Below are 288,358 nucleotides of genomic sequence, written 5' to 3'. Positions count from 1 at the left end.
AGGAACAACTGTCGAACAGGCTGCTTTTAATGGACAGCTCCACACTTTTATCCGTAATATTGCCCAGCCAAGGTGCCACATTCCACATTTAAATTAAAAAGCAGTTTGTCGTGCGAAAATAGTTCCGAGCGACAGGCTACACCACATTCAACATACTGATAACATGCATTTTAATTTGCTCCATATATACACTTGTGTAGACGATTAGTGCACGTCTAATTATCTGAGCAGGCATGGTTTACCATGTAAATTTGGTTATTTACATCAAATTGTTTAATTTGAAAATCTGTGGCCTTAATCTGCAAAATGCACTCATTTCCATTCAAATGGCCACCTGCTCCCACAATACAGAAGAGGACATCTGTTTAATAACAATTCAAACAACAAGGGCATTTATTTATTCCAGGGGTAACGGGTGGATTTTAATTTTACACACAATATTCCAGCGATCTACAAGCCGGTGTATTCGAAAGTAAAGTCATGTACAAGATGGTCCGAAAATCAGGAGTATGCAAATCTCATCATCTGTGCCCAAGAAAATTGTGCAATGACTACATTTCAGTTGGACAGAAGAATTTTAAATGTCATTTCCTCACTGTGCACCTCGCCCTGAATGTCTAAATCTGGAGAGGAAGGTCACATTTGTATCTACGATTCTGATAATCCCTTCCCGAACGGTGTTTTTCCACTCGGACAATTCCACTCACGCTCCACGGCAAAACGTTATTGTGCAATAATTTTATTTATTTATTTTTACCAGAAATTCTACCTGCAAAGTTATTTATAGAGACCAAAGCACATGCTCTGAAAACGTGCACGCGCATACAGACACACACAGAGACACAGGGCCACCACCAAGGATTTTGGGCCCCATGAAAATTGTACCCCTAGCCTGCAATATATAATTAATTTGTAGCTTTATTGGATACAGTACATTTGGGAAATTTGATCCTTGAAGAACAAAAATGTCACTTTATTTCTGAGACTCGCTACACCAGCTGGATGAAGGCGAATGCATTGCGAATGAGACAGCTCTCCTCCGTGCTTTCCAAATGGCCCGTGGAGTGTGTTTGTGTTCGGCAATAGGAGCTCCCCCGAGCTGGGAAGAAAGGGGGGGGGGGGGGGAGGAGAGAGACACTGCAAATAAGTGGAGCAGATGCGCGACTTAGGTTTAATAAACACTCAGGCCGACCCACAGCTGGATGAAGTGCCGCTGGGAACGCGCCTGTGCCATCGTGATTCTGTCGTGAGGCATAGAGGGTCTATCAGCACTGGGGAGGGTGGGAGGGTTCAGGCAGTGAAGTACCCGGAAGTATGCCTGCTGAGTGCAAGAGCTTTCTGCCCATTGATTTCAATGTTAAAACATCTAAGCTCATTTAACAACCAAAGAATACGTAATAGGTCGATTTATTTTGAATTGAAGTCAATGGACACATTTAGAAAGCTCTTGCACTCATCTGACATAATTCACTGCTTAGGTCGGCTGAGAGGGTGCTTTCCTGTCTAGGTACATGTGCATGTCTATGGTCCGAGGCCCCCCTCAGACCCCCCCGCAGGCCCCCCGCAGACCCAAGCATCGCACATCCAAATTCCCTGCCCGCGGACCACTATCAATCCAATGAGAAGCTCGATTCATGGCGAATTTGTCATGCCAGCTGTGAATTCGCTGGCACAACTTGTCCATTTATAATATAGGCCTATATTCTTGTGACAGGGCCCAGGGCCTGACAGCACCTGGTTCACTTCAGTCCTGATGAAGTCACAGCAAGCCTGTCAAATTCAGTCATCATTCCCGCCCTTACTCAGTTTGGGGGGCACGGGGTGTGACTGCAGGAAGACGCGTGTGACATTTACCAGGAGTCAGGGGGTGTGGGGAACGAGGCGGGGGGGGACCTCCACTTTTGACAAGGAGCACCAGGAGGACAGCGGACACTGTCGCTCACCGGCCGAACATGAAAGCCAGACCCTCGCGGTGACCTACGGGGGGCCGTCACTCACTCCCCAGACCCGCTGAGCGACACCCGCTGGGCCAATGGGACGCCTTAAAGAGCCAGAGGCGACCAACCGCGTCGCGGACAATGAGAGGTAGGCGGGACCTTCTGTCACCGACTGAGAAGGGGAGCGACAAAGGGGGCGTGTTTTTATTAAATTAGTCTCAGGGCTGTTTGTGAATGATTGAGTGAGGTTTAGGGAGAATGGGGTTTTCATGCTTGTTTTGTGTGTGGTATTGAGCGTGACACAGGGACTAATTGTGCCGTCTGAAAGCTGAAGGCCGACAGCATGTGTCAATCCGGCATTGGCAGTTTAATCTTTTTCATGAACATAAGTTCACTGGTAAAATATTGTTAGAAGCACAAATTTGAACTCCGTTCATATCATTCTGAAGGTTTGGGTTGATTTGGATTTTAAGTCTTCTGAACATACATCAAGGAAAGTGTAATGTACAACTACAGAACGAAAGTTCCCTTTCAAGTGCAAGAGCCATGAACTTCATTTCTCCATTCATATCTTCTATGCAGGGCAGCTTCGCGGTAAGCTTGGTTACTGGCGACCGTAGAGCCCCTGCTCGACACATTGGGATGCTGACCTGCATCTGGAGGGATGAATTCGGGTCTCTAAATGGAAAAAGAACCCTGCCGTTGGGCCCTTGAGCCAAGGCCATGAAACCAAAAACTTTAGCCCTGTTCTCTCTCTGTCTCTCACTCTCCCCACTTGCAAATGTTCTCTCTGGCATTTCCCCCAGGGTGTCCTTGACAAAGAGAAACATGTTCTCAATGGACCTCCTTGGTTATATAAATGATTTTTTAAAGGTCTGGTAAAAACACGCATAACACTGGTTATAGGTCACACTTATGAATTACCAACTGCCAGTATCCCATAATCCTCTGACTGTGAGTTCTAAACAGTCAAAAAAAGGGTGATGTCACATCACTTCTCAGGTGTGCTCGCCTGTTTTTTGTGATGTCAACCTGGCTTGCCATTTTGCGGTGTAAAATTCACAGCCCCAATCCCTGACAGTTAAATTTATCATTGTCCCTGAAATAAATTGTTTCACAGACTGTTAAGTGCTGCTTGTCGATATTCAGAGATACAAAACAAGAAATAAAAATAAATATAAATTGTTTCTTCAGAGTGCTTGAGATGACCATACCATCCAGTTTCATTCAAATCTGTCCGTAAGGGTTTCCTCAGCTCTCCTCATCCTTACGGACAGACCGACAGCTGACCAGGGCTGGTCACATGACCTTTTCCCCACCATCTCTCGAGTGTCTGGGGTGGCGGGCTATAAGGGCTGCTTTGTCCCTGGAGGGGAAAACAGACCGAGACAAAAAGCAAAGCACAGGTAGCTGAAAGCCCCTCTTTCCTTCGGAGCAGAGCACATTAGAGGATCCAGTGCAGCTGGAACCAAACCAGGGGAGTGCTTCCATCAGTCAGGGGTCAAAGGGCAAAAGTCAGATGGGAAAGCGAGGCTCACTGGAAGGATGATGTCAGTCCCGAGGGGCAGTGGCGGGATTCTCCCCCACGCTGTCGGATGGTTTCGTAGGGAGGGGGGGTCACAGCCGGCTTTATTTGTGCAAATCTGTGTAAATAAGCCCAGACCTGTGACTGACAGCTGTGACATCACCGGGTGGTAAACAGGCTAGCGATGGAGGACAGGAAGTACTTAATTAAAGGGAAATAAACGTACTCAGAGACTTCCCTCTTGTCATTTTTGGACTGTTTCAGGGGTCAAAGTGAAATTCAGTACTCTGAAGAGGAGCTCTCACACAAATGCGTTCAGCCAGTGGACAGCCAGCCAGCAGGGGATAAGCTAATCAGTGACTTACTTCTGGCTTTCCTGATTGTAGAGGTCCACAGCATCCAAGATTTCTTATTGATTAAACAACATTAAACCATACAGCAGTGGTCCTCACTCCTGGTCCTGGAGAGCCACAGGGTGGGCTGGGGTCCTCACTCCTGGTCCTGGAGAGCCACAGGGTGTGTTAGGGGCCCTCAGTCCTGGTCCTGGAGAGCCGCAGGGTGTGCTGAAGTCCTCACTCCTGGTCCTGGAGAGCCATTCTGGCGACTGATTTTATTTTGTGGAGTGAAACATGGCAGGTTTAACATAAATGAATACAAAAACAACACTGAAAACTCAATATGAACTTCGGCATGCATTCACAAGAGTAAATCGAAATCACATTCTAAACCAATTTTGCCAAGTCTGAAAACAATTCATATTTCATGAAAAATATGGAAATGATATTCACCACATATACTGTATACGTATACATATTCAATGAGCTCCATAATGTTTGAGCATTATTTTTTTCTTGATTTGCCAAGCAATTCCTGTGTGGTTTGGACACCCTTCGCTGAGACGTCACCACGGGAACATGGCAGCAAAAGACACCGTCCCTTCAGCAGCAGACGTGTTAAAAGAACAAAGCGCTCGGGTGGTCTTCCGCCATCAAAAAAGAAAACAGAAGCTGGAGGTCACTCAAGGTCATACTGCTCTATCGGGACTGCCCATTCGCCTCCCACCGTGATGTGAATGTGATGAGTGACAGACAGGAACTCAGCTGCCAAAACACGGCAGTGTGAACGTGTCACGGACAAACAGAGGAACAGGAAGAGAGAGAGGAGGTGTCTGTGACGCTCCTGTATTTGGGGGAACTATGTTCAGCAGTACGACCATATTTTCATTTTTAACCCTTTCAAGAGGAGGTTTTTACTCAGTGTTCTCCAGGGCTTTCAGTTGCCAGCACTGACTGTTCATCAGCATTAGAATGTTCTGTTAAGAACATTCCAATCACATCTTAAAGAGATAATGGAAGGTACTCAGTAGATAACAAGTGGTAAACAGGGATCTCGGCAATAACAATAGTAACAACAACAAACAACAATAACAACAATGATAAAAGATCATTAACATTATTATTTTGATTATTGATTTTTATGTCCAACCAAATCCACCCAGGGTTTGTATTATTTTGTATAATTTACAATACTATATAAACTAATATTCTTCTATGAAGAGCACTTCAGAAATATTTGATGAACCTTTTGTCACGTTTCAGGTCTGTCTCACCATGTTTTATGTTGATTTATGTTTATTCATGTTGTCTTAGTCACGTAGTGTTTTATCATGTATTATGTTGTCTAGGTTCGTCATGTTGTTTAGTTAGGTTTCGTTACGATTTATTTTCTTGTCATGTTTAGTTATGTCTCGTTACGATTTATTTTCTTGTCATGTCTAGTTATGTTATCGTACGATTTTATTACCTGGTTATGTTGAGTGATTATCGTCTTAGTTTCGCTTTGTGTTATGTTTCGATGCATGTTTATTGTTACGTTAACTGGTCGTTGTTATGCATACACTTTTACATGTTTTTCCGCAAACCTTGCGTTCCGCCTTTTCTCTCTCTCTCTCTCTCTTTCTGTCATTCACTCCCTAAGTGTTTCCATTTGTCTATTTACTAAAACTACTAACGCTAGATCAGGATTGGGTAGAAACTAACAAGACTAATCATGTGTTCATGTTACCTTACGTTTCTCGTGCATGTCATTTACTAATTTACTAATGCTAGGGCAGGATAGGTTTATTACTAACGATTACTAATCTCCTTGTTAAACTTGTCATCCATCGCACCTGTTTTCCATTTCCTTGCTACGCTCTAACTAATTGTCTACACCTGTCTACACCTGCATTTATAGCCCAGTCGCGCAACTGTTCACTGCGAAATTGTCTGCCTCTGTTTTTTCACGCAACTCTTGAGCATTATTTACTGTTTGATTACACGTTACGATCCGCGCCTGTTTACTGACCATCGACTATTGATTTCTGTTTTGTGACCTTCGTTTTGTTTCTCGACTACGTCCCCGCCTACCGTTTTTGTACTTTTGTCCCGCTGATTGTTTCATGGTTTCGACTTCCGCTTCGCCCACGACTACGCCTCTGCCTGCCGTCCGCCTGTACTTCAGCCCCGCTGACAGCTCTCCTGCTACCGGACCTTCCTGCACGTTTACCGACTACGAGTTTGCCTCTTCCCTCGGCACCGTGCTTTTTGTTTGTTTACGTTTTGTTTGGCTGGATCTACGTGTATGGACTTTGCTTGTGTTGACTACTCTCCTGGGATTCGTCCCGAATAAAGCCCTGAGGGGTCTTTATATTACTATTGTTTCTGAGTCGTGCATTTTGGGTCCAACCCCCACGCACCCGTCTCAGAACAATTTTGCCAACATGGACCCGGCTGACTCAACCGCCATGTTCTACGCACTCCAGGAACAAGGCGCCATTGTCCAGCAACACTCACAAGGAATCTCCGAACTTCGTCTGGAGATTCGTGAGCTGTGTGCGGAGATGAGGAGACTCGCCATCGCGGTCCAGCCACACCCACTGGAGGAACCTGCCAACCCGCCTGCACCTCTACCCTCCCACCCCATGGGAACCTGGCAATTCCGGGAGCCACAACAACCCCCCCCGGAGAGGTTCGGCGGAGAACCGGAGAGATGTAAGGCGTTCCTGCTCCAGTGCGACTTTGTGTTCAGGCAGCAACCTCAGACCTACAACAGCAATGACCGCCGGATCGGCTACGTGATGGGATTACTCAAGGGGAGAGCCTTGGACTGGGCGACAGCTGTGTGGTCCGGGGGTTCATTCCCTCCCCGGTACCCGGAGTTTGCCGAGGAGATCCGCAAGGTTTTCCAGCATGCATCCAGTGACCAAGAGCCATCCCAACGTCTGATCGCCCTTCGCTAAGGCAGGAGAACCGCGGTTTCGTACTCTCGCGGCGGCCACCAGCTGGAATGATGCAGCGTTGGCTAACCTGTTCCTGGCCAGCCTGAGTGAGGCACTCCAGGACGAGTTGGCACGTCTCGAACCCATCATTCAGTTCGACCCACTCGTCCGTGCTGCCATCCGTTTGGACAACCGTGCCAGACAACGCCGGATTGAGAGACAGGTCCCACCCACCCAGGCATACCCCAGGCGAGGGTTAAGTTCCCGACCGGAGGAGAAGCTAGCCGAAGGAGTCGAACCCATGGACCTTTCCCGTGCAGGCATGAAAGTATCGCCTGAGGAACGGACACGTCGGAGAGCAACCGGTTCCTGCTTCTATTGTGGGAGGCTGGGACACACCCAAGTTCGGTGCACCCTCCGGTCCAAGAACTCTGCCTCATCTGTTGAGGTGAAAGTGCTCAACAGATATGAAGGCGCTGCCAGGAACGACCATCGCTCCACGCTTACGGCCATGTTGATGCTTCCCGACAGAGCAATCCAGGTTAACGCGTTGGTGGATTCTGGAGCTGACGCAAACCTCATTGACGAAATGATGGCCATGGAATTGGACATTCCCACCCTCCCACTACCCCACCCCGAGAATGCTCGGTCATTGGACGGAAAGACGTTCTGCCGCATGACCCACATCACCAAACCCATTCAGCTGATCATTTCTGGAAACCACCACGAGATGATTCAGTTCTGTGTCATCCGGTCCCCTAACGACCAGCTCATTTTGGGATTACCCTGGCTCCAGAGACACAACCCCACCATTGACTGGAGTTCATGCCAGATTCAAGCCTGGAGTCGTGAGTGTCACCAATCCTGCCTACGATCCGCTCCTGCACCAGCAGAGGGTGCACCCAACCCACCACAGGTCCCCAAGCCCTCCCTGGAGAAGGTGCCCACCCCTTACCATGACCTAGGCACGGTCTTCTCCAAGACACAGGCACAGACGCTTCCCCCTCATCGACCCTACGACTGCGCCATCGAGCTGCTACCCGGTTCCACACTCCCCTCAAGCCGTTTATACAAAGTCTCCAGACCTGAGAGGGAGGCCATGGAGAAATACATCCGGGACTGCCTAGCCAATGGACTGATTCGCCCATCCTCCTCACCTGTGGGCGCCGGATTCTTCTTCGTGCAGAAGAAGGATGGCTCATTGCGTCCCTGTATTGACTTCAGAGAACTTAACAACATTACAATAAAAAACAAATACCCTCTGCCATTGATGGACTCTGCCTTTCACCCTCTACACGATGCCACGATCTTCACCAAGTTAGACCTACGCAATGCCTACCATCTGGTTCGTATCCGAGAAGGTGATGAGTGGAAAACCGCCTTCAATACCTCCCTTGGACACTTTGAGTACCTGGTCATGCCATTCGGCCTCACTAACGCACCTGCTGTGTTCCAGGCGCTAGTCAATGATGTTCTTCGGGACTTACTGGGCCGACACGTATTTGTTTACCTGGACGACATTCTAATTTACTCTACCAATGCCAAGGAACATGAGATTCACGTCAGGCAAGTTCTCCAGAGACTTTTGGAGAACAAATTGTTTGTCAAGGCGGAGAAGTGTGTCTTCCACACCGACACTGTCGAGTTCCTTGGCTTCATTCTGGAGAAGGGACAGATCAGGGCGGATCCCAAGAAGATTCAAGCGGTCACTGACTGGCCTACGCCTTCCACCCGGAAACAACTCCAACGCTTCTTGGGATTCGCCAACTTTTACCGCAGATTCGTAAGATCATACAGCCAAGTTGTCTCCCCCCTCACCAAGCTCACATCCACTGCCATGCCATTCCGTTGGGGTCCCGAAGCAGATGGGGCATTTGTAAAAATTAAGAGACTGTTCTCTACCGCCCCTATCCTGGTGCACCCCGATCCCACTCGCCAGTTTATTGTGGAGACTGATGCCTCTGACACTGGGGTGGGAGCCGTGCTGTCACAAGTCTCTGCCTCCGACAACCGGTTACACCCATGTGCCTTCTTCTCCAAAAAGCTCTCACCAGCGGAGAGAAATTATGACGTGGGAAATCGAGAACTCCTCGCAGTCAAACTGGCACTAGAGGAGTGGAGGCATTGGCTGGAGGGATCCGAGAAGTCTTTCATCGTCTGGACCGACCATAAGAACTTGGCGTACCTCCAGACGGCCAAAAGACTGAACTCACGCCAAGCCAGATGGGCGCTGTTTTTCGGAAGATTCAACTTCACTCTCACTTACCGCCCGGGTTCTAAGAACGTCAAGCCAGATGCCCTATCCCGACAATTCGACACCTGTCCTGAGCGTGAGGCACCTGAGAACATCCTCCCGGGTTCCTGCACTGTCGCATCCGTAACCTGGAAGATTGAGGCTGTTATCCAGAGGGCTCTACGGGAGGAACCCGACCCCAGGTCCAACCCAGGAATACGCCTCTATGTCCCATCAGCTGCTCGGACACAGGTGCTCCAATGGGCTCATTCATCTCCCCTGTCCTGCCATCCCGGCTTTACCCGCACTTTGGCGGTGCTTAAGCGAAAGTTCTGGTGGAGCACCATGATCCCCGACACCAGACACTTCATCAAAGCATGCACCACCTGTGCCAGAAGCAAGGCCTCCCACCAAGCCCCTGCTGGTCTACTCCAACCGCTGCCCGTGCCCAGTCGACCCTGGAGCCACATTGGGGTGGACTTTGTTACCGGACTTCCCCCTTCCGAAGGTAACACCACCATCCTCTCCGTAGTGGATCGTTTTAGCAAGGCAGCCCACTTCATCCCCCTACCTGGATTACCCACCTCCCAAGAGACCGCGGACGTACTGATAAAGGAGGTGTTCCGCATCCACGGAATCCCCTCAGACATTGTATCCGACCGGGGCCCACAATTCATTTCCCAAGTGTGGAAAGCCTTCTGCCTGGCCCTCGGTGCCACAGCCAGCCTCTCATCCGGCTATCACCCCCAGTCCAATGGGCAAACCGAGAGGGCCAACCAGGATTTGGGAGCCGCACTTCGTTGTGTCTCTAACCAGAATCCGGCTTCATGGAGCAAGATGCTCACCTGGGTGGAGTATGCGCACAACACCCTGCCCTGCGCCGCTACCGGAAAATCTCCCTTCGAGATCTCTCTTGGCTACCAACCTCCACTGTTTCCTGACCAGGAGGCCGAGATCGCCGTTCCCTCCCTCGCCACCCACATGAAGCGCTGCGCTAAGATCTGGAGGGATGCCAAGGCCGCACTTTTACGCACGGCAGACCGTAATCGGCGCTTCGCGGATCGACACCGCACACCAGCTCCAGCCTACAAACCAGGTGACTCCGTTTGGCTGTCCACTAAGGACATTCCCCTCCAAGCCACCTCTCACAAACTGCAACCCCGCTTCATTGGTCCCTTTAAGATCCACAGCATTATTAACCCATCCTCTGTTAAACTGTCACTCCCTGCTTCACTTAAAATTCACCCCACATTCCACGTTTCATGTATTAAGCCTGTATCCTCTCACCCCATTTGTCCCCCCGATCCCCCACCCCCTCCCCCCCGCATCATTGATAACCACCCTGCATTCACTGTGAAAGAGCTTTTGAACATTCGTAAGAGGGGCCGTGGTGTGCAATACTTGGTTGACTGGGAGGGCTATGGCCCTGAGGAGCGTTCCTGGGTCGCTCCCAGTCTCATTCTGGACAAATCGCTCATCAGAGACTTCCATCGTGACCACCCTGATAAATTCCAAGGACCGCCAGGAGTCGGTCGTTAAGGGGGGGGTCCTGTCACGTTTCAGGTCTGTCTCACCATGTTTTATGTTGATTTATGTTTATTCATGTTGTCTTAGTCACGTAGTGTTTTATCATGTATTATGTTGTCTAGGTTCGTCATGTTGTTTAGTTAGGTTTCGTTACGATTTATTTTCTTGTCATGTTTAGTTATGTCTCGTTACGATTTATTTTCTTGTCATGTCTAGTTATGTTATCGTACGATTTTATTACCTGGTTATGTTGAGTGATTATCGTCTTAGTTTCGCTTTGTGTTATGTTTCGATGCATGTTTATTGTTACGTTAACTGGTCGTTGTTATGCATACACTTTTACATGTTTTTCCGCAAACCTTGCGTTCCGCCTTTTCTCTCTCTCTCTCTCTCTTTCTGTCATTCACTCCCTAAGTGTTTCCATTTGTCTATTTACTAAAACTACTAACGCTAGATCAGGATTGGGTAGAAACTAACAAGACTAATCATGTGTTCATGTTACCTTACGTTTCTCGTGCATGTCATTTACTAATTTACTAATGCTAGGGCAGGATAGGTTTATTACTAACGATTACTAATCTCCTTGTTAAACTTGTCATCCATCGCACCTGTTTTCCATTTCCTTGCTACGCTCTAACTAATTGTCTACACCTGTCTACACCTGCATTTATAGCCCAGTCGCGCAACTGTTCACTGCGAAATTGTCTGCCTCTGTTTTTTCACGCAACTCTTGAGCATTATTTACTGTTTGATTACACGTTACGATCCACGCCTGTTTACTGACCATCGACTATTGATTTCTGTTTTGTGACCTTCGTTTTGTTTCTCGACTACGTCCCCGCCTACCGTTTTTGTACTTTTGTCCCGCTGATTGTTTCATGGTTTCGACTTCCGCTTCGCCCACGACTACGCCTCTGCCTGCCGTCCGCCTGTACTTCAGCCCCGCTGACAGCTCTCCTGCTACCGGACCTTTTACCGACTACGAGTTTGCCTCTTCCCTCGGCACCGTGCTTTTTGTTTGTTTACGTTTTGTTTGGCTGGATCTACGTGTATGGACTTTGCTTGTGTTGACTACTCTCCTGGGATTCGTCCCGAATAAAGCCCTGAGGGGTCTTTATATTACTATTGTTTCTGAGTCGTGCATTTTGGGTCCAACCCCCACGCACCCGTCTCACCTTTCTTCTGCAAAAAACTTTTTGTTATATCTTGTTTACTCAATACACACTTTATGTAGAATATACACTCAGAGATCACTTTATTTGGTAGGCCTGTACACCAGCTTGTTAATGCAAATGCGTGTTAATCAGCCAGTCAACTAAATGCATAAAAGCATGCAGACATGGTCAAGAGGTTCAGATGTTTTTCAGACCAAATGTCAGAATGGGGAAGAAATGTGATCTAAGTGACTTTGACTGTGGGATGATTGCTGGTGCCAGAATCTTGAGTATCTCAGAAACTGCTGATCTCCTGATATTTAACACACAACAATCTCTAGAGTTTGCAGAGAATGGTGTGAAAAATAAAAAAACATCCAGTGAACAGCAGTTCTGCAGGCAGAAACGTGTTGTTAATGAGAGAGGTCAGTGGAGAAGGGCGAGACTGGTCGAAGGGTGACAGTAACACAAATAACCAAACATTACAACAGTAGTATGCAGAAGAGCATCTCTGCACAACACGTCAAACCTCTAAATGGATAGGCTACAGCAGGAAGTCTAATAAATAAGACTAATAAATACCAAATAAAGTTCTCACTGAGTTTATATAATAGCAATCAACTGTAAATCAATATCCATGTATCACACCACCATTGTGAGTGTCTCTGATCTGAGGGAGGTTAACTCAAATCTAGTGCAAAATACACTACTGAGTAACTTGTGTTCACTCCTATTTTTATTGCTGTGCTGTGACATTCATGGGTTTGAACCTTTTACATATGCTGGAGATTCACGGCAAAACTTAAATGGCTCCATTTAATTTTGGCCTACTTTACATTTTTCATTCATATTTCACAGAACAAACTATATTAAAATAAATGCACCGAGCAACACGCCCCCCCGCTGTCCAGTCGGAGGACCGAAGGGAGTATCAGGCCCCCGCCCTCCTCACGGCGAAGACGAAGGTCGGCTCAGCGGCGGAGCGGTTTGAACGGATACTCACAACGAGGGACGTGGCGAACGACGTGAGCGAAAACCCCCACCCCTCGACCGTGCCAATTTGGCAGGAGGAGGCGGCAGCTGCTCGCCTGACAATGGGATGCGTTTGTGTGGGGGGAGAAAAATCCGTCCACACGTGAAGACGGGGGGACTAAGACAGTCCAAACACAGCCACACGGTATGCTAATAGCGGGGGATTTACAGAGGCCCAGAAAAGCACAGAAAACAGGGGAAACACAGGCCAATTGATGGCTCTGTTCCGTTCCCACAGGACAGTCGAGGACCAATGGAATATCTGCACGGGATTAGATAGGTTTCAGCCAATGAGAGAGTAGGGAGGCTAGGTGCTATGGGAGAGGATATTAACTGCCTTTTATCCAGACACTGGGGTTAACAGGGACATATTTATAGTTTATTCATTTTAATGTTTGTGTGTCTGGAGGGAAGTGCTTCGGTGAGCAAATCCTGGAGTGCGGTTGCACCAGTTTACTGTACATGGCATTCAGTATGTAGCTAAATCCATATTTGTCCAAATGCATTCATGCTTGACGTGCGTATCTGACATGGGTTCAAATAATCAAATGAATGACTTTACTTTTAGCCACAAGTAACATTTCTGTGGATTATGTGGTGTGTGTGTGTGTGTGTGTGTGCGTGCATGCGTGCATGTGTGTCAGTGCCCTCATTAACTTCAAAGCTAATTAATTATGCTAATGAAGCTCAAAGCAAGACAGAACGGTTTCCATCTCTGTTGCATGTCCACACTTGAAATCGTCAGTAGCCAATGACAGCTTAGAGCCACACAGGTGAGCCGCACAGGTGTGCCAGCTGCTGTCTAGCGGAGGACAGGGTGTCTGGAACCCGACCAGGTGAGAAGCAGAACTGCACAGCCATTACATCAGAGTACGCTTCATGCAGAGCTGGTGCAGGCAGACAGCACCGCTTTATACTTGCCATCTGCTGACAGCACTCTCACAAGAGACCAAAAGCACCATCTACTGACAGCACTCTCACAAGAGACCAAAAGCACCATCTACTGACAGTGCTCTTACAAGAGTCCAAAAGCACCATCTACTGACAGTGCTCTCACAAGAGACCAAAAGCATAATCTACTGACAGCACTCTCACAAGAGACCAAAATCACCATCTACTGACAGCACTCTCAAAAGAGACCAAAAGCACCATCTACTGACAGCACTCTCACAAGAGACCAAAAGCACATCTACTGACAGCACTCTCACAAGAGACCAAAATCACCATCTACTGACAGCACTCTCACAAGAGACCAAAAGCACCATCTACTGACAGCGCTCTCACAAGAAACCAAAAGCACCATCTACTGACAGCATTCTCACAAGAAACCAAAAGCACCATCTACTGACAGCACTCTCAAAAGAGACAAAAAGCACCATCTACTGACAGCGCTCTCACAAGAGACCAAAAACACCATCTACTGACAGCGCTCTCACAAGAAACCAAAAGCACCATCTACTGACACAAGAAACCAAAAGCACAATCTACTGGCAGACTTCCCACAAGAGACCAAATGCACCATCTATTGACAGCACTGACAACACTTTGGGGATGTTATTTGGGACAGGATCTGGTCATACGACCCATCTGCCTCCAACGATGTGGGGGCATTCACAGCTGCAGGACACTCCTGCACCACCCGTTCAGGAGCAAAGTCGGTGCTCTACTTGTGGAATTTCGTTCCCTTGTTGAAGTGATTAGCAGGCCAGATGCTACAACTCGGGTTCCAGCCATCCGATATGTTCTTGCAAAATAGCTGCAATTGCGCATCAACTTTCCCGGGCGGTGTCTGTACAGTGTCATCACAGAGCAGTGAAAAGGTTACGCCTCAGACACCGACTCTCAAACTGTAATGATGTCGAGTGACTCACAGCATTCCTACAGATACGGTTCATTCAGTGTAGGTTTTTTTTGACCTGAAGTGAAGCAAAGATGACATTTGAATCTACCCTTCATGTTCATTAACAGAAACCTAATATTCCAACAAAACTGAACTCAAAACTGCAGCAACGCTGCTTTATGGCTGGGGGGCCCTCAAATTAGTCAGATACTGCATCTGAAGTACCCCCTCACCCCCTTCAAACCAACTGTTAACATTTGTCCTCTGTGTGACCTTGTGGAGCAATAAAAATAAAAAAAACCTTGCAAAGTTAATACATCTCTAACGATGTTTAGCCCATGAGGGCTACAAATATGACTCATCTGTGGTCTATCAAGAGTTCATTTAACCACATAATCAGCCTTTTCTCTCCTCTCGTTACCTTACAAGAGGGCAAGGCCACTCAACAGAACAGTGTTCACCCCCCCCACTTTAATCTCGTGCACTGCAGGCCATGTGGGAGCAAGCCACATGTGCGAGGAACATCTGGATGAACTCCCGAGCGCATCCTTTCACGGAAACGTCTCTTAAAACAAGAAACGTAATCCCTTCAAATTAGGTCCCCAATTAGTCAGAGCAACAAAAAAAGAAAAGAAAAAAGAAAACTGGAAAAAAAAACAAGAATGGAAAAAGCCACTGCTCTGCCGAAACATCTGGTCTTCGACCGCGTGGCTGGCAGATTAGACCCCTGCAATAGAAACTAAATAAAGATAAGGCTATCTGTTATTGTTTTAAAATGTCCGTCACAAGTCATTTATAATGATTCCAGACCGGGCTGCGGTTAATCTGCTTGGCCAGGCCTCACACGACGACGTCAATTAACGACCTCGCCACTATTATCGTCACTATTACTGATTATCGTCCTGCTCAATCTGTGTGCGCAGGGATTTGTGCGTTTGACAGGACAGTACGGGGCCGAGCTGCGACAGTTGGAACGCAGGAGATAATGGGACCCAATGAGAGTCTGGCCGGAGATAATGGGATCCAATGGCATGGCGGTGTAGCAGATTGTCACATTCAATCAAATGAAGGAGAATCGACAACACTCTCACAACAGACTAAAATCACCACCTACTGACACAACAGACCAAAAGCACCGCCTACTGACAGCAATCTCACAACAGACTAAAAGCTTTTTTGGTTGCCAAGCAGTCATGCTGGTAGCTATGCAAGGAAAACAAACTTTACTATTGTCCTAAGTTCTGCATGCACATAAAAAAGATAAAAGGTATATCTTAGTGAAGATAGACATATTTATATCTGCCAGTGGTTATAATTTGTAGCCAACATTTTCCCATACCAATATTTCATTCCATGTGCTGTATATTTCAATACTGTGACAGAAATACAATCCAGTGTAGTACACAAAATTCTTCAGAAATCTGGTAAAATGTAAATGTAATTAAGAAACAGGCTACTTACATACATATAAAGGAAATGGCCAAATTGGCAACAGTGAGGATTATAGAAATCTCAATCTGTTTCCTGCCATGACCAGCCAATCACATTTGAGAAAAAACGAGGCAGCGCGCTTGACGTTTGTTTCCTGCCTGGCTCGTCTCCGGAGATCTCTGGGCTGCGCTGAGCCTCTGTGAATCTTGTGGACGGGATTAGGAATGCCAGGATAATGCGGCTTTGCGTAGGGCAGCAGAGGGCTAATGCCGACTGGAGCTTCAGGACCAGATCTGCTCTGCCTTGCAGATTTAGAGAGTGATTTTAAAACGTGCTTCATCTAAGTTTATGTTGATAAGCGTTTGTCTAACGTCTCTATGGTAGGCCTATGTATCAGTAGCTCAATCCAAACAAAATTATTTTCATATATCACCTAGCCAATTCATGATGCCAATTCAACTACATTATATGAACATTCTTATTTTCTGGGTCCTGTTAAACCGCTCAACCACAGAAGCTTTCACATCATTGCCTGTGGCAAAATGTGTTCTGTTGTGTTGGTTCGTCAGCACTTTTGGAAACCCTAGCTTCTGTACCTTTATCAGTTTGTAGTTTTTTGGGACAGCGGCCTTGTACAAGAATGTCTGGGAAGGCCCAAGTCACTGCAGTACCACTCTTGTTCTTTAGAAGACAAATCCAAGCAAATTTTGACAATATATGTACACATGTTAACAAATATATTTTATCATTATGTTCAAATAAACTTGACAAATCGCCCTGCCAATGCGAGTCAGTGTTACTCACAAAAACTGTGTGATTTTTCTTTTTAATACAATGCTCAGAATTAACATCAATATACGAGTGGAATTTTTATTTTGCTGTAAAATGAATGGAGCCCAATGGGGAATTTTTTTTAGCAGAATATAGATTTCAGCAGAGGGCGCTATTATTTCCGCTGGAGTTGAGAACTGAAGCGGGCATAAATCACAAGAATCAGGATGAAAAACTTGTGCATGTGACAGACTTGTAATTTCAAAATAAAATAACTTGAGTTATAGTTTCTCGATTGTTGAGACACTTTCCCTTGAAATATAGATTTTTTCTCAAACGTATATATACAAAAACCAAAATGCTTAAGTGGTTTTTGCAAAACTAAAAAAAACAAAACACCCAACAAGACATGGTGCCTCCAAATCATAAACACAAGTCAAAAACTGAAGATACTTTATTATTAGAAATTATAAGCACTGTTGTGTGAAATAAAAGACTATTGTCAATAAATGTATACATTGTGTTTTTGAATGGTCAGTGTTGTACTGTCGATGTACATACAGTATCATGTTGTACACTGGGCAGCAGAAATGATAAAAACAACTTTATAATTTTTAAAAAAGAGGAGAAAAAGAAGAGTTTGAAAAACTGCTGTCTGTGACAAAAACTGTCAAAGTAAAACACTAAAGAAAGAATAAATAAATCTGGGTTCCATCTCTGCTCCTGCTGTGATCAATGTTTTTCCCCAACTACTCAACGGAATGATGCAGCCTCCCTGGGGACAAGTATAATCTAACATGGCCACCATTGAGAGAGAGAGAGAGAGAGAGAGAGTGAGTGTGTGTATGTGTGTGTGTGTGTGCTCAACTGATAATTTAAGTTTCTCATATTTAATATATATATTAAATATATTTTTAGAAAAGAAACACAAAATAACCGCCAAGTCTAGACCTTTATTTTTTTTTGCTAAAACACGAGTACATGAATTTAGTGAATGTAGACTGGATGTTAACTACCAGATTAATGTTAACTACCACTTTAACTATAAATAATTCACTTATACATTAACAAAGCATTCACAATTGTGTTATTTTGTTAGTTAACGACATTAACAAACGTTTATGTTCAAGTTCCGCCGAATGGCATATCATCACAAATGAAACTATACATTAAACTATACATTACACTATCTAAATGGATGATTAGTTACCTAGTAGACTGTGAACCACAAGCACAGCAGGATAACCATAGAGAGAGTAGTCTCAATAGTATTGACAAATGCATGTAACTGGATCCACAAATTATCTCAACTTGTATTGCATGAATTGCCATTTAAATGAATATAATTAACCCAGTTTCAAATTAAAAATTGGTTTGTAAAGTGTAGAATCAGAATTTCTGGATTAAGTGACATGCGTGGGCATGTGTACACTTGAATTTGACATTATGGCATACAAATTACAAAAGCACATTTATCCAGGCATATCAGAATAAAATCTCAAAAGCAGCTTGGGGCATTGACAAGCAGAACATTTCTGTATTGGAAATTGACAAATCACTGGAAATGGTAAAGTATTAGTATTTATCACTTGCCATGGTATCATGTGCTTATTCATTCTTAGGAGTGAACTGATTCCAAAACACGCTGTATGTAACTTCTATGGAATCATTGCAGCAACTCTAGAAGGAACAGTTTGACACAACACCTGATTTTACAAATTGAATTTATTCAATAACAAAGTAATCCTAATTTGTGAAATACCCCCCCGATCAGCTGGCTAGCATCCTCAAATTACAGTGGAATTCGTCAGATTCAGATAGCTAGCTGGCTATGAACAAAATTGAGTAATTCCGTGTGTGCTATCCATTTGAGCAGGTGAAAGGGACCATGGAGAAAAACTGGCCAATTGTGACCCTTTTGGCTTCCCATACACCACAACCACGGAAGAACACGACAGTAGCTGGCTTACTTCCCTTCAGGAACACAGAAAAAGTAGCATGCCACATTTGTGGATGGATAGCTACTTGTGTGTAGATTGTCAATTTCACATTTGAGACTTGGTTATTGCAAAAAATACACATGGATATTGGACACACATTTTTGCTCTTCATATACAAAATATGAGGTCTTTGAGCAAAGGGGAAAATACGTATTCACAAATATGTATGCATTTCTATAAATCAGCGCAGAATCATTTAAATCGCAATTTATAAGATACTTGAGATATTTATTTGTAGATAGTAAAACACATTTGTGAGGCGTCTTATTTGTGGATCATGTTACACACATTTAACATGTAAAATAGACTCACCTCTCTCCAAAGATAATGGTCAAGTGTTTAACACCAAAACAATTTTTCATACTTTTCAAAAGGATGTGTGTGATTTTGTAATTCCCACCTTTTGTTTTCAATGACATAAAAAAAATTCTAAATGTATCTTGTGTCCTTGTTCATGCTTGCCAAGGTCTCTGTAAGTTAGTTATTAATAAAGATCTAAATAGTTTGTATCTTATAGGTTCCATTAAACTAACTAAAATGCACTATTAACAAACTTCACTTGTTTTACAAGATATTGTGTGGGAATAATTAATTTGTTGAATGGTCATTCAAACTTTAAGTCTACCAGTCATCTGAACATGCAATGATTACCTTTTAAAATGTTTTATACAATACATAGATTCTCCTTGATATTGTCACTGACACAAAAAGAGAATAAAATGGAAATGAGTCACACATATTAGTCAACTGTAGACATGCCTTTCCAAAAGTTAACGAACATGTCACCTATCATAATAACCCCATTCCCAAAAGGTTTGTATCTCAGAGGCTGTACAAAGCTGTTGGCGACCTCACGATCTAGCTTGCATTTCAGAATCCCAATGCAATGCCAAATACTGAAAAAGTTTTAAATGGGCCTTGCTGTTCTACCTAGGTATCCTGACAAGAAAATTGACAAAATCAATCCCTCTGGTTGATTATTTATCCCCATGCAAAGAGGCACATTGATTGCCTTTGGACTAGGAGAATTATATTCATTAAATAATTACATTGCTAATCGAAGTTAAGGATGTAGCTAAAACTGTAGGACCAACTGATATTCTTTGCCTACATTAAATGCAACATGCATGGGATGTCATTTATTTTTGTTCTTCTGCAAAGATAATTGATTTTGAAGAGATTCATGATAGCAATCTCTTCCTATCAGATTAGGTCTTCAAAGATGGTAGCAAGAATGAGCTGCCAGCATGCAACAATACAGCAGAAGCTAACATGGAACTAAATGGCAATAACTGTGAGTAACATGAAGTAAATAAATTAAGTATATTTATAATGTAATGCAGGTAGACATTTATGGTAGTCACTACCTACCAGCTAATTAACTAGATCTAACTATAAGTTAGGTAGTTAATGTTTGCGAGCGAAGTTGTTTTGTGAGATTTAAACAACCGGCATTCTGCATTGCATTTCATCTATAATTCTGTATTTGAGTTTTTCAAAACATCAGCTTTTTTCACATCTTTCTATACATTCAATGTGAAAAATGCAAAAGAGTTACTGAGCTGAATTAAAGCAAGTTTTTCTTTGTTAAAGGGTCTAAGTATTACTCCATTTAGATAATTACTATTAAGGATAAATACAATAAAAGCATTGCTGATTTCAGCAAAATGTAATGAGATGATGGAGGAAAGAGGGGCCTTTCACAGCTGCGGTTCCCCTGATCACCCATGAGAAGGGAGTCTGTCATATCCTGCCTGGAGGCCACTCAAGAGACTGCTCGGTACCTGTAAACCCAGACCAGCCTTCATATTGTGCGAGTACGCCCTGGATTTTAGCACCACTTGTACAATGAGTTCCTGGCATCCCACCGTGTGGAAGCATGTGTGTGTCCTTCACAGCAACGCGATCTGGAAGCTTCTCCCTCACACAAAGCCCGGCTTCATTGATGAGCGGCAACACTTCGAACAGCCCTTGGTCCCAGAGGATTGAAGGCACCTGTAGGGAGAATCTCATGTCACATGCAATGTAAACGGTAAATGGCATTTAGCGACTGCATCCAAAGCGTTGTACAATTGATGCTTCTCCATTCTCATTTACTCAGTCATACATACACTCACACACCAACGGCGATTGGCTGCCATGCAAGGAACCAACCAGCTCCTCAGGAACAATTGGGGGACACTTTGACAAAGGCGGGATCAAACCGGCAACCCTCTGACTGCCAGAATGCTCTTAACGCCTGAGCCTGAGCGTCATAGAAACCCTCAGGTCACACATTGCTCCACAGTACCATTCCATCACACAGTTTCTTAGTCGCAGACTTAAGGTCTTCAACTCGTGTTTTTACATGAGAGTGCCCTCCCAGAAAGGCTTACTTCAGGTGGAAGATATGGGAGCAGGGCATGGCCTGCAACTGCTGGTTCTTCTCCCCTATGGACTCCCCACACAATGCACAGTATAGCTCCAGCTCCTCCACACACTGAAGGAACTTCACCACCTGCTCCCGCAGCTCCTCGTGTTTCTCCTGAATCCGGAAGATTCTCTCGCTCAGACAGTGTACGTTTAGGGAGATGAGCTGCCAAAAAGGAAGTAGAACTCAGTGTACTATAATACACTGAGCATAATCTGCCACACTGTACTATACAATAATTCACCCAACACAGATATAGAGTATTACACTACCATCAGGAAAGCATGCTTAGCACCAGAAGCAAATATCGAAACAGCACACTATTGATAACACTACTTCCTAGAGTTGCCAAGCCTGACGTCCAGCAATGTCAGGTTTGTCCAGTATTACAGCATTGCCTGTCTGTCTGGCACCAACAATCATTCTAAGGTCGAAATCACTTAGATCACATTTTTCCCCATTCTGATGGTTGATGTGAAAATTAACTGAAGCTCTTGACCCGTATCTGCATGATTTTATGCATTGCACTGCTGCCACACGATTAGCTGATTAGAAAATCGCATGAATAAGTAGGTGTACAGGTGTTCCTAATAAAGTGCTGATTGAGTCTATGTGATTAAATAATAGCTAGCTTGTTGTATCTATGCCAGCAGCCAGCAGCTTGCATTATTTATTTCGGGGTGCACCACAATCAGTACAATTGTCTGGATAATTTTGTGATGTCGGCCGGTTGTCGTTTGACTTTTTTAGTGGCCGCAGAACAGGTCAAGTGCTAACTACAAATCTTGTTGGTTGCGCACGCATGTTGGCTAGAACTTTATAGAGGCAAAATAAAATGTTGACATTTTAATACAAATGCACATTTGTTAATACATTTGTGTAATACTAACACAAGGGTTATTAAAACATAATAATAATAACCCACTTGAATTTCACGTCTCTGGGAAATCGGTCATCCAGCAGAGGGCAATATTACACTTTCACTGGGGTCGTGATGAGAACTCTCATTCGGTTTAGTGAGCCCATCTTTCGGGTCCGTTCATTCAAAAGATTTGTTCGTTAGGCTCACTCGGTTCGAACGCGCATGGTTCTCATATGTTCTTCAGTTCCTCCCCCGTTCGCAGCGAAAACAAGGACGTCCGTCAGTGGTTAATTCAGAATATCACCGAGCCCAGTTTGATTTATAATTTCTTCTGTTAACATTAATTTAGTATATCGTGGTAAACCGCAACCAAAGTTTAATGGGCTATTTATCCGTGTTGTAGACAGCATTCGTTGACAGCACCTCTTATAGCCTAGCCTATTCATCCAAGGAAAATAAAACGAACTACCATACTAACAGCATAGCTACCGACAGGTAACTAACTCCAATTGTATCCTTACAGTACAGTAACAATACAATGTTTATGACTGGATGAATGTTCTTCAAGAAACTGTAGGCGGACCAAGTAACGGCAGCAACTGTCAGCAACACACGATGACAAAGGACCTAGGCGAAATTATGGGCCATTTCATAATAGTAATCCTCATACGGTAAATCATAACACAAACGCGACAAAACAACAGGGAAATTGTTAGCCTATAGAACAAACTGCATAGACCACAACAACTTAAGTCATCAGACTCTGAATTTGTGAAAAGCTACAGTTCAAAGCTATGCGATTAAAAGCCATGAGATGTCACTTCAGAGGGCATACACTTGTCTGCTACAATAAATTAGATTATGTTTCAGGTGATCACAAACGGTTCGTGTACAATTTAAACAAACCTAAATGTTGTCTGATGTTACAATAGTAAAGTGTGGGCGGGACGTTTGTAACTGCATAAATCGCAATAATTTCCATGACAAAAACGAAACCAGCAAACAATTACGAATGCCGTTTATTTTTTGTTTATTGGTGATGGTTTCGCATTTTGTCTCGCATTTCCCCATTCTGTGAAAAAGAGTCAGAAAGGGCCACTTACAAGATAATCAATATTTAAAGTTGTTTATCTGAGTTGTGTATAAATTGAAACAAAACATAACCATGATTGAGAGAGTTCTGTGTTTAATGCACGCTTCCTCCACATCAAATTCCCTATACCGAGTATGTTGGTACTTTATTTACTTCCTGAAACAGAAATTTTAGCTCTAATAATGCAAGATCCTCATGCTGCCCCCTTACATACAGCCTCAAACTCACATAGTGCAATGTCATACATCAGCAAATTGCACAGCATTTATGGCATAGCACAGATTAACATTTACATTGCAGTAAGAAACTAGTATTATTCCACTATCCTCCTGTCCATTTCCGGAATGTTCCAGTTACATTTTTATCTGATCATTCTCTGTGCAGTGCTGACCCATAACTGCTTTGGTACATTTCACAGACCTTGTTTCCAGTCCCCCCTGCGACCTCTTGTGCCCTCTGCAGAGAGTCCAGGGCCTAGGACAAAGAATGATTTTTGTCACAAGCAGCATCAGCATGTACAAGTCCAGAATTATTAGCACCCTTGATAAATGCGCACGAACTACAGTTGTACGCAGTAAATACAGTTATTGACATAAACTCTGGTAATAGTTTATGGGCCAAAAGGAAGAAAAAGTTTGCACCATGGCATAATGAGAGACAGATGAGGGCTCTCAAAAGACATTACAGTTACACATATTTCTTCTACCGTGGAAAGACATTTTTACAATCTACAAGCATGCCCTCGCAGCTGCCAGATTCTCATACTTTTCTACATTAAGAGAGAACAATGAAGGCAATCCAGATATCTGTTCAACATGGTCACCATGCTAAGAGCTGTGCTTTAAAGGTCCCACATTGTGGATTATAAAGGAGTTGAGGTGCTATAGAAACACTGTGAAAGTACCAAAATGCAGTCCCAAAATAAATCCACCCAATCCGTATGAAGAAAATGTGCATTCACATGAGCCGTTTGAACTTTTTACAACTCCTGAAAGCAGGCGGTGATTTGTCTGTGCTGAAAAATAGCCTATAGCCCACCCACAGGGTGCTGAGCTTTAGGTACATTCTCAGCAGTTTGCCTGAATGAGTTTGCATGGGGTGGAGATATGCCCTTTATCTTGTTTAAGCATGCTAGCCATCTGAGCAGGTGAAAGGGACTACAGAGGAAAAACGTGATCCTTTCGGCATTCCATCCACAAGGACCACAGAAGAACATGACAGCCACCTAGTGGTAGCTGGCTTACTTGCTTTTGGGGACACAGAAAAAGTAGCTTGCCACATCAATAGCTAATTTGTGTGTGGATTGCAGGCAGGAATTGTGGCAGGAAAGTCTCAAAATAAAAGATAAAATAAAAAAGGAAACTCACAAACTCCTGCCACTGAATGCATGCGTGTCACTTGATCCAGAAATGCAGATTCTACACTTCACAAACCAATTTTACACTTGAGACTGGGTTATTGAAAAAGGATATTGGACATTTTGCTCTTCATACACCAAAGTATGAGATATTTGTATTCACAAATATGTCAGCATTTGTAGAAATCAGTGCACATTCATTTAAATGAAAATGTATAAGACACAAGATATTTGTGTGTGGATCGTAAAACACATGTGTGATGTCTCTTATTTGTGGATCATGTTACACACATTTGTCAATAATATTGAGACTAATCTCTCTCCATACAGCTATGGCCATAGATCTTCTGTTCACTGCACATCTGTTTTGAGTGCTATGCTTGCAATTTACATCATGCCAACACTGCATCATAATAAACAGTTGGTATTTTTGGTGTCTTTGGGGGATGCAAGCAACCTTATACAAGTTGCTTTTCCTCCATGTTCCACAGTAAAATATAGCACTATGGTTCTCAGAATCTCTTGAGAATGTTTGTCTTTAGGGAAGGGAGCATGCTCACTAATGGATCGATTGAGCCTGCGAGTATGTTCATACAATATAAAGTGGCTTGTGATCATGTGACCTTATCAAGTTCCTTCTGCTGGAGCCAGCACTTCCCCACTCCCAGGTAGATGGACGCCTGGCCAAGGCGATTTCCGATCTCAGTCATGATGCACATCGACGACTCATAGCGTGGGAATGCTTTCTGGACAAGACAAAAGAGGGAACATATCAAACTAGAGAAAATGACCATTCTTTAACTTCAAGACAAGAGTGCTCTCTGGTGGCTGAATATGAATATGTATTTCTGCATCTTTGATTTTGGATGAGATGAGAAAAAAGTTGGGTAATTACAGTAGGGCCACAATGTTGATGGGAAGTGGCCACTGGACACTATTTACAGGGTCAGCAGTTACCAAAAGTCACTCATCTCTGTTCTAGTCTGTGTTAATGCATTTATGCTATTTTATTTGCCACTCTTAGGGTATTTTTGCATTGCCCAGCTCTCCAATATAAAACAGATTTTTCAATGTGAAAATGTTCAATGTCATGACACAAGAGGACTACATTACATTAATGGTCAGTTATTATCACCAGCATTATAAGACCAGACTCGAAATAGAACGTAGAATACATGTGAGATACATAGCCTACTTCCTTGATTCCATTTTTCATAAAAATATGAAGCATATGACTGATGTTTATACACCGGGAAAAAATCTAAAGGGTTGTCTTGCTCACTTAAATAAATTACCAGGGAGCATTGACAGCAATGTGCAGGTTCTAGCTTTTGCCAGCTCTGACTGGTTTACAGTAGCCTGAAGAAATACTGTAGCACAATCTACCATTGGTCTAAAGAAATGCTTGGTGCATTATAGAAACGTATACAATACAGAAACTTGAACTAGCCTGCCAACGAGAACAGTTAATATCAATGAGCCTTAAAGACACTAAAACAGCCTGTTCTTAAAAGCTCATGAGAGAATGGACATGTAAAACTCGACAGAGATTGTCTTCTTATGGATATCAAGACCTAAAATAAAACACTTGAAAGGTGTACAATGTGGGACCATTAAGGGCTGCACTGTACATACAGAGGCATACATACTATAAGCCTACACTCACTGTATTTTAATACATGACATGCATTTTCATCATTTCCAGCTAAATAAATTTTACCAGTACCGTACTTCAACGTCATTCCTACAGCGGTGGATATCAGCAAAATTGTGAAGACACAGTGCCTGGAGAGGACGGTCTCCATGCTGCATAGCAATCTTCATGGACTCCTGGAGAATATGGGCAAAATTGTTTAGTTTCCACTGGCCCGAGCCATCTGATTTTACTGATTAGCAGCTAGAAGAGATCTTTTTGGAAAGTGTAATTTTTATTTTAGAGTTAAACATAAAAAAAAAAAAAAACACATCTGGGCTCTAAGAGGCAAATTAATTGCATTAACAACTGCATGAAGGCTATAATTCTAATATCTGCAAGTCTGCTCATCCTCTTCTAAGCATGTCTCTGTTCACAAAGATGTATTGCAGTTCCACAGAGGCACACTGGATGTTTGGCTTAACGTGATTAAAAGCAGATATACAGTGGGAGCAATGATTATTTGATCCCTTGCTGATTTTGTAGGTTTGCCCACTTACAAAGAATGGAACTGTAGAATTTTAATCATAGGTACATTTTAACATTGAGAGACAGAATATCACAAAAGAATCCACAATGGCAACATCATATGAATTTAAAAATATAATCATATTTTCACATGAAATAAGTATTTGATCCATAGAACAATCGGACTTAATACTTGGTGGAGAAACCTTTGTTGGCAAGCACAGAGGTCAGACGTTTGTTGTAGTTTTTCACCAGGTTTGCACAGATCTTGGGAGGGATTTTGGTCCACTCCTCTTTGCAGATCCTCTCCAAATCCTGAAGGTTCCGAGGCTGTCGCTTGGCAACTCGAAGCTTCAGCTCCCTCCACAGATTTTCGATGGGATTTAGGTCTGGAGACAGGCTAGGCCACTCCAGGACCTTAATATGCTTCTTTTTGAGCCACTCCTTTGTTGCCTTGGCCGTATGTTTTGGGTCATTGTCATGTTGGAAGACCCATCCACGACCCATTTTCAGTGCTTTCACTGAGGGAAGGAGGTTGTCGCCCAAAATTTCCTGGTACATGGCCCCATTCATCCTCCCCTCGATATGGTGAAGTCGTCCTGTCCGCTTAGCTGAGAAACACCCCCAAAGCCTAAGGTTTCCACCTCCATGCTTCACAGTGGGGATGGTGTTCTTGGGGTTGTACTCAGCATTTCTCTTCCTCCAAACACGGCGAGTCGAGTTGATGCCAAATAGCTCTATTTTGGTCTCATCTGACCACATCACCTTCTCCCAAGCCTCCTCTGGATCATCCAGGTGTTCTTTGGCAAACTTCAGACGGGCCTGAAGGATTTTAATCCTTCACGGTGTAGTGTGTTACTGATGGTTCTCTTTGTGACTGTGGTCCCAACTGCCTTCAGGTCATTAACAAGCTCCTCCTGTGTAGTACTGTCGTGTCTAGGAAACGACAGAGTCCAAATCTTCAATTTGTCGAAAAACATCTTCGCGAGGGAAAAGACGACACCAGGCAGCAAGATCTTCAGGAAAATCAGACTTTATTAGCACACGTGCATAAAGCCGGATCAGCTCTCCAGAACTGAACCCCGACTGGCATTTGTACACCCATTTTATACACAGTTACTCCACCTACAACTCCTCCTCAAACCGCATTCTGGCAAATCACCCACACTTTTCTTATCGTAACTCCTCCCAACGCTCCTCCCACAACGTCATTGTGGCAAATTGCCAACGGTCCTTATGCTCTGCCAACTCTGTACAAAGTTCAGGGCATTCTGCCAACTACGTGTCCTCACTTCACCCCGCACCTGCTCTTGGCAAACTACCAGACCTCAGAAAGTTCTGGATGCCCTCCCTCTAACACGTCATCCATACACGTCACTCTGTATCTTTCGCTTTTATAAGACGAACTAAGCAGCAGGAATCATTGAAAATATACAGACAAACTAAACATTTCATTAATATTCACTTCTAATATACTTTTCTAATATACAGACATACTAAACATTTGATTAATTATTCTCTTCTAAGGGAATAAATGTACGTAGCATTCTTTGCTCTCATTTCAACAGTTTTCACTGTGGTTTCTTGCGTTTTCATAAGCTCAGCTATAATTAATGTTCTAGGTCAAATAGATACACTCCTGGCATAAAACACCGAGAGTCCTGGAGAAATCAGCTGTACAGTCATATCTCGTTCTGCCCGTGTCCTTGACAGTTTGGTCTACACAGTTCAAGACGGGGCCCCCCCCCTGCTAGCTGGCTGGGCTCACTGTGTAATCCTAGCACAATTTAGCAGTTAATCAGTTTGAAACTATACAGGGTACATATCATACTTTAATACAGATATATTGATAAACTTTTAGCACACATCGTCGAGAGTTTTGGAGGAACCAGCCTGCTCACTAAGGTGGAGTCTGATTTTGACTTGTGATTGGTTATCATGCTTTTAGGAGGGAGATCTTTCGTTCTGTGAATTTTCCCCTACATTCCCCCCTTTCGGGGTCAAAACCTATGGCCCCGAATATCTCCCTTGGCCAATGCACCATACTAAGTTGGGTTCCTGCATATCCCCTGCTGCTATAGCAGCATCCAATTGCCTCAGACTCAATATAACAGCGTTTCCATGGTTCCTCCAACACTCTCTGCACAAGTGCAACCCGCGTAATTTGACTGGCCATAGCCGTATCACAGCTGTATGTATTATCCTAAGTGACTCAACTATTAAAATTATCACACACTTCTTTTAATTTTGTTAACATGTTGATTCGTAGCACGAGGAATTGCCATAGTCCATGTAACAGGTGGGCTCCTGGATCCAACCAGTGGATGTGGTCTGCACGTCCCTCCACTGGTGAGCTGGCTTGATCTTCCAACCAGTGGATGTGGTCTGCACGTCCCTCCACTGGTGAGCCGGCTTGCAATTCTCGTACTGGGTCCGCTGGGGCACTGTTGGTGCTTCTGGCACTCCCAGCTGTAAGCTGGAATAAAATGACCCTAAAAAACCAAAACCAAAATAACAACATACAACCCAGAAAAAACACTAGGCATGGAAATAAAGAACCATGAGACGCAGCTCAGGAAAAAACACAAACCAAAATACAAATACCGGGGACAACGTCCCTCACCCACAAGCTCACACGAGCAAGAAAATAAAAAGAGACAAAGAAGGCGTCTGGTTCTATGTGTTACTCCTCTACTTACTACGTTAGTTCACCAAGTTTACTTTTATTTTTACTTTGATTATCTACTCCAATTAGAATCAGATAAATACCAGCTATCATAAATACTACCCCTACCAGAATCATCAAAATTGCGCTGACTCTGCTGCCCTTTCCACTGATTGGTTTGCCCACCATTCCCTGGCCCTCCCTTCATTTGGTTCCCACCCATTTGTAGTTCCCCCCCTTGTATATTACCTTGCATGGCCACTGGGTGAGGGATGCCGGAGAAGTAGTAGACCACCGCTGGCGGGGCGCCATCGGGCTGCTCCATGGTTCAGGTGTGGGGGGTGCTTTTGTTCTTTGGCTTCCAGCTCCTTCAGCTGCACAGTAGTTTTCTTTGAATGTCTTTTGCTTGATCTTCCAGCTTTTTTCCATCTTTTCGCTGTCTCTCTTCAGCATGCGCCACATGATCCACAAACTCCCTGTGTGTCATGGTGTTCAGTCCCACCACCTCATCGAGGCGGCACCGCACTCCTGGTGACATCCCCTCCCGTATGGCTTTACGGCATTATGGGATCTGTTTGTGCGTCCCTTTCGGTTATCAGCCTCCACCTGCGCAGCACGTACATTGTCAAATGGCCCACTGTCCACTGCTGTAGGTTTGCATCTGGGCTCTGACAACGCCAGCCTGCTCGAATATGTCCAGCATTGTTTCCATCCCCACAACCTTCCCCAGGAGAGCCTTCAGGCCCCCCACAGCCAAGATTCGGCCGCTCATCTCCTTCTCCAGCACCCTGAACCAGTGGCTCACTCCATTCTGTAACTCAGGGAGATTTGTTATTACATGTTGCATGCCCTGAGTGGACCAGGGAATGTATCGAGGTACAGCAGCCCTAATTAATAATGGCCCTACTATTTTGGGGAGTTCCTCCTTATCGCGAAACCGTATGGGTTTCTGTGTTGTTCTTGTTTTATTTAAAAAAATTATAGTTCTGTATCACCCAGCTAAGTCCCTCTGCACCTGCTTTGACCCCCCTTCTCCACACTCCTCCTTCCCAAGGCCACACGTCATATGGAGGCGGAGTCGCCTCTTCGCTTCAGTTTCTACCCGCCGCCATTACGCTCTCCTTCTCCTCCACATATTTCTCTTATCAAACGGCCATTTTGCCACCATTTTCTTAGTTCTTTTTTTGTTTCCACTTATCGGAGATAGTTTCTATCTCCTGTATACATTTAAGATACACCCCCGCTATTATCTCAATCGCAGTTTTCTTTCCCTTTTTCATTTTCATATACTGCACGTAATACTTTTATATTATTATTATTTATTTATATTTTTTCCGCCTATTATTATCTATATTATTATGTCTTTAACCTTTATTTTCCCTATTATTATCTATATTATTATATATTTTATCTTTATTTTTCCGCCAGAGCCTGTATTTTCTCCCGTTAATACTTTTATTCACTCTTTGCGTTTCTTATCTCACACATACATAAATAACGATTTTTACCTCCGTTGTCTCAATACAACGTTATATCCGCACACGCACAAGCATTCTAAGCCTCAGCACAGCGTTATTTTTACCTTTGTTGCCTCAATACAACATTATATTCGCACAAGCCTTCGAAGCATCAGCACAGCGTAACAGTATTTTCTCTTACATCACAGCAATTTTTCTCTTACATCACACCTTGAGGTAACTACCTAGATATAGCTTGCAGGATCCCCTTTTTGGGTTTCTTTCCTTCCAAGTCTCTGGCACCTCTTATCACATAACAACTTAAAACCGTTAGCAGCAACAATATAACTTCAGTCCGCAGTATCAATATACTTTTTAGACTTAATACAAGTTCTGCTAAAAAAACATCCTCCAACACAATTAATAAATTCCCACACCATTTACTCACAGTTCACCTCGCGCATGTTTCCTGAAAAGTTTGCTACGTTTGTCCCCTTAATTTAGTTGCCGGGTTAATTATACGAGAGAATGTTGCCTCCGGCGTCCGGGAGAGGAGATCAGAGTCCTTGAATACTTTCATTCCCTGATAAGCTGCAGCTGCAGCCTATCAAAAAGTACTCTCCACCCTGGTCTCCAGTCGCCGGGAGCTCTTTCTCTTTCGTATCCCGGACGAGCCCCCAAATGTCGTGTCTAGGAAACGACAGAGTCCAAATCTTCAATTTGTCGAAAAACATCTTCGCGAGGGAAAAGACGACACCAGGCAGCAAGATCTTCAGGAAAATCAGACTTTATTAGCACACGTGCATAAAGCCGGATCAGCTCTCCAGAACTGAACCCCGACTGGCATTTGTACACCCATTTTATACACAGTTACTCCACCTACAACTCCTCCTCAAACCGCATTCTGGCAAATCACCCACACTTTTCTTATCGTAACTCCTCCCAACGCTCCTCCCACAACGTCATTGTGGCAAATTGCCAACGGTCCTTATGCTCTGCCAACTCTGTACAAAGTTCAGGGCATTCTGCCAACTACGTGTCCTCACTTCACCCCGCACCTGCTCTTGGCAAACTACCAGACCTCAGAAAGTTCTGGATGCCCTCCCTCTAACACGTCATCCATACACGTCACTCTGTATCTTTCGCTTTTATAAGACGAACTAAGCAGCAGGAATCATTGAAAATATACAGACAAACTAAACATTTCATTAATATTCACTTCTAATATACTTTTCTAATATACAGACATACTAAACATTTGATTAATTATTCTCTTCTAAGGGAATAAATGTACGTAGCATTCTTTGCTCTCATTTCAACAGTTTTCACTGTGGTTTCTTGCGTTTTCATAAGCTCAGCTATAATTAATGTTCTAGGTCAAATAGATACACTCCTGGCATAAAACACCGAGAGTCCTGGAGAAATCAGCTGTACAGTCATATCTCGTTCTGCCCGTGTCCTTGACAGTTTGGTCTACACAGTTCAAGACGGGGCCCCCCCCCTGCTAGCTGGCTGGGCTCACTGTGTAATCCTAGCACAATTTAGCAGTTAATCAGTTTGAAACTATACAGGGTACATATCATACTTTAATACAGATATATTGATAAACTTTTAGCACACATCGTCGAGAGTTTTGGAGGAACCAGCCTGCTCACTAAGGTGGAGTCTGATTTTGACTTGTGATTGGTTATCATGCTTTTAGGAGGGAGATCTTTCGTTCTGTGAATTTTCCCCTACAGTACTGGGCTGATCCCTGACCTTTCTCATGATCATTGATATCCCATGAGGCGAGATCTTGCGTGGAGCCCCAGACCGATTTTCTAATAATTGCTCCAACAGTTGTTAACATCTCACCAAGCTGCTTGCTTATTTTCTTGTAGCCCATCCCAGCCTTGTGCAGGTCTACAATTCTGTCCCTGATGCCCTTAGACAGCTCCTTTGTCTTGGCCATGGTGGAAACGTTGGAATCTGATTGATTGTGTGGACAGGTGTCTTTTATACAGCTACATAACGATGTAACGAGTTGACACAGGTGTTTTGGGTAATGAGTTGAGATTAGGAGTGCTTCTTAATGGAAAACTAACTGGTCTGTGGGAGCCAGAATTATTGCTGATTGGTAGGGGATCAAATACTTATTTCATGCAAAAATACGATAATAAATTTATAAAATTCATATGATGTTGTTATTGTAGATTATTTTGTGATATTCTGTCTCTCAATGTTAAAATGTACCTATGATTAAAATTCTACACAGTTCCATTGTTTGTAAGTGGGCAAACCTACAAAATCAGCAAGGGATCAAATAATTATTGCTCCCACTGTAAGTTGAAGTCCCAGGGATTCCTGTGGGACTCTTCCCACAATACCCTGCTCAGATAAGGTCCCTCCTACTACTACTCTTTGTGTTCTATCCTGCAACCAGTTCTGAACCCATGGCTCCTGTAATTTCTACCGTCCTCACTTTGATAATGAGTTTCTCACACGGTACCTTATCAAATGCTTTTTGATGCAGTATCTTATCAAATGCTTTTTTGGTTAAAATGACTATTCACAAAGAGAGATCTAGAATTTGCAATGTAAGGCGTGAATAAACCAGACACAGACAAACTCATGGTCAGACCTGCTACCTGCGGGTCTCTCCTTGCAGTAAACCGCAGGTAGCGTATGCATTTAGAATGGTGATTAGACTGAAGTGGACTACCTGCCAAACTTTGGAAGGATTATACAAATTGAATCACCACCTAGCATCCAATCAGAATCGAGTATTCACCCAGACCATGGTGTAAGTGAAAATAACATCCTTGTTCTGCAATGGCCATCTCTATCTCCAGACTTATATCCCATGAAAAGCCTGTGCTCTAAACTGAAGGGGTCCAAAACCCCTCCAGATGTGTTCTCTAACCTTATCACAAATGATCACAAAAGACTTGTTTTGCTGCAATCGTTGCCAGGGGTGTTTGCACAAAGTATTAAACCAGGGGTGCCAATAATACATACATACGTACATACATACATACATACATACATACAGTGGGCTCCAGAATTATTGGCACCCCTGACTGGCAATGCACAAAAATACATATATAATTATCGAGATAAACTAAAAATTTCTGTGAAAAATGCTGTATTTTATTCATTTCCGAAAGCAAACACACTGATTCTGTGACAAGCAAATTGAAAGGTTTAATTTCAGGTCTCGTCTGACCACAGCACCGACATTCACTCATAATTTTAATGACCAAATGAGACCAACTGAGACCAAAGTGAACGTTTTGGTCAGATACAGCTTTGGCATTTTGCTATTGAAACAGAGATGCATAAAAGGAGAGGCAGCTCATACCCACAGTGAAATGTGGTGGTTCAATTATGTTTTTGGGTTTTAATTCCCGAGGTCCAGGGGTACTGGTTAAGATCAATGGTATAATGGATGCCACCAAGTATCAGGCATTGTTTGCTGACAATCTGGTTGCCTCTGCCATCAGACTTGACTGGAGTTGAACTTTCCAGTAAGACAATGACCAAAAGCATATCTCAAAAGCAAAATCAACGTTCCGCAAAGGCCACCTCAGGTGCCGGTTGGTTCCAGAATTATTGGCACCTTTGATAATTATGCACAAAAATACTGTAATCTTACAAATAATGCCACTTTTGACAAAAACTCCCCCCCCCCCCCCCCAACATATGTAAAGTAGTGTGCTTTATTAATGATTCAATGGAATCAACCAAAGTGTTACATTTTTCAATTTCCCCAAAAAACAGGTTTCACAATTATTGGCTCTGGTTTAATACTTTGTACAACCACCCCTGGGAAAGATGACAGCATCTTTTGATGACTGAGTCTTTTCCTATAAAAAAGAAAGTATTCAGACCCCTTCACCTTTTGCACACTTTATTGTGTGATTTAATTTTAAATTTATAAAATTGCAATAATCCATAATGACAACGTGAAAACAGGTTTAGACATTTTTGCAAATGTATTACAGATCAAAAACAGAAATCTCTCATTTATATAAGTATTCAGACCCTTAATTCAGTCCTTTGTAGAAGTCCCTTTGGCAGCAATTACAGCTTCAAGTCTCCTTGGGTAAGTCTCTACAAGCTTTGCAAACCTGGATTTGGGAAGTTTATCCCATTCTTCCTGGCAGATCCTCTCAAGCTCCGTCGGATGAGAATGACTTTGAACTGCCATCTTCAGGTTAGGTTTAAATCTGGACTTTGGCTGGGCCACTCAAGGACAGTCAGAGACTTGGCCCAAAGCCACTCCAGCATTGTCTTGGTTGTATGCTTCAGGTCATTGTCCTGCTGACAGGTGAACCGTCGGCCCAGTCTGAGGTCGCGTGCACTCAGGAGTAGATTTTCATCTAGGACTGCTCTGTATTTGGCTGCATTCATCCTTCCCTCAATTCTGACCAGTCACCCTGTCCCTGCTGCTGAGAAGCACCCCCATAGCATGTTGCTGCCACCACCATGCTTCACTGTAGGGATGGTATTAGCCAGGTGATGAGCAGTGCCTGGTGTTCGCCAAATATAGTGTTCTGCACAAAGAGTTTCATTTTTGTCTCATCAGAAGAGACCTTTTCCCTCATGCTTTCAGACTCCATTAGGCTGCCATATGCCTTTTACTCAAGAGTAGCTTCTGTCTACCCAGTCTACAATGAAGGCCTGATTGATAATGTGTTGCTGAGATGGTCATTCTATCTCTGCAGAGGACTTCCGAGGCTCTGTTAGAGTGACCATTGGGTTCTTGATCACCTCCCTGACCAAGGCCCTTCTTGCCCAGTTACACAGTTTGGCCAGACGGCCAACTCTAGGAAGAGTCCTGGTGGTTCCAAACTTCTTCCATTTGACAATTATTGAGGCCACTGTGCTCCTGGGAACACTGTCGGGGAAGTGAAGTTTAAAGGTGAAATATGGTTAATTTTGAAATCCAGCAATTTTAACAATCAGCACTCTTGTTTAACGTCCGGCACTCTGAATACCGAACACAAGTGCATCAACTGTTAAAACCCTTTACTTATCCAACATGTAATATAAATTCAATCAATTTAATTTGTTATTTATCACCAAAAGATATCAATTATCAAATAAAGTGCCAAATTTGTTGAAAAGCAGTGAAACCTGTTGAATCAACATGTATCAAAAAGTACAACTCACAATTAAGAGCTTTAAGACACACAACGCTCAATGTCTAAATCTAAAAAAGAGGGTCCACTACTTTAAACAAAGAAGTACCAGACATGGACTGTCACAAAAGAAAAGAAGGAAATAAATGCCAATTCCCAGCATGTGTCTCCCAAAACAGTCCCACAAAAGTCCAAAGACCAGAAGGCAGCTGTATCTTCCTGAAATCACTGATGAAAAAATGAGAAAATTGCCAGAGCATCTATAAGAAAGAATCCTCTGTCCACACCAACAGCAGATATCAACCCCCAAAAATGTCTACTATCTTGACTCCCTGAAAGTGCCAGTGCAAAAAAGCCAACCAAGTCAAGGAAGGCCCACATTATATGTGCTTGAAAAAAAGGGGGGGGGCCTTGCCCTCAGAGGGGCACAGCTGAAAAATGTAAGGTATGGGAGAGGCCAAACTGTCTTAGCTGAAACTGCCAATCTTCATAATAAAGTTCCCTCATGTTGTTTGAAGCAGGACCAAGCAGTATGATATTGTCATCAAAAGATTCATGATTTTAGTCTAATTACAGTGTATCAAGATTTTCGATCAATGATTTCAGTTAGATGTCTTCACTTAAAATCAAGTTCCTTTGAGCATGTGGAATGTTGAGCAGCGCTGTCGGGGGTGTTAATGATTACTTTACTACTTTATGCATGTTGGAAAAGCTTATGTCAATAACTATTCTTTTTTTAGTTTACAACACTTTTTATCAAGGATGCCAATAATTCTGGAGCCCATTGTACATCAGCTAAAATCACTGTAGTGTTGTAAATCCTACCTGCAACAATCACATAGCGTCCATCAGGCTCAGCGATCTTAGAGGATTTGAATGAAATCAATATTTCACCGTTTTTTTATTGCCGAAGTGGGCACCAGTTATTGGCACCAGTTTATACTGTACACTAAGAAATAATCCAGTCATTGACCTAAGCCTTGTTTTCTAACGTGTGAAGTAGTGTACTGTATTAATGATTCAAGAGAATCAACCAAAGTCTTAAATGGTTCAAATAATAAATATAGTGTGCGCCAGAATTATTGCTACCCCTGACAGGCACTGCACAAAAAACACTTATAAACAATATATTTGAGACAAACTCAAAACTTCCAACCGTGAAAAATACTGTACCTTAAAAATGTTTCAATGGAACCAACAAAAAAACATTCAGTGAATAAAAATAGATTTCACGAAAATCAAGGTTCCACAATTATTGGCACCCCTGTTTTAGTACTTGGTGCAGTGACCTTTGGCAAGGATTTCCAGTAATGCTGGACAAAGTTAAAGAACACATTTGGAGGGATTTTCGATCATTTCTCTATGCAGATCCTGTTTGCGCATATCAACTGCCCTCTTCAGTTCAGCCCACAGGTTTTCGATTGGATTGAGATCCGGTGTCTGAGATGGCCATTGCAGAACATCGAAATGTTGTCACGGAACCATTTCTGAGTGGATTTTGAGGTATGCTTAGGGAAATTGTCTTGCTGGAAAGTCCACCTACAGCCAAGTCTCAGCCTTGTGGTAGAGGCAAAGAGATTGTCAGGCAAAATTGCCTGATACTCAGTGGAATCTATTATATCATTGATGTTAACTGAGTTAGTTGTTAATTGAGTGCCCCTCGAACCTCTGGAATTAAAACAGCCCCAAAACATCAGTGACCCAGCACAATATTTCATCATGCATATCTTTTCTGCATCTCTATGCATAAATATGCAGTATCTACTGTATATCTCTAGTGGCAGCATGGTGCTTTAGGTTGGTTTGATACCGTGGACCCTTGATGACTTAAAGCCATTTAGCCGACAAATGTGTTACATAATGTATAATTTACATCTGAATCTAATCCCATCCAGCAATTCACATTGAGACCCTTTCAAATGCAAAGAGGGTTTAGTATCAATGACAATTTTATTTTACATTAAGATTTTTGTCCCAAACATTTCAATTAAGGGGCATTGTTTTGTAATAGCCTGGTGAAACCAAAATGTAGCCAATAAAAATACCCTTTAATAAAAGCTGAGAATCTGCACTTTTACCACATGCAAATTGTTTGATTACAAAGGAGGTATTTTATTAATTATGAGGCAAGTTTGGGCTCATATCATGGAGTTTTTGTCCTGGAAAATAATCAACCAACTGTAACCCCTGCATGAAGTGTAAATCTCTACCCACCATCATACTGATACTAATGACAATACAATAGTAACACTGCATAAAACAATCTGTATCATAGGCCAAATCAGAAGGTCTAGGGTTGCAGGAGCTAATAAGCACACATACACCTTTTCATGAGAAGGTTTCTGTATTACAAAACTAGAAGGAATTATTTTACACATTTACATATGAACATAGAAAATAATTATTGCCACCACTGGTTTAGTACTTGATGCATCCACCTCTGGCAAGGATAACAGCATGGAGTCCTTTCCTGCAATGCTTCACAAGATTAAGAAACACAGGAGGATTTTGGACCATTCCTCTATGTCCTTGCAAGATCCTTCACAGCCCTCTATAGTTTTGATTGGATTGAGGTCCAGCGTAGATTTTTTTGTCACGTATTCATTTCTGTGTGGATTTTGAGGTAAGATTTGGGTCATTGTCTTACTGGAAAATTCACATACAGCCAAGTCTCAGCTATGTGGCAGACGCAACCAGATAGTCAGCCAAAACAGCCTGAAACAAGGAGGAATCCATTAAACCAATGATCTTAACCAGTGTCCCTGGACCACTGGAATTAAAATATCCCCAAAACATCACCGCCCCAAAACCATACATCACCATGGGTATGAAAGTGTCTCTCTTTTTATGCTGCTCTGATGCCAAACATGTTGATTTGTGTATTTTTAACATTCTATTTGTTTTCATCTGACCACAGCACCTTTGTTCAATTAATAATTGAAATGACCAATGTCAGGGGTGCCATTAATTCTGCAGCCCACTGCATATCCACACACGCACAGTATATCTCATACTTAACCCATGAGTAATTTAACCTGTACCTCACAACATTCCATGGCATCTGGTAGGCGCTCCAGCTTCCTGTACGCTACGGCCATGTGGTACTGGCTCATAGCACGGTACTTCAGGCTCCAGCCCTTGCCATAGTCATTCACAAGCTCTGCTGCTTTACAGGGGAAGAACAGGGCCTTCTCGTAGTCCTACAAGGACAGAAGTGAGCACACATTAGGGTCAGTTCTACAACATTCTCCAGGACCTATGAAAACATATTTTATCCTATTTTGTACAAGTTCTATAAAGGTGTCAATATCTCAAAAAGTATTGACTGGGCACACATGGTTGAAGACTTTAGATTAAAGAAGAGGCTTGTACCATTCAGATATATGAGGCTAAACAAATGTATGTAAGAGCATGTGCATACAGTGTACAAAAAATACAAATAAATTACAAAACGCCTTATGTTTTCATAGTTTAGCACTGAATATCTCAATTTGTAAGTCAAGGACCAACCCAGAACTACTTCATATTTATGAACAAACGTCAACTTGATGTCAACTTGTCTACAAAATTTGGTAAAGATATCGACAGGCATTCAAGTTCCACATACAGTCTGGCCCATAAATATTGGGACATCGACACAATTCTCATCTTTTTGGCTCTATACACCACCACAATGGATTTGAAATGAAACGAAGATGTGCTTTAACTGCAGACTTTAAGCTTTAAAGGGTATTTACATCCAAATCAGGTGAACGGTGTAGGAATTACAACAGTTTGTATATGTGCCTCCCACTTTTTAAGGGACCAAAAGTAATGGGACAAACTAACAATCATAAATCAAACTTTAACTTTTTAATACTTGGTTGCAAATCCTTTGCAGCCTGAAGTCTGGAACGCATAGACATCACCAGACGCTGGGTTTCATCCCTGGTGATGCTCTGCCAGGCCTCTACTGCAACTGTCTTCAGTTCCTGCTTGTTCTTGGGGCATTTTCCCTTCAGTTTTGTCTTCAGCAAGTGAAATGCATGTTCAATCGGATTCAGGTCAGGTGATTGACTTGGCCATTGCATAACATTCCACTTCGTTGCTTTCCCAGTATGCTTCAGGTCATTGTCCATCTGCACTGTGAAGCGCCGTCCAATGAGTTCTGAAGCATTTGGCTGAATGTGAGCAGATAATATTGCCCGAAACACTTCAGAATTCATCCTGCTGCTTTTGTCAGCAGTCACATCATCAATAAATACAAGGGAACCAGTTCCATTGGCAGCCATACATGCCCACGCCATGACACTACCACCACCATGCTTCACTGATGAGGTGGTATGTTTTGGATCATGAGCAGTTCCTTTCCTTCTCCATACTCTTCTCTTCCCATCATTCTGGTACAAGTTGATCTTTGTCTCATCTGTCCATAGGATGTTCTTCCAGAACTGTAAAGGCTTTTTAGATGTTGTTTGGCAAACTCTAATCTGGTATTCCTGTTTTTGAGGGTTAGGGTTACCAATGGTTTACATCTTGTGGTGAACCCTCTGTATTCACTCTGGTGAAGTCTTCTCTTGATTGTTGACTTTGACACACATACACCTACCTCCTGGAGAGTGTTCTTGATCTGGCCAACTGTTGTGAAGTGGTTTTTCTTCACCAGGAAAATAATTATTCTGTCATCCACCACAGTTGTTTTCCGTGGTCTTCCGGGTCTTTTGGTGTTGCTGAGCTCACCGGTGCGTTCTTTCTTTTTAAGAATGTTCCAAACAGTTGATTTGGCCACACTTAATGTTTTTGCTATCTCTCTGATGGGTTTGTTTTGATTTTTCAGCCTAATGATGGCTTGCTTCACTGATAGTGACAGCTCTTTGGATCTCATATTGAGAGTTGACAGCAACAGATTCCAAATGCAAATAGCACACTTGAAATGAACTCTAGACCTTTTATCTGCTCCTTGTAAATGAGATAATGAGGGAATAACACACACCTGGCCATGGAACAGCTGAGCAGCCAATTGTCCCATTACTTTTGGTCCCTTAAAAAGTGGGAGGCGCATATAGAAACTGTTGTAATTCCTACACCGTTCACCTGATTTGGATGTAAATACCCTCAAATTAAAGCTGAAAGTCTGCAGTTAAAGCATATCTTGTTCGTTTCATTTCAAATCCATTGTGGTGGTGTATAGAGCCAAAAAGATGAGAATTGTGTCGATGTCCCAATATTTATGGACCTGACTGTACATTTTCCCAAAACTGCACCTAGATGTCCTGAAGTGTCCCCAAATCTCTCCAAATACAATGCAAATGTATTTTTGTCCAGACACATGAATGATCAGAAGAGCGTATTTTTCTATCAAAAAAGATTTTTTGACACAAAATATAATTACACGTGAGAATTAACCTTCACATGTGTGTTATTCACATATACTCACTGAGCACTTCATAAAGTACACCTACTTATTCATGCGATTATCTTATCAGCCAATTGTGTAGCAGCAGTGCAATGCATACAATCATGCAGATACTGGTCAGAAGCTTCAGTTAATGTTTACATTAACCATCAGAATGTGGCAAAATATAATCGAAGTGACTTTGACTGTGGTGGTTGGTGCCAGACAGGTTGGTTTGAGTATCTCAGAAACGGCTGATCTCCTGGGTTCTGAACGCTGGGTTTTCATGCACAACACTCGCTAGAGTTTGCAGAGAATGGGGTGAAAAAACATCCAGTGAGCAGCGGTTCTGCAGCGGTTCTGAGTGGGGTTAGTTACACCCTTTGTCACTCTTCAGGAGTCAGGTGTGGATTTATCAATGACCACTGTTCGCAGAAGACCTTGTGAACAAAACTACACTGGCTACACTGCAAGATACAAATCAGTGATTAGCTGCAAAAACAAGATGGCCAGGATACAGTTTGACAAGAAGTACTTAAAAGAGCAACCATAGTTCTGGAAAAAGTATTGTGGACAGATGAGATGAAGATTAATTTATATCAATTATATTAATCAAATAAGCCCTAATTCTTATCTTTGTTGTACTGTTAGCACTTCAAATTGTACTTCCCTCTAGGGTCTTTCAGCACACTTATCCCTGGTTATGGGTATGGACTTTGCACTATGTTGCTCTGGATAAGAGCATCTGCCAAATGCCAATAATGTAATGTAATGTAATATTAGAGTGTTGGCAAGAGCAAAGCATGGGGGAGAGAAGGAGTAGCCCAAGATCCAAAGCATACCACCTCATCTGTTAAACATGGTGGTGGTAGTGTTATGGCCTGGGCATGGATGGCTGCCAAAAGTACTGGCTCACTTATCTTCCTTGATGATATAACTGCTGATGGTAATAGTAAAATTAATTCTGAAATGTATAGACACCTCCTATCTGCTCAAGTTAATTCTACAGCAAGACAATGATCCCAAAGCAACAAAGTTTTTCAAAGCTACTCTCCGCTGACCCCCTGTGAGAACATCATGGTCACAGGGATGGAACTGCCAGTGTGCCATGTGGATTGCTGACTTCCTTTCTGCGTATGCCTCTCTCCTGTCCCTAAAGTTCCTCACCCTCACAGAGACCTGGATCACACCTGACAACACCGCCACTCCCACTGCCTTTTCATCCTCTGGTTTGTTGATCTCCCCATCCTGGAAATTCTGTTTTCCCCCTCTCCAACCTATCTATATCGACTTTTGTATTCCACTCTGTCTCAGTCACTCAGCCTATTTGACCTCTATATTGTTGTCGTTTATCATCCTCCAGGGCCCCTGGGAAGTTTCCTTGATGAGCTTGACACCCGACTCTGAGGACGGCACCCGGCTGATCCTCCTTGGAGACTTCAATAGCCACCTGGAAGCCTCCCAGTCTGCTGCCTTCCCCTACTCCACATCTTCGACCTCTCCCTACAGCACTCTCCCCCAACCCACAAGTCTGGAAACCTCCTAGACCTGATCTTTGTGAGGAACTACCCTCTTCTAACCCCACGGTTACTCCTCTGATCACCACTTCTCCCGCCCTCTTGCTCCTACCCCCACTTCACTTGAACAAGCTGCCTCTAACCAACTCTTTTCTTTTCGCAGAACCACCTGCTGGACCTCTCCCCAGACACTCTCTCACGTCACCCTCCTGCTCACTGACCTCCACTGGCTGCCTGTTATGGATCACATCAAATTTAAAACATTGGTGCTTGCATACCGGGCAGTTAAGGGATCAGCCCCAGCATACATCCAAAAGCTCATCAGACCCAATACGTCCTCCCAGACCTCTTCGTTCTGCTACCTCTGGACGCCTGGCGTTTCCCCCTCGTCACACCTGCACTTCCTGGTCACGACTGCTGTCTGTTCTGGCCCCACGGTGGTGGAATGACCTTCCTGTGGAGGTCAGAACAACAGAGTCTTTGACCACCTCCAATCGCAGACTGAAGACGCACCTTTTTATGCTATACCTTTCCCCTCCCCTCCCTACCTCTCTGCAAATTCTAGTTATCCATGTATGCTATATGCTGTCATGATTCCACATGCGTATAATGCGTATAGATATTTCCAGTGTCAACACACTGATTAGAGCTAAAAATAATAACAATAATGGTAATAGAAACTGTACCTTGAGAAGGACATAGAAGTTCCCAAGGCTGCAGCAGACGCGGCATTCTAGCATCTTGTCGTCGTTGTTGTGTGCAAAATGCAATGCTTTCTCATAGCTTTCTAGTGCCTTCTGGAAGATGCTGAGGCCAAGGAAAGCATTTCCCATGCTTAGGCACACCTGTCCATTTAGCTGCAGGCTAACTGTGGTGCCTTGCATGGTCAGGCATGTCTTACAATAAGAAATGGTCTTCTGGAAGTCACACAACTTCTCGTGGCTGCGTGCCAGGTTCAGGTAGCCCTCTGCCAGGCAGTCCGGATCCTCCATCTCCCGGGCTGTGTCAATCTGGGCCAGAGCGTACTGTATGGGGCAACAACCACCATTGGGTTATTGAAATAATCAAAAGAACTCACATTGTACATCTGCAATAAAACCTACTTTACAATAAACCAGAGCTTCCCAACCCTATTCCTCAACCTCTACCATCAGTGCTTGAATTAGAAATAAATAAGTGCCAGTGGTATGAATAAAACATAGAATTGCCAGTAGCCAATGGTGTACCGGTCCATTCCGGCTGATTTCAAGCACTGGTAATAAGGGGCATAAATTAAGACTAAATTAAATGAAAACAGAGTAAAGAATTCAGATTAATCTGGAATAGCCAAAGTCAATGTAATTACTAGCCTAAATACACTCAGTGAGCACATTATTAGGTAGACCTGTCCACCAGCTTGCTAATGCAAATATTTGATCAGCCAATCATGTGGCAGCGACTAAATGCATAAAAGCATGCATACATGATCAAGAGGTTCAGATGTTTTTCAGACCAAATGTCAGAATGGAGAATAAATGTGATCTCAGTGACTTTGACTATGGAATGATTGTTGGTGCCAGAGAGGGTGGTTTGAGCATTTCAGAAACTGCTGATATCCTGGGATTTTCACACACAACAGTGTCTAGAGTTTGCAGAGAATGGTGCGAAAACCAAAAACATCCAGTGAGCAGCAGTTCTGCAGGCAAAAATGCGTTATTAATGAGAGAGGTCAGAGGAGAAGGGCCAGACTGGTGAAAGGAGACAGGGAGGTGACAGTAATGCAAATAACCACACATTACATCAGTGGTATGCAGAAGAGTATCTTATACCAGCGATAAAACAGCTCTCCCATGAAACCAGTGATTTTAAATATACAGTGCCCTCCATAATGTTTGAGACAAAGACCCATTATGTCTTGATTTGCCTCTGATTTGCCACAATTTTACATTTGGAATCACACAATTAACACGTGGTTAAAATGCACATTTTATACATTTTGGTTTCACCATGTAGAAATGACAGCAGTGTTTATATGTAGTCCCCCCATTTCAGGGCACCATAGTGACACAAGGCTTCACAGGTGTTTGTAATTGCCTCCTTAATGCAGCTATAAGAGAGCTCTAATCTAACCTAATCTTTCCTCTAGTCTTTCATTACATACATAGCGACGTTCAGTTGATAAGACTAAGCAGGAGACAATCCTCTCCTGGAGCAATGCAGGGTTAAGGGCCTTGCTCAAGGGTCCAATGGCTGTGCGGATCTTATTGTGGCTACACCAGGGATCGAACCCCTGACCTTGTGTGTCCCAGTCATGCACCTTAACCACTACGCTACAGGCTTTCAATCACTATTATTGCTGTTTATCAATATGAAGACCAAAGTTATACCAATGAAAGTCAGATAAGTCATCATGAGACTGAGAAACAAGAATAAACGGTTATAGACATTAGGCTTACCAAAATCAACTGATTGGAACATTTAGAAGAGCATTGGTTACATTCGTAAAGAGACTGGCAGGCCAAGGAAGACATCCACAGCTGATGACATAAGAATTTGTTATTTTGGCTTAAAACAAGCATTATTTAATATTGAGTTATCAAACTTCTCCTGTGAACTCAAATGGGAATATGTTTCTGGACAAAAGTCAAATTGATGGTGTTACAACTAACTCATTGTTTCAACCATCCCTGGCCTCCCCAACCAAACAGTTGATTTTGACACACCTCATTTTTTGGGTATGTCTCTGATTGATTTACAATGAAGGCCTGCTTTAATGTTATTGACAATTCTTTGGTCCTCATGCTGAGAGACAACAAATTCAGATGGCAGATGGCACTCCTAGATTAGATTCAACTCTCAACCATTTGCTAGTTCTTTTATGCATGGACTAATGATGAAACCTAACCCACCTATCCAAGAAACATTTCAGCAGCCAATTGTACAATTACTTTTGGTCCCCTAAAATTTGGGGACGATGTATAACAATGGCTACAGTTCCTACACTGTTCACCCAATATGGATGTAAAAACTACTTAAATTAAATTAAAGCAAAAAGTCTACAATTTAATGACACAGTGATTGTTTTATTTAAACTGTTTATCTTCTGGAGTTCAGAGTGAAAACAAAAAGTGTGTCTCTGTCCATATACTTACCGGCTGCTCTGAACATACATCCTAATGACTGTGATTCAACTGTCTCTTGTTCTCTCTCTCTCGACATGTACCCCTTCTTTGTGTTCGTGTGCGTGTGTTTCAGGGAACAGCTATATTGGCTTTGGTCAATCTTCCAGCCAAACTCTGGATCTGGATCCACACAATTGACCGATTCCTGAGCATTTGTCAATGGGTTGTGGAAGCTAAAATTCCATTGTTGTGGTTGGTGTTGGTTATTTGCTGTTTGTGTGTTTCAGGGAAGACCTACAATCCATCCAATGAGGTCAACAGACAGCCCCCAAAACCTGCATCCCCATGATCGCACCATTGGTAAACATGTCTCAACTGTGCTGTTGTTAAAAGCTGAATTTGATGTGTTCGATTTTTGTTGTGAGTTTATCAGCGCCTGGTTTCCACGGATTTGCTCAATCTCATTGCCCCCAAAACCTACATGCTGACAATCAAGGTAATTGCTGAGAATGTGAACATTGTAAGTTATTCATTTTTAAGTCACTGACATGAATCATGAAAAGCTTATGGGGGGAAAAATCTATGATTTCAGAATCTCCGGTCAAAGGCTAGTCAGAGTCTGATTATTTAATACATTATTGGGGTGCACACACAATAGCACTAAACTGGATAAAATGCACTGGGCGGAACACCTGACCATTAGGACTCCTGGATTATATATATCAATTACAATTTAATACCATCTACACACAAGAGCAAGACTACAAGCCAAAGTGGGAGTGGATCGAAGTCTACCAGCACACTCAATTTACACTACACAATATCAAGACTAATTTTCCTGACACACCGAATCACAAATTATACACACTAGCAGAAGTAAATGAAGCAAGCATTATAATGTGCTCAGCTGCAAGCTTATTAGCACTTTTACACTCAATACTACGCTAAAAATTGTCCCTTTTTGCCCCTTGAGTATTGCATGCCTGCCCCAATACTTAAATCCCACTTCTGAATGGGAACCCCTATAGAGATTCCAGAGCTCATTATACCTATAACTGTCCCTCAGACATACAGCATAGTATGCTGAATTCCTATATCTCTTGCATCCACACAAAACACCCCCTAACATAAAAAAGGAAAAGAGAAGCCAAACAGTTGTAATGAAAAGGCCGTACCTAAGGCTGAGGCACAAGATTAGTCAGCCCTGCCGCTGTAGCCAAACACAGGCTAAACATGAAGAATACATCAGACCCATGCATTCAAAGCAAGTTGTATCCACTTTGGAGAAACATGCGTGTACCTACTTGTTCTTAAAATCCAATTGTAAGCACACAGGGCAAGTTGGGCATTCTTATGGTCATGCCACCCTTGTCTGCTGAAAAAATAAGAGGAGTCTCTTTAGCGTATCAAGTAATGCTACAGCGGTAAGCGAGCGTATCAATCGGAGTCATACACACATTTTAATAGCGATTTCCCACGCTGAGCTCCACAGCAAGCTTTGATATTCCTTAGGTAATTTAAACACAAGATGACCCATAATTGAAGAGTACTTTATTTCCCTAAGCTATACGAACAGGCCAGCATGTGAAGCAGTATAGAATTTACGTCAATACATGCTTTCACTTGACAGCAAGCTTCACCACACATGCAGTGGGCTCCAGAATTATTGGCACCCCTGCTAAATCTTCACAAAAAGTGCTGTCAATTAAAAAATAATACTGTTATTGACATAAGCTTTATTTTTGTAGATTTTAAGACAGATCCTTAAAAGTCAAATAAAATGTGGCCAAAAATAAAGAGTTACACTGCCACTACAAAAGGGAATTTTTGACCTATTTTTATTTTTTATCACTCAACTTTATGAATACTTTAACCATATAGATTTATTTTGTAAAATATGATGCAAAAGTAGAAGCATGAAGCAGAAGCATGATCAGCTTTAACAGACGAGAATACTGTGCAAGCCTGTCATAGCCGCTGTGTGAGCTGGTGCATGTTTTTAAGTGAGTTCGTTGTCAGTGCAAGAGCGAGTTTATGCACATTCATGACAGCGAACTGGTTAAAATTGCTTAACAGCGACCTCCAGGGACACTGATTTGGGTGGTCACCGATTTCAGTGTAGCAAAGGCAAGAGCACAACTACTGTTTGGTCCCATCAATAGTATATATTCTATCCAGCAAAAATAAATATCTTGCATGGCAAAGTATGGCAGGCTGGCTCTGGCTAATGGCTTGTTCAAGTAAATCTGTCTGGTCCCTAAAAACACGTGTATGGCCCCTTTCACAAAGTCTTGCAACAGAGCTAGCACAGCTTTGAATGTGAACAGCTCACGCGTAAGTTAATATTTCAGAACTGTAAAGCAGGTTGCATATTATTTCTTCTAGCTGCGTGTGCCATCACATAGCAACAAGCTGGATGACATATTTAGAACAAATGTAAGCTAGCTAGGCTACATGCAGTTAAGCTACTTGTTCAGCATGAAAATGCCACAGTGTTTGTGCCATTCTGTGTTAGCAAATCAACATAAGGCCTAAAGCAGATAACCCAGCTGAAAATTCCTAGAACCAGTCAAAGCTGGTCAAGCTGGTTTAAGGCGCGATAGATAGATCGCTAGCTAGCAAGTGAGTGATTGGAGACAACAGAGGTACAAGAAGCTACAGAGGTGAGTTCTCGCATTCATAGGAACCAAGTAGCAACAACCTTATGCACACTGCAAACGGTAGTCCCTAGTTTTGGTTAAATCCTATTTTTCACAAAATTCTGCACATCCAAAGCGGGGTGGTGCATAACAGGTCACCCAGGTTCACTGTCAGCAGTATAATCTTAAAGCACATGCTCACTAATAGCCAGACCCACTCTGCTATTAGACCATGATAAAATGAACATAACATTCAAAACGGCTAAAACCATCACTCACGTCACCACGGTTTATTCTTCATAAGTACACCTAAAACACTTCCTTGGTAGTGCTTCTGACAGTAAGTGCTCACATTTATAGATTGCTGCTTAGTACCACAATGCTGCTTAGTACTGCGACGGCAAACCACAGCCTAAGAGATATTCCAGGGACTTCTCACAAGCATGAATGAGATGATGTCAAATGACCATCATGATACAGCCATTAGGAACTTTCAGGTATTCAAATACCAAGATGACTAAAACCAAGTCTGCCTGGACCAGACTAAATCGTTACACCCTGTAGTCTAAATTGTCATCAGATCAGAAGAACACCTTCACCATGGTGCCCCCGGACCTCTCCAGAAATGGCAGTACCAACAGATCTGGTGCAGACTGGATGTCTTCCACAAACCTGAACTGAACATTTCTAACACCCGCTGGCCTACTAACATTCCTGTTCCGCGCTAACCCTGAAGGACGAACATGCATTTGTTGGTATTTTATTTGGTGCAACAGTCAATATTTTGTGTGCTGTCATATTTTGTTTATTTGGACCTTTGGACCCTTTAATTACCTTTATAATGTAGTATGGCATGCTAATCTTGCTTAGCCAAGTTAGTTAGTACCAAAAATATGCCCAGAATGTTTACAGCCAGTATGAACGTATCTTCACAGACAATATGAACTACACAGATGTTACATGCCTGAATTAACTGTCAAATGCACTTTTCAACTGTGGACTATTTACTATTTACTCTCAGGGATTACCCAGTATTACAATCCTGACACCAAAGGGGGAGGTAGGGACAATAGGGCTACAAGTCCCTGCATTCCACAGAACTCCTCAACTACAGTACACGTGCTGTAGGACAGTTACCCGTAGTGATGGACTGGCCAGAGGGCAAGGTGGGCAAATGCCACAAGGGCCATGTGACTACAGGCTGCTTGGGCCGCTCATAATTGATTATTACTTAGATCTAAATAGGAAAATATTATAAAAATAAAATACTATTACTTGTATTTCAATGACTTATTTAAGTTGGCAAAAACATGTTGTATTGGCCCTCATTTCTTCATAGTTTTTAATAAATAATTTTACTCACCAGCTGATTGGAATAAAAAAATGGCCCTGGCATTTGTGACAGACCTGCCCTATTAAAACCTAGCCTTTGCTAAGCCCCCTGTCCCCCCTCGCTTGCAATTTTTTGAAACATGGATCTTTGATTTCAGAGAGAAGCAGCCAAAGGTCTATAGTATGCATTCGAAGGCTCACATTACATACATAATGCCATTCCGAGAAACTATTCTATTTACAGGAGAATGTAATCTTTCTAACCATACCAAAGTCATCTCTCTACTCCAGATATCAAGGGAATTGTATACCAGTACATTTTGAGTGTCAGCAAACCATGTTTAAGAAAATTAATAAAATGGCTTCAAAGTTTTGCGGGAGTTACATGAGGCTGATAGGCTACAGACACTGGGTTCCGGGGGTATCACTTGTCATCTTATAAATAAACCCTTTAAAACGATATTTTTTACAATGAAAACATTTACTTTTGACATTAAGACATACAGACCATAAAACCGAATACATTTACATGTAGCCACTGATGCAGCTATATTTTCTCTCTGGCATTACCACATGCAGTTATGAAAGCCAGGATATTTTGTTTGAAGTCGGTCTCTGCTCATTTAAAGAACTCCCAAAACACCTTCACCTTCTTAACCCAATCATGTATATTAATTTGGTATTAACTGAATGTGTAGTATTTTGATTTAGGTAAGATGAACCATTAATGCATTATTGTAATAATAATTTGTTTAATTATTAATTGAAATAGCTAACTTATAGTTATCATGAAATGTTTTTTGAGACTGACATTTTACCTTGCGTTACACCACAATTTGTAGAAGGATGATAACTATATATCATACATTATTTGGTGGCGGATTATTAAGCCAGATATGTTTTAATTATCAATCCTCACAATCCATGATGTAGGATAGAAGCATATCCCCTACAAATGTTTTCCTTTTTCTTGGAAAACATGTTTTATTTCGCAAAATAAATCAAATGTGTAAACAACTACATCAACATCCAAATTCCGGAAGCAACTGGCAGCCCTGGACCGAATACGGCCCATGCTGATGGTACATCTCACCAGCGCTGCCCCAACTGAATGGTAAATTAATAAATTCATGAAATTCAGATCAATGTGTGTCAACACTAGTCACACAGTTGATACTGTAAACGTGCACCCTGCCTGTGCAGCAGGAGATCTTCACTGAGAAGTTGGCTGGAAACAGAAAATCAGCAGCTTAGCACAACGACAGCTTGCTAACATTGAACAAAAGGTAGGTGGATTACGAAAACCAGGTTTTCCAGAACAAGTGGGAAAGAGATTATCTCTTCACAGAGTTTAAAGGCAAACCACAATGCCTGGTATGTTTACAGGTCATTTCTGCAATGAAAGAATACAACTTGAACCGACACTACCAGCCACCACGGCAAGGGCAGCTGTCCTCACAGGCTTAAAAAGTAAGATTCAGTGACAATAGGGCTCCTTCACGAAAATCACATCTGCTCAAGCATCTCGTGTCATGGTATCTTGCCTTATAGCTAGTGAAAGCAAAAAAGTTCATATCAGCTGTAAAGAGGGGCATGGTTCAAAACCAAGGGCTTTCAGCAATGAGAACATGGTGAAAGATCTCATCACGAGTGACACCCTGAATTGCTAACATTCAGAAACACATTGAATGGAAACTGAAACATGAATGAGTGTGTTTTTTTCCCCTGAATGGCTTTACACGTTACCAACACAAGCCAGCTGCTGATTCATGCACGGACAATTAACTACAAATTCAAAGCAAAATTCCACTGTTGGCGGAAGCACAATCTGGCGAGCTGCAGATGGAACTGTGTGAGCGATAGCAATGGACCTCCAATAAATAGCCTACAAGAAGTTTAAAAACAATTTATGTATACATATTTATTATAAATAAAAAATCTTCTGTGATTGTACACACATTTTTACACACTATGGTTTACACTTCAGTATGTTTCAGTATGCTTCTTAATTGAAGGTTTGTCAGCACTTTAACAAGTGTGTGCATGTGTGCATGTTTGCGGTAAATTGGTGTTGACTTTCGGCCGTTACAAAGTGCCTTGATGAATGTTATGGTGCCGGGAGTTACTAAAGCTGCCCATAGCTGGCTAATCTCTCTGAAAGGCTTCTATGTTGTCTATTTTCTTTATAAAGGATTTTTTTTGAATGGGACAAATGGCATATGAAGGAAGAATACATGATCATAAGAAATTAAATATACTACATTGCCTTCAGATGCAATGACAACGTTTTAACCAGGCCAATCAAAGACCAATTAAAAATAATAATGAGGTTTTGGACATAGATAAATAAACGATTAATAAATTAAGCGTATGGTTCTATCAGCAGTGGGTCAAGAAACATGAACAATGAGAGAAAACTGGCTCTTGTTTACGTTTGTTTTGGCTCTTACCTTTAGCATCTCTTTATATATTCCCATTTCTGAGTGGGCAGTGATGAGACAGCCCAGCACCCGGAACCTTCCCCCGGGGTCCGTCGTCTTCGCCAGCACCTTCACCCACACAACCAAGGCCTGCTGTGTCTGGTTGGACTGATACAGGCTTAAACCTTTCTCAATCTGCTGCTTAGTTTGGTCCTGCCCCATCTCTGCTACGAAGAGCCTCATAAACGTATTCATCCACTCGAATGTAACAGGGAAATATAACAGCCTTGCCCAGAGCAGCCCTCACAGTCTCAGACTGTTTTCAGCACAAAGAGACGGATGAAAGACCAGATCCTTCAATCTGAGAAAATGTATAGTCCACAGTAAGGCAGTCCTCGCAGTTTTGGAGAAAAATTTGGTGAGAGTGCAGAAAAATCCCTGAAAACAGTGTAAAAAGGCTTCCGATGAATCTTCAAACACCATAGGATAAAGAGTTCCCAAAGCACAAGCTTCCCAGAATGGCTGCTGTCTCCACACCCTGGCTGTAGGAATTCCATCCATCAGTCTCCGCACCAACACAGGGACAGCTGGCACTGTCACTCAGAGCCATGTGTCCCTGTAGGAATGTGGCCCGGCCCACTGGCAGTTCCAAGGTCGCAAAAGGAGGGCCCAACCGATTCACCCCCTGTCCAATCCCCACCCTGTGCCCCAATACCATTCATAAAGCCACACCTCAAAGCCCTCCCATAAAATGCCACCAGATACCACTGACTTTCAAAGACAGCCCGAGCATTGTAAAAATGAAGGGGGGTGGTAAAAGGGTAAGCGGGCTGTTTCTCAGCCTTTAGGAAGTGGTCATTAAAGTGAATAGTTTCTCAGGTTGGGCCTTATGTGCAGGGAAGTGCTTCTCCCTCCTCCCTGGAAAATAACCTCAGAATAGTTCATAAAGGCTTACATGTTACCGGTCTTGGGTTACAGTGACAGAACAGATATACACTCGGTGACCACTTTATTAGGTAAACGTGTACACCAGATTTGTTAATGCAAATGTATAAAATTTGCCAATCATGTGGCAGCATAAAAAAAAAGGTCAAGAGGTACATTTGTCATTCAGACCAAACATTAGAATGGGGAATGATTTTTCCAGTCATCAGATTGTTCAACTTTAACCAAGATTCCTAAAATTCAGGAGGCCCTTTCAATATAACAGACACAATGCAAGGGGCACTAACAATAAATGTAGCTCAGCTGAAATGTGCATTAAACAGGGACACTCCATTTACATTCAGAATGACATCTGCTTGCTGTATGAGAAGACAGCTGATTGCTGTATATTGCAGCTGCTCCAGGGACTATGTCTCTGAAACTCAGAAACCACGAGACATCAAACAACACAATCAGTTACACACACAGGCGGCAGGTCTGGAAGCACTTTTTCACCAGAACACCATACAGCATATGAAGTCAGCAGTCACTCTGAGTCAATTAAGGTTTTTGCCCTACATAGAGAATATGTAACATTTCTTGACATGGTTCTCAATAAACAATTTAGGAGCACAGGCGTGAGCACTGTGGGTGACAGTGAAGGGTGGCAGCAGTACTGATAACAGAAAAATGTCAGCCATGGACACCAACTAAAAGAAATGTGTTAGTCTTTAGAAAAAGGTTACATTAATTAACTAACGTTTATCCTATGGTTTGCTAACATATACATATTCAGTAATAAATGCAGTAACTAATGAAAAATTAACTTCATGCTTAATGTATTTGTACAACAATCAATTAATGCTAACAACTACATTAGTAGTTGTAAAGCCTGTAAAGAGTGACCAAGAAATGAACTAAAATGATAAGAATATTTCTAATGGCCATACAGTGTTTTTCTAGAATTCCACCGTTATGACACACTAGCATTCGCACGGTTGACGTTACCCTTGATACGATTTCTGATAATTATTACACTAAAAATACTAAAATAATAGTCCTGCTATAATAATAAGTTATAACCTTACCCATTAGTGGGGGAAATAAAAACATGTACCCACCACCCAAATGACATTGTGCCTCCTAATCATGAACACAACTAAATGACTGAAGAGACCTTAAGAATAGAAATGATAAGCATGGTGGTGTGAAAAATAAAATACACTATTGTGAACTAATGTAGGCGTCGGTATGTTTTCAGTGTTGTACTGTCAATGTATATAGTTTCCCGTTGTTTGAGTTATCCTGGCCGACACAAACTATTTTTAAAAATTATATCCAATTTTATCCAAATTTGGTAATAGTCCAGAGTGTCTTCTTCGTTCCAGTTTGAAGCAGTGAAATGTATAGGATTTTTTAAGTGCTTTTACTTTGACATTGAGCAAACATGGTACTTCCTGCATTATACTATCAGGGGGTCCAATAGCTCATTGAAGTGGAATTGTTTTGTAATATTGCACCATTTTTCTCAACCATTTTCACACTCAAAATAGTACTATGACCCCAATGACAAAGCATAAAGTGTGTCAGGCTTCAGAACAAGGAACCCAATTGCGAGACCACGGGAAGAAAGTTCAAAGTCTTTATTAACTGTAAGGCGAAGTTCGTTAACCAGTGTAACAGAGTTCAGGCAGTTCAAGAGTGGTAATACAGGCAGAGGTCCAATAGCCAGGCATACAGAAACAACACAGGTAAACCAGCGGGTAGTCGAGGTCACAGGCAGGTCAAAAACGAGAAGGCAGTTCAGACAAGCAGATAAACAAAGTCCAGATCCAAAAACCGGTAAACCAAAGGGAGTCTAAAAACAGCGGGTCAAAGAAACACAAACGGAAGATCCAAGAATCGGTGGTCTAAAATGAAATAGGTCGGTACACTCGGAAGCTCATGACAATCTGACAACAAATACAAGACACAAAGGGGTTTAAATGCACAGTGCTAATGAACATAAAACAGGTGAGTAGAATGACAAGAGACAGGAAGGAAGTACAAATATGGAGCAGGAGGCGGAAACACTGATAGAACACAGACAAAGCAAATTAATGAAGGTGAACATGGAAGACTACGGTGGCCACAGAGGGAAATAAAGAACAGAAACGCAAATAACTATACATATAGCAGAGAACAGAAAACATGAATCATGACAAAGTGCATGTGCAGACAGGAAACTAATATGTTCAAAACTATCAGCACATTTTGCATTTAACACTTTTCACAAAGAATCCTCACAATTTTCCCTCTTTTCATAAAGTAAATCTTTTGCATTCAGATGCAAAGCACTGAAAGTAAAAATTATAAACTTAATTTATCAGTTGAACACACTCTTTACAGGTTGCTTTAAATAAAATCAAACAAGATAAAATTGGCAATCCAATTTTACTAAATTTAGTCAATCTCAGTGTAAAGGAACTATCTTATACTTATTAAGGAACTATTGTATAATTCCATCACTTCAAGTTTCACGAGAGTATAAAAATTAAATAAGTAAAATCCCTTTGTCATCCACCCATATGGGAAAAGACAAATAACTGTCAATTCAGAAGAAACAGTAATCGACCTGAAACCTGTTTAATGGGAAAATACATATTGAAAAAATGTACTTCAAAAATGTAACACTTTGGTTGATTCCATTGAATCATTAATAAAGCACACTATACTATTGGAAAATAATGATTATGTGAATAACTGCATTCTAGAATTTTTTTTTATATTTGAGCATATTTATGATGGGTGCCAAAAAAAACAATTGTACTGATGACGCCTCCCAGAGTGTAGAATTTGCTGCCTCCTTGTCCAGACTGGACTTAGAGTTCTGACTCTTCTGAACAAGCACTGGCTAAAAAACAATTATAATTTAATTTATAATTTAATTGTGTACCAACACTCAGAAAACGAGAGAAATCTGTGGTGCTGTGGTGCAATCTCCTGGAGTTCGCATGGAATGTTCCATGTGCAAAACACATTTGATGACGCCTCCCAGAGTGTAGAATCTGCTGCCTCCTTGTCCAGACTGGACTTAGAGTTCTGACTCTTCTGTCCCTGGATGCCACTTTATAAGTAAATAATAGTACCCAGCAGTGATGCTTCCACAGCGAATAAGCCACTAGGATCTATAATATGCAGAAATATTGTCTTTTCATTCAATGCCATTGAATTACTATTTACTCGTTAAAATCTTTCAACAACAAACATTTTTCCCCACAACTTTTTCAAACCAAATTCTGGCAACAAGCACTGGCTAAAAAACAATTATAAGAACAATTATAATTTAACAGCAGTTAATATTATAATGTAACATGCTTCGCAAAATTTGAAGCATTACAGTTTGGCAGCTTTGGATAACAATGATAATTCTAGGTGTTAGTGTAGTAGTGATTGGCTTACCTCTATGAATAAAAGCAATAGGTCTTTACACAAGGGCAACATCAGTGTAATAAAGTACTGTATTAAAGTACAAAAATTGGATGAGGCAAAAAAATAAAAAATAAAAAATAAAAAAAATAAAGAATACACAGAAAAAAAACAGGAAGCTTTGTGAAGGAAATTGTTTAATTTGCAAGCCCAATTACGCCCAAAAATACCCAAAGAAATTCCCAAAAATGCCTGTAATGTCAGTTGTTGACTGAAAGTTTGTACATATGATCTATGAGACTGCAGCTTCAGTGCTGTGTATTACAAGCCTTGTGCACGGTTACAAAAGGTCATAAAAATAGTCCAGTCCTTGTCCAAGTTCCCACATGGATATTCCAGTCTTCAGTTCTGTCGCCAATGAGAGACGTTGCTGGATGGACTGCAGAAAGAGGGCAAAAGTCTTACGCTTCATTCGTGATCTTGGGATGTTGGCAATTATGTGGCAACTACAAGAGCTTGCACCACAGTACCACAGTTCTTTTTCTGTGCGCTGGTAGATGATGATGAGAACTCCTGAAAAATTGAGCTTCATAATTCATACTGCTTTGCCAGTGGAGCCACTTGAATTTCACTGGGAGTCAAGATAAAGAATGCATCTTGGCACAAAATGTGATTTCCTAGAGGTCCGTAATATTGTTAGGAAAAGCCTCAAGTCTGTGAAAATTTGTATCTAGAGGTCATTTTGATGTAGAATTTAAAGATTTAGGGCATTTGTTTACAAAGTTACCTCTAAATATCACATTTGCCACAATGCATTTTTCATTGACACACCTGGCAAATTTTAAAAGACTCTACCGAGGAAACAAGTATGACAAGTATTCTCAGGATTCTCATAATTGTCTACCAACACTCAGAAAACGAGAGAAATCTGTGGTGCTGTGGTGCAACCTCCTGGAGTTCGCATGGAATGGTCCATGTGCAAAAAAACATTTGAGTGCATAGTGAACATGCATACATTTAGAGCATATTCAGCCTATTCTACTTACACTGAAACACACTTGGGGATGCTATCACAAGTATCAGAATAGCTTTGGCCTAACAGAAAATCTAAAGGCACTGTACATGTACAAGAGCCCAGTTATTTTTGAAAACTACCGTTTTCTTCGTTCAGAAACCAAAAGTTTCAATTCTCAGTACAAATTGCATGCAGAGGATGTGAAAATTCTACTGATACAAAACTGACATAAGCCTGCTAGAATAATGAACTACCAAGTATGGTGGATCCCAGAACATAAGTACCCACATACACAGTGACATACATAAAGACATTCTTACCTTCAGAGTTGGGTAGTAAACCAAATGTTTGTTCTCCTTTCTATTTGAAACGAAAGAGACAGCAATCTGTTTAGATGCAATGAAACGGGACTCCTGCCTTTGCATGTATGCTCCCTCAAAACTGTGCCATATAGAATCTACAGTGGTCTTGTGTTTCGTTTGGCACTCCCCCTTCACAAGATCTGTTGGGCAGTGCCAAATTTGCACGTTTTCCACAGTAACTACTTGTTGTACGCACAACCACCATCAGGTGGCATATGTGAGCACTCTAATCCACTGCGGTCTGAAATACTTGCAGGTTTCCGACAGTAGGGCGGTGCCACCACATTCTTGCAGACATAGGAATTGCCGTTGTGCTTGAAGATCACTGAACACATCCTTTATCTAGTGTTAATTACTATTCAATGTTTGAACAGTTGGTCTCAGAATAATAATACATGACTGGAGATTTTGACTTGAGATGAACAGACTGACCTCTTGTAGCTGAAGTAGTGCTCCCCAGCTTTCTCATCCCAGTATAACTTGGGCTTCACCTCCCTCAGTAAGTCAATATATCTGTAGAGAGGAAGGGAAGGACACAGACAATGGACATTCATGAGAAAGGAGAGGAAGTGCACCAGAAACAGACAGAATATTTTTACAAGGGTGTTCGTTGGAATTTCAGTTGAAATGTTCACTCTGAATACTGAACACAAGTGGTATCGCATAGGTCTAAAATATATTTAACATAATATAACTTAATAATTATTATGGAGAATGACAATTATCAATTAAATTGCCAAATGCACAAGCTCAATATCATATCAACAATCTTAAATAGATTTTAAGATTTGATAATTTAACAAAATAAACAAGTCAATAAGAATAATTATCTTGAATCAACTCTAGACCTTTTTTTATGCATGAAAAGACAATAAAACGTAACTGTCCAAGAAACATTTGAGCAGCTAATTGTCCAATTACTTACATTTGAGGGACGATGTATAAAAAAAGCCTAAAATTCCTACACTGTTAATCTAAAATGGATGTTAAAAACCCTCAAATTAAGGCTAAAATTCTGCACTTTAACTGTATAGTCATTGCTTTATTTCAAATGTAATGGAGTACAGAGCTAAAACAACTCAAATGTGTCACTGTTCAAATACTGACTGCACTTTGAATGAATTAAGAGTCATGGCACAGGTGTCGTCTCCGTGTGGTCTCACCTGGCCCCCATCAGCGGGTCTGCACCTCCCAGGCTGGAGAACTGCATGCCATACAAGTTGAGCCCCAGCAGGATCTTCTCTCGCCAGCGAGTCTCAGGGGCCAGTTGCAGCACGCATTCCCGCACCCAGGGTATTGGGGAGCTGGGGCCAGGCCTAGAGCAGGCAAAAAAGCTCTCAAACACAAGGGCCAAATACACACAGGGGTCATATACACAAAATGCACACAGACATATTCAAACAAATATGAACTGGAACAGTGGTTTCATGTTTAAAATTACAAGATTTCCTCAACAGAAGACATTCCTCCACCTAGAGGAAATAGTTTCAGGGGCCCGACAGCAGGGGCAGCAGTTTAATTTTTCAAATTGCCTCCAAGTCCTCCAAAACGTGAAAATGTTAAGCATCTAAAGTCTTTCCTCATAACTTTTAACTTATACCAGGAATCAATTTTGTTGCCGTTCTTTGAGATATTTCCAGCTCTATATATATTTCTCGCAGTATGCTCCTCAGAACTGCACGCAATACTCAATGGACCAGACTTAAAGCCATGGCGCACCAAGTCTGAGGTTTTGAGTGATAAATTCGGAGCGAAATTAATGAATTCCCTTAATTTCGATTTAATAGATCCAGATATTTTGCTAATACCTTTCTGGAATGGACCCTAGATGTTATATACGGTCTGTTGTGGTGCCTGCCCCCTCTCTGCGCCCATCCCCCTCACAGTACCTGCTTCCCTCTCTGTGCCCATCCCTTGATTCTCCACTTTCTCTCCCCTCGCAGACACTGATGTTTCCTAATTCCTGCTCTCCCACCACCCTACCACTTGTGCCCTTGAACCTACCCCCTCACCTCTCCTCCAGGAAATCACACCAGACATTATCCCATATGTCACTTCTCTTGTGAATTTTGTGTCTTCTGGATGTTTCCCCTCATCCTTCAAGAGGGCCCATATCAACCCACTGCTGAATCAGCCCACATTGAGCCCTTCTGTCATCCAAAAACCAGTCCAATATCTCTTCTTCCTTTTCTATGCAAATCACTTGAACGATCAAACCAACTCTCTTCTTTTCTTCACCAGTCTTGGCAGCTTCAAGGATTGAGTCCTACCTCTCTGGTCGCTCCTCCTTGGTTACCAGGGCCGATACAGTATCAGCCCCTCATGCCCTTGTCACAGGAGTCCCCCAGGGCTCAGTCCTCGGTCCCCTTCCCTTCTCCATCTAGACTAGATCCTTCAGCCCTGTTGTCTCTGCTCATGGTATGTCATATCGCTGTTATGCTGAAGACACCTAATTTTCTCTCATCTTATTACATTATTGGGAATTTATTACATTTTCAGGTTGATGATGATCCACATGGCCAGGCTCTTGATATCATATTTTCAAGTACACAATACTGAAACCTCATTGCTTTTCAATGCATGCATATGGGAATTGTGTGTGTATTTGGGTGGGGGGGATATGCAGTAGATATCCAGTTCAGCGTACTGTCCACATGTACACCATGGAACTTGTAGAACAGGATAATCTCCACATCTGTCTATGAACTATGAACAAGTATCTGGACAGTTTTTTGTGTTTTGGCTCTGTACTCCAGCACATTGAATTTGAAATAAAACAATGGCTATGAAGTTAAAGCACAGACTTTTAGATTTAATTTGAGGGTTTTTATGTATTGGGTGGACAGTATTAGAATTGTATACATAGTCCAATTTTAGGGGTCCAAAAGTATTTGGACAATTGACTGCTGAAATGTTTCGTAGATAGTTTTGTTGTTGTTTCATGCATAAAGGAACTAGAGTTGATTCTAGAAGTACCCTCTGCATCTGGATTCTGTTGGTAAAATGATGTTTAAAAACAGCTAAAATCCCTACACCGTTCCCCCAATATGGATATAAAAACCCTCAAATCAAAACTGCACTTCATCCTTATCATGTTTTTATGTCAAATTCAATGTGCAGGTGTACAGAGCAAAAACGTGTCACTGTCCAAATACTTACAGACTGCACTGTACCATCTGGTAAGTTTTCACTCCAACCCTAACAAAGCACACATCATTCAACAGCTAGAGATCTTGTTGAGCTGTGAATTAGTAGAATCTGATGTCCCAAATTAGGGTTGAAATGAAAACCTACAGGACAGTAGATCTCCAGGAACAGGATTGGGCAGCCCTGGTGGAGAAGATGAAGGCCTGACCTATCAGGGCCGGAGAAGTCATAGGTCATCAGGCTGAACCCATCCACCACAGGGGCCAATTGCTCAAAGTCCTTCCTTCCAAACATCCCTGGCTGGCCAGTGCTGGTGGGACAAGAAATGCATTGTATACAGTATACATTGAATGCGCTTTTATGTATTCTATATTTATTTTCCGTGGTGTGTTTATCAGCATGGGAAGGAGTTACGAAGATGCTGCTGCATCAGGTCATATTTGGGCTGTGTTGTAGGGAAGAGCAATACTTATGGTCTAGTTGTGTTAGCGTAGCTGCATGGGATGCAATTGGCTGTCGTATTGTAAGTAAAACATTGCACCATACAGCGCAGTCTTAGCTAGCTTGTCTGTGTATTCCTGTAACCTTGCAATTCTAATGTGATGTGCATGTTGTGTATGTTTTGTATTAAAGGTTGATTTTTATTCAGTGTTAATGTGAGGTGTAGCATTTATATGTTGGGGTTTTTGCAAACTTTCTGGTTATCATAAGTCAGTTGTTGGCTGTAGTAGTAGTGAACTATTATCAAAAATATATGTCACTAGACACAAATTAGGATTTTCACAGTTTACAGCTGCTATTTTTAGTTGGTCCTTACAGTATTCCATGAAGCATTCCATGATAGTACTTTCAGACCTGACATTCAAACACAGCACCTTCCAGTTACTGTCTACACAAGAGCTATAGCACTATAACAGATAATACTCTGAAGTTACATGACACATTAGGGAATTATATTTACCTAGGAGACAGAGCAGGAGGGATGACTAGCATACAGGTGAGTTTCCGTGCCTGAAGAGCCTCACAAATGTGTGTCACCAGGTGAACAAGTTCCCTTGGAAATATGATGGGGTCAATACATTAATGAACAACACTCCTTAAATTTACATTTCCATAAGTTACATTATTTATGTACTTCATAGCAGCAATACTTATGATGGTATAGCATGCTATGGCAAACAGTCATGGACAAACATGGAAATTACAGATATTATAATGTTATGAATTCAGCGATACCTACAAGTTTGGAGCTGACAAAATAAAATAAAATAAAAGTTAGCCTACATTTTCTTGCTGGGGGGGCTGAACAGACCAGACGGCTGCAGACAGAAAACTGAATGACAGAGAGACAGGGCCAGTCTCAGACACAGTAACTTTATGTAGAAACTCACCTTCTCTTGTTTCCTCCCAACTGGCTCCACATCTCCAAAATAAAGCCATCAAAGCCTTCCGCCTGCATGATTGGATTATTAAAAGAGGGCAGAATGTCACATCATGCAATAATAGATAGTTCCCAATCACATGGCAGTGGTTTGGCTAACCAGAGCTGGGTCAGACTTCACAGACTTCAAGCAGTCATTGCATACAAAGGATATGCAACCAAATATTAAAAATGATTACTTTATTCTACGTCATGTTAAACTGACCAATATTTTTGGATGCCCGAAAATGGGGGCATACAAAAGGTTCCATCATTTCTAAATAGTTCATCCAATATGGATGAATATACCCTCATATGGATGAATGCACCCTCAAATTAAAGCTGACAGTCTGCAACCTCAATATCATTGTATCCTTTCAAACAGAACCAAAATAACAAAAAATGTGTCACGTTATGGTGCTCACTGTATGTATAATTTTGGTATGTATAACTGAGCTGTGTGAATGTGGTGTTGGGCTGTTTCTCTTGAAGAAACCCACTGAATTCTACTTTGATTTCCTTCTATCTCTGTACCTTGGCCACGTCCACCATCTCTCTCCCCAGCTCATCAGCTTCATCCTCACTGTCCAGAACATGAACATAATCCTGATACGACCAGCCGTCAAACAACAGACGGGGCACTGGGATAGGGAAAAAGAAAGGGAGAGAGACTTCTGTCATATAATTGTAGCAAGTTTAGCATGGAGAAGTTACAATTTGATGAATGGGCCTGCTTTGTGAAACACAACAAATCAAACCTGGGTTGGATATAAGAGAAGGCAATCCAGAGATCATCCTCTGCACCTAGTTGTCCAATTTGGACTGTGAAGGCTGAGGGCCCTTAAAACTGCACCAATTAGCAAAATTCCATGTGCATAAAAACCATGTCATAATGCCTGCTTTGCATTTTCATTTCCAAGTTAATGTATGCACTTTAAAGCAAAGCATTTGATATTTTATCACTCTCGTCCTCTTACAACAAAACCCTGTCATATAGTAATTTAAAAGAAAACTAAAAACCACATTTGGCCACTTCTTCTTGTATCCATGACAAAAATCAATGGCCCTTGAAAATGTAATTGGCCCTTTATCATTTCATTTTCATATTTTTGTGGCATAAGTGTGACATAAATCAAATTAAATTGAAATTGTTTCCATTTGCATTATCATTTACACATGGTCACGCAAAAGCCCTGCCAAAATTCAACTTGTACATGCAAAGTCTAAATTTCTTGGCCTTGGGAGTCTTCACCTTTCTGTCAAGAGGACTTTGTTTTCTCCTGCACCCCCTTCAAGTGAGCCTTGAAGCTAACTTACATCATACTTACAATTGTTGGTTAGCATCTTTGTTTCCACTTTATATGACAGTTATTGTTTGGCCGAATTACATTGAGATTATTGGTTTATTATAGCTCAAAATAAAATAAAATGAACTGAAATAAATATTTAATTTCCTAAGATTGGTGTATTTCAACAGAATTTTAATATTTCCGCACGCATGCACACACGCACACATACCACACATACATTTTTCTGGGTAGGAGGGGTTGGGGGTGGCAGTAAACTTACATATCCTAATTTTCTTGTTCCCCTTCCTCACCGCTTTGACCCAGCCTGCAGAGAGAATTCAGAGAGGCCACAATGTGATAATTCAGGCATGCGGGATGTGGCATAGTCACCGTCATGGTCACGCAGGCCAGAGCAGTGTAACAGTTACCTGAGTCATGGTCATGCAGGCCAGAGCAGTGTAACAGTTACCTGAGTCATGGTCATGCAGGCCAGAGCAGTGTAACAGTTACCTGAGTCATGGTCATGCAGGCCAGAGCAGTGTAACAGTTACCTGAGTCATGGTCACGCAGGCCAGAGCAGTGTAACAGTTACCTGAGTCATGGTCATGCAGGCCAGAGCAGTGCAACAGTTACCTGAGTCATGGTCATGCAGGCCAGAGCAGTGTAACAGTTACCTGAGTCATGGTCATGCAGGCCAGAGCAGTGTAACAGTTACCTGAGTCATGGTCATGCAGGCCAGAGCAGTGTAACAGTTACCTGAGTCATGGTCATGCAGGCCAGAGCAGTGTAACTGTTACCTGAGTCATGGTCATGCAGGCCAGAGCAGTGTAACAGTTACGTGAGTCATGGTCATGCAGGCCAGAGCAGTGTAACAGTTACCTGAGTCATGGTCACGCAGGCCAGAGCAGTGTAACAGTTACCTGAGTCATGGTCATGCAGGCCAGAGCAGTGCAACAGTTACCTGAGTCATGGTCATGCAGGCCAGTCACTTGGAAGCTCTCTTTTCCTCTACGCTTCAACTGCAGCCACACAGGTGAAACTGAGGTAAGCTTGGAGCTGAACATTTTGGCAACATCATAACCATGTGAGTTCCACTGTCCAGAGAGGGATGAGGGTGGGGTGGGGGCAGAGAATAATACAGAGATTTAAAATGGCAGCCCAAAAATGAAAATAAAATAAGTTTCCACTTACCCAGAGTACTATCTAGGCATCCAAATTGCTGAGATGTGACAAATTTTCAAGATTTCACAACTTTATTACATGCGGGTCACTGTGATATAATGGACCTCTATGGACCATCCTTTCCTGGTAATTTATGCGGCAACAATTAACATTTGAAAACCTCAACAGCAATGTTGCTTTTAAATATAATGCCACAGTTAATTGTGTACTAACTCTCCAACTGTGTCCGCACATGCAGAGGTTTCTACATAAGCACACTCGTATTAAGGCAATGTGTCAATTGATTTGATCGGTGTTTTAGCCAGCAGTTTATGGTGCTTGGCTTGCATATCAAAACATCAAAGTGTACATTAGCTAGCAATTAGTAAAATTGTGTGAAGACAATATAGGTGGACGTTTGTGGCAAATTTGAAGAAATCCCCTCAAGGCGTTCCTGAGACATCACTTTCACAAGAATAGGACAGACGGACAACCCGAAAACATAATGCATCCGGCCACGGCTGTCGCCAGCGTGGAGGCATAAAAACAGGGACAGAGATTAGGCCAGTGACCATCCTGTACAGACAGACCCACAGAAAGTCGTGCAGGAACAGGAACATACTGACAAAAGATGACAGAGTCAAATACACAAACAGGCGGATTCAGTGGGCCGGCAGAGGAAAAGGCTTACCGGTGTGACATACCCCAGAACTTCCCCCTGGAAGTGACGGAGAGCAGAACTCAGTGGACAGTATCTCCGTTCCTCCCGCACAATGTCTTTCCATGCAGGGTCATGCACCACCAATCCTCGCTCCTGCACAGGCCTCTCCACTGCGGACCTCTGTCCAGCAAACACAGAGTATGTAAGCAGTATTATGCTTTGCATGTGCAGGAGGTACAGTAAGGGTTTTTCCTGCATTGAAATGTCTTTGGCTGACTGCCTAAGTGTTTTTTTGAAGCCACCTCTAAGGGAAATCATGCTAATAAAAAAGCGCCCGTAAAATGGTTAGCAATGGTCTGTGAAGGCTCCGGACTGTTTGAACTGGTGGCGCAATCGCTAACCAAACATTGGCGCAAAATTGTATATGCATGAAAGGTATCCATTAATGACTACATGATTTGCACAATCATAGACCACAAAATTAGGTGCCTAGTAAAATAATCAGCAATCTTGCGTTTTTGGCACCAGCTGCAATACCGCAACCAGCCACTGCAGACGCGCATGAGAACTCATTTCGAACGCAGGGGTCCTGGGCGTCACATATTCAAGCGCGGAAGCAACTGCTCGGAAACCGACTTTTATTGCAAAAATATGAACATAGTAGTTGTATTTCTATTAACTCGTCTGGAAATGTTTCCGACGACACATTTCTCCGTTTCCAAACCTTTTTACAGAGCTGGAAATTGATACAATATTTTCCCGTATTCTACTTTCTAGACCTGCACTGGATCCCTGGACTCATCCAGGGATCCAGTGCAGGTCTAGAAAGTAGAATACGGGAAAATATTGTATCAATTTCCAGCTCTGTAAAAAGGTCGCAGTCCCCGATAATTAGAAGGAATGTCATATGCAGTACGCTATTATCAAGAACAATTCACTTTAGAGATTTTAGTCTTTAGGTGACAACTTGAAATGCAGGCCCAAATAAGAAGGAATGCCTCGTTACCACTGCTTTGGGATATGGTCTGCTTGGTGACTGTGAATTCGTAAAATTTTATTCGTAACTGAATCATTTTGTTTCAGTAATTATGTTCACAGGTTTTTCGAAATGGCGTTGCTTGTAAAGACGTATGGAGTATGCTCTGCATACATGTTACCTTTTTAAGGAAGCGTGCAGACACTTGCAAAAAACGTGCTTTTCACAAGTTTAACTTGGCCTTTTGTGTTTAACCTCTTTTGTCTGCATATTATTAGAATGAAACATCAAGATAACCGCACACACTCACGTCAGTGTTTTCAGGTTTGAGTGACTTCTTGGCGTCTGATTTGGACAGAGTACCACCGACCGAAAGGAACGAGAGACCAGCGTAAAGAAGCACCAACAAAGCCTTCATTTCAACTCCTTCCTGAAATAGAAGCGATTCCACTTATTTTCCGTTCCGTTGTGAACATTTAGATGACAAGAAGGTAATCAAAAGAGCAACAGAATTCGCTTTAATGCCCATGATACATCTACGTTTATTTATTTAGTTCAGACAAGCTAGCAATCCGCTAACAGTGCGGGCTAAATCCACCACGACACGATCATTGTAAAAATTACCTGAAATAAATAATAGCGCTGTCCTTGCCAGAATTTGACCTAGCTTAAAACATAAATGAATTATGCCAACGTAAAGCGCTAGTAAGGAAGCAATTTGAAAACAAGTTTAAGAAAGATGACCGTCCAACGATCGGCAAGTATAAAACAACTTCCGGTTGACTAGTGTATTAAAACATTCAAAATAAAAGTTTGACGTTTTCAGCTTCGACCACCGACTGGGGGAAGACGTGTACCGACCAGTTTTGCCAGATGTACAGTAATGATCATATGTGCACGATAGTTTGGCCCTATGTACGAAAACCCCTAAATATACGATATATCGTTGTGATAATGATTTTGACATATCATAGTTTCAGTTCATGTCATAGTTTCAGTTTTTGTTCATAGTAGTCAAATGGTACAGAGCTCAGCAAGCCCCCAATTTCGTTTAAGTTAAACTCAACCGAACATTTCATTATGTTTTGTATATGGTTGCATATCCTTTGCATGCCATGACTTCCGATGACTGTGCCCATCAACATCATCAGAGTCTGGATATATTTTTTTCAGGTTGTCCTTCAAGCAAAATAAAAGTCTTTGCATTGACAGGATCTCTATGGGAATTGGGGAGTGGGACTAGATTCAGCTGTAAATTATGCTGAAACAATATGGAACACATTTGTTGGCTACGTTTTAAGTTATCAAGGGTCCAAGGTATCAAATGAGCATCAAACCACTGTGCTGCTATCAGACATGCAGTAAATACTACAAGAATATTTTCTCCTAAATATTTTCCCCATTGAGTCCAACAGGAAAATTCATCAGGAGAAACAATTCAATATAAATCACCCGATATGGATGATAATACCCGGAAATTAAAGATGAAAGTCTGCTCTTTTACCTCATATTCATCGTTTCTTTCAAATCCATGTGCTGGAGTACAGAGCCAAAAGAAGGGGAGATTGACCCCTGCCAAATCGAATCAACTGTTAAGTCGTATCAGAGCTCAAGTACAGCTGACTTGCACAAAAGCGATAATTATAACTTCAGAAGAAGAAGATTTTACTGTTTATCCAGACAGATTGCTTTACAAATGACAATGCTGAACAACATGTATTGCTCCCAAAATATCTTGCACAATGGACAAGTGATTTCCAAGTTAAACGTAATGCTGTTGATGCCGTCTTGAAAATTTGGAGACATTTTGCATATACAGAACTTCCTAGAACAGCAAGAACCCTGCAAGGTAAAATTGATTTAAAGGTAAATTCTGGAATGCAGAATTTCACCTTTGATTTCAGAGAGGAATTTTTGAAATGTCTGAGGAACTATCCCAAAACAGTTGTGAGAGGACAAGAACATTTAGAACTGTCTCGAAACATGGATGGTTTGCCTCTTTTCAGAAGCAGCAATTCTGCTCTTTGTGTGCTATTAATTTATCACCCATAACAATCTTTCCAATGTCTCTTTCATTTGGTCCATCAAAGCCCAAACGCCTTGCTTTTTATGAAGACTCAATTCTGGGCCTCAAAAATGTAATGCTTAATGCTTTACATTGGGAAAGCAAAGTGATCTGAGTTGTTGTAAGATGCATTGTTTGTAATGCACCTGCAAAAGCAATGATCAAAAATGTGAAGTTGTTTTCTGGATACAGGGCTGGATACAAGGCTGTGACTGTTGTACACAACAGGGTGTACAATGTAATCCTTGCTAAGTTCCTCCACTTTAAGATATGCCCCCCACAGAAAAGTGTTTTTCAACACGATTCATCATAGTATAGAGAATTTGAATATGGATATTTGATATTGATATTATGAATCTTTTTTTGAACAAAATGCCATCATGCATTTTCAAACCCTTGTAAATATTTGCTGAAACTATTACTGCTTCCAAATATATCGTTGGAATTTTTTTTTCCCTGGGAAATGCATTCCCACCCTCAAATCCCACCTGGAAATATAGAACAGGAGCCGTGCAATGACCAAGAAGGGGGACAAACAATTAATTGAGACATAGAGGGAATACTACTGTACTTCTGTAAACTGTACTTTTTCATTTTTACCTTATTTTAATTCATGAGTAGATGTCTTTTTTTGTTTTTCATCATAGTTTTATGTGCAATCGTCATCCGTGTTTTTCCGATATGGACCCTTTTATGAATTGTGCTGGGTAATTTGTTTTCTAAGTGGGTTTTTTTGTTGTTGTTGTACTGGATCTGAAATAGTTGTTAATAAAACTACTTGGGTCAATTAAATTATGCTGCTTCTGTATTGTTTATCTATGTTCCACTTGGAAACTGGACGTCTTAAGATTGTGTCTGGATAGGTTTTGTATTACATACTGGGAAAGTTCTACCAACCATAGAAAACTGGACATTGTAATGTTCTGTCAATGTTTCTATGTAACATACCAAAAACCTTACTATCTAATGACATGAAAACATTCTGGTAAAGTTCTGTTGAACGTGGAATGAATATTCCCCAAATGGTTAGAAAACAACACACATAGTGTTCTTGAATATTTCAGAAAATGTTTATATCTGATATTCCACTAACATTGTTACAACAAACCAGAGAGAGATCCCACCAAACATGATTTAAATGTATCTGGAGAAAACAGAAAACAGGACACTCAAACATCAAGGGTACATAACATGTAACATTTAAAAAATGTTCTGTTCCTATATTTGTTAGCTGGGTAGCCACCCTACGTCTGATTTATGGCATGTATTAAGCGCCATACTCAGAGAATGACAATCTCTGCCCACCTGAGTGGACGTGTGGAGTAAAGGAGGGGGGAGTGAAAAGTAATGGGACGCACCCCAAGGGAGCATAACGTACTCCGGAAGGGTTTCCTGCTTGTGCCACGTAAGTTTAGAAGAAACTGAATTCGTCGACTCTTAGCAACACTAACGAACACATCTCACCAGTGTGACGTTTCCCCGCGTCAACATTGATACACTCACGGAACACGTCTGGTAGCATTTATAATAATATTACATATAGGCTATTGATTATTTTGTTCTGCTGTACACCATGCGGTTTCTTGCTATTTGCAGCTTGTTGTTGTATTGTGTTGCTCTAGTTTATTGCACAGAGTTAACGTTCGTATTGACAGATAACGATAAACAATGTTTCTACGAAGAGGTTGAGGAAGGGGTCAAGATTGACATCGACTATCAAGTAAGTGTTCTTTAAAAACTATAAATAGTAATGAATAGTAATACAACATCTGTAAAGGCGATTCACATCAGTCCATTATTCTGATTTACAACAATCAACTATTATGGCGGTTCTAAATGAATCGCCTATATTAGTTGTGCATCAGTGTTGGATGTCGATTGATGTCGGCAGCATATTTTGCGCTAACTGCCTCCGAGATATGTTCCTTCAGTCTGAATAAGTTATTTTGCCGACTATGTTCTAAAGAATTTTCACTAACTTCACTAACTTTTCACTAAACATTTAGATTTGATCCTAAAACTATAATTATACGCCATACTATTTTTTTCACATTAGGTTAAAAAATAGGATGTGTAAAATTACACAACAAATTTTGTTAAGACTTGTTCATGCATATCTGGACCTCTCTCTTTCTCACCCCAGGTTATTGCTGGAGGGAACTACGACATTGACTGTTTTGTTACAGATCCACAGAACAATGCCGTGTATCAGGAGAAAAAGAGACAATACGACAGCTTCTCGCACACCGCAGCATCCAAGGGTGTTTACAAGATCTGCTTCAGCAACGAGTTCTCCACGTTCACCCACAAAACAGTCTACCTGGATTTTCGAGCTGGAGAAGAGGCCCCTCTGTTACCTGATATGAACAGAGGCTCCGCCCTCACTCAGGTATGTTCTGTCTCTGAGGAAAAGGGATAGGAGTGTAAAGAAAGACATGGCACCAGTTCAGGAGGGACTCATCCAAAAATGTTATTCCAGGTGTGATTTCAACAGCTACCATTTATTGATAGTTTGTTAGCCCCACACTGAATTGCATACTGATACTGGGAAACGGTACAATTACAAGGCCTGATGGTATCGCCTTGGGCTGCATATTAATCTACACTGCATGCAGCTGCATGTGTTGAAGTTGTGAGTTATATAATAGAAGACAAACGCAAAATGACTGCACTTGGGAACTGTTCATAATATTTTGAAGCAGTGCAAATGGGAGGTGGTGCCAATGAATGTTGAATTCTTGCACGGATGATGTTTTGTTGTGTTCTTCTGTTTACATTCTACATTAATTCTTTAAACCAGGAAGGATCAACTGACACCAGCGTCAGGTGATACACACACACACATACACACACACAATGGAGATCAATCATAATTTATGGGATGTGGCATCCATCTACTCCTGCTACTTGTAATCTGTGCTGCATCTGCCCTGTGCCATATGGCCAAACTTTTCTGCTGGGATGCAGCTGTTGTTGAGAAGGAAATTTTGGGAAAAAAATTACAAGTGATTGCCCCCTTGTAGTACATTAGCACTGAAATCATCAAGGAAATAATCAAGGAAATGAGAATATAAAATAAGATATGGACACAAGGACTCTCACTCTTCCCTCCCTGTTTGTTTGCACGTTTGGTTTTGGTTTACCTTTTGTTTATCATATTTCAGTACAATTTTGAATAAAATTGGTCCTTGGTGTTGGGAGGCAGTGCTTCCTAAGCAAACTGTGTCTTACTAACAGCAAACACACATTGGACCTCATTCACCAAACATGCATGTGATCAATTTGACTTCAAGATCAATTGTTAACTTTGCTTACAGTAGAAGCGTTTCCACATCTGCGTGTGTTTGGAAATACCCGTGAAGGCATTCACAAAACAAGTTTCTATTAAGAATGCTTTATTATTTATGGAAAGTCATTTTACAGACTACAGATAGTTACAGACCTCTTGTTAACAAGTAACAAGTGTTTATCAATACAGTTTATGTTGGTATTGATATTAAATATGCTGTGGATTTTAACTACATAACGAATGTGACCTGAATCTAAATAACCTTGGGGGTTTTCACTACCTTTCGTTTTCAATTTCATTTTAAAGGTACACTGTAATTTATTGATATAAATAAATGACATGCATATCTCTGCATGAGTTCTTTTCAGCCTCTGGACTAGCCTGGGTCTAGTTAGGGACTGACACAAGTGGAGCACAGGAACCATAATGAGTTTTTTCTTTTTTATTCAGAGTAGTATTAAATACAGTAGAAGCCAGTGGGTTGCAGGCTGGAGAAAATTACTACTCGAATTTGGTTAAAAATGTATTGGTGATTACAAGTGTCTGTGCTACTGAAGGAAAGACCAGTGCCCTGTTTCACAAAGCTGGATTAATGAATTAGCTGGATAATTACAATAAGTAAAACCCATAACTGTAATTATCTATGTAACTCAGCTATCCAGTTTTTTTTTTTCACTGGGTACGACTTTTGAGGGGTCATGTCTCCAAAAGTAGACATATTTTTAGTGTAATTCTATTTGTGAATCAGTCATCTGAAAACAATTTCTTGTTCTGTAAAGATAAACATGATACTATGATCATGATCATTCGCTGAGATATGGCCCTAGGAAAATTCACATTTATTATATCTGTCCAGAAACCAATGTCAGAAATTTCACCCAACTCTCTACTTCGGATATGTTGAAGTTACAATCTTAATCAACATTTCTAGAAGCAATTTGCTTTGATATTCAGTGTTTTGTGTTTATACAACACTTCCAATTATCCTAACAGCTTTACATACCTGTAACACCCCTATTATCTAAAATGGAAGAGTCCGATTGCAGTCACCACTATAGCCACTGTGGACTATTCCACTTTTTAAATGGTGTGTAAATAGTGCTATAACTGCATATATCATTGATCAACTTAAACAAAATAATCTGTTTGGTCTTATTGGGCGGCCTGTAGCATAGTGGGTAAGGTACATGACTGGGACCTGCAAGGTCGGCAGTTTGATTCCCGGTGTAGCCACATTAAGATCGGCACAGCCGTTGGGCCCTTCACCCTGCATTTCTCCAGGGGGGATTGTCTCCTGCTTAGTCTAATCAACTGTATGTCGCTCTGGATAAGAGCGTCTGCCAAATGCCAATAATGTAATGTAATTGTTTTGGTATCACTCCAAATGCTACTTCACACATATTACAAAATAACCAATTGAACATTTTGTTAAATGGATGATTTGAAATGACATATGCACACACATGAATCAAATAAAGTAAATAAAATGCACCATCTGTGTATAGATCAGATATTTGTATGAATTAGATACTGTAATCTTACTCTAAATGTATGTACATATTAGATATTGTATATATTAGAAGTATATTAGAAATGTAGAATAAATAAAATAAGTTATTTCATGTTATTGTATTGTTCTTATTAATTCTATTGCCCTCTTGCACTTTGTTTTATCTTTTTATTTTAAATGTTTAATGCTTCTGTACACATTAATTTCTCTCTTATTTAAATTTTCTGTGAATCACTTTGTGTTGTACTAAGGCGTATGAAATGAGTTATATTAAGGATGAACATTTGATTGGTTGATTGATTGATTGAACTTGCAACATATGTTTCATGGGATATCCTGTACACATGCTCATTTTTCAGATGGAGTCAGCCTGCCTCTCCATCCATGAGATCCTGAAGGTGGTGACGGACTCGCAGACGTGGTACCGACTCCGCGAGGCACAGGACAGGATTCGGGCGGAGGACCTGCACGACCGTGTGTCCTTCTGGTCCACAGGGGAAACGTTCATCCTGTTTCTGGTGAGCATTGGCCAGGTGCTCATGCTCAAGAGCTTTTTCAGCGAGAAGAAGACCAATGTCACTGCCACCACTTAAGAGACAAAACACTTGGGACCTCCTTTGTAGCCTCTCTACCTGACATTTTATTGCATCAAATACTGTTCTGAACTGCTCCCTGAACTACTGTATGTCCCTTGAGTCTCACATTTCTATGTGACGGATAAAATCTGGAACCACATTTGATTAGAATCTCATATGGTGCTTGATTTTGATTATGTGCCTAGATTTAAAACAAAAATGTGAATGCACTACATGGTCCACAGAGATGTCTTTTCATGGGGGGGCATCCCCCCCCCCCCCCCCATTCACCAATGCATTCCTTATTGCTGAGTGTTTTCTATTTTGCTGTGAGTTGGAGTGTACATGCTCCTTTATAATTCCTTGTAATTCATTTCATAATTTGCTAACTTCTGATTACATGCATGAGCACTGAGCATGTAATCAGAAGTTGAAATCCCCCAATGATTTCTCCTTTTTGAATGTTTTGTAGTGATGTGTTGCCTTTTCCTAGCTCATGAGTTTTACTTTAACAGAGTTGCATCATTGTATACTGTACGCTGTGCATCACCATGTTTTTGATTGTTTATTAAAGGCATTGTGGGGAAAATATAATGGTTTGGTGTTCTGTGGTTCCATTCATAATGTAGTCTCACAGGATACAATTACAGTTAGCATGTACAAATTTCAAATTTTTACACAACAAATCTGAATTCAAAATGAAATGTCTACTGTTGTGCAGTCCCTATTAACCTATAATTAATCCATTACTTCAGGCAGTGCACCCCCCCCCCCATGAAAATGGTTTGCCCCATTGTTGTGGGTGATGCTAGGATGTTATCTCAAGTAAACAGGCTACCTACATGACTGTACCACACATTTCATTGTCAAGTCAGTGTAGGCCTCCTCATTCCACAAAGGGTGCTAGCAAGCATCAAAAAGGTAACATGTCAAAAACAACTGAAGGGAGCATTATAAATTGCCTGAATGGTGCATTGTTAACCTACCTGAGCATGCTGAAGGATCTGATCCGGTTGGTTTTCTCACTAACGCCCTCAAGGAATGGTTTCCCTGTCTGGCTGACAGAAATGTTGAAATCATGAGGGCCCATCTTATTTGTAGTGGCAGATCTGAAACATCCATCCATCCATTATCTGAGCCCACTTATCCTGACCAGGGTCGCAGGGGGGCTGCTAGAGCCTATCCCAGTATACATTGGGTGAAAGGCAGGAATACACCAAGGTTAGCGGATAGACAACTGAAGGGAACTGAAGTTCCCTCCCTCCCAATTGTGCCGCTCCATGAGAACCAGCCAAACTTGGCTTTTGGCAGTTTGGCTGTGCAACTGCAATGAACTGCAACCGCAAGTCCGCTGCATCTTAGCCTGTTGTGCCACCACGGCTCAGAAACACTGATTCTTAACCTGCTCCGGTACACGGATCGACAGCATATCTTGCAAGCTGCCAGGATATCTCCAGTGAGGTCTGGTGGGAGGGACATCTGTTTTTATCCTGACTTAAGCAACCACACAGCACAACAACGCTGGGCCTTTTTGTCTCTGCTTAAGCTTACTCATGATGGCACACAACACCTTTTCAAGTCTCCAGCCAGACTTTTTGGACTCTCTGGAGTCTCTGGGGTGACAGGTGCATCACCCCTGCAGTCAACTGGAGCAGTGAATGGCATTTATCTTTAGCGGACCCCCGGTGGAGCAGACGATATGAACCAGTGTCTGGAGTCTGGACAGACGCCCTCATCCAGTATTACAGTGACTCACAAAAGAAGCTTTTTTGACATCGCAGTGGTGAGCAGCTTCATCATTCACAAAGAGCTAGCTCTGCAGAAACTGAGAGGAGGTTTGGGGATGTCCTCTGTGCACAGCTAGCTGATGTGGGCGAGGATGGCAGCACACAGCAGGGGGAAGATGAGGAGGTGGCAATGGCAGCGCCCCAGCCACAGGAGGCAGCAGTGGAAAGGAGGCTGCAGGAGGGAGCAGTGAAGAGGAGGCCAGAGGGCTGTTTCCCTGGACCAGTCATGGATGTGAGCTCCCCTGATGTTGGTGACAAGGCCTCAAAGGGGAGGAGGAACTGCATGCTCTGCCTCAGCAGGAACGTGACAAAGAAGACCGACTACAAGTGTTGTTCTTGCCATGTTTTTCTCTGCATTGTGGCGGACTGTATCTGCTTCACAGTGGCATGACCCTCAATGGAGCCCAGCACTGTGAAGCACAGAGGGCACCCTGTAGCGTAGTGGTTAAGGTACATGACTGGGATACACAAGGTCGGTGGTTCTAATCCTGGTCTAGCCACTATAAGATCTGCACAGCCATTGGGCCCTTGAGCAAAGGCCCTTAACCCTGCATTGCTCCAGGGGAGGATTGTCTCCTGCTTAGCTTAATCAACTGTACGTCGCTCTGCCAAAATGCTAATAATGTAAAGTGAGTTTCATGTGTCAAAAATATGTTCATTTTGGGGTGTCTCGGTGTTGCAGCCTGTAGAGCACTGACCGCATGCTCATTGCGAGCCGCGACGTCAGCGGTTCGAATCCGACCGTCTGACATTTGTCGCATGTCTTCCCCTCTCTCTCGCTCCCATTCTTCCTGTCTCTCTATACTATATACTGTCCAATAAAGCTGAAAAAGGCCTAAAAAATATCTTTTAAAAAAAAATGTTCATTTTAAGATTTACAACAATGCACAATTTAGGCATTTGGATAGTTTTGGGGACACTAAGGGACACCAGGGCTTACATTTAGCTTCCTCGGATTTCAGTGGTTCTGTCTATCACCCACAGATTTTGTTTTGCACACTTGTAGCACTTTGTCTTGCTTCATTTCACCCATTTTTCCAAGTCTTTGTGATGCTCACCTCAACAGTAGAACACTGCAAGAATGGGTGAGGGTTGCCAGATTTGGCATCTGCACAAAAGGGGTTGAATACCTCTCTGTCCAGGTCCAATTTCCACACTCCAGCAGGTGTCCACCCTATCCCCTCTTCTCTTCTCCAAACTATCACACCTGACATTCTCCCATTTGTCACCTCCCTTGTCAACTCCTCCCTGTCTTCCGGCTGTTTTCCGGCATCCTCCAAGAGGGCGCACATCACTCCGCTGCTAAAAAAGCCTACTCTGGATCCCTCCATCATCCTGAACTACCGCCCGGTATCTCTTCTTCCTTTCCTTTCTAAAACTATAGAACGAGCCGCTTCTACTCAACTTTCTTCTTTCTTTTCTAACAACAACCTGCTAGACCCCCATCAGTCTGGCTTCAGATCGGGCCACTCGACAGAGACTGCGCTCCTCTCCGTCAGCGAGTCACTCCATGCCGCACGAGCAGCCTCCCTCTCCTCTGTCCTCATTCTCCTAGATCTCTCTGCTGCCTTCGACACTGTGGATCACTCCATCCTCCTGTCTGCCCTGTCAGCAACGGGCACCTGTGGCACAGCCCTGGACTGGATTGAGTCCTACCTCTCTGGTCGCTCCTTCCAGGTTGCCTGGGCTGGTTCGGTATCGACACCTCGGCCCCTCGCCACAGGAGTTCCCCAGGGCTCAGTCCTAGGCCCGCTTCTTTTTTCTCTTTACACTCGCTCCCTTGGCCCTGTGATCACTGCACATGGGCTATCCTACCACTGCTACGCGGACGATACCCAACTCTTCGTCACGTTCCCGCCGTCTGATACGCAGGTTTCAGCCCGTATCTCTGCTTGCCTGAGGGACATCCAGAGCTGGATGGACAACCACCATCTAAAGCTCAACCCAGGCAAGACTGAAATGATATTCATCCCTGCTAAAACCTCTCCCCATCTGGATCTCTCCATTTCCCTCGGGGATACCACACTCACGCCGTCACCCAGTGCAAGGAACCTCGGTGTGGTGATGGACAGCAGACTGTCCCTCTCCGAGAACATTGTGGCGGTGACCCGGTCATGCAGGTTCTTCCTATACAACATACGGAGAATCCGCCCATTTCTCACCCCCTACTCGACCCAGCTCCTGGTCCAAGCGATGGTTCTGTCCCGCCTGGACTACTGCAATTCCCTCTTGGCTGGCCTCCCAGCGTCTGCCATCAGACCCCTCCAACTCATCCAGAATGCAGCAGCTCGTCTGGTCTTCAACCTTCCCAAATACTCACACGTCACCCCCCTGCTTACTTCCCTCCACTGGCTGCCTGTCATGGCTTGCATCAAATTCAAAACATTGGTGCTAGCCTTCCAAGCAGTTAAAGGGTCTTCCCCAGCTTATCTAGACCCTACACCCCTGCCAGACCTCTTCGCTCAGCCTCCACAGGCCGCTTGGCACCTCCCCCTCTCCGAACCTCCACATCACGCTCACGACTACTGTCTGTTCTGGCTCCACGGTGGTGGAACGAACTCCTCGTTGAGGTCAGAACTGTAGAATCTCTCCCCACCTTCAAGCGCAACCTGAAGACACACCTCTTCAAGCAGCACCTCACCCCATCCCTCCCTACCTCCCTGTGAACCTTAATTGTTGTCTCTATGTATCGGTATTTTTAGTTGGCTAGGTAAGCAGTGTTTGGATAGTTAACTTTGGTCACTTTTGCTCTGTTTGTTTGTTTCTTTGTTCTCAAAAAAAAAAAAAAAAAAAAAAAGGCCCTCGTCCTTATCTTTGTTGTACAGGTAGCAGTTGAAATTGTACTTCCCTCTAGGGTCTTTCAGCGAACTTATCCCTGGTTATGGGTATGCACTTTGTTGTACGTCACTCTGGATAAGAGCGTCTGCCAAATGCCAATAATGTAATGTAATGTAATGTGTTTATGTGTCAAAGAAATAAAAGACAAAATAAAATAAATCAATTTTTTCTTCAAAGGTAAATAAATTTATTATTTACAATATTGTCACATTTTCTGTCATATCCACAGTCTATTCACTCACCTATGAGCAACAGGCTCCTCCATCATACAAACTGTGATGGATTTTGAATATAAGGGGTTATTTCTTTTAAATAGCCATTTTTGTATTTTCCTCCCACAAGAAATAACATACTCAGATAAGAGGTGTTGCTGTGAAGCTAAACTATAAGGAACAGTGGTATTCATCATACGCACGAACCGAACCATCTCCATTGGCTGACCACTGACCGTCTTGTGTGTGTGGCCTCAGAAAGTTGGTTAATGTTCTTGCCATTCACATATTCATCAAAATGATTTACAATAGAAACAAAAACTAAACAAATACTGTTCTGTTTATGCAGAGAACCATGCAGGTGATACTTACACAGTATCAAGTTGCCTTCACAGTGAAAAAAAATGCCACAGAAATATGAAGTCCACTGGACCAGGACTGAGCCTGAAGACCATTACAGTGCTCTTTTTATGGACCTGGGAGACCACTCCTGTTCAACCAGCCCCATGTCAGGTGGGTCTCTTGGGGTTTCAGGTCTTCCTCTTAACTGAGTTTTTATTTGATAGAGGCAATTAGTGGTTGACACAAAAAAAGTAAAAATGCTCACAATGTTCTGTAGAGATAATGTTCAATTAAACGAATCTTTGATTTCCTTATTTGAACAGAAATTTCTGCAAATCCTGGATACAAAAATCAACAAATCAATTGTTTGTCTTTGCAAAACTGTGATTAACAGCATACATTTAATCTTCCCATTTTGGAGTTCCTGAAGCCTCTCCCCTGACAGTCGGATAGGTGAGGAACAGTCAACTTTGAGGGCCTTGAGGTGAGCCTTCCTGACATTAGGGCAGAGCTCCCTGCTGCTGTAGGATGACATCACCTACAGGAAGTGACAGCATGGCCCTCACCAGTCTGGGTACTCTGTGTGATGTGCCTTCTGTTACAGTGTCAACAGGTTGTTGGTGCCACCTTTCAATTTGAGGTTTCGTTGTGAAAAAATATTTGCCCCACCATTACATCCCTACAATGTAACAGCACATTTTTTAATTAGCTGATAAAGCATGACAGCACAATGTAATGTTAAGATAATTCCTTTGTTCAGAAACTTTCACACAATTGCTAGTCGCTGCTGCAGATATTACATACCTGATTTTAAAGAGAATTTAAACATAATCTAGAATTTGATATGTAGTGTGCTTATATTAATTACTAAACATCTTTAATTAACAGGAAGAGTTTCTGAAATAATGTGTAAACTCTGCAGACCCTATAAGCCGTGAATATTCCTGAAATTAACAGGAACATGGTGTCTTAAACCCATGCTTCTGTACCCACCCTTTCCAACACATCCCAAATGTGCTCTATGAGATTGAGATCTGGTGACTGTAGGCCATTGTTGCGCACAGAACGAATTGTCCTGGTTGTGAAACCAGCTTGAAATGACGAGTGCCTTCTGACGTGGCATGCTATCCTGCTAACGTGATGACAAAGTGAATACGAAATATGCATGTATATATTGGGTTTGCGCTTATGGACCCCTCTCTCCAGTTCAGACCACAGGTTTTTGATGGGATTTAAGTCGGGAGACTGAGATGGCCATTGCAGTACATGGATGTTGTTTTACTTTGACCATTTCTGTGTGGATTTTGATATGCATGGAATTATTGTCCTGCTGGACAATCTACCTACTGTATGACCAGGTCTCAGCTTCCTTGCAGAGAAAAACTGATTTTCTGCCAAATGTTGCCGGTACTTTGTTGAATTAATTGTGCCATTGAGCTTAAATACTGCCCCTGGACTACTGGCAGCAAAACCTCTCCAAAACATCAATGACCCACCTGCATTCCTCTTTTGTCACCAAACATGTCGTCAATGGGGTGCATGCCCACTATGTTCAAGTTTTGTTTCATCTGACCATTGCACTCTCTTTACAATTTGTCTCATAATGATATACCTCCAAAGGCTAGAATATACACTAATGGCATCATATCCAGTTAATCCCGTCCACAGACGGGCTGCTGTCAAGGCTGTCGTTTGAGCCCACTGCTTTTTGTATTATCATTGGAGCCACTGGCCGCACTGATCAGGGATGACCCGGACATATAGGGAATAGCTCCTCCTAAAACTGAGATTAAAATCAGTCTTTACCCTGATGATATCCTGCTAATTGTATACAACCCACGAGACTGTCCCTCAAATAGGTCCCAGAGATAATTTAATATTTTGGCACTGTATTATTGGCACCCCTGACTGGCAAAGCAATGTTCAAATGTATGGGACAACTATATACTTTTACCTTAATACATTTCCTCTTGTGTTTCAATGTTTTTTATTCTGTAATATAATTTTGTTATGTGTTTGTTTTGTTATTTGTGTCCAAATTATTGGCACCCCTAGCAATTATTGTCAATAAAATAAAACTTAAATTGGCAATAAGGTTTTACGTCATTTAGTAAAAATGAACTATATTGTGTCAGTCCAGCAATCTACAAATGAGGTAAAAGGCATGTCTCTTTGTCATCCATAAGCATAGGAAAAGCAAAAAAAAAAAGAAGTAATGGGTACAAAAAAATACATAAACAGACACACTCCACAGATGGCGAGGAAGATGGTGAGGGAGGCCATAAAGAACCCAAGGATCACAGTGTAAGAATGACATGAGATTGGTTGCATCTTGGGGTCTCCAAGTCTTTGGAAGGGTGGCACGAAGACAACCCATACTGGGTAAAATAAACATAACCCAAGCATCTAGAGCTTGCCAAACATCATTGGAATTAGGACTTGGCTATGGTCAGATGAGACCATAATTGAGTTTTGGCCATATACACCATTGATATGTTTCGCAGCAAAAGAGGAATGCATACAAGGAGAAATGCCTCAAACTTAATGTCAAATATAGATGTGGGTCACTGATGTTTTGGAAATATATATTGGGCCAGTGGCACGATTTAAGTCAATGGCATAATGAATAGTACCAGGAATTTACTAGAAAATCTGGCTGTCTCTGCTACGAAGATGAGACTTGGTCATAGGTGGACAATGACTCCAAACATACCTGAAAATCCACACAGAAATGGCTAAGTGAAAACAACATCCATGTTCTGGAATGGCCAGTAGTCTCCAGACTATCGCACATTATAGGAAAAGACCCATGGTGGTCATCATTTCTAGGGGTGTTTGCACAAAGTATTAAACCAGGGGTGCCAATAATTGTGTAAACTGGGGAAATATATATTTTTAAATTTCAAAGTCTTTGGTTGATTTGACTGAATCATTAACATGTAGGAAAATAAAGCTTGTGTCAATACCAAATTATTTTTTAGTTTATAGTATTTTTTGTTCATACTTATCAAGGGTGTCAATAATTCTGTAGCCAACTGTGTGTGGGTGTGTGGGTGTGTGCGCGTGTATATATACACACTCAGTGACCACTTTATTAGGTAGATCTGTACACAAGCTTGTTAATGCAAATATTTAATCAGCCAATCATGTGGCAGCAACTAAATGCATAAAAGCATGCAGATGTGGTCAAGAGGTTCAGCAGTTTTTCAGACCAAATATCAGAATGGGGAAGAAATGTGATCTATGTGACTTTGACTGTGGAATGATTGTTGGTGTGAGACAGGGTGGTTTGAGTATTTCAGAAACTGCTGATCTTCTGGGATTTTCACGCACAACAGTCTCAAGAGCTGGCTGCAAAAAACGAAAAACATCCAGAAAGCAGCAGTTTTGCGGGCAGAAACACATTGTTAATGAGACAGGTCAAGTGCCAGATTAGTCAAGGCACAGGAAGGGGACAGTAACACAACCTCTCAGTGGATAGCTTACAGCAGCAGAAAATAATAAATAATAATAATAAAAAATACCTAATAAAGTGCACACTGAGTGTGTGTGTGTGCATGTATGTATATATACACACACACACACACACACACACACACACACACACACACACACACACACACACAATGGCTTCAGAAAGTATTCAGACCACTTTTACGGTGTTGTAGATTTAATTTTAAATTGATAAAATTGAGAGATTTTTAGTTGAATAAATTTGCAAAAACTTCTAAAAACATGTTTTCACGTTGTCATTGTGGGTTATTGAGTGTAGATTGATGGAAAAAAAATGGCAATGTTATCCATTTAAAATGAACAACACAATAACATTGTTCAGGGGTCTGAATACTTTCTGGAGCCACTGTATATATATATATATATACACATACACACCCAGAGTTCTCACCAGAATTTATTTTAAAGGAATTTGGAAAATGCCAAAGGGGACCCAAAGGGAACACAATGCTATAGGTCTGAGATCTATAAAGTCCAAGCAGGCGTAAATATTGGAAGTGTTGCTTTTGGTCATGAGAAAACACAGCCTGCAGTCGTGACGGCAAAATCTAGCTTTAAATCTCAGTTTGAGGAGCTGACAGATGATCTTGATCATGTGTTTAATGAGGGACATGCTTTGTTTTTAGTTCACTCTCTTTATTCGATGCGAGATGTGTTTGGGTAGTGTGAGAGCCTGTCTCATCACAGCGTCAGAGTTGGCAACACTTTAGACCAGTGGTTCCCAAACTCTGTCCTGGCAGCCTCCTGTGTATATTCCAACCAAAACGCAATCTCAGAATGTTAGCAAGCTGTTAATTATTAAAAATCTTGTACTTGTCATGTTTCCAGGGATTATTTACCCTCTGAAGTCACAACAGAAATAGCTATGGATGCAATGAAGAATAAAAATCCCATATTCACTTTGTGCTATATTGCAAATAATTCTATAAAGACATTATTAAAGACACAGTTAAATCAACAGGTTCCTAATTGGTGAAAGTGTGGACATGAAAACGAACCATTTGGTAGATAATGTACGAAGTATTCAAGTACTAAGAAAGTGATGAGCCAAACCTGCACTGTCAATAAAAGATTATGTAAGAACTTAAACACCTGCGTTCAGCAACCTAATTTGGAGCCTATTGATTCACCACACAATTTTTTGCAATATAGCACACTATGAACGTGGGCCTTTTATTCATCATTGCAATCTTGTGAAAGAAATTGATACTTTTATTTACCAAGGTAGCAATAACATTAAATTGCATTAAATTGATCAAAAATACAGCCAAGACATTGATAATGTTACAAATTACAATTACTTTTTGAAATAACTTTTTTAATTCAATCTTTACATGATTGCAAAGCCTAATTCTCAGCTGCCATTGCTCCAGTGTACCAACAGCACACTTTGTTACCTCATCCTTAAGTAATCATGCTAATGTGCCAATTTGGTACTAGAGAAACCACTCCCATTATATTAAGTGCTGTTGAAAACAACTGTGGTGTTTAATGAAGCCAAAAATATATTTATTTCAGCTGCTACACTATCTAGTACACTGGCATTTCTAAAGTTCCATTTTGGTTTAAAAATGGCCAAAAAGATACAGCTTTCTCTAGAAACTCATCAGTCAACTGTTGTTTTGGGAGATTAAGTAATTCCATGTGTGACATTGCCAAGAAACTGAGAATTCCATACAAAGGTGTGCACTACTGTCTCGAAAGAAGAGAGCAAACCAGATCTAACCAGGACAGAAAGAGAATTGTATGAAATTACGGTCCTCACTGTATACACTCAGCGACCATTTATTGACCATTTATTTATTTTGACTTATTTGTTTCCGTTGCTGTAGCCCATCCACTACACGGTTTGATGTGTTGTGTGTTCAGAGATGCTCTTCTGCATACTGCTGTTGTAACATGACCTCTCTCATTAACAAGGCATTTTTGCCCACAGAATGGTCACTCACTGGATGTTTTTTGTTTTTTGCTTAAGCATCCCTTATTTGTTCACACTAGGGACTGTTCAGTGGTTTCTAAGATACTCTGACTTAGATGACATTGCTTTCCCATTCTGTTTTTGGTGTGAACAGCAACTGAACCTCATGGCCATGTTAAATGCTTTTATGCACTGAGTTGCCTATATGATTTGATATTTGCATTAACAAGCTGGTGTAGAGGTCTAACAAAAATATAGTGATCACTGAGTGTGTGTGTGTTTGGATATATACCCACACATTCAGTGAGCACTTAATTTGGTACATGTGACCTGTTCTATCATAGTCGTAAGTTGCGACGGCCAATTTCACATAAATCGATGTTCATATAAATCTTTTTTTTAAATGTTCATTTTGGAGAACAATATCTTGCCACTCATAATCTGCATGTCCTAATGACACATTCAGAGTAAAAAAAAAAAAGTTTTTAAGCGTTTAGAAGCAAGATATCAAAGTGAAAGTAGCACCGATTTGAGCATTGTTTAGAGGCTAGCCAGCTTACCACTGTTCAACAATCACAAACAACCACGTCAGTTGCGTTCGTGGCTACATGCTAATGTATTTGCTTTCATGGTCTGTATGTTTTAATGTCAAAAGTAAATGTTCAGAGTAAAAGTATAGTTTTAAAGGGTTTATACATAAGATGACAAGTTATAGCCCTGGATTTTTGTTAGCCCAGTGTCAGTAGTCTCCCAGCCTCACTTCTCTCCTGCAAAAAAACTTTAAAGCCATTTTTCTCAAAAACATGGTTTGGTGCCACTCAAAATAAAATGGGACAACTCCCTTGATATCTGGAGATAACTTTGGTATCGTTAGAAAGCTTACATTCTCTTATTTTGATTAGTTTGATTTTCATAGAGCAGGTCATATATACATATATATATATATATATATATATATATATATATATATATATATATATATATATATATAGATATATATATTAGGTAGACATGTACACCAGCTTGTTAATCCAAATATCTAATCAGTCAATGATGTGCTTGCAACTAGAATAAAAACCTGTAGACATAGTCAAGAGGTTCAGCTGTTTTTCAGACCAAACATCAGAAGCTACTTTAACCGTGAAATATTTGTTGGTGCCAGGAAGGTGACAGTAACTGAAATAACCACCGTTACAACAGTGGTATGCAAAAGAGCATCTCTGAACACACAACTCATCGGTCCTTAACATGGATTGGCTACAGTACCAGAAGACCAATAAGTCTAAAGAATAAGTCTAATAAATACATGTGCGAGTGTGTATACACACCACAGCTAATCAAAGATTCAGCCACTAGGCTTCTCCTTAAAGCTTCAGTTAAACTTCAGTGGAATCAATTAAAGCACTACCATTGCCCCAAGGGACTGTTTTCTAGCTTTTGTGTAGCAAGAAATGGATTCAAAATGGCTTCTCTGGTCCACAATTTTCTCCCTGCAGGAGCTCCATTTAGGACAGAGTAGTTATTGTACCATCCTGGGCCTACACGGCCATCCAGTGCCTGTAACAGCCAGTGCTGGTGTTAAAAAAATATGTTCTATTATTTTCCATCACACTGCTCCAGTGTGCTTGCTGCTTCATGCTGTGTTGTAAGGCTCCGTGTCCTTGCTGAAGTTGTAGTATTCCATGTCCTGCATGGCCTCCTCAGAGAGCTTGGCCATTTCTTGTGCATTGTTTCCAGCAAGGTTTTCACGTCCCGCAAAGTCAAAGTTCTCCTCGTAGTCCTCCTGGCCCTCCATTTCAGGAAGAACATCTAGAAGAGACACACACACTTTAGCTCCATGACCATGCTACGTTCCACACACTTCTTTACAGTGTTTTAGGACCCTGACACACCAAGCTGACCGCTGGCTGTAGTTGGGCCATAGTTGAGCGTCAGTGGGTAGTTTGTAGTTTCAGTGGTATGTACTGCACCGTTTAGAGGCTGGAATTTATTTTAAAATGGCAGACCTCGTTAGATTTTTGCGGTTAGGAGAAGGAAAAAGGAGAAAAATTGGAAGCGATTAGAAAGAGCCCATAGAGAAATTTCCCATTCTCCATGGGAGTCGGTGCTGTGCAATACGCAACCGGGGGTCTGAATACCTAACACGCAAACTATGTGGTTTGTAAAAGCAACACAAAAAAGATAAACGTGAACACTTCACCACCAAATATTCGTATTCGGTGATAGCATCAAGATAAAACCAAAAATAACCACAAGGCATTCCAATACAAGGGTGAAAACGCTGCTCACTGAATAGCACAATAAAAATGAGAAATTCTTGTGTTATCATACCACGTCATTCTACTGTCAACATCTGCGACTAAATATTGAATACATATAAAGTCTTACCTCTGGTTTTACACGTAGCCTATAGATGTCCCTTTCAAGATTCAGTGGTCATTTATTGTCTTGAATAATCTGTTTGTGAAAGAAACACGCAAATAGGATGTGGGGGTAGGCATTATATCAGCCACGCATAATAACCCACTTGTATTTAAAAGACGTCTCAAATCCTTGAATCCATTCTGTATTAATCGGGAACTCATTTGTCCAGTAGAGGCCAATATTAGCTTTCCTACGAGGTATGACATCTGTAATTTCAAATCTGTCCCCAGAGCGAACAGAACCGCATACTGTACTGAGCAACGCTTAGCAATCAGGGCAAATACGCTCTCTAGCGATCAAATTTGCATAGTCGAATTTGGTGCCTATTTAAGCAACATCACAGGCCGTCGATATTTCTTCTCAAAATTTCAGCGCAAGGTTAACAACATAGCTGGAGACTTCCGTTTCTACCACGCCAAAGTTCTTCGTCTGCGAGCAGAAACGCCCCACTACGAGAGTGAGTCGGGAAAAAAGGCTCCTAAAGCCTTCGCTAGAAGACGATGGACTTCAATCTTTTTGCCATGAAGGAGTGCGAACGGCGCAGCGCAGCCGTGGAGGATACGGATCCTCACACCACTTGCGTTACGTGTCTCGGCGAGAATCAGGCTCTCGCAGCCTTAACTAAGGTGACCTGCACCGCCTGCCCTGCTTTTGGTGCGCTGGAGCTACTGCACCGGGCAGGCATGCACCGCGAAGATGCCAGCTGGGCCAACTGACTTCCCAGAACCTTTTGCCATACACACTCAGAAAGACAGACCAAACCCTCACAGAGGCAGGGTTCCGAGTCCTATCCAACATCCTCAGATTTTATAATTCGGAAAATGTATAGGTTTCCCTCCTACCTGTTTGTGATTCTTAGTATTTCATTGCAAAATAAAGCAGAATAACTTTTTAATTTATTTTCACCTACTTTGTTTTGTATTTGTAGCACTTTATATCTAAATTATGAAAATAAACCAGATTAAGTTGGTATTGTGAATCTTGCTTCATTTAAGCCATATTAGTTTGATTATATTTGATAATATCTTCAAGGTGAAAATCCTGCATAGTATGCCATTAAATAAATGACATTCAATATTCCAGAAGCAGATCTATTACTAAAGATTGAATTACTGAAACTAAAGTAAGTGAGATGTGTGCATTTGGTGAGCTGTACGTACACTGTTAGCGAGACCTTCAGGTCAGGGGTGAGGTAGCCCTGATGCTCTCTCAAGGTAAGAGCACTTCTTACAGCAGCGAGTGGTATTGCCAGGAACGTACCGCTTAGACATGGGTTACTGATGACATGAAGGGAGGCGGACACATGTTTTGACTGTAAACACAGGAGCAAAGCAAGGAAAGAAATCCTGCGTAGTATTTGCATTGCTGCGTTGACCCTCAACTGCATTGGTGGTAGAGTAAAAGTGTATAAGCTACTAAGCATGTGAAGGTAATTGGAGGTGTCAGAGCTGTGCATTGTTGAAATGGTGAGCACTGGTGGGCAGGACACCTCACCTTGGCCGTCCGGGGAGGTGTCGGAGATGCCATGCTTGACCTTCATGTGCCGGCTGAGGTTGCCCTTCAGGTTGAACCTGCTGGAGCAGTACAGGCACTTGAAGGGCTTGCTGCCTGCATGGAGGTGCATGTGTCCCAGCAGGTTGTACATTCGGTTAAAGGACTTCCCACACACCTGCCAAAACCCAAGCAGGAGTCAGGTGTGAACACAAAGAAGCAAACATGCATGCATACACATTACATTACATTTTATTAAGCAGATGCTTTTATCCAAAGCGACGTACAAAAAAGTGCATATCAAGGTCATAGAACAAAGAACAGGTTTGGTAAGGTACAATTCTGTAAGTAATAAGGTCAGCAACTACAGTACCAAGACTAATACAAAATCAAAAGTCGTAGGTTAAAGTGCAAAATACAACAATGGGCTAAAGAGAGAGACAGGTCGAAAAACAATTGACAATAGATTAGGGGTCTCCTGCAGAGGAGTCAAGGTACAGTATGAAGAGTCCTCAGACTGCGGTGGAAAATGAGCAGTTCTTAAGGGAATTGGGAGGTCGTTCCACTACTGGGGAGCTAGGGTGGAGAAGCTCCATAGATGGGATATCCAAGTGAGTGCCATTCACGCAGCTGGCAGGATGAGTCTGCCAGTGACAGCAGAGTGGAGTGGGTGAGCGGGGGCGTAGGGTTGAATTAGGTCCTGTATTTGGGAAGAGGATGTATTGTTGGCTGCAGCGTAGGCTAGAGTCAGAACTTTGAACCTGATCCTGGCAGCAACTGGTAGTGACTTTAGCAGGGGTGTAACGTGAGAACTTCAGAAGGTTGAAGATGAGTCGGGTCTCCGCACTGTGGATGAGCTGTAGCGGCTGGATGGCGTAGGCTGGTGGACTTGCAAGTAGGGAGTTGCAGTAATCTAGTCGGGAGATTACCATCACCTGGTGTGTAGCTGCACATACACATGCATGCATGCAGACACGCATGCACACACACACAGCCTTGAGTAGCCCTGCAAGCGCAAGAATGGCACCACACTCACCTTGCACTTAAAGGGTTTGACAGGCAGGTGTACGATCATGTGCGTCTTGAGTGTCTGTTTCTGGACGAAGGTCTTGAAGCAGACGTGGCACTGGTAGGGGCGCACACTGGCATGGATCAGCATGTGCCTCTTCAGGTTGGCCGACAGGGTGAACTCACGTGAGCACACATCACACCTGAAACCCTTAATTCCCTGGAAGAGCGGAAAACATGGGCAGTTAACAAATAAAATGGAACATAAGCAGCATATATCAGTCTGCCTTCTCTGCAGCAATGGGATTTAGGGGTTGAAAAACCATGCAAAAGATGCAGAAAGGAGCACAAGTTTTTAGCTGGGCATACCACACACAAAGGAGAAATGCTCTTACAGCACTCTCAAGCATGGCAAAACAAACTGCACAGTTAATTCCCTCAGGCGAGCAAAGCACATGGACAGAGTCGGTGTTGCATAAGTACTTTGGTCAGTGTCGTAGTCAATTTCGTACCTTGTGCGAGAGCATGTGCTGTTTGAGGTGGTGAATCTGGATGAACTCCATGCCGCAGTCCGTGCAAACGAAGGGTCGGACGGCCTGGTGCTTCTGCAGGTGGCTCTGCAGCTGGCTGCGGTAGGCGAAGGACTTGTTGCACTCGGAGCACTGATAGGTGGTGGGGCCCTGGTGGCTGGTCTGGTGCCGCTTCAGGTGCGCCAGGCTAGGTAGCTCCATGCCGCACTGCGAGCACACGTGGCAGCGGCCGTTGGCGTGCTTGGTCTCGTGCGCCCGCAGCTCGCTGGGGTAGGCGAAGCCGCGGCGGCAGAAGCGACAGCTGTAGGGCTTGATGTCGGTGTGCTGCAGCATGTGCCTCTTCAGGTGGCTGGTCTGGGTGAAGGCCTTCTTGCAGACGGAGCATTTGTGTGGGCGGGTGCCTTGGTGGGTGAGCAGGTGGGTCTGCAGGTGGCTGGGCTGCTTGAAGAGCTTCCCGCAGTGCGGGCAGGCATGTGGCTTTATGCCGTTGTGGCCCAGGATGTGGGTGACCAGGTTGTACTTGGAGGTGTATGACTTCTCGCACATGCGGCACTTCCAGCGCCGAAGGCCCTCTCCCACGTCCACACAGTAAGACTCGTCGATCTGAACGTTGATGTCCAGCCGGTCTATCTGCACACGACGCCCGCTGGGCTGGCCCTCCTCGCCCACTTCCCCAGGTTCCGCCCATACCAGGCCCTGACTGTTCTCCTCAAAGTCACCCGGACCCCCCATCGCCCCAGACTCATATCCCACCTCGCTCGACTCAAAGTACCGGCTCATCTCTGGGCTGTCTCCCGCCTCTCCAGATTTGAGGGGTTGGTTTTCCTCTTCCTCCTCCTCTTCTGCCAGCTCTTCCTCTTCCTCCTCTTCTTCCTGCTCCTCCTCCTGCTGCTGCTGCTGCTGCTGCTGCTGCTGCTCCTGAATCTGAACCTGAACCTGAACCTCCTCCACCTCTGCTTGGCCCCCTTGGGGAGCCTCTTCTGGCCGTGTCCCTCCTGGCCGGCTTCTCCCGTCCCTCTCACATTCAGGACAGCAGTTATTTGGGTGTTCCTCCTTTGGAGTCACCCGGTAGCTGGACGGATCTACCAGCTGTACACCATCTCTTGAGACCAGGCCATTAAACGTGTGAATACAAGGGGGTTGCAACAATTTAGGCTCCGGCACCTCCTCCCCTTTCACTTGGGCTTCACACCCCAGGAGATTGCCTGGTGGGTCCCCAATAGCCCTGCTCTCAAATCCCTCTGACTGCACCCCCTCTCTGACCAGGGGTGAGGCCTGGATAAGGCCCTCCGCTTCATGGCTGGGCTCTTCCAGGTAGTCGCCGTTATCACCGATGAGCTGATCGGCGTACTCATAGGGTGCGTCCATCCCAGGGGCAGGAGATTCTTTGGTATCTCCCATGTAGAAGCCATTGGGGGCGATGGTGGCACCAAACACTTCGTTCTGGGAGATGAGGCCCAGAACGGCGGCCTGGGCCAGCGACAGAACCACCACTGGGTCCGTCTGTGTACTGGTGTCCACATGATGATCCATCACCTTAGAGTAGCATCTAACCAGCCGCCCACTCTCCTGCATGTCCAAAAACAGAGAGGAAGAGAGTCATTAATATTATCATCAACTATTCTTCATAGTTTTACAGTTGTAGGGCGGCCTGTAGTGTAGTGATGACCGTACATGACTGGGACCTGCAAGATCAGTGGTTCGATCCCTGGTGTAGCCACAATAAGATCCACACAGCCGTTCGGCCCTTGAGCAAGGCCCTTAACCCTGCATTACTCCAGGGGAGGATTGTTTCCTGCTTAGTCTAATCAACTGTACGCCGCTCTGGATAAGAGTGTCTGCCAAATGGAATTAATGTAAAAACAATTTCTAGTTTTCTTAAAAACAAAATAAATCATTACCTTGTCACTGAGTGTATTGTCACTATTGATAGACAATTTACGCAAATTATGCTTTGGCACTTTGATGCCTTTGTGTGGTCACGGTAAAAACAGCACAGTTACTTACGACAGCACAGGCACCTGAGTATTTCACATGAGCATTTCTTTTAATAGTCCCACGGTCATTCGAGATAACCATATGGCACTTATGAAGAGTAGGGGGTTCCCTTTTGTTCCGGTCGCATTTACAACCTTGCTCTTTGAAACTATCATCACATTATGCCATTTAACGGTCTCAATACTTGCTTTCCTCTACCTCAGCTGATGACTGATGAGTGTTCAGGAGAAAAATGGCTGCTGTGTATATAATATCCATCAGTATTATTGTGACCATCATCAACATATACAGTGCCACCCGAAACAGCTCAGGACATAAAAAATCTGGGACCAACAATTTGGCAGGTGTGGATTTCCTTACTCTGAGCCTACTGACCTACTAACTCTCAACATCTCAACATCTCAACTATAGACAGAACAATAAAAGGGAATGTTAGCACTGCATGATGTGCAAGCTTTTGTATGTATGCATGTCAACATCCATTTACAGTGTGCGTGTGTGCATATAGTTACTCTATGTATTAATGCATGTATGCATTACATTACATTAATGGCATTTGGCAGACGCTCTTATCCAGAGTTACGTACAGTTGATTAGACTAAGCAGGAGATAATCCTCCCCTGGATTGCCCCTGGAGCAATGCAGGGTTAAGGGCCTTGCTCAAGGGCCCAATGGCTGTGCGGATTGTGGCTAGACCGGGGATCAAACCACCGACCTTGCGGGTCCCAGTCATGTACCTTAACCACTATGCTACAGGCCGCCCGCATGAGTGAGGGAATACTGTTACTATGCAGCCCCTAATTTCCCCTTGGGGATAAATATGGTTTTCTGAATCTGAATCTACTAAGGTAGGAAGAACCTCATCAAAGTTTTCAATCACAGTTTGACCAATCAGGTTTTGTCCCCCAAACAGAACACAGGGATGAATTCAAATAACTTTTTGGTTGTAGGCAGTCTAGTTCTCCTATCACTGGTATGATGTCTGTGTCTGTGATGGTTGTGTGCACACATCTCTCTCTGCACTTAAGCTTCCTTCCGCTTATGCCTGATAAAATAATGACAGAAATGAGAGAAACAGCATCCATGCCTGGACAGGAAACCTAAATCCCTTATATTTCCTATTGCATCAGGCATTGCCCTAGAAGACACTATCTGCCACATTTCTATTTATGCTACGGACAAGACCGGAGCCACACCGTGATGTGCAGCCTATAGTCTAGTGGAACATGGGACCCGGAAGGTTGGTGGTTCAAGCCCAGGTGTAGCCACCATAAAATCCAAACAGCTGTTGGTTGGGCCCTTGAGCATGGCCCTTAACCCTGCATTGCTCCTTGAAGGGATTGTCCGCTGCTTAGTCTACTGCAAGTCGCTTTGGAAAAAAGCCTCAGCTAAATAACAAATTAATGATACTGCCTACATGTTGCAATGGCAAGGAGGCCAAGGGGAACTTCATCTCCACAAATCAAATGGTACGTTCTGATGCACCAGCTAGCAAACACAAAGCTGGTTGGCTGTCAGATTATAGCAACATCATGTTCTATTATTCATTTCTTCGCTGGTTCCTCATTCAGGGCCCCTTACAATTAATTAGTGTCATGGAAAAAAACAATCATATCTCTGAAAATAAATGTCAGACAGTAAAAAAATAAAAATTAAATAAAAATAAAAATAGGTCTAGTTCTAGAGGATGCATCCTGGCCTGTGTTTCTCAAGCACTCTAATTTCATGTTAATTTCTATGCTGAATAAGACCCATGTACAAGCACACCCAACCAGGGAATTGTACTGTACAGAGCCATTACTAATAACCCACCTCTTTCAACACAAATTTGTCAGGTTTCTGGCATGGCCAAAGTTTGATTTGAACCCAAAGCTGTCCTGAAATCAGCACAAGCACTAGCACTACAGGGTGCCTGCATGACCACTGGAGTGGTCATGTGTTTAATGTACCTAACAACATTTACCAAAGAAGCCAAAGACTCACACCTGATACCTCCACCAAGGGTCACAACAGAAATGTTCCCACCTGGGATCTAGGCCTGCAACCTTGCTGACTTCAAGACTAATCAGTCTAACACAGACTAAGTCCAAAAAAGTATCAAGCAAGTAAATGTGAACCAAACATTACACAGACTCACTAGACAGCCAGCTCCATGCATTCCCCCATCAGCTTCTTAAGTATAAGAGGTTCCGGTTGGCAACAGGAGTGTCCAGCATTGTATTATTGCATTACTGCTGGATGCCCACTACCAGAGTACTGTAGTTGGTCTTTCCCCTTTAGGAAGTTTCAGAGGACACATAAAATAGGATCGGTTCACCTTCAACAGCTTCAAGTAGGACGACAGAGTTGAGTATATGCTGGGTCGATAGACACACCTTATGAACAAAACACAGCATGTTCATACCAGCTGGTATAGCAATGGCCACACATTTTAAGGTTTGAGGCCATAAGGTCAGAACAACACAGTTGTCAACACAGTTGTCAATCCACTGAACAGCCTCATTCTATCACTATCTTTGCAATTTGCGTGGTCATTTTTTGTACCATTGTGCATCAAGGTGTGACCATTTACTTTAGTTTGAAATGGAGAGATTTGCATACAATACTATGTTATCCTTCTCAGTGGGACTTTTCACTCATTCAGTCTCTCCCATTCCTCCCAGAATGAGAGACTGTGTGAGTGAACATGAGCATGTGAGTGAGAGAGGAGAGGGAGGGCAGAGTGAGAGAGAGGAGTGGGAGAAGGAGGCAGAGAGCAGTGAGCATGAGAGACAGAAGCTGAGAGAACAGGAGAAGTGGAGGAGGGAGGGGGCAGAAAGAGAGAGAGAGGGGCAGAGAGAGGGAGGGCAGAGAGTGAGAGAGTGAGAGTGGGGGCAGAGTGAGAGAGGGAGAGCAGACAGAGGGGGGAGGGCAGAGAGAGGGATAGAGAGAGGGAAGGCAGAGAGAGGGAGGGCAGAGCGAGGGGGGCAGAGAGGGGGGCTGAGAGAGAGAGAGAGAGAGGGGGAGGGCTGAGGCTGAGAGAGAGGGAGGGAGGGCAGAGAGGGAGAGCAGAGAGAGAGGGAGGGAGGGCAGAGAGTGAGAGGGGGGAGGGCAGAGTGAGAGAGAGAGAGAGAGAGGGCAGAGACAGAAAGAGAGGGAGAGCAGAGAGAGAGAGAGGGAGGGAGGGCAGAGAGAGGGATAGAGAGAGAGGGAAGGCAGAGAGAGGGCGGGCAGAGAGAGAGGGAGAGAGAGGGAGGGCAGGGAGAGAAAGAGAGAGAGGGATAGAGAAAGAGAGGGAAGGCAGAGAGAGGGAGGGCAGAGAGAGGGAAGCAGAGAGTGAGAGAGAGGGGGGAGGGCAGAGTGAGAGAGAGGGGGGGAGGGCAGAGTGAGAGAGATAGAGGGAGGGCAGAGAGTGTGAGAGAGAGAGGGAGGCAGAGAGAGAGGGGGAAAGGGGGAGGGGAGAGCAGAGAGAGAGAGAGAGAATGATTGGGGAGGGGAAGAGGGAGGGGAAAAGAGAAAAGGCAACAAAATGAAAGGCAGACAAAATGAAACCGAGAAAGGCATTAAATGAGAGAAAAGGGGAAGCCAAATAAGAGGTGTAGAATGAAATGATAAACATAAAGATAGGTAGAAGAAAATAAACATTAAAAAAAATAACAATGGAGAAAAGGAGGAGGGGAGAGAGGGAGATGGAGAACGAGAGAGAAAGCAAAAAAAGCAGGAAAACAGTGCAGCAACTCTCATCACGAGATAACCACGATGTGTTTTACAGTGCCAGAACAGACCCACACCAGCCCTTTAAAAAGCCAGAGAGCAGTAGATTCCACTTGAAAGTGCACAGTAAACAGTCAGGACTCACCACGTTGTTCCCGTTGTGGGGCTTTAGGTGTTTCAGTGACCTCATCCTTCAAGGGAAATGAACAGCACAGAAAATCCCTGCCCCTATTTATATCTATCAGAGGGGAAAGGGGCGGTCCTACAAGCTCATCCACCTCCCACAATGGCTGTTATCAGAAACTACTGTGTGTGTGCGGAACATTCACATAGGCATGCGCCCACAAAATGTTGTATATCGCTCACAAACACACAATTCATAATCAACCCTCATATTTCAGCATGACCTAATGTAACACACACACACACACAAACTTATAAGTTAGTTTCAGGCAGCGCTGTCCTGACCGAGGTGGAGGTGCATGCCGCAGCCAACCTGCCAGACAGACTCCCACACTTCAGACCAGAAAACTGGATCCATTCATCTTTTAATTAAAAAAGAATCAAACAGTGGGGTAATCCAACGTATAATAAATAGAAAATTTCTATCAAATAATGAATGACAAGAGAGAGCGAGAGGTATCTGGAAAGAGGGATGAAATAATGCAGGCATAGAAGAGAAAGAACGATGATGAGGAAAAACAAGGGAGAGGTAAGAGTTGGGGGGAGAGGGGGAGGGGACAAATAATACAAGAATTGAAGAGTGGAAGAGAGGAAATGGGAGGGAGGTCAGAGAGAGGAGGAAGGAGACCGCAAAAGAAGAAGGAAGGAGTGAGATGAACAGAGATGGAGGGAGGTGATAGAGAATGCAGAGAGAGGGGACAAGAGGGGGGATGGGTATAGCGAGGGAGGGAGAAAGAGAATGCAGAGAAGGGTAGAGGAGTGGGAGGGAGAAAGAGAGGGAGAGAGAAAAAAAGGAGAGGAAAAGGGGGGTGGGGAGTGTGAAAATCAAGTAAGTGGGAGAGAGTGAGTGCAGAAACAGAAGGTAGAGAGAGTACAAGTACAGGATTAGTGACCACAGTCTAGCCAGAGAGAAAGGCAGACATAAAAAAATCATGGAGACTTAAGGAGGACAGAGCATGTGGTCACTGTATGACAGGTGAGGCTGAGACAGAGATGCACTTTCTCCTTCAATGTGAAAACAACAACTAGGGTACCATCTTCCTCCCTGTAGAGGAGGGGGAGGAGGAAAAGGAGGTGGGTGTGGTGACAGTGCTGCCGGGACTGTCTATATAGTGGCTAAGGTGCTTGATTAGGATGTTGTAGTAAGTAGCTACAATAAGATCAGCGCAGCTGTCAGGCCCTTGAGTAAGCCTTACATTCCTACATATTCTAATCAACTGTAAGTGGCTTTGGATACAACATCAGCTGTATAACTGTAAAGTACAGAAATGTATGGGAAGTGAAAGCACCAGGTCAGGGCATTAATCAGTAGGGCAGTTAAGGCCCGGGATGTTTCTGTGCCAGAAGACCCCGAGGGTCCCTTGTCACACTCGACAATGACACTCAAGGACGAGCTACCCTTGGTGATCCTTCTTCTCTCAGGAGATAATGCAGAAGCAGTTGTGGCTGGGCACACAAGTGCCCAAGTGGTCTGCTCACTAGGATGCGCAGAGCAATGGTAGTCTGGATATTCACTAGGATGCGCAGAGCAATGGTAGTCTGGATATGACTGACCTGTACAGGCACTATTCTTTCACTCTACCTATGCCACTTGTCCCGAAGGCTACAGAATGAGCAGGACATAGTTGTATTGGGGGGGACATCTAGTAGGTCAGTCTAACTTCCTTCTATCCCGAGGAAGCAGGCAGAGGCTGCAGATAGGATATGGCTATATTGTCCAGTCCTGCCTGTGGTGGGAGGGCCGGGACTGTCTGTTGAAGCTTTCATTAAGCTTTGCTTTTAGAATGCGCCAGCAAGCCCAGGAAGCCATGGTACTTGTCAAGTCTCAGTTACACCAGGGACGGTCCTGAACCCTGCCTGTCACCACTTCACTCCTCTACAGCACATGGGTGGCACGTGGGGCAAGTTCCTGGGTCCTTGACCACCAAGACCCAGAGTTATCTTGCAGTCTGCTGCAATCCTCCCCTGATGTGGGTTGATGCCTTTTCCAGTGCCAGTGTCTTTCCCAAACATGTGGAATTGCTGCATGCAAAGCTGAACTCTCGCATGGCTAAGGAACAATCAGGGAGGAACAAGACAGCAGACAGGCTGGGTTCCATTCCTTCAATTATGCCCTCCCCAAATGGCGTGGTGGTCCATGTTCTACCCTATCTCAGGGGGCTCAGCAGAATTCTTCACCCTCTGACATGCAGGACACAGCCGGTCACCAGGGCTGCCCCAGGATACAGAGGTATCCAGTCACTAAGCACAAGTACAGTGTTAGAACCTGTGAGTTGCGAGGCGTCAGACCAGGGTAACGTATAGCCTACTGGAAGTGAGAGATAGTCATTGGATGAACTGCAAGTGATACTGGAGCTTAGATATCCACTCATTTTGTGGAGGTTTGCCGGTGAATTGTTCCCCACATTTTGCCTCATGGCTGTGTAGCTAACACATGCAGGGGTAGCTGTCTAGCACACCTGCCCTTGGGACATGGTCAAACTTTGGGCTCTCCACAACTTGAAGAGCAAGTTGAAACCATCCTGGACAGTGTGGTCCCGAGGGATGGTCCTGGATTCCTGCTTTCAGTTTTTGCTTGTTAATAAATCAGCAAATATGTCATTACGGGGTTTTCAGTGTCGACTGATGAGCAAAAATGGCAACTTTATCCATTTAAAGTTAAATCTACAACACAATAAATTGTGCAAAAGGTGAAGGGGTCTGAATAATTTCTGAAGCCAGTCCATACCTCAAAACATCTTTTTCAGTGCTAGTCGCAAGTAGTTTTGCTGGCTGACCTTGGCATTGTCCAGTTTGCCCAGCTGATGGCATTGTGCCTTACTTTAGTATGTTTTAGTTAAAGGGGTGTTGTACTTTAGTTGCAGCATTCTATAACAAGCAGTTCTCAATTGGCTGACTTTATTAGACTGATAGCAGAAGACGTCTATCGAAAGATGTGTTCAGAGCCTGGGGTCTACCCATCAAGATGTATAAAAACTGGAGACAGCTTCCGCTGTCCGGGCCCATGGGTTCCTATGGGAGTGAAAAGCCAATTCATGGCGGCTGTCATGCTTGACTATAGGGCTTTTTAGCACCAGGGTACTGGGTACCTAAACATGAGGGATCATGGTAAACCAGCTCAGGCTAAGCAATACGTCACAGGGGTTACACAGGCAAGGTGGTAGCCAGAGGACTGTCCCACAGTGCTCTAGTGCTTGTGGGAGCCTCACAGCTGCCGTCTGTCTCCAGCTCACTCTCGGTCTGCTGCACCAGTCATTGCTCCTCCAGGTGCCTTGTCTGGTCCTGCTCCCTGTGCCTGTTGCCTATCAGTCTCCATCTGTGACCTGAGCACAGAGGATTGCTCCCAGAATACTACAGCAAAAAGGCAAGGAGTTCACTTAAACTGTAATGTAAAGGATGGTGCTGGGGAAGGATAATAAAAAAAACTCCTTCCCCCAAAAACATAAACAATGGACTGAAATGCTGTATATTTTGGGGCATGACGGGTTAAAAGAGTTGTGCTAAGTTGAGGCAAAGTTATATTCTTTGAGAATAAATTCATCATTCTTTCTGGGATGCCAGAAAGTGGAGTCTTCTGGAGTTGGGACTAACTCAACGAACCATCAGTGAAGAAAGGTACCCACTTGACCATCCCTGTGAAATACTTACATTAGCACCCTTTTGGTTGATGTATAAAATTATTGATCACTGCCTGGTTATCTGGAACCTGGATTAGAAACAGCTGGGCCTTTATGGACAGCCACCTAATTATAAACACAAGGAAATTAATGTGAAATGGTTAATTGGTTGATTTAGTAACTAAGGGGGCAATTATAGCAAAAATGTGTTTTACGTTTACTCAGTTTCCAGAGCATCCAGTATGCAATAACAGAGGAAACAGGGAAGTTTTCACAGTATATACATAGCCAAACCATGAAAGAAATATAATGAACATAGAATAAATCTAAAAACATTCAATCGACAGAGGGAAATGAAAGACAACAATGGCTGTGTGTGGGCCCAAGGTACCAGGCAGAGAGGCTACGATGAGGGCCTTATGGCCAGGTAGGAAGATGGATAAAAACTGGCGGATTCCTGCATTTCAGGCAGACAGCTTCATTTCTAATTTTCCCATTTTATAGGAGCCATTAAGCCAATACAGGCAAATTACGAGGGTAACACTGGAACACAATCAGATGCCTGAACACAACCTACTGGTAAAGGAAAGAGGAAAACCATGGAAAAAGCTGTTCAAACGGAAGTTCCCTACAAGTGCAAAGAGAGGAGACAACAGGATCTTGGCCTTTGCCTGCCAAAAGGCAGGCTTTCGCTTCCTGTGATCGTTGTGGAAAGAGCCTGCTCATGCATGAGGATATGGATCTAGTTATCAGTTCCTTACCGCAAGTAAGCTCAGGCCACTGGTGACAATATCAGGTCTTTACACACGGGAATGTACATTAAAAAGCTGTACCAACCCGGGGTTTGCGTAATATGTCAATACTGGAGGTAGATTTCAGGCATTACGTGTATTATGCATATTATACATGTCCACACATGCATGCACATGCACAAGCATACACACTAACATGCTTCCCAAAAATGCAACACCCTCTCTCATCTCAGTTCACTGATTAAGTTATATATATGTAGCTCTCTAAGTGGAAAGCTTTGGTGCTAGTCAACAGGGAAGTGAATGGAGCAGCTGCACCATACCTTGAATCAATCTATAGACCCAACACCCCAGCCAGATCACATCCTGCAATTCCACCCATTCTGCAACCTCGAAGCAATTTAATCTGCCTTCCCAACACGGTTGCTTCTCCAAATCACAATGCCTGCCAATACTGGCCCCACAGTGGTGGAAAGAAGTTCCCAATGTTGGCAAGACAGCAGAATCATCTACTATCTTCCAACAGTGACCCATCTCTTCAGAGTACCTCTTAGCTCCCCCTCCTATTAGTATTTCCTCCTTTTGTACTCATTTATGCTGTGGTATTTTTATTGTCATTTTTATGATCTTTCATTAGGGCTTATAGTGATTTTAGAATTTGTACCTTTTGGTTATTCGGGGCCATAAGTTTTTTTCCCAAATGATTTCCCCCTACAGGTTGACAATTAACTTTCACTAGTGCTTCAGTGACGTCACATCTTTGGCTTGGCGGTGACCTCTCTGGGGCAGAGAGGTCAGCTGTTGATTCTAAAACCCCAGTCCAGTAACACACTTACCCACCATCTCAGAAAAGTAAATACTCAACATCCAAGCAAAGTCCAACCTATTTTCTTTCACTACCCTTGCAGAGACTGCTCTCTCTTGCCTCCCCAGCTCCTGTGCAGGTGAATGCCAAAGGAGGAAAATGCTAATTGCTTTGCTACAGCCACAGAACCCAGCACTGCACCTTTCATGTTACCTTCTATTAGTGATTCACCCTAGATCTTTATCAGTAGCCTACTTAATCTGATTTACATTCCACCAATTTTCAACAAGCAAATAAGAGACGACTGTATTTATTGGGAACAACCCAATGCATGAATAATCTGAATGTATGAGACTACAGGCTACAATCAACCCAATGCAGAAATCTTGTAAGATGGTATGCAAGATACTTGAGACTGTCCTGCCCTGATCACCCCCCCCCCCCCCCCCAAAAGTGTACAAAATCATTGGTGTTCCTGAAGAATATCTAGCTGCAGTAACATGTATAATTAAGCGCTGCCTCCTTCCCAACACCCCCCCCCCCTTCACAAAAACACAACAGGCAATTTCATCTTGCCAGACAAATTGCACAGCTTGAATGAAAATGTTGCAGGTGGTGCAGACTGATTCGCACCCCCCCCCCCCCCCCCCCCCCCCACCGTTCCCCAGCTCAACCCCACCTTCTCCCCCTTCAGCTGCCCAGCACTCATGAGAGTCTCTCCCTCATTCACCAAACTACTACTGAAATTTGTTATCAAAGCACTTTTTCTTATAATTCTGTAGATGACCATTATTGGACATTCTATGCAGGAGACAACCGATCCGGAATGACTAGATAGTTTCTATCATGGTCGTTTTCATTTAGGGAAGTAAGGGATTCACAAGCAGTATGTTGGAGAGAGGTTTAGTAAAAAGATGAGAGTGAATGGAAAGAGAATATAATGAGGAACAGAGGAGGGGAAAGCAAGACCTTTTTGCAAAGAGGATATGGAAGGAATGAGGGGTATGAGAGAGTGAAGGGGAAACTGCACAAGAGAGGGAAGGGGGTGAGTGAGCAGGAGACAGGCATGGAATGAGAGATTGTATGAGTGTGAGAGAAAGAGGGAGAAAGGATGACAGAACGAGGTATGACAGTGTGTGAGAGAGAAACAGAGGAGGGAGGGGGAGAGGGCATGAGTAAGCAAGAGAGAGAGAGTGGGGGGCAGGGAAAGAGAGAGAAAACAAGAGGGTGGGAGAGGAGGGATAGGAGGAGAGAACGAGCAAGAGAGCAGTAGAGAGGGAGGGAAAGAGAGAGAGAGAAAGAAGGCGAGAGAGAGAGAAGGGGGGCAGGGAAAGAGGAGAAAACAAGAGGGTGGGAGAGGAAGGAGAGAAAGAGCAAGAGAGCAGTGGGGGGAGGGGGAGAGAAAGAGAGAGAGAAAGAGAGGGAGAAGGGGGGCAGGGAAAGAGAGAGAAAACAAGAATATATGAAATGGTGAGGAGGGAGAGAAAGAGCAAGAGCACAGTGTGGGGGAGAGAGAGAGAGAGAGAGAGGGAGAGAGAGAGAGAGAGTGGGGAGAAGGGGAGCAGAGTGAGAGAGAGAAAACAAGAATATACGAGAGGGTGGGAGAGGAGGGAGAAAGAGCAAGAGAGCAGTGGGGAGAGAAAGAGCAAGAGAGCAGTGGGGAGAGAGAGAGGGAGAGAGGGAGACGGGGGAGAGCAAGAGAGGGGAGGGTGAGAGAAAGAGCTACAGCAAGAGGAGAGAGGGAGAGGGGGAAGGGTGAACATGAAAAAAGGGTTTGTGAGAGAAACAGGGAGGAGAGATTGAGAGAGAGAGTGGCGGTGGGAGAGAGAGAGAGAAGCAAGGTGGAACAGAAACAGAGAGAGTGAGAGAAAGAAAGAGATGAGAAACAGGAAAAATAGGAGGAGTGGAAGAGAGAGCAAGGACGAGATGCATTAATCAACAAAAAATGGATAGGCTAATTGTGAGAAGATAAGAAATAGCCATGGCTCATACAGGAACATATAGACCTAGCTTCAGAATTATTGGCACCCTTAATAAAAATGAAGAAAAAAGGCTGCATATAATAAACAACACGTATAATAATCTACGTTCAAACATATGGGAGAACTATATACTTTTTTTTCCAATACATTTACTCAATTACTACAGTTTCAATGTTTTTATGCTTCAGATACATGTTTCAAAATGTGACTTCTTCAGTTGATCATTGCATGTTAAAATACAGAATGAGAGCTAAAAAAATGTTGGCATCCCTTGATGAGATGGTGTAAAGATTTCTGGAGATATGACTGTTTGAATGTTGCATTTTTGCACAATACACCCACAAACCAGTAACTATCATATTATTGCTATTTGTGTAGTCCCTAACCCAGTGCTTGCTATTAGTTTTAATTAGTTTCATTAGGATTGTGTTTTAAACCATAATTTCATGAAAATATGAACGGATGCTTGTCGCAGATTTAGCCTCTAATTTAGCTTTAAACCCTAAACCTTTTCCATTCTTCCACTTCAGTAAGCACAAAGCTGCTCCCTGATGAAACCATACACATACATATAACTTATAAGGCAAATTTATAGTTTTTTCAGCATAGCGAACTGAGATAGTTTCATAAACATTACAGTGAGGTTATCGATTGATTACGTATGTTTGACAGCTACATCCTTAGTAATTTTGCACCAATCACATTTCTACCTGCAATTACGAGGCAATGAAGTTGGTGATTGTACGTATCACCCAAAAACTATTAGCTGAGTATTTGTTCTACAGTTTATGTGGAGGACCGAGATGGCTGTATGTATGTCAATTTCAGTGAAATTATAAAATAAGTTTAGACGATGACAGTGAGGACTTGCTTGCTAATATAATTTGCTGATCATGTTCACAAAGTGACGGTAGCTTGTTAAAAAGGTACAATAAGACCTACAACGAGATGTAGCAAGTTACCCAGGTAGCTGATAAAATATATTGACTGAGTTAGTTAAGTGAGTATGACTCCAGATGAGTATCTAAAAAGTATTTTTAGTGTAGAGAGGAGGAAGAGGACAGAAAGCACAACTGCCAAGGATAAGGGGTAAGAAACATAAACAAAGAACTGAGAAGTGATGAGGATGAGAAAGTAGATGGAGGAATAGGTGAAGAGGAGGCACAAATGACCGAATGGTCAGAGGAGGAGAGAGTGTACAGGAGAACGTCTTGGGTATCCAACACAACAGCAGAAGTGACACTACAGCTTGGTAGAACTTACTGATGTAATAACTTATGAATTACCTTACTGTTGGGAAGAAGACAACTTCAATAGTGAAGCTTATTGATGAAGGTTATTCTCTGTACAATCATAGTTGCACTAATCTTGTAACAATAATAAACGATTACAGTGGGCTCTGGGAGTATTGGCACCAATACTTAAAACATATGGGAAAACTATATATTTTATTTCAATACATTCAGCCATAAGGTATATATTTAGTATCGGTGTTGTTCACTAAATACAATCTTGCTTCTAAATTGTTTAGCAAGGATGCCTATAATTATTGAGCCCACTGTAGTTGTGGTACACACGCACATGCTAAAGATACAGTCAATGTCATAAAAAACTCACTCCAGCCAGTTGACCAAAGATGGCAACCCTGGGTTATGCATTGAAATGGTTTATTGAAATATAACCATTTAATCAATGAAATGAATCAATCAATCTTATTAACAGTCAACAGTTAAGAGTTAATTCACCACCTCTTCAACACAAAATACCCACTGTCTTTGCCATGGGCTGGAAATGGGGTTACACCAACATTTTGTTACACTCCTGAAAAGCAAGGCTAGTTAGCTCATTGGCAGTATGTTTCTTAATCATACATATTTGCCTAGTGTAGTGTGTACACCATTATCCTTCCCTATTTCCTTCCCTCCCTCCCTCCCTCCCTCCTTTTTTCTTTCATTTGGATTGAATCACTGCCTACCTTATATACCCCAAATCCTCTTCTCGCAAACATTTATCTTTTCTTACTTTTACCTTTCAGGCATATTTCATTTAGTGTTTCATTTACCCACCCTCATTCTTTCTTGCACTCCAAAATAAACAAATCAAGACTTGAATAAAGACTCTGTTGCTGTTATGGCAACAAACACCATGTCTGAACCACCCTGTCTGAATGAATAAATAGCACCAAAAGAAATGAGGCTCCTTGAAAACATTTTCACAATGAATTCCAATACCTCCCTTATATTCAGTGCTATGACTTGCAGGTGTGGCTCCATAGGATAAGAATTTCCGTTTCCTGCCATACCTCATCCCTTAGCAGTGGCAATAATGTGCTGCGTTCTGTTTATGCACATCTCTTGGGGAGTGGGAGCTGTTTATGACCACCCCAGCCCAGCCCAGCCACCCACTGTACCCTGTTGTGACACCGGGGTGAACCCTGCTTCCAGTAGCCACATCCCGAGGCTGGAACACAATGGCTCTTTTGCTTCCACATGTTTACAAGAGGACAGTTATCCAACACAATGGAGGCCTGCCACACTCCATGAAGACACATATTGCTTGGCAAGATGCAGCCATAGTGATGTGAAACAGGTTGATCAGGCAGGAATTCTTACCTACTAACAACACCTGGCATTACTGTGTGCAGTGCAAGAGTCACAGTTTCAGCTGGGACTGAAAATGAAATCGCTCCAAATTCAAGCCCCTCCCTCTTAAAAGTATTGCATGGAAGAAAGGAGAATAAAAATGCCTGAATAGAATAAGAGAAGAAATTGAAAGAGTGAGGCAACAGAAAAACAGCAAGAGAAGAAATTAAGTACTGAAGTTCTAACGATTATAAGCCGTGGACACAAACTACTGCAATCTATAGCCCTGCCATCATAAGGAAGACATGAAAAAGGCACTTGAAGCTGAAATGAAGATCACTAGCTTTACATTAAATATCTTCGTTACATCAACACTGTCCTAGCCAAGCAGTTTGGTATAAATATATGCAATATGTTTTTGATTCTTCAAGTGCCCTCAACGCATGTTAGATGTCATTTCTAGTTAATGTCAAGAGAGAAAGTTTGCAAGCTAGCAAGCAAGCAAGAGACAGGTCTAGTGAGACGGATAGAAAGATAAGATCGCTAGCTAGTAAGAGAGTGATTGGAGAGAAGAATCATCCGTATATTTTGCACTGTAGTACAGCTGAAGGCCGACATGTTTGAACAGGGCTTCTTCTTTGAAGCTCATTTCCTGGTCATGCTGAGAGAAGGAGCTCAGTACAGCCACTGCGATTGAAAGTAAATAGAAAGTAAATTATTTTACCCCACAAGAAAAATCTTCATCTAATGTCTCCCCATGTGCCGCTTCTCTTTAAGCTATTGTGTTATTGTGACAATACAGGAATACTTTGTGGACGAATCAGAAAAAGATTATTTTATTATAATTTCAATAATAAATGTATACCTGGGCTACATATGGCCCAGTAATAGCCCACTTTTTTGTGGTTTAGTGGTTTTGCCATTTCTGGCACAATGTGCTTTATGGTAAATAACACATTTTAAGATGAAAAGCACCTTGTTAAGAAAGATTAACAGCTTGTTAAAAATATGTTGGTGTTTTGGGGTTGGAACAAAAACCAGCATACACAGGGGTACTCCAGAACTGAGTTTTGGAAATGGTGTGGAAAGTGAAAGAAGCTGGCAGAAACACTAGGCAGTGGTGTAAGGTCACATAATTCCAAGTTGTTGTTTTTTTTATGTTTTATGTTGGAGCACTTTGGAGCCACAACTTCATTCCTGTTTTGGGTCACCATGCCCTACCTAGGTCTAGGGGTCAGCTGTGGTATAAGTTAACCATACATGAAAACAATGCAAATGTAATTGCAGGCGACTCCACTATGAACTATAAGTTATATCAAATGAAAACGGAACAGTTCAGAATGTATACTACAAATGTAACTTAGCTGCGCCTTAAAAAGCACCTAAATAACCGCATTTTTCTGTCATCTCCTAAGGACCGAATTGCTTTGCATGCAAGCACTGAATCACAGCTAGCTTTGTCATCATCTTGCAAATCCGTTTCTTTTATATTTTTTAACCAGTTTCCTGACTTGCTTACTATATTGTACAGCGAAAATGCTTCATGGTTTACTAACGATTTTACTGAGTTGCAATGCAACAGGGAATGAAGATTGCTATGGGGAATTTACACTTCTAATACAACTTGCACAGGACTATTTAGCATTTGCTGCTTATCCCACAAGCACGTGTCATAACTTGAACCGGAACTTTCTTCAGACTACAACCGGAACGGTTTGGTATGGCTTCTTTCTGGTTCAGCGAGTGCTACACGCCATTCGTAGGCTACGGCACAGCGTTGTGATGGACAGAAGAGAGCACGGCTGCATTCGTTCATGCGGCTCTTTCTCTTTCTCTTTCTCTCCATCCCCCCGACGCCATCTGTTTGTGGCACTAGAGAATGTGGAAGTGAAATAAAAAGACGACATGCTGGCTGTAGTTACTGACCTGGTTAGACATTTCCCCAAAAATACAGGAATAAAACAAGATCCGAAATGTCAAAACAAAACCAGAACCTTTCCAAACCCCGTCGTCAAGTGTTTAAAATGTTTTGCAGGATTCGTCATTGTATACCGAAGGGGATTTTGCCTGAAACTGTACGCGGCCAACCCGAATTGGATTCTTTATAATTTAACTGTTTTTTTTATTTTACTTTTCAAACTTATCGAACCGACATTCAACTCACCCTGTTCCCAAATCGTTAATTTCACAGTCAAAGGCGTGTAGTGGGTTTTGTTCGTTGAAAACCTGCGAGTTCCAGCGCTAGGTCCTGTTGTGTTGCAGGAAGGAAGAAGGGAATGAGATAGAGGGTGACGTGAACGAATAAACAGCTGAGCTCCTCCTATTGCCAGTAGAAAATGGAGAGGAAGAAAGGAAGAGAGGACTTTAGAGGTGTATTTCGTTTGTTTACATTAAGGATTTTACCCCCTGAGCATCTTTTCTGAACTTTCCGTTAACTTCTCTTGATAGGCTGCAAAAATTCTAAAATAATGCCTTTTTTAGGTAGCCTACTTATTTACTGAAATAATTGTATCACCACCGTTAAGAGTCTGTAGCTGATGTAAATGTGTAGCAACACATGTTTGGAATATGTTTGCTTCACTAAAATGTATTTTTTGTCTTGTTTGCAACTGTAGTAGTACGAGTAAATCGCCACCAATAGGGCTAATAGCCTATTGTCTACCGCCCTGAGAAGCATTTTCTGTTTGTCCAGTTATACTATTGTTGATTTTTTAAGGGATGCTAGTTTTATGAGTGATTTTAATTTTGTTAGGTAATCTGTACGGTAATTTTCTGCAGGTAGCGTGAGTGTTTCCAAAGCCCAAAGAGGGAGATAGCCGTGCCACTTCCATTGACTGCAGTGGAACGAAAAAAGAATGCAGTGCTATACTTTGACCATTAAGGGGGAGTGTGGTGGCATTGCTAAACACAGTAGAATACATGGTGGATGGAGCTAAATGCTATAAAATGGTAATCACAGTCGATTTCAAGTATTACTGTGTTACATTGCTACACAGTCTAATGTTTGTAATAAATGCATGAATATAAGCTCATATGCAATCAGTGGTTGTTTTATCATCTCACATTGAAATCATTTCCACTTGCATTGAATCTACGCAAAACGTTTTCACTCACCAACTAATAGCTAGTAAAGTTGCAAACATGAATCAAAGTGAAAAAATGTTGTTCTGCAACTCACAAAAATTGATTGAGAGCTGCCAGTAACCACATTTGTCCAAAATCACATAGCCTACTAGTTTACTATTTAGAGTGTCAAAATTGTATTAGCATGTTCAAAACCATAGCTGCAAAAAATATTGTGCTAGAACTACCAGGATGTCACACTATCACAATGACATGGCATGAGAACGCAGATGTAACTGTGGTTTGATGAATTCTGGATGACCAGCAGAAGCAGTCTAAACGAACCTTACGCCATGTGCAGGTCGATTAACGTATACCAGGGGTGCACAAACCTGCATACAGGTTTTTGTTCCAACCAATTACCTTGCTAAAAGCTCTATAAATTACCGTGGTTCAAGCCTGTACTTGAGCACAGTGAAATAGGACTGCAGCTATAGCCAGTAGTCATACATATGTCAGATATGATTGAGTCAATTAAATAATTAGACCAGAAGTTGGCACAAAATCCTGAAACGGATTGGTTCTTGTTTTGCACCCCTGACGTATACCAACAGACTCACGTGTGACATGAGATGACCTGGGCTGTGTCACGTGCCCCACAAAAGCCCAGGTCACCCCGCCTTCTGCTCCTATAGAATCTTCTCGCCCAAGATTCCGAGTGACAGAGAACTCTGACGGTCATCTAGAATTCAGAGAACCGTCTTTACATCCGTAATTTGCATTTCATCTCATTCTTACTGCCAGAGGTGGTCTAAACTACTGGACGACTCATAGCAGCAAGGTCAGGAGGAAGCGCCACATGCCTTCTAACCCCAACTGCCTGGTTATGGACCTTAATGTGCCAGGTTGAAATGGCAGCTTTGTGCCTTCATGGTGGAAGCTGACCCCAGCCCATCCAGCCAGGTCTGGAGGAAGCGCAGCGACAACGGGACTGAGCAGTGGAATGGGTCCTCATTCTGATGAGCTTGAAGAGGAGCCTGAATGCAAAAAAGTTCCCTAAACAAGCAGGAACTGAGCTTGGCTGCATTACAGACCTGGCAGAGCATCACCAGGGCACCAGTCAGCATCTGGTGATTGCAGACTTCAAGCAGTCATTGCATGCAAATTATATGCCGACAAATATAAAAAATGATGACTTTATTCTACATTCTACTATCCAATATGTTTTACTGCCGAAAAATTGGAAGATTATGTACAAAAGCTCAATAACCCGTAATGACTAAGTGAAAACATGTTTTTAGATATTTTCCCATATTTATTAAAAATAGAAAACTGAAATCACTGATTCCTATTAGTATTCAGACCCATAATTCAGTCCTTTGTTGAAGCCCAAATTAAGGGTCAGCACCAGGCGTTATGTGAGAAGAAGTTTATTTCATGCTCCCAGCATCACCTTCGACCTATGGTTTTGTCACAATCACATTTTGTTTGTAAGCTTATAATCGGTATATTTCCTGTACGTTTAACTTTTGATATAGCCTAAGTGAGTATGTGTGTATAAAGTTGGCCCGCCTCTCACACAGGTAAGCAACTATAACACAACACGTTCAAATGACCAGTCACAAAGTGGAGGTAGTAGAGAACAGTAAGCACTGGTTCGCTATTAACAATTTGGAGATAAACATTTTTCATTTACATGCACATTGGCCCATTTGTGAGGTCAATGGGGAATAATTTATTGTGTAACATACGGGAATTACAAGCAACACGTGTTATTCACCTGGCCCTTAATTAGGCGTAATTTTCCTTATCGTGTCTTTGTTAGCGTATTCGGTCAGTTTTGCGCATATTGTTGTCCAACCTTGTTTCGAAAATAAATTTATTTTCATCGTCTCCGCGACATGTTTAATCATATCGCTTCTAAAGCTGCTCACAATGACGATATTTCAAGACCGTTATCTGCGTGTGATGTAAATAAATCGGGCAGGATCTTTACAGTTGCTTGCACTGTTGCCTCAAATGAAGTGCAGAAATTATTCGGCGAGTTCGATCAAGATGAAGACGGATGCATCGACTTCAGTGACTACTCCACGTGTTTTAACGAACTATCAGAGAAGCTGGACTTGTCCTCCTTCGGAGAGACCCTGGTCCAAAGAAACTCTTGGGAAGAATTTCTGGATAGGATGGATGGCGAGATTTCATTTTTGGGAAAGTAAGTCTATATAAGCCTACTGCAACGCGATATACGTGTTTAGCATTGCACTTAGCTTACTGTTTTGACCTCATAGATCTACGTTTACACGGGTATCATTTGGCACTCATCATTTGAACTGAAAAGCCTGCTCTGGCTCCCAGCAGATTCGGTGTTGTGGTTAGAGCGATTTTGTCTGATGCAGGAGATCAGAGTTCAACGTATTGGTATTTTGGGACACCACATTAGATCATTTGGGACACAGCATGAACGCATAGACGCAAAGATACTTCACTTAATTTACAGATCAGCCTCTCGCCTTTACAAAATTCTGGAATTATAAATGAATGCTATTAAATTCGATTTATTTCACATTATCTACCTTGCAATTTCCTAAATCTTCCTGGTTGCAAATGCGAGTGAAAAAACAACTTGAGTTTCAAAAATGTAATTGACTGAAAACATCCATTTTTTTGTGACATTGCATCCTGCACTGTAATGGTAATAACATGAAGTTTCATTAATACACTGGCCAAATTAAGTATGTACTTTAAAATAGGCACCATAAGGGTAAATGTGAATGAAGTTTAATTGGGAAGTAAGTAAGCTTTAACAGCTTTTTTTTTCAACAATTAACAACAACCCAGACCTACCTGATATGTGGAGTGTGGGTTTTTTTATGGACTGATCAGTTGAAATATGAGATTTCTGGAAGTATGACAAGGCAATATGTACAATATGTGCTCATGCTTTAAAGATGCTGAACCATGTCTACAACCATCAGGCAAGCCTGGTGGATGATCACTGCAAGTTTAGAATTCAGACGTTGGTCATGTGGTTTTGATGAGGCATCATGAATTGCATTAGTGTTCTGCAGTGGGTTGGTTGCATTTTCTCCTGGATTAGTTAAGTATTATTTGTTTGCTTGCTGATTCTAAATTCAGTTTAGTTGTCATTATAGTGTTCTGTTGTGTACTTGTTTGTTTGTTAGCTATTACAAGTGGTGTTTATTTAGATTCAGTGAAACTGGGTTAGGTGTTTGTTTCTCTCAGGTAAGCTAGGCTATTAAGTTAGGCTATTGTTTTACTGGCTGGCAGGCCACAGCTTTTGTTGTAGGAGGAGCCAATACTTTGCACCCTGCTCAGGGTATAATTACTGGCACACCTGAACTCACTTCAGTGTGCATTAGTGTTCTGCAGTGGGTTGGTTGCATTTTCTGTATTCAGCGTCAGTGTTATTTAAGCAGTTGTGTAGCGCACCAGCGGCAGCTGTGTGCGGCAGCCTCGGCTACTTGCCTCGGCGTACGAAGTCGCAGGCGTACAAAGTCGGGGGTGTCTATCTGCGGGTGTCCATCCAGGCTGTATGAGAGCCTGATGTTTGATTTTGTTTTTGCTGCCTGCCCTCATTCCACTGTGTAGTATTCCCCTTGTCCTCCCTAGTTCCCTCCATGTGTTTCCTTCCCATCCCTGTCCTCTCTCCTCTCCCCAGGTCCCAGTCAGGTAGGAGGTTTGCCTCCCGCCAACATGGGCAGAATATCTCTAACCTCATCTTCCCTCCCAGATCCCCTGGTATTGATCTCTGTGTGGCTGGTGGCCTCTGGAACTGCCAGTCCGCCGTCCAGAAAGCAGACTTCATATCTGCCTATGCCTCCCACCTCAACCTTGACTTTCTTGCTTTAACTGAAACGTGGCTCTCACCAGAGAACACGGCCACCCCGGCTGCCCTTTCCTCTGCCTTCTCTTTTTCCCACACACCCAGATCCTCTGGCAGAGGAGGTGGCACAGGTCTCCTAATCTCATCCTCATGGAGATCTAGTGTCTTCTCCTCATCCCTCTCCTTCTCCTCTTTTGAATTTCATGCGGTTTCTGTTACTCTGCCGTGCAAACTGTTTATCATTGTTGTTTATCGCCCCCCGGGTCCTCTGGGGAACTTTTTGGATGAGATGGACATCCTCCTCAGCTCCTCACCTGTCAATGACACCCCCCTGATCCTCCTGGGTGACTTCAACCTCAACTCAGAGTCCACCCAGTCTACCTTTCTCTCCCTCCTCTCTTCTTTTGACCTTACCCTCACTCTTTCCCCTCCCACCCACAAAGCAGGCAACCTTCTTGACCTCATCTTCACAAGGAGCTGCACAACAACCAACCTCTCTGTAACACCACTCCATATATCTGACCACTCCTTCATCTCTTTCTCTCTTCCACTCTCCTCTAACACCCATCCATCTCTCCCACCATCCACTGTCACCTGTCGACGGAACCTACGCCACCTGTCTTCCTCCACCCTCTCATCTACAATCCTCTCCTCCCTACCATCTGCGGAGTCTTTCTCTCGACTGTCTACCGATGATGCGGCTACAACTCTCATGTCCTCCCTCTCATCTTCCTTTGACTCTCTGTGTCCCCTCACCACCAAACTAGCTCGGGCCTCCCCCCCCAGTCCCTGGCTTTCTGATGCTCTACGAGCTGTCCGAACCGAACTGCGGGCGGCGGAGAGAAAATGGAAAAGGTCCTGTCTCCCCAGTGATATGGCTTCCTTCCATGCCCTCTTATCATCTTTCCATTCCTCTGTCTCTCTAGCTAAATCTTCCTTCTTTCACTCGAAAATTAACGCAGCCGCCTCTAATCCCCGCAAACTGTTTTCAACTTTCTCCTCTCTTCTGGCCCCCCCTCCCCCCCCACCCCCCTCATCACTCACACCTGATGACTTTGTCTCCTTCTTTGAAAAGAAGGTCGATGCTATTCGCAATTCCTTCTCCCAACCCTCCACCCCTGCTGACCCTCCTACCCTCCCCAACTCCCTAACCTCCTTTTCTCCCCTCTCTGACGCCGACACGCTGAAACTCCTTACTTCCCACCGCCCAACCACCTGTCCTCTTGACCCCATCCCCTCTCCCCTCCTACAATCTATATCTGAGGACATTCTCCCTTTTCTCTCCTCTCTAATCAACACCTCCCTCTCTTCCGGCACCATGCCCTCTTCCCTGAAGAGGGCCAGAGTCACTCCCCTCCTCAAAAAAACCTACTCTCGATCCCTCTGCCCTGAACAACTACCGGCCTGTCTCTCTTCTTCCCTTTCTCGCTAAAACCCTGGAACGGGCGGTCTGCTCCCAACTGTCCACCTATCTTCTCCACAACAATCTCCATGACCCCAACCAGTCTGGCTTCAAGAGTGGCCACTCCACTGAAACCGCCCTGCTCGCGGTCACTGAGGCACTCCTCTCTGCTAAAGCAAAATCCCTCTCCTCTGTCCTCATCTTCCTCGACCTGTCGGCCGCCTTCGATACAGTCAACCATGAGATTCTGCTCTCATCGCTGGCTGGGATGGGTGTCACAGGTTCTGCACTCGCTTGGTTTTCCTCCTACCTCTCTGGTCGCTCCTACCAGGTGACTTGGAGGGGCGCACTCTCCGACCCTCAACCCCTACGAACTGGAGTCCCGCAGGGCTCGGTTCTTGGGCCTCTCCTCTTCTCGCTATACACCATGTCTCTTGGTTCTGTTATCTCTTCCCACGGCTTCTCTTATCACTCCTACGCTGATGACACCCAACTCTTCATTTCCTTCCCCCCTGACACCCAAATCACCACACAGATCTCTGCCTGCTTGGCTGATATCTCTGCATGGATGACTTCCCATCACCTGAAGCTCAACCTTGCCAAAACTGAGCTTCTCTACATCCCTGCTAAGTCCTCTCCGTCAATCGACCTCTCACTGACTGTGGAGGACTTTGTAGTTTCCTCCTCCCGTACGGCAAAGAATCTTGGGGTGACTCTTGATAACTGCCTCTCCCTGGCTCCACAAGTATCCTCCACTGCTAGAACCTGCAGGTTCTTTCTGTTTAATATACGCCGCATCCGTCATCTCCTGACGGAGAAAGCCACCCAGCTCCTAGTCCAGGCGCTCGTCATTTCCCGCCTGGATTACTGCAACTCCCTCCTAGCCGGTCTCCCAGCGTGCGCCATCAAGCCCCTCCAGCTGGTCCAGAATGCTGCAGCCCGCTTGATCACCAGTCAGCCCAGGTCGGCTCATGTCACCCCGCTTCTCATTGGCCTCCACTGGCTTCCTATTGCCGCACGCATCCGATTCAAGGCCCTAGTGTTGGCATTTCAGGCTGCTAAGGGGACTGCCCCACATTACATACAATCCCTGATCACTCCCTACTCCCCAGCTAGACCACTCCGGTCTGCCAGCTCTGGTCGCCTTACGATTCCCTCTCTACGGGCACCTGGCGGTCGAGCTGCACGTTCACGCCTGTTTTCCGTTCTGGTTCCTCAGTGGTGGAATGACTTGCCTACCACTGTCAGGACAGCAGAATCCCTCCCCCTATTTCGACGCAGACTCAAAACACACCTGTTCAAACTCTACCTTAGTCCCCCCTCCTGATTTACCCCGCCCCCCCCTTCTGATACCCCTATCCCTGTCTAACCCCCCCCCCCCCCCCCCAAAAAAAAAAAAAAAAAAAAAATTGCACTTATGATGACGACTATATGTTTACAACAGCAGTCCAGGTGTATTTTTCTAGTTCTGGATGTGATGCTTTGACTTGTGGTAGAACCTATGCACCTGTAAGTCGCTTTGGATTAAAAGCGTCTGCCAAATGACTAAAATGTAAAATGTAAATGAATGCTGATGAATACATCCAGTGTGAACATATCATGCAATACCCTCTGGATAACATTTGATTGGGAGCATATTTGTTCGACAGGAAGATGATGACCCCAAGCACACTAAGATCATCAAACTGCTGGTGTTCTCTGAGCAGTGGACTAGCCTCCCCAGTCAAGACCTCAGCATCTTTGAATGTGTTTGGGATTGCTTGGACTGAGAGCAGTAGAAAATGCAACCAACTTCAAAGACTGATCTTTTGAGGGGTTTTTTATTTATTATTATTATTATTATTATTATTATTATTATTATTATTATTATATTTTTTAAATAAATACAAAAAATATCCCTGTAGCCTTCTTTGAAAAACTCAGACATGTTTTACCTATCTTTGTCCACTGGTGAGATACCACCAGTACCAGTGACTCCTTTACATAAAGGTGGGAACTCTCTTGATCTTAACAATTATAGACCCATATCCATTATCCGTACAATTGTTAAAAGTTTGTATATACTCAATTATTAAATTATCTTACAGAACATGAACATGATGATCATGAAAATGACTAATGACATAACCTCCTCCTCTGGTCAAGGCAAATTTACAGGTGCAATTTTTCCAAGGCTTTTGATTTGGTGGATCATCATATATTATTAAAAAAATTTTAAAACATTGTACTTGCTCAGAATGCTCTGACCTGTATATCTTAGTGGTATGAAGCAGTGTGTTTATGGAAGGGCATCAGTCTGATCTTCTTGAGATCATAAAGGAATAAAGGTGTTCCGCAAGGCTCTATATTGGGACTCCCTCTCTTTTAAATTTATGAATTAACTCCCATTGTTATGCAAAACCTCATATCAATTTATATGCAGATGATACAGTAATCTATGCTGCCAGTTTGAATACATTACAGATCAGTGCTTCTCTAGACAAAACTGGTTTATTACAAATAAGCTAGCTCTTAATCAGACAGCCTTGCGTCATGTTGTTTGGTACAAGGCAAATGCTTAAATCTGCTACTGATATTTTTTCTATTTTTACATTTGATGGTGCAAAACTCACTAAGGTTGATTGTGTAAAATATTGGGGGCCATGGATTGACTGAATTATCATACAAAAGCACATTGATGTAAAAAGATCTGCTGTTCCATGGTGTTTTGTACCGATCAAAGAACTGTTTTACCATGAATGTAAAAAAGATGCTGGTATGCCAGTTGTTACTGCCTGTTCTGGACTATGGAGACATTGTATATCAAAATGCTTCAAAAACTGATTCGGCAAATTTAGATGTCATATTGAATCATTTATGCCACTGTATAATGTACAATCAACTGCAATGGCTTTCTCACAAATACAGTGGTGTGAAAGTGTTTGCCCCCTTCCTGATTTCTTTTTTTTTTTTGCATGTTTGTCACTTAAATGTTTCAGATCATCAAACAAATTTAAATATTAGTCAAAGACAACACAAGTAAACACAAAATGCAGGGACCATTTGGTGTTTGATGGACGTGTGATTGACAGACGGTGAAAGAGCCCAGCAGTAGATAAATTGTATTTCCAGGTTGGAGGAGGTGACTGCCCAAGAGCTAACCGAGCTGGAGAAGCGTCTGCAGAAGCACCTTGCCCATGTGGAGAAGAGAGTGAAAGAAGAGGTGAGGGGTTGGAGGGAGCGCAGCAACTGAGGGAGTTTTTATGATGTACGCTATGCTCATGTGACCTAAGCCTACTGTGAATGACTGGTTCACAGAAGTGTGCGTGTGTGTGTGTGTGTGTGTGTGTGTGTGTGTGTTTGTGTGTGTGTTTGTGTGTGTGTGTGTGTGTGTGTGTGTGTGGTTCAGTCCTTCCCTTAAGCAAATGAGCAAAGCGGTGCACAAAGTGCTTTTGATTAAGAAAGGGATGAGGAGGGAGGGAGGGAGAGTTCCAGTAGGTACAAAGTGGTAACATGGTGTACTTAGGAGGTGATTAAAATGTGAGCACCCCCCCCATCCCTCTCACTCATGTAACACGAGGCAGTTAAGCTGCATTCTTGCGCAGAGTGGCATTCTCGGTTTGGGGGGGGGGGGGGGCTGGTCTGGCAGTGACAGGTCCCGGAGTCTTGTTATGCTGTGTGATTGGATAAATCAGTAAATCAGTGCGGATGCTTAGTGAGTAATGCCATGCGATTGGCTCTCTCCAGATACAGCAACGGCGCATGCTACACGCGGTGGTTGCTGCTATGGAGCAGAAGCATGACAGCGAGGTGGCAGAGCTTCATGCCACCGTGGAAAGACTTCAAAAGGTAAGGGCATGGAAACCACAGCAACAACATTCTGCTGTTTCATTTGATTCCCCAGAGGTGGGCCTCACCACAGATTCTATACATCCACCAAATGCTATAAACTCTAAACATAAAACAATCTATTTCTCTACCATTGAAGCCAACACACTCAAGTTCATGGATCAGCATTACGTTCATTAACAGGCGTAATACGGTAGCAATGTACTATACTGTAATATAGCAGTGGGACTCCTGGTACCACCTGGAACACATGGATTATCCGGTGGCTATTGAATCTGTGGTTACACCATGAAATGCGTGTGTTCTGATATTAATGGTATTATTCTGATATTCACATTTCTAAGTGAATCTCATGTCATTCCTATTTCTAAATGCATGGTACCACTATCCTTATGAAGAGTGAAGGGCACTCTCTTTTGGTTGTTGCTGTGGCTGCTGAATCTCTTGTTGAATGTGAAGGTCTTATGATGCCCAACTGTGTCTTCAGCGAATTTGTAGTCTTAATCTTAACTATAACTTTGAAGATGTTTTACCGTGCATTTGTCTATTTGGGGAAATGCTTGGGCAGTGCTTTATTTTCATTCTGCCAGGTGTTTACTAATGGTTTTCCCTGGACAAGTTGAAGGCGGCACAGATGAAACTGTGTGCTTTAATATGGATACAGTTTGTGCCATGGCAAGGCCACATAACATAGCAGTATATATTGTCCTGCTTATTTTCTGTCCCTCATTCCCTTATGTTTTTGATGCTCAGAAATGTTGGATTGCACTGGATGACTATTGTGGGAAAGTGGATTTGTTCAGTGTAGTCATTCATGTTGGGCTTAACTGTACTGACCTTTGACATACAGTACAGCTTGTTTTGTTTTCTCCAGTAAGAGAGCTTAGACTGCTTGTCTACTGCCCTGCTGTGGCTGTAGACCAGCTCTGTCTAGGGAAAGCCAGAAATGTTTACCCAGGTGATTTACTCAATGAGTCAGGTGAATATAATTCCAGGGCTGAACTCTGTATTATGAAGCAACTCCATGCCTTCTAAAGTATCCATGCAGTGGCTATTCTGTCTGGTGTTAACAACCATGGGTTCCACTAAACAGTTGTCTGAGGATTTCAGAATGAAGATGGTTACTTTTCACCATTAGAGGCTAATGTTCAAAGGTCAGTCCAGACATTGAAGTTGAAGAGAGGTTGGGTATTACAGCAAGACAATGATCCAAAGCATACCTCGCAATCAACCATGAAGTACCTCCAGGAAAGACGGATGAAGGTTTTGGAATGTACCTCAGTCCCCAGACTTGAATATTATTGACAATCTGTGGAGTGATCTCAAATATGCTGTACATCCACAGAGGCTGAAGAATATTTCTGAGCTAGAGGTGTTCTGCCAGGAAGAATGGAATTAAGACTTAAAACCGTTAAAAATTTAATAATTTGATGAAATGTGTCCTGTTTAATGTACCAATTACATTTGGATTCTTTTCACTTGGATATTAATTGTAAAAGGCTCTTTGACCAGGGGTGCCCAAAAATATAGGTATATGTGAGGGCCGGGCATTTTTACATTTTCCTGAATTAAGGTTATCTTTGCAGATATTGTCCAGTTCATTTTGTACTCATTGAAAGTGGATAGACTATGGGGTAACAAAGTGGTAGCATCATTAATAAATAACTGGATGTCATCAGCATACGAGGGTGCTTTATGTTGAGTGTTGTTAACACCTATCGGTTTGATGGATAACAATTAACAAATTGATTGAGCCAGTGCCTCCAAGGAAAGGGCAAACCAAAGAGGTGACGACCCTGACGGGTGCCTCTGGAAATGGGGAACTGCAAATATTATTTGTGAGAACCATTGCTGGAGATTTGATATATTAAACTGAAATCATATGAATGAGATCCGTTACAAAACCTCCGAGAGGTACCCCCACTCCAGCCGATCAAAAGCCTTCTCAGCGTCAGGTGAAAGCACTGGGCATGGGGTGTTGCCAACTCCGGCAGAGTGAACCACATGCAGAAGTCTTCAGGTATTATCAGAAGCAAGTTGGGATTTTGATGAAACCCGTTTGGTTATGATGTACGAGTTTTGTCCTATATTTATCAATGAAATTGGCTAGAAACTTTGCATATAGCTTAGCATCGGAATTTATGAAAGAAATTGGTTTACCGATATACATGAGAAGTTTTACTGCTGTGTTAAAATTTCTGCCCCAATTTAGCCCAGAATTTAAGATGCAACTCAGGTGGTATGCCAGCCCATCCAGTTTGAGATTGCAAAGGAGGGTTTTTACATTTGTTCTTATGAAATGGAATTTCAGAAGTGTATTGTTTTGGATAAAAAGAGTGATCGGTTCAATTGGAGCATTATCTTAACAAAATGATATTTTATGGGTCAGACCTGAAGTGTGGTAGGTACCTCTGAGGCCAGCAGTGGACCAGCAAACTGGTCCAAAGTTTGAGTCTTGGGCATGATGCTTTAGACCAGGTGTGCACATCTCTGGTCCTGGTGGGTCGGTCTGCATGCTGGTTTTTGCTCCAACAAATTACCTTTTGTTTTAGTTTTCTGACTGCTCGATAAACTTTGCTGGTTGTGACATTTTGGGCCATATGTGAAATTTGTGGCTTGTGCTTATACAAATGTCAGATCAAGATATGATTGGGCTAATTAAATAAGAGCAGAAGTTGGCAGAAAAATCCTCAAACGGACCAGCCCTTGTTGTGCACCCCTGCTTTAGATACACTCACTCAAGCTTACGGCTGGGCTGGCTTGAATGTGGAAATCTGGTCGTTGTATACATTAAACATCTCCAGTGTTCTGTCTTTTGAGTAGACCGTAATATGCCCTGGCACAAACCACAAGCCCCTAATACTGCCTGATGAATGGCTTTGGTAGTAGCCACGTGCATTGTGTAATTTGTTTTATTGGGTATCGTTTCAGAGCCAAGAAGCTTGCCACACAAATTCCAGAGTGGATGTCTGCCTTCTGAAAAGCCAAATCCAAGAGATGACACTAGTAAGTGAGAACCATAGGAGTCAGCTGAAAAGCTGGCCAGCACTAATCGCGTGGTTTTGCTTTGTTGTCTTTGTTATGTTCGTTGGTTATGTTGTTTGTTATTTTTGCCCGGAACCCGTGATGCGTAAGGGCAAAGACTTTTATTGTGACGGTGTGGGCCCTCACTCTCTCCTTGCAGCAAACGGCGTTGAAAATCCTGGAAGTGCCGCATTTCCCTCCCAGGGGTGTCACACGTTGTGTGACAACTAGTAATTAGATTAGTTACTTTTTTTAATGATTACATTTGAATTAGGCGTGGTAAATCCCTCCCCTTTCTCTGTGTAGTCTTCCCAGTTCTCCAACCATTCAAATGCAAATAAACCCCCACCCCCTCCCTAAAAACAATGGGAGGGATCTTCCAGCCTTCAGCAGCCGTTGGTCCTCCTTTCACATGCAATTCCACACTGGAATGGATTGTCAATCAGAGCTAAGGATGTGAGCAATTTAACTTTGAACGCGTTATTGATGCTACCTTTGATATAAAATGATAGATAGGTTGAGCAGCTGTTAATATAATATATATATATATATATATATTTTTTATTATTATTATTATATATTTTTTAAAAACAGTTAATCCTTTAATTTGAACTTTTGCTGATTTTATTATTTTTTCATATTCTATAAATGTACAGTGGCAAAATGTGCTCCTTAGCCATGGAATAAGAGCTGGAATCTGTCAGAGAACCCTACAAATCCAGAAGTAAGTAGATTACACCTTTTAAGTAATCTAAAAGATTACATTTCTAGGTCACACTTTAAACAAAGTGTTGCTTATAAAGAGAGACTCAACATGTTATTCCAAATGTGACAACCAAAATATCATCTGGCTAAAGGCTGAATGTTATAAAGGGTGACATAAACATGCTTATCTCTCCCTCCTCACCCCTTACCCTAGGCTAACTGTAGCATAACAAATAATGTCACTTTCTGTCATGAGCTTGATGTTGTGAGATCTCCTCAGCATCTCAAAGTCCAGCGGAGTCAAGAGTAGGTGGTAGTATTCAAATGGCATTTGCACCCACCACCAATTTCTCTTCGTACGAGAGATCTTTATCACCGTGCATGAGTCAAGGAGTGCAATTTCCCTTGGGCTGTTTTAGATGGTTTCACAATATCAAGCTTGTGATGTCATGTTATGTAACAGTTAGCTTAGCACACTAAATAAGCATGTTTGTCACCCTTTATAAGGTTTAGCCTTTAGTCAGGTGGCATTCTTGGTTATGTCACATTTGGTATAATGTGTTGCTTAAGAAGGTGTTCTGTCTCCCTTTATTAAGAATCACATTTGGTCATTTATGGTTTATGAAGCTGTGAAAAGGATCTCTCATTCATTTTCGCAGACCCACAAATCCCAGAGAGCATGAATGCCTCATGTGGTTTGATGTTTAATGTATACAATACTCCATGAACTCAGATTTTCCCAGCACTGCAAAAAGGTCTGGTATGATAAATCAGCAAAGCTGAGAACTTTCCAGGCAGGACAAAAGGTACTGTTACTCTTGTACCTTGGAGAACAAGTGGTTAGCCCGATGGCAGGGGCCCTACACTGTGATCAGGAAAATGGGGCCTGCTACTTATGAAACTGACATGGCTGGGAAAAGAAAATGTAAACAAACCTTTCATGTTAATCTCCTAAAAGCCTGGAATGGCAGAGAGGTTCCTGCCAGCCAGCAGCTCATGGTCCGGGTGGTTACAGAGGAGGATGATGGCCCAGAGCAGTCGGTGTTTAGACCTTCCCCCTTGCCAACAAGTAGAGTTGGAGAACATCATTCCCCTTGGGCTCATCCAGGAAAGGCACCTTTCGCCATCCTGGTGGCGCACAACATTCCTCTCTCAAACTCAGTCCTGTGCGATAGAGGATGTACAGGATCCCAGAGAAATTGCTTCCTGTGCTAAAGGATGAACTGGAAGTGGTGAGGTCCCTGGGTGTGATTGAAAGGTCAAACATTGAGTGGAGCAACCCGGTTGTTCTAGTTCCTAAGAAGCTCTGTAGCATCCGGTTTTGCTTAGACTTTTGCCTTGTCAATGCATAGTCGCACTTTAATGCCTACCCAATGGCAGACCTTTCGCTGCAGGGGCTCTTCCAGTTCACAGTGATGCCATTTGACCATTTGACCTGCTCTTGGACTGTGTGCTGGAGAGCGCAGTATCCTACCTGGATGACATTGTGGTGAACAGCACCACCATCCAGCGAGCAGGTCTGACCATCCAGCCCACAAAAGGACCAAGTGCAAGCTGTGCAGGGCTGTGCAGGCCTGTCCAGGAACCAGGAAGGGGGTCAGGTCCATTCTTGGTCTCTTAGGTTGGTACCGGAGATTTGTACCAAATTGTTTGTCCAGAGTGACACCATTAATAGACTTCAGCCGGAAATCCGGGGCCAATGAAGTTCACTGCGGGGCTTTCAAGGTTACGTTACTTTGATTTACTTTGTGGTGCTAAACGGCATCAGTTACTGTTACTTTTTTCTCATTTATTTCATCCGATCTCCATTGTAATAATGCGGTACCAATTATTTCCCTCATTTTATATTCGCATATTTCCCATCTGTTTTATATTTGTATATTTCAGTACAAACATTTACTTGCGTTACAAACACACATATCCACTTCCTGGTTCCCACAATGCAAGTACTATTGGGGATGCACGCTGCTTGCCTCAGCATCAAGTTACATAGTATGGTGGCTTGCTTGTTGTCAATTTAAAAACATAATATTGTCAATTTTAATACATTTATTTCCCTCCTGCCCTCTCTTGCTTGTGTGATCTGTGCTATCCCTCTCTGCCTCTCTCCCCTTTCTCTTCTCAGGAAAGTGATGAGATGAGGCGGTTGCTCCTCAGGGCTCAGGGGAATATCAGTGTCCTGCAGACGGAGGTGGAGAGGCTGAATGGTGAAAGTGTGAATAAGTGTGTGGATGAGCATAATCTGGGCCTGGAGTGCGACAGGTCAGAATGCCAGGTCATGGCCACAGTGACGCATAATATCGGTTTGATAAAACCTGTGTGTGCTGGTGTTAACGAGCTTTTCTTTTTGCTGTGCAGGGAAACCGACGTGCAGACAGAGTGTCAGTCCTACTCCAGTCAAATACAGGTCCTTCAGTGAGTTATTGGGCCCAGTCTGCTATTTTCATCATCATTTCCTGCAGGTTTTTTTGTTTGTTTACAGTGTATTGCATAGGTCCTCATAATGCCCCTCACTGGTTCTCCCCCTCAGAGAGATGAATAAGCAGCTGCACCACTGCAACGATGGCCTCAGCTCTGCCCTGGTCCGCACCCGGTCAGGGAAATGGAGGGTACGTATGTCTGGCCTCGTACAGGGGAGACCAATTTGAGACAAGTGTGCAAGTTATTGTCCTTAATATGAATTTCTGTGGAAAATGTCAAACTGTAGAGATAATGGATGCAAAGTATGCAATGGTTAGTGGATTTGTAGAACAGCATGAACAAGTAATTTGTTGTGAATATACTGCCCTTCCCTGTAGTGTATGAGGTTATTGTAAATGAACTGCTCTCTCTTGTAGGTCATTCCAAAAGATAGGGATCACCGTTGGAAACTGAAGCCTGTTCGACAGAGTACTCTGGAAAGCCAGTAAAATCCTCTTGCTTGTTTTTTTATTTTTATATTTTGTTTATATTTGATCACCATTCAATCATTTTCCTTCATTGCTTAGTGTGGAATGTGTGGTTATTACAGTAGGCCTGGCCTGTTGCAGAGTCCTCAGTTTGTGCATGCGCATATCCTCCTGAAGATTTGCTACCATGCTGCTGCTTTTCACTCCAGTGTGTCTGCTTGGCTGCAATTCAGATCAATTTCACTGATCGTGGGGGAGCGTGGGGCTATACTTCACAGAGAATGGGTGCTTTAGTTTGATACAGTACACCATCCAAGTGCATAGTACTTAGAATTTGCCCTGTGTGGTCTCATGAGATTTAGCAAGTGTTTCCTGCCGTTTTGTATATGAAGTCATACAAACGAGGAGGAAAGCCTGCCCGTCGAGGGATCGTCGTGCCTGGACAGCGGCTTGTCTCTGAGGGCAGACACGGATGGCGTGGACAGCTCCAGCAGTGAGTTCGACAGCGAGGATGACAGCCAGCTCTCTGCAAAGACCGCCCCCCACCGCTGCGTCTCCTCAGACGTTCTGGTGAGGCCACAGTCCCGTCGTTAAAACAAACCGAAAAAGCGACCGCGTTCAAATCCGTTTCCCCGTTGCCAGGTGTCGGATCTGAGGTCGGAGAGTGCGGTTTCCATGGCCCCCAGTGCATGCAGCTCCTTCTCGTCCACCCGCAGACGCCTCTCCGCCTTTTGCTGTCAGGTGAGGACAATCTTTGCCCAGAGCTCTGATGTCTTATGGACTGAAATGGATTCTCAGGGATTTGTCTGTATTTAGCATCATCTATGTTGTACTTAATGACAAGCTTCCGAGTCCCATCTGTTGAAAAGCCACAATTATGCTTGACAGTAGTGATAGCTTTACTTGGGTCATGGGCAGCATTTATTTCGTGCCAAATATGGCGTTTCACATTCAGGCCAAAGACCTTAACCTTGGTCTCATGAGCCCACAGGGTCTGTCATGTGGCCTCTGCTGAACTCCAGGCAGCAGTCAATGTGGGCCCTTCCCACAAATAGCTTCTGCCTTTCCACTGTCCCAAATAAGATAAGAACTTGGGAATTGTTTTCTCCATGGTGTGCATAGCCATTTCTGATGTCACATGGCTTTTACAATCCCTTTAAACATAAAGCACCTAATTATGCCAAATTAACTGCTTGTTCAATTTCTGACTGCAATTACGATTGGAACAAAAGCCCTTGGAACATTTTGTAATTTTTTTCTGTACACTATGTACATGCTCTCACAAATTTGCTCTGTCTCAAATTTCTGACGTTACAAGCCTCTTTTTTTAATTTAAGAAGCCATGTGTGTGCAGTAAATGGTTTGAGATATTGACACTTTTATAGGACTAGTACAAAATGGGTGGAAATTGCCCTGTAGGGGGTGAAGTGGAAAAGGTTAAGGTTCTACTAGGTTGCACTGGGGGCAGTGCCAGGGTCCCATGTGATTGTGTGCGTCTCTGTGTCCCTGTGCAGGAGGCCGATGCATTCGTGCCGGAGCCCGAAGAGGGTGTGCCCATATACAGGCTGGTTCTGGCCGGGGACTCGGGTTCGGGAAAGTCCAGTTTTCTTTTGCGGCTCAGCCTGAACGATTTCCGGACAGACATGCAGACCACGCTGGGTAAGACAGGAACTACAGTTTCATCAACATGCTGCTCTTTGTAATTTCACCAGCACTAATTATGAAAGTCTGGTACCCAGATCATGGTGAGGTGCAGGGTTCTTTGGTGTTTGTTTTTCAGAAACAAACTACATAAATTTAGTAACAATCTCCAACCCAAGACACGGGGGCCTATATCACGTAGCCGACAAAGTAGGATAGCCTAACTTAGTCCGGAGTTTCTGATATTACAAATTTGTTCATGTGATTGCACCGTGTGACATGCTGCAGAGCTAAAATGTTCCGGAGCAGTTTTTGTTTGGGCTATGTTCAACTCCATATAAAGAAACAGGCTCCTGACCAGTCCGCTCACTTGAAAAATGGCACGTGATGTATTACCGGAGGTTCTCGTTTATGGAAGCATGAATGATCCTGTAATTTAAATTTTAATTCAATTCGGAAGTTGTATTTCTTGTTCATTTAATGTGACACAAATCATGACAATTCAAAAGCTCAGTTTGTGTCTCCCATGTAAGTGGGAACCATCAATATCTCTAGCCTACTTCCACGGTACAAGGCCAATATAAATTCAGTTCAATTGTAGTTCTTCCTTTGCAATTGTTAAATGAAAACAAAGTGCATGCAAAAATGGCATACTTTAAAAAATATATATGATCGGATTAGTATTCCTTAACCATTGACGTCGGTGCACAGATTGTGAAACGGACTTTACGGATAGAGAGTATTTTTTTCGAAGGCTCATGAATACGTAACCTTACTAGCTTATTTTGAATAATAAAAATACATCATACGGTCTTAGAACATGCGTTGGCACCTTGTAGTGAGGATTTCTTGTGTGAATCTCAATCAAAACCACAAAAACGTGGGCTAAAGGATCTAACAAAGTTACATGGTCAATTTTTAATCCCCCTTCTAAAATGTGTTTATGAATTCAGGAACCTAAAAAATAAATAAAAATTATATTTTTGCTATATGTATAGTCCTGCAGTAAACACTGGCTCTTTCTGCGACACTGCAATGGCTCATTGTTGCAAAACCCTTATGTGAATGTGCAGATGGCTTCGGACTTCGTTCCAGGTTCAGCAGAGCGGGTTTACAACTAGCTTTGTGATACCTGTTATCCGTGAGATTGGCATGTTTAGGATTTGTTGACCCGGCTGTCTTGGATTTTGCTAGACTAAGTTCAGATACTTTTGTGATATAGGCCCCAGTTGGCAATACAAATAATTTCTTTAACTGGTAAAATGGGTGTTGAGTAACAACAAAAGCCAGAATACCCTGTGGCTCTCAAGATTGAGATTATTGTTAATCCTTGGGGATTTGTCTGTATGGTGTTATGTCATTTTTAGGAGTAGATTTCCATACAAAGACGATGCTGGTTGATGGAGACAGGACTGACCTGCAGATCTGGGACACTGCAGGACAAGAGAGGTAAATCATCCAGCCAGTTATAAGCCAGTTAGGGTCTCTCTACAGAATTACTGTGAATTTTTTTTCTTTTCTTTTTTTTCTCTCCCCCCTGCTTCACCACTTATGAGAGAGCACATGACCATAGTTAAAAGAAACCTAAAGAAACCACATAGATGGATCGCCCTCCCTAATTCTATTCCTTTTCCATATCCTCTTCATTGCTCTCTCAGTCTCTCACCTGTTACCTGTTCTTCTTGTGTACAGGTTTCGCAGTGTCACCAGGTCCTACTTCCGCAAAGCCCAGGGTGTGCTGCTGTTATACGATGTCACCTCTGAGAGGAGCTTCCTCAATGTGCGAGACTGGATGGACCAAATACAGGTACAAATATATACAGGATGGACCAGGTTGCAGGTATCTGGGGGCAGTTGCATATTAACCCCTGACAACATGATCGGACAGTCGGCATTGGCAAAAATTATGTTTGAATATTCCTTCAAATATATTCCGTCAAAGTGTAAATATATTTCTATAAGTGCTAATATCAGATATTCAGTCAGGCATCCATTTTATGTTAGTTGCACAGAGCATTAACAAGCCCCACCTTCAGGGTCAGGCAGGATCAATCGAGCACAGAAAAGCATTTGAATTACATATTTGGCCCAGGTCTGATGGCAGTGTTGTTGGTGCAACTGACGTCACCATTGGGCTTAAGTTGGGGACTAACATCATTGGACACAAGGCAAATGGGCGAAAGTCTGGTCATATGACGAGTTATAAGACTAGCCCCTGGGTCCTCAGCACTACTGGCAGGAGAATCCCACTGTATTAATACCCACAAACCCCTGCATTTCCCAGGAGTGTGCAGGGGAGCGTGTCCCCATGTGTGTGATCGGGAACAAGACAGACCTGCGGGAAGGGCTTCCAGAGGGCAGCTGTGTGACCCCTGCTCACGGAGAGAGGCTGGCCATGGTGAGGTGCACCTTCTCTAATCTCAGAAACGGGGCCCGCTGAGTGATTCTTCCTATAGAAACACTGGGGTTCAGGGTGTGGAATCCACCTCTGATCAGGGGCGGCCTTTAGCATAGTGGTTAAGGTGAATGACTGGGACACTCAAGGTCAGTGGTTCTAATCCCGGTGTAGTCACAATAAGATCTGCACAGCCATTGGGCCCTTGAGCAAGGCACTTAACCCTGCATTGCTCCAGGGGAGGATTGTCTCCTGCTTAGTCTAATCAACTGTACATCGCTCTGGATAAGAGCGTCTGCCAAATGCCAATAATGTAGTGTAATGATTGGGCTGTCAGCCTAGATTATATATCATGTATCTAATGTTTTATATTAGGCGTGTATCTACTGTAGTGTGTTCTGCTGATCCAACACCTAGCAGTACCAATTCATTCCCATTTATTACCTCAAGATTAAGGCCCCTGAAACTTATTAATCACTAATAGCTGAGAGAGGTGATGCATATAACGGAGAAATGTTGTGCTTTGATTTTCAGATGCACAATGCCTTGTTCTGTGAGACCAGCGCTAAAGAGGGAACAAACATTGTTGAAGCTGTCCTTCATCTCGCCAGGTAATTCATCTGACTTGTTGTCTAAAGCAGTGTTGCATTTAGCATAGGTTCCACTTGCTTTTGACCAAGGCAATAATGGCGCATAACTCTGTTTGGCAAAGGACAATGTATTATACTGTAGATCTGAAGAGTTTGAACCATGACCCTTGTCGACCATCACCACACAAGATGTATGATTAGCCTCCTCCGGTAATGACCGGAGTCCCCAGCTAAGGTAGTAATCCCACTTATTTGTTTCTTTCTAGAGAGGTGAAAAATAATGAGAAGTTGAGGCAGAGCACTGAGCCACAGACCAGTCTGACCTTAGTGGAAGAGAAGAATGAAATGGGTCGTTGCTGTGGGATGTAGGCTGAAGATCTCAGAACATTCTGGACACGGTTCCTCCAAAGAGTTTTTGTTTATTGGGATCAAGAATGTCTTAAGTCCCACCACTCTCACTTCTAAGCCCTTTTGCAATAACTATGCGACAATTTCTACTACCTCTTTGAGACTGTTTGACTTATACGCCGAACACTCCTGAAGTTTAGGGCAATGTAGCCGTTTCAGGAAATGGCACAAGTTGGCAGAAATATTAATTTCCTGAGGGGACTTTATCTCATTTTAAGCATGTATTAATCTTTTTGCAACTTTTTTAACGGGAGGGAGGGGCGGAGGGGCGAATGAGACTTTGTATCTTGTTTTAAATATACAACTTTTTATCAATTAATAAATGTATTTAAATGGACTTAAATAAAAATGTAAGGCCCAAGGTACATGTAGTACTGTACCATGTTTTTGCTATATTATTGGAATTACGAAGACTATCTGAAACACAGTTATGAAAACATTTTCTGTTAAGTATGAGTAACTTCTCGCTAAATATCCAACATTTTGTTCAGTATATAGTAGAGATTATATGTTGGAGGGCACATGCTATCAACCAATTTGGCAATTAGTCTGAGTTAAGACTGGTGGTCTGTTCACCATTTTGTAACATTTTGTTATCCCTATCCACTCCCCTGCCTCCACCACGACCACCACAGGTGGTCTTGCTCTTCTGATCCACTGGATCATGGGGTTAAATCATTCCAAATCCCAATTGACCCCCTTGTTGTATAACACAAATTTCACAACCCAATATGTAAAGCAAGTTATGGTTTAATGATAGATGATGAACAGCATGAAGAACACCATGAACTACCAGTTATAAAACACTATTAGATTCCTAGCACCTCATTTCATGGCAGGCGTCTCTTATTTCATCCACAATTTGTCACTGTTGGAAACAAACATGTAAACTGCCCTTTACAATGCATGCAAATAACAAAGTAGAGTTGGAAGACGTTACTTTCTTGTTGCAATTTTTTTTACATCTTTTCGTTAATTTAGAATGAATAATTTATTTGTCAATAAACATTTTCGCAAGGAAATCACACATTTCTGAAATTCCCAGGCGTGGAAGACACCCATGTATAATGTAAAAGATTTTCTTTTTTTTATTCCCGCAATACCACACCCTATTGGGAAGTCGACTTTATTTTTATTTACAATTACAATTTACTTTGATTGTGTCGAAGCCTCTCTGAGAGGGAAGGGTATAACAAAAACACCTTACGAAATACAAAACAAAAAGTAGAACGAAACAGACAAAAATGGGGGAAACGACAAAATAATACAAGACCGTACACATTGTAATGTAATTTTAATTTTGGTAAGGTGCTTCAGATATTTAAATGGCTGGATATGGTACATGGGGAATAGAGAGGGGTGTACAGGGTATTGCAGGACGGGATCCCATGTGTCAAGGAAGGATTGGATGTTTAATGTTAATCTTTCAGAAAAGATTGTCATATCTACAGCATATCTGGCAGTAGCATGATGGTTTGAGGCTCAATTGATACCTGGGACCCTTGATGATGTAAAGCCATTTAGCCAAAACATGAGTTCTATACTGTATCAGCATAATGTACAGCTGAATCTAGTCCCACCCCCCGATTCCAATTGAGATCCATTCAAATGCAAATAGTTTTAGTATCGATGTAGGACAACCGGAAAAATAAGATATCCAGACTCTGATGATGTTGATGGGTCACAGACATCAGGAAGTCATGGCATGCAAAGGATATGCAACAAATACAAAACGTTCTCTTATTCGACATTGTTAATTTGACTCAAACATTGAAATGGTTACTACATACAAGTAGTGCTGTAATACAGAATAACAGAAAATAAAATAATAGATCAGAAAAAGCAGTAAAAGACAAGGTGACCCCAAACTTTTGAACGGTCGTGTATATATCTATCAATGCGGTCCATTATTTCTCCAATCTTCTACAAGAGGTAGTTAGTTCCGGGCAGTCAGAACCAGTGATGTCACTAAACTGCCCATGGCCACTACCAGAGCACAGAGCAGGATTTTCCATGACAGTCCCTGAAACACAAAGAGACACTTGATGAAAAATGAGAAATGTAAATAAGAGAAATATAATATAAAAAGTTGAATAGAACATAACATTTAGAATGTATTTTTGTGCCAGAAATGCTTGTTGGCTTACTGCAGGCTTCTTTTTGGAGGGGGACAGGAAGGGGGTGATTTTTTCCCCCAGAACCTCCATTGGTTTGGGCTTCCTCTTCACAGTCTCGCTGTCCCCTGCTTGCCTTTTCACCAGTTTAGACAGCTCAATGTGGATTGCCTAGCATGACAAGCAAATCTGGGTAAAATATTTAACCAAAATATGTGTCTCCAAGTGGACACACATTTTCGACATACCAGAATGTGCCCCAACCCGGTGCATCAGCCATACCACCATGCACCCAGCTCCTGCCAAATAGCTGAAGCTAAGCAGGTGTACGCTTGGTTAGTACTTCGATGGGACACCTCCTGGGAAAACTAAGTTGCTGCTGGAAATGATGTTGGTGGGCCGGTAGGGGGTGATCTGTGCTCTGGTCAAATTATCCCTAATTCCCCAGCGTAGTGATGGGGACACTGTGCTGCAGGAGACACTGTCTCCCTATGGTCATTGGTGGGGGGGTCTCCGGTGTCCTGGCTAAATTTCCAACCCTTTCTTTCAACCAGCCACCTAATCATCCCCTGATTCAGTTGGCAAAAACATTGTTCTCTCCGCTCCACCTCAGCTGGTGTGTGGTGAGCATTCTGGCACAACATGGCAGCCATGCATCACCCAGACAGGTGCTACACACTGGTGGTGGTTAAGGCGAGTTTCCCTCTCATCACTGTTAGGGCACTATATAAATGTTATTATCGATATCTATATAAAATGGGTAAACGTTAGCTACTAAACTACTGTAAAGAATTTATACAATAACAACAAGCACTTTTCTAGTATTAAGGCAGTGTTAGACTATTAAATACAACACAGTTGAAAGGCTAAGTTTTTGAATAATCTGACATTAGGCTACAGTATCATTCAACATACCATAACTACTACAGTATTACCTACATTGTTATCAAACCACAGCGTTCAGTTAAGCATATGTTCCCTGATTGTCTTGCACTGAAAAAAGATGAGGAAAGATGAAGAATGGCTGATTTGACTGTAACAAAAGGGTGGTCTCTGACCTTTGCACAGTAATACATTTTTGAAGTATTCAAACCAGTTCTGATCTTAGTCCCACCTTGGTAGAAGGTTCCAGTCTGAGGGCCATCTTCAGTGTCTCCATGGCCTCCTGGTACTCCCCCTTATCAGACAACAGCTGCAAGCAGACACCATTCTCAAACATACCCATAGCTACAGGCTATGCCACATTTTTCATGCCAAAAAGGTGGGTATTACTGTTTTTTTTAAGCTTTAGATCACAGGTGTCAAACTCCAGTCCTGGAGTGTCTGCTGATTTTCGGGATGTTCCCGGCACCTGTGGTTCATTTAAGTCTTTAATTGGCTAAAGAATCCACACACCTTGTTCTCAAGGCCTTAATTGACAGCTGATTGAAAGGCAACCACAAAAACACAAAAGACACTGCGGCCCCCTGGGAATTCAGTTTGACAACCCTGCCTTAGATGATACTTGTCCTTATTGGAATTGGAATCCTGTTATATGTACTCAAAGAGCACCAGGCAAGAGTCTGTATCATGTGGTCTTGTGTTTAGGTTGGCCCCTATATATTACTGTGACCTGTTGTATACTGAGGGGAAGGATAGGCACGTTAACGTGAGGTTACCTTTCCTTTCCGGAAGAGGGCTTTAACATTGAAAGGGTCCAGGAACAGGACATCCTGGCTGGTGTGCAATGCCTCATCAAACTGCAGCAGTTTCATCTGAGCCGCTGTGAGGTTGTTTAGACACTTCACCCTGCATTCCTGCACCTCCTCCTCTGTCACACTTGTACCCTCTCCGACTGTGGAAGCATGGAGGACATACGGTTCTGTCTATGAGTACCCTGGATTTGGACAGTGACACAATTTACATAATCCATACTGTTGGAGTCAAATAAAATGTTTGCTAAATTGTGGAATTCCAGAGGGAGTCCAGACCCAATTTTCTGTGGCTTTCTGCAATAACTGGCTGAATCGTTTAACTCCATATACTGTAGATGGGGCTAGTCCACCATAATCATTCACTGATTACAGTAGTCCAGGATTTCTCCTTTTTTTGCTTTCCATGGCTTTCCAGCAGTTTGAGTCAACTAAGAGGACCAGAGTATAGCAGAGTTGATTGCTTTGTTGTTTTATGCACAAGCCTAGCGGTAGGAGGCACACGCGTCTGTCATCATTCCTGGTGTATATCAAATACGAACACGGTGTCAGAAGTTGGTGAACTCATGTTTATGTTTTTGTTCGCTCAGTGGGTAGGCTACAAGGTAAATTGACTGCATTTATATAGCATTTTTATCCAAAGTGCTTTAGAATTGATACAATCACAAGGTGGCAGATCAGAAAATGAAGTTGCTTGTCTGTCCTGATGCGACTATGACGTGACTAAGCCAAACACAGTCCAGTGAGATTCCAGCCAGAGTGGGCTCGGATGCTACCTCAGGCTTCTAGAGAAAAACACTATGCACAAATCAAGAAGGAGAGCCTTCTTCACATGTCAGAGGTTTCACCACTACTTCTATGGCTGTGAACTGATTACTGCAGAGATGGACCATAAGCCTCTGACCATAAGCCAGATGTTGATATGAAATACCTCTCAATACCTCTTATTACCATGCCTTGTGGTTATGGTTTATTTATGTATTATTACTACATCTGATGCAACTGTACTTCCACCAACTGCAGGGCAGGGTGGAGTGGGACAATGAGGGGCATGGTGGGTAAGGGTAGGGCAGTGCAGGGCAGGGTGTGGCGGCGGTGACTAAGGGAGATTCACCTCTGGCTTCAGCAGTGAGGAAATACAGGGCCATGCGATAGGACTGCGATGCCATGTCAAACTCCTCCCTCTGGAAGAAGAAGTTCCCCCGCTCCCGTTTCTGGTTGGCACTTCGGATCCGGTCAGAGAGGGGCATGTCCAGGGGGTCTGGCTTGGGCCTGATGTCCAGGAGCTGGAGCTGGTAAAGCAGGGGGCTCCAAGGTGGGATGTCTGGCTCCCTGCCAAAACATGACACATACGAACATGTTTAAAAAAGTGCAGGACCACACCAAAAGATGGGTGCACCTTAATACAAAGATCAGCATAAAACATGAACCCAAGCTGAAATACATCACTCCATTAAAGCAAACCACTTGACGACAGATAGGTCTCTGCTTGCAGCCAGGCCTACACAAAACGATAGATTTGAAGTAGTCACTTATACTGCTGAGCACATCACATGAGACATGAGAACATGTGCTCTACCCACCTCTGCCAAAAACATATTCAAACACACTCACTCATACATCCACACATTTGCACACACATGCACAAACATTAAGCAATGGCAGACAAATAAGTCCCTTTGTTATTCCAGAAAGGACTCAGGTGTCAATTCAAATCAATCAATCAATCTGTCTAAAAAAATGTTGCAGGAGATACTGTACGTGACAAGGGTGATTAATGGATCAATCCTATATAATGAAACTTACGCCAAAGTGTAATGACATTTTAAAGCCAAGGATGCCGTTTGTAGTGTTTTCATCCCTCTTAACACAGAGCGTGGGTTTTACCATCTCTCTGTGGCTTTTTGTGAATTCGGAAATTTCATTAATCATACAGGCCATTGCAAAATACAAATATGATTCAATATGATGCCACAGCAAAATTGTGTGATTGCACCACCAGTTAGTGGCACCAGCAACACCAGTTGAAAAAGTTAGACTGGAGGCCTGTCTATATATTTGCAAGTATTGTATAACTATTTTGTTAACTATTATATGTATTTAGCCAAGTAGATATCTAGGATTAAGCCAACTGATTCCCTGTTCACTAGAAGTCTGGCGCTATTTAACATTAGCCTAAGAAATCATTAGGTGGCACTGTTTACCAAGCTAACAAGATAACCACTGACAGGGTAACATTATCTAGGGCTCACCAGTAGGTGGCAACTCCACAAGGAGAGCTAGGTGTTGGTCATGGCGAGAAAGTATTTGCATTTATTTATTGTCCATCCTGAAGAGCACCTCTCATACATGTTTGTCCATTGGAAATACAGAAGAGAGAGTTGTGTTAATATGAATCACTTTACTAACAAGAGTGGAAGAAATTACATTTACTCCCGTCGCCTATTTTCTAAAGTCAGTAATTTTACTTTTCCGGACGTTTTTGCTTAATTTTTTATTGCACTTACTATACATTTGAAATCAGATCTGCATAGTTTGTAGTAGACATGACCAATTTCTTCTTCATACCCTAGCCATGGCCAACGCTCTAACCAATAAGATAAGGAGGGTCTAATACTCTTGTTCTCATATTCATCTGAATCTTGTTATTTTCAGCTGTTTCTTCAATGCTATTATGTGTGGCTTTTGACCGGAAGCAGGGGGGGATCTTAAAAACATGGCAGTAGTAACCAAAGCGCAGTAGCCCTGTAGTGTGCGCAGTGAGGCTTACATCATTGGTAATAGGTCCAGTCCTACGGGAATACAAATCTCGCGGGATACCCATCGGACAATACAGGAGGGCTTGTGGATCCCACTGGCACACTGGGCCGGTTAAACGCTTTATCAGCTGGCCGGGGGGTCGTCAACATACTGTCGGGCCACTGGTCCAGTGCTTATGCCAAGCCCTGGCCATCACTATTATCTCACTGATCTGTGACCCATTGAAAACATAACATTAAAGACAAAGTAATCCAAGTAAAGTAATCTCAATAGATTGTTTTATTCATTATGCATACTCCATATACCTGTGGAACGCAGTTTATTAAGACGTTGAGTGACTGCAGACAGTATCCCCTCTATACCCTCCCACACACAGAACAATCCAAACTGCTCATTTTAGTGTCACACATACAGTGGTGTGAAAAAGTGTTTGCCTGATTTCTTATTTTTTTGCATGTTTGTCACACTTAAATGTTTCAGATCATCAAACAAATTTCAATATTAGTCAAACACAACACAAGTAAACACAAAATGCAGTTAAAAAAAAAAAAAATCCAAACCTACATGGCCCTGTGTGAAAAAGTGATTGCCCCCTAAACCTAATAACTGGTTGGGCCACCCTTAGCAGCAACAACTGCAATCAAGCGTTTGCGATAACTTGCAATGAGTCTCTTACAGCGCTGTGGAGGAATTTTGGCCCACTCATCTTTGCAGTTGTAATTCAGCCACATTGGAGGGTTTTTCGAGCATAAACCGCCTTTTTAAGGTCATGCCACAGCATCTCAATAGGATTCAGGTCAGGACTTTGACTAGCCACTCCAAAGTCTTCATTTTGTTTTTCTTCAGCCATTCAGAGGTGGACTTGCTGGTGTGTTTTGGATCATTGTCCTGCTGCAGAACCCAAGTTCGTTTCAGCTTCAGGTCACGAACAGCCCCAGACCATCACACTACCACCACCATATTTTACTGTTGGTATGATGTTTTTTTTCTGAAATGCGGTGTTACTTTTACACCAGATGTAATGGGACACACACCTTCCAAAAAGTTCAACTTTTGTCTCGTCAGACCACAGAGTATTTTCCCAAAAGTCTTGGGGATCATCAAGATGTTTTCTGGCAAAATTGAGACAAGCCTTAATGTTCTTTTTGCTCAGCAGTGGTTTTCGTCTTGGAACTCTGCCATGCAGGCCATTTTTGCCCAGTCTCTTTCTTATGGTGGAGGCATGAACACTGACCTTAACTGAGGCAAGTGAGGCCTGTAGTTCTTTGGATGTTGCTGTGGGGTCTTTTGTGACCTCTTGGATGAGTCGTCGCTGCGCTCTTGGGGTAATTTTGGTCGGCCGGCCACTCCTGGGAAGGTTCACCACTGTTCCATGTTTTCGCCATTTGTGGATAATGGCTCTCACTGTGGTTCGCTGGAGTCCCAAAGCTTTATAAATGGCTTTATAACCTTTTCCAGACTGATAGATCTCAATTACTTTCTTTCTCATTTGTTCCTGAATTTCTTTAGATCTCGGCATGATGTCTAGCTTTTGAGGATCATTTGGTCTACATCACTTTGTCAGGCAGGTCCTATTTAAGTGATTTCTTGATTGAGAACAGGTATGGCAGTAATCAGGCCTGGGTGTGGCTAGAGAAATTGAACTCAGGTTTGATAAACCACAGTTAAGTTATGTTTTAACAGGGGGGGGCAATCACTTTTTCACACAGGGCCATGTAGGTTTGGATTTTTTTCTCCCATAATAATAAAAACCTTCATTTAAAAACTGCATTTTGTGTTTACTTGTGTTGTGTTTGACTAATATTGAAATTTGTTTGATGATCTGAAACATTTAAGTGTGACAAACATGCAAAAAAAAAAAAGAAATCAGGAAGGGGGCAAACACTTTTTCACACCACTGTATGTAGGCCCAGAACTCTGACGAAATCCCCTCGGAATTCTGACGAATTTGAACGTTGAAACAAGTGAAAACAACATTGTCCCCTCTCGCAAGTTAGTAGTAGCTAGCTAGGTAGCGAGTAGCTAGTTCATATTAAAAGTGAAAGAAAACAAAAATAATGTTTAAAAGTAGAATTAACTATAGAGGAGCCAAGTGGGCTTAATTTATATGCAATGAATACGGCAAGCACTTTTACTAGAATGGGGCAGTGTACATTGCTTTGTAGTTTGTCAGCACTAGGCAGACTACCTCAAGCGGCAGACAACATTTTGAATTTGTTCAGAATGTATCCCAATATTGGCTGAAGTTAACACTAGACAGATTTGCCTGTCACAACGATTATCTCTCTAATCACTATTTCTCTCACTTAGGCTACATAAGTAGCAAGTTATATTTCTGAAACAGGAAGTGACTAATTTAAAGAAACCGGAAGTGACGTGTTTCCCAAAACCGGACATGATTTTTTCCCGAAAACCGGAAGTGACATATGTCCGAAAACCAGAAGTTACATATATTCTATTTTACAGGTTCCCCCCCCAAAAAAAACCGAAACTGGAAATTACGTATTTCCGCAAAACTGGAAGTGACGTAGTTTTGCAAAACCAAAAGTGACAAGTTTTTCTGAAACCGGAAGTCACATTTTTAGAAGCCGGAAGTGACAGGAAGAGAATGGAATGGAGCAGTTTATTGGAAATTTCAGCCAAATGTACTTGCACACATATGTGGGTTGTGCTCACAAATCAGCCCGGTGCATAACATATATACTCTTCTCCAATGTCCATGGTGCAAGGTTGAGACCGGAGCACATAGAGAGAACAAGCGAGTCTGTGACATTGAACGTCAAAGTAAAGCAACCTGGCTGGCTGTGCAGCTGAAATGTTTCACTATGTTTTCATAAGTATTTATGTTCTTATTTTGGTTCATCATTTTTTGCTATTAACAGGGGGAAGAGTAAAGATGATCATTTCCTAATATGTTTTTCTGGTGTTGGAACTCGCCATCTCTCTCACTTGATAACATAACCTAATAAATTGCTGGTGACAATCACCACATCTCACAATCTGGGGTTGTCACACTGCGTATACGTGTGTTAGCTTTTAAGCTTTTGTCCCTGACTTTTTCTTTGTTTTTTACATTACATTACATTATTGGCATTTGGCAGACGCTCTTATCCAGAGCGACGTACAACAAAGTGCATACCCATAACCAGGGATAAGTTCGCTGAAAGACCCTAGAGGGAAGTACAATTTCAACTGCTACCTGTACAACAAAGATAAGGACAAGGGCCCTTTTTTTTTTTTTTTTTTTTTTTTTTTTTTTTTGAACAAACAAACAAACAAACAGAGCAAAAGTGACCAAAGTTAACTATCCAAACACTGCTTACCTAGCCAACTAAAAATACCGATTCACAAAGCAAGTCACAGAGACAACAATTAAGGTTCACAGGGAGGTAGGGAGGGATGGGGAGAGGTGCTGCTTGAAGAGGTGTGTCTTCAGCTTGCGCTTGAAGGTGGGGAGAGATTCAACAGTTCTGACCTCAACGGGGAGTTCGTTCCACCACCGTGGAGCCAGAACAGACAGTAGTCGTGAGCGTGAGGTGGAGGTGTTTTCCAGTACAATCTAGGACATCTGGCCTCTGCCTCTCCAGTCCCTATCTATTTATCCCTCACTATCAATTGCTTTACTGGCATGATGTAGCTACATATGCTTATTGCCAAAAAATCAAAAATAGACAAAGAATACATGTATTTCATACATTTAAAGCATAATAAACAGCTTTGAATATTAAGCTGTACTTGCTTTCATCATGTATATGTGCTGCTGCATCATGTGAATTAGTTGTAACAATAAACGTAGCATTGAACTATTTACTACTAATTAACAGTTGGCCTATATTATTACATACACTCACTGAGCATTTTATTAGGTATTTTTTTCCATGGCCGGATTTGCTCAGAACACGTTGATTAATGTAGTGAATGACTGCGGTACAGTTCTGGAGGGGAAATTCACACCGCAGATTTTCCTCTGGAAATCCCGCAGAAAACCCCAAAAAAGTCTGCAGATTCTGTCTGGGCCTACTCATATCCTATGCCTAGCATATGTCCTTCATTAAGAAAGACGCTTAGACGCTTGGACCATTTCTTATAAATCAATTTATTTTCAAACTTCATATATAAATTATGGACAGTGAAAAGCTGGTGAAATACAAATTTACAACACTTCAGTTTACATTGAACCTGAGAGTCAAAGATGTGAATAAGGTAATATTCTGCTTCACAATCCTCCTGCCAGCATGTGTACACAATATGAAACTGGTATGTATTACTGCTCAAGTCCAACAAGGCAATCTAAAAGTACACTTGTATTACAGTAATTCAGTCTTTTGATTCATTAACATTATTGTCCATTTGAAGTACATTATGTTCTGGAGGAACACACAGCAGCAGGAGTGGGAGTAGAAGTAGTAGAGGTACCAGATGGAGACAGAGAGATGGGAGGAGACTGGTGGTCGCTAGGGGCTGGTGACAGAGAAGAGACAATGCATTCATTATTGTCAATATGAGAGTCAGGCATATTGTCACTTTTCGCTTACATTTCTTGGGCACAATGCATCATAATGGAATAAATGTCATACCAAATTAAATAATTAAGTCTCAGGCACATATTTTGTATTACGTCTTCATGTCTCATTTCAGTACAGAGTCATACAGTTAAGTTGAGGATGTGCACTTGTGACAACTTGTCTCATCAGTGGCTTGTTGTGACACTATATGAGATAAGTTTGCACATGAGATTTGTGAACAAAAAGAAACACAACCAAGTCATTCTGAATATTGTTTCTTTTTTTTTCATTAAAAATTCAAGACTAAATATGACTTCATCAGATGAACTGGTGGCTATTTACCTGGGTGGGGCGCCATACACAAACACACACACAGGCAGGCACACAGACACACACCAGTACTCACTTCCAACCTAATTACAAAGGAAAGACAAAGCAATGCCAATCCTCAAATAAACGTTTTTGTATATAATTAAGAACGATCTTAACCTTGGAGGCTTAATGAACTGTGTAGGGTTAAAATAACAATGACAAACAAAAAAATAGTAAACATTTGTGGGATGATTCCTGCAAGCACATAATTTTTGTATCAATAATGCAAATATTGACATAATCTTTAAATGAAAAGTAAGGTCTGCAGCAGGAATGACATCATGTGTTGGTAATGACAGTGTGTACTGGAAATTAGTAGATGTGCAAACAACTTATGGAAACATTTTATTTGTAACCATGTTAACATGAACAATTTTTAAAACATTCATAACTAAAAAAAACAACAATGCCCAGCAATATTCAAAAAGAATAGAGAGAGAATTCACAAAAGAAGAGAATTGACAAAACAATTTCGTCAGAACCCTAGAATGCTCAATGCCACACCAACGCAGACAACAAAACGCAGAAGAGAGTAACAAACTGAAATATCTTAATGCTACCTTTCCTTTAGATAGTGTGGTTCTTTTGTCATGCATGTCAGAACAGATACGCCATTCACCACAGGCTTCCAAAACACATGAACCAGCAGTCAGAGTCCAAACCCACATGGCTCTTTGTCATTGGATCGGGCTCAGGCACAAGTCCAAGTACGATCCCTGATTGATACATGATGTCATCTCTCATTGGCATAAACAATCTGATGGGGCCAATGGAACTCATTGTCTTGATGAGAGCACCATGCTCTGCATTAAAGTCAATGATTTTATTTTATTTGCACATTTTAATTAGGGAAATAACTGGTGGGATAATACATCTAGTAATTTCTGCCACATCCTGTCATTACCATCACAGCTAAATTAGAGTTGCAAATGAAAAAAACAAAACAGTTTTTGGCTAATAATGGCAAGGTACTTAATAATATTGTGTGCAAGTAGTATGTTTAGATGTGTTCTATAGCCTGTATCTAGTGTTGGGCAGAGCTACTTCAGCTTTAACTACATTTCCCAGTAGCCTAGCCTGAGTAAAATAGAAGTTTAAAGTAAAAAGTAAAGTAGAAATCAAGTAGAAATATACTTCTATTGACATAAATGTAAAATCATTAGACCAGTATCATTACTGGACATACAGTAGTTCTATGTATAAAAAGGACTGTAAGTCCTGTACAGATCACTACAGCACTATAACCTCGTAATAGTATTCATGGTTTCATTTAAAATCCAATGTGCTGGAGTACAGAGCTAAAACACACTCTACCCTGAATAAAAAGTGCTCCCCAAAAATCTGTCATTGCCCCCCAATAAGATCAGTCTTGAGCTGGGTGCATATGAATATTTTGTATATAATTATGCCACAAATCTCCTTCCATAATAACCAGAAGTCTACATGATAATAGCAAGACAAGAAATGTTATACTATACCATTTATTTTGCACTCTGGTCGAAAATATATCTCTCCAACCTCCTCATTTTCCATTGGAAGTAGTTACATAAGCTGCTATTCCAGTCCGTCTGGAATCCTTCAAGCAAAATAAAATCGAATTGTATTTTTAGGAGAATATGAATATGTTTACAGTGAAAATATGAAAGGAATTAAGCCGATAAATCACCCACCCAAAACAGCATTGCATACAAAAAATACTGATAACATTGTTCATTTTATAAGTATTTAGCATCCTGTTAAAATTTGTATGGCTACGTACACTCAGTGGGTACTTCATTAGGTATTAATTACACTTATTTTTAGACTCATTAAGTCTTCTGCTGCTGCAGCCTATCCACATAGAGGTTTGATGCGATGTGTGTTTCTTCCCTATTCTGACATTTGGTCTGAAAAACAGCTGAACTTCTTGATGTCGTCTGCATGCTTTTATGCATTTAGTTGCTGCTACATGTTTGGCTGACTAAATATTTGTATTAACAAGCTGGTGTACAGGTCTACTTAATAAAGTGTTCACTGAGTGCGTATGCCTTAATGTTAATTCATGGCTATCCAAAAATACATAATGATGTGATTGCTCATGCAACATCTTACCTGCAAGCTTTAAAACGTATCCTTTATAGCTAGAAAAAGCTTGTGATCGGGGATGTTTCTTCTTTTGTTGATGTCAGCTTCAGGTTTAAAATTCTTCATGTACTGTAAGGGGGTATAGAGTGGCACAGCAGTTAAGGCTTGGGTTCAATGCAGTTTCCAGACCCAAGAATGGCTGAGTATGTCTGCATGAGGGAGCAGCCAAAATTGGGCCACCACTCCGAGGGTGGGGGGTGGGACTCAGCGGGGAGGATTGCCACAATAAAGTGTCCCTGATTGCCTCGGGATCACGGTCCAGGGCTAGAGACAGCACGGTTTGAAGAAGGTGTGTTGTTCTCATTCCGGCAGGGTTACAGATGTGAATCCTCAAGAGTACATGGGGGATTGACAATAAACAGGCCACCAAATTGGAATCAGAAACAAAAACAAATAATAATAATAATTTTTATGTATGACATGGGGACAACTTGTCTGTCAAATCTGTGCAATCTGCACAAATGTGTATACACGTTCATAAACCAGGATAAAAAAAATAAATAATAAAACAAAAGGATGGGGTCAGCAAGGGGCTAAAATGACTAACATCTTACTAATGTGCTGAGGCAGAGGGACCCCATATTTACAGAAATATTTTGTTTTTGGAGCCTTACAAGAAGTGTGTGAGTTTCATTGTTTCAGTTTCAAGGCTACACCTTTAATCTCATTACCCACTATTTTGTTGGAGTGCGTGTGTCTCTCTTCAGACATTTATATTTAGAGACCAAACCACTATCCTTATCTAGCTACTATCCTGAAAAAGGAGGGTTTTAATCCCGCCAATATGCTGAGGTAGAGATGATATGAAGGAACCCCATATTAACTGAAACAAGGCAATGTCCACCCTGATTTGAGCACTGAGGTTTGTTATTCAATAAATGTGCATACATTAACTCAATTATTCTACACTGAAAGATTTTTTTATTTATTCCAGGAGGCCTAGTACTTTATGTCATGAGTTCTTAGTGAGAGTGAAATATCAAATACCATAATCCAGTAAAAAAAAAAACTGTTATATGTGACTGATGTTTTAAGGCACCTAATTGTATATATTTGGCATGTTCAAAATGCTCCCTATCAAAAAGCAATCCACAAAACATTTAAGCAGTATGTTTTGATGACAGCTTCCACAGCCATTGTAAATGATAGCAGTTAGCAGGCTACTCTTGTCTATAGTCAAAACTCAAACTAACTAAAAAATAGCAATATTAATTTCATTTAACACATAGGATATTGAAAGTGACCAATCACATGAGTGGATACATCTTTATCCAATCTTTATCCAACGAGGACAAGCCACTTACACGCAGGTGTAAAATGACCACCTCCAGGAGGCTGATGAGATGCCAAGTAGGAGTGTGGATTATGCTGTGGATTATGTTTTTTATGATGCCCTTCTTGACATAGATTATAAATACATAGCATCTTTACTGGCTTCCATCAAGACAGATTTTCTTACTGTATATATGTGCTGTGAGTGAGTGTGTGTGTGTGTGTGTGTGTGTGTGTGTGTGTGCCTGCATACACAAATGGATGTGTGTGCATGTCCGTGTATACACTCAGTGAGCACTTTATTAGGTATTTATTAGACTTATTTGTTTCCCACAGAACTGCTTCTCACTGGATGTTTTTTTGTTTTTCGCGCCATTCTCTGCAGACCAACTCTAGAGTCTGTTGTATGTGAAAATCCCAGGAGTTCAGCAGTTTCTGAGATATTCAAACCACCCTGTATGGCACCAACAATCATTCCACGGTTAAAGTCACTTAGATCGTATTTCTTCCCCATTCTGACATTTGGTCTGAAAAACAGCTAAACCACTTGACCATGTCTGCATGCTTTTATGCATTTAGTTGCTTGCATTAACAAGGTGGTGTACAGGTCTACCTAACAAAGTGCTCAGTCAATGTATGGAGTGAGTGTGTCTGTGTGCACATATGTGTCTGTGTTATATGCAATATTTATTCAGTGCAGTAGATGTCTCTGAGTTCCACAAGTTCCACAAGTATTCCACAAGTATCCTCCACTGCCATATATGATATACGCCGTTTTCGTCATCTCCTGACTGAGAAAGCCACCCAGCTCCTAGTCCAGGCGCTCGTCATTTCCCGCCTGGATTACTGCAACTCCCTCCTAGCCGGTCTCCCAGCGTGTGCCATCAAGCCCCTTCAGCTGGTCCAGAATGCTGCAGCCCGCCTGATCACCAGTCAGCCCAGGTCGGCTCATGTCACCCCCCTTCTCATTGGCCTCCACTGGTTTCCTATTGCCGCACGCATCCGTTTCAAGGCCCTAGTGTTGGCATTTCAGGCTGCTAAGGGGACTGCCCCACCTTACATACAATCCCTGATCACTCCCTACTCCCCAGCTAGATCACTCCGGTCTGCCAGCTCTGGTCGCCTTATGGTCCCCTCTCTACGTGCACCTGGCGGTCGAACTGCACGTTCACGCCTGTTTTCCGTTCTGGTTCCTCAGTGGTGGAATGACTTGCCTACCACTGTCAGAACAGCAGAATCCCTCCCCCTATTTCGACGCAGACTGAAAACCCACCTTTTCAAACTCTACCTTAGTCCTTCCTCCTGATTTCCCCTGCCCCTCCTTTCTGATATCCCTATCCTTGTCTAACCCCCCCCCCCCCCCCCCCCCAAAAAAAAAAAAAAAAGCACTTATGATGACAACTATGTTTAGAACAGCATTTCATGTGTATTTTGCTAGTTCTGGATGTGATGCTCTGACTTATGGTAGAACCTATGCACTTGTAAGTCGCTTTGGATTAAAAGCGTCTGCCAAATGACTAAAATGTAAATGTAATGTACTAACTGAACCTGCACCTGCTCAGGCTGTATTCCGTCAGTGGCGTATGACAGTGGCAGTTCATTCTGGCTCATACCTTCCCAGAAGTTTGTATGTGTATTGTGAATCTGCCAGCAGCATGGTGATCTCTTTCAGCTCCATGGACAGTGCACACTCTTCCAGGGCCTGCGCAGGAAACAAGACAGCTACATCACCTCTCCTTGTGAATGCATGTCAGCACTGTATATTCAACAATTTTCTCTTCTTTGACACTGCACATATAACACTCCTCCTTGCATTTTCACAGTAAATTCAAACGGTGAAGTTTAACTCTCTTCTGCGATTTAACACTGCACATAAAACACTGTACATAGGTCAACACTATATGAATAATTTCAAATTAATACATAATTATAATGGTTTATAGAAATGCTGTAAATATCTTGGAATAGACTGCACTTTTGAGTATATTTAACTACATTGCGATAATACCGCAAATCAAGATAATTTTGGCCAGGATAATAATTTTCATTCCATCCCTAAAACAAACTGCCACCGACTGAAACTGAACACCAAGTAGTCACCTTCTATCTGCCTCTCTCATAATAGACCTGTGCGCCTCAGAAGCCTCCCGCCCACCTAAGGCCTCACCTGGTTGACATCACCCTCGCCGATGACAAAGGTAAGTTTGGTGTCCTTCTCCACCACTGTCCTGTCTTCCAGCACCCCCTGCAGCCGCACTGTCACCTCCTGACCCCATATGGGCTGGGGAGCATCCTCGGGGCCTGGCTCCAGAACCTTTTTCCGCAACAGCCTGTCCTCTGCACAGGGAGAGAGGGGGAGCAAAGAAGGGTAAAAACATGGCGTAGATATGGAAGGAGACAGAGGGTAGTAAGGAGAGAGAAGGGGGGGGGGGAGTTGAGGGAAGGAGAGCAGGGGGTTGAAAAAGCAGGCAGTGATGAACTAAGGGGTAGGATGAATCTGCTTTTCACATTGGGGAGCCTGTTTAAGAACAAACAGCTACTGCCTGCCTTTATGATGGTCAATGATAACATATAACAAACAATGTATAAAGTCTTCGTTTAACTTCAAAGGGTGGTTTTGGGCATTTTGACTTTTGAATGAACTGAGGAGGATATCATAGTTCTGCATTCAGGAATGGTAAAATAAATCCTTCCAAATGTGTTATGTAACCTTATCATAAATTGTAGGAAAAGACTCATGGCTGTCATCTTTACCAGGGGTGTTTGCACAAAGCATTAAACCAGGGGATCTAATGATTGTTGAACCTGTTTTTTGGGGGACATTTATTTGAAAAATGTAAGAATTTGGTTCCAATTCAAGGGTACCAATTCTGGAGCCCACTGTATATAGTAAAATCTGTAAGTATTTGTTCAGTGGTACAATTTTGTACCACTCTGTAATCCAGCACAAAATAAAATAAAATAATGAATTTGAGGTTAAAGCACAGACTGTCACATTTAATTTGAGAGTTTTCAAATCCATATTTGGTGATCCATGTACGAATTACATACCTATTTACACATAATCCCCTCATTTTAGGGGAACAAAAGTAATTGGACAGTTGGCCTCTCAGCGGTTTCTGATTAGTCAGTTGTATGCAATCACTTCCTATGTGCTGGTCTAAGGAGGTTTTCAGTATCTAGTCTTGATTCTAGGCTTTTGATTGTCTGAGTCTGTTATTAACATTTGTCAACATGACGACCAGAGTTGTGCTATTGAAAGTCAAGGAAGCCATTATGTGACCTATTTTGTGCTAGTCTTATGCACAAAGTTTAGCATTGAATATCTATGCTTAGCATTGAATATTTTCATATAATAATTAGGTATTCACATATAATTTCTAAGTCAAGGACCAACCCAGAACTTTCTATCTCTGGCTAGGTAAGCGGTTTGTTCATACATTTGCGTGTTGCGGTATTATGATAAAAAAAACCCCATAAAAATAAAAAAAACAATGATCAAATAGGCCCTGGTCCTTATCTTTCTTGTGCAGGTAGCAGATGAAATTGTACTTCCCTCTAGGGTATTTCAGCGCACTTATCCTTGGTTATAGGTATGTACTTGCACTTTGTTGTACGTTGCTCTGGATAAGAATGTCAGCCAAATGCCATTAATGTAATGTAATGTAATGTAAGAAATCAACAGGCATTTCCACATGAGTTTTCCCAAAACTGCACCCAGATGTCCTCACATGATTGAAAATGAATGTAGATTAATGAAAATGTATTAAAGCATGTCCAAAGTGTCCAAAAATCTCTGCTCCCTTGTGGTTGATTCATGAACGTCTCAAATTATTGTTGCTTTCACATTTATGTCATACAAAAAACTGTGACATAATAAAACCACAAAACCACAGATTGTTAAAAAGACACTTAACAACTGGTATCCCTGTTAGTGAAAACAGCAGTTTAGGTTCTTATTAGTTCCTTATTTGGAATGCAGGGTAATAAAATAGCAAGCTCCCCCATGCCATGCTAACAGTTTACAACTCTGACCTAGTCACAGACTCAGACAATAAATGGCATACGGTATTCTAACAATACTTGATACCATTTCTCCACATAAAAATAACTTGTTCAAATATAAGAACAAAAATATACAATTTAATAGTTGCATGAATACATTATACATATGAACACATAGTTTCTTTTTCTTAGCTCACTTTTATCCCACGTCCAGCTGACATATTTCCAATTTGGTGGAAATACAAGTTTGTTTTGCTAATAATTCAATCCAGACAGCAATTTTCAAGAAAATAATGTTTTTGGCGGGACTATACCTAAGCAAATGTCGTCTTGAACGTCTTATTGTTACGTAAATGTATTGCTTGATCATTTCAGTACTGAACTAATGTAAAACATGGCATACTTTTTGTACAAGGTTTCCTACCCTTTCCAACAAGGTTAAATATTCATATTCAGGTGACGGCAGTTTAGGAATATCGCTGCCTTCGCATTGTAGAATTAATGTACAGACTTGCGATAGATGCAAACCTGTAATTGTACTGGCTAGCGGGGCTATCAGGGCTCTGGTTAACTAATTTAATTTACTATTTTAAATGTGATGCAGATTTGTTAGAAAGTATTAGGTTGAGTAATCTTTTTGGAGAGCTTTTTGAACACTTTACAGCTTTATAAAAACATACTCTCATATAAATGTCTAGAACACATGAAGGCTCATTTTCTTTATATGTTGTATCAAATAATCTGTTTGATAGATAAATACACTTTTCTGACTATTCATGTGTCTGGATAAAATGATATGCAGATGTTTTGTATTTGGAGAGATTTGGGGATACTTGAGGGCATCTGGGTGCAGTTTTGGGAAAATTAATGTGGAAATTGAATGCCAATTCAATTCGATATATTTACCAAATTCGTTACACAAGTTGACATCAGGTTTGTGCAGGAATATAAAGTAGTTCTGGGTTTGTCCTTGACTTAGAAATTGAGATATTTATGTCTAAACTATAAGAACATAAGGAGTTTTGTCATTTTGTTGTATTTTAGTGTAACCTTTGTGTACACTGTATGTCCATGTTTTGACATACATTTTCTGTTTATGCCTCTTCTTTAATTGAAGTGTTCAACTATGTGTGTGCAGTAAATAGTTTTTGAGATATTAACACTTGTATGGGACTAGTACAAAATAGGTGGATATTAATATTGGGGGGGGGGGGGGGGGGGCAAAGTGCAAAGCGTTAAACAACCTGCATCACATTTAAAACTGAACTTTACATCAAAATTTGTTTAACCACAGCCCTGTTAGCCAGTACAATTACAGGATTATCTATAGCAAGTCTAAATCCTGTAATTAATATATTCATTCTGTTATGTGAAAGCAGCAACTGTCCTTCACCTGAATATGACCCATTACAAGAAAACCCCATACAAGAATTGTACCATGTTTTAATTTGTTCAGTTGTGAAATGACAAAGCAATACATTCACGCAACAATAAGAAGTAGTTCAAGAAGGTATTCGCTTAGGTATAGTCCCCCAAACATACACTTCTCAAAAATGGCTGAGCAGATTACGAGATACTTTCCCCCCCATTTCAGCTTCCTATCAATTTTATACATTCATCTGTCTCTATGTGACCACCCCCTTACTAATTTCCCATCAGTGAAACATGGAATGTGGAGCTAATATAGTTCCCTGTTATGACATCATTGGGCCATTGTGAGCCACGTACCTGTGATGTCCACCCAGTCCTCTGCCAGGAATAGCTCCCCAAAACTAGCGGAGGCCCACTCATCTGAGTTATACTCTGGGAAGAGGCTCTCCTCTAATCCCTCCTTCTCCTCTGGTTCTGTCTCCTCTCCACCCAAGGGTATCAAAAAGCGTACCCTCTTCCCAAAACTATGAGTCTTCCCCAACGTCCTGCTATCCTCCTCCTGACAGGCATTGGTGGCTGAGGCCACAAAATCAGGGATGTCACTCACAACAGTAGTCTGTCCCTGACTCTTATTTTTTTCCTCCTCTGCTTGAAATTCCTCTTGTTCTGGCCAGGAATTTGGGGTCAACCCCTCAACAGCAACAGGGTCTGGTATGGCCTCGGTCTCCATGGTGACACCTCCTTCTCCGCTGGCATTCCCAGATGCTGCCCCACTTCACCGCAGGAAACCTAAACAGCCCCAGTCGTCTCCCAAAGGTTTCACTGTGGTCTTCCAGTAGTCTACCAAGCACTGGCTCTCTCCACAAGCAGGACGAAGAAGAGGCGTGATCCAGTGTATCAGTGACAAAAAAGCTCTTTCTCTGTCCACCCCGGAGCTGAATCTTCAGGGTTTTTACCACCGTCAGGAATTCTCTAAAGCTTGCACCCACATGGGTCTGTAATTCTATTACAGCCTGGCTCATTACCGGCTCAACATAGTGCAAAACCCTCCCACTCACAAACCCCCCTGCTTGGAGGAGCAGTGCTGCGGTATCCTGGCTACCGAAACCTACAGCCACACCTTGGTGGCTGTCCCGAATGCCTCGATCTCAACTCTTTCCTGTGGAAGTGGAAGTAATGAAGTAAAAAATGTGCAATGTAGAGAAACCATGTGGTTTCGTGGAGCTATTTTGGTCAATAGGCGATTAGGATTAGGAGAGCAAAATCTATCTGACCCAATGTATGTAAGCTTCTTAATGACACCTCATCCAAGCCCATGGTGCACTTCTCTAAAAACTCTATAGCAAACCACAAATGAGTTTGGGATAGAGTTTCAGGGGGCAGCCTGTAGTGTAGTGGCTAAGGTACATGACTGGGACCCACAAAGTTGTTGGCTCAATCCAACGGTGTTGCCACAATAAGATCCACGGGTTAAGGGCCCGTGAGCAAGGCCCTTAACCCCACATTGCTCCAGGGGGGATTGTCCCCTGCTTAGTCTAACCAACTGTAAGTCACTTTGGATAAAAGCATCAGCTAAATAACATATAATGTAAAGAGTTCTTCAAGGAAGAAAATATTATTTGTTGAAAACTCCCCTATAACAAACTATGAATTTGTGTTGTGTAATTGTGGAATTGTGTACATCTGCAATGCGTAAAATCTCACACAAGAATCAATTTAGAGAACACACAAAGTAGATCTTGCCTACAATGCATCAGCAAAGATCTCTTTGGCAGAATCCTTGCTGGTGGATTGTAGGGTTCCCTCATAACACATATAATTAAGGCACCTTCACATAACAAATTAGCCCAGATTGAACTTCAGTGTGCTTTACTGTGCCTCTGTGGCAGTTTGAAACAAGTTATAGAATAGCTCTGTCAAAACATTGTGATGTAGAATAATGTCAAGAACAGAATATCTGGAAAGAAGTGCAGAAAATGGGATCTTTATTTTCAAGGTCAGACAGTCCAGATTCAATAGCCAGCAAACCAGATAAACAGTTTGTCATGAATGGACAGACGAGGGTCAGAATCCGGGCAGACAGGGCAATGGAGAGCAGACGAGACAGTCAAACACAGGCAAGGGTCGTAACCAGGAGACCAGTCAGAGAGGAGATTGGGCTAGGAGGAGGATAAGGGCAGAGGATCATGGGCTGGGCGAAAGGACTGGAGCAGGGCGAAGGAGCTAAGGGCGGGCTTGGAAGTGGGTCAGGAACACACAGGAACAGGACCTGGGAAATCAAACACAAGAGCATTCCTTTTTTTAAACACCCATCAGGTGAATTATTGGTTTAATATACAGTCATCCTAGGCCTAGACCTCTCCCTCTCTGGATGTTGTTTTCCCAGGGATACAGTTAGGATTTTCCTCCTGGCTATAGCTCTGGTCTGCATACTGTAACAATGTCTTGTATAATAAAGTCCAGATTAGACAGCCATGGGACTCTCCCAAAGCCATATGCCAAGAGAGGATTCTATTAGTGCCTATAAATAGCCTTTTTAATCCAGGGAGTCAGCATCTTGTATGTGGAGGATTACCCGCTCACTAATTAACCCAAATTATGACTGACTGTCTCACCTCATCTGTATCTGGGCCCTGCAGACGCATGGCACAGTTACCCAGATTGGAAAACACAATGGAAACACATCCACCCCCCTGGACAAATTCCCTTCCAAATTTGATGACAATATCAGCAAAAACGAGCTTTGTGCATTGTTTTTTCTAAGCTATGTCTAGCCAGTGGTGTCCAATCTTATCCTAAAAGGGCTGGCGTGGGTGCAGGTTTTTGTTTTAACCCAGCAGTAACACACCTGATTATACTAATGAACTAATCATGGTCTTTAATCAAGACCTTGATGAGTAGAATCAGCTGTCTTAGTCCTGTGCTAAAACAACAACCTGCACACACACCGGCCCTTCCTGGATAAGATTGGACACCCCTGGTCTAGGCCAGGGGTCGGCAACCCTGGTCCTGGAGAGCCGCAGGGTGTGCTGACTTTCGTCTCCGCCTTAAAATAAGCAACCGATTCAGACCCAAGAAACCAGATGAGATGAGTTAACTGTAATCAACGGCTTTCATTGATCAATTAATGCCAAGTAACAACGAAAGCCAGCACACCCTGCAGCTCTCCAGGACCAGGGTTGCCGACCCCTGGTCTAGGCAAAAAAGGGACACATAGAAACTAAATTATATTATGAGTTTATGAGTTATAAAATACTGCATTTTGCTTACTAAACTTAGGAAGCAAAATGCTTATACTGAAAAAAAGTGTTTGCACTTCCCCCCGCCTGTCACCCTCCTCCTACCAGTACCTCTCAACCTTAACAAAAAACCAATGGGGAAAGCCGGCAGTTCGGCATCTTCTTTTCATGTAAAATCTTTGTTGAAACATTAACGCAAAGAAACATCATGTGCATATTGCTATGACAACCTAACAAATGGAAGTGAGAGGGTGGCATGAATGCGCTGAGGGTATAGCTAGTTAAGTAAAGTAAGTGTATATTTAAGATTAGAACAATATAATCTGTGTAGTACGACATAAAACGAACTAGCTGGGCATACCATGTTTTGAAAAGCAGAATTTACATTCCCGAAGGTACAGGGACAAGCAGAGTCAAAGAAACAGTGAGTTGCGTCAACTCAGTTCACTCCGGTACCATGGTACAGTCTCAATACTAGGTCCACATTGCAGCAGCGTTCGTAGAGTTGCAGTGTTTGAGACGGTATGTGATGTTCTCTTCAAAGGCAAAATAAACAGTTTTAATACTTACCTTATAAGCACATTTTTATCGATTTAACAATGTGTCTTAAAGCATGTAACTGAAGTTTGTTATTTCCCACCAAATTAGCTAGTATATTTAGGTACTTAATGTTAACAGGAGACGTTAGCTAAATTAGATTAAAGTTAGCTAGCAACACATAATAACAACATTGATTGTTACAGGTTGCGTTGTCTTAATGCCATCTCATGGATAACGTTACTAAATTAGATACAGATGCTCCACGTGTTAGGGGGAAATAGATATGTATTACTTAAATATGACTAGCCTGCATAACATTAGCGTATGCTTTGTAGTCTGATGGGAGGTGATGGTGAAATGAGGATATCGAAGACAAAGCTAGGCGCCTGACGTTACACTGGTAGTTCTAACCACGACGTGATAGAGGCTCGAATTAATTAACGGGCTACTGTTGATGTAAGCTAGCACCAGACTGCTAGCTGGCTAGGTTGCTCTTGATATCGATGGATCTTCCTATTTGGAGTACCATACTTAATGCTACAGACTATAAATTGTCCTGTCCAATTTAGTTGTGTCCAATTTGTTGTGTCTTTATTGGTCAACTTATTCAAAGTCAAAGGAGCAACCAGCCAATGTTACAACGAAGGGAAGCAGATGTTATGAACGATTACAAATAACTAACGTGAATCTACTATAACGTTAGATGGGTTAATTCGGAATTTAAAGTTATGTTAACATTGCACGACATTCATCTTTCGGAGAGATGAATCTAGCAGCTTACTTTTTTCATATATCACTTATTTTCGATGTAGCCGCAACAGAATGCCTGTCTACATTCGGAAAGTTCCGACCGAGATGCCGGAACCATCAGATGCAGGACGCAGTGATGATGAGGAGGATTCATTTCTGAGGGATCCAGAGCAGTTTCAGGACCGACTCCCACAGCCATACCGCATGATTGACAAGGTCCTAAACAAATTGTTCGACAAGGCCTGGGATGTCATCTCAGAGAGAGAGGCCAGCCGTATCGCCCAGGGATCCAAGAAAAAAAATGTTTTGAACCCTACGGCTGAAGTTAAGGTATTTTATTACGTAGCTTTTATGTTTGTATGAAATGCTTGTTTAGCAATTCTTTGTCTATTATGGACAATTCTGTATGTTCTGAAATGTACTTTATTTTAACTGAAGATTTTGTTTGTTTAAATTTTCAATACATATCCAGATTGTCATATTACCTTGAACTTAACAAAAAAGCAATTTATTCCCAGCTTCAAGAAAAGGCGAACTGCCTGTCTCGCTCAGCTGATGGAAAATATGTGTTCCTTGGTCACTCCCGGGGACTGTCTGTTATCAGTATCTCGTCTCTCATCTGTGTGGCAACATGGGAGGACCAAAGCTTGGAAATCACATCCCTTTCGAGCAGCTGTCTCGGAGAGGCAACACATCTCCTGTCGACTGTGGACGATATGGGTAAAAGGCACCTTTCTAATGGAAAGGCTGTATATATATATTTAATAATTTCATACATATTCCTGTAAGCTGCCACCTTAAAAATAGGTAAGAGAATAATAATAACCCAAAAAAAAAAGAGCCATGACCATTGATATTTTCCATTTCCCACAGGCGTTTCAAGGATATTTGCCTTTTGTCCAGACGTTATCTACTTAATTAAATCGATCAATGAAACAGTAAGTGCTGTTATTAGTTTCAAGAACTGGTAAACCTTATGTGTGCAGTGTATTAATGATATTGTGTCTGTCCCAGTTGATATTTTATGCCTCACAGATACAGGTATATTTAAATTATAAATGAGATGACAGTGTTTTTGCCTTCATTGACATGCAGGATGACATAAGTCAAAGGAAAGTATACACAAAGTTTCAACTGTCTGAAGGTGGGAAATGTGCAGCTGCTGTTATCGAGTGTAAGTAAATTACTTTTGTATTGTCACTGTGTTTTCCATTTTTGTTTAATTCTAGCATTGCTGATGATATTTCATCTTTGAGCATTGACAGGAATGATGGAGGGTCGCATATATCTCCCATAACTTTTGGCTCACGTGCCACCCAAACAGATTTCTGAAAGGTTTTATTGCTCAGCAGTCCTCAATCTTCTTAATGCAGGCAATGGGGCATCTTGGCTAGAGATCTATCGATTTCCCACTGAGACCTGGCTGAAAGAGCTGGAGGTCATTCAGGCTGCATCTCAAAAACAGGTGGGTGGCTCAGCTTGGTGTTCCTCGTTCAGTTACAGGAGGTGAAGTCCCAGTTTAGGCCTTGGAAACGCAGTTTGTGGACTCTTTATTCAAACTTAAAGGAATTGCCTGCAGTAAGTACTAAGACATGAACAATGGTATCCTCTGTAATGTAAAATGTCTTGTCTAGTTTAGCTAGTGGCTGCTGTGAATCGGGCAGCTGGCAACAAGAGAAAGATCCATGTGACTGCTTCAGGGGTGCCAACTACTATGGTTTACCCATGGCAGCTCCAGTTTTTGACCCTCTGCTACAGTGCTATGGAGAAGGTCTTTTGCTGTTTTCTTGTTAATTTAATAAAACATTTTTAAATGCACTTATTCACCAATATGATAATAGGCTACAATGGCAGTGTTTAACTTGGAAATCCATTGGTAAGTAGAAATAGGTGGGACTATCCACGAGTGTGAGAATAAATGTAATTGGATGTTTTCCTGCAAACTGCAGCAAGAATTTAATGAAAGAGTATACTTTACCAAAATCGCTTTATTCATCAAACAAAGTAGTATTTTTGAGTTACAGTTGTTTCCTGTTTCATTTGACGTTTTGCCTCTGTGGCAAGAATGCTGCTGGCCGGGAAAAAGTACTTGCGAGGTTCCAACAGTAGGGGGCAGTTGCATTACATTTTGGGGTGACTTGCCCCACATATAGGGGAACACTTAGCTCTGGTTTGGAGATATGGAAAAAAAACCTCTGATGTAGATATGGAGGGGCGTGGGCTTCACTGTTGAGCGTACTAGAGGTGTCGTGGGCCTAACTCAATGAAACGCTAGTGAAGGAAGGTGATTTGGACATTGGATATTGAGCAGACCTGACTCTCCATGTGTTACTCTGCCCATGAATATACTGTACCCCTTCAGGACATGGGTGTAATAATGGGTGTAATCATCATGCATTGCATTTATGTTGTAGGTGCCACACTCTCTAGGGGTAGGCGAAGTAAAGTTTTCTCCTTTTGGGATCATTATGAAGATAAAGCCACCCAGATCCCTCTCAGGTACATCAGTCTTGAGTTTTGACTTTCCAATTGGGCTTAAGGGATGTCATGATTTCAGTTCTGGAGTTTTGTCCTCACATTACACTTCTTGCATTCCTCAACATTGTTGACCAGTTTGTATTTTGCAGGCACATCTTTGAAAAGCCCCTTTGAAGTGTTACAGAGGACGGAGGATGGAAATGTGATTGGTTCAGGCAAACATCACATGATACGTGGCCGCCAATGGGAGGATCTGGAGGCTGTGTTCAAGTGGAAATATGGAAATATTCTCTGTGAAAACAAGTGTAAAGCAAAGGAAGCAGGGGACAGAAGCAGGTAAGATGATTACACATCGCTGTCGTTATGGACATAAGCATTCAAATTATTCAGTTCATTAACTCAGTCAACATTTGGCTTTTTAGACAGACATGCTTCTGTAAACTAGCAACACTTCATCCAGATCAATCAGGTTTCAACCTTTGCTTTTTGTTCTTGATAAATTGATTGATTATAAACATTTGTTATAAACATTGTGGTCACTGTATATTGCAGTACACTCTCTATTTTAATACATTTCCCTCCTTGAAGCCAGTGCACCTTTCATTTTCTCCTCCCTGGAGGACTGACCCCATCCCTTGGAGAAACAGAGGCACAGTCTGGTTTGTCAAGAGGTCTCTGCCTTTAATACCCCGTTACCGATGCTAAATATTTGACCTGACCTGACCTGCTCATTATATTTGCTCATTGCATCATTTTTTAAGCTATTTAAAAATACAGCTTTTTCTTTATAGGTTTTCCTGTCACCACTATCTGTGTATGGTGGAGTGGCAGTCATAATCTTTTCCATTACACACTGTCAAAAACAGTTAAAGACAAAGCAGGTAGGTGACCAGTTTCAAGTGTTTCTGTTCACTTCTTGTTTATTTGAATAGTTTAGGGTCATAAAAAACAAAACAAAAAAAAAACTTTTGTAAACATGCAGCTCCTCATGTGTTTACCATGAACTGCCAGGAGGGGGCAGTCTTCAACAGTATCAGGCAGTAATATGGGCATGATTCTATTAGTTATTCTTAATTGTTTACACTAGTGTTATGACCCCACTTTACAAAACTAATTTACTAAAGTTCATGTGGAAAAAGAAAGACAATTTTATCAAAGCACATTTCACTTGTTTTCACTATGGTCGTAAAGTTCTGGGACGTTTTCCCTTTCTGAAGAGTTTTGAGGTAATTCTAGAATTTTAGGAATTTATACTGTTAACAGTGTTTTTCAAAAATTGTAAGTATGTCTTTGGTTTTGTATGTATTGAACCTATGTAACCACACATTGATATGGAGAAAATCATGGGTTTAAAGAAATGTCAACAAATGTGACATTGATTTAAGGCAAACACATTTATTTGTATGCTATTTTCAAATGCAGAAACAAACAAGAAGCATAAATGTAAAAATATTCAGGGTTCTCCCCCACTAATGTAACAGTGGCAGTGCACTGCCCTGTGTCCTCACTTGTCCCACTGAGTAAAAAGCAGCAGCCTGTGTCACCGGCTTGTTGTTTTTGATCCATCTACCTTCTGTGAAACAGCCGAAGCAGCAACATGTGTCTAATTTGAAAAGGTTCACCACTTACTTTGTCAAGACATGTTTCATGGGTTATTGAGTGTAGATCGATGGGCAAAAATGGCAATTTTATCCATTTAAAATTAAATCTACAGCACAAGAGTGTGCAAAACGTGAAGGGGTCTGACTACTTTCTGAAGCCACTGCAGTTTCAGAAAACGTGTGTAAGCAATCAAGAAGAACTGTAATGATCCCCTGCTGGAACTCCCAGTCTATAGCCTGAAAAAATGTAGAGATGTAATTTAGCCCTTTCCTGTAAATCAGGTAATTACTCTTCTGATTGGAGCATTTTAGTTAGGTCTGGGATGCAGGCCTGAACGTGTAGGGAGTTCCTTTATATGTCAAACCTAGGGTTCTAGGTCATACGACAGGGTTGCATATAACACTTTGACCATTCTCCTCAGACATAGAGCCAAACCCAGATGCAGTGTGGCCAAATGCACATCATATCATCTGCTCAGCCACCTCCAGATGCACTGTGTATGTTTCCCTCGGCCTTGTGGATGGCACGGTGACTATATGGGACAGATGCTTAGGTGAGCTTTTATTCCATAAGGTCGAGTGTTGTGCTCATTGACTGATTGACACTGAAAATGGATTGGCAGTCTGTAGTCTCCCATTGTGTTTCACTCAGGGTTGGAGACACAATACAGACACTGAGACACTGACCTGAGGGTTCTTTTGACCACAAGTGGTAATTAAATTATGGGCTCTATTTTCTGCCCTGTGCCTGGCTTGTTGCGCGCTGCCGTACTGGCGACTTTTGTGTTTTCATATATTGAAGGTGCCTACACACCGAATCCGTCACACAATGTGTTCCATTCATTTTCTATGAAGAAAAGATTCGGCAACTGCCAGGGGTGGATTACCCAGAAATGATACTTAAGCGAAAGTACGGGCAACACTGAAGACGTACTTTTTTTCAGTCGATACTTTCTTACTGAAGTTCTGTCTGTGGTTCTGCAGGGATTCCCTGGTCAGTCGTGGCCCTTTCAGACAGCAGCAGTATGAGCGGGATTCTGTTCCTGGACCAGCCCAAGAGCCCTCGGGACGTTCCCGCTCCTTTCGGATCTAAAGTGTGCATCTTGGTGACCTGCAAGAGTGGGACGTGTCACCTGATTACGGCCAGGAGGGGAAGGGACTCTCACACTACAAAAATAACGGAAAGGTACAGTTCCAGTTTCCCACAGTTTGCACTAGCATTGCCAGGGAAGAATAGTCTCGGTCAGCGGGGATGACAGTGACTTATCACGTACTAATGACCCTTCCTGGCCAATCAGGTGCCCATGGTCCACCTGTTCAGCTACACATGAAGTCCCGCCTTCCGTCTCCACCATTTGAAAGCACAATGTTTTAAAAATAGCATACTTTATACCACGGAATGATCAGAACTTGAGAATGTAAGTTGTCATGGTGTCGCTTATTTCCGTAGCTTCTAGTACACACAGACGAATGACAGCGTGAACTGAACGTGGATATTCATGCAATTACTCAATGGATCGCATCACTGAACAAAACACATAGTCACATAGTTAGTAGAATATTTGTACTGACCTGAATGAACTGATTAGAATCAGCAAAGTGATTCACAATTTCCACAACTATTAGATTCTGTGATTTGTTCATTGATGTGATCAGTTGAGCAAGTGGATGAATATTCCAACAGCCAATATCATTTGTCGGTGTTTGTGCAAAAATTCCAGTCATAAGCACTACAAGTAAAAACATCTTACCTCATATAAACGTTTTGTATTTTCCTTGTAGTTAGTTTTCTGGATTAGGCCACTGTAACATTACTCCATTGGATGTCTCCACCCAGTCGAATGTCTCAAAACTGTGAGCACATCTGGAGCTAGAAACCTGAGACCTAGATATGGAGATAATATCAGCAACCAATCAGAGCCAACGACTGATATAGAAGAATACAAATATTGACAAGAAAATATGCCAAAAAAGTAGTTGGCCGTGAATCAAATAGCCTACACTGTCACTTGGCAGACACATAGAGGATGATAAAACTGGTTTTGCTAGTTTTGTGTAGCTGTGAAAGAAATGGTGAAATGATTGTTGAATTATAAAATGGGAATTACGCTTCTTTTTCTAGCAGAAGGCATTTGGGAGTAGCCTGCATGCAGTGAGCTACTGATTTGGTTGACATTATGTAGGCCACTGTGGTACAGGTATTGATTACAGTTCACCAGTACTAGATAGTCAGCAGTTCTCATTGAATCTGAATGGTAATATGCCAACTACAGCTATAATAGTGTATCATGCTGTACCTTTTTCATGTAATATGAAATTATTAAAATGGTAATACCGGAGAAGATCAGCATAATTGTTCCAGAATCTGCACCGTTTTATATAAAAAGGGACACTTCCATGAAATTACATACCACACATGCAAAGTGGACTGAACAAACGGAGACTATTATTATTGTTATTAATAATAATAATTATTATCATCATCATCACTATCATACTGATGAGGGCAAAGTCAATCCTGAACTTTTTTCTGGTTGTAGGCACAGTGAATGGAGAAAGTATTTCTCCCATTCACACAGCCAAACAATCAGTGGGTACATGGAATTGGCTCACTGTCTCATGACAGAACAAAAAGAACACCACTATTTCACAGGATCCAGTTCAGAAGAGGGGTTTTGGTTGCTGAAGGGAATGGATTTTCAGGTGTTAATCATGAAAAACAAATGCACCCTATTTGATTTTTTCAAAATATAGGCAAGGGTTGTCTTTTATTGAAAGTGATTTTGATTTATGGTGTATGTTCAATTGGATTTTACTCTATTTCTTTGCCAAGAACCACAGACCATGGGACTCTCTCTGCCACAGTCTGGTCTGGGCATGTTCTACAGAAGCTGGTGAGCCTGTTTTCATATAATGAACTTTATTTAAATACAGTAAAATGGTAAATAGTATCATATGCCCATTACAATAAGCTGTGAAAATAGAAAGTGCAATTAAATGTATGTTAGTGTGATACAAATATGCATCAAATAATTTCTGACTAGAAATTGCTGACTAGAAATAGCAATGGCCTGTGGTTACTGATATAACACAATTATGGTCTGAAAAAGCAATGAAGTGTTTGTTTTGGTTTTTTTTTTTCATTGTAATTTTATTAATGCATTAGACTAGAGAGATTAATTGTTGCTATATTGGCACAATTGATTTCAGCTCGGAAATAAAAGTGCACTTACATCCCCATCATAAGTATTGGAACAGCAAGGCCAATTCCTTTGTTTTTGCAATACACTGAATACATTTGGGGTTGAAATAAAAACCGCACAGTACTGTCCAATAAAGCTGAAAAGGCCTAAAAATATATTTACAAAATAAAGAAATAATAAGAACAAATTATTGCTTAATTCATTGTGAGCTGTCTGACTGAACTGTAGTTATCAACCGGAAAACCTTCAGGTCTATTTCAATGCCGCAGGTGATATTTGAGTCAATAAATATGTACTTTAGTGAGTTTGAGTCACTGGAGAATCCCATTTGTTTCTTCCAACTGGACTTGACTAGCAAGGCTGGGCGTTTTCTAATGAGTGTTTTATGGTGTTCTCAGGTGCTGTTCATGTACAGGAATGGAGAAATCATCATCCAGGACATGAGTAATGGGGCTGATGTGTACAATTTGGCGCTGCCTCCCTCACACTGCGTAGCCCCTCAATGGAGCCCTGTGTGTCAGTTTGACTCTACACGACAGACTCTTTTTGTCCAAGGTATGCTTAACACACACCTATGTCACTGCCAGAAAACATTTTGTTGCTGCCAGAAAACATTTTGTTGCCTACGGATATGATGGCAAAATGTATTTGTTTGTTTTTATTTTATCTGAGAAATAATACAATATAACGTCAGCTAATCGTTATCTTCAATAGTTTGATAATTTGGATTCCATGTTTGCTAGGTAGCTATAACTTTCTCAGTTAAACTGGTTAGTATTAACTTAGTAGGTTAGGCAGTAGGCAAATACCTGGTCTAGCTAACACTAGCTACCTCAGTATGCAAAAATAAATGAATATTTAAAAAATAATGTTGTGCCAATAAATATTATGTGCACTTTATATAGAATTTTACAGCTGATTGGTCTGGATCTTACAACGCAGTGCAGGTTCTGATTTGATCAGATCACTAGGTAACATGATAACATGAAAAAACAATGAGTCAGCATCCAGCTGTGATACAAAGGTTAACCAGGTTTGTTGGACATACAGAGAACATCAGCAGGACCATTGTTACTGCCATCTTGTGACTCTTTATTTGATGATTTGTTGTTTTCCTGTAAACCCTGGGTATATAGAGGGGAACGTGGAATGGTTCGAGGAGACTCGCTAATACCACCTCCTGCGCACCATTCGCGTATAGCCATTAATATTGCACCTTTCCACGTAATTATATTTCTGCATTGCACATTGTTGAATAAATTGTATTAATTTGAACTTGCATCCTCTTGACTCGCACCACTGCACACTTTGCAGTTTAGAGTCCTAACAGACATAGACAACCTAGGATACCTGCACCCTGTAGTCACTTACAGTCATATGAAAAAGTTTGGGCACCCCTGACAATTTCCATTATTTTCATAATGGGTGTTTGGATCCGCAAATTCATTTTGATCTATCAAATAACTGATGGGGACACAGTAATATTTCAGTAGTGAAATGAGGTTTATTGGATTAACAGAAAATGTGCAATATGCATCGAAACAAAATTAGATAGGCGCATAAATTTGGGCACCCCAACAGAAAAATCACATCAATATTTAGTAGAGCCTCCTTTTGCGAAAATAACAGCCTCTAGACACTTCCCATAGCCTGGATGAAGGTATTTTGGACCATTCCTCCTTACAAAACATCTCCAGTTCAGTTAGGTGTGATGGTTGCTGAGGATGGACAGCCCGCTTCAAATCATCCCACACTTTAACAAGATTCCCAGTACCGGGACTGGCCACACAGCCCCACAGCATGATGGAACCTCCACCAAATTTTACTGTGGGTAGCAAGTGTTTTTCTGAATGCTGAGTTCTTTCGCCACCATGCATAACGCCCCTTGTTATGACCAAATAACTCAATCTTTGTTTCATCAGTCCACAGCACCTTATTCCAAAATGAAGCTGGCTTGTCCAAATGTGCTTTTGCATACCTGTTTGTGGCGTGTGCGCAGAAAAGGCTTCTTCCGCATCACTCTCCCGTACAGCTTTTCCTTGTGCAAAGTGCGCTGTATTGTTGAACGATGCACAGTGACACCATCTGCAGCAAGACGACCTTGTAGGTCTTTGGAGGTGGTCTGTGGGTTGTATTTGACCATTCTCACCATCCTTCGCCTTTGCCTCTCCGATATTCTTCTTGGCCTGCCACTTCTGGCCTTAACAAGAACTGTGCCTGTGGCCTTCCATTTCCTCACTATGTTCCTCACAGTGGAAACTGACAGCTGAAATCTCTGAGATAGCTTTTTGTAGCCTTCCCCTAAACCATAATGCTGAACAATCTTTGTTTTCAGGTCATTTGAGAGTTGTTTTGAGGCCCCCATGTTGCCACTCTTCAGAGGAGAGTCAAAGAGAAGAACAACTTGCAATTGGCCACCTTAAATACCTTTTCTCATGATTGGATGCAACTGTCTATGAAGTTCAAGGCTTAATGAGCTCATCAAACCAATTTTGTGTTCCAATTAATCAGTGTTAAGTAGTTACAGGTATTCAAATCAACAAAAAGACAAGGGTGCCCAAATTTATGCACCTGTCTAATTTTGTTTTGATGCATATTGCACATTTTCTTTTAATCCAATAAACCTCATTTCACTACTGAAATATTACTGTGTCCATCAGTTATTTGATAGATCAAAATGAAGTTGCGGATCCAAACACCCAATGATTTATAAATGAAAATAATGGAAATTGTCAGGGGTGCCCAAACTTTTTCATACGACTGTACCTATACACCAGTGCCGTCACAAGATACATACTGTGTATCATTGTAGGCTATACATGCCACAGGCACGTCCGCGTCTGTACAAATAGATAGCGATCATATAGAGCCACACTATTGGCGGACATTTGCAGTTCCTTTTGTCAAACTTTTAGAACAGAGGAGCAGTTGAACTTATCTTTTGGAGTCAGATAAACGAGAACAAAATTTAATTAACCCTGTTCCAGTAGCATTGGTCAGACTACATGCATTTCCTTCACCTCTCGGATACTATTTGGGGGGTTTCTTACAGGGTCACAGGCTTGATGCAGTTATTGCAAGCAAGGGATATGCTACCAATTATTAAGTGTTTAGTATTAAGTGTTTTACTTTCATTTACTTACATACTCTCTGTTCCAATACTTTTGCTAACCAAAAAAATGGGTTGTCTGATACCAAAGGTGTGTTAACTTGAAAGTAATTTAACACATCTATGTGTAAATACCAGGAAATAAAAGATGTAATTCTGAAAACAAAGGAATTGGCCTTGCTGTTTCAATATTTTTGGAGGGGACTGTATTCATGGCAAATATGTGAACTCAAAATGAAAATATAAATTTGAAGTACATTTATGGTGTATCTTGTGCCACCAGACAATGAATTTGTATGTAAAAATTTGAAATTAAATTTAAATTATATTAAATTATAATTTGAATTTCTGTTTTTAATGAATGCTGTGATCTCAATCTAAATTTAAAAAACTGTAACTTGTCTGGATGAAGTTGTGTCAGTATTTTTTGACAAAGGTGTGTGTGTGTGTGTGTGTGTGTGTATATGTTTGCACGTGTTTCAGGGGACAGGAGCTCATGTGGTGATTACCCATCGGAGAGTGAGGACACCGATAGCTCACTGTTTGTCTTCCGCTTGCCCGAGTCCTCAGTAACAGATGAAAACTGCACACCTCTTTCAGGAGCTGCAGGAGCAAAAAGGGAGAAGGGGTGTGTCAGTCTGGAAGAAACTTTCAATCTCTATTTGCAGGAAAGGTTTGTAGCCTTAAGCTCACTCTTAGGGCAATGCATTCACAAACGCTACAACCCCCTTATATATTTCTGGTATTTACATGTGTCTCAGGTGATCAGATTGCAATCGGATTGCTCTTGACCACATAAAAATAGGCTACAGGTATACATGCACCTAAGACACATTGAGGATATATTGTAATCCAATTGCCCAAACTGCTTCCAGAGGTGGTCAAGGACGCAATGTGACCACATTGAACACAAGTGTAAAAGCAAATGGGTTTTCAATCCACGTGCAACTAAGCAAACAGCTGCCTTGTAGAGTCCCATAATGGCCGCAGGTCAGCACCACAATCAGCAGCGACTTATTTTGCTATCCAGAACTAAGTTAGAAAACTTTTTTTTAACAGGTTTGCTAACGTTATCCGCTATATCGAAGAAAAGATGCCAAGATGTGAGGCTTAGCCTTCAAGTTTATGTGAAATAACTACAACCAGGATAAGTAGTATAGTCTCTCAATGTTTTGTTGGAGATCCAATTTCTGGGTGTCTTCTCTTAATTGACTTTACTGTCTACCCGAGTAAAGTCAATTAAATAGCTAACCAAAATGGCTTACGTGGAAAGCGACTACACGGTAGTCTGCAATGGCCAGAATCATCTTCGGCCTGGCGGCGGGGTAGAGTATTAGAGCATAGACTTTTACTGTGTGTAAACACCATTGATGCGAGGAAATAAATCCTGCATAGTATACCTTTAAAAAAGATGGTATGATTTTTCAGTCGGTTAAATAATGAATCATTTGGCCTGTTTTTTGTTGGAGGTTCTTGTAAACATATTATTTATCCTTCAAATTGTGTAAGCCAAGTCTCTTTACTGCCTGCATTAACAGCCAAGCAATCATTTCTGGAATGGAGACTGGTCTGATCTCATGATCGATTTCTGTAATCAATAACTCTTGAGCATGCAATGAGAATGCAAGGGAAGCTAGGGCTGTTCATATTGATAAAAATATGATGCTTTATTTTGAGTAAAGAAATCATAATTCAAAGATGAAGTTACAGATTGTTTTGAGATATTTAAACGTATCGTTTTCTCTCTCATACAGGTCCATAGGACAAGCATAAGGAAGGAGTGTAATGCTTTCCACGCCAGGACGGTCCTTTTTGGCTGAAAATTAAAAGTCATGGCTTCTCCTTGTGCTTGACGAAATTGGCACATTTCAGTGGCCAAAATGATGTCTTGCTGAAATTGTACCCATAGCCTATATTGTAATCAGTCACCTTCCCTGTTCATCATGAGACCCTACCCATAAGTTTCCCTTGTTGCTGATTCATGTAGTTCTACATTTTTGTCATTAATTATGTATTTATTACATTTGTGATATTTGTAATACAGTTTGTAATATGCAATTGTCATATGTAAAATACATTTTGTCACAGTACCAAAACTGAAATTTTGGTCATTTTCAGATACATTTCATAAAAATACATTTAAGAAAAGCTGCCTGCGAAGTAGTAGTATGTAGCTGCACATGATCTGTGGTTGGCGGAGCTGAAACTGCTGCCTTCCGGGCTTCACTGTGGGAAGTAAAGTACCACCGTTTTTGCCTCCCATTTAATGGCAAACTATTTTCTTTTTACCTGCTGCATAGCCTGTTACCTTAGAAAGAGTTTACTACAGCTAGGCTATATATTGGCATTCCTCTTCCCCAGCTGTGAGAATTCACTGCTTACACTACGAAATAAAATGTTTTTTGACTTGTACTTCCATTAACACAACTTCAATATCCACTTCAGAGAAGCTTCAATGTACAGCAAGTAGGCATGGCAAATGACTTTGGTCCAGCATAAATGAAGTTGTATGAAAAATCAGCCAGATAATTAAGCGCCCCTTGAAACAAAAGTGGTTCCAACATGTCTTCTTTGACGACAGTTGCTAATGCCAACCCTGTTTTCAAGTGGTGTCGGATTTACAGTCTGTATACAAGTTGGAGACTTGTGATTTACTTGCTTTCGCTAACGTGGTTGAACAAAACATTGAGTCCTCTGTAAACCTTACAAAATGTCATACAATACAGACATTGTAGACTATTGTATTGTAGCTACACATTTAACTAAGACACATATTGTCTAGCTCTAGATATTCTTAGATAAGTAGGCTACTGCAGCATTCAATTTCCTGTGGTATTTCGATTTTTAACCCCCAGGAATATCCCCAAATTGCTTGCTATAACTACTGTAGCTAGTCAATTACTAGCCTAGAATGTGAACAGTCTGACAGGAACTAACAGACAGCCACATATCACCTTTCTTAGACTATAAAGCATGTGAACGTGAACGAGGTGGATGGCCAGGTTACGATGTAATCCCAACTCTGAGAAAATTAACGACTCATCACAAAGGTCCAACAAAGTCTGCCAAATGATGGATTGCATCAGCAACATGGTTAACTCAAAGATAATTAGTTGACTTCTACACTGTTTCCATCTTACACCCCCGAATTGCGTGAAATGACTCAGAAATTTTATCAATAAAACAAGCCAAAAGGTTTGTGTACATTATTATTAGTTGGTTGACATTTTTTATGAAATCTACTCCCCCAAGATTCACGTTTTACAATTTATAGTTATAAAGTCAACTAGCAAATGTGCTGCTGGGACCCCTGATAATAATTAAACAGTACAAAATAGAAGACATATTAGAGTATTATTTATTCTTTTTTTATCTGTATTTTCCTATGATTTGGCAACAATAAAGGCAATTGAAATTGTAAAGAAATGAAATAGAGAGAGAGAGAGAGAGAGAGAGAGAGAGAGAGAGAGAGAGAGAGAGAGAGAGAGAGAGAGAGAGCATCATTTTGAACTGTTGAACATTTGGTGCAGGCTACACAGCGCCATTGTATGGTCCACTCTGTGCGAACGCATGACCACACAGCACACGGGAGTGAATATGCGACAGACGCGTAACACGAAATGCAAAGGCTGAACACGGACGAACTGTGTGGCAAGACGCAGACGGTCGTCTGCAGTGAATTCATCTCGGCCGAGAAACATGCGCTTAATCGGAAACACCAGCGCCCAGTACTCTAGTATCTGCAAGAAGCTCGTCGGGGAGTTCCTATTCCTGCGTGTCTTCCAATTCCGTGTCGAGGTGGCAATGTGTGGAACTCGTCTGAGAATTGTTCTTTGGACGCTGGCTGTAAAATTGCAGTCGTTTTGATAAGCTTTATGTGCGTTGGAAATGTGTTGCCGCGGGTGAAAAAGAAGAGACTGAGGTGCGCGACACTGTCCGAAACGTAGCTACTGCGTTTAGGAAATACTGGAGTCTTTTTAATGTTTATGCTAGCGTTCGGTCTCTCGGTCTTGTTTTACGCTGCGATTCAAAGTAACTAAAGCTATACAAGCGACAGAAGGATGCAGGTAAACAAGCAGAGGAGTATGGATAGGAACGCTGAAGAGGAGCAACATTATCACAGACAGGAAAAGTCTTCGTGTTTCTCAAATATTAAGATATTCCTGGTGTCAGAATGTGCGCTCATGTTGGCACAAGGAACTGTCGGAGCGTACCTGGTGAGTAGCGCTTCACGTTTCCTCCTGTTGTATGTACATCATGTTATTTGAAGACACATTTGATCTGATTTGTTCTGTTTTCCTATCTTGCAGCAACACGTTTGTACGCTCTCTGGTTTTACAAAACGTTAATTTACATAGTGTGTTATATGCATTCAGGGTACGACGATGTCGCCGATAGACCGTTTACGCGTTGAGCTGCCACAGTTGCGACACACGAGGAGCCTACAGTGTCATGAAACGTGTCACCTAACTAAGAAACAGTCATTGAACATTATTAACAATGCTGGATGTTCTCCTCTCTTGGCCTAACGTACCCGTTTAAAATACTATTCGCATTATGGATTGGACAGCGTATGTGATGCCAGTTTTCTTAGAGGATGGCAAATGGCACACCACAGTTTAACCTTGTCTTGCTGCAGCCTGTGGGATTCGCAAATACTATCCTCTATCCTCTCAGAAAGTGTGTGCATTTAATGCGAAAACTAAATTCAGACTATTTCGTACACGGCATTTGCTTTCGTTTGGTAACTGATCCAGATATTTGGCGGACAATTACGGTACAAATGAGTCCGGCTGCGGAGACTGGACGGAGCGGTGACGCTGTCTGCGCAACAACTATCATTAAAACATGATTTTGTATTCGTATAGTCACACGATTTCAATGTGTTTTATGATCATAAACACATGCAAATGGAAAATATATATATATTTTTGTATTGCCAGTAGGCCTATCAGGTTTTGGGTTATATTTTTTGCCAAGAGCCATGCCATCATGAACCTGCCAAATAGCTGAAGCTAAGCTGGTGTGGGCTTGGTTAGTACATGGGTACGTGGATGCAAGACCACCTTGGAAAACGAAGTTGCTGCTGGAAGTGGTGTTGGTGGGCCAGCAGGGGAGTGATCTTCTCTGATCAAATAAACCCCAATGCCAAGTGCAGTGATGGGACACTGTGCAGTAGGAGACCCCATCTTTCTGATGAGATGGATAATCCAAGGTCCTGTCTCACTGTGGTCATTAAAGATCCCAAAGAGTAGGTGATTCCATGGTGTCCTGGCTAATTTCCATATCTGGTTCTCTCAACCTGCCACTGAATCATCCCCTGATTCACCTACAAGTAGCCAAAATACTGTAATTAGAATGGTAGCAGATGTGCGTATTTACACCAGATGCGTATGTACCACGTCATCTGATGTAGCACACATAGACAAATCCATTGTTTTACGCGTCTGGTCTATATTTGCTGCGTGCTGCAGTACAAAATTGAGTACAAAACACACAAATGCGCTTTAAAATGCTGTGTACACCAGATCTTTTTTTTTCACCATTATATGACTGTGCATTTCCCCAGATCTCACTAATGGTTATTTGAGCATTTAAAATATGCAATTTTTTGTTGTTATATTTCTGGGAGAAAATAAACAAGAAAACATGCACTTTGAAAATGTACATTTCCTGTCTTATTTTTGTGGATGGGCTGGTTGAATTTGAAAATATACAACAGAAACCATAGAGACAGAAGTGCGTGCATCTAGCCACAGTACACTGGAAACGTAGAAGGGTAAACAGTGGCATATGAAGAAACGTAGCCCTCAGCCTGTTTCATTTCACGAAATGGAATGGTTACATTATTTGACTTCTCTAAATAACACTTATTCGAAGGCAATTGTTAACATCCAATGCATAGGCTACCATACTATTCTGACTATTCTGAAATGTCATTGGTGTAGATGAGGCTATTATTATTGTGTTTGAGAAACATAGGTTACATTGTGACTGCAACAATTTATTAAAATGTTTGACTACTGTTGCTGTGTTCCTTGTGAACCCGAATGCTTGTAGCTCCGACTTGGAGCTTTTTAATTGTTACTTCATAGCAGTAACATACAGTCCTCTCCAAGAGTATTGGAACAGCAAGGCCAATTTATTTGTTTTTGCAAAACTGAGGTAAAAAGATGAACACGAGAAAAGAGTTCAGATTTTCAGCTTTTATTTCCTGGTATTTACACCTAGATGTGTTAAACTACTTAAATCAGTATCAGATTGGTATCAGACCACGCAATTTGTAGGTGAAAACAGAGTGTATTTAAGTAAATGAAAGTAAATAACACTTAATATTTGATAGTATATCCCTTGCTTGCAACAACTGCATCAAGTCTGCGACCCATTGACATCACCAAACTATTGCTTTTGCTATTGCTATTATTTATTTGGTGATGCTTTCCCAGGCTTTTACTACAGCCTCTTTCGGTTGTTGTTTGTTTCAGGGGGCTTTTCCCTTCAATCTCCTCTTCAGGAGGTGAGATGCATGCTCAATCGGGTTAAGGTGTGGTGATATCTTGGACAGTCTAAAACCTAATGAACGAGGGCTGTTTACCACCCTGAAGAATATCAGTGTACTGAATATATTTTAGCATCTCCGGGCTTTCCGTGTCTAAATATAATCCTTTATGCTTGCATCTGTTGTTTTACAGAGTGAATTACAGACCGTAAACATTTGGTAATTCACTTGTGTGTTGTAAGTTGTTATTATGTTATGTATGTTATTATTAAAATGCTTGGTTACATTATGTTTGAAACATCTCATGGTTATCTTTCAGACGATGCAAAGTGTAGCCTAACTCAAAACAGTGTAGCCTACAGTAACATTTTTTTGTCACCAGGTTGGCTATAACTACTTGCATGAATTCAAAATATCCAGCAAAAATCAATGTTGCGTGCATTGATATGTATAGGATATTTTAACTGTGAAAAAAGTCTGCACATCTGTTCTATCTGTTAGATCCGTCGTTAGCAAGGTTATACAAAAATACGTAATTCTCGACCAAACGGAATGACGTATTTGCCCTAGGTGGTCGGTTATTTTTCAGAGCCATGGTATTATCATATTTCATACATTGTTGCTTACTGTTTGCATACAATGACTACTTGAAGTCTGTGACCCATAGACATGCCCAGGTGCTGACTATCTTCTCTGGAAAGCTTTGACAAGCCTGCACTGCAGTCATCTTCCACTTCTTTCTCTTATGCATACGAAATGCATGTTCAATTGGATTCAGATTGGGTGACTGACTTGGCCGTTCCCATTTTTGGCTTTGAACTGTTTATTTAGCAGTATGCTTGGGATCATTGTCTTGCTGTCCAATGAGTTTAGAGACATTAGATGCAGATAAGATGCTTCTGCATACTTCAGAATCTGTTCTGCTGCTGCTATCAACAGTTACATCATCAGTGAAGCAGGTGAACCAGTTCCTGTGGCAGCCGTACATGCCCAAACCAAAACACTCCCACCACCATGTTTCACAGATGAGGGGGGGGGGGGGGTGCTTTGGATCTTGGGCAGTTCCCTGTTACGTGCTGGTGCTTTTTGTGTCTCTCTCCCTGCAATTTGGAGCTCTGCCCTTACAAGCTCGTAATTGCTTAATTGGCTCTACCTGCCTGCAGGCCTATTTAAGCCCTGATGCAGCAGAAAAGAAGGAAGGCTTTGACTTGACCCATTTGTGCAGACTTTTTGTGGAATTTTATTTTTGTATGGTGTGGAGCAAGCTGTTTACTTTGTGCTCTTTGTGGTTAGATTTTAGAGTAGAGAATCTAAAACTCACCATTTTGCTTTTTTTACGGGAGTTAGAATAACTTTGTTTTAGACGTGAGGTTTTAGTCTTCTGTTTTGCCCAACAGCTTCAACTTTTTATTTTGGTTTTTTTATGTCTTTATAAAAAATCGCTTTTTGTATTGCAAAGTTCAAAATAAGTTTCTTTTGAACTTTGATTTGCTTTATGCAAGGGGGACTTTCGTTGTTGCGTCTGTATGGCATTTGCCATGTTATTTCAACATGGGTGAGACTTGGGATGTAACACTCAGATGCAAGTGAATCTTGGCCTCATCTGTTCAGGCAAGACCTTATTTAAGATTGTCAGCTTGTCAACTTGTCAGCTTGTCAACGCCTGTCAATAACAAGACATTTTCACCCACAGAACTGGGGCTCACTGGATATCTCTTGTTTTTTGCAATATTCTCTGTAAACTCTATACACAGTTGTGTTTCCAGAGAATTAGCACATTTCTACCCCATTCTGATGCAACAGAACAACAACTCTTGACCATTTCTGCATGTTTTTATGCATTGGGTTGCATTAACAATGTGGTGTACATGTCTGCCTGACAAAGTGGTAGACTTGTACTCTTTCATCAGCTTTAAAGTAAAGGGAAGATGCAGTATTGTTGGTTTGACACATGTATTGCAAAGTTTTGTTTTTCTGTAAATCCTTGGCTAAAATATGACCAGAGCCAGAGATTATTTTACAGTAAAACTACAGTAGACGTCTCCACACTCCTACCAGTCTTGGCACAGACTCACAGCGACAGCAGGCCGCTTCAGCCCAAACATTGCATTCATTCTTCAGTAATGTGTCATTTTGTTAAGTATAGGCTTCCCGGCTCCAGGGAAAGCAGTTGGGCCGGCTGGGTTCCTCTGGAGTGCAGCAATGCAGTCATCGGCTGGTGAAGCCGCACACTCAACGCTCTGTGTGTTCTTGCCATACGGTCATGGGGCCTGTCACCGGGAGCTTGACGACTCGTCGCTTCTGTTCTTTTGTGGATTGTGCAGCACTTGAGATCTCACAATCATTTGTAGGTGTATTGTAGGCCTGGCGAAGTAAACTGGCATTTCTCACCCAACTGTAATCAAATGTGCAGCTCCCTTCCCTACTACTCATCTTCAGTGCTACATACTTATTGCTATTCTGCAAGTGGAAAGTTAACCTTTAAAAACTTTTTTTTAATTTATTGATATTTTGTTTAGATTTCTGTCACTACTTAGGTTGTCTGATGGTGCTGTCTCAGGAATGGATTTACCAGGCTCTTGATGTCACACAAAAATAAAAAAAGGATGCAACATTACATTAAAATGTGATAGCAGAAATGTTTATTGAATGTTATCTTACTTTGTTAAGAAGTGAAAGAATAATAACTTAAGCCAAAGTTTTTTACTATTTTTTTACAAGAATCATGTAACTATTGACAAAAACCCAATATAGGCAAATCAAAGCATACATTGTTAACTAGTCACCATAAATGTTTTATATTTTGCTAATAGAAATATATGCATTAAAATGGCCCGCCAGTCTTTGCTTGGAAGGATTTCATGCCTACACTGTGACAGCCTAGTGTTTTGACCCTCCATTGATGCAACTCTCTTTTTCTATGGCTCTGGCATTCGATAACATTACAGTAGGTTGCTGCCATTATTAGCAAAGTAAATTCAGTTTTGTACATCAGCTGGCTGGCCTTCATAGCTGGGTCCTACTGTACAGCTTATTTCCTCTTCAATACATACACATCTCCTCTGGCCCTCCTCCTCCTCCCCATTCTGTTGGACCATAGAGCGTATGAGTTCAGTGTATTGGACACATGCTTTTCAGATACAGCACAGAAGTAAACAAAGGCCCACGCCCAGAAGTGGCTCAAGGAGTTTTTAGAATAACAAATACGTATACGTATTTTAGGATAACAAATAAGTAGACACTTGTATTGGGCAGAACACAGACACAAGTTACCAGTGTATCATATTAATGACTGAAAATGTTTGTTTCTATAACATTTTAAACATCCTGTATAGTATGCTTTAATGGTGCATAGCAAAACCCCAGAATGAACTAGAAATGGGCAACTTGATGTAAAGGTTTTGGCAATTCAAATCGTGTGTAAAATGGTGCAGAAGTTCTCATGCTAAACATTGGGACTATCTAAACGGTTACCGGATGAAGCCTCGCCCACCTCTGAGCACGGATACAGATACAGATAATATAGTTGGTTGAGCAGAGGCCTTTGTTCTTTTAAACAATTGCTCCACTGTACAGTTCATACAGAATAGTGGTTCTTTTTCCTCATGTTAGAATGCATTATTTTTTTTGTTCTTGTGACTATTTTTCAGACTGGCCTGTGCACATTTTACGGAAATGGTTGTTCTAACACCAATTCTATCCCTATTCATGACCAGGCACCTGCATTGCAAAGCAGGATTACTGAGTTAGCTGGATAGCTGCACTGAGTAAAACCCTGAACAGCTCTTTTTACTTCAGTCCATGTTCCAGATTTGTCAGGAACATCGCTATAACTCTAGCCAAAGCTAGAACATTAACCTTATCCCAAACAATTAGCAGGACCAAAACCAGAACCAAAACCTATAAGCTATAATATGGATAAGTCAAAGGATATGTAGGCTACACAGACCAACTGACAGACAGAGGTATGTTCACACCTACTAGATCACCAGTTCAGCTTTCTGCCAGTGTTCCAGTACCTTCTGCCAGATTAAAAATAGGCTATAATTATTCTTCATTCATGTGCTCTGTCTGATGGTTAAATGCAGGCCCACAGCACTTCTGCATTCTTTCTAGATTGTGCAATAGCAAATTTGTGGTACCAAATATGCAGGTTTTTCCTTCAACCCCGCCAAAATCCCCTCTGCCCCCCCCCCCCCCCCCAGACTGGATGAATAGGGTGATATCGGTCAATATCTTGCTGTAACTGCACTTGTTTGAATCTTTATTTTCTCCTCTTTATCATTCAAGCCACTTGATTTCTTTATTGTTAAATTTTGCATCATAAAAGTGCATCAAACTATGTCAGTATTTTAATAATAAGTTCATAAAAGCTAAGTATACATTTTAATATCAAATAGTTATGGACCTTTTACTCGGAATGAATGAAATTATGAAAATTGCTGAATTTTTTGTTGTGAACATTTTATGCATGCAGTTCCTGAAATCATTTTATTAATTGACTTATTATCTATTCATGATCTATTTTGGACTTAAATGCCTAGAAATGAGAGCATAATCCACATATATTTAGGCATACGTCCCTGTTTAATTGTCTGCACGTGCTCATTTTGTAATGAAAACGTTTGGCGGGGGGCCTAGCGGTTGTTTGCGGTTGACCTTGCCTTGTTCCTTCTAGGTGAGCGTTCTGACCACGCTGGAGCGGCGCTTCAACCTGCAGAGCACAGACGTGGGCGTGATCGCCAGCAGCTTCGAGATCGGGAACCTAGCCTTCATCCTATTCGTCAGCTACTTCGGGGCCAAGGCCCACCGGCCACGCCTGATTGGCTGCGGCGGGATCGTCATGGCGCTGGGCGCCCTGCTGTCAGCCCTGCCGGAGTTCCTGGCGCACCAGTACGAGTACGAAGTGGGCGAGGACTGGCGTACAGAAGAGGGCCGGGACGTCTGCGGAAACGGTTCCCATGCCGATGGGCAGGACCCAGCACTCCTGTGCGGGAACCGTGCCAACACTAACATGATGTACTTGCTGCTGATTGGGGCCCAGATGCTGCTTGGGATTGGGGCCACGCCAGTCCAGCCCCTGGGCGTTTCCTACATTGACGATCATGTGCACAAGAAGGACTCCTCCCTTTATATAGGTGAGTCGTGTGCTAATAGTACAGCCCTACCACTGTTCTCTGCCTTTGTGGATTTGTCAAAGGTCGTCTGTTTTGAGATGTTATCACACACTAACACAATGGTGGATAGGTGTAGTGTGATGGAATATTCTGGGGATGGTGATCTGTCACTGCATAGAGGCCGACAACAAAGCAAGAACCTGATCAGGTTCAGATCTGTGACCCATTTCTATGACTAGTGTTGACTTTTCTTTTAGCTGTTGGTGAGATAGCTTAAGGTTGTGGACAGCCAGCGAACATGAGATTAATGGCCTTAAACTCAGTACACTGCAGGGATCAGGTAGTGTTGAAGTCAAGCCACAGTAACTGCAGAAAATAGAATAGATATTTTTTTGAGATTACATTTTTTTTTACACTGCCTCAGTGGTGATCATGTCTGCCTCATTACTTCTTCATTAAGCGAGTCACACAAGATAAAAAGGACAAACAATGTTAATGTTTTCCCGCGTTTCACGCGTTTGCGGCCTCACACTTCCAGTCACTCACTCACTCACTCACACACTCACACAACCACACACTCACTCACTCACTCACTCACTCACTCACTCACTCACTCACTCACACTCACTCACTCACTCACTCACTCACACAACCACACACTCACATACTCAGTCACTCACTCACTCACACAACCACACACTCACTCTCTCACTCACTCACTCACTCACACTCACTCACTCACTCACTCACACATTCACACAACCACACACTCACTCACTCACTCACTCACACTCACTCACTCACTCACTCACTCACTCACACAACCACACACTCACATACTCAGTCAGTCAGTCAGTCAGTCACTCACTCACACAACCACACACTCACTCTCTCACTCACTCACACACTCACACACTCAGTCACTCACTCCCTCACTCACACAACCACACACTCACTCTCTCACTCTCTCACTCGCTCACTCACACACTCACACAATCACACACTCAGTCAGTCACTCACTCACTCACTCACACAACCACACACTCACTCTCACTCACTCAGTCACTCAGTAACTCACTCACACTCACTCACTCACTCACTCATTCAATCAGTCAAGGACATAGGCTGTATTGTAACCCACAGGACACAGCTCACAAACACCTGTTATGCTCCAGACTGCTGTAACTCATGTGACACTGCTCAGAACTGGGAGCGTGGGAGGGTCGCAGAACTTCAAACAAAAGCACAGATTAGTAGCCTACATACTTACCAGTGATGTGAACATGTAGCATCAATGACTGCATGTATCCTCAGTGTTTTTATTCTTGGTTTTGTCACAAACGACAATGTAGAAAAAACACAAAACTTCACTTACAGGTGTGACCCACTCGCCTATCAGGGACCAGGTGCCTTTCTGTTCTCAGATTTAAACCAGTGCAATTGAAAAAACTTTATTTAGAACTAGGAACAAAACACAAACCAAAAGAAAGAAAAAAGGAAGTGACTTCTTATTATTTCCTACCCCTTCTCAATGAATTATTTATTGTAAACATGCACATATACTGAACACACACAAACAATCCCTATAACGTGCAGGTGCCTTACAATCCCAACAATCAAAACCAAACAAGCATATCCTTCTCTCGGTCCTTCCCACTTCCTACCTGACTTTGTAGCTTAACCGTGCACAATACAACTCATGCAGAAGAGCCACATTTATTAAAAAGGGGGCCCCTTTTCTGCTTTTTACAGCATAAATGCATTGTCATCTCAGGCTGTTATCTCTGAATTGATGGGTTTCCCTGGAAGGCATGATGAAGGCAGGGTGTTCACAGCTTGGAGGAAGGGTGCTGTTTACACAGCCGCTGGGTAAATATGGCATGAATGCCAGGCCTGCACTCTGCACAATGTCCCCCCCGTGTCAGCTAACAGATGTCCAATGCAGGAGTGTTTTTATGACTTTATTTTTGTAGCTCAGTGAAAAGGGACAGGTTCTGACATACAGTAAGAATACTAGCAATAATATAACATATTATAAAATATTGATTATTGTTCGTAAACCTTCCACAAAATGCACGCTTTAATTTGTCCATCTCTTATAATTTATGTGTAAGTTCATGTTCCTCTTGCTGCACCTTTCCATCCACGGTGAGGATAGGTACAATATAATCATACAGTATAACACTTGTTGGAGTGCCTGCTTTGCACGTAGACACGACTTACATTACTGAAATATTTCACATGCTGTGAAGCCATAAAAGCGCTTCAGTCCCGACTGCGTGCCAGTGAATATTTTGGGTTTATGTAACTAAGCCGGGAGGGACATTTCTGTGCCGGCTCTGGTCATGGAGACTTTCTATTCTGTTAACTGCTTTTTTGACACAGTCTGCCGATAAATACACAAATTATACACCTCAGCAGTTAGTGATATCTTCTTTTTCTTAAACAGTATGTCCATCTTTCTGTACACAAATGTGAAACATTTCCTAATCTTCACTTTTTTTTTCACAGATTACATATACGCGGTCCTTTACATTTTCTCAGTTCACTTTACTTTTTTTAGTGGGTTCCCATTTACCTGAACCTTCCTCCTCTCTTCCTCATCCTCTCTCTTCACATAAGCCAGTGCCGCATGTTCTGATCCTAGCACCTACCTAAAGGATCATGCTCGCTATTTTATCTTCCCCTGCCCATGCACCCATGCCCATTCCATCCTTTCAAATAAATATGGATTTATCTTAGGCATTCTTCCTCTCCTTCCTTAACCTTAAGTCTCACCAGCCCAGTGAGCAGTGTAGGAATTGTAGCCGTTTTCATACACAGGTCCTCTGTAAACAGGCTACGGTAGGAAGTAGCAGAAGTAGCAACATTTGTAATTATATCATAGTCATACCGCTTCAGGTCTCTCTCCTGTTCTCTCAGTGGTTGATTAGATCATACTCATGTTTTGAGAGAAGCCATGTGCTCATGATTGGACAGAGTAGCTCAGACTAATGACAGGGCTGGAAATATAACTGCTGATCCATCTCTTTGAAAACACACAGGCTTACTGCTCACAGCTGAACATACACTATTATATACATGAATAATGACATTGTCTCCAGTCTGTGGTGAAAGAGAGCCAGGTCTTGCTCAGATGTCTTGCCCACATGACACAATAAATGAGAGTAGGTAAAGAATGGGAGACCTCCTGGGAAAGGCAAGTTTGTGCTGGGAATGTTGCTGCTGGGCCAGTAGGGACAGATCTTCCTCCTGATCAAATAAACCCCGATGCCCCAGTGCAGTACACTACATTTACACAAACCTTCTGTCAACTTAGCGACTTTCTCTTCATGTTTACTCAATTTACATATGTAATAGTGGGCAAGTCAGCCATTTCAGACATGGCCAAAGGGCGTCCCCTGTGTTAATAGGGCTATAACCAACTTGACTGGAATTATGGCATTTCTTCAGTGGCAGGTCTTCAGAGTAATGCAGTGGAATTCAAGAGAGGTTTTGCGATTTGAGTATTTGTTTTGTCTAGTATTGTATGATTGTAGTGTATGCTGTCTTGTGGATTGAAGCTGAAATGCATGGTAGGAAAATGCTTTTGCATTATTGCTCTGTGCTTTTGTGTCAAAGGGGCACACCCTTTTGATGGCATGGAACAATGTTGTGCACATTGTTCCATGGCAGTGTTGTGCACTTGGTTGCCATGATGACCTGAGGCCAACAAAAAAAACAGGCACAGCCTGTGTGCAAAAAGATGGATCAAACCGTTTTTTGAATTGTGTAGTTACAATTGACCTTTAGGCCTATACCTACAAGTTCTGCCCAAGTCGTAGACATGCCCTGTGGCAGTTTACGATGTTCCTGCCTGTGCTAATAGCCCTCTCTGATGTGGAACCGGTATCTGGGATACACAGATATTTCTTGCCGAGGTGGCTTAGTCGTGGAAAGATAATTTTGTGCTCTTTCCACCATATGAGCGGGTTTGTCTCACTGTCAGACTCTCCACAGACTGTAGATAGTTGGACAGTGGACAGCTTCTTGTGCTGGTGGTGGTGTGGGCTCAGCACTTGTGCCAGGTTGATCACACAACAGGGCCTCCACATCTGAGACAGCTCTCTGTTTCAGCTCTTCAACCTTTGTGTCTGACACATGTGATAAATGAGAGACACTATATCCAAAGGGTCTTGGCTATTCAGATTGTCTTTCTTGATGGCCTTTATGAGGTCCATGTCATCCTGTTGAGGTGCTAAAACACTGCTTTTGAACTCGTGGGACACTGAACAGTCACAGATGACTTGACAGTGCATCTTTAAATTCCAGTAGGGGTTGCAGAGCCTTTTGTACTGACTCAAGGACATCAATATCTTATCAATATCTTGGACCTAGATGCCAAATTTCTTGTTAGCAGACAGTAACTTTTGTTACAGCCTTGTCCTGTTCCAGCGGCTTCTGGATCATCATTGCCCAGCCCTACCCCCATATGTTGGGGGACTATAGATAGTCCTAATGCTGACAGTCTGGTGCTGGGGGTGAGAGGTGGGGATAGACTGGGGCTGCATGGAGGATAATCCTCATCTGATCCACCACGGATAAGCCCCCTTCTTCGGTCCCTTGCTGAGAAGCCACAATCAACCTGTGCCTCCATCCAAAACTGCCTGCACTCCCTCCAGTCACTATACACAACCACCCACACCACCCCACCAAAAACATCACAGCCACACACCCTTTTAGCTGTAATACTGCCCTATTGTCCTATTCCTGTCAATCTGCCCCCCTTCCTTCTATCCTTCTATGAGGTGTGTCAATTCCACTCCCCAGGTCATTGGCGGAGACTTGTTGTTGACCAGCGATATCCACTTGGGCAACAGTTAAACTTTCTGCTGGAGCTGTGTCTCAAGAACAGATGGATTATTGCTCATTTGATTGATTTGACAAGGAATATCTCAATCTCAAGGGGGGGTGGGGGGGTGTTTTGGGTGAGGGTGATGGAAGGAAGGAGATAATGAGAGAGGGAGAGAAAGAGATCTACTCAGGATCTATCTTTAGGTTTTGATCCTATTATCGCCATGGTGGATTGCAGTTCCACCTACTTTCATGATCCCTTAAGCCATGTTGTCTGTTCTGGTGCAAATGTGATTGGGGTCCATGTGTCATAGCACACCTGTACAGCAGGTGTCAAACCTGACTGTTTTGGAGAATCTAGTTATTCCCTGCAAATGTGACAGAAGGCAGGCAAATGAACAAAGCATCAGAGTTGCTTGATGCCTGGTGTGGCCTGGCCATGGAACTCTCACAGTGATAATCATGGAAATATTAGAACCAGGCTGAGAATATCAGACTGTTCCAGCACAATGGCCTCATGCAAGAACCACCAGTAAGATTTGTTCTTAAAGCACTTCAATCTCTTCAACATGTTAGCAAGCTAGTAGTAATGTGGTGATTGTGGGCAGGGCCTCTGCTGCTCCATTGTGAGCCCATCTTGAAAGAGAGCGCGGCAATGCTAATTTCCTGATAACTGCTGCCATTGCCTATTTCCTCACTGAAAACTGGGTTAATCTACCTGCTAGACTAGCTTCCTTTCTTACACAATTACACAATTTGGGCAAAAAATTTGGTGAAGAAAAGTCAAAGTTTGATTCCAAATATATCTGAGCAACTGAAAGAAAGTCTGGTGCCCTGTTTCACGAAGCTGGATTTCAACTGGAACCCTGCCAAATCTGGAACATGGACCTAACTATAAAGAGCTTTTCTGGTGTCACACGCCGTGACACACTACTGGGAGGATAGAAGAGCTGGACACAGGGTGATATGTAAATCTCAGACGTATCTGGTACTTTACTCAGGGAGCAGTAGCTACATGGGGTAGAATTTAGAGAGAGATAGCAAGTGATTAATCCAGAAAATAAACAAAAAAGTGTTCACCCTTCACCGTCACGGCATACAGGCAAAAATAATGAACTAAAGTATTAACGACAAAGAAAATAACACTAAGCATTTCAGCCCTCTGGTGTTGAATAGCTCACTGCTCTCTCTTGATGCCACTTTCCTGGTCTTGGCCCTAAATGTGGAAAGAAGCACACCTTTTCAATCCTGGACTGATTCATAATACACCATCTGGGGATTGTGTTGAACATGACAGCCATTTCAGGTGACACTAACAGAAACCGATGAGGCAGGATGTCAAAAATACCCACCTGAAATGCCGACCCCACCCCAGCACCGGTAGCTTCCCTGTTATCCCCTGGAGATTACGATGTAGAACAACAGCCAAATTGGCTTATGAACAGGTTAAAGACCAGATAGCCAGCAGTCTTAATTTAATTATTGGTTTCTCTCCTGTACTTGAATTACCGCCAGGGCTCAGCGCCTGCTTTTACCATGTTTTCTTCTCTGTTGCATGGAGCATGTGCACTATCATGTGTTTTAAGTCCCTGGTTGGGATACTTGTTTAAACTTGCATTTCATAGCAGAGTACAGTACTGTGAAAAAGTCTTACACATCCTAGATATTTAAGTACACATACAGTTGGTCTTAGATGTTCATTATTTTTGTTTTCTGTATTAGTGTGTAATATATTATATGTATATTAAAAATAGCAAGCGAGACTGTCTGCAGAAGAACTAAGTTCTCCAATATGTTTGGAACAACCTACCAGACGATTTTCTTATAAAACTGCAGGGCAGTGTGCTTGAGATAATTGATGCAGTTTTAAAGGTAAAGGGTGGTCACAACGATATTTTGCTTTAGGGAATAATTTTTAGGTGTGCTTAAAACTTTTGCACAGTACTGTATATCCCCAGGTGTAGCCCATTGTGGATAATGGTAGATCTGTTGGGAGACCTCATTGTAGATCTGTTAGCAGATCTCTAGACAGATGCCATTGATCCTTTGGCACATCACCACAATCAAAGCAGACAGTTTGGGCATATGCCTCTGTGTTTATTTTGTTACAGAAGCAGGGATCCATTCTACAAAGGTGTCTCAATCCTTAATCCTAAATCCTAAATCCTACACTCCCTCATTTACAAGACTAACAAATATACATACAGTGCAGGCTGTATATATTTGGACAGTGACACACTTTTTGTTGTTTTCACTCTGTACTCTAGCAAACAATCAGTTGAAATAAAACAATATTTGGTTAAAGAGCAGCCTTTCAGCTTTCATCCATATGGGTGAACCATGCAGGAATTACAGCCATTTTTTTACACAGCATCTCAATTTTCGGGAGCCAAAAGTAATTAACAAATTAACACAAAGTGGAATCATATTCACTATTTTGTTGCAAATCCTTTGTAGTCAATGACTGCCTGAACCCATATACATGACTAGATGCTGGGTATCTTTTCTTCTCCATTCAAAGGATTCTTCTGTCATCCATTACCGTGAAATTAGAGCTGAAAGTCTGCACTTTAACCTCATAGTGATTGTTTTATTTCAACTGTTTGTTTGCCGGAGAATAGAACAACAACAAAAATGTGTCACTGTCCAAACAATGGACAATGTTGAAGCCAGCCACATACAGTACATTGAATTTGATTAGTCAGTGAGACTGCATTGTTGGATTAAGCCAAGAATGAATTTTATCTGCTCAGGAAAGGGCTCACATGGACACTGTGGGATACGTGGCAGCAAGTTTTTTTTCCATGGATCCATGTCAAATTGCTTGTCTGATTTGTCGTGGAAAAGCAGATGCAGTTCTTTCATGTCTGGAGTTTTTGAGCAATTTTTTTGTAATGAACTTCAGGAACAGGCTGAAAAACATCTGCTGGGGCTCAGTCAGTGAGCAAGACTGCAAAAGTGTTGCAGGTTTTCGCCCGTGTGTTTGGTATCGGTCAAAGTGACCCATTTTAAACGTTTAGTGAAGGAGGGATGACACTGTTGAGAAATGTATTTCATATGCAGTGACTAAAGCAGTGTAAATGTGATTCTTGTTTCCTGTTTCTATTTGTTTTTCATCATCTCTGTGATTTGTCTTTTTGTCGATATACAGTGGGCTCCAGAATTATTGATATAAAAATGGAGAATGCATATAATTAACAACATGGAGAATGATCTATGTTTTATGTTCAAACATACAGGAAAACAATATACTTTTATTTCAATACAGTTACTCTCATGTTTCACTGTTACTTATTTAGCAATCTCATTTTGTCTGAAAAAATTATTGGCACCCCTGACACCCCTGAAATCAAACAAAGTGAAATTGGCAATACGACTTTACTTTCATTTTAAATTCCTCTGTCTAAAGGAACTATATTGTGTCATTCCATCACTTCCTGTTTCACTTGAGTATAAAAATAAGGTAACATGCACGCATGCAGCTCCTTGTTCAAGCAATGGTCCTGTCCCGCCTGGACTATTGCAATTCTCTGCTGGCTGGCCTTCCAGCATCTGCCATCAGACCCCTACAACTCATCCAGAATGCTGCAGCCCGTCTGGTATTCAATGTTCCCAGACATTCACATGTCACCCCCCTGCTCAGCAACCTCCACTGGCTGCCTGTTATGGCTCGCATCAAATTTAAAACTTTGGTGCTCGCATACCAGGCAGTTAAAGGATCAGCCCCTGTGTATATTCAATCCCTTATCAAGACCTATACACCAACAAGACCCCTCCGTTCTGCCACTTTGTGCCATCTGGCGCCTCCCCCTCGCCACACTTGCACTTCACGCTCACGACTGCTGTCTGTCCTGGTCCCACGGTGGTGGAATGACCTCCCGGTGAATGTCAGAACGGCAGAGTCTCTGACCTCCTTCAAGTGCAGACTGAAGACCCATCTCTTCAGGCTACACCTTTCCCTCCCCAACTCACAATCACTGTGATTAGCCTTAGACTGTAATGGCACTTATGTATAGATATCATTACTTGTATAGGTATTGTTGTTTTTATTGGCTGTTGTTGTATTCTAGCTGCCAACTGTGGTATGCTAGTTCGAAAGTTGATTGTACTCTTCAAGGGTTCTGAATTTCTGTATGTTTACACTAGGACTCGGAACTGTACTGTCCTCTCAGGTCTACTTTTGCACTTGTTCTTGTGATTGATTTGCACTTTGTTGTACGTCGCTCTGGATAAGAGCGTCTACTAAATGCCACGTAATGTAATGTAATGTAATGTAATGCAAAATCCCTTTGTCAAGTATCAGCATGTAAAAAGCCAAAGAACTGAGAATTGACCATCACAAGGTAATTAGTAAAAAAAACAAAAAACAATCAACGTTAATCATACCACTTACCACTAATAGGGCAATAATAAAGAGGCGTAAAATATACTGAATGGTTGCAAACTTGCATATTATTATTGCATTTTATTCCCAACGAACAGTAAGGAAGATGGTGAGGGAGGCCCTAACAGAGCACAATGAACAAAACCAAGCATCTTGAGTTTGCCAGACCTCATTGGAATTATGACTGGAACAGTGTGTTATGGTCAGATGAGACCAAAATTGGAACGTTTGCCGCCAAACACCCAAAATGTTTGGCGGCAAAATGAAATGCATACAAGGAGCAGCAGCAAAATGAGCAAAGGCCTGAACAGGTAAGGTTGGTGCCTTATATAGCTCCTCCCATTAGACGTAAGCATCATGTGAGGGGGCGGGGCTTCTTTAGTTGTCTGCCCAAACTAGCTCCGCAGGCTTCGCATATTAAATTATATTTCTTTTTACCCAGATTAACAGATGCTAATAAGTAAACAGAACACAAACGTTAAAGGGATGAATCAAGTTTTCACAATATCTCAAAAAAACACAATCACTTCTTGCTGAACATTCTGTTCTTTCTGAACAAACAGAGTACTTCCTCATTTATTCTGCGATTGTGGGATATGTGGAGTCCTTTGGTAAACAGTTACTGAGTTACTGTTTAGGTGTGAACCCTCTCAGAATTCTGTTGCCATTGAGATAAGTGTATAAACGCAGATCCATGCTGATTAAACAGCTGTCCATAAGTTAGTGTCTGTGCCTTTGATAGATGGTGTTTTATTCCTATCCCAGGCTGTGATCTCAGCAGGCTTGTTTTTGTTATATGCTGGAGAAAAGTACAGAAGCCTCAAAGTGCAGCCTATTTTCAGCTATGTTTTCAGCTCTCTTCCAGTGTGCAAATCTGCAGCTGTGTAGGCCCGCATCTGTAAAAAAAATGCCAACTGTTCACATTTCCAGCTGAGGAAATCTGCAACAGTGCTAATCTGCAAATCAGCTGGCTGCACATGCTTCAGAGGATACTGCATGCTCACCTGACTGTTCCAGATGCAGCAGTGATGAGACAAATACCAAAATAAATACCAAACTTTACATCTAGAAGGAAAAACTATTTCTCTAAAAACGTGTTCTTGTTGACCTGTGGACTGGAGGAGAGGAGAGAGGAAGAGTGCAGCAGGGCAGAGGGCAGCAATGGAACCCTGCCTGATCCAGGCAGACTTGCAGTTTCTCCCTGCCCGAGCCTCACCACACCCATACGTGTCAGTGAGGTTTGCCCGTCGCTGCCATTCTCTTCTGGGGCCTAAACAGGCTGGGGGGCTGTGCTCCGGTCATATCAACAGGATCCCTTTTCCACTTTACCAGAGAAAAAAGAATGCACAGTGAAGCTTTGGCTCTCACTGCAGCTCAGGCAGAAATGATTCATTTCAGGCTCAAAGCTGACATGTTATAGGAAAGATGGAAAAAAAAGAGCTGGGATGCATACTGTCATACCATTTTAGGAATTTAATACCACTCTGAAAAGATGCTTCCCAGGCTGCACAGTAGCTTCAGAAAGTATTCAGACCCCTTCACTTTTTGCACACTTTATTGTGTTGTAGATTTAATTCTTGCCCTCTGTGTGCCATCATTTTACCCAATTTCCCTCCATGCCACCTAAGACATCGCATGATTTAATTCTGTATTGTAACCCTGAGACCCGTGGAACCATATCCAAACTATATGTAATTATCTCCCAGATTGATAACTATTCACTGTCAATAATAAAGTTAAGTTGTGAGTGCTCTGGGTACAGAGATACAGGAAGAACTGTGGGATAAAATACTCAATTGGATTCACTCTACCTTGGTCTGTGCTAGACACGGCCTTATTCAGTAGAAGGTTCTTCATATTCATATTTCTTAAGTTAAGCTTTCTAAATTTCTTACAAACGTGGACTCTACCTGTTACCGATCATGCCATATGACATTCCATCCATACAGTCTTGTTCATCACCATTTTGGTCATCTTGGAACATTTTCCAAAAAAACGAAAAATTTAATTGACCCTACACAATTGATTGGCCTCTTTGGTGTAACACCAGCGGATGTGGCTCTGATTAAACCCCAGTCAGACAGTTTGGCCTATGCCACTCTCCTCACATAAAGAGGAACTTAATCCTGTTGAATTGGGAAAAGAGTCTTTTGTGACACCATGCATTTTTTTAAAGGAATACACCAGCATTTTGGGAAATATACCTTTTTTCTGACTTACCCAGTTTTAGTTAGACAGTTGGAACTGTAACCGCTGAACACACATGTAACATGTGTCTTCCACTGGTTGAGCGCATTGAAGAAGGTAGTAGCTCTACCTATAGAAGGTGCGCAGAGCACTGCACTCAACCAGCAGAAGACAGAAGGATACATATGTGTTCACTGGCTAAAATTCCTCCGCAGCAATGGGAAAGACTGATCTCAAATTATAGAATGGGTTTGGTTGCAATTATTGTTGCTGAAGGTGCTGCAGCCAGTTATTCAGTCTAAGGGTATTGTTTTTAAGATATTGATAGCCGGCCATAAGCAACCACCACCGTTAGAAACATTCAGTGTTCTTCCCCAAATTACACTAGAGGGATTTCATACAGTATAATATGATACTGTATGATCGCTTTCTTGTTCCGTTTCCATGAACATTAATTTTGCAACTGTAGCTCGGTGTACGACTACACCGAAAGTACACACACAACACTGTTTAAAAGAAACTTGATAGTCACCGATTATCAATGTATTTCTTTCATGTCTGTCTGCTAAGTATGGAACCCTATGTTTTCTTATCTGATGGTGAGACAACAATCTAATTAGCACAGTGACAGAAAACCCACAACACATTCTACAACCGCTCTGGAAATGTTGGGCCTTCAGTCACTGAGTATTTTCAGTCTAGGGTTTGGAGTTTGAATCCAGATACAATAGACATGGTGAAGGCAAGAGGTTGTAGTATGTCCGCTAGTGCAGCATAGATGCTGGAGGTTATAGCTCACAAGGATTTTCATATTTGTCTGTATCTGGAAAATAAAAGAAAATTATACGAATATCATGTGATTGGCTAGATAAACACAAAATACAGCATGGCACTAAAGCCCCTGGACTATGTCTGCAGTTGGAAATGTAAAACAAACATGTATTTCTATTTGCATTCCCAGAAGGGATTACACATAACTAAAAAAAGAACATGGCAGAGAAAGGCAGGGCTATTTTCCTTTCTTGACTGGGGCAGTGTGGGACCTGTGGGTTAATTAATATAATTTAAGGGAGTGAGTTATTGATAACTGCCAAGGGGATCTCATTTTGTCTGTCTCTAAGCAAATTACAGGCAGAAGGTACTGATCTACTCTCACTGAACAGGAAGGGGAAGGTGGAAGAGAATGGGGGCAGGGGTTCTGGGGAAATTAAGGAACATGTGTCCTGCTATCTGCAATACCACTTTGCTAAATGAATTTACTTTGCTTGTAACGAAGATGAAAGTCATAAAATGAAAAGCATTAGTAACCGCGTTTGCTCAGCATAGTTTGTTTTTGAATTGCGTTTATGTTGATATGAAGGAAGTTTCCAACATATTTCTGATGAGCTTCACTATGAGAGTTTGCAGTCTGCTCTCTCATTTTCTCATTTTATTTTGGCTATAATACTTGTAAAAATGTTATTATAAGATGCAATTGTGCATTATTAGTTTCTCTTTCATTTGGTAAATGCATGAATGCCATGTATCTCAAAGCTATTACCCCGTGTCCTCACAGTGAGTGATTAGGTTGACTAGTTGCCGCAAATCCATTCATTTTCTATGTAGCTGAGTGACAGCCAGTAACATGAGCAACTGAGCGACGAAAGCTTCCTATTTTTCCAACCAATTCGATCCTATTTCGTGAATTATTGTTCGGATTCACTCATTGTAATGGAGCACAGCGTTAACATGAAGGTTACTGTTTTCATTTTTTGGTGTTTCCCCCCCCCCCCCCGAGATTTCAAGCGACACACATTGTTTAAAAAAATTTGCTGACCCAGCCAGACAAACTGAGAATTAATGTCTCAGATGACAGAGGGTGTGGATGACACATACTGTCCCAAGGAAAATAATTATCAAAAAATGTCCTCTTGCAGTCATGTAAGAAACAGAATTATTGACGCCTCAGATGATATAGCGTGTGGATGATTCATCACTTCCTGGTGATGAGATTAAAAACTGTCGAATCTCTGTTGGCTTTTGGAAAGCAGCAATGACACGTTCTGGGTAAGGACTCAGGCAGGAGGCTGCTGTCAGGGGAAGCGGGGAAAGTTCCATCAATTTTTGTCATCAGATGGGTGCTGGGGGGGTTATGATTTGCGTTGATTCTATTTTCCTCTTCTTCACCATGCTGTAAGAGCTGAAAGATATTAACCACCTGAATAACAGAATAAAAAGATTGATTATGGCTTTTTATTAAAACTTTGACTTAACCTAACAAATTACGTACATGCGTGCAGGTATCCACGCATCTCTTTGTAATGGTTTTTGAGGCCAGACACATTTTTCTGAAGCAGGGCGCGAGGTGGCACAGCAGTTTGGATTCAGGTTATCTGAAATCTCTCTCACAGGCAGCTGCAATCGGCGTACTCTCTGACAAGAGGACAGGCTCCTCAGAGAGACCGGACATTCACACCAGACCTGGGACACATGAATATGTTGAACACTATACACTGGTTTTATAACATGACAAATGGAAATAAGGTTCGCAACTACAATTACTGCTCCCAGAACAGGTTCACAATTTATGGAAGCACGCATTGCAGTGGGCAGACCTTCCCATTTTTCTTATCTTGGATGTGTGTATACCTGTCTAGTCACATTCATTCACTGCAAAACCCCACCTCAATGCCTCAACATGAATGGCATTGGCAAGGTATGGCATGATGTTGGTTTTGGAGTGTGTGGGACAGGTACAGGCTTAGCAGACTTTCCCCACCCCACCTCATGTAGATTAGACAGGGAGAGTGGCTCCTCCATTCGAATTCTTATCGTGACCTTAGTGAGTACGTTTTAGACCAGTTAGACCTGTTGAGCTAGCTCATCTAGAAGTATCTGATGATGACAGCAGATGCAAACAGATAGCTAAGACTGTCATCCAACTGTAACACCTGCCTGCCCAGCCCACAGCTTAGTGTCATTGGGGGTGACCAATGAAAATGTGTGTGGGAGGGGGTGGGGGGGTGTGCCTGCTGCCCACACCTCCAACCTAAGCACCAAAGACCTGTCCTCACAGAGAACCAAGGCCATTAGAACTGGAGAGAAGAACGCAGAATGCTTCATCCACATAGCGGTTTCCCCATGCCTGCAGTGCTCTAGCCAAGACATTGGAGGTGATGGATGTAGAGAATGGGGTGGGCTTCTACCTGTTTCTGGATGTTTAATACCAACTTCTCCCATTATTGATTTAATGAGCACCAATCATTTATATTATCTAACATTTTACCTTGATAAACTAGTGAATGGCAGCTGAAAGCTTGTTTTTACACTTTTACTGGAGTATGATCTACTAGTGGCCATTGTAGCCACCTTTGGGTGTGAACTGCTAATTAGCTGGCCAGTATAATTGGGGGAAACAGAAACCTGAGCTGTCCACCCTTCATTAATTTTGAGATTTCTGTAATTTAGCAATTTAGTCAAAAATAAATGAAAAGACAAACTGTCTTGAAAATAAAATTAATCTCTCAATTTTACCCCTGCATTTACCTCCAGCAATTAATGCTTTGAAAACCCCTGCTTTATACCAATGGTGGATTTGTATTTGTAATAACTAGTGGGAAGAGTGCCTCCTACTTGCTCTTCTACAATGTTGACCAATAGTCCACATTTGAGACAACGGGAAACTTCCTCTCCGCTATCTGCCCCAGGTAGATCAGAGAGAGATGGAGAGCCAGAATAGTGACACGTTTGTTCCAGTCACTCTGGGTACGCTCCCAGTGTACTGTTGCCACAAGCCAGGAAAAAACTGCTAAAAGAAATCCTTCATCTCCTCTGCTGTTTAAAATTTAAATAGGGTTTTGGCAATGTAGATGAAGAATAAGCTTGTCACAAGCTGGAACATGCACTGCATTGTATACTGAATGCCATATGTCAGATGTTAGAATGGGTGTTCTTTTTATATATAGTATAGGCCATGAGCTTTGCCTTAAGGGAAATGTCCATTATATTTCATGGACAATAAAGTTTCCAATTATATCCTATTCTCTGAGTCACACAGCGTCAAAGAATCCACCAAGCCCGTCAATGGAAAGTTTCCCTTTCTTGGCTGTCTGTGGGTTTTTGTGCCACCCCCTTTCCCCTGCTTGAGTTGATCACACAAGATGCTTTTCCATTCTGGGTTTTCCTGTGGTTACGACGATTGTAGTCTCTAAGGAAATGGCCAAGGCACAGTGACAGTTCTGTACAAATCTGGAATGGACTGGTCAGGATAATGATATGGGAGCCATGCTCTTCACCCCAGTGGCAACAGCTGCAAACTGCATCAATGTCTAAATGTTTAAGGCACAGGGGAAAGGCCCCAAAGTGATTGTCTTGTTTGTTTGTTTGTTTGTTTGTTATGTGTATATATTTTTGCAGTGTTTATTATTTTAATTTGTATTGTCTCTGTAATTCTTTGTTATTGGCAAAGAATTACACTTTGAGCTACATTTTATGTATGAAAGGTGCTAAATAAAAGTTTATCCATCCATCCATTATCTTAACCCACTTATCCTGAACAGGGTCGCAGGGGGGCTGGAGCCTATCCCTAACTAGATTGCTTGCATGATGTTCAGCACATCATATCATATTTCATGAAGAGTAGTAAGTCTTGTGATTTTGTAGTGTAGCATGACCAAATTCCAACGAATAGCTATGAATTAATCATTATAATGCGATAACTAAATAATCTATACATTTAGATAATACAGACTTAAAACTGGTCAGTTATGAGACATTATTAAGTCCTCAGGGTTGGACAGTTACTGCATTCATATAACAAGAGGAATGTGAAAGGAATATGAAAGGAACATGTTTACTGCTAAAACATGTATTTTTCCACACCTGTACATTTTTTCATTTGTGTACTTTTAAGTTAACTGTCATTTTGAGCATTCAGTAATTATATACATAAGCACCATGAGACAAAAGTGAGTAGACATGAGGCAGAAAATGAATAGGTAGCATTTCATTTTAAGAATAGGTTTCTGACACCAGCGTTTTTTTTTTGTGCTTTTTTTCTGATGCGCTCAGGTACCGATGTACAAAGAACAGGGCTCCCTTCCCAACCCACCCCACCCCAGCTTTCTGTGCTCCTTTGTGTTGGGCTTCTCCCCTGGCCTATTTATCAGTTTCTCCCATCAAATTATAATTGATTTTTTGGTATGAAACACATCTGCCAGCTTTACCTGACTGCACATCCATTTTAGTTATGGTATAGTACTGTGCATTGAGAAAAAAGTCATCACAGAAATGTAGCCTAATAAGATATTGTGATTGGTCGGTTGGCAGAAGCCTGAGGCTGTGTTGTTGCAATATTGTTGTTGTTGTCGACCAAATTGTACAATGTGCCACATGCCAGCTGGTGCGGTCTTTTGCCTGAAGGTAAGTGTAGGCTTCGGCACCAACAGAATGAACAGGGATCACCACTGGCTTTGTGTGGTTCGGTTACTAGCCTCTAGAAATTTCCATGCTATAAAGGTAGCAAAATTGTTTATCATTTGGTTATCCAAATGTAAAAAGGGAAACAGTAGCTCAATTTTGCATGAGTTTCTCCAATAAACCTATGGGGAAATTAAGAAAACTGGAGAACTGAACTCCTTAGCTTTTGATTTCCACAAGTTCCGTTCAGTGATGTCTGAGAGTTTACATTGCCATTTCTATTTTAACACCAATACGGGAGGCACTGTTTCCCTTTTTACATTTGTATTTTGCTACCTTTATGGCCTGAAAATCCCTGTTTAAATGAAATGTCAATACTAGGGAATGGAATGAGAAATGTTAGTTAGCTAGTCGCTGCAGGCGCTTGGCTAACATCTGCAGCACAGACCAGTGTGCCTCCCATTTCCTCTCTGCTGGGCTCCTGGCTCTTTTCTTTCTAATCCCCTGTTCCTCATTAGAGTAAAAGGGGTAAAATGGGTGCTATCACGATCAAGAACATGCTATAAATAGGTGTGAAATTAAAATCAAGGACATGGGGATCAGATGGGAATTATTTACAGTGACACCTCCAAGGCACTACAGTAGACAAACTATAGGGCCAGAAGTCTAAATCTTTGGCCTAAACTTTTCGGCATGCAGTAATGTCAAACTTACCGCATTTAAGATAAGATTGGTAACATTACCCTGGCCTTGCAAGCAAAATGCACAGAATTAGTTTTACTGTGTTAAGCATGATCATCTGATTTACCTACATGACAAGAGGCTGTGACAATTAACAGGACCAGTGTTGGTGAAATTCATTGTGACTTCCGAAAGTACAATGAGAATTGCATTGAGCCATCCAGTGGTGAAGCGGGTCTCTCGGCCATTGACAGACCTTTCCCAATTAATAGTCACTGTTAATAGCCTGTATTCATTTATTTGTATGTTACATGCAAATTAAGGTTTAGTAATATTGTTTTCTATATTTTGCTGTTGCCATGTGCCTGGCATACACTACTGGACTTGTAGTCAAGGTTTTACAGTTTACAAGATCTTAATAAAATCCTAAGAAAATCCTCAGCTTGAATCATAGCTCATAGCTCTCCCGATCCAGTCTTAAGCTAGTATCTTGTGAAAATATCAAACAGTAGTCTTTAGTCATGGCTTGCGTTGTGTGTGAACCCCTGTGACCATAGCCTGTGACTGCGTAGTGTGAGCATTCCTCGGATGGAAATACCAGTGATTGTTATGAGATGTCATTAAGTGTGAGATCCATTTGAGAGAATGTAATTTAGTGTAAGGCGTTAATTAGTTTCCCAGGGAAAGCAGATCGTGTAAATGAGATGGTGGTGCCCTCATGTGGTTACAACTTGAAACTTCAAAAACCCAGATACATTTTACCTAGTTGCTTCTTATACTGCTCAAGATGTCTTTGTTTATTAGTAATATTTTTATAGTATTTTATGAGTAATATTCTCCAGACCTCCCTATATGTGTATGGGGAAAATATTTTCACCAGTAAAGATTTGTATTTCACCAGTAAAGAATGTATTTTAACATTCAAGAGCACATTTCTGTCAGGCAGACCAGGCTGAGACAGATATGGTTGATGGTTCAAATGAGGTTAATGGGGGCAAATCTGAAATCACAGTCCAATGTCAATCCAGAAGAGCACAAACAGAATTGCAAAGTCAAAAACAGGCCACGTTCCAGCAAGAGGCAGGAGACTGAAGCAGAGCCAAAAACAGCAGAGGTCAAAAACAGGGAGGAGTAGCTCACAAAAAGTTAGCAGCCAAGGGCAGGGCATAAACGGCTGGGCGCACTAGAACGTTGTGGCAAGGTTCAGGCAAAACAGGCTTCTACTTAAACACACCACTGATTGCAATGCAATGACAGCAGGGTGTAGAACAGGGAGGCATATGGCATTTCTGATAGGCTGAGCCGGAGCAGGTGACATGCAGGAGCGAGAAACTAGGCAGGGGGGTGGGGATGGAGACACATCCAAACATTCTTAGGATGGAGGGAGTGAGAGAGCTATCCCTTGCCCTTATTTTTCACCTCTTTTTGCTTTTTCTTTCTGCTCCACCCTTAGGTAGAGGCTAGGCAAAGACTAAAGAAAAATAAGTTAAGACGGGGAAACTGAGAAAATGTGAATTAGGCACATTAGTTCCTGCAAATGTCAGTTCGAAGCCACGTCAGTTACAGATATGGCAGATGCGTGGAATATGGAGAGGTGGATCCACAGGTCAATCATTAATATGTCACGCTTTAAAAAACACTTCTGCAAAGGCTGCGCTCGTGTTTTCTCACAAGGAAGGAAAGTTTGGGAGTTCTTAAAGAGGGTTAACTTCTACGTCTAGCTTCAAGAAGGAACATTTAACGGGTTGGAATGACCTTAAATATGGCGGACCTTGATCGATTTCGACACCTGTGCATATAAGGTCCCACAATTTACACTACATGCCAGGACTAAAACCAAGCCATGGACTCTCTGTAGTTCTCCCCGATAAAATTGTGGTGCATAGATCAGGGCAAGGGTATCAAACCTTTTCTAAAGCTTTGAGTGTTCTCAGGAGCACAGTGGCCTCAATAATTGTGAAATGGAAGAAATTTGGAACTCTTCTAGAGTTGGTCGTCTGGCCAAACTGAGTAACCGGGCAAGAAGGGCCTTGGTCAGGGAGGTGACCAAGAACCCAACAGTCACTCTAACAGAGCTTTGGAAGTCCTGTGCAGAGCTGGGAGAACCTACCAGAAGGACAACCATCTCAACAGCACTCCATCAATCAGGCCTTTATGTTAGAGTGGCTAGACGGAAGCCACTTGAGTAAATTAAAGGACGGCATTTAGAGGACTCTGAGAGCATGAGGAAAAAGATTCTCTGGTCTGATGAGGCAAAAATTTAAAGCTTTGGGCAGAACTCCAAGCACGATGTCTGGCGAACACCAGGCACTGCTCATCACCTGGCTAATACCATCCCTACGGTGAAGCATGGTGGTGCCAGAAAGATTTGTGTCCGTAAGCAGTGTGGGAGAAGTGTGAGAGCTCTCTCCAGAGACCGGAGCCGAGCAATGCGCCTTCTCCAAATAATGAAATGAGTAGGCCTACGCAACATGATCCCACTCATGTTGGACTGTTTTTAGTTAGCTTGCTAGTTTGGCAGAACGAAACTTTACTAATGTTGCATAGCAAAAGCCTGGCACTATGTGCCAGCAGCCAGGTAGTTTTCTTGTAAATTATTATTGTAATAACTTGGTTAATAATAAACACTATTTATTGGATTGTGTCAATAATATCTATATTATCACATTTTGGTAACCGTTTCATAAAAGCAATAAATCGCACCAGGCTGTGGTACATTCAAATGTAATAAAACTTTCAAATGACAATTTACCACTGACTGTCAGTTAATGCTTAAATAAATGCCAGCTACTTCCGGTCACACAGATAAGACAACAATTCCATCCTATCAGAGACGAGATGGGCAGAACCTAGCCTTTCCATTTTGTGAAATTACGTTGTGTCTTTCTGGTCCGTCATTGTGTTTTCTGATTTGTCTGTGTTTTCTGGTTTGTTGTTTTCTGACTTGTGGCAGTGTTTTCTGATTTGTCTTTGTGTTTTCTGGTTTGTTGTTTTCTGACTTGTGGCAGTGTTTTCTGATTTGTAGTTGTGTTTTCAGATTTGTTGATTTGTCTTGCCCTGTCTTGCCACTGTATGTTTACTTTGTTACATTACATTTTTTATGTTCTTATCCTTATATTTAATATTTTGAGAGGCATATGTTATTAGATCTTATGTTGTAATGCTGTATCCTGATGCTGTTTGCGTGTGAATTGTTGTGCATCATGTCATATCCTAAAATTGTTTTTTTCATCTGTGTATTGTGGTGTCATATCCTTACATTCTCCCTTGCGTTGTGTGTTCTCAGGAATCTTATTCTCCACTATGGTCTTTGGGCCAGCCTGTGGGTTCATCCTAGGGTCGCTGTGTACCAAAATCTATGTGGATGCCATCTTCATTGACACCAGTGAGTGACTGTAAATTCAGCCTTATGAATACATCTGGCTACAGTGTCTTCTCACCATGATATCTCTTCAGTTATTCATACATTCGTACACAAATACATGTATACATTACATACTGTATGTGTGTACTTAGTATCCAGTGGTAGTTTTATACTGGAAGGCATGTAATTTTCTCTGGCGTGTAATTTTCTCTGTGTGTTATTTGTGTGTGTGTATGTATGTGTGTATTGTATGTGTGTGTGTTTGTGTGTTTCTCTCTCTTAGGTAAGTTGGACATCACTCCGGAGGATCCCCGCTGGATTGGCGCTTGGTGGGCTGGCTTCCTGCTGTGCGGCGTCCTGCTCTTCTTCTCCGCGGTCTTCATGTTTGGCTTCCCGCAGTCGCTGTCGGACTGGCCCGGCGAGGGCGCGGCCAAGGGAGAGGCTGAGAACCAGCAGCCCATGCTCCCCACCGACAGCGGCCTGCCCCAGGACTCCGCGGGTTCCAAACCCAGCAATGGGGCCCTGTGTCACCCAGAACCTGGGCCAAGCCTGTCCTGCTGCCAGCAGCTCAGAGGTAAATAATAGTGATGGATCTTGCTTGTTTAGCACCTTTCATGAAAGGGATAAAAACTGACCATGAGCCACTACTAATGCTGCCATATTGGTATACCCTCACTCACAAGAATGTAATTACCATTTCAGTTCATTTCAATTTTCACCAAAAGAGGCAAATGTATCAGCTTTATAATGGACAAAAATAAATGTGTTAATTTTCAGAGTGGCTTTGGATTTGGGTATCCCTAGACATTTTAAGACCCTTTGCTGATGAAAAGTAAATCCTACCTGGAAACCAAATCCCACTTTGAAATGATGCAGAACAGTTTCCTGAGACAAAACAGTTGATTTATATTAAAACGTATTATTACGTATATTAAAAAAGTCATTATTTTTAATGACTTACAGCAATGCTTCCTCGATTTTTATTAGTCCTGCATATCACCCTCAGACACTTGTTGTCAAGCAGTTTATCTTTGAAGAACCACCCACCGATTCACTTGGGTCCCTTTAACATCCACCTTTGATTATTCCGCTTAAAATTGTTCACTCAAACCAGGTTTTCCAAATGAATGTCCGCTTTTCTTAACCTGCTTTTCTTAACCTGCTTCATGGAGCAGTCCCCTGGTATGCAGCATTCTTCCACAGGGCTGACGTGCAATATCCCCAGTTGACCAGTTGATGGCGCCAACGAGCAGAGATATACCGCCCCTCAAACACCAGTTTTTATTTTATTTTATTTTTTATTGAAAATAATGCATATACAACATATATAACCATAACAGGATATAAGCAAAAAAAATTAAAATAGAGAAATAAAAACAAATAAGAAATATATATAACAGACTTGGGGATTTAACATTCATGTAACACATAGAGTGGCACAGGCTTGACAAGTTTTTACAGCTTTGACCCCTCAAACACCAGTCCCCTGGTAGTACCACACAGGGTTGACACAATATCCAAAACATGCTGAAGAAAATGGCTTATTAAAGAGAGAATAGACATCCTGAGATGGCGCAATACAATGTTCTATCACTTCAAGTTGTGCTTTTCCCAAATATTTGAAAAAAAGTAACAATAAAGATCATATGGTCTTAATCACGTGAAAATTTCCTCGACGACAATATTCTTGGCCTCGAAAACAAGTGGCTGTAGCAATCGGTAGCACCCGTTTATCTTAGTGGTCAAACTAGGCATAGATGACATGGAATCCAATAAAAAATATTATGATGGGGTCTAGTCAATATCAGTTTTCATATAAAGATTCGATTGATGACCTGTAACAGAATTAAACAAAGATCTAAGGGGGGGGAACTTCACTGCTGCAGCAACCCTGCGTGCCCTAGGACTGGGTTGCACCAGCTGTAGGCTACTTCAGTTCAAACATAGCCTAATTATAACTTAAATTCCTACAAATACTCTGATTTATGCATTACTAAGATAAAAGCGGTGACACCACAGGAATACGCTTCAACGTAACTAAATAGCCAACAGCTATGTACACTGGTGTGACACAGTCACTCATCGTAAAACATTATTTATTTTCTGCACACGGCATGATTTCTCAGTTACTCCATGGCATTTTGCAACATTTTGCATTTTGCAAAGAAGTTTAATTTATCGATATGATATTTCGGTAGCGATCTAGCCAATTCGCTACGATGCCAAGTGAAAGTCGGTAACCGTGAAGAGAGGATTTTTTTTTTTGCCTGATTTTGTTGGAAAGTACCTTGTGGCTAGTTATTAATCCTCTAGTTTGGGCAGCTCGTCTGTCCTCTCAGGGGAATGTTTACATATGTACTCTCCCCAACCGTCACATAGTGTGTCATGTGGTCTGATATGGAGCCATGGCTCTGCCTTGCCCGCCTTGTCTTCTAGTGATACCCAAGGTGACCAAGCACCTGCTCTCGAACCCAGTGTTCACCTGCATAATCCTGGCAGCCTGTATGGAGATCGCCGTGGTGGCCGGCTTCGCCGCATTCCTAGGGAAGTACCTGGAGCAGCAGTTCAATCTCACCACTACCTCAGCCAATCAGCTCCTGGGTGAGTCACACTTTTCACTTCAGGAGCCGCCTTCTCTCCAACTTTAACGATAATCTTATATGTGGAAAGGGGAGGAGATACTTCCACAATGGCAAATGACAATGACATTATCTTTTCTGCCAGTAAGCTCAGTACAGAGGGAAACTGCCGATATATACAATCAATTGACAAGTTATATATACATTTTATATTTTCAATGATTTGAGTTAAGTATATTTGCATTGAGACTAGATATAAATATGATATACTGCAGATCTCACTGTGTATTCCATAGATATTATGAATAAATTTGAAGTCAATGCATGATATATGTCTGGATTATATTTATAACTTCTGGGAAGTACAGTGCAATGTATGGATGGCTCAGTGTTGTACTGTGTACATATTGTGATTTATGACATTGCTGCCAAATACAAATACAAAACATTATTTTTATTTGTCTTAAACATTGAAATATAGATTCATACATATAAAAAGTGCTGTAATTACTACATGGTGAAACCAAAAATGTTTACAAATACCCTTTAATAAAAGCTCTGAGTCTGCACTTTGACCATGTATGAATTGTTTGATTACGAACAGAGAAAATTAAATATTAAATCAGAAAAGCAGAAAAAGACATGGTAACCCTAAACTTTTGAATGGTTGTGTTCGTCATTTGTATCTGTATGTGCTAATGAACACAGATTCCTGCTTCTATGTACATGAGTGATGGGCATAATGGAGATAACTTGGCTGTGGTTTCTTAGGCATGACGGCGATCCCGTGCGCGTGTCTGGGTATTTTCCTGGGGGGGCTTCTGGTGAAGAAGCTCAACCTATCAGCCCTGGGGGCTGTGCGCATGGCCATGCTGGTCAATCTGGTGTCCACCGCCTGCTACGTCACCTTCCTCTTCCTGGGCTGTGACACTGGGCCTGTCGCCGGGGTGACTGTTACCTACGGCGATGAGTAAGCACCTGCTTCCTGATGCTGTTTTCTCATGTTTCTTTGTGTGTGTGGGGGTGGTGTGTGTGTGTGCTTGAGGATTTATATTTCAGTATACTTTTGGATAGCTTCAAGTGTTCAGTCGGAGGTGCTGATTTATTAATTCCTGACTCAGACCAGACTCCAGATGCATTTCAGCCTCAGAATCAGAACGTTTCAAATTCTCTCACAGTAGACTGGGCTGGCCACTGTTCTGCAGCAGAGGGTGGGTTTAGTCTGAGATAGCTGTTTGAACCCGTGTCTCTGTCCTCAGGATCCTGCAGCCAGGGCAGAAGCCGGAGGCGGCTTGCATTCGTAACTGTAACTGCTACACAGCCTCAGTAAGCCCTGTCTGTGGCTCCAACGATGTCACTTACCTTTCTGCTTGCTTCGCTGGCTGCACAAAAGACGTGAGTACCATGCCTCATATGTATTTTATATGTGCACAAGCCTGTCCCTCCACGTCACGAGATTCATCTCTGCTTGGACTCAATTCATTTGGATTGGACATTTATGTACTATAATTCATCTGTTTATATTTACAACCATTTCTACATCAAACCGGTGTCAACCAGCAGCAGATGGGTTCCCCCACAGGTTTCTTCCTGTTAGCCTGTTAGTTTTTCTTTGCCACTGTTGCCCTAGGTGTACTCTTGGGGGCCGGTTCTCTGTGAAGCTGCTTTGTGACAAAGGCCCTTTGTTAAGATCGCAATACAAATTAAAATTGATTGATAAATTGATAGACATACAAACTAAAAAGCCCCAAAGCTGAACCTGTCTGCCTGCTTCGCCAGTTGCCCCGGAGCTGTCAGCACCGCAGGGTGAGGGGTGTGATAGAGGGAAGCTGTGAGGGGCAGGGTAGCAGAGGAAGGGGGAGGGTTTGAGGGGTGACAGGCCAGCACAGATGGCTTAGTAAGGTTCAGCGTGCCCTCTCTCTCTCCCCTGTCCAGAATCTGACGGGGTGCACGTGCATCTCCAGTGACCTCAGCAACGCCACGGCCGTGCCGGGGAAGTGCCCCAGCCCTGGCTGCCAGGAGGCCTTCCTCATCTTCCTCTGCATCATCTGTGCCTGCAGCATGATCGGAGCCATGGCACAGACCCCCTCTGTCATGATCCTCATCAGGTGCACAGATACCTGCGTACAGACTCATTCTGAAATGCACTCATAATCACACTCATAATCACGCACATAATCTCTGTCATCTTTCTCATCAGATACGCACATATTATACAGTGGGCTCCAGAATTATTGGCACCCTTGATTTTCGTCATGACGATTATTGACTGGAAATGGGGGGGGGGAAAGGGGGATATTCTGCAGTTTGCAGAGGTCCGTCACTGACAATAACGGGGTTACCAGAACTTGCGCTTATCTGCTTATCAATAGTCGGGACTTCATATGTGTGCAGGGGTCTCGTGTTTATTCCATCAAGCATTCAAAGAGCATCCCTCACAACCATCCAGGCTTGGATGTTTTTATTAAAAAACTATAAAAACATTAGCCACCACGACCTTGCACAACCACACAGTTACGTTGCAAATATGTAAATGTAGCAAAAATCTTCTTTGTTCTAGCTCAGTTTCTTTGTGTCCCCTCTGCAGAACGGTGAGCCCGGAGCTGAAGTCTTACGCACTCGGAGTCCTATTCCTGCTGCTGCGACTGTTAGGTGAGGGACTGTCAACAAACTCCACTCTGTGTATCACATGCTGCTAATGCTGCATGGGTCAGGCTTATTTATACCTGCACCTGCCCGGCCCGTTAGGACAGCCAATCCGCTCCCACCCGACCCCTATCATGAGCCTTTTCAGGTGAAATTGCACACACTTTTTTTCAGTCCTCATTTTATTATTTGGAGAAGCGCTGCTCAGCTTTCTCCGGTCCTCCGAGTTTCGGTCACCCGACAGCTCTCGCACTTTTGCCTGCTTACGAACATGATCTCTCTCGCAAATCAAGACCCGCATCGGCTAGTTTCTGAATCACGTAGAAGTGGAGGCAGTGTGCAGCTCTGTGTGCCTACTAGTTTGCAAATCCTGGGCAACGTTGTTGCAATGTGATGGACGTGCATTGGCTAGCATCTAACTTTGACTTGAATGGCTGAGTGATACTTGGAATAGTAGTTAACTGTAGTAAAGTAACCTATACTAGCTGCTAATCGCAGCTAAAATCTTTGTCCAACTAGTAATTTGTCATCAGCTTTACCATTACCACAATAACCCTTTTATGCTGTAATCTGATTGGTTCCATGCTTGTGTGTTGGCAGGTTTTATACCTCCCCCGCTGATCTTCGGTGCCGGGATCGACTCGACGTGCTTATTTTGGAGCACGGTTTGCGGGGAAACGGGGGCCTGCATGCTGTACGACAACGTGGCGTACCGCCACCTGTATGTCAGCTTCGCCATCGTCCTGAAGGTGGTGGCATTCCTGCTGTACGCCACCACCTGGCAGTGCTTGCGCAAGAACTACAAGAAATACATCAAGAACGAGGGATGTCTGACCCCGACCGAACACTTCTCCAACCTGACTTTAGACAATGCGGGGAAAGACCTGGGCCAGAAGCCTGCTCAGAGGACAAAGTTTATATATAGCCTGGAGGATCATGAACTGTGCGAGAACATGGAGTCTGTTTTATAATCTTTGAGTGCAGGGGAAGCAGCCCCGTTCAAGCTCAGCTTTCATGTTAGTCTCTTGAAGAATCTTTCTATATTTTATTTTTGAAATAAAGAAACCTTTTTAAGTGAGATAAAAAGGTTTTTCCGTCAGAAGATTCCTATTCGGACAGAGGTGGTGGTGCCCTGTCACCCCCTCCCTGAAAGACTTGCTGCTGGGGTTTTTTTTTTAGCTGTGCTTTGAGACTGTTGAGGGGTTGTGTGTGTCAGTGAGTCATTTGATCCCTGCCCATTGGCACCTGTTGCAGCCAACATCAGATATGGATACAAAATAGCTAGCTTCTCAATTGTAATTTATTTTCAGATCAGGATTTCTACTCATCCTTCACCCATGTTTATTTTCTGTTTAAATACCCCATGTAATAGCATTTTTCTTACATATAAGCCACAAGATTAAGATTTGTACTTAGTTTTTCCACAATTACACAGATTCTATTTGTACATTTTTCCCGAATTAGAAACACAGGAGCTCAGTGTTTCTAAATGGGGAAAGCTCTGACACAGTGTGTCCCTTCTAATGGATATTCACTTCAAAGGCGCTGGCAAAATATGATAGTATTTATTCTCTTTGGTTCTTTATTTGATATAATATCTATTAAGTGTAATTTATTCTGAACTATGAAGCTCACTTTGATTGCACATCGATGTAATTGGGCTTCTGAGCTAATGGGCCACAGTAGAGCTGGCAGGTCACAATATGAGTAGACTGCTGGTTTCACTATAGAAACATGAGTGTTTTGGGGTAAGTGAGGTGGGCTGTAAGGAGTCTAGTTTTAAAGGCCAAAGACCCACGGCTCACTATATATCAGCGTATGTTGCACAACAAGATGCAGTGAAGACAATTCTGTCTGCTGTTTTCCACTGTAAGCATCAGACATTTTGTGTGTGTATAATTTTTTTATCATTTGACATGTAATGTTTGAGAGCCTGTTTCTGTAACTGCAACTTTTTTCCTATTTTTTGTAACTAGAAAAGTAGTTACGTATTTTGTCTGAAGATGCAGTTTTGTTGGGGTTTATTACAAACAGTCATTTTATTCTTCTAATTTAAGGGTGCTTCAACAGAATATCAAATTTAGTTTGTCTTAAAGAGTTTCATTGGTTCATTAATTTCTTAATTTATGGAGTATTCACATATATTTATTTCATATAATTTTTATTCCACACTGGTACCACAGTTGGAGAATATATACAGTGTAGTCCACAAGTATTTGTACAGTGGTACAATTTCTGTTCTTTTGGCTCTGTACTCCAGTAGATTGCATGTGGAATGAAGCAGATGCTTCTGTACACTTCAGAATTAATTTTGCTGCTGCTATCAACAGTACATCATCAATGAAGGCAAGTGAGCCAGCACCTGTGATAGCCATACATGCCCAAACTACAACATCCCACCATGTTTCACAGCTTTGCTTCTTGAGCTGTTTCTTTTAGCCTCCATACTTTGCTCTACACATCACTCTGAAAATTAGTCAATCTCAGTCTCATCTGTCCTCATACAATACCTTTTCCCAGAACTCTGCATCCTCTTTTAGGTACCACTTAGCAAACTGTAACCTGGCCATCCTGTTTTTGCAGCTAACTAGTGGTTTACATCTTGCAGTGTTGCCCTCTTTAGATCTGTTTGTGAGGTATTCTGCTGAGAGCAGTCACCTGCCTCCCGAATACTTTTTCTGATCTGTCAGACGAGTGTTTGGGGTTTTTTCTTAATTATGGCGATAATTTTTTGGTCATCGACTGTAGAGGTCTTTCTAGGCCTACCAGCCCCAGTGCAATTACTTAACTCATCAGTGCTCTCTTTCTGCTTAGTGATGTTCCAAACAGTCTATTTTGGTAAGCTTATTGTTTGGCCCATGTCTCTGACTGTTTTTGTCTTATTTCTCAGCCTCATAATGGCTCCCCTGATATAACTCTGATTCTCATGTTGACAAATGCCTATAACAGACAGAAGCAACTAAACACTGACAGATCAGAAACAGCTGTGAAGCCAACTGTCCAATTAATTTTGGTCCTGTAAAATGGAGGGGCTATGTATATAAATGGATGTAATTCCTACACAAATTACCTGATTTGGATGCAAATACCTTTGAATTAAAGGTGACAGCGTGCACTTTAACCTTCCATTCATTGTTCATTTAAAATCCATTGTGCTGAAGTACAGAGCCAAAGGAACAGAAATTGTATCACTGTCCAAATACTTTGGGCCTGCACTGTATATCCATTGTGCAAAATATCTTATTTTTCAATGAGGAGTGATTCCTCAAGCAGAGAAAAAAGCAGAACTTTAGATATACATTTTATTTTATTTTTTTTGTCACAACCTCAGATTTTTAAAGGATATATTCTTGATTGCTAATATATGATGATAGTATTAATACTTTGAAAAAATATATTTTACAGTACTATGTTTACATGCTCATAAAAAATCTAACCAGGACAACCACTGTCATTTAACAGTACAAATTAGTGACACTTCTCTAAAAGCTTAGGCAATAAGACACAGAGGGATATCCCGTAAAGGCATACTTAATCAGCTTGCCAACAGGAGCATACAGCTACATGACGTGTCAGCTGAAATCCGTTTCTTTGATGTGGATGCCTAGGGTCAAACATTCTCAATTGCCCTGCCATTTGCCATTATTGATCTGAATTTTAGACTTTTAATAATTCACTGCATTGTATTATATTGTTGGCCCTTTTCTCACAATTGTATTATCCTAATCACTTTCATGAAGTAGTTTTTTTCCTTCTTTGTGTCAAACATTTGTTGAGTTACATCACTAACCAAAAATGATCACTAGCCAAACAAGGTCAGTCTTTTCATTATTAAAAAAATAAATAAAAGTAAAATAAATGAAACAATCATTATCAAACTGAAGGCATACTACTGGGTTTTATGGCTTTGCGTGTAGTTACCTACAGTATATAAATCAATTGCCTGCAAGCCATTCAAATTGTAATCTCACAAGAAACTTGACAATTATCAGGACAGCTGTTCTTACTTTCCATATCTATCTTGCATTTAATGTGTGTATGTGCGGGAGGATGGTCATATGGAATGTATTGCCCTTAGTAGGTCAAATTGAGTGTGCTTGGTTTTTGCAATATAGCGGTCATAGCTATTTGCAGCTGGATTGTGCATTTATTAGCAATGGGGCTTCCACAGCAAAAACGTTCAGTACAAAATCAACTCTGCCAAAGTACATTTAACTAATATCGATGTAGTTTACAATAGACTAATAAACTGAGTTCACATCGCTGAAAATGTTGCTGTGCAGGGTGATGATGCTTGGGTTTTCTGTTGTTGTTTTTGCATACTGTTAAACTGGTCTCAGGCTCCAGCAATAACGCACGAAAGACGTGGCATATTTTGGTTTCTAAATTCTCTCTGACGTTACCTTGCGTTAAGCTTGCAGTAGTTAAGTATCCGTTTTTCATAGATTATTATTCTATTGACACTAATATTTATAATCAGTTCTCCATATCATATCATTTTGTATCAAACAACTTTATTTTTTATCTTCTTTTTCTGATAGTAAACAGCTCTACTAAACAGAACATTATTGTACCTAAAAGGTAAAAGGAATGGCATTATTATTTTCGAGCCTGGTCTCACACTAATTTGACGACTGGTGACAGAATGTTCTGACCACTGAAATCGGCCTCTACGTTCCTAAATCTGAGCATCCGCCACTAGCTGTTGAACCAAAACTGAGCACTCCAACGCGTGTGTACGAAATGTTTTTGTGTCTTTATGCTCAATTAATATCGTTAATGTTACATCGTAACCCTAACGCTAACCATAACCTCCGTTCCAATTATTTTGCCGTTTGCCAACGGATTATGTGTAAATACATCTATTATTTAATTTATCTGTTCATATTTATATCTATTATATTTCTTTCCATCGCTTTTTGCCATTTGCCGACGTATTATATGTAAATACATATATTATTTAATTTATGTGTTCATATGTTATATCTGTTATATCTCTCCTTGCATTTGCAGAATGTCGTCGTGGGGTGGCGCTTATCCAGGATTCGGTGTATGTTAACCAATTTCCATGGCATGGAAAATCGGTGCTGAAATGTTATTTTCAGCCAAGTTTTAATCTACAATTATTAAATAGTGTCTTTTGGGTGAGGTTACTAGCCAGTCAGTCACTTGCATTGCCCACCCTCTATGTGCTCCCCCCTAGGAATATTTCCTATGCAGTCGAATTTGTCACCTGTTTGTTTTTTTTTGTTTTTTTGTCAGATTCACATTATGAAGATCAGTTAGAAGAAAAAAAGTAGACAAACAGAAAACTGGGACTACATACAGTACTGTGCAAGTCTGTAAGGGGAAGATGCTTTAAATTAAATTAAAAGGTTCCATATATCAAAAACATGTACGACAGTATAAAGATCAGTAAACAGTTAAAAGCTAAATCAAATCAAATGTGTTGTGACTACCCTTCACCATTAAAACTGGATCACTTCTCTTAGGTTCACTGTCTGGTAAGTTGTTTCAAACGTTGGACTTTCCAACTCTTCGGCAGACTTTGTCTGTCTCACTTGCTTCTGTCTCTCCAGGTAATCCCAGACACCCTTGATCAAGTTTGATCTGAAAAGTGTTCTATTACTTAATATGTTATTCTATTTAATAAAATACAAACAAAACATCTGTAAACAAATGTTGTTGTTGTTGTTTGGAAATCTCAAATTTGTTATGCTCTACTGACACACCTATGCAGAAAAAGAAAATGTAAGGAATATTTAAAGAAGCCTAAGACCTTTGCATAATGTCAGTGTAATATTGGGGTTGGGAAGGGGCTGAGAGAAATAAAGAGGCTGGAAATTAAATAAACCAAAGCTTTTATTTTTAACTGATATATACTGTATATAGCAACCAGTTTGTAAAGTGTGTTGGTTTTTTATTGCATCCTGAGGTGGGCCAATTTAGCAGCAAATCCAATGTTCTAAAACATCATCTGATGGATATATTTTGAAAGATGTATTTTCCATAATAAAGATTTTTTTCTGAAAAAAGTGACACACCATTATTAAATTCAGCTCAAATACTACCTGCAACTTCTAGGTAATTTTATGTGAAAGCTTGTTAAAATCTCTTTCTTAGGGTTGTCTATTACAAAAATGATATGCCTGTTTCTAAAAGAAAACTACCAAAGGGAATTCAAAGCAAACTTGGGACATTCTGTTGCATAACTACGGTAAACATCTTGCCTTTATATTCCCTAATCAGCCATGCGGTGGGAGGTCTGTCTGTGAAGTTGTTTTACTGCCATGTGTTAGGGGCATGCTGTAACAGGGTCTGCAATGTACATTACATTACATTACATTATTGGCATTTGGCAGATGCTCTTATCCAGAGCGACATACAACAAGTGCAAATTGCATACCCATCACCAGGGATAAGTGCACTGAAAGACCCTAGAGGGAAGTACAATTTCAGCTGCTACCTGTACAACAAAGATAAGGACCAGGGCCTATTTGATCATCGGATTAAAAAATTTACTTATTTATTTATTTTTAATAGTAATACAGCAACACAAAAATGTATCAATATACTGTTTACCTAGCCAAACAAAACTAGCAAAGGTATCATCCTAATACACAAGTAAATAACACTGGTAAAGACAACAGTTAAGGTTTACAGGGAGGTAGGGAGGGACAGGGAGGGGTGCAGCTTGAAGAGGTGCATCTTGAGTCTGCGCTTGAAGGTGGCAAGAGATTTTGCTGTTCTGACCTCCACGGGGAGTTCGTTCCACCACCATGGAGCTAGACAAGCTGCTGCATTCTGGATAAGTTGGAGGGGTCTGATGGCGAATGCTGGGAGGCCAGCCAGGAGAGAGTTGCAGTAGTCCAGGCGGGACATCACTTGGACCAGGAGCTTGGTCCAGTAGGGGGTGAGAAAGCGGCGGATTCTCCAGATGTTGTATAGGAGGAACCCGCATGACTGGGTCATCGCTGCAATGTTCTCAGAGAGGTGCAGTCTGTTGTCCATCACCACAAGGTTCCTTGCACAGGGTGATGGGGTCAGTGAGGTATTACCGAAGGAAATGGATAGATCCAGATGGGGAGAGGTAGGCGCAGGAATGAAGATCATTTCAGTCTTACCTGGGTTGAGATTTAGATGGTGGTTGTCCATTCAGCTCTGGATGTCACTCAGGCAAGCAGAGATACGGACCTTCTTATCACATTTTTACCACCCAGGACAAACGCTTATACTGTTCAACAGTGGCCTTTACAGGCAGTGACTATTACATAAGATAACAAAACATATAGCTTGCGTTTTCCTACCCAGTCTACCTACTGCCTAATTTGCCTACAAGCTAAATAGAATCTAACATCGTATCAAGCCTGGTCTTGAAAACCCCCAACATTTCTGCCTCCACTACATGCACTGGCAAGCTATTTCAGACATTGACCACTGGCTGTATGAAAAAATACTTCCCTATATCTGTATGGAATTTCTCCTTTGCTAATTTCCATTTGTGCCCTCTCATTCTACTAACCGAACTCAACATGACTAATTATTATTTCCTCCAAATACCGCTCTTTACATCAGCCGCCACCCCATTTAGTTTTGTCATAAGTTACCCTTTCTAATCACATTGAGAGGAAACAACAGGACAAAGTTTGGACCGTGGAAAAACAGTGAGGGTGATGTGACAGAGAAGTTATAAATATGACTCGAAGAAGAATTTTATCGCAATGGTTGGAGAGTTTATTACAATGGTTATAAACTGTGCAAGTGAAAATGAAACAAAAGATTCAAGGTCCAAGGATTGGGATGGTGGTGAAAGCAGCAAGGCATATCTTGCACATAACCTATGGGGGGGGGGGGGATAGAGTCAGACGTGGGGGAAATAGAACTATGTTAAAGAAAATAATATGGGATTCGGAAGGGGAGAAAGTGTAGCCTATTTTATTACAAGGCATATTATTTTTTGTATTATTATTTTTTCAAGAACAGAAATAAACCTAAAAACCTAAAAAAATAAATAAGCCTAAAACATTCAGTAGGTGGCGGTACTGCATTCATCTTAGATTGCCATCCGCAATAAAAACACAGGAAGAACCATCGGATTTTGCGATTTTCCCTGAGTATGGCAATCCCTGCCCCCCTGGCCTCACATTTTACGTGGCAGGAATAATTCTACAACAGAACAGGGCTTGGGGAGGGCCCTGCTCGAGCTTCATCGAGTTACAGTTGCTTAGGAACCAACGATAGTATGCAGGAAAGCGGTTTAAAAGAGGAAAAGAAAACTGGCTGTGTCCGAAATGGCTCACTGTTCACTAATTATTCATTCCTAACTAGAGAATGTCCATGCGATAAATAGTTTACTAAATAAACAGTAAATTCTTGACAACAGACGTCTTTTGCAATCGGTCACTGTCATCACGTGGGCTACACGCTGCTGCATATACAGACTACAGCAGAGCGAAAACACCTATCCGTTTTTAAAACATTACTACAGAAATATTAAAGTCTATGTATCCTGCAATGCCCAGTCGAGATGCAACTTACCTAACCCCGCGGTGTTCGGGTCAAAATCGGGTTTCAGCTTTTCAGCATTTTTTCTTTTTTACGATTTTTTTTTCTTTTTCGAGATTCCATGGCCTTGGCTTATTTTACGTGTGGGACGTGTAAAAGAGCACTAAGTAAACATCGACAACGTCCCCTACACATTTAGGCCTATGTCGGAAAATTGAACAGAACACGGGTTAAGAAGAATATTGTTATTGGCGCTTTTGTCGATAGACTGGATGTACTGTGCATCGTTTTGCCAATATTAGAGCTATGGTCGAAGCGTTCATCGGTACATTACATTACATTAGTTAGGTTACATTACATTCATTTAGCAGACGCTGTTATCCAAAGCGACATAGGCTACACTATGCAAATCATAACCAAGAACAAGCTGCGCTGAAAACACTAAGTAGGTTAGTGTTCTGACACTGACTGTTGTATAAACTGTTTTACCTCTGTACTTGAACTGCGTTATTCAAACGTAATGTCAGATCATGATTGAGCTACATATATAGGCTACTCGGCTCATACAAGTAACTAGATCTAAAAATATTTTATTGCTCATTAAACAAGTTCAAGTGATATATTTTGTGATTAATTAGTAATACAATGAGCATTTATATTTCCTGAATGGTATGGTATCCGAAGTTCATGCTAAATTATTTCGTATACCTTTTTGACTACAATATTATGATTTCATTGACATTTGTTGAATGCATCACTCTGGAAAGACTAAATATGTGCTTAAAATCAGTTTTGCTCGGAACGTGACGTTGAACTATTTTTTTTTCGATCGGAAAATGTCTTGGCCAGTTTCTACTGGCTCGTTGCTGTTGCTAGGCTGAGCTCATACCTTCCAGAGTTTTCCACAAAGCAACCGGAAGAGAAGCTACAAGTCACACCCTATTGGTCGGTTGTGGGGGTGGATCCGTGGTTATATAAAAATAAATAAATAAATCATATTGGGGGTGCGGCGATAAAGGAACTACTGCGCGTTCTGTTTGAGGAATGTAGAATAGGCCTACTTGATGCCACAAAGGATAGTGGGCTTTCACTGTATTTCAGTTACTGTAACTGGATTTAAGCGAATTAATACGGAATTCCAACAATGTTTTACACATTATAGTGGATGAGGATTTGTGGAATATAATTCCTCATTAATGTAAACACTGCTGCTGTTATTAATGTATTTGGACAGTTAATACAATTTATATTGTTTTGGCTCTAGTTCAGCACGTTGGATTTGTATGTGAGATTAAAGTGCAGATTGCCCCCTATAATTTGAGGGTATTCACATCCATATCGGGAGATGAGACATAACTACTTAATCGAATACTGAACGGTTAACAAATTGTGAATCTATTGACACTACCGTTTTTATATGCATTTCACGCATGCTTAATAGAACGCATCAATTAAAAGCTCACCGTGGCTGATTACGTTTATTTTTAATAATTTGATTTCACATTTGGTCAGTTGTGCAGACTGTATATCGAGTAAAGTACTTAAAACGGTCATGAAATTATAAGTGCCCTGAAAGCCATATACGGTGCTATCGCATGTAGGCGTAAAGGCACGTAGGCTATAATAGCGTCCGTGTAGTAGGGCCTACTTCTACGACTACAACATCCATCAGTATTTTGTTTTCGTGCTGCAGACAAGTAAGGCTATTATTTGGTAGCCTTCAATCAAAAAGAATAGCTACTTGTTGCATACATACATGTTATTTATAGGTCAATTGTTTGTAATTGCTTGTTTATTTAACCTGTCCTTAAGTTTCAGGGTCATCATTATCGCAGAGATCTATAGGCTATATGCATTTTTTGTTCAAATATGTATCTCAAAAGGAGTCATTAGCCTACCACAGAAAACATTAGATTTTCAAAGTAGGTCAGCCCTCTCTTTTTTGACTGATACAGAGCTGTCAATGTTGCCAATTCTGCATTGGCAACACTGCATACGTTTGGTTACAACTGTTCGAAATGGGAGACCAACTAGTTCTAAAACATTCTCAGTTCATTACTTGTATTTTTGTATCACCATGTGCCTTGATAGTTTTTTTTAACAATGGCAAATCGAAATGGTAGATTCGACCACTCTTGTTCAATTTTTCCAGAAACAGAGCTAAGGCTTGTGATATACATGCAATTTCCACATACAAAGATCGAGACAGAGCTGTGGTTTCACTACCCAGAATGCTTGTCTGCTAGAGGAAGTTGTGCACGATTACATTAAAAAAGAAGGGCAGCCCATGTTGAAGAGGATAACAGAGCGAGCCGTGGTAGGGAGAAGGACGAACGTAACAGACAGCTTCACAACACACCCACAGCAGCCCAAGATGGCAGAAACGCGAAGACCGGGTAGGGGTGAACACGGACGAAACGTGCGAAATCTACGGGGAAAGCGTCGCTGGGAGCACAGACGAGTGAATTGGTGAACATTTCAGCCGAGTTAGGGTAAGAAACACGAAAAATAACGGAGATTTGGTCTCTTTGAGTCGATGAGTAGAGATGTGACAATATGGAGGCAAGAAAGAGGGTTCTAGTGTCGACTGTTAAAATGGCCATGATGGGTTTTCAGCCAAGAGGAGGAAACCGGCTGTTTAAAACGATATTTTGATGGGGTTTTCGTTTTTTTTCCTACCAGAAAAAATACAATGCGTTTTTGGAAGCAAAGCATTTGTTTATAGGGAAATCTTTACGTCGAAAACTAAGGAGTTCTAGAACCTACGCATTTAACGTGCTTTGTCCTTGAGATAGAGCAAATGTCCTTGCCTGAATTAAACGGGGAAAGTGGCATTAAATTAAGAACAATGACGCAAAAAACGTTGGTTAGCACCTATTCAAACGGATCGAGCATTTGGAACATCAACATGGTGATTTCAAGACACATTTTAAAGGGAGACATGTTTTTTAAACATTTTAGCCTGTATTTATAGAAGTTGGCTATATAATCAAATTCCCTGTAAATACAAAACTTGACGTTGAAAGAATGTCCAAAACTATGAAACGATGTAGATTAGTATTTTGGAAATCTAGCAAGATTGTAGCGTTTAATGATTTATGTGATTTATATTCTGGAACTGATTTAGTATTAAACCAATCTAATCTGCTCTTGGTACTTAAATTATTTTATATAACGTTACTTATCTGATTTTAATGTTGTGTTGTGGTAGATGTTACAAACTCTTAAATTTGATTTGAGGTGGCTTTAATATCATTTTAAGCTGTATTTTTCGAAGGCAAAAAAAACAGGGTGTTGGCTTTTAACTCTTTGTGGTCAGTGTGGGGGGAAAAACAAAAATATTTCAAAATCTGTTTTGCCATTTATCACTAGAATTATAAATATGAAGTTCTGTCCACATGGATATATTCTTAACATCCATTATCAAAAAGGACCATTTCCAATATTGTATTTAATCTAAAAGCGCCTTTGTTAAAAAACAAAAAAAACAATTCAAGGTCAATGTTAGAAGCAAAATCAACCTGATGACAGGAGTACCTGCTGAGAATAGTATTTTGGTGTTTGTATTTGTTTTTGAAGTTTTCTGTACATCATAATAAAGTGTTTTATCTCAAGATGTTAGAATCCACACAGTGTGTACATTTGTACTAAAAAGTGGCATAATTTCAGTCCTTTTCCAGTTTTAGTACATCAAGCTTTCTAATGATACTTTCTGTGGTCTTGGACAAACCTGAAATTGCCTAAATGTTTTTCAGCAGTGAACCTTACATAATGGTTTTAGATGACACCATATAACATGTTTATCTTGCCCATAATTACAAGAACTGGTAATAATTTCTCATTGATTGGGTCATAAGATATTTTGCTTTGTTTTATTTAAATGCTCAATACCATAACGAAACATGGGATTACATTTGTTGTTGAACGCTTTCAAATTCTATATGAAAAAAACAAAAAACAAAACCCTGTCTGGTGCAAAGTGAAATCTTTATCCAGAACAACAACAAGACTTAATTTTACGATGTTTGATGGCCATTGGTGCTTTGAACAGCTCAATTTAACTAGTTCATTTTCATAATTGCACCAGTTGAAGAATGAAAAAAAAAAAAAACGAAAAAAACTTCTGTGAAGATGATTTTTGTAAATTACAATAAAAAAATATTTTCTGTAAAGACGCCCTTGTGAAAGGTGTAGTTTCTAGAGAATATCTCTGGACATTGTGTTCTATGTTTAAGCCAGAGACATATGTCAATTGACAGATGTATTATTTTGTCAAATGGACAAAACAGGCTTGTATTGGTGTTTATTTAGATACAATTGCTTGCTTCTTTTTTGGTTTCTTTTTTGACAATCCTCTTATTTTTTTTCTTTCAGGACAGAAGAACTGAAGCAATGAAGACGAATGAAGGACACGTTGCCTGGCTTTGTCTTATGACGAAGGTGAGTGAATATTTTGGCCAAATAATGGCATCTAATATTTTTTCTAATAAGTTGCATTGTGATGACCAGTGGAATGTGCTGTGCATTTGTAAGTCATGTTTAAGAAAACTGTTTTTTCTTGGTTACTGAAAATGGACTAATTTTCTCTTGAAGGTTTGCCTGGAGAGCTTCACAATATCGTGGGCAAGGCCATAGAGCAATCGGAAAGAAGTAGGTCAAGGTTAGTAAATTGACATATCTTCACAATTTCCTCTGGTGATGGTTCTTGGCATGGTTTGCATATGCAAAACAAATTAATCCCATTGCCCCCTCCGCCAGCTGCATTTTCTATTATGATTGCAATAAGCAATAGTTGGATGCTTGAATTCTTGAAGATTTGAACACACTTATTGTTTTCTTATTAACATCTGCTATATTTGGCCATTGTAATACTTGGCACCAAACAATTGAGTCTTATTTTGCGAGTGCTCAGGTAGGGGAGGGGCTGGGGGAGGTGAGGAGGGGGGGGGGGTTGTTTTTGCACTAGGAGTTGTTTTGTGGGAGTGGCTTAAGTTGTTTGGGGCGTTCCAACAGAAGTGCCCTCGTGACATGGAAATGGATGCCGAGCTCATGGGCTCGATCAGCATAGCAGGGGAAAAGACTGCTTTCAGCAATGCATTTTTAACATGCAAGTGAATAGTTGCACTCCTTTTATTTATTTTGGTAATTGGGACATATATTATTCAGCTTATTAGGTCTAGCATAGTTTTCCCTGTATGGGAGAAACATTGATGTGGAATGTGAATTCCAGCGTTTCAGGTTTTCACAATGGCATGTGCGATTTCTCACGTCTTATTTTTCTTGTTCAGGAGTGGGCCAGCCAAGGGGGCCCTGGGGTTTATAAAGTTGAAGACAGCCTGGTGAGTTTCTTTTGGTAATTATTGTGTGTAAAGTTCTCATATTTCATCAGATGTCTGTCATCAGGTTTATCAGTAATTAATGTTCAATTATTGTTAAAGTACAGGTAATTGGAAGGGACATGGGGTGGGAAATTGGTACCATGTTGGGTAGTGAATGGAGACTTTGTCCATTTGGTGTAAATTTGCATTTAAAAGATTATTATGAATAAACCCTACAATGGCCAGCCCTCACTAAATGTTCTGGAGAGTTCCGCATACGTGTGAGGTGCTCTTAGGATCTACAGATCTAGTATTCTGCGTAGAACATCAAACAGAATTTTCGTAAAGGTTATGGTCCTTTGAAATTGTGCCCTGATGGTTTAGAAACAGGGCTCATAACTGGGTGGACGCAAGTGTTGACCTTGTGGTTCTGTCATTCTCCCCCAAGGTATGGCACTTGGCTTTTACATTGCGCTGCATTACGTTTCGCTAAAATGCGAAATCTGGCCAATGTGAATTGGTTCCCGTCAACACCGAACTATTGGCTGAACTTTTTTATTTTTTCATCCATGTTGAGTAAATGAATGAAATGACTTGATTATGAAGTTGTTAATATAATTTTTTTGGTGATTGGAATTGGTCAACAAATAAGAGAACGCATCACACAAAATTTTGGTCAAACGACCCTTTACAACCTGTAATGAAAATTATGAATAATGCTTTTTCTTTTTCATCCAAACAAACTAACAAACTTCAGGAAGCTATTCACTCACTAGCTACAGGGCCATTGCAATAGTGAACAACCACCATTTTGATGGATGAGATTGGGGTATTTTGCAGTATTTCGATGTTATTCGTTGAAGCAAATGAAATCGATCCACTTTTTTCAAACTTGATACTTTAAATTGCATCTGAAGTTTTCAGTTAAACAAAATAGCCTAGGCACCTTACCATTCTTTTACAAAGGTATGCACAGTTGCATACTTTAAGTCCTATACCACACCACATCGCATCCTTTTGCACATGTACCATGTGAACGTAACAAGATGGCCTAAAGTGATATTAATCACTAGAACTTGCTATGAAATCTCAATTTAAAATATTCACAAAAAATGCGACAACCATGGGACAACCATCTACCGGTATGGTTCTGCATTAGCCTATATCCTTAATATTTGTTGACTTTGGCCTTCATTGGAGTGCATCATTATTGTTTGTCCTCCTCCATGACCAAAGGACTTTTAGTACCTTTTGGTGTTCCTCATACCAGAGCACCCAGGTTACATAAGATGGGGTGTGTGTTAATTTCGGTTTCATAAACAAAATAAAGATTCTTGGCTCATTGCCTCGATAGAATGATTCTGCTATAGAACTGCTCTGATGCTGTCCGAGAATGCACAGCTGTCTCTGTGAACACACCTAGATCAGTACAGATCTTCCCGACATTAGTTGTATAATTGTTGTGCTCCCTGAGTGCATACCTCCTGCCACTCCCGACAATTGTTTTTGTAGGCCTGAAATACAGGTTGATCGTGTAAGAGTTTTGAGAAGTGGTCTTGTAATAAAGGCTGTACATTGCGCAAGGCACTTAACCATAATAGCTTCAGTGAATACCCATCTTTTTCAATGGATTCTGTGTAAAAAAAAAAAAGAAAAAAGAAAAGGCAAAGAAAAAAAAAAAGGAAAATTAAATAAATAATGTTTAGTCATAGTGTACATGCTATGCTTGTCAGGGTTACCGTTTTTACACGAGTGTTACTTTCCTCTAAAATGCATACCAGTAATGCCTACATCAAACTTCCTTTTATACTGATCTTTGGTCTCATTGGTTTTCAATATTTTCCCTTGATTTAAAAAGTGTTCCAACGATATGAATAATCCATTGGCATGCAAACGCAAGGCCACTTTCTCCACATAATATTTGGAGATTCAATGATAACTTCGATAAGCATTCATACAAGTTATACAGCTTTAATCACCAAGTTGCCTACATTTAATGAATAAAGGCACCACTCTGTAATCTACCGCGTTAGATTTCAGCACAACCTGCCAGAAAGGCTCTTAACAACACAGTGTAGAGAATGGAGAGTAGCCTACATTTATCCACCATTTTAAAAAGTGTTGATAAAATGTGCACAATTTTTCTGCATACCTAATGGCTTAATTGAGAACTAGCTATATCTGATATTGAGTATTATGCAAACAGTTTAGTGTTAATTTAACAATGTCAGCGTTGAAGCTCTGCAGGTTAACTTTTATTCATTTTTTTTTTTTTTAGATTTTATTTTTAAATTGCAATTACAAAATATATTGATGGTGTGGATAACTATACCGGTGTAGCCTCACACACTGTATGTCACGACTAAGCCTAGTAGTTCCTTATTCTGTAGATGGTCATTCTATCAAGATTTATCCACTTCTTTTTTTCCTTCCTCCACCAATGATCTGATTTTCTCAATCATTCACTTTTTTGTCCCGTAATGATTGTATCCATTGGCCTCTGGTTACCCCAGCTATTTCTTTAGATTTGAGGCTCTCTTGAGGACAATGACCAATGTAGCACTCCGGGACTATAACTGAATAATATTTTTGCAGAAAAGCCCTTTACACCATCTCCAAATCAAACATTACCCCGGAGAGGGTTGCAGTGCTGAGACTTGTTCAAAGGATGTTGCGCAACATCAGGGTTTACATTACATTTAAATATACTGTCAAGCTGAATTGAAAGCAAGCTACCCCGGTAAAAACTTTTCTGCATAGTGGTTTCTTACAGGCTTAAAAATGCATTCCTTCCTGCATTTAAAAAAAAAAAAAATTTTTACCTCCCGAAACAGTCTTGCAAAAAACTATCGACCATTTTAACTTGCCTATTTGCAGTCATTCATTACTTGTAAAGCTACACATTTACCTACCTACAAATGTAGGAATCTTTGCAATCTTTGATCTGGAAGTGTTTTTACCTCGGGCTGGTCGCCCAGGGTAATACCCGCACAGGGTATGAACCCACTCCTTTGCACAACTGCCTCCTGATTTATACAGTTTCCCCCTCTCAAATGCTGGGCCAAGATCTTTTCTTGTTCTTCAGCTTTTTAAGCTTTGAGGCATCTGGTGAACCAACTGCAAGAGCTCATTTGGACATCCACATTTGGATTCTTGCCATTGCTCTATCTGTGACTTCAATTTTGCTACATTTCTGTTCTACTGGCATTGACGATTAATGACCACTCACCTTTCGACTCCTTTTCCAAGCATCCCTGTCTGAATGTATGGTTTGGTTTAGTTTTATCCAAACTTGAAGGACATTTTTGCTTCTCATATTTCTGGAAATGTGAAATTCTTTCACAATCTATAATCCCTGGGTATTGTTTTGAATGGGAAAGCAATCCTTTCCCAATATTGTGACATTTGGTATAGTACTGGCAGTAATCAGTACCTTGGAGTTTATCTAGTCAACTTGTATATTGGTGAATGGTTGGCTAACTTGACAAATTCCACATTGCTCAATATGGCTGACTGAAGAAAATGGCAGTGAATTGACTGGACTGAGTGGACTCATGTCTACAGAAGAGTAATGGCAGCTGCAAACAGAGCGCTGAAGAGAACAATCCAGCCATTCATAGGGTTGGTGGGAGTAGAGGCCTGTGTGCACTTTGCTCTTAGTATTAAATTTCTCCAACCCCAGGAACACTTTTCTTCGAATGGACCATTTATGTTCGCAAACATTACCAAATTACGAACCTATCCTTTGAAAGAATGTCAGGAGAGCCTCTGCTTCGTGCTGAAGGAACACAGGACTGCATGTTAAGGTGCATGGAGCAAAACCCCACATATTGCAAATTCCCTTCCCCCCCTCTCAGATTTGTGATTGGGTGCTGTGCAATGGGAAATCTGATCAGTGAGCCCTGTGGTACAGCCGACTTCAATAGCCACAGCCAGAAGGTTGGTGGTTCAAGCCCCGCTGTAGCCATGATGAGATCTATGCAGCTGTTGGGCCCTTAAACAAGGCCCCTAACCCCACATTGCTCCAGGAGGGATTGGCCCCTGCTTCGTCTGGAAGTCACTTTGGATAAAAGCGTCAGCTAAATAACTGTAATGTAATATAATAAAGCTGGGGTGCAGTCTCCACTCATTTCCTAGCCAGAGACTGAGGAACTACATCTTGTTTTGCAATCTTTGATCTGGAAGTGTTTTTACCTCGGGCTGGTCGCACAGGGTAATACCCGCACAGGGTATGAACCCACTCCTTTGCACAACTGCCTCCTGATTTATACAGTTTCCCCCTCTCAAATGCTGGGCCAAGATCTTTTCTTGTTCTTCAGCTTTTTAAGCTTTGAGGCATCTGGTGAACCAACTGCAAGAGCTCATTTGGACATCCACATTTGGATTCTTGCCATTGCTCGATCGGTGACTTCAATTTTGCTACATTTCTGTTCTACTGGCATTGACGATTAATGACCACTCACCCTTCGACTCCTTTTCAAAGCATCCCTGTCTGAATGTATGGTTTGGTTTAGTTTTATCCAAACTTGAAGGACATTTTTGCTTCTCATATTTCTGGAAGTGTGAAATTCTTTCACAATCCATAATCCCTGGGTATTGTTTTGAATGGGAAAGCAATCCTGTGAATCAAAGAGATTTTTGGTGCAGTTGAACCCCCGCTTGTCCTCCAAAAAAGAAAGCTAGCACTTTACCTAAAGCCAATGACCACTTATCATGGAGTTAAAGTTCTGCAGAAGGCCCTTTTTTGCATCAAAGCATCTCATAATATTTCAGCAAACGTTAAAATCTTGTAGCATTAGTGTGAAGTGTGAAGCTGCTATCGTTGCCCTGTATACCCAGGCCTGCATGCTGATATGCAAGGCTTGCCTAGAAGTAGAATAAAAATCTTGCTATATACTTATTGCTAGTCAAGTACTCCATTCTGCATTTAGGAATAGGAAACAACCATCAAACCACTCTTAAGTCTGTAAACTTTAAAGCCTCATTAAAATAATGTAATTGGTCAAGGAGATGAATTTTACCACATTTTAAATGCAAATGCATCAAATAATTAGTCAAATACAATTAAATGTGTTGATTTTTAGGTGTCATTCTTCTACCGTGTGAACCTGAAATTAATTTGACATGCAGTAGAAAACGCATCCTATATTTAAAATCTCTGTGGGAATTGTGATTATAATTTTCTTTTGTTTTTGGGTTCCAGTTCCTTCCGGAAGTGGAATGTCGGCATTTTGAATTGCCATACATTTAATACAGACATGACAGACATCTGATGTAATTTACCCTGCCTGTGTTTGAGAGTTGAATGTTGAATGCATTTGAAATGGTGTCCTCCCATGAGCTACCATCATGGGGACTTCTGCTGAAATGCATGCTGAATTGAAATCTTAGAATAGATAAATTGATTTTTCTTTAGAACTTTTTGGAACTTGGTTGAAATGCAGCAGTACAGTTTGATTCTGTGCTTAGAAAATCTTCCTATTTGCTCTCCCATTTGGTGTAAAACCATTGAAGTACATTTGCCATATGGCATCATTTCCAAAGCTGCTACAAATCCATGGGAAAGACACTGTTGAAATATTGATTATGGCCATGTGCGTTCATAGAGTTTAGTTGGCTGATCTAGAAGCATATTTGTGAAAAGGTTGTTTTGTGGTTTGATTGTAAATTTTGGTGAAGTTTGATCAGAAATGGAGAGGCTTTTGAGAACTGGAATCTATGGATGTTTAGCCTTTAGAGCTTATAGTACTGTATTACAAGTTTGTATTCAAGCACGCATCTATTGTGTTTAAGAGTTGAAAGTTGCAGTATTCATTGCTCGTTAATTCATGGAATTTTACATTTGACATATTTGTCAATTCAATCTTCTGATTAATTGGCAACCATTTTTCCTTGACTAGTCCTGTAAACAATAATGTTTTAGTTTATATATAATTAGGAATAGTGGCAATGGTAATTTCAGTCCTTGGTTTGTCTTTATTCACAACCCAGTTAACACAAATGGTCATGGCATTGTTGTAATTGGTCATACCCTGGGAATGTATAGATATTGCACATTGCTGTTTTCGACATACGGTTTGGGTTTACAACTTTTGCCTTTTTTCCTTTGATTCCCTTAAGACCATTCCCACAACTGAAGAGATTGAAGACAACTGGTATGTCACCAAGATGCTGCCTCCTATCTGTGGTTTTTGGTTTTACTTTCTCTTTTGGAAATGATCATTTTCTTGTCATTTAAAATGGCACCATATGCTACAACATTGACTTTATTCTGTGTTTAGCTTCTGCGAAATGACTGACTGTAAAACCAATTTACAGGTGCTTTGGATGTTTTGATTTATGTTGACAAACTGTTTATAAAGTGATTTCTCGCTTTTGTAGTGCTTACAGTTTTTGAAAATTTTACTCTGTAATGCAATGTTGGTTATTTTATTTTCTTTAACTGGATTGTTTTGATGGTCTTTAATAAAAAGAAATTTGTTCACTATACATTTTTTCCCAATTGATTCTTTTCTGTTCATGGCACATGGATGCAAGATCCACAAGCTGTGGTTATTCGGGCTAACAATTTAAGATGATTTTGTCAACTTCCTATGTGAAGTTGTTCAATGTCTAAATACATTTTGGTCAGCCATTTTAAAATGGTACATTGAAAATAATTGTGGTTTCTGAATGCTGGTTTTGTAAAATCAAATGACATGCTGTTCCTCTTGGTTTTGTGTGATTGTTTCGCCCAGTTCTTGGTCATCACTGTGATGTTCCTAAGGCAGTGCGTTCATTGGGCTATTTGTCTTTACTTAAATAAAATGTGTGTTTTAATGCAACTAATTGTTGGTTGGGATGTGTCCTTCTGCACAGGACAATGGTTGCTCTTCATCAAAACAACTCCTCTTGTTTAGGCTTTTAAATAGATTTACTGTAGTTTTACTATCGGTTCCAACCCACCTGACCAAAACATGATTAATTTCAAATATTACATTGATCAGTCTTATGGGGTACCATGGAACCATGGTTGGATAATGAATTGCAGTCCTTTTGGGTAATTTTGGGGCCTCAGTGACTTGATTAGGTACATTCCTCCTTGTCATCCATTAGTGCAACTCTTAATCAGTGATTGAATTAAATATTTGGGATTCTTTTAGGCTTTATGGATATCTGGTTTGCTGTGTTATGTGTATGCAAGAGATATTTCATACAAAATGGATGCAACCAGTGGCTTGGGCAAATTAGTCCTTCCCATCCAGGCTTAACTTTACAAAATAGGCTGCTTGCACAACTATATAAGTCAAAATGAGTTGAATATGATGGTGAAGGCACTGTCTTGTAATGGTGTCCAATGCTCTTTTGTGTTGCTTCTATAAAATGGCTCCAGTCGTCTCATTTCCTGTCTGAACAGGAAGTGATGGCTCTAAGACAAAAAAAAGGACAAAAATCTCCCTTTAAAACGATAACCTCCCACTTTTAGCCATATGTGGCTCTGGTTTAGTACACTTTAGGAGTCCTGCCAAAGGATGGATTTAAATTATATTGGAATTATTAAGACATAATTGTAGTATTTTCATTATAAAATGAAAAGGGGTGGGTCTTTCGTACATCACCTGGGTACTGGGGTAAATGGAAAGGACGTCAATCAAAGGCTGAGCTTTCAGAGCAGGGAAGGAGCTCTAGATGGCGGCTGAGCCTTGGAGCGGAGCGCGCATTGAGAAACGCTGGGCTTTCTCAAGCCACTTTCCAGCAACTAAAAAAAAAAATCTTTGAGCCTGCCGCAGGGGCCAATGAAAGAAAACATAGGCTGCTTACGATTAATTTAGTCTAAAAATTAAAGCCGTTTTTGTGCTAAATTGACGCTTTCGTCGAGAGGAGTACTACTGTGCTGTCTGCGCGAGTCGTTGTTTTCCCAGCCTTAGTACGAGGCAGCCATGGCGCACCTCCATTTTTAGACCGCTGTGTTAACGTGCTGCTGCCTGTTATTTACTTATGTACTGTGGATATTAGTAACTGAATTTGATTTCGGATTTAAACAAATTAACGAATATACATTTTAAACGAAGTAGTTTATTTTCCGAAATCGCGAAACTGAATAAATAGGGTACTCGTCGGCCAAACTGGAAAGCAAGACGATTCTACCTGTTTGTACATGGAATCGGTATGTTTACAATGATCCTTTTTTATTTATAATTCGAATTTTATTTCTGGAATCGTTTTTAAAATGTCCTTTGTCTTATGACGCAGTTATATTGTATGACTCTTGCTGGCTGCCTGCGTGTATTTCAAAGAAATGCTTTCAACACCATGGTTGTTATATTGATGCCTATGTGATCACCTGTCAATTGTTTATCGATACTTTACAGTATTTATGTTTAAAACGTCCGAGACAATGCTGTTCTGTTTCTAGCTACAATGTCGTTGCTACGTCGAGGCTTTGCTTTCCTCATTGCAAAAGCCAGCAAATATAGCCTAACTTGGATGACATGTTACCTTCTTTTTAACAATTGACAGTAAATACCAGGACTTCAGATCACCTCAAATAAAACTTTTCAGGATACACGATGATGAAGAATAAAACTATAAAACAGGAGGAAGAAGGCTCTACCCAAAGCAATGCATCAAGGTACGATCTTTAAAGTGTTTTCTACCTTTTTTGACATGTGTCTTCATTGTTTACCTTGTCAAGCATGGGTGCTCAGCTGTACACGTATTTAGTGATCGGTTTCTTCCATTTACTTATATTTTTATCAATGACCTTGGGATATAGCCACACCCTATTTTTTTGCGAGCATTTTTTAAAACTTAAGACTAGACTCTTGGGCCCAAAGAAACCATGGGGCATTCGAATGTGAGCCAACCCGATGAAGTCTTGAGGCTTTTTCGAAAACCCCACACACAATTTATTTCGTTTTTTGTGCCCGTTTGTGACAGCCTAATTTGACCTTGTCTGATTAGTGGGTACTGCAATGCACCATTTTAGATACAATGTTCATTCCCATTTAAACCATTTTAAGGACTTTTCTCTTCACACGTGGTTAGGATAAAAACGGTGGATTTTGCTTTATTAAGCATTTACAGAATAGGACCCCTCCTTTGTGATTCCTCAAGATAACTTGCTTGAGTGAAGTTGGAAAGATGCAAACTTAAGTTTGTTTAGTTTTAATGGACAACAAAATGAATGTCTTGAACTGCCTCTTTATGGTTGTGTGTTTTCCTGTAAGACATAATAGTGACAGTGGTCCTTTATAGGCAAAACTGTTGCTCTCTGAATATGTGGGCCTTGTATACATAGCAAAGGTTAATTATTTGTGAAGTGGATATACATACTAAAGGTTCAAATTATTTTAAAAGTTAATGCCATTATATGGTGATGTTATCTAAGGCACTAAGAAAACAAGTTTTAGTGGCTAACATTATAAAAACAGCATAATTCGCTAAATAATGTAAACTGTACTGTAAAATGTTTTTCTTTTTAACATTTATTTTATCCAAATGTTTTCAATATGTTCAGAATTTTATGCATTCCTGTTTTATGCCAAAATTACTTAACAGTTCACAAGTATATGCATATGTGTAGTAGTTAGGTCTGCTTTTACCAAATGTATTCTCATTCATTCATAAAATTGTGGTATGACAAGCACATGGGATTTCCTCCAAGGCTGTAGATGGGCCATTTAGCCTATGATATGTACATTTGACAGATTATACCTACTCGATTTCTTCAGCTCATCTTGGCTACAGTTAACAGACCTGTGGACTCAAAGGTGTGTGTGTGTGTGTGTGTGTGTGTGTGTGTGTGTGTGTGTGTGTGTGTGTGTGTGTGTGTGTGTGTGTGTGTGTGTGTTTCTATTTGTCTCTATGAAAGTTTTCTCCTAAATTTCTCATTAATAAAGCACTGTGATGATTGACATAATGCAAGTTTCACACTTCACTTAATGGTGTGGAATATAAAGGTATAAACCAAGGTTTTAATCATTTAATCATGTCAGCTTTAGTGTGTGTGTGTGTGTGTGTGTGTGTGTGTGTGTGTGTGTGTGTGTGTGTGTGTATACACAAGTGTGTATGTGCACACATGAACAACTGATTCTCAAATACATGGCCTAAGAAACTGTGTGGCGACTAGTCAGAAACCATAGGCCTATATCATAGCATGGTACTTGATCCACATCTGCTTTAGTTCTGTGGAGTTCCCTTTTGCTTACAAAGTGCAAGAACAGTATGAAATTTGGATCGTGTAGACTGGTTGTCACATTTTTGGAGCAGAATACTTTGACCAGTTGCCACTCATCTTCAAAAAAATAACGGGGCATGGGGGCTAATAATGCCCTATCAATGAATTCTGCATGATGTCATCTCCCATGTGACATGCCTGGGCCACTTGGAGTAAAAGTGTAAGATGCTACAGGAGAGTTTATTTGTTTTGTTTATTTTTTGTTTGATTCTGCTGTCGTTGATTTCCTGTTCTAATATCCAATGCAGAAGTGGGAAAATTTGAGATACGAGCAAATCTTGCATCCATCTCTTCTGCAGTAATGGAGCTCATGCTGTGTATTGAAGCTTCACTTTGTAAAAGTTGTGCATACATGGGTGATTTCAGCAACTTTGATGGAATCCACTGTATAGTAGTGGTACATGTAAGTTACCGGAGCCCTTTTAGCAAACTTTCCTGTCTTGTCCATTCCTGGTGAAGGCTTAATTTTTGAGGGCTTGGCTTTATCAGAAAGCCAGTGGATGGAACAGTCCGGTTTTCTTTACTGCACTTCCCGAAAGGTAAGTATTTATTGATAAGGCTGTGTAGCATTTCATGTCTTCTCACAATTTTGAACATCCAAAATTTCACCATTGGAATTTGGGGCTGGGGACAACCAGACAACCTGACATACTACCACCATTGGCTAAATTGAAGATTTCGTGTCATATTTCCAAATCGAGGTTGGGGTTCCAATGGAGTGAATGGAGTAGCACAGTAAAGTGTTAAATGATCTCTCATAAGGGCATATAGGGCACTTTTGATCCGATAACCTCAATTAGAATTGAATTGACATTGAACATTTCTTTCTTTTGAAGAGTGAAACTGTGGCAAACTTTCATCTGACTTTTTGTATTCACAATAAATATTATATTGCTTGCTGTACAGTCTGAAATCTCCTCAGTCATAATAATGACTGCTTGAACAAGAGTGAATGTGGTATATGCATCTGTTTATCAAGCCCGAATAAACCGATATTAATCAAGCCTTAATATCGGTTGGGTTTTAGGCTTTGTTAATTGGGAAGACTTGACATAAAACATGTAAGGAACATGTGGTGGGTAGAAAGGCTGCTCAACCAACATGGAAACAATTCCCCCAAAGGGTTAATTTTTTCAGTTTAAACTTTGCTTATTTTTTTGCGGCAGCCATTTTATAGCCAGAGCTGCATAAAGAATTCTATCCAACATTAAGGTTTGCAGCTTATTCCACATTGATGTTTTTGCCAGAAAGATCACATCATTTTTCCTTTGGAAAATCTGTGGTATTTGGTCATAGGATTTTCTAACAAGTCTGAGTGTATTTTTATGTTGTATTAAATGGAAGCACGTCCACTTCAAAGTCACAAAATGGCTCTTGCTTTGTGCTGCATAGCTAGTCAGACATGCTGCATTACACTGGGGTTCTTGGAACTACAGGAAGCTGGAGCAGGAAGTGGCTCAAAGGTCATTTGGGTATGTTGTGAATAGGGATTGGATGGCTTCCCCCGCATACCAACTTGACAGCCAATAGAAATTCAGTGTAGCTGTATGTCCCACCCCCTTCTTGCATCATTCCAGTATTTGGAGAATCGGCCTGCCTGCCTGCCTTCTGTGGTAGTGAGTGAAGCTTACATGCTAAGAGTCAGGATTTGTGGCTCAGCGTTTTCACGTTACTACCATTTTATAGTAAAGAACATTTAAAACTTAAATGTTAGTGAATGTACAAAACACAATCCAAATGTTTTATTTACATTTTTTAAGGGCAATTTGTTATTAAAGGGTCATGTATTGCATTGTTATGAATTACATGCAACACATCTTTTAGTTCTTCTCAATGTGGGCTAAAACTATATTATGCTTTATTACGTTATGTTTGTGTGGTTTGTATGGAGATATGATACTGCATGGTCAAAGACATAGTGCAAGAAATAGAACAAACATTGAGAGGGTGTGTTATTTTAAACCCTGTAACATTTAATTGCACATTAATTACAGAGACACTTGACAGTTTACAGTGTGTTTACAGGTTAGGTTTTCTATTTTCAGTAGTTTTGTATATACTTGGATTTTATATGCATTTATTTTACAAATGCAAATTTATTTACAAATTTTATTATACAAATGCAAATTTACTTTGATTTTATATGCATTTCTTTTACAAATTATACAAATACCAGTTCACTTACAGATTTTATATGCATTTTACAAATTACACAAATTAATTTTTTTTATTTTTTATTATTCTCACCTGATTACTTCTGGTTGTCTTAATTAGCATGTTTTATATCTATTTAATAGTGCACCATCAGGCTGCTTGTTAATTACTGCCAGTACACAGCTACTCTGGGAATTATGGAGGCTTGATTCAACACAGGTCTTCATTTTTACTTTTGTTTCTTCATTTAAGATACAAAAATACAATACCGTATCCTTATCTGCCCTGAAACAAGTCGATGCATTTTCCTTAAGTACAAAAACATACAATAGCAATAAATGTTATGTTGTGCATAGGAAATGGCATTGTAAATATGTAAAGATATTTTGTGGCTGTTGATAACCCCTCTTCATTTTATATAACTTATCAAACAGTTGATAAGCTTTTTGTTACACATTCTATTTGGATGTCTGGTAATTGAGAGTTGCCTACAGTTACAGGTGATTTAACTTAGCTCGGTCCTGCTGGAGGTTTATGACAAATGTAGGAAGGTATTTTTCTTTATAAACATTTTCCAAGACACTCCTGTCATCATATTGCTTGTACAAATGAATTAAATGAAACGCAACCTCATGGAAATGTTCAGGATAGGAATGCCGGCCATCTGCTGCAGTCTGTAGTCCATTGTCAGTTTTGTTTTTTAGTTTAGATTGGATTCAACTGTTGTTGTTCACTATTGAATTGACCTGATCTTTTGCCTGCGGTTTACCAACCGTTATATTTGATCAAAATGAAGCATGTATTGTCTTACTCTGTTTTTGTATGGTTTACATTAACAGTGGATGGACGTTTATATATTAAAACAGTTTCACGATTATTATGATTATTATTTTTGATTACATTGCATTATGTTAGGCACATTTATTTGCTTGCTGTTTTTAATAAACTTTACTGGTCACTGAGCCATGAAACATTGAAGTATTAAATTGTTTTTGCAAACCTTGTTTGTAAGCTTTGTTATGATAAGAGAAGCATATTGTTATCTTTATTTTTGGTGATGTCTAGGTAGGGTGGGGTCATATGGGTCAAATTTGAGGGCCCCTGTTTCCTGAATGGTTAATTATTTTGGTCAAACCACATTCTAACACTCATATCGGTTAACATGTATAGAAAAGTTGTTCAAATCTAAAATGGTGCAGTCAGAAAGTAATTTGTTTCTGACAGAATTACCCTAAAATGATATGACACTGCTGTCATTTTGCTGAGGGTGGGGTTCTCAGCTAGGGCATGGTAGGTTTGGGGCATTTTGACATTTAAGTGATTAGAGACCATTGTGAGTGCTCCCTTTATGACCGGAACGGTCACCTTGGTTACAATGGAACTGTAGAACTAATAGCTATATATAGCGCTGCTTCACTGAGCATTAGCCTGTGACTCTGCCACTGTCAGCTTGAATTCCTTCAGGTGCCACAGTTGGTCAAAGGCCGCACTGACAGGGAATGATGTGTTGTTTATCATCCTGTCCCATCTGCTCAGTGGTAACATCAACACCAGGCATGAGGGAATGGTCTCTCCCCCAGCTTCCCTCTCCCAGGCCCACATTAATGTATATGCTGCGCCACTGTGGCTATTTGATCGCATCCAGCATCCGAGTCCCTTCTGGAAGCCTTTGACTGCTCTGGTGGGCGTCTGCTGCCCCCTTCTGGCACTTCCCATAAACTTCTCTAAGAAAGCAGAGGGGCTGCTCATAGTATTGGGTGCCCCATATATATACATATATACGGTGCCCTCCATAATGTTTGGGACAAGACCCATCATTTATTTATGTACCTCTTTGCTTCACAATTTGAGATTGGTAATAAAAAAATGACGTGGTTAAAGTGGACATTGTCAGATTTTAGTAGATTTAATAATAGATTTAAAAGAGGTATCCTGAATCTCCATTGAGTTCAACAGGAAAATTTGTATGGAGGATGTTTTTTTCGTATCTACTGCATATCTGGCAGCAACATGGTAGTTTGGGGCTCAGTTGAATCTAGTCCCACGCCAAATTCCCATAGACACCCATTCAAATGCAAATAGTTTTAGTATGGCTTGTAGGACAACCTGAAAATAAGATATCCAGACTCTGATGATGTTGACGGGTCACAGGCAAAGGATATGCAACAAAATACTAAACAAGATGACTTTCATTTACCTAACATTGATGTGTCCCAAACATTATGGTGCCCTGAAATGAGGGGACTATGTATAAACACTGCTGTAATTTCTACGTAGTGAAACCAAAATGTATAAAAATGTATTAAAATCTGACGATGTGCAGGATTCATCAGTCCATTAAATGCATAATCTGTTCATCTGAAACTGGCCTTTTGAGGTGTTCTTTGTATTCCATTGGCTTTTCTGCCAAAAGCACACGTAGCCTGTCCTCAAGCTGCCATGCAGACCTGGTGTGACGCAATGCGATAGCGTCTATGAGTATTTTTAAAAGATGGTCTGTTCGTAAGAGGATTTATTAAGCCTGAAGGGGGATTGGCTTAGGCTGCTATGTGCTATGAGTCTGCAAGTTATAACCCACTTCCTCTCTGCTAAATCCCACTAGATGGAAGAGTTATTTAAAACCATTTATTCTGACCGCACATACAAATTTTTTTATTATGGCGCCCCGGTTATTGAATGAGAATGTTTCCAGATTTTTTTTTAATGTGGAAAATGCATTTGGCACGTTGTCATTCTCTTTTGGAGTGTTTGGCATTAGCCTGTAAAAAAATTTTTTGTTTGTTTTTTTTTTAGCAATTCTGCTTCAGAGGAGTCCAACCACTCGGCCTCTGAGTCCGGGAGCCAATCGGAGAGCGAGCAGGGCCGTGGGAGGGTGCGGCCCCACCACTCCGAGTCCAACAGCACCTCGGACTCAGAGAGCCGGTCAGAGTCAGGCAGCGAGTCAGCCGGCTCAAAGTCCCAGCATGCCTCAGTGGAGGTGAAGGATAAGCCAGTCAGGAAGAAGGATAAGCTGGCTGATGTAAAAAAGGTATCTGGTGCTCCTCGTCTAAATGCTGGCGTTTCTCAGTCAATGCTTAATCTCATTACTGATCACTATTGTGCGGTGATTTAACCTCCTTTCTGTACCAAGCAAGATGTGTATCCTGGCAGTCTCCAGTCCTGGCAGACTGCAGTATTTACAGGTTTTATTTTGTGGCTTCTTTTCCATCGACAGCCAATTTTGGCCTTGGACTGAGTGGAATTGAAAACAGTGGAATTTAAATTCGGTCCTAGGGGACCCGTATGTATGCTGGATTTTGTTCCAGCCACAATTGCAATCCCAGAATTTTAGCAAGCTGTTATGTTTTCTAAATTAGGCTTTTGCTATTTTGAGGGATTATTTACCCGCTTGAGCCATGTAATGTCAGAAATAGTTTTGTATGCCATGACGAATAATAGTTCTTTATTCACATTGTGTTATATTAAAAACAATTACATTAAGAATTTTTTTAACTGATCAAATTAAAGACTGCAGTGAATCAATGGGCTCCTAATTGCTTTGCAAATGCGAAACCTTTTTTGTATTAATTGTATACATTTTTCTAAATTCGGGGATTGCAGTTGTGGTTGAATTGAAAATCAGCTTGAAATGGACCCCCAGGACCGAGTTAAGAAACCACTGACGTACAAGGGCTGTGTTAGAAACCGCATACTATCTTGTACTTGCGTACTAATTCTGATTTAAGAATTAGTTTGTAGTGTGTTTCTACTGCATAGTATGTTCAATTTGAGTATGCAGAAAGTGTTCCAATGTATACTATATTCACAAAAAGTTCTGAGTATGCAATAGAGCTTGTCTCTATGGTCGAGACCTTATAATTCATCGCTGCTGTGTGTCCCATTATCTGAGCAACCAATCATATGGTACGATTCAGACCCAAAGAGTCAAAACATTAAAAATATTTGAATTACATTTAAAGACTTTTTTTTAGGAATTATTTGAAATACAGCATTTACAAATTCTGCATATTTAATCCATTAAATATCGGCCCATTTTCTTAACACAAGCTTGAGAATGACATACTCAGAATAAAATGGTTACTATTCTTCAACCTTTTTTGACTACAGGCATAATCCTGGTCTCTTCTGGGAGGTAACCCTTTGGGGTTTGTTTTCTTTTACTTTTAAATACCGGAAGTGTACGCTTTTTTTCTCACTGAAAATATTTTCTGTGTTTGAGTGAATACTGATTATTGTGGCTGTGCCTGGTGCACTTAGAAACACAATTGGAGCCACAGCCACAGCATTGGACAAATCCCTTGACAATATCACCAAAAATGAGCATTCTACATATTTGTTTCTTAGCTATATCTAGTCAGGTATACAAAAAATACATTTGGAGACTTCAAAAAGACACATGGAAAATAAATTATATTATGAGTCTTATGAGGTGTAAAATATTGTATTTTGTGTGATAGGCCAGTATTCTTTGCCGTTTGAGATTAGACAGTGCCAATCTGGAGGCTATGGTTCTCATACAACGTTGCAGTTCAAAAGAATTTGCACAGGGAACAAATGAGTGTTTATCCAAACTTGAGCTGATTTGACTGATTAGTTACCCAGTAACTCATTTGAGCATGCAAGATGCAGTAGAGTAATCTGATTGCTGATTTAGAATAGAACATTGTTTATTAACGGAAGCAATACTAATAAGCCGTTTACCATGTCCTCTGTAGATCGCAGATAGAATTTGCTGTCTTCATTTTTGCCCTTTCCCTTGTACATTGGTTAAAAGAATAAAAATAAAAAAACACTTCCGCTCCTTATCTTTTATTGAACACAGGGCCGAAATCACTGTCAACACATACCGAGAAATCGCACAGCTCCACGTTCTGTCATCAACAGGATATAGCCCAACACAACGGATTTTGAGTTTCGGCATTTCAATTCGTCAGTACAATCCCAAGCCTTTGCCGACAAATGTTGAGTTCTTGCTAGGGTATATTTTTGATTCATTTTTGCTCAAATAAAAAAAGTGTCCCCACCGCAAGTTACCAGGGAGGGAGCATAGTTAACCAGTAATGTTACTGGTGTATTTCTGTCAAAAAAAATTCTCCGAATGGAACGCAGCTTTGTTGTGTAGTTTAGTTGTCAATCCATATTGTAGGTTAGCTACTGTGCTACTGTGTATACATTTGATGATAATTTCACTGAAAACAAGGTATTTCAAGAAAAGTGTTTTAATGGTAATCAATTAACAAAAGCCCCAGCATGCGGGATCAAGCATGTAGCATGCCCTACAAGTGCTTTTTTTGTACTTTTAGCATTATATTTTAAATTATCTATCCTGATAATTCATTGCATAATAATTTGGCATTGAAAAGAATGAAAAAAGTCCCGGAGCTATAGAATGCTCACATTTACCTCATGGTGGTAGTGGTTTAACCCTTAACCACTATGGATTATCGGTAATCTTGCTACAAATGACTGCTCCTCCTGTTACAGGCCAAAATGCCCCCTACTGTACTAACCTCACAATTATTATTTCTCGGCCGGCGGCGTTCTTGCTGCCGAGGCAGAACATCAATTGAAATACAAAACCACTATAAAGGTACGTGAATGAAACTGACTTGAGACTCAGGCAGTGGTGCTTCAGTGAATAGAAAGGTCCTTTATATGGATCCTCTACAGCACACTTATGGTAAGCTCAGGCGATTAGGCTGCCATGGAGACGCTGACGTCACGAGGGCCCCTGCTCACCCCTCCTGTCATTTACAGATGTGGGAGGAGCACCCGGATGTTTACGGCGTCAGACGGTCGAACCGCAGCCGTCAGGAGCCGGCTCGGCTGAATATCGGAGCAGAGGTAAGGGCCAGACGATAAAGTGCACCGAGGTCTACTCTCATTAACGTCCACGTCACCCTCAATTCATTTTTGCCTACGTTTGAATGAGATGAGAACTGAGAGCTGGTTTCAGTGATCATGGGAACCTGAACTGAAACCTACAAAACACGTTCTCCTGTGGTCCTGTTAAGGGGGGTTATGGAGGATTTTCTTCTTTGATCATGTGACTTATGGCCGGATGTTGAATATTAGCATAGCACCACATGGATGTTGAGAGTGCATTTCCGTTTAATAATAATAATAATAATAATATTATTTTAATTTAATTTAATTTAAACTTGATACCATCATAGACATTAAAATTGAAAAGAAAACTTTAAAATTACCTCTTCATGATGGTCCAGTGGTGAACAAAGATACACAACGAGAAGAAATAAAAGACAAAGTGACTACATAGTAGAGAGATACAATTTTGTGTGTATGATTCGATTAAAGGGGTACTCGACGCTAAATCACTTTTTTTGTTGCAAAGCCGAGTGTCTCTGTTTTATAGATTAGTCTTACAGTCAAATTAAGCCTTGTCACTCACATTTTGTGCTGTCACGCTAGCTTTTGAGCCACACCCCATTCCGCGACGTGGCGGCAGGTAAAAAACCTACTTCCACGTAAGCAAGTCAATGCCCCAACTCCACCTCTCTTGTTGATTGATGGGTAGAGCTGTTCAAACCTACTTCCCTGTCGGATTCAAATAGCTCTGGGGAAGGGGAAAGGCAGGACTTTTTCTGCAATAGATACACAAAGCTAGACTGTGTAAAGCTTCAAAAAATAAAAGCAACAAAGAATTGATGTGTTTGTGATTATGCATGCTTATGTTAGAGGCTACAGCAGACTGAAACCCGCTGGTGCTGTCTTAACTGTGGCTAATGTAATGTAATCAGTTGTAGTGTTACCCAGAGCCACATTTCCTTGTTGCATTATAACTGACACGTCTCCAGACGGCTGTGCTTGCCCCTCCCCTCTACTGAAACCGCCGTGGTCTTCCAATTCGCGTCTTTGTAAATTGTGAAGTGGGCAGAGACTGGGCAAAAGCTGGTGTTTCATTACGCTTTAATACATAAAAGTGGATACTTCTGTTTTGTGTGCATGCATTTATGTTGGTAGGTTTAGGATTTATCTAGGGGTAGTTTAGGTTAAATGGATAAAGTAGTTTTGTATGGGTATATTTCAGGTTACATTGATTGGTTTCATTTGTATGGGTATATTTTACTTGTACAGGTTAAGGTTTGTGTGGGTGTGTTTCAGATTTGGTTTTGTACAGATTTTAGCACAAAGCAGATTTTAGTTTAAATGTATGTTTAAGTATGCATATCTACAACAGGCTTTTCCTGGAGAAGCAATTTACTTTTTTGTTGTTGTCTTTATTTAAAAAGAAAACCCTTGTACACCACCATGTGGCCAAGGTCTGAAATACAGGAGATGCAGGTTTTGCCACCTAGTCGTTAGCACAAGATATGGTGTAAAAAAATATTTAATAAAATAAAAAAATGTACCCTGGTGTAAATTAATACATTGATAATTTGATTGCATTTTCCATGCTATTTTCCACACATGCATATATACATTTTGCTATGACAAACATCATGCATGCCTTCATAAAACAGATTTTTTTAGTAGTGGATTTATGTTTACGGCATTGCGTTTGCCTTTGCTGTGTGTGCTGACGTGCGTGTGTGGATTTTCAGGGCAGCAGCGATTCGGAAAGCGAAAGTCCCAAGCGGAAAGGACTCCGGCAGAAGAAGAGAGAGTGAGTATCGGGCTCAGGAAAGCCGGGACGGCCGTTGGAGTCTGATCGGTTGAGTCACATATTTGCATTTGGTTTGCATATTATTTTTGCACATTTTCATCATACTGTCAGCTTGCCAAAACGTATGTGTTGGTGCCAATGTAAGCAACATGCTAAATGACTGCATTCCCTCATTAATCTGACATCGAAGGAATGCAGGGCCTTCTGCTGAAGGCTCACAGGCTCACAGTCTCTGAAGGGACAAAAAATAAATGGTCAGAAATGAAAGCTATTATCAGTGCATGTATGTGTGTACGATAGTGTATATATTGGATGTTTTTTTATTTATTATTTATTATATTGTTTTGACTTGTCTTGCTTTATAACTGTGTTTATTCATTTTGAGAAATGGGTGAAGAATGTCCCTTAATGTGTAGATTTAATCTAATTCCCTGCCAGAGTCTTCAGCCTGTGTGCACTGTGTTCATTTTCCGGGCATGGTGTTTCACAGCAAGCCTTTGTTTATTTAATTGCATGCTCTACCTTTCTTTTAAACATGTGTTTCATCTGCCAGTGTCTTCCTTTTTCATACTAGTTAGAATGACACTGTGCGCATGTTCGGGGCTCATCTGAGCCAAGTTCACCGGACGCTGGTTCTGAGCAACCAAAACCTGGTGTATGCGGTCTCTGTAGGTCTGAAGCTCATTGGGTGCAGATTCCGTTAGCCAAATGCAGATTTACGCAGGTTCTGTTGATCAGAAGCCTATTGATGAAATAGATCCTCAATAGATCTATAGATCCTCAGCAGATTTAAATCGGATCCCATAGATCTGAAGCACATTGATTGTCCCGCACCTGGAGAACCTGCTGCACTTTCAGTCATGTGCCAGGAGTCCGTACAGGTCAACACCATGTGCCTTCTGCATGCACCACCGGTAAACTGAAGGTCTGAGGAAGTGGTTAGGCTTGTGAAAGCTGGACAGGTGGTGTGTATGGATGGAGGTGATGGAAGTGTAGAGAGAGCTGGAGCTTCCTGGTCTGGGGATGCTGGGAATCCCGAAAGGTGAACCTGTGGTATTTCTGTGTTGAAAGAAATACCTGGAAAGATGATGGCTCAAATGACGACGAAGAGGAGGAGGATGATGATGATGATGATGAGGAGGATGTGACCAGCAGTTCAGACAGTGATCAGGAAGAGAATAAAGTTAGATCCAGACGTCTCCCAGCCCGAAGGTAAGGGGTGTAGCGAAGCCTGGTCTTCAGACAGCTCCTCCAAGTGATTCTGCTCGAGTTTTAACTTGAAGTTATTGGTCATTGCCAAAATGATCTTAAAAGGGCACAAGTATTCTGTATTAGAAGTAGAAAATGTATCTAGTAAGAAATAGACATGCATAGGTGTGATGTCATTTTGATTTGAAATTAACCATTTCATTCTATGAAAATACATTTTAGATAAACTGAGTTTATTTTTATTTTTTTATGAACACCATTTTTTTTTAAGTAAGACCTTTAAAGCTGTCTCAAGGTCCAGAGAAGTGGTACTAGATCGCTACACATCGGAATCAGGGAAAGACCTGCACAAGGACGCATGCGGCGCTCTTTAGCGCGTTGTAGATTTCAATTGACTATTTTTTGTGGCGATATGTTCTCTAGACCGCAGACCAAAACAGCAGCAGCTAAAAAGCAGCAACCACAGAAGACCAAGAAGGTGAAAAAGCAGGAGTCATCTGATGATGAGGAGGAAGAGGATGACGATGAGGACGATGAGGATGAAGACACGCCGAAGAGGCAGACTCGGCGGAGAGCGGCTACGAAAGTCAGGTGAGCGCAGGGTAAGGGGTTAATCTCACCTGTCTCCTCCATGTCCGCTGGGAAGGGAGGAGTTGGTAGATTCTCACCCATGGTCGATGTTTTTACCTTTAACCCCATAAGTCGCAGAGTGGGTTTATTTGCGTACATTTTTTTATCAATGTCATTACAGGATATACCAATTTGAAGTATAACTCACAGTTCTATCTCTATAGACAATTGAATTCCAATTACTTTTGGTTTTAGTGAATGCAATTACATTTCCAAGGTGTATGGTCTGTTTTTGTGCCATCTGAATCGGGCAGTCCATTTTAACTGTTTATAAAGCATACAACCGTACAAGAAATACATTTTCACCTTATGTTGTGTTACACCTTTGTCACGTGCCGTGTAACTTCCCTGGGAGGGAGATGCGGCACTTCAGGGATTTTGACCATCGTTTGCCACATGGAGAGATAGAGCCCCACACCAATACAAAATGCATTTTGCTTCTTCCCCCTCCTGGGTTCGGGGCAAAAATACTGAACTAACACAATCAATTCAAATAAAAAATGCAAAAAGAACGACGGCTTTTCAGATCACTGCTCAGAGCTGGCCTCTTTTCAACCAGCCAGCTCTGCCACTTTTCAACAGCATCTTCCTTACTTCTGGCACAAGGTTAAACCAATTACTGGCAGTGATGTCATGCCTGTAAACATCACTGTCAAACATCTGTGCTTTTTAGTGGAAATTACTTTATCAATTTAAATTACTGAGGTGATGCAAATGCGATAATTGTTTGAGAAGGGGCTTGACAAGGAGGCTGTCACAATCTCTTGCTGGCAGAGGACTGAAGTACAAGGGGAGACAAAATAGTGGCTTTATTCATACGGTGCCTCAGAGTATAAATGCTGATCTAGGATATGTTATGAGCCGTCAGGTAATGGACATAACTGCTGGTCTGGTTAATGCACCTACCTGTCTGTTTGACCCCTGACCTCTCCTCCCCCAGCTACAAGGAAGATCAGAATGATTTTGAGACGGACTCTGATGACCTCATCGAGATGGTGGGTGAGGGGGCGGAGGAGCAGCAGGATGATGACAGTGAGATGATAGAGAAAGTCATGGACACCAGAACTGGGAAGAAAGGAGGTGAGGACCCGGTGCATGCTCCACGCCACCACATTTAGTCACAGTTTATTATCTTATACTGTATGTACACATTGAGGGGAGTTTTACACTTTGGTTCTTATCCAGCTTGATATCAAATCAACCCTCAGGGCTCTATATTCATAGTCTGTCTGCACAGTCTATAGGGCATAGTCTGTATGCACAGTCTATAGGGCATAGTCTGTATGCAGTCTATAGGGCATAGTCCATAGGGCATAGTCTGTCTGCACAGTGTATAGGGCATAGTCTGTCTGCACTGTCTATAGCGCATAGTCTATGTGCACAGTCTATAGGGCATAGCAAATGTAAATACATCTCGTCTGCCCTCTGGTTGAGGCTAGCTCTCTCCTGTAATATAAAAGACTCCTATTGTTTCTCTCTCGCAGGTACGGGGAAATCATTTTGTTGTTTTGAATGTTGAGAACGTGTGTAAATGATTTGAGCATTGTGGCTTTCTCCTCCTGCAGCCAACGGGGCGGCGACCACACAGTACGCTGTGGAGGCTGGTGGGGACCCAGGGGCCGGGTTTGACCCAGAGAAGGACGAGGGAGAAACCCAGTACCTGATCAAGTGGAAGGGCTGGTCCTACATCCACAACACCTGGGAGAGCATGGACTCTCTCACTCTGCAGAAGGTCAAGGGCCTGAAGAAGCTGGAGAACTTCAAGAAGAAGAATGATGAGCTCAATCTGTGGTGAGAGGGGGGCTTGGGGAGTAGGGTTTTACCCGGGTCAGTACTGGGATACGTCACCTAACTTTGCCTGGGTCAGTACCAGGATTGATGCCTTAATTTGCTGGGTCAGTACTAGCTCAGAGTCAGTAATGAGGCTGAAGGTGTCTGTGTCTGTCTCCCTCAGGATGTCAAAAGCTTCCCCTGAGGATCTGGAGTACTACAACTGTCAGCAGGAACTGACCTCAGACCTCAATAAACAGTTCCAGATTGTAGAGAGAGTCATAGGTAAGTGGCAGAAGGTACTGGTTGCTTCTATCTTCATCTTTTATTTGTATGCTGGAGCATGCTCTTCTTTATTGAAGAAGGGTAAATTGGAACTGAAAATATTAGTAATTATATTAATTTCTTTTTGTTTTCCTTTGAGCTTAAACTGATGAATATTCCTTCAATAGGAGCCAAGCTTGAATGATGCATTCTCTTAACATGACTGATGTGAAGTGCAATGTGTGATTTTTTAAAATGTATGTATTTATTTCTTTATTTTTCTCTCCCCAAAACAGCCACAAAGACAGGGAAGACACAGGGACCATCTGATTTCCCCTGTGAGTGTTCCCTCTGACTGTCACCTGACCTCTCACAACCACAAACTTAACCACTCTGCTGCTACAAATACCATGTGGTAGGACTGTTACAAGGAAGAAAACAGTCATGACTATCCTATTTCAACCATTTATTAGAGGTTATAAAAATGAGCTAACACCTGTACTCTTCACATAAAGAACTTGAGAATTTGAACCTTGTGAATGAATTTGAAAGTTAGATGGTTAGTTTGTTTATTATGTATACTTTGTAGAATGAGAGCATGCACTCTGAACATAATTAGGCTTTGGCTATACAGTAGAACCTCAAAGAACTGAACACATGAAGGTTGTTAAGAACTGAATATTTGGAACTTTGAAAATGTATTTGTACAATGTAACGCTGGCAATATTATGTGATTCATTGCTGTCACATTGTGCAATAAGATCCATAAGATACGGGTGTGAGCGGGAATGGGATTAAAAAAAGTAGTCCAGTACAGGGCTCTATTAAGGGTCTTGTTCAAGGGCCCAACAGCTGCATGGATCTTATTGTTGCTACACTGGGGCTTGACCCACAAAACCTTCTTGGTCATTTACAGACTTCCCTTAGCATATTTAGCATATACAATATATGGTCAAAAGCATGGTTAAGAACAATTTGTAACTTGTTTCCCTGTTTTTTTACCTCTTGAAAGCACACAGTCATAAGACGACGCCTTCTTCCAACGAGCCGGAGTACCTGTGCAAGTGGATGGGCCTGCCCTACGCAGAGTGTAGCTGGGAGGATGGAGCTCTCATCGGCAAGAAGTTCCAGCACTGTATCGACAACTTCAGCCACCGCAATAATAGCAAAACCATCCCTTCCAAAGACTGCAAAGTGAGTCAGATCAGGACCTGGCCTGGAATTCCCCTTAAAATTCTCTCTCTCAGGCTTGTCACTTGTTTTTTAATGCAGTAAATTCGTATTATTGGGTACGAAACTTTAAATCCTAACTGATAGCTAGTGCAGTTTGTACATTCTTGCTCAGGAACTGAGCATTTATACATGATAAGACACGTACACCATGAGTTATGCGGTTGTGAAATAGAATGAGTGAAAAGACGCTGTCTTGCTTTCAGGTTTTGAAGCAGAGGCCGAGGTTTGTCACCCTGAAGAAGCAGCCATCTTACATTGGAGGGGAGAATCTGGAGCTGCGAGATTATCAGCTGGCTGGCCTGAACTGGCTCGCTCACTCCTGGTGCAGGTACCAGCCAGAGTGTTGTAGGCTCTTTCTACCACTTTCCTGACCCCTGATCTTGCCTTGACAATGTCCTTGACTTCCAATTTCCATTCTTCTTTAGTAGCTAGCTAGCCGAGGCCACGACCAAAAAGTTAAATAATTAAAAGAGCCAGATTTCACAGGTAGTCACACGGACCAGAAAACCTTATCAGTCCAAGCTGATACGTCCAAGCTGAGTGGGTGAATGATTTTATTTTCATTTTCATATCAATGATATGCCTTGGAAGAAATGACAAAAAAATGATGTGTTTTGAGAAAGGATACGAGCCTGAAGCTACAACATTGCTAAGGACACAACTTTGCTGAGAACCCACAATCCATCACCATGCTTCTGGAAAACACTTTGTTACGGGTAAGTTGAAAGACTGATCATCATGAACTGTGTTTAGCTGTTGGTAACTGAAGTTCAGATTAATTTTGTTAGACTGCAATTCATAGAACATAAGCTGATGCTAGTTTGCTAGCTAATGGTATCCAGCTAGCCACCTGTTGCATAGTAGCTAGGGAGCAAATTTTAGTTAATTAGTTAACTCTATTCATATGTGTTTGGCATCCCACTACTCAGAAAATGTAAGCATTGAAGTTTTATTGGGACCATGTTTTTGTTGCTCAAAAATACATTGTTGTTGCTATCAATGCTCTAAAGTGGCACCTGTCATAACCTGTGGTTGTCATTTCAGGAAAGCCAAATCCAGATCCGGAACACACACATTTCATCCCTTCTGCTTGCAGTCCAGATAGTCTTCAAAAAAAGACAGAAGAGGTTACTTGATGTTACAGACCAAGGCGGTTCTGTTGATGTGCTGCAGAGTAAGGAATGTCCACCTGCAGGTCCATTCCATGCTCAGGAGGAAGAAGGTTGCTTTAAATGCTCTGATGTCTTAAAGAAGGATTTGGAAGATTTACAGATTACTGTCTGTGTGATATTTTACAGGATCATTGTTTCTTAAATCTTCAGTCAGAGAGGGACATCTTCAAAGACATTTTGCAAAACATTTTCATCAGCTGAGTCTCTCACACTTGTCACTGATGGAGAAGAGGAATGGGAAATCAATTTCATATTACGCTGGATTGCCAGGTTTTGCAGGTTTCTTCTGGATCTTTAAATTGTGAGAATGTATTTCTGAAAGAAGAAATATTATTTCTTACGCAAACTTTGACATGGACTGAGTGATATGGACCGAGACTACCATTTTCCTGCATGTTCTTGCCTCAAAAACATTACCAAACAAACCATAACAGTACTTGCACAATGTCTCTTCTTTCTCACGCACTGGACATCGAAAGAGGTGCTGCAAAGAAATATGCTACAGAAGTCCAAGGGGAAATTTCAGAAGTGTGTTGTTATCATTGAATGCACAGAATTCTTGAATGCAAAGAAGGCCATTCAACCTCAGTAATGCCCCCTCTAAAGAATAAGAACCAATGTCCGGGACATGTAGTGGACCCGACAATTGTGCTGAGAATTCACGTTGAATGTGCCATTGAAAGGTTAAAGACTATTTTGACAAATGTTCTTCCACAATCTCTAGCGCCTTTATCTAGTGACATATTTAGCATTTGTTGTTCAAAGGTCCCTTTGAGATGAAGATCAGAAACAGGGCAATTACATGATTCCGGTAAACATTACAGCACCTAAAATCGTTGTTTGACCTCAGCTTAAGAATGAGGAGCTGTTGTTTTGCAACAAACTCTACTCTCGGCCAGTATTTGGATGAATTATTTGCATCTTAATACTTTTTTTTTTTTTATGGTAATCATATATGTACATACACAGAACTGTAATGACTTGGATTGTTATTCAAATAAATAAAAGATTTAATGAATTAACTGAATAATTGAATAATTTCAGAGCGTCAGTTGATTGACATTCTGTCACCACAACCAACACTTGACTTAATTGTAGCTTGTGTCTCAATTTCTGCAGAAGCTGGGAGGATCTACACCTTAGATAGTACTACCATAGACCTAAAGCCTTTTTGTCTTTTGTGACTGCATATCAGAGGAGCATGCCTTTCCACTTGCATGATTGGACACATTAATTATTCTTGCTCACTTTCCTGCACTGTGATGACCTACGAGGATCACAGAGCCACACAACTGTAGTGATGCCATTTTAATTTGCTCATTCTCATTTGTGCACTGAACGGCCTTGCCAAACTTTGGTATCTTGGACTTTGGCGAAAAATGTGCATGAGATCATTGCAATGGATGTATTACATGGGATGTTATACATTTAAACATTTCACATTAGCAAACTCTATACATTGTTATTCTAAAGACAAACTGTAATACAAAAAAGTCCATGATGGAGGTCCCTCTCGACTTCATCACACTTAGCTACCTGTAGGTTACCTGAAAAACTGCCATTTATTGTTAAAGAGAAGGATCGTATAGTACTTGTGTTACAATTAAAAGGCCGCGATTTCATCTTAACTGAGGCGCTTAACTGAGGCATCTTAACTGTTTTACTGCAATGTTGTGCAAATCGCCCTCCTATGCATGTACTTGAAGTGTAAGGCCAACTCGGCATAGCCGTTTGCCATTGCTTCATGCCTGTTATTGTTAATATAATGCAATTCCTATCTAATATAATGATACCTACCAGTTAGCTAGTTTGGATTGCATGTTAGCTAGCTAGCTTGCTTTTTCTGCTCCAACATGACCCTGCCACCAGAACATCCATTGTGCCACACATGCACTTCTGTCTAGAAATCAGTTGCTCTAATATTATGCTATATGCAATAAAATCTTGGAAATATGTGATATGTGATCTAGTGGTAGCTAGAAATTAGCTCAGAGAAAGAATTAGCTCAGAGAAAAGCTGTTCCTTAAAGGGCCCTTAGCCACTGCCAGCTCCAAATTAGTTTTCCTTTTACATAACCGGGGATACCCAGAGGCAGAGTTTTCATGAGTTAATGCTCCTGTCCAATATAAATCATATTTTGTTTTCGTGAGATGCATCGCCCTCTCTGTAATAAATGTAATGCCATGAGACCGAGCCTGAAAGCCTGAATGGTATGCGTTTTCTATAGTCAGTTGTGTGATTTCCTGTAGACCTGTAGTTTGTGTTAAGTGCTTCCTGTGCTTTTCCTGTAACTGGTCATGAAGGTTTCCTGTAATTCCCCTATAGCTGGCCCTGATGGCTGCTCTGATGCGGGTGTTCTCTGGCCTTGCAGGTGTAACAGCGTCATCCTGGCTGACGAGATGGGCCTGGGGAAGACCATCCAGACCATCTCCTTTCTGTCCTACCTGTTTCACCAGCACCAGCTTTATGGGCCCTTCCTGCTGGTGGTGCCCCTGTCCACTCTCACCTCCTGGCAGAGGGAGTTCGACATCTGGGCCCCCGACATGAATGTAGTGGTGTACCTGGGCGACGTCTTGAGCAGGAAGACGGTACGGCCTCGACCCGCATTCAGTTTGCATTTATACTTTTTATACTTGACATTTGTAAAGAATCTATGCTATGTTGTCTGTTGCATTTGCTCTTTGTGACATTGAAACATTGAAAAAAGATGATATTTGAAAAGCAATGGGTGTTTTTTATATATATGTTGACCAGATCCGTGACTATGAGTGGGTAAACCAGCAATCAAAGAGGATACGATTCAATGCACTTTTGACCACCTATGAAATTCTGCTAAAAGACAAGGTATGTGGAAGAACAGCAATGGTTTGAATAAATAGAGGTTTAATCCTGATGTCACTGAACTTGCACTCAACTGACATGCCCCCCCAACAACCCCCTCTCTTCCCTGCAGGGCGTTTTAGGTAGTATAAACTGGGCCTTCCTTGGTGTGGATGAGGCTCATCGACTGAAGAATGATGACTCCCTGTTGTATAAAACCCTGATGGATTTCAGGTCCAACCACAGGCTTCTGATCACTGGGACCCCCCTGCAGAACTCCCTCAAGGAACTCTGGTCACTGCTACACTTCCTAATGCCTGACAAGTAAGGGACTACAATTCCCACAGTGCACCCTTGATCAAAGTAAATATTCACTTTTTCAAGTGGTGAAATGTTTTGGCAGTGTGTAATTTGAGGAAAATCCAGATTTCTGCTTTCATACAGATTTAGGTAATTTACATGGCAAATGACAAAGTAATGAAGCACTGAAACCCTCCTGGTCTTTACATTCTTCAGGTTTGACTCGTGGGAGGATTTTGAGGACAAACATGGTAAGGGCACGGACAATGGCTACCAGAGCCTGCACAAGGTGCTGGAACCCTTCCTGCTGCGGAGGGTGAAGAAGGATGTAGAGAAGTCTCTACCAGCCAAGGTGGAGCAGATCCTCCGTGTGGACATGACTGCACAGCAGAAGCAGTTTTACAAGTACGGGAGCCACATATACCTTCATATACACCTCCATATCCATAATATCCACAATATCCACAATATCCACATACACCTCCATATCCACCTCCATATCCACCTCCATATCCATAATATCCACAATATCCACATACACCTCTATATCCATGATATCCACATACACCTCCATGGCCACATACACCTCCATATCCATAATATCCACATACATCTCCGTATCCACATACATCTCCGTATCCACCTCCATATCCATAATATCCACATACATCTCCGTATCCACCTCCATATCCATAATATCCACATACACCTTCATATCCATAATATCCACATACACCTCCATAATCCAAGAGGTTACTGAAAGCCCCTCTCTCCTGCAGATTTATCTAAATTTAAATGATAATCAAGACAGTTTACTGAAAGCCCCTCTCCTGCAGGTGGATCCTCACTCGAAACTACAGAGCTCTGTCTAAGGGTACGCGTGGGAGCTCTTCGGGATTTCTCAACATCGTCATGGAGCTGAAGAAGTGCTGTAACCATGGTCACCTCATCAAACAGCCTGAGGATGTGGACAGCACAACACAGCTGGAGCACCTACAGGTGGGCTGGGCATGGCATAATACATGTCCTTGTATTTCCCTGTGCAGGACTTTGACTGTCCATGCCTGTAGCATGTGTGTGGCTGTGTACATGACAGAGAATGACCTTGTCTGTAGCTTGTGTGTGTGGCTGTGTACATGACAGTGAGTGACCTTGTGTGTAGCATGTGTATGTGGCTGTGTACATGACAGTGAGTGACCTTGTGTGTAGCATGTGTGTGTGTGGCTGTGTACATGACAGTGAGTGACCTTGTGTGTAGCATGTGTGTGTGTGGCTGTGTATGTGGCAGTGAATGCCCTTGTCTGTAGCCTGTGTGTGGCTGTGTACATGACAGTGAATGCCCTTGTCTGTAGCCTGTGTGTGGCTGTGTACATGACAGTGAATCACCTTGTGTGTAGTGTCTGTGTGGCTGTGTACATGGCAGTGAGTGACCGTGTGTGTGACTGTGGCCCTCTCACCTCCAGAACATCGTGCGGGGCAGTGGAAAGCTGGTTCTCATGGATAAGCTGCTAACCAGACTACGGGAGAGGGGCAACCGTGTGCTCATCTTCTCTCAGATGGTCCGAATGCTGGACATTCTCGCGGAGTACCTGGCCTTCAAACGCTACCCCTTCCAGGTAGAGAGCGTCTGCTTTTACCTACACCTACTGGTGGCTCATGGTTCTCTAGAGAGGGTTGTCCCTTTACCAATTTGTTAACATTCAAGAAGTGGTGTACCTGGTACACAAAGTACAAATTTGCCAAGTACACTTTTTAGCAATAGAAATATCAACACATCAAGTGAGCTCTGAACACCTGGAGGTTGCTGGTTTAAATCTCAGGCCTGGGGCACCGCAGCTGTAGCTTAGAGCTAAATGCCAACCCAGTGGCTCCAGTGAAGTATCCAGATGTAGAAATGGATGACATGCTTTTAGGAAAATGAATAAAATAATATAATCCTGGCTCTTCATGAGGGAGGGCGTGGAGACCGGTTAAAAAACAGGGCTGGGGTTGTTGACTCCTAGTGTGTGAGGGATCACGTGTCAGCGGTGTGGGATGCATGCTTGGGGGTCTGTGATAGGGGCCAAGGTTATTTTTATTCTCAGGTTATTTTTAATGGGAACTGGTAAGGCTGGATCACCAGGTTTGAGCGCATGGCATCAGGCTGACTTTATTGCGGTAATAATACGGTGACTTGCTGACTGTCTGACATTATGTAGGAGTTTTTAGCACGCTACGTAGCACTTTGTAGTTTAGCGGTTTTCTATTGCTGTCTGGGGGAGCCCTGTGTGGAGCCCTGCTTCCAGTGTGGAACCGAGTCCAATCTGCTTCTCCCCCCTTCTACAGCGCCTGGACGGGTCAATTAAAGGAGAGATTAGAAAACAGGCACTCGACCACTTTAATGCCGAAGGCTCTGAGGTATGGAGAGATGGTTTCTTTTTGCTTTTTTGTACTAACAAAAAACACACATTGTTTATGATCATCCATCTCGATGTTTAGATCTGTTAAATGATATGTCTGTAGTGCATGCCATTTTCTGAAAGTATGCCAATCTTAGAATGCTGAAATATATACGACCGGCTCCATGCTTCAGATGCATATTTCAAAATTTGTGACAAAAAAGCACACCAAGTAGAAATTGCATGCGCTCAGAAAATGCACAACACAACCGTGTCCGTCTGACATTTAGTCCTACAACAAGTAGGCTTCAGAGACATGGAGTTGGAGACGGCAGAGTCTGGAACTATTTTCAGCCACATGTTCATGTATCACGCATGGCATTCTGCCCTGTATGAGTATAGTATAGCAATAGTGCTGAAGTTCGGGCAAATGTTTTGCTTAGCTTTGCCCTTACAGGCTCCATATTTCAATTCTGCAGCATGCATTGTCAGTTGAAATTTACATTTTGCATTATAATTGAGCAGAATTGTTTATTGCTTATGAATCTCTCTTATTTCTGACCATAGCTCACTGATAAACTATTGAAATTTCTGAAGCCTTTTCACCTTTATTTATGTGCCGTCCACTTTAAAGTTTACTCGGTTGAGAGCAAACGTTTGTCTATGTTCCAGGACTTCTGTTTCCTGTTGTCCACAAGAGCCGGAGGCCTGGGAATCAACCTGGCATCTGCAGACACGGTGGTCATCTTTGACTCTGACTGGAACCCGCAGAATGACCTGCAAGCTCAGGCCAGGGCCCACAGAATTGGCCAAAAAAAACAGGTAATGTATCTCCAAAGGCCTGTGAGATTCCCAGATTCCCAGACCTGTCAGATTCCCAGACTAGTGAAAGAGGCAGGTTGCATTATTAATCAAATAGGCCCAAGTCCTTGTCTTTGTTGTAACCTTAGCACTTAGCACTTGTACTTCCCTCTAGGGTCTTTCAGCACACTTTCCCCTGGTTATAGGTATGCACTTTGCACTTTGTTGTACGTCGCTCTGGATAAGGGCGTCTGCCAAATGCCAATAATGTATGGCCGATAGGCTACAGAATGTAATTTACTACACGGTATATCCTTGCAACCTGCACTTTTATCCTAAATAGTTTCCTATAGCCAAGTGACACATAGGCTACAGTTAACAAGGAAGCTATAGAAAACAAAGCAGTTAAAGTTAGGCCTAATCATGGGCAGTTAGGTTTGCAGATCTGCAGACAGGGGGAGTGTTCGCTGTGGTCAGCAGTCTGTGGTAGACTGATGTAAAAAGATGCAATGTTTCAATGTTTATAATTTTGCATCTTTTTAAAAACGGTGCTCCATGGCAGTGCCCGTATCCTCTATACAGGCATCACTCAAAGGGTTGTTTTGGTTCTTTTAGATTTTTGATCACTCTGGTAGCAGGATATACAGTTCTAACTGTATTACCTATTTTAAGATGGCATTGCTTTAGCGACAACCATTTCTTAATTTGTAACATGGGTGGCAAAACAAGTGTAGGGGGCCCTCACATTCTTTGCATTTTGGAAGTCCACATACCACAAGAAATAAGGTATTATCGACCGTTACATTTTACCTAGGTATCAGGTGTTGGCATAAAAACACTATTTTGTCTGAGAATATCCAACATTGTACAAAGTCTTGTCTGGAAGACTCCCAAGATTATCTGCATCTTACATTTGCTGGGACCTTGTATTAAAACGGGTGATTTGCTTTGAGCGAGGAGTGAGCGGATGTTTCTCATGAAAAACTGTTTGACACGGCAGGTGAATATCTATCGTCTGGTAACCAAGGGAACAGTGGAGGAGGACATCATCGAACGAGCCAAGAAGAAGATGGTATTGGACCATCTGGTTATACAAAGAATGGACACAACTGGACGCACTGTACTGGACAACAACTCGGGAAACTCAAAGTGAGAGGATAGAGTGGTCCAGGGCTGTCTGCTTCTGGGGTGTGGCTGTGACCAGAGTGGGGGTTCAGTCACATTTCAGTTCAGTCAGTTTAAGAAAAATCCTCATGGAACTTTATGGGAATTTCTCACTTCATAAATTAAATTACAAAAACTTAATCGGTTGAATTAAAACATATCTTGTGTCTTGTCTACACAAATGTTTCTTTACCATCCTAGATCTGGTATGCATGGCCCACCCATACAGACTGATCCTGTCTTTTTCGCCATTACAGCTCAAACCCATTTAACAAAGAGGAGCTGACAGCCATTTTGAAGTTTGGTGCAGAGGATCTCTTCAAGGAGCCAGAGGGGGAGGAGTCAGAACCACAGGTGCCTTTTTCTGAAATGCATATACAGACTGGCCTCAGTTAATAATCGCTTGATCATCTGCCTTGGTTAAACTGACATCACAAGTAAAATAAATAAATAAATAAAATCTATGTGCGACTATGTGCACATTTTTACTGATTTCTTTTGTGTTCCCCAGTTTGTGCATTATTAAATGAAAGCCATGTCAGTGCCAAGTTCTTTAGATGCTAAATGGAAGCAAGTAATGCTCTACTTCAGAATAAGATAATTGAATGTTTTCAGGCAGGCACTTATGTCTCATCGCTTGCTTGCAATATGATTTGGGGGGTAGTGACTAAAACCCTCGCAAAGAAACAAAAACTTCAGAAATGTTTAAGTTGGAAAAATCAGTGCCTTTACCCTCATATGGTCTGACCTAGACCAGGTTGAAACATCGTGATGAACTGTATTCCCCTGACACAGGAAATGGACATAGATGAGATCCTGCGGTTGGCTGAGACCAGAGAAAGTGACCAGGGGTCAAACGCCACTGACGAGCTGCTCTCCCAGTTCAAGGTAATATGCTTGTTTTGTTGTATCTTTTCTGATTGCAGTTCCTATTCGATTATGACTAAAGTCCTCATTGTAAACCCCCGACAGGTGGCTAACTTCGCCACCATGGACGAGAGCACGCCGGAGCTGGAAGCCCCACAGCCGCGGGACTGGGACGACATCATCCCGGAGGATCAGAGGAAGAAGCTGGAGGAGGAGGAGAAGCAGAAGGAGATGGAGGACATTTACATGCTCCCCCGGAGCCGGAGCTCCAACAAGAAGGTCAGTGGGGAAACAGGAAATCCGCATAGCTAGATTTTAATCCGGGAGCATTATGGGAGTCGTAGTTCAGGGTTGTAATGGCGAGAGTGAGGATTTACTCACCTCAAGATGGAAGTGTGCTTACCAGCTCTCATCTGTGACAGTTTGAACTAATCATAGACTTTTTTTCCGGGGAGGGAAAAACTGATTAGTCCATGCGGAATAGGGAATCTACGCATGGATACAAATATTGGAATATGCCTTGTCACTTTCAACCAAAAATGGCAGTTCTATGTCCAAATTCACACAAAATGTTCCCATACAGACGCAAGCACGCATCTTTGAGGGTGATGTGCAAGTGTTGCTGACTGGTGTTACGTTCTGTCTCAGGCTCAAGCCAATGACAGTGACAGTGATGTGGGGTCCAAGCTGAAGAACAGGTCCACGGGGTCAGAGAGTGAGACGGATGACAGTGACGACGATAAGAGGCCAAAGAGACGGGGCCGCCCACGAGCACGCAAGAACACTGTAGAAGGATTCACTGATGCGGAGATACGCAGGTGAGCGCTGCCTGCCATTACTGCATGTGTACACTAGGGGGCTTTTCCACACAATGTGCTGTGTCTCAGGCTGGTGAACTCTAGTGCATGTTTTTAGGCTATCCAAAAATGAAAACCTCAAATCTTTTAATCATCTCAGTATATGATTGTGAGATCTTAATTAATTTGTGTGGTTTGATTCACCTTCTCTGCAGCAAGTGGGTCTTATGAAATGAAGTTTTGGGATGTTTTAGGCAGGAAAGAAATACGTTGTTGAAGTGTAGTTTCAAATGGTTGAATAGAAAGTTTGAGACAAAAATGTATTGTAAGGGAAGGTTTATGGTATGTACCACAACCGTGATATTTAAAACGAACAAGGAAAGGAACATGCTTTATGAAATCTCTCTTCCTCAGGTTCATCAAGGCTTACAAGAAGTTTGGAGCTCCACTAGAGAGGTAAGAATAAGAGGGAGCTGTAGCCTGGCCACTATGCCAGCCTCTCTGAAACCTCACTGTTGTTTGACCATTTTCATACTGTTAAGTCCCATCCACACCAAGAGCTATAACTATAACAGTAAGTATGACCATAAGGATGTGAGCGTCCACACTGCTGAACGATAACGTTCTGTAGATTCGGTTGGGTTTTGATTAACTGTCTGTTTTACCGTTCACGCAGTAGGAAAATATCACTCTGGAAGTGATCCGAACGATATCGTTTGTTGCTGTCGTTGTCATTATAGTGGTGGTGTCTCACTCCACCATCCTCTTGAGTCAGCCTAATGAAGGTCTGCTTTACTGGCACTGACACTTCTTTGGTCCTCATGATGAGAGACAACAACAAACTCAGATGGCAGGTGGCACTCCTAGAGTAGAGTATGGTCAGCAACTCTCAACCATTTGCTAGCTCTTTTATGCATGAAGAAACAACAAAACTTAAAACATCTGTCCAGGATGCATTTGAGCGGCCAATTGTCCAAATACTTTTGGCCCTCTAAAATTGGGGTGGGGGGGGACTATGTATAAAAACAGATACAATTCGACACCGATATGCAATTCGTTCACCCGATATGCAAACCCTAAAATTGAAGCTCAGAGTCTACACTTGAACGTCATAATCACTGTTTTATTTAGAATTCTATGTGCTGGAGTACAGAGCCAAAACAACAGAAATGAGTTGCTGTCCAAAAAGTTAACTGTAGGTGTATATTAAGTGGCGAGTGTGTGTGTCCTCAGGTTGGAGTGCATCGCCCGTGACGCTGAGCTGGTGGATAAGTCCGTAGCAGACCTGAAGAGGCTTGGGGACCTGGTGCACAGCAGCTGTGTCACTGCCGTACAGGAGCACGAGGAACACCTGAAGGAAAACCCCAGCGAAGGTGAGGAACGGTGTGAGAGAGATGAGCAAGAGGAGAAAGAAAGAGGGATGAGAGTGAGCAAGAACGAGAGAACAAGTACAATTTGGGCACCAAATTTAGAGAAAATCATTAAACAAAGGAGAGCTAGTAACAGACAGACATTGAGAAATGGGAGAGAGTAAAGGAAACTGTGAGAAGAAGATATCGTCCGGTCATCTCGTATCATCCGGTGCCCACCAGGGCGTGCTATGTTCCGGAACAGTTTTGGTGGAGAGTATTGTCTTTGGCCCCATTCCCTGACTCTGTGTCTCTGACTACATTTTCCCTACAGCAAAGGGTCCGGGGAAACGCAGAGGGATTAACATAAAGATCTCGGGCGTGCAGGTCAATGCCAAGTCCATCATCCAGCACGAGGAGGAGTTTGAGCCCTTGCACAAAGCCATCCCCTCCAACCCAGGAGAGCGGAACAAGTAAATATCCTCTCCACTACCTGGTGTTAGCAAACTGCAAATATTTCCTTCACATAGAATTAGCATATTGCTAATATGATCGTTACCCCTAATAGCTTATGGCCAATACCACTGATATGCAGCATGAGCACGCTACAAATATTACCACTTACCATTAGCATACTGCTAATGTCACTACTACCCAGAATTAACATATCATTCATTTGACCTCTGCCTACCATTAACATGGCACTCACGTCACCACTACCCACCATTAGCATTCTGCTAATATCACCATTTGCATTGCTCCTTCACCACTGCTATACATAACATAACCATACTGTTAGCGTACTTCTAATATCATTGTAACCCTGCATTCTATACTGTTCCCCAGTACTGGCATACTGCATTGCTGCCAATGCCCCAACATCCCACTCTGTCATGTTTTTCTAACCATCATATCAAATAAAGACATTACATCTGACAGGTTCATTTAATTTCAGATGAATTCCCAGCTTACATGTTCACATTGAAATATTATCTTAAAGGAAACCATTTCTGAGACGAAAGGCCCTCCACTCCTCGTACTCTGGTGTTGAGAGACATTACATTACATTACATGGCATTTAGCAGACGCTCTCATCCAGAGCGACATACAACAAAGTGCAAATTAAACAGAAGAACAAGTGCAAAGAGGACCTGAGAGGACAGTGTAGTTCCGAGTCCTAGTGTAAACATGCAGAAAATCAGAACCCTTTAAGAGTACAATCAACTTTCAAACTAGCATACCACAATTGCAGCTAGAATACAAAAAATAACAATACCTATACAAGTAACAATATCTATACAAGACGTAATGGGATTGGATGGCTGTATGAAAGGTCGTATCCCTGTGCCCTGTTCCCTGCCCAGGTTCCAGCTGACCTGTCGCGTGAAGCTGCCGCACTTTGACGTGGACTGGGAGCTGGAGGACGACACGCAGCTGCTCCTGGGTGTGTACGAGCACGGCTACGGCAACTGGGACCTGATCAAAACCGACTCGGATCTCAAACTGGGCAGCAAGGTGAGCAGAGAGGGCTCCCCAGCTTTTCACTCTTGTTGGGAGCCAAATACCTGCGTCTTCCTAGCTCACTGGTTTTTGTAGTGTATCCGGCCTTGACATTGTGTGACATTGTTCGCCAGTCTCTGCTTTCACTGCTCACTGGTGTTCACTCTGAAGAGTATCTAACTTCAATCTACCTTCATACTCTTCAGTGTGGCCTCTTCCCAGGAGCAATGCAAAATAATCATTTTGAAAATCCTGCAATTATCCTCAAAATATGGGAGACCAGATTGATTAATCCTTTTTCGGTTTTTTAGGTCTGTCATGTTGATTAATGGGTTGTATCTAGAAGGGTTAAAGATTTAATTTACCATACCATCTAATTTGTCTGTGTGTTTTAAATATATTTCCAGGTGTGAAAGTGATTGATGTGATTGATGTTGATGAATTACAGTTGATTAGACTAAGCAGGAGACAATCCCCCCTGGTGCAATGTGGGCTTAAAGGCCTTGCTCAAGGGCCCAACAGCTGTGCGGATGGCTACACCGGGGATCAAACCACCGACACTGTGGTTCCCAGTCATGTATCTCAAGCACTATCTAGTACCATCTAGCATCTGCAGTTAATTTGTGTCTTGTCATTTCTGTGCAGATTCTTCCAGATGACCCAAGCAAGAAGCCTCAGGCCAAACAGCTGCAGTCGAGAACAGATTACCTCCTGAAACTGCTGAAGAAGGAGCTGGAGAGCAAGGACATTGTAAAGCCGCCAGAGGAGGTCAGTACATCGCTCAAACACGCGTGTGTCCTCTGAAGGAGGAGGCTGGGACATTAACCAGCCTTCAGAGAAGATATTAAACTGGTGTCCTGACTCACTGTGGTCATTAGGTTCTGTGGCACTTTTCGTAAGTGAAGTGGCATTGTTTCCAAATGTTTGTGTAATCTGTTCTTTGTACAAGCATGTGATTTTCAGGAAGTACATTGTTTAAAGTGTTAGTTCATGGTAAAACCTCTAAATTATTTTTTGGACCGAAATTCGTTTAGATGTTTTTGGCCCTTTGCCATCCACATGCTAATAATATACAGAAGTAGCATGGATAATTATTTTATCAAAAAACCAACTCCTATGTCCTGTGATTGACTCAGACCAAAGTGAAGAAGAGGAAGCCTCGGGTGAAGAAGGAAAATAAAGCGCCCAAAGACGACCACGGCAACGACATGGCCTCTCCGCGGCTCTCAGACCTACCGTCAGAGGAAGGAGAGGTCAAGGTTCGTCCAGCCTGCAGAGATGACTACTACACTGTTTCATATGCAGCGACCTATACTTCTCTCAGTCAAACACCAGTATAATGCTGGCCATCAGTGGGGCATCACTGTCTTATTGTGCTGCACAGGGAGCTTCTTTAGTCTGAATATTCTTAAAGAGTGAGCCCCACATACTGACAGCCCCTGAAGATATTAGAAGGGTTATTAGAAGCCGCTGTTTAAGGTTCACGTTTTTATTCCAGGAAGAGGGAGGGGAGAAGAGCCCCAGCAAGAAGCGACAGAAGAAGAAGGATGATAAAGAGAACAAGGAAAAGCAGGGAACTCCCAAGAAAGAGAAGGAGGGAGAAAAAGACAAGAAGCGTTCCAAGCCAAAAAAGGAAAAGGTGTGTGCGGCTAATGTGGTTTTCATGTTGTTTTTGTCTTATGTTGTTCGATTGTTTATTGGGTTGGTAGTGTATGAAATATGCTAGTGGTGTGCTATCACTGCAGTGGTAACATGGGGCTGTATGAATGGGATATTAATGTGGTATTTCATTGTTTTGAATGTGTTATTATGTTGGCGTTCTGCAGGCCAAAGCGGGTGCTAGGGGGAAGAAGCAGCAAGGTCCCGTTCACATCACTGCTGGGAGTGAGCCTGTTCCCATTGGAGATGAGGATGATGAGCTGGACCAGGAGACTTTCAGCATTGTGAGTCACACCTCTCACCAATCACATTGCTTCACTCACTGCTGGCTAATCATCCTCTGTGTGTAAGGAGTGTGTGTGTGTGTGTGATAACACTGTGCGTGTTCTCCCCAGTGTAAGGAGAGTGAGTGTGTGTGTGTGTGTGTGTGTGTGTGTGTGTGTGTGTGTGTGTGTGTGTGTGTGTGTGTGTGTGTGTGTGATGTAACACTGTGTGTGTTCTCCCCAGTGTGAGGAGAGGGTGTGTGTGTCTGTGTGTGTGTGATATAACACTGTGTGTGTTCTCTCCAGTGTAAGGAGAGGATGTGTGTGTGTGTGTGTGTGTGTGTGTGTGTGTGTGTGTGTGTGTGTGTGTGTGTGTGTGTGTGATAACCCTGTGTGTGTTCTCCCCAGTGTAAGGAGAGGGTGTGATAACCCTGTGTGTGTTCTCCCCAGTGTAAGGAGAGTGTGTGTGATAACACTGCGTGTGTTCTCCCCAGTGTAAGGAGAGTGTGTGTGTGATAACCCTGTGTCTGTTCTCCCCAGTGTAAGGAGAGGATGAGGCCGGTGAAGAAGGCTCTGAAGCAGTTGGATAAGCCAGATGAGGGCCTCTCAGTGCAGGAGCAGCTGCAGCACACCCGCACCTGCCTGCTGAAGATCGGAGACCGCATCACAGAGTGCCTCAAAGCCTACAGTGACCCTGAGCACGTCAAGATCTGGCGCAGGTACACAGCCAGCAACACGCTCCAATCTAAGAGGACATTGTACTATTAAAGTGACCTTATACTGTTGAAAGCAGGGCTAAACATTATATGATTATCAATGGATTCACGGTTTTAGCCAAATTCAAATGAGACCTGATATATGTTAGGAGGTAATCCCACTTAGCTGTTGAATACCGCTTAAAAAAAAAAAAAAGGTTTACTTCAGGTTGCAATAACAGAGGTGACATTTCAAACGGTGTTTCCCATTAATTAGCTAAACTGTGGCAATCCGCCATGGTTTAATTTGTCCCACTACAGTTGAATAATTAAGTCAAAATATTATTATTAGTATTATTGTATAATATTTACAGATTGCATTCAAACTAAAAACTGAGGAAAAAGGATAATAATATAATATATGCCCATGAATAGAATGCGGGCCTAGATTAGGGTATCTATGTGACTTTCATGTTTTAGGACAGCAGCATTCTTAGAAACAATATAAACTCTACGTCCGTAATGTAAACACTTCATAACTTACAAGTGTATCAATGATTGGCTTTTCCCTCTATGGTGGTGTGTCACTGATTTAGCTGTCCACTCCACTGTGGTGGTGTTTCACCAAATGGGCTGTCTTTGTGGCAGCGTATCACTGATCGGCTATCCCCTCGGTTTGGCAGAAACCTGTGGATTTTCGTGTCAAAGTTCACTGAGTTTGGGGCCAGGAAACTCCACAAACTGTACAAGATGGCACAGAAGAAGCGATCACAGGAGGAAGAGGTGAGAGGTTAACCCCTTGTGCTGAAAGTGTTCTGTGTCACAGGTCTTTTAACTCATTGAACCCTGAGGTGATTTTGACATTTTATTACTATCCTCAGCAGCCCCTCGTTTGAAATGTCAGGCGTAGGTTTGCTTATGATATGATAGGCCCAGTTATTTGAGAAAGCTCCGCCTATTGACAAAATGTTTTCATGTGAGTATATCTCAAAAGCCAAAAGTGTCAGTTTAGGTATATCATCTTACATTGCAAGAATTGGTTGTATGCATCATCCTGGTTCAAGGAGTTAAAGGACATGCCCTGACTCTTACACGGCATTACTCATTTTGCATGTACATAGAGTGTACATACAGTGCTCTCTGTATTGTTTGGGACAAGGACCCATTATGTCTCGATTTGCCTCTGATTTGCTGCAATTTTAGATTTGTAATCATACAATTAACATGTGGCCCTGAAATGGGGGGGACTACATGTATTTCTTCATGGTGAAACCAAAATGTATAATAATGCCGTTATTCAAATCTGACAACGTATTACATGTCAGCAAGTGATGCACATTCCTCAAGTCTAAAAGTCGATATGTCCAGCATATTCAGTATATCCGGCATTTTACTTCTATCCATATTCGGTATATTCAGCAAATTCCATTATATCTATATTCGGTATATCCACCAATCAATAAATCCATTTCGGTATATCTAGCACATTCTATTTGCCCACCAGACTGTTCACCCTCTCTGCTCCCCTGCTCTCCATGCTTTAGAAAGAGCAGAAGAAGAAAGAGGAGTCCTCCAGCAGGAAGAAGCCCTTCAGGCCTGAGCCATCGGGGTCCAGCCGGGACTCCCAGTCCTCCCAAAAGCCCCACCCTTCCCAACCACCCCCTCACGGCCACCACAGGGAGTCATACAACCAGTCCAACAAAAGACACTTCAGCAATGATGGTGAGTGAGAAAACAAGGAAGACTGATCAACATGAGAAAAATGCATTGACAAAAATACAGTTTGTAATCAGTGATTTCCAAGCTGTGTTCTGGGAGGGATGGAGATGCACAGGACTTGCTGTACATAATGGACTTTAAATTATTCACACACGGCAAATACTGTTACATGCACTGTTTTAGCCACTCTTTACATGCAGCTGTGGAGACATACAGTAATTGTGTGTTTGAGGAATCAATGTTAATAGTCTTAGATTTTTTGCTGCATAGGCCTCTGTTGGTCTGTCGGTCAGTTTGTCTGTCCAAAAGATTTTTAAGCACTGCCCACAGCCACAATACAAAGCCTTTCACAGATAACCTTGTGTCCTGATTGACTGGGAGGGCACGGAAACCTAAACCTAACGTGGTTATAAATGTACTGAAAGAGAATGACATGGCATAATCTGTCGATGAATGGTATTTAACATTAATGTTAACTAGTCAACGTTAGCTGTAACGTATTTAGCTAGGTAAGTTAGCTACTTTGCTGGGATTGGGGAAAGATGACAAACAAATCTTTTAAAAATATATTTCTAGGCTGAACCATGCATGACATTTTTCATCAGATTCTGCTTAATGCCGTGCTTCTATTTTAGAGTGGGCCGATGTTAGCTAACGTTATCTCATAACATTAGTCATAATTTGACAATGTCACTCAATGCAGATCGAGGGGATTGGCAGAGGGACCGGAAGTACAATTACCCCAGCAACAGCAACCAGTCCTGGCAGGGGGATCGGCATCACCCGTACGATCAGCACCGCTACAAGGATCATCACTACAGTGACCGCCGGCCCCACACCGATGCCTACAGGAGCTCCGGAAACTACCGCAAGCGGCCTTACGACCAGTACGGCAACGACCGGGATCACCGCGGTCACCGCGACTACTATGACAGGTGGGGAATGAAGAGGGTCTCGTCCTTCTGCCTTGTGTGCTTGATTGTTTAATAAATACCTTTAAACCAGGGGACCCCAATATTTTATTTGAAGGTCCAGTGTGGGAGCAAGTGTGGGTTCCAACACCTGATTTGACAAAACAAGGTTTTATATGAAGGTCATGACAAGTTTAGTGTTTTGGTTGAACAGAAGACTCCTCCTACTCGACCAAAGACAATGTTGGTCAACCAATGAACACTTTTTTGACCGAAAGTTAATTCATTGCATTTTTTAAATGTTTATTTGTTGTTCTCAATTGTCATATATTGTGAAATTTGGGGGAGGAGTAGAGCAGTTGGGAGTGTTAGAAATACACATGTGAACCAGGTCTGGTGCCCCTTGGCAGAGTATGATTAGCGTGGTTGAAAATGGTAATGGAGGTGGGTACCTGCAGTGAGGTGCTGGCTGGTGTGCTGTAAAGCTCTGGGCTTTGTCTGCAGGCACCAGGACCCAAAGAGGCGACGCGGGGATGATTTCCGCTCCCAAAACTACCACCAGAGCGGGGCGCATGGGCAGGACTTCCGCAGAATGCCAGATCACCGCAACCAGCCCAACCACAGCTCCATGGGTCCTGAACACTATCGGCCCTTCCACCAGGACAAGCCCGGAGGGGGGGAGTACAAGCCACCCCCCCTCCTGGACCCCCGCTCCCCACAGAAGCAGCAGTCCCCCCCCGACTCCCGCTCGCCGCCCGAACGGACCGCTGAGCCCAAAAACGCCACCGGCGATTTTAACTGGAACAGCCGTAAGACATGAGGGACGGGGGGGCTGGGACTGAGCATGCCTAGTACGACCTGCACATGCTGGGGGAAAAAAGTTCACAAAGAGGGAAAAAGATGGTTTGGCAAGGAAACGGACATGCGTGCTGCTTAAAAGAAATAGGCCAGTCCCTTTGACCCAGACTTGTTCACTTCTCTTTTGTAGTCAAGCTCTTGGCTTTATTTGCTAATTGACTTACCAAGTTGTGGGTGGACAGAGGACTAGAGCACCCTTGACCAGCAACCACTCCCTCCACACCAGGTTGGTTATCATTTAAACCTGACTGCGGTGAAGGTATTTGGCACAGATGTAACTCCAGATGTTGGAAAAGGTGTCCTTCTGGAATTGAGCTAAAGCAACAGAAGCCGTGTGGAGGTCTGAAATTAGACAGTCATCTTCGACACTGTTAATCTGAGCAGTGAGTCTTCGTCTGGCCTGCCCTTGGTCTAGAGGAGTGTGAATTGTACAGACGACTGTTTAGTCCCATGGACTGTTTCTGGGGAGGGATCAATGCCTTCATGTTAAACTTGACTTTGTTCTGGAATATGAAAGTGCCTCACACACTTGGCCTATCTTTTGAAAGATATTATATGTTGAGGGATATAAATAATATATATGTACATATATAATTGTTTTGTTATTCCTAATGCAGCAGTTTTGATTTAGTGCCATTTTTTCCGAAAGCAGTCCCCTCTCCCCATCAGTGTAAGGGTTTGTTCACTCGCATCTTCTGGACCTCGGAGAGACACTTAATTTGGAAGAGTTGGTGTGGACCTTATGTGTACAGAGTGTGTAGGTATTGACTTCAGAGGAAATGATAGCAGTATGTCTCGTGCAGGCGGGAAAGCTAGACAAGACCTCCCAGAATTCTCCACCCTCCACCTGTTAACTGAATGTTCTATAACGCAAGACCGTTTCTGTTGACTGTCCTGCTGTTGTAATTGTTTGAATACGTGTTTAAGACGAGCAAGGTTAACCCTCCCCTCCAATGGTGTTCACCCTGTGGAGGTGAGAAGGATAATAGTGTGTTACATTTGCCTGATCTCATCAGTATTTATGGCTAACACAGACTGAGAGCAAATGATCACAACACTACAACTGTAATTAAGCTATTCTAATTGACCCCTTCTCCCCCGTGCGCAGTGGATGAATAATTTATACTTTATTTCCACAGCCAATTAAGAACTATGAGAATTGTGCAGCTTGTCTTGCACTAGGAGTAGTACAGTATTCTGCAACATGAATTATATTTCACGTATTACCACACAATTAAAGGAAATGTTCCTTTTTTTAAAAGGGGGGAAAAAATGAATATATGTTTAATTATGCCTTTTGAACCACACAAAACCATGAAATTGCCAAGTGGTTTGTGTGAAGGTCTTGGTGAGTATTGATAAAGGAAAGGGGAGGGAAATGAAAGAATGAGGTTCGAGTGCCATATCGCAGGCTGTTCTGTCTCATGATCGTCCAGTGGTGTTGTTTGCTTCTCCAGCTGTGCCTTATTCTCGTTCATTGACCTGTATGTGTCCATGAGTACAGTTATTACAGACGTCATTGTCGATAAACACAGAGGGGAAGCAGTATTAAATTGTCGTGAAATCATTTTCATGTGTGGTATGAAAAGGCCTCTTGAGCCCGGGGGTGTTACGGTTGGGGTACGGAAGAGAGGTTGCGGGTCGGGTTTTGTAATTTTTCTTGAGTCCAAAGAGTCGCAAGGAAGCATATGGTTGCACAGAAGAACCGGCAGGTGGCATTTCTCAAAACCACTGGCAACTGTAAGCAAGGGGATGGGCGTCCCGGCTGACTGGCTCATCTCCTTGGCATTTTTCTTTTCTTTTTTCTTTTTTTCTTTTTTTGTTCCTTGTTTCCTGATGTGTACTCTTTTCTGAAGCAAACTTTGAAGAAACCAATGGAAATAATTTATATTTGTGAGAAAGCCACTGTCCACGTAAATGTTGATGTAAATATGTCGTTTATAGACCTATATGCATTAAATTTTCCTACATTATGAAACACGTGTCTGTTTGTTGACCAGTGAGTTTAAATTTTATTTTATAATCCGTAAATCTCACGATATAGGCCCATGTTGAACCCAAATACTGACACGATAGAAGGAAAAACCAGGACATAATTGTTTACACAAATGAACTGGTTCGATGGACACAATGATTAAAACTGTATACATGAATAAACACTGTGCAAAACTATAAACACATTTTGCTTGTTTTCCCTGAAATTGAAATATGAAATTACCCTTTAGCAAAATGTTAAACACAATGTACAAAGCATAATCTTCATAAATAAAAATGCATGTTTACATAAAAAAGCCATTGGTGAGCTCCCTTTTGCCAAATTACAATAGATACCAGTATTTCTGTGGCAGGAGAAAGAATAAGAAAAAACCCAGAGATTGAATATATAAGATGTTATTGTAGCAACTTTGTTTTGAGATTGATGGAGGTCATGTGTTTACATGTTCGGCCCCTGCTTCCATGCAAACCATAAAAGCTGTGCGTTCTCTAGAGAAGACAGACAGCGTGAGAAGAGTGTTAAAGCACACTCCAATTAGTGCAGTTTTGTCATTTTTCTCAATGTGCCAATAACATGCCTCAATACTTTCCTGTTGGCAAAACAAAACCGCAATGCTTTATAAATTAGATAGAAAAAGAGTGGTAGATTCAACCGCCTGGGACAATTGTGTTGAGTGTGTTATAGTTATTGAAATAATGTATGGAAAGACGGAATGGGAACACCCAACGATTGAAAATTTTGGGCTTCAGGAATGGTCATTGCATCAAGCAGCAGCAGAAGGGCACATTTAGACCATTTTAATGCCAAATATGGTGCTAGAATTATCCTAAATGTGTAACGAATGAGCACCAGAGACCACTGTTACCAGTTTAACCTGTATTCTTCTTTCATAATACTGTCCCTTACATAAGTCAAAACATATTAGCACCAGAGTACACATACAGTATGCTGTATGTGAGTGGCTGTGAACTGTTTCTGTTAAGATGTTTTTCTTTATTATGTCTCCCCCTCAGTGGCTTGCACATGTCATATTTTAAAAGATTGGTGAGTTTTTGTGGGTAAATTTTCCAAGGGAGCAGCCTAATGAAAAAATCTGATTCCTTGTCCTGTAGATAAATCACATTATGTTGTCTGGCACATATACAGATGCATTTATTAAGTAACAATGCTAGATCAGGCTTGTCAGAAGCCACCCGCTAATTGGCCCACTGCTGCTCCTGTTTCAGTGTTCCCTCGTTCATGCTGTGTCTTTTATAACACCACCAGTACCATCGGCAGATTGACTTACGATCACCATCCAGCGTGCTCTTCTTACTAAATACCTTTCTGCAGTTTCGCTAAATTAATACAAATACTTACTTTTGTGACGCTGTGCTGTACAGTAAAGGGGATATCATCACGCAGAATATTTATTCTGCAGAAAACATGTCTTGCATACAAAGCCAGCGGTACCTCACCTACTCGTACTCTTCACACTCTGGGTTCAATCCTGAGCCAAAATGGTGCCCACCAGTGAAACCTGGCACATACAGATGCCGCTGCAAGAAACAAACTCAAGTGGCATATATCAGATCATTACATTACATTACATTACATTAATGGCAATAATCCTTTTGGCAGACGCTCTTATCCAGAGCGACGTACAACAAAGTGCAAAGTGCATACCCATAACCAGGGATAAGTGCTATGTAAGTTAGTAAGTAGTAGTAAGTATTAGTAACTACTACTAAGTCGTAAGTAGTAGTAGTAAGTAACTTAGTCAGTTTGTAAGGATAAGTAGATGATAACCACATCATCAACTGATTAACAATGAGTGATGACACTTGTATGGTACATCAAAGTTTAGGTTAGGATAAGTTTTTGGCGGAAGCTGATTCTACTCTGTTATGACCCCTTAGATATGTAATTAGTACAGAAAATTGTCTGTCACTGCACTTTTATTTTGTGTGTTTTGTGCTGTCCAAAGTATATAAAGATCTACCCCTAGAGGGAGCCATTTACCTATCAGAAGGTATCAGAAAACCCACTGCAAAATGAGGTGTACCGCCAATCAGAACGGGGGACTGGGTGAAACAATTATCCTGCAACTAGGAAGGTTCACTTTGAATTATGTCCCATTTTGCGAAAGCAGTGATCATTTCCTGAATTAGCAACCACTGCACAATTGTGGGACTTAAACATGATGTGATGCAGGATTTATGACACTGGGGATGTGACCTGTCCAGGTTCTTTAGAATTGTACAGTGCTGAGATCCTTGTGAATGTTCATAGATCATAATCAGTGATCACTTTAAATGCTGTACATACATGAGGGTCTTTAATGTGATGTTATTTCTGAATTGCGATGCAGTGTTGATTTATTACTTTATCTATTCAGAACGCCTAAGCACTTGAAAGTAAGAGCTTGCATATTACTGCGCCTTGACCCACATTTCATTCTCTGAATCTTGGGCATTATACATTTTTGTTGTTTCATTGGTGCTTCTTGAGTTTCCTTCATAGGAAAGGCTAGCATCCTAGGTATCATGAGACTGCAATTGTATTCCTATGAATACATTCATTTACAACTCTTAAGTGAATGTAATTAGTGAATGTAATTTGTTGGACAAGGGATAAAGAAAGACAGACAGACCTGGGCTCAGGGCCAAACTCACCATCACACCTGGGTTTTGGCTTACACTCTGTGTTTTAGCTGCTGAGTGCTCTACCATGCCTAGCTGGAACACTTTCATTTTTTTCTTTTAAAATAGAGAAGGATTATTTTCCCCAAAAAAAAACACTGGTGACTGACTAGGCTCATACATGTACATCTTTTCACAAGATAAAAAGATCAAAAATGTTGTTGCAGTGACTGTCTTGTGTGTGTGTGTTTGTGTACCAGTGTCTGGAATTTTGCAGGAAGAATACAGCTGCACTTCTCCCTGAGAAAGACAGACAATTCACACATAGTTATTGGGAAACACAAATTTAGCAATATCCCATAAAAGTCGAAGATAAGGTACTGTTTCTGGTTTTGGTAAACTGAAGCACCGACGAAACACACTTAAGCGATCACCAAACTTTCACATTCTGTAAGGTCTTCTCTTGCAGTCATGCAAGCTATAATTATAGAAAACCCAGCATAGCGCACAAAAAAACCCCTATCTACACCTTCGCAGTTAATTAGGAGTAAGTTCAGAGGCCTTATTGTTAAATGTTTCCTTTTGAAAAAGGAATGGAAAGGTGTGTAAATTCAGTATGTTAAAGGTACAGTAGGTAATTTCGGACTAACGGTCAAGAAAGGAATTGCAGCAACAAACACCCTGAAACCACAACATTGTCTATCCCCTCCCCCCTTCCCCCAAGCCATTGGCTGTGGCAATAAGAACCAATTTTCAACCAGTGAGCTTGAATTATTATTCAGCTATACAATGTTTTGGTATTGAGAGTCAGTCTTTCAACTGTATTTTGAAACCCGAATCTAAGGACTATAAACACAGGCAGAGGGTGAGTCAACATGTCAGTGAGTCTTTTTCAATGATAGGAAGGGATTTGCAATGGTCTTGTAACAATGTTTTAACACAAAAATCTTACCTATTGTACCTTTAAAGGTGGAAAATTACATTCACCAGAGCTATGGCTGTTGCGAATAAGCCGCATGCGGTTTTCAACAGCCCTTTCAGTAAGGCACAATAACCAGATGAGAATGAAATTGATTTCCTTAAGAGGACATGGTGTAAAATTGCATCATGTCTGTTAGTGTATAGGAGACTTAATCCGGGCGAGAGCCAATGCCTGTCAGATTAAGTGAACAGATCTAATGAGAGGAAAGCCAAGGCTAGCCAATGGTACACTGGAATTGGATTATCTGCAGAAAGAAAGGAAAAGATGGAAAAAGGCAGTGTTCATCAGCATCTCTAACAAACTAGGAAAGTCAGCAAAGAGGAATAAACTATCCACTACCAAGAAGAGAGATGTTGGTATGGATATCAGAGGGACTGGATTAAAAGAGGTCTGGTGATTTCAGTCTGTGTATGTGTGTCTGCTTTGAGTGTGACTGCCAGCAACATGACAAAATGTGGATTTTCTGAAAGTTTATTAGAGTTTTGGAAATCACCCAGCAATTTGAGTTAGCATGAAGGGGTCATCAAAGCTTCACTTTTCACATGCATCATCCTGTGTGTTTTTATATGAGGCAGCCATCTGCAGACACAGGCATAGAGAGTCCAGAAACACTAATTTGGGTTCTGCTTTCTTATGCCTCTGTGGACAAACAGGACAGTCATTGTGTCATTGAGATATTTTGCAAATATTTTAATGTATTACAGAGCCCTGTCTAGCCATTGAACAGAAAGGGAAATTGTACACAGTCCTACTCAAAAAGTCCAGATTTTAAAATAAAATAAATGGACAAAATAGATTTTAAAAAATACATACACAAACTGGTTTTGTTTATTCTGTATTTATCCCTCCTCCAGAACTAATCTCTCTAACGCAATCCTTCCAGGAATTTCTCACAACTACATCTGTGGAGGCCAGATTATTCCAGCAGTGATCTGATGAGCATAACGTACTGTCATCTGGGCCATCGCAGGCCTGTGATTTCCTGCCCCGAATGGCCCGCTCCCATCTGGATTGTCCGTATCAAAAAGTGGGGTGGTGGTGGTTTGGGATCTGACAACCTTGCCCCGTAAAGGTGTCTCGTGCCCTTTAAAGTTCTGACGTGCCTCCTTCAACGGGGGGAAGTGGCCTTTGGTTCACCCCTGAAGATTCATGCATTATACAGATGTGGCTTTCTCTGCTGATCTTGGTGAAAACCGGAGCTAATTAATATCATAAATATTTTACTGTGATTTTTTTCTGCATACATAAGTCTTCCTTTTGCCCGGGCAGAAGACGGCACGGCCTCACCTTGCACTAACCCCTGTCACGTACTGTGCTGCCTGCCTTGCACTAACCCCTGTCATGTACTGTGCTGCCTGCCTTGCACTAACCCCTGTCACATACTGTGCTGCCTGCCTTGCACTAACCCCTGTCACGTACTGTGCTGCCTGCCTTGCACTAACCCCTGTCACGTACTGTGCTGCCTGCCTTGCACTAACCCCTGTCACAAATTTTTGCTGCCTGCCTTGCACTAACCCCTGTCATGTACTGTGCTGCCAGCCTTGCACTAACCCCTGTCACGTATTTTTCTGCCTGCCTTGCACTAACCCCTGTCATGTACTGTGCTGCCTGCCTTGCACTAACCCCTGTCACATACTGTGCTGCCTGCCTTGCGCTAACCCCTGTCACGTAGGTGCTGCCTGCACAGTGTCACTTTTGTCCCCCTCCCCATATCTTGTGCCAGGGACCTTGATTAAGCTTCCGACGTTGACAGCCCAATTTGATGTTTGACATCAATTCTCCTTTCCCTGCATAAGCTTCTCTTTAGCTCCTTTGCTTCACTGACTTGCTCAGAAACAGAAACACCCAGTCACCCGAGCCTCACCTTTTATTAAGGGGGGGATATCAGAGGCGGGGCTGAGATCTGTCTGATCTGTCGTCCAATTTGCACTTGTGAAATGCCTGGGAGGGGCGCAAGTCACACGTGCGCCCACTACCTGTCATGAAAGCATCATATCCTTTCTGTTGCCTCCCAATTCCTGTTAGAGGCTCCGTGTGATTATCAGCCAAGCAGCATAACACTATGTGCCAGGCCAATGAGCAGCCTACAAGATAGTGGACAAAATGGGAGAGAGAGGGAAGGAAAAGAGAGCAAGAGGGAAGAACAGAGTGGACAAGAAAAGAGAGAGGTTTTAACATAGAAATGTAAATTGTTGTGGCCATTTGTTGGCAGCTGTGTACCTAAGACACAAGCTAAAAGATTGCATCCTTTTTGGACTTTACATTGGTGTTTCCATTATTTGTTCACTACCTGTACTGTGATTATAACTACTTAGTGCACTATATGGACATTCACTAGTTAGGGACAAGTAATTAGTGAATAGTGAGCCATTTTGGACACAGCCGTTACTTTACAAAGAGTGAGATGCCATGAAAGTACATTCAGGTGATATCCACCAGGGAGCAGCACTGGCCCTATCTACAGGTGTGGACACAGCTGTGATTCATTGTAATCACCATAGCTGTGGCAAATTATCTAATTATTGGGCTATATACACTCTATAAATGGTCTTGTTGTCAGGCCTGGGAGAACTGGCTCTTCAGAAGCTGTTTGTGGGCACTACTGGAAGAGCACTTTTGAAAGAGTTTTTGGTAAGTATTTGCTTTCTTATTTTCCTTTGTAACTATTTGTGTTGCCATATTGAACTTGTTTTGTTTACTTTGATATTTCTGTTTTAGTTTGGTAACAAAAGGTGGTAAGCTGACAGTTTTCTTTGAGTTGTGCTGTCTGTTCACCACATGAGCAGTGGCCACCCCTAGCCCTGCATCATCGAGGGAGGTGATTCTGTGTTTATGGGTTGTTTATATAATCACTAGCTCAGTGCACATCTAGGAAAAACTCCCAGCTGAAGTGAATTAATTTGGGCTTTTTAAAGCTATCTTTCATCTATCATTCTCTTGTAAAACACCAAATATGACCTAGTAATGCTGCAAAATGAAAAGTATAGTCTTCTTGAATTTGGCACGTTTTAGATGTATGCAGGTGTATTTCCAGTGATGGGGAACATTGGAGATGTGAATCTGTGCTCTATATTTTTGCCACTTGCTGATGTGAATTTTGAGAAAAGGTACTGTAAATAATTCCCAAATTAATAGAACCACAGTGGGTAGGTGTATTTATTTATTTTTACATATTTTTATTCAGGTATTTTGGCAAGCAGGTCCCACTAGAGGGCACTGTCGGGCCTTGCTAGTGGAGTGAGGCTTAAAATGATTTTTCTGCTCCTATAGCCTGAGCAACCCCTGTCATTTTACTCTTGTATTATCTATTTTTACATGTGTTACACATGTACAAATTTAAGTGTGTATATGGATGTATACATAGTGGGCTCCAGAATTATTGGCACCCTTAATAACGATGGAGGGGGAAAAAAGCTGCATTTAATACACAACACGGATAATAATCAATTTACGTTCAAACATACAGGAAAACTATATACTTTTGTTTAAATATGTACTCATGTTTCAATGTTTTTTATTTAGTTCTCTCATTTTCACTGAAAACTGCAAAATTATTGCCACCCCTAACAATTATTGTAAATACAATCAAAGTGAAATTGGCAATGCAATTGAAATAATTTAATTAATATCAATCAAAAGGAACTATATTTTGTCACTTTCTGCTTCATTAGCATATAGAAAAATGAGCTAACAAGCGTGCAAAATCCCAACCATCAGTATGTGAAAAACCAAAGAACTGTCAATTCAGAAGACACAGAAGTCTGGTACAAAAAATAACATGAATGGTTAAACGTACAACTTACACTGGGCAATAATAAAAAGCTGTAAAACATAAAAACCTGCCAGGAAGAGGACCCAAGTGCATATTATCCCTACAGACGCACACAGAGTGTGTTGAGGGAGACCATAAGTAACCAAAGGATCACAGTTTAAGAACTGCAGAGATTGGCTGCATATTGGGGTAACCAAGTCTCAAAAAGAACTGTAAAATGGCACGCTCATTCCAACAAACTCTTTGGAACATTGCAAGTATTTCAGACAGTGATGAGTGCTCAAATTTGCCTCCTGGCAGTGGTTGTGTGAACAACAAATAGTTTCTGTGAAAAAAATAAAATAATAATCCATGCAAATTTGACACCGCCCGGCCGATCACGTGGCATGAGCACCAAATGCATCTGAGAGGCACCACCGTAGCATGATGCTGCCAGCACCAAGCTTCACTGTAGGGATGGTAGCTTCCATCTAGCCACTCTTCCACCAAGATCATTCTGGCTCTAGTATTGGAAGTTTGATTCATTGAAATGAATCTGTACGTTCAAGTCTTATTTACTATTTCTGCCTGGCTCCACTGTAAACTACACTGCCAACTGTAAGAGTTTGGATGATGGATACGGCTGCTGATAGCAGCAGCAGAATTAATTCTGAAGTGTACAGAAGCATCTTAGCTGCGCAAGTCCAATCAAATGCCTCCAAACTCAATGGGTGGTGCTTTGTCCCACAGCAAGGCAATGCTAAGAACAGAAACCACGCTGACAATCAGAAGAAGGAAAATGTGTCATGGCGAACTATGGGAAATTATGTGTAGAATACACCTGTTATGACTGCCAGTCACCATGGGTGGTCAATTAAAATAAATAAATATAAATAAAAAACACAACCGAGGAAATCGTAGATTAAGGTATCTGTACAATAAAGTCAAATGATCCTTTACCATCCTAATTTGTGAAAAACATTTGATTTCCAAACAACCAGTAATTACAATATTTGCTGATATATTCCACAGTGAAACTTAATGACATGGCTATAATGTTAACTACAAAAATGCTACTTAAAATATACAGATACAGGTTTTGTGGAAGGCTTAGAACGGAATATTATTGAAGACATAACTAGTGTTGAAAGCATAAGTAAAGTGTATTACTGTGATCCACAGGTGAGTTCTTGATGCGCCTTCGTCTGCTGTACCTAACAGTCTGTGCGGCCAGTGTTCAGGGGAAACGGCGAATCTGTGCTGTCACTGAACACCGCAACAGGTCAAAAGTTTATTGATTAAATGCCAACTCCCCCAAGTGAGTGTGATTCATAACTCAAAGGAAAGCACTGTGAAGATTCATCACACAAACACCACTGTGAGGATTAACAGTGGCACAGTGAGGGGGCCAAGTGGCTCTGCATGCACCAGATTAATCCACCCTCAGCAAATGCCTTCCTGGGTGAGCAACATAATGAAACATGAAGACATACATGTTAAGTGTATTTAGAATCCCTTTTGTCTTTTTAATTTTATTTGGTGGAAGTATGGCTCAAGAAATCTGGCTGTATGTGTGTCAGCATTTAGTGGGACAATGAGCTCCAATCTTTGCCTGTTCTCATGACTCCTAATCTAGCAGTTCAGTTCACTGTTTACATTTACCTTCTAATGCATTCATAGTTTTTTCTTGGGAGCAAAGTGTCACACACAGCAGAGGAATTTTTCAACATGTCTGCATAAATATCTCTGTGAAGAATCCCTATCATGTTGCAATGGGAGTGGCTGATGCATTCTGGGATGTTCTCTGGGAGCCAGATTGCTCTTTCCGAGATGGGCTATCCAAGCAATGTAAGTAATTTGGCCTTACCACTGCCCGCATTACCAGAACTATACGAGAAGAGAATGACCTTCCCTCCAAAAAATGAGTGTTGTGTATGCAACCCCCTAACCCCTCACACCACTCTTTTCATCCCGTAATAAATCATCTCTACCCTCCTGTGCTCAAGGTCACTAGTTCACAGAGGATGAGCAAACAGGAAATGTTTCAGTCACACAGCTACACCAAAAAAAAGAGAAAGAAATCCAGTGAGCAGCAGTTCTGCAGACAGAAACGCCTTGTTAATGAGACGTCAGAGAAGAATGGCCAGACTGGTCAAAGCTGACAGAAAGGTGACAGAAATGCAAATAACCACACATAACAGTGGTATGCAGAAGAGCATCTCTGAACACACAACGCATCGGCTACAGCAGTAGAACTAAAAAAAATGGATCTAATAAATACCTAATAATACCTCACTGAGTGTATATTGAAGCAATGGCATGTTGTGTTTGATTGACATGGCTGTATGATGTGGTTACTCCATACAACCAATTCTTCTGAGGAAGGATGATCTACGTACCTGAACTGACACTTTTGATTTTGGGGATATACTCAAGAGAACATATTTTTAGTGAGAGCAAAATGATTAGTTAAACGTTAAAATCATGCTAGATCTCAAAGGGTTAAATACTAAAACTGTTGTCGTTCATTCTTTTCTTTAAATTCCCTTTATTGCTTTGGACCACAACATGTCAATCCTACATTTTATGGGGATGGTCAATGCAAAGGGTAACTATTGCAACACAAGTGATTCCCCAATATTTTAGCAGCATAGGCCAGCGAGGTGGAAAAGCACACAAGTTCTCACAGTTTTGCTTTTAATCTGAAATGACTGAGCGTGTGGCTTCCCCATATCAGAGGGTCCAACTCCACAAGCCTCAGAGAGATGGAGGAACAGAGGTTAACCGTGTTTACATGCAGCCGTTTAGCACCGGAAAGGTTCAGGCGTTGAGCCGAGCGCTGGATAAAGTCGTCAGTCGTGCCATGCCCTGCTAGTTCCCCCCTCTCATTCCTGACCAGCTAACGCGGAAGAGTGTTGGGGAAGAAATAAGTCGCGCGTCTCTGTGGTCTGGCTGTTGGCATCTCCCTGTGGTGGCCCATCATCCACTGTGAGGGCAGCGAGGTGAGCTCCGGCAGGAGCGGGAGGAGAGATCCCCGCGGGAGGCAAGACCCTTCGGCACAGATGCGGGAGGCGAGACCCTTCAGCACAGATGCGGGAGGGGGGGATGGCCCTGCCCGGTGGAGGCAGGCGGGTGACCTCACCGGCCCGGGGCTCCGGGGGATGCGTAACTTTGCCCTGTCGCCACGCCTGTGTGTCAGCCTGCGTTACCCTGAGTGACGTTGATCCAGACCGTCTGCGAATGCCGGGTTTTCAGGCTCTTTAACCTCTTGCTGGCGGATTGTTGGGCTTTGGGGTACGTTTCAGATGGGATATTGTGGTGAAAGTGACCAATTGCTTGCCCTTCACTACTTGAGTGAACCCTTGTATCCCACCAAATACATGCAATATAATGGTGCTGTCTGAACTGAGTAGTTTTATATCACCTTGACTACATAAGTTTATCATTTTGTGCATGAGTGTGAGTGTACAACCGAGTGAACATGCAAGTGTGCTCACAGGTACATGAGTGTGTTGTACACCTGTGTTTCAGCGCATATTCATGACTCGTGTGTGTATTTGCTTACAAGTTCACCTCCCTGGTTCAACACCATTCAAGAAGGTAAACAAAAGATTGCTGCATTGCAGGCTGCATTCCAACTGAAATATTGTGCACAAACATTGTTTTCATTTCCATCAGAGCATGTCCATGCACATATGAGTCCACCATTCAGGTGTGACAAAACGATCCCAGAACCCACAGCAGTTTGAATTAAATATAAATGACGTCGGGGGAGTGGAAGGGTACATCACACACAACCAGCTATCTGCTACTGAAATATTCAATGACCCAGACGGCACACAGCAATGATATCATGAACATTGGGTTCCTAAGCTAATGTGGTGCAGTAATCTGCAGCTTGTGCCTTAGAGCATATATTGAATCTGCCACATTGCACCCCTGCAGGTTACTGCATGAACCAGAGCTTCTTTAGCCCCAGTGCATTGCTGTGTGCTTTTATATTTACAGGCATTAAGTACCTAGCTGATAAAACATACATACATGTTGCATACCTTACAGGTAAGTATGCAGCAAATTCTGTTTAAGATGTCAAATAATTGCTTCAGTCTGTTTTAACAGGATTTTACTGATTTTACTATGGCTTTAGTTTGAATTATTTTCAAGTCAATGACTGATCATACATTAGTGTTTACCTTGTGATTAGTCATGACCAAGTACACAAAGTAATTAAAGTACTATTAGTAAATTGCTTGATCCGACGTCCTGTTTATTATGAGATTGGGAGTTCAATGACATAATCTTATGCAATAAAATAATTCAATACTTGAGTAACAGACAGTAGTTATTTGACATGTTTCTGTAGGGCGGTGAATGTCAATGGCAACACCTTCTTTGTTCGCTTTTCTCTCTCTTTTTTGAGAATGACGACTGGTGATCAGGTTATTCGTCTACATCAAGGTGATGATCAAGACAGTTATAGTCCAATTTCAAAACTTTCCTGTTTGGCTAATGGAATCATTAGTGAACTCAGCTGCGTGCCTTTTTAGAGCAATAGCAGCATACCCCTTGGGAAGAACTCAAACTATCGTTGCTGATGATGTTACATCAAGTTGTCTTTAAATGAGTGAAGGTGTCCCACAAGGATCTATTCTTGGTCCACTTCTGTTCACACTTTATATAAACAAAATTGTAGTCCCAACTCCCTAATGTAATGTCCATTTTTATACTATCCTGTATGCCACTGGCTCCCTGCTTAATGAGGCCACCACTAACTTGCAGCTTTTCATGTAACTCTCATTATTCACAAGCTTGTTTTAAATTCAGATAAAATAAAATGTATTCTATTTTCAAGAAAACTACTGGAGAAAAATTCTAATGTCTGCATTCATACACTCCAAGAATTGAAAACCCAAATTGAAACTGTAAAATCTTAATATATAGTATATGAGTTGTGGAACAGAAGGCAAGAGATGCTGAACCTCTAATGGTCAGTACCCTCAGAGTTCATAGCAATGTCATAGGCATCATCGCATGGCTTAGTTTTGATGGGATCCGAGCTCTCTCGTGATCTGGGGAATTTAATATTTTATGGGTCTTGTTTGAGGAATCAGCTTGGGTTGACATACATGCTGGGTTGGTTTGGCCACTTGATTAGATTTTCTGCCCACCCCAAGATTTATCTGGTTCTTGCCCCTGATGCATTACCGCCACCATCGCCAATGGTTGGTTAAGAAAATGATAATATTTCTGCAACATTCAGGGCAAAATATTTTACACATTTTGAGAAAAATCTTCCACCCTGCGTATCTCCAGTCTTGCGTCTAATTCATCCTGCCTCAAACACACTTTCCACCTTCCCAGTAAAATGGGAAGAAAAAAGCCTTTAAATTTTTAAAGTGAATTGATGTAACGTTTTAATATTACATTGCTGGGACTTTACATTGGTTTCCCCTTTTAACCGAAATGATGATACCGTTCGTAAAGGCTTTCGGTCACCTTTGTCCTTTGTCATGGAGAGGATTAGAGGTTGGTCAAAATATATGCAGCGTTGGAACCTGAAATAAACAGACTGTGCCTCAGGCCGCCAACTGTCGTCTTGGGTGGAAACAAGGAAAATTCCTGCATGAAGACACTCGCCGTGGATGCCCTTTCAGTGAACCACGCAGAAAAAAGAAGAAGGGAGGGAAAGAGGGGTAGATTCCCCTTCAGCAAAGAAGTAACAAAGTAAATGATTGCAATCACTATAATCCCGGATAATACATCTCATCTCATTCTTTTCCCTTCTTCACATGAGCCAGTGGATTAAAAAACAGGATGTCAAATGGCGGACTGCAGTACATTCTTATTTCAATTTTTTTTTTGCGTAAAGAGATATTACATTGAGAATGCAAGCATTTTCCTGGCTCAAAATCAGTGTGACAAAGTCGTCTGTCGCGGTTATCTGACAACAAAGCCCGGATAGCACACAGGTTTTTAAATGGAACAAACTAAAACCACCATTTCAGCATGTGGAGCGTGATTCAGTTTTATCACTGCACTTTTAAACCGTTTATCGGGGCAGGGGGATGACCGCAGCCCAGTGGGTGCAGTTTTAACCACAGCATTGTTCAGCGGTTTACATTACCCTTCGCACTGGCTAGCCTAATAATTCAGATGTACACAGACTCAAAATCAAACTCAAAATGAAATTATTAAATGTACCATTTGATTTTGGAATTCTTGATTATTTAATAATTTAACATATTATCATATCATATATAAACAAGGTAAATATATATTTATCTCTTTAATAATTTATATGAAAATAGATCAGAGTGTAGAAAGATACAGTGTTGTGAGTATTTTCCCCCTTCTTGTTTTCCTCTATTACTGCATATTTGTCACAATGAATGGTTACAGATCTTTAGCCAAAATGGAATATTAGAGAAAGGTTACGATTTTATTTATTTCATGAAAAATGTTATGAAACACCTAATTCACCCCTGTGAAAATGTAATTGCCCCCTTAAAGTTAATGACTGGTTGCACCACCTTTTGCTGCAATAATTGCAATAAAATGCTTCCAATAATTTGAATTGCTTTGGAGGACTTTTAGCCCACCCTGCTTAGCTGAACTGCTTGAATTCTGACAAATTGGTAGGTTTTCAAGCATGAACTCTTCCTTTCAGGTCCTGCCACCACCTTTTTATTGGATTCAAGTAACATTGACTAGGCCACTCCAAGGATCAATGACTCCACCAAACCAGAGTGAAAGAAGCCATTATCTCCAGATGGAGAACACTTGGAACAGTGGTAATTGTCGCAGGAGTGGCCAGTGTGATGGTGTGGAGATGCTTTGCAGCCTCAGGACCCGAGCAACTTGCGTTTATTCAAGGAATCATGAATTCTGGTTCATGAATTCTGCTCACTACCAGAAAATCCTTAAGAAAAATGTCTGGTAGTCATCATCAGTCTGTGATCTGAAGCTGAAGTATAATTGGGGTATTCAGCAAAACATCCAAAACAAAGGCAAGTCCGCATTTGAATGCCTGAAGAGAAAAAAATAGTTTTGGAGTGGCCCAAAGTCATGACTAGGCCGCATGGAATTTGCAGATGCAGAACTGCGATGAATTTGAATGTTGAAAGTCATAAACAAGTGAAAACAACATTGTCCCCCCTCGCAAGTTAGTAGTAGCTAGCTAGTTAGCTAGTAGCTAGTTCATATTAAAAGTGAAAGGAAACAAACAATAATGTTCAAAAGTAGATTTACTATAGAGGAGCCAAGTGGGCTTAATTTATGTGCAATGAATACGGCAAGGACTTTATCTAGAATGGGGGAGTGTACATTGTTTTGTAATTTGTCAGCACTATGCAGACTACATCTCAAGTCACTTCCACAACATGCAGGAAGGTGAATGGTTGATTTAGGCTGGTACCCCGTTACTACTAGTTTTTTGTACCATTCTTTGCAAACTCTAGAGGCTAATTTGCGTGAAAATCCCAGGAGAATTTCTGAGATATTCAAACCACCCTGTCTGCCCCCAACAATCATTCCATGGTTAAAGTCACTTAGATCACATTTTTTCTCCATTCTGATGGCTGATGTGAACATTAACTGAAGCTCCTGACCCATATCTACATGATTTTATGCATTGTACTGCTGCCACACAATTGGCAGATTAGATAATCACATGAATAAGTTGGTGTAATAAAGTAAAAATGTCCCAAATAAAGTGCTCAGTGAGTGTATATGCTTCATTAAGAATAACAATAAGACATGTCAAAGGAATTTGGAAAAGAAGATTAATAAAACAAAATGCTCGCCAAGACTCTGGAACGGGCGGTCTGCTCCCAACTGTCCACTTATCTTCTTCACAACAATCTCCATGACCCCAACCAGTCTGGCTTCAAGAGTGGCCACTCCACTGAGACCACCCTGCTCACAGTCACTGAGGCACTCCACTCTACTAAAGCCAAATCCCTCTCCTCTGTCCTCATCTTCCTCTACCTGTCGGCCACCTTCGATACAGTCAACCATGAGATTCTTCTCTCATCGCTGACTGGGATGGGTGTCACAGGATCTGCACTCACTTGGTTTTCCTCCTACCTCTCTGGTCCCTCCTACCAGGTGACTTGGAGGGGCTCAGTCTCTGACCCTCACTCCCTACAAACTGGAGTCCCGCAGGGCTCAGTTCTTGGTCCTCTCCTCTTCTCGCTATACACCATGTCTCTTGGTTCTGTTATCGCTTCCCATGGCTTTTCTTATCACTCTTACGCCGATGATACCCAACTCTTTATTTCCTTCCCCCCCCCCGATACCCAGGTCACCACACAGATCTCTGTCTGCTTGGCTGATATCTCTGCATGGATGACTTCCCACCACCTGAAGCTTAACCTTGCCAAAACTGAGTTTCTCTACATCCCGGGTAAGTCCTCTCCGTCAATCGACCTCTCACTGACTGTTGAGGACTTTGTAGGTTCCTCCTCCCGTACGGCAAAGAATCTTGGGGTAACTCTTGATAACTGCCTCACCCTGGCTCCACAAGTATCCTCCACTGCCAGAACCTACAGGTTCTTTCTGTACAACATACGCTATATCCGTCATCTCCTGACGGAGAAAGCCACCCAGCTCCGAGTCCAGGCGCTCGTCATTTCCTTCCTCGATTAATGCAACTCCCTCCTAGCCATTCTCCCAGTGTGTGCCATCAACCCCCTCCAGCTGGTCCAGAATGCTGCAGCCCGCCTGATCACCAGTCAGCTCAGGTCGGCTCATGTCAACCCGCTTCTCATTGGCCTCCACTGGCTTCCTATTGCCGCACGCATCCGATTCAAGGCCCTAGTGTTGGCATTTCAGGCTGCTAAGGGGACTGCCCCACCTTACATACAATCCTTGATCACTCCCTACTCCCCAGCTAGACCACTCCGGTCTGCCAGCTCTGGTCACCTTATGGTTCCCTCACTACGAGCACCTGGCGGTCAAGCTGCATGTTCACGTCTGTTTTCCGTTCTGGTTCCTCAGTGGTGGAATGACTTGCCTACCACTGTCAGGACAGCAGAAACTCTCCCCTATTTCGACGCAGACTAAAAACACACCTTTTCAAACTCTACCTTAGTCCTCCCTCCTGATTTCCCCCGCCCCCCTTTCTGATATCCCTATCCCTCTTGTCTAACCCCCCCCCCCCAAAAAAAAAATGTGGCTGTTAGCGACAACAACCCAGTTCCATTATACTACCATATGTTACGATTACGCCACTCCCATCTATTTAACGGGGATGGGAGAACCCACTGTTACTCTACAGTAAAGATCCCTCCCCACGCTAGGGTTATTCAAATGAATGAAAGGATTCCAATAAATAATGTTGGGCAGCACCCCAATGCTCAATATTGACAGGCAACCCACTTTTGATCCATAATAAGTACAGGGCTTCCCAGTGACTCAACACCCCAAGCACCGCAACCAAGGTGACACCAGGTTAACCATAAAAGGCTTGGTCAATACATACCAATCGTAATCACACCACACGGGTGGTCCCCGTAACACATTGAGCATCGAGCCCTGCCCACTAAATATGAGAACCCAAACAAAGCCAATTAAGATTAAGAATAAGTAATGTAGTAACAAGTAAAGAACATGAAGTGCCAAGATAATCATTTAGATAGACAATTGTCCAAAGTACACCTGCCCACTGGCACCTCCCCTTGTCCCAGCCTTGACACACTGCTCTCATATAATGGTTGATTACAATAGTACAGCCCACCCTTGGTACTGCACACTGCCCAAACACAACAAGTTGCATCAATAGTAAAACATCACTGATTAAAAGAGCTAATTTTCATAGACATGATATAAATAAACATATACAAACTTCACATATGGGAAAACAGTGGCTAGCTGTCCAAACCAAATGACAAAAATGACGAGTGGCGGGGTTCATTCACAAGCCGGCTTCCAGGCCATCCGCCCCCCCGCAGGCCATCCGCCCCCCGGCACGCAGCAGCAATTAGGCAAACTCTCTTAACACCAGCACGATCTGTTGAAAGACATTAAATATGAATATTCTCAGTGCGCACAGCAGGGCACCGCTTCGATGCTTTGTTTATCATACATCCCTTACTGCGATTAAGAGGGAATCACTAGCAGAGATTTAAGAATCGTTCTATTTACCTACGAATTCCACGAAACAGGCCATAGCAAAATCACATTACGGCCCATCCCAAGACTCACATCAAAACACACACTTTATGGGAAGCATACCTGCCCTCGTTAAACCCAACAAAATGCCTCCGTACTTCAGTTACCGGTGACTGCACACGCACACCCTTTAACACACGGAACACCAATGCCCGGATTGTCTTCGTCCGTCGGTAATCTACAAGAACCCACATACTTATAAATGACGTACTCTAGTATAAGGCAGCTAATGCTAGCCAAATATAACTGCATGCCAAACAATTCCAACTTACCGCACTTTCCACTCCGCTCCCCTGGCTAAGCAGCTGACTGATGACGCAAGAATCCTACCCCTATGCACACCTCGTCATTTAAGCCCTTACTATTCGCCCCTGGGTCCTAAAGTCCCACTGGCTACATCTACCCCCCTTTTCAAATGTCACCGTCCCGGTGACAGTGCTCATACTCCAAGAACTGAGCAACCCCTGTGGATGAGACATTGAACACGGTAGCGTCAAGGGCTGTTTTAGACTATAGCCTTCTCCGCCTACACCTGTTACTATACCACTGAACGGGGTAGGTTGAAAGGGTTAGGATGGTAACCTGCTGTTACACGAGATGTTCGCCTAACCGCCTCCGAGCCCACCACCTCCTGTGCCGCAGGGGGGGGTGAGAAGCTATTGTCCTGGGTCACTGGTGACTGAATCACCCTTTGTGGTTGTGTCTCTCGCCTTATTATTACCCAATCGCCAGATTGCTCTTCATCATACCTCTGTGTGACTGGCTCATCAGGGACAGTGCTATCCTCTACCAAGGGGGCAACATCAGGCAAAGTCAGGGGTTCCACCATATGTGGGAGGGGTCTTAATTCAGTTCGGTGAATGTTTTTCTCTGGGCCTGCCTGGTCCTGTGGCTTGATTTTATACAAGGTCCCCACGTCATCCAGACACTGAACCACCACATAGGGAACGGAGTCCCAAATATCTTGGATCTTGTGTCTACCTGGGGGATGGTTCTTCCTATACACTAAAGTACCAGGCACCAGAATAGAAACCGAGCTTGGATTGTCTTTCCCCCTACGGATGGCTGCCGCTTCTAAATGTTCCCGAGCGTCCTTATAGACTGAGGTCAAGTGCTTTTGATGCTCATTGACCCAATCACTTACCCCCCCCTCCACTGGCTCGTCTTCCTCCACACCGAGGAGGGAGTCAATTGGTAGATGGGGCTTACGACCAAACATTAGCTCATATGGAGAATGCCCTGTAGACTGGTGAACCATGGTATTGTACGCAAACAGTACATGCGGTAGGTGGACTGGCCACCGCCTCTTCTTTTCTGCAGGCAACGTACGCAAGAGGTCGTGTAGGGTCCTATTGAACCTCTCGCACTGCCCATTACCCGCTGGGTGATAGGGGCTTGTGCGAGACTTTTCGACCCCATACAACTGGCACAGGCGTTTAAGAAGTTCTCCCTCAAACTGTTTACCTTGATCAGTGTGGATGCGTTGCGGAACGCCATAATTATAAAACCACTTCTCTGTCAGCACTTTCACTACGGTTCCTGCCTTCTGGTCTGGTGTAGGAAACGCCTGTGTATATTTGGAAAATACATCCGTGATCACTAATAGGTTTTCCGATCCATTACTGGACCGCTCAAGTGTGGTAAAGTCCAATGCAAGGATTTCCAAAGGCCTGGAAGCCATTAGGCTTCCCATAAAATTCCTGATTTTTGGTTGTACTGCTTTAGCGGTTACACACCGGTCACCACTGCTCAATGTCTCTCCGCATAAACGGCCAATAGCCACGCTGTTGGATCAGATTGGTGGTGCGTTCTACCCCCTGATGCCCATGGTTATTGTGAAGACTCGTCAGTACTTCGGTCTGAAGGACCTGCGGTACCAGAAGCTGCAAGACTGGCTCCCGTCCACCCGGCTCATGGGTGGCCCGATACAGTACCCCGTCTCTCGGCAATAGCAATTCCAGTTGCTACGTCTTCCATAGAGCAAGGGGTAAGATCCTCTGGCAGTCTTGATAGGGCATCGGCATTGTTGTTGGTGGACCCTGGCCTATACACAATTTTAAAATTAAACAAAGCCAACTGTGATGCCCAACGCTGTTCTACAGCCCCGAGCTTCGCTGTTTGAAGATAACAGAGAGGATTATTGTCGGTGTATATGGTAAATGGGGCGCCAAGAAGATATTCCCGAAACTTTTCTGTGACGGCCCATTTAAGGGCAAGAAACTCCAATTTCATTGCACTATAATTGGACATGTTCTTTTCGGTTGGTCGCAACCCCCGACTTGCATAAGCGATCGGACAGCGTTGCCCCCCCTGGTCCTGGGATAGCACTGTCCCCAAACCCAAGCTGCTGGCATCAACCTCCAACACAAAAGGCTTGGAGAAATCGGCATAACCCAAGACCGGTGCACTAACTAGCTTATCCTTTAATGTTTTAAATGCTTGGTCGCAGCTCCAGTCCCAATGGCTCTGCAAAGCGCTGCTGGGTCGCGATTGTGATCTCTTACGTCCAGGCTGTAACTTCGACACTAGTTTGTGGAGGGGTGCCGCATATTTCGCGAACCCCTCCACAAAACGACGATAATACGAGGCAAAGCCTAAGAACGACCTGAGTTGCCGGACTGTGGTCGGGGTCTTCCAATCCCTAACAGCATTTATTTTATCTGGGTCTGTAGCGACACCCTTAGCCGAAATCACATGCCCCAAATATTTCACTTCGGACTGAAAGAAATGGCACTTACTGAGCTTTACCTTCAGCCCATGTTGTCGTAGTCGGTCAAAAACCACTCCAGCCGCTGTAGGTGCTCTTGAAACGAAGTAGAAAAGACAACCACATCATCTAGATAGAGTAACAACGAATGGAAACTTTGGTCGCCAAAAATCCTCTCCATTAAGCGTTTGAACGTCCCCGGCGCATTGCACAACCCAAATGGCATACGATTAAACTCGAAGAGGCCAAATGGGGTGCAAAACGCCGTTTTTGCTTTGTCACATTCAGCTACTGGTACCTGGTTATATCCACTGACAAGGTCTAATGTGGAAAATAATGAAGCCCCAGAGAGTGCATCCAGCGACTCTTCAATTCTCAGTAGTGGGAAAGTATCACGTCAGGTTTTAGCGTTAAGCTGCCGATAGTCCACACAAAGGCGTATGGTACCATCCTTCTTCTGAACAACCACGATAGGCGAGGAGTATGGACTACAACTAGTACGTACCACTCCCTGTTCTAACAGTCGCTGTATATGAGTCTTAACTACATCACCGACAGAGTGTCGGCGTGCGGGACACACCGGAAAGACTCGGCCGACAGGGCGCCACCGACGTCCGACGGCCGACCGTCGGTTTGGTGTGTCCGGGCCTTTACACACGGAACGCCAATGCCCGGATTGTCTTCGTCCGTCGGTAATCTACAAGAACCCACATACTTATAAATGACGTACTCTATTATAAGGCAGCTAATGCTAGCCTACTATAACAGCATGCCAAACAATTCCAACTTACCGCACTTTCCACTCCGCTCCCCTGGCTAAGCAGCTGACTACGCAAGAATCCTGCCCCTATGCACACCTCGTCATTTAAACCCTTACTATTCGCCCTGGGTCCTAAAGTCCCACTGGCTACATTTAGAACAGCACTTCCTATGTATTTTCCTAGTTATGGATGTGATGCTTTGACTTGTGGAAGAATCTATGAACTTGTAAGTCGCTTTGGATTAAAAGCGTCTGCCAAATGACTAAAATGTAAAATGTAAATGTAAGTAAATTGGCATGAAAAGCTTCAAATGAAGAAGAAGAAAAAAAAAGAATCATTATGAAAACCTTCTTACTAAGGATTGTGAGTGGGAACCACTGGATTAGAGTATGTAGTCTCAAATTTCTCACAATAATTTTATCTGGTTGTTTAGAATTTTTCTTATTGAAGGAAAAAGTGCATCTCTGTCTGGACCTGGAGGTTGGGTAATTTCAGGACCAGCTGACAGAGGAGACATTACATTACATGGAATTTAGCAGACGCTCTTATCCAAAGCGACGTACAACGAAGTGCAGATCAAACACAAGTACAAGTGCGAAGAGGACCTGAGAGGACAGTACAGTTCCGAGTCCTAGTGTAACCATACAGATATAATCGGAACCCTTGAAGAATACATCAGCTTCCAAACTAGCATACCACAGTTGGTAGCTAGAATACCCAGAGTAAAATAATACAATAACTAATACAAAAAACAACAATATCTATACAACTATATAAGTGCCATTACAGTCTATGGCATATATGAGGCTAATCATGGTGGTGAGTTAGGGAGGGAAAGGTGTAGCCTGAAGAGATGAGTCTTCAGTCTGCGCTTGAAAGAGGTCAGAGACTCTGCCATTCTGACATCCATCGGGAGGTCATTCCATCACCGTGGGACCAGGACAGACAGCAGTCATGAGCGAGAAGTGCAGGTGTGGTGAGGGGGAGGCGTCAGATGGCACGAAGTGGCAGAACGGAGGGGTCTTGCTTGTATAGGTTGTGAGATCCCAGGTCACAAAACAGGCAGCAAAAGGTTTCAAGTTCAAAAACTGAGGTTAATTTTTTTTCCCAAAACAGTGAAGGGCAAGGGGCGATGAGAAAGAACAAAAAAACACAGCCGTTTCAAAGCTTCCGGCTGGTGGATTCCCAGTCTCTAAGCTTCCCTTGGCTTAGGGGGCATGGCACTACTCCAGGCCAGAGGCAAACTGAATGAAAAAATCACAAAGCGTTAGCTCAGTCACAGAATTCACCATAACGCACCACCCCAGCTCTGGAGAATTCCTGTGTTTTAAAGCCCTTGGCCTCATCACTCAATGCAGCCCATCTGTGCTTGAGGGGGTGTGACCACGAGCAGTTCACCATCACCAGGTGTGCCTTGTTGGGTCCTGATGAGTTTCAATTATTCAATTATTGTCCTCTAGATTGGTACTCGGTTTCCCTTCAGGGTCCTAAAGCCCGCCATCATCTCAGTAGGGAAATACCTTCCCTCAATCACCTGACCCAGAGGTATCCTCCAGCGGCAGGCCCTTGATGAGGGTCAGGTTGGCCCAGTGGTACCCTGAGGGCACCTTGGGGGGCCACACTGTCTTGATGAGTGATTGAATATATACAGGGGCTGATCCCTTAACTGCCTGGTACGCGAGCACCAAAGTTTTAAATTTGATGCGAGCCATAACAGGCAGCCAGTGGAGGTTGCTGAGCAGGGGGGTGACATGTGAATGTCTGGTAACATTGAATACCAGACGGGCTGCAGAATTCTGGATCAGTTGTAGAGACTGTTGCAATTAATGCAGTGAGCTTAATTCTGCCCCGCTTTAATTTGTTGGGGATTTTCAATTCAGGCTATTTCTACAGAATTAAGCATACAGGGTCTCTGTTGGTTGTTTATCCCATATAGTGTACTCAATTTTACTGAGTGGACTCCATGCTTCACACCCACATCGTGCAGTAGGCAAGATCACACTGTCAAAAATCATGCACCAAATTCTAATGGGAATTTCGAGTCCATGGACTAACTGAATAATTGTGCTTATATTATGTTAATTATATCTTCTATAATCATGAAGTAAGTTTCTTCTTCCGAACAGAAACACAAACATGTAGTAGTAGAAATGCCGGCGCTTTTTTACTACCTTTACTACCTTTACTACCTTTACTACCTCTTTACTACCTTTACTACCTTTACTACCTCCAGCATTACAGCCAATATTTCTGCACCCACAGCAGCCCGATTCCATACAGATTGTAGGAAAAGTCATGGAAAGAGGAGCATATTGCATTTACTGTATTGGAGTAGTTTTAATTGATTGGAGGGAAACAGAAAATTTACATTAATTTCATCTAAATACACACCCGCTGGTACACAATGATGCCGAATCTTGTAAAATCTTTTTTTCCAGGAAGTTGATGGAAAAAAATGTTGGCGTGAAAATACAGTATTAAAATGTTATAATGTTTTTGAAACATATACTTAAAGACATGTTCGTATGGGTCATGAAGAATTGACTAAATTGAGGAAAAAGTGAATTTTGATTTCAGCATGTCTGTAAAGTCAAAAATGCCCAATGGCGTTTCTAGTGTTAAACTGCCAGCTGTTTGTAACTACCATCTCTTAAACAATGTGCACATTTATTCTTAATATGTTCACAGCTAATCTATGAACTCTATGTGCTTTTTTTCACGCTTTTGCAATTCTTGTTAACTGAAATAAAAATTTTGAATCAAAATCAAACTCAGCTTGAATTACAACATTTTCCATGGGCAAATTTGCTCAGAACACGTTGATTAATATAGTGAATGACTGCAGTACAGTTCTGGAGCGAAAATTCACACTGCAGATTTTCCTCTGGAAACCCTGCAGAAAACCCCCAGAAAATCAACAGATTCCATCTGGGCCTAGTCATGACTTGACTGGGCCAATAGAGATGCTCTGGCAGGACCTGAAACGGGCAGTTCATGCTCAAAAACCTGAGAATTTGTCTGAATTAAAGCAGTTCTGCAAAGCAGAGTGGGCTGAAATTCCTCCACAGCACTGTGAAGGATTGATGGACGCTGCTTCGGTTGTGGGAAAGAGGGACATTGGGCCCGGGATTGTCCTGAGAGGACAGAGCCCATGCCGACAGCCGGAAGTGTTCCTCACCTCCCACCACCCAACCACCGGTCCTCTTGACCCCATTCCCTCATCCCTTCTGGAATCCATATCTAACATCATCCTCCCTTTTCTCTCCTCCTCAATCAACACTTTATTTTCTTCTGGCCCTTAAGACACCTCCTCTTCTTAAAAAACCTACTCTTGGCCCCTTTTGCTCCTAACAACTACTGCCCTGTCTCCCTGTCTCCTGTCTTCTACCTTTCCTATCTAAAAGGGGCGACATTGGCTCAGGCAGTAAGAGCAGTTGTCGGGCAGTCGGAGGGTTGAGATCCTGCTCTCATCGTTGACAGCGATGGTTGTCACAAGATCTGCACTCATATGGTTGAGTTTGTACCTGTTCGATTGTTGCAACCATGTAATTTGGAGGGGCTCAGTCTCCATGTCGCTTGGTTCTGTCATCTCTTCCCATGGCTTTTCCTCCCAATTCTATACAAATGAGACCAAACTCTTCCTCACTTTCCCTCCTGATACTCAGGTAACCATGCACATCTCTGCCTGCTTCACAGACATCTCCAGGCAGGTTCCAACACTGACCTTTGACCCCAGCCAATCACTTCCTATTTGAACATTTGCAGGGCAGGGAAGATTCTTCGGTCATGTTTTTGTGCTGTGCTCAATGCATTATTCCTGCAGCCTCTGCTTCCTCCGTAAGCTCCAAACCGGGCAGATGAGCCGCACATTTTCTCTCCAGGGGGAAATCCTATTTCATCCACCCTGGAACATTCAAAAAGTTTCTTTTAATTTACTAAGTCTGTACAAAAATGTAAAAGCAACAAAAACATCCAGAGTGATCCTATTTTACACAACGCCCTTCACCCTGCCTCTCCATTGTCAATTTTCCCTGCATTTCGCAAGAGAGATTAGAAGTCACAGTTAAGTCCATCTCCTTTTCAGATGCAAGGTCAGACTAATTTACCACCTGGAGGGGGGTGTAGAAGGGGGTGTACATTTTTAATTGGGGGTGGTGGTGGTGCTGGGTGGGGGGGGGGGGGGGTCTTGAGCCCCTACATCCACTGCGTATTTTATCCGTCTTTGTAGCGGATCACCCAAGCCACAGGAAATCCCCGCCTCATTAAGAGAGAAGAGATTAATTGACCAGGTCACTGACTCCAAGCCCCAGGATTTGATCAACTTTCCATAGGGACGCATCAATTAGACCTGACTCAGCAGGATCCAGACCCCTAGAACAAGGGGTTGTAATCCTTTTATATTGTCATGGAGTCTCTGAATCTCTATTTGACTGTTGGTGGGGATAAAAACAGGTTTCTTTCTTCATTCTACAGACGCCTTGGAAGCACTGCCATTCCCATGCCATGTCGCCTCACGTTGAAAGGGACTTTCTTTTCACCTTTAATAAGGTGAAAGAAAATACTTTTTCAAAGAAGCAGCTCAGACACAGACCAAGGGACAAACCTTCATAAACAGGGAGACTCAATCAAAAAGGAACAGAAGCGCACTCCGATATTGAAGAAGCACTAACTGCTTTGATAAACACTAATAGCTTAGAAAGTCCTCTTTGCTCTTAGGGGTAAATAAAATAAGCCATTTTGTACATCTTTTGCCCTGGCATTGAATTGGTCTTCAAACACCAATGAGGGACAGGCTCTTCTTTTGACAAGCTCGGGGAAAGCATCCTGCTGTCGGTGTCAGAACTCCTCAGTTGGTTTAGAATGGGCCAGAGTGAAAGGGGTG

At 41.9% G+C, this 288,358-nt stretch overlaps 9 protein-coding genes and 1 long non-coding RNA gene across 17 annotated transcripts; 6 read left to right on the top strand and 4 right to left on the bottom strand.

The window, feature by feature from the left end:
* Positions 1 to 17,815: 17,815 nt before the first annotated feature.
* On the bottom strand, positions 17,816 to 52,680 carry rapsn (receptor-associated protein of the synapse, 43kD). The gene is made up of 8 exons (XM_061246544.1): positions 52,251 to 52,680; positions 43,415 to 43,753; positions 38,879 to 39,037; positions 26,163 to 26,261; positions 25,055 to 25,177; positions 23,495 to 23,548; positions 21,085 to 21,284; positions 17,816 to 20,704 (listed from the first exon to the last, which is right to left on the bottom strand). Exons 1-8 carry the CDS (start codon positions 52,473 to 52,475, stop codon positions 20,632 to 20,634), a joined length of 1,272 nt encoding a protein of 423 aa, XP_061102528.1. The 5' UTR covers positions 52,476 to 52,680; the 3' UTR covers positions 17,816 to 20,631.
* Positions 52,681 to 54,772: 2,092 nt separating this feature from the next.
* chid1 (chitinase domain containing 1) lies at positions 54,773 to 67,347 on the bottom strand. Its single transcript, XM_061245408.1, has 13 exons — positions 67,208 to 67,347; positions 66,894 to 67,013; positions 65,638 to 65,787; positions 64,747 to 64,879; positions 64,066 to 64,110; positions 63,031 to 63,137; positions 62,468 to 62,529; positions 62,038 to 62,130; positions 61,285 to 61,386; positions 59,093 to 59,245; positions 58,362 to 58,442; positions 57,888 to 57,927; positions 54,773 to 56,991 (listed from the first exon to the last, which is right to left on the bottom strand). The coding sequence occupies exons 2-13, from the start codon at positions 66,999 to 67,001 to the stop codon at positions 56,893 to 56,895; spliced, it is 1,173 nt and encodes a 390-aa protein (XP_061101392.1). The 5' UTR covers positions 67,002 to 67,013; positions 67,208 to 67,347; the 3' UTR covers positions 54,773 to 56,892.
* Positions 67,348 to 70,074: 2,727 nt separating this feature from the next.
* tmed3 (transmembrane p24 trafficking protein 3) lies at positions 70,075 to 74,616 on the top strand. Its single transcript, XM_061246226.1, has 3 exons — positions 70,075 to 70,368; positions 70,792 to 71,037; positions 73,807 to 74,616. Exons 1-3 carry the CDS (start codon positions 70,222 to 70,224, stop codon positions 74,038 to 74,040), a joined length of 627 nt encoding a protein of 208 aa, XP_061102210.1. The 5' UTR covers positions 70,075 to 70,221; the 3' UTR covers positions 74,041 to 74,616.
* An 8,479-nt stretch (positions 74,617 to 83,095) lies between these two features.
* LOC133131325 (zinc finger protein 710-like) lies at positions 83,096 to 94,334 on the bottom strand. Its single transcript, XM_061246630.1, has 5 exons — positions 94,221 to 94,334; positions 90,068 to 91,654; positions 89,584 to 89,775; positions 88,551 to 88,725; positions 83,096 to 86,441 (listed from the first exon to the last, which is right to left on the bottom strand). Exons 1-5 carry the CDS (start codon positions 94,239 to 94,241, stop codon positions 86,266 to 86,268), a joined length of 2,151 nt encoding a protein of 716 aa, XP_061102614.1. The 5' UTR covers positions 94,242 to 94,334; the 3' UTR covers positions 83,096 to 86,265.
* Positions 94,335 to 110,562: 16,228 nt separating this feature from the next.
* On the top strand, positions 110,563 to 129,742 carry LOC133131102 (ras and EF-hand domain-containing protein-like). The gene is made up of 16 exons (XM_061246245.1): positions 110,563 to 110,972; positions 117,118 to 117,208; positions 117,733 to 117,834; positions 120,766 to 120,840; positions 123,689 to 123,825; positions 123,922 to 123,978; positions 124,094 to 124,172; positions 124,401 to 124,468; positions 124,844 to 125,021; positions 125,094 to 125,192; positions 125,966 to 126,110; positions 127,460 to 127,541; positions 127,785 to 127,899; positions 128,377 to 128,490; positions 129,022 to 129,098; positions 129,344 to 129,742. Exons 1-16 carry the CDS (start codon positions 110,662 to 110,664, stop codon positions 129,444 to 129,446), a joined length of 1,833 nt encoding a protein of 610 aa, XP_061102229.1. The 5' UTR covers positions 110,563 to 110,661; the 3' UTR covers positions 129,447 to 129,742.
* A 1,055-nt stretch (positions 129,743 to 130,797) lies between these two features.
* Positions 130,798 to 150,429, bottom strand: fkbp16 (FKBP prolyl isomerase 16). The gene is made up of 8 exons (XM_061246926.1): positions 150,057 to 150,429; positions 146,491 to 146,660; positions 145,937 to 146,025; positions 134,405 to 134,622; positions 133,258 to 133,433; positions 132,714 to 132,791; positions 131,633 to 131,770; positions 130,798 to 131,508 (listed from the first exon to the last, which is right to left on the bottom strand). Exons 1-8 carry the CDS (start codon positions 150,427 to 150,429, stop codon positions 131,422 to 131,424), a joined length of 1,329 nt encoding a protein of 442 aa, XP_061102910.1. The 3' UTR covers positions 130,798 to 131,421.
* Positions 150,430 to 152,626: 2,197 nt separating this feature from the next.
* On the top strand, positions 152,627 to 167,287 carry wdr93 (WD repeat domain 93). 6 transcript variants are annotated; one of them, XM_061246394.1, is made up of 16 exons: positions 152,627 to 152,782; positions 154,291 to 154,558; positions 154,747 to 154,948; positions 155,102 to 155,166; positions 155,324 to 155,402; positions 155,602 to 155,693; positions 156,643 to 156,727; positions 156,856 to 157,042; positions 157,295 to 157,377; positions 157,498 to 157,587; positions 158,730 to 158,861; positions 159,292 to 159,493; positions 161,141 to 161,201; positions 161,909 to 162,065; positions 165,103 to 165,292; positions 166,374 to 167,287. In XM_061246394.1, the coding sequence occupies exons 2-16, from the start codon at positions 154,301 to 154,303 to the stop codon at positions 166,390 to 166,392; spliced, it is 1,902 nt and encodes a 633-aa protein (XP_061102378.1). In that variant the 5' UTR covers positions 152,627 to 152,782; positions 154,291 to 154,300; the 3' UTR covers positions 166,393 to 167,287. The 6 variants fall into 6 exon arrangements, with proteins under 6 accessions (XP_061102378.1, XP_061102376.1, XP_061102374.1 ...); XM_061246392.1 differs by lacking the exon at positions 152,627 to 152,782 and adding an exon at positions 152,954 to 153,228; XM_061246390.1 differs by lacking the exon at positions 152,627 to 152,782 and adding an exon at positions 152,954 to 153,362.
* Positions 167,288 to 168,176: 889 nt separating this feature from the next.
* Positions 168,177 to 208,335, top strand: LOC133131705 (solute carrier organic anion transporter family member 3A1-like). The gene is made up of 10 exons (XM_061247118.1): positions 168,177 to 168,836; positions 175,797 to 176,256; positions 197,004 to 197,102; positions 197,365 to 197,655; positions 199,518 to 199,682; positions 200,432 to 200,630; positions 200,920 to 201,055; positions 201,596 to 201,768; positions 202,248 to 202,312; positions 202,907 to 208,335. Exons 1-10 carry the CDS (start codon positions 168,681 to 168,683, stop codon positions 203,275 to 203,277), a joined length of 2,115 nt encoding a protein of 704 aa, XP_061103102.1. The 5' UTR covers positions 168,177 to 168,680; the 3' UTR covers positions 203,278 to 208,335.
* Positions 208,336 to 213,097: 4,762 nt separating this feature from the next.
* LOC133131134 (uncharacterized) lies at positions 213,098 to 222,618 on the top strand. The gene is made up of 5 exons (XR_009708986.1): positions 213,098 to 213,303; positions 215,186 to 215,251; positions 215,405 to 215,471; positions 216,100 to 216,150; positions 222,250 to 222,618. It is a non-coding gene; the product is annotated as an uncharacterized LOC133131134 (long non-coding RNA).
* Positions 222,619 to 223,615: 997 nt separating this feature from the next.
* Positions 223,616 to 262,466, top strand: chd2 (chromodomain helicase DNA binding protein 2). 3 transcript variants are annotated; one of them, XM_061244247.1, is made up of 39 exons: positions 223,616 to 224,275; positions 224,629 to 224,740; positions 231,296 to 231,530; positions 234,260 to 234,346; positions 236,068 to 236,129; positions 237,201 to 237,341; positions 237,762 to 237,929; positions 238,909 to 239,048; positions 239,534 to 239,759; positions 239,923 to 240,023; positions 240,299 to 240,340; positions 241,015 to 241,196; positions 241,439 to 241,563; positions 244,779 to 244,995; positions 245,162 to 245,251; positions 245,361 to 245,551; positions 245,744 to 245,932; positions 246,364 to 246,526; positions 246,991 to 247,143; positions 247,853 to 247,924; positions 248,578 to 248,727; positions 249,707 to 249,855; positions 250,128 to 250,224; positions 250,666 to 250,758; positions 250,843 to 251,016; positions 251,386 to 251,555; positions 251,949 to 251,990; positions 252,768 to 252,907; positions 253,218 to 253,356; positions 254,248 to 254,398; positions 255,029 to 255,151; positions 255,520 to 255,642; positions 255,882 to 256,022; positions 256,210 to 256,326; positions 256,846 to 257,024; positions 257,684 to 257,783; positions 258,545 to 258,722; positions 259,423 to 259,654; positions 260,135 to 262,466. In XM_061244247.1, exons 2-39 carry the CDS (start codon positions 224,679 to 224,681, stop codon positions 260,448 to 260,450), a joined length of 5,460 nt encoding a protein of 1,819 aa, XP_061100231.1. In that variant the 5' UTR covers positions 223,616 to 224,275; positions 224,629 to 224,678; the 3' UTR covers positions 260,451 to 262,466. The 3 variants fall into 3 exon arrangements, 2 of the variants coding, with proteins under 2 accessions (XP_061100231.1, XP_061100232.1); XR_009708895.1 differs by lacking the exons at positions 244,779 to 244,995; positions 245,162 to 245,251; positions 245,361 to 245,551; ... (21 more) ...; positions 259,423 to 259,654; positions 260,135 to 262,466 and adding exons at positions 241,859 to 241,951; positions 242,280 to 243,429; XM_061244248.1 differs by lacking the exons at positions 244,779 to 244,995; positions 245,162 to 245,251; positions 245,361 to 245,551; ... (21 more) ...; positions 259,423 to 259,654; positions 260,135 to 262,466 and adding exons at positions 241,827 to 241,951; positions 242,280 to 243,429.
* Positions 262,467 to 288,358: the final 25,892 nt, after the last annotated feature.

The sequence above is a fragment of the Conger conger genome, chromosome 6, assembly GCF_963514075.1.
Source record: "Conger conger chromosome 6, fConCon1.1, whole genome shotgun sequence".
Classification (NCBI taxonomy): Eukaryota; Metazoa; Chordata; class Actinopteri; order Anguilliformes; family Congridae; genus Conger; species Conger conger.
Note: the sequence above shows the minus strand (reverse complement) of the source record. Positions and strands in the feature narration are given on the sequence as shown.

Excerpts from the sequence above, each read along its gene's own strand:
- rapsn (XM_061246544.1), bottom strand. The coding sequence starts at position 52,475 with ATGAATACGTTTATGAGGCTCTTCGTAGCAGAGATGGGGCAGGACCAA. Across the intron at positions 39,038-43,414 it reads ACTTCTATGTCCTTCTCAAG|GACTACGAGAAGGCCCTGTT; the intron begins GTACAGTTTCTA and ends CTGTCCTTGTAG. Across the intron at positions 25,178-26,162 it reads GCTGTAGGAATGACGTTGAA|AAAGCATTCCCACGCTATGA; the intron begins GTACGGTACTGG and ends TGTCTTGTCCAG.
- chid1 (XM_061245408.1), bottom strand. The coding sequence starts at position 67,001 with ATGAAGGCTTTGTTGGTGCTTCTTTACGCTGGTCTCTCGTTCCTTTCG. Across the intron at positions 62,530-63,030 it reads AGATGGTGGACGTGGCCAAG|GCGGAAGGCTTTGATGGCTT; the intron begins GTACAGAGATAG and ends CCAATCATGCAG. Across the intron at positions 56,992-57,887 it reads TTTACTACCCAACTCTGAAG|TCCATCCAGCAACGTCTCTC; the intron begins GTAAGAATGTCT and ends CTCTTTCTGCAG.
- tmed3 (XM_061246226.1), top strand. The coding sequence starts at position 70,222 with ATGCGGTTTCTTGCTATTTGCAGCTTGTTGTTGTATTGTGTTGCTCTA. Across the intron at positions 70,369-70,791 it reads AGATTGACATCGACTATCAA|GTTATTGCTGGAGGGAACTA; the intron begins GTAAGTGTTCTT and ends TTCTCACCCCAG. Across the intron at positions 71,038-73,806 it reads GAGGCTCCGCCCTCACTCAG|ATGGAGTCAGCCTGCCTCTC; the intron begins GTATGTTCTGTC and ends CTCATTTTTCAG.
- LOC133131325 (XM_061246630.1), bottom strand. The coding sequence starts at position 94,241 with ATGCATGGAGCTGGCTGTCTA. Across the intron at positions 91,655-94,220 it reads TGCATGGAGCTGGCTGTCTA|GAGAGTGGGCGGCTGGTTAG; the intron begins GTGAGTCTGTGT and ends TTGGACATGCAG. Across the intron at positions 88,726-89,583 it reads TCAAACCCTTTAAGTGCAAG|GTGTGTGGGAAGTCCTTTAA; the intron begins GTGAGTGTGGTG and ends GGGTTTTGGCAG.
- LOC133131102 (XM_061246245.1), top strand. The coding sequence starts at position 110,662 with ATGTTTAATCATATCGCTTCTAAAGCTGCTCACAATGACGATATTTCA. Across the intron at positions 123,979-124,093 it reads AGTCAAATACAGGTCCTTCA|AGAGATGAATAAGCAGCTGC; the intron begins GTGAGTTATTGG and ends TCTCCCCCTCAG. Across the intron at positions 124,173-124,400 it reads CCCGGTCAGGGAAATGGAGG|GTCATTCCAAAAGATAGGGA; the intron begins GTACGTATGTCT and ends TCTCTCTTGTAG.
- fkbp16 (XM_061246926.1), bottom strand. The coding sequence starts at position 150,429 with ATGGAGACCGAGGCCATACCAGACCCTGTTGCTGTTGAGGGGTTGACC. Across the intron at positions 134,623-145,936 it reads ACATACAAACTTCTGGGAAG|GGAGCCAGACATCCCACCTT; the intron begins GTATGAGCCAGA and ends ATGTTTTGGCAG. Across the intron at positions 131,771-132,713 it reads GACTGGAACCTTCTACCAAG|GCAATCCACATTGAGCTGTC; the intron begins GTGGGACTAAGA and ends TTGTCATGCTAG.
- wdr93 (XM_061246394.1), top strand. The coding sequence starts at position 154,301 with ATGCCTGTCTACATTCGGAAAGTTCCGACCGAGATGCCGGAACCATCA. Across the intron at positions 155,694-156,642 it reads AGGCTGCATCTCAAAAACAG|GTGCCACACTCTCTAGGGGT; the intron begins GTGGGTGGCTCA and ends TTTATGTTGTAG. Across the intron at positions 159,494-161,140 it reads ACTACAAAAATAACGGAAAG|AACCACAGACCATGGGACTC; the intron begins GTACAGTTCCAG and ends TTCTTTGCCAAG.
- LOC133131705 (XM_061247118.1), top strand. The coding sequence starts at position 168,681 with ATGCAGGTAAACAAGCAGAGGAGTATGGATAGGAACGCTGAAGAGGAG. Across the intron at positions 197,656-199,517 it reads CTGCTGCCAGCAGCTCAGAG|TGATACCCAAGGTGACCAAG; the intron begins GTAAATAATAGT and ends CTTGTCTTCTAG. Across the intron at positions 200,631-200,919 it reads ACTGTTACCTACGGCGATGA|GATCCTGCAGCCAGGGCAGA; the intron begins GTAAGCACCTGC and ends CTCTGTCCTCAG.
- chd2 (XM_061244247.1), top strand. The coding sequence starts at position 224,679 with ATGATGAAGAATAAAACTATAAAACAGGAGGAAGAAGGCTCTACCCAA. Across the intron at positions 248,728-249,706 it reads GAATTGGCCAAAAAAAACAG|GTGAATATCTATCGTCTGGT; the intron begins GTAATGTATCTC and ends TTGACACGGCAG. Across the intron at positions 250,225-250,665 it reads GGGAGGAGTCAGAACCACAG|GAAATGGACATAGATGAGAT; the intron begins GTGCCTTTTTCT and ends CCCCTGACACAG.